The 243,793-nt window shown below is 49.8% G+C and overlaps 2 protein-coding genes, 1 non-coding gene and 1 pseudogene across 7 annotated transcripts; 2 read left to right on the top strand and 2 right to left on the bottom strand.

Moving 5' to 3' along the window:
- Positions 1–651: 651 nt before the first annotated feature.
- Positions 652–143,661, top strand: ERI3 (ERI1 exoribonuclease family member 3). Of its 5 annotated transcripts, none has more exons than XM_075555284.1 (9): positions 652–689; positions 3,046–3,121; positions 15,133–15,410; positions 34,401–34,517; positions 40,912–40,971; positions 44,430–44,521; positions 67,427–67,499; positions 114,582–114,681; positions 143,129–143,661. In XM_075555284.1, the coding sequence occupies exons 3-9, from the start codon at positions 15,156–15,158 to the stop codon at positions 143,209–143,211; spliced, it is 780 nt and encodes a 259-aa protein (XP_075411399.1). In that variant the 5' UTR covers positions 652–689; positions 3,046–3,121; positions 15,133–15,155; the 3' UTR covers positions 143,212–143,661. The 5 variants fall into 5 exon arrangements, with proteins under 5 accessions (XP_075411399.1, XP_075411415.1, XP_075411407.1 ...); XM_075555292.1 differs by having other exon boundaries at positions 672–689; positions 15,139–15,410; XM_075555275.1 differs by lacking the exon at positions 652–689 and adding an exon at positions 698–1,057 and having other exon boundaries at positions 15,139–15,410.
- LOC142438214 (U6 spliceosomal RNA) lies at positions 12,329–12,434 on the bottom strand. Its single transcript, XR_012782637.1, has one exon. It is a non-coding gene; the product is annotated as a U6 spliceosomal RNA (small nuclear RNA).
- Positions 143,662–144,210: 549 nt separating the features above from the next.
- Positions 144,211–152,415, bottom strand: DMAP1 (DNA methyltransferase 1 associated protein 1). Its single transcript, XM_075555256.1, has 10 exons — positions 151,996–152,415; positions 151,454–151,545; positions 151,000–151,195; positions 145,887–146,045; positions 145,633–145,800; positions 145,353–145,538; positions 145,147–145,218; positions 144,860–144,932; positions 144,441–144,736; positions 144,211–144,299 (listed from the first exon to the last, which is right to left on the bottom strand). The coding sequence occupies exons 1-10, from the start codon at positions 152,098–152,100 to the stop codon at positions 144,240–144,242; spliced, it is 1,407 nt and encodes a 468-aa protein (XP_075411371.1). The 5' UTR covers positions 152,101–152,415; the 3' UTR covers positions 144,211–144,239.
- Positions 152,416–160,232: 7,817 nt separating this feature from the next.
- LOC142425730 (large ribosomal subunit protein eL22 pseudogene) lies at positions 160,233–160,662 on the top strand (annotated as a pseudogene).
- Positions 160,663–243,793: the final 83,131 nt, after the last annotated feature.

The raw sequence follows: 243,793 nt of genomic DNA, 5'->3' as shown, positions 1-243,793 counted from the left end.
TTGCGAGTCCTAGGACCTAGGGGGCTGGGTAGAACCACCCCCAGATCTCGGCTGACAACCTTTCTGGGAGTAGATACGGTGTGGCTGGCGGGTTCCAACCCCACACCCCTGGTCAGCAGCCAAGCGCTTAACCATTGTGCCACCAGGGATCCGTAGACATCTAGTAAGTGATGCCGATTCCTTCTGGAAAGACCGAATCATGAAAAGATGTCATCGTCTGATTGTTACACGTCACTTTACGAGCATACTAGCAGGCCGTTGAAAGGGAGGTGGATGGGTTAGGTTGTTCTAGGCCTTAGGGGGAAAAATGTTTTTTTTTTTAAAGGAAGTTCCTGTCTTTAATTCCTGTCTTAGACATGCTATAAATTTGTAAATTTATTTCCCAGTTGATTCAATCTGCCATCTCTAAATCTTAGAAAATTTTGACTGGAAAAAAAACCCCAAACAAACCCTCCGTTCAATCGCCTTTGAGCACTTTCTACCTCAGAACTACAAGTCCCATAAGGCCAGCCGCCGGGAGCCACCATCTTGACACACCTTAGCGCGCATGTCGGCGGGAGAGCGAGCGTTCGGGGAGAAGAAGCCCCGCCCCCTCGCAGCCCATTGGTCGAGGGGCCCGGCGGCGCGCTCCGCGGTTGGCCACCGAGGCCGCCCGTCCGCCGCGTCGGTCGGGGTCAGAGTGCGCAGAGGTGAGTCGGTGTGTTGTGGACTCGTGGTGCTGGCTGCTGCTGTCGAGGCGGCCGAGGACGGGCGGTGGGGCGCGGGCGGAGCTGGTCCCGCGTTGGCCTGGCCAGCGCCGCAGTCGGCGCGGGCCGCGCCCGTCGCCGTAAACTTCCCCGAGCGCCTGCCGAGGCCCGGGGAGACGTCGGGGCCTGCACCTGAAGGGAGCCTGCGGCGCTGGCCCCAAGGAGGGGGCGTTGCCATGGCGACAGCCTCTCCCGCAGCTGATGGGGGACGGGGGCGGCCCTGGGAAGGAGGGCTGGTCTCCTGGCCCCCTGCCCCTCCCATTACGCTCCCCTGGACTTGGATGGGCCCGAGTTGGGGGCAACACCCCGGGGTGGGTGATGCGGAGAGGCCCCCAGACTGGGCCTTGGTTAATGCATGCGGGGTGAGGGTCGCGGCGCGCACAGTTTGTGTAGCCTGGGGTGCTGGCTTACGAGCTCACCCGGAATGCATGCTGGACCTACCGATCACGTTCGAATGGGGAGGGAGCGGGCTGGCCTCTTTAAGACAGACTAGGCGAGATGCATAAGGAAGCTGATGCTCACCTGAGATGACAAGGGTTTGGGCCCGAGATAGACGACAAGGAGATTAATAGTTAAAACAAACAAACAACCCTTCTTGCTCCCCAACACACAGACACACCATGTGAGCAGCTTCCCGTGTTAAGGGTGGTGGTAGTGATGATGGTAGGAGTGACGAGGGCCTTCATGTGGTTAGCTTTCTGTTTGTCTTTCTTGCAAAGGGCCCAGCAACAGGTGTGCTCTAAAAAAAAGAAAAGCAGGGATTTATTTTGGGGTCTGACTGAGTTCTTGCAAAATGGAATTGCTCCTGGTTGATAGGGAAGCTGCTGAAGGAGGGCCGCTCTTTGTGGTTTGAATTCTGTCCGTAGGGCTGGACTTTGCAAACTGATAGTGCCCATCCTGGCCTCTGCGAGAGGTCTCTGGCCAGTTCCATGGCATTTACTCTTGTCAGACATTTCATCAGTCTCCCAGCTGAAGGGCAGCTAAACACAAATCTTATTGGCTAAAGACTAGACTCTATTTGAACTATATAGTAGGTAGTGATTGGCTGAATGATTCCTGATTGTAGTGTCTACTAGAAATTGGCTTCATCAAATTCTGCTTTATTCTGACTTTATCATACAAGCACTCCTTGTTTTAGTGGGCGTTTGAGTAGAGCTTTAGTATATTATACCTGAGTGCCCTATTTAAAAGCCAATTTATAAACAGGGACTTGGAGTGTGACTCCCCTAATGTGTGTGTCTGCTATCTTGGTTAGAAACCCACTTGGCTGATTTTCCTCAGAGAGGTGGGGGGTGGGGTGGGGGAAGGGAACTGCCGAGAAGTGATTGATAAGGTTTCCTTTATGGATTCTGTGGTGCTTCACTGGAGCTCAGAGCACTTTGGCAACTTAAGCACTCCAAATTAAAAACTCATTAACAATTCCTGCCCAAAGATCCTGTAAATAATTGGCTAGCTAGGTCATAGAGCTTGACTGAGAGTTCTCTCTCCAACTCAAAATTTCCAAATTAAAGTGCTTAGGTTCCATTTTCATTTTGAAAAGGCATTCTTTGTGGTAGGTTCAGCTAGTGACATTTTCCTAGAGGATCCCAGGAGACTAAAGCCTTGAATGAGTTAAGTGGTAGACAGGTATAGATTGCTTCCAATCCTAGATGTTTGTGTAAAGGGCCTTGCTAGCCTGCAAGGTCCCACCTCTGTAGCATCTAGCCTCTTGGAAGATCTGCATTTTGCACCGAGTAGAGCAGATGCTTGTTGATGGCTTGTTTAGAAGTCCGGTTGCCTTGACCGTCACAGAACTTGAGGCAGACTCGGAGGAATCCTGGAATTATTCCCTGGGCTGTGTGGCCATTTATAATATGACCTGTCAGTTTGTGAACCAACCCCTCTCCACCAACCCTGATTTCCATCCCTGCTTCCTTGGCTTTTGAATACTGTCTGTCTGCCTTACCAGTGCCCCCTACTTAACTAAGGGTTGGGATTATCTTTCATGGGCACCTTTGTCAGTGCAAGCACAGAGAATGTGAATAATGTTTCTTGGCGATCAACCTTCTTGGGAAGGAACATAAACTACCGGAGAACCCAAGATGCATCATTCCAAAAACATACAGCACAAGTAGCTTTTGAAAGCCCTATAGGGGCACACACACCCTGCCCTTATCTGGAGAGCTACAGTCCTGGGTGGTTTGGGTTTAGGAGGTTGAGGCACAGTGTGGTCCTTAAATAGCTCCGAACAGTAGCCCTTTGGGGATTTGATTCTTGATGTGGAAATAGAATTGTTGCAGACATCTGTATTTATCCACAGCATTGGGGCTTCCCGGCTCTCACAGAACATTCAGCATCCCCTGCTGCCAGCCTGGGCATCTTTGAAGTGAGGAGAGGTGAGAATCCTGTTGCATGGTCAAATGTCACTCGACTTTTTTACTTCTTGATTTGGGGCTCTGTGGGTGGGGGCTAGGGAACAAGTGCGGACTGTCCATGCCGCTCCTTCTGAGAAAGCCAGGGTATGTCTACTCAAAGCCTGTTGGCACCTATCTATCATGTAGACAGGCAGGCCTCATAAATTTTGTTTTACCGCACCACATGGATGTTAACATTTTCTTGTAAATGGAAGGTTTGAGGCTGCTCTGCATTGAGCAAATCTGTACATGCCACTTTTTCCAATAGCATGTGCTCACTGGGCGTCTGCGTCTCCTTTGGGCTATCCTCAGTGTTTTGAACCCTTTAAATATGCTATTGGGATGTCCTAGTGGCGTCCTGGTTGCATGTAGGGCCGCTGACTGCAAAGCCACCAGCCACTGCACGGGAGAAAGATGGGATTTTCTACTCCTGTAAAGAGTTACAGTCTTGAAACTAACTCACAGGGGACATTTACCCTGCCCTCTAGTGTCACTAGGTGTCTGCATTGACTCTGTGGGAGTGAGTGAATGTCATAATGCGATTGCACACTTAATAGACTACAGTACAGTGTGAACATAACTTAGATCTACTGAGCAACCAGATCATGTATGCCTTGCTCTATTGCACCACTCACTTTATTGTGGTAGTGTGGAACTGAACCCGAAATATCACCAAGGTGTGCCTTGAACCCCAAATAACACCAAGGTGTGCCTGTCAAGTAGTAGGACTTGGAGGGATACAAACCTTTGACTTCTGACATAGCTTTATCACCATCTCACAAGCACTGGCTCGAGGTTTCGGATGACAGCATAGAGTCAGCTCAGTCCTTTCTCTTCAGAAATCCACACCGTAAAATTATAAGCAAAAACTGGCTCGTTTGGCTTTGGATGCATTCGATCAAGGCTTTGGGTGAATGGTTAATCTCACTTTAGCTCCATTTTGCAAGGATCAGGAGTTGTCTAAAAGGGTGGTTTCTGTGATTGATATCTAGGGACACTGAGACCATTTGTTCAATAAATACTTAACAAGGAGTCTCCTAAGGGCCAGCACTTTGCTGGGTGCTGAGGTTACAGTGGTGAACAAGATGGATGCTGTCCCTGACACCAAAGAGCAGATAGCCTCTTGGGGCAGGTGGAATGAAATGGCAGTTATCATGCACCCAGAGAGTGCTGTATGCTGAGGGAGATGTAGGTGCTGGAGGAGTACTTAGAAAGGGCCCTAACTTAGATTTGTGGCCTCGAGGAGGCCTTTTCAGAGGAACGACTTGGAATTAAATCAAGAGATGAGGGGTGAAATACGGAGAGAGCCTTGTTAAGTGTGAGAAACTGAAGTTTATTGTGGTTGAAACAGAGTTTAATGGGCAGGGAACAGAGTATGGTGAGACCGGCCGACAAAGCGGAGGCTGGGCCCTTTGTAAGTTTAGACTGAGTGGGGCAGGATTGGATGGTGGATTGCACCAGGAGTTGGCGGACTGTCTCTGCGAAGGGCTGAGAGTAAATATTTAGACTTTGTGGGTCACTGTTGAGATTTTTCAACTCAACTCTACTGTTACAGTATTAAAGTAGCCACACTGACACCCAATACTGTTGCATCGATTCCGACTCTTAGTGACTCTACCTAGGATTTCCAAGACGGTAAATCTCGACAGAAACAGGTAGATTCATCTTTCTCCTGCAGAGCAGTTGGCAGGTTTGAATCGTCACCCTGCCAACCCCCAGCATCATCAGGCCTTCCCACAGGAGCTGCTGCTGTTGTGAGGTGCCACTGAACTGGTCCCATCCTAGACCCAGCAGAGTGAGGCATGGCCCAGCTCTGCGTCCTGCTCACATTGTGTGTGTGAGCCATGTGTTAGGCGCTGGGCCCATCCGTCTTCTGGAGGGTCTTCCTCTCCTTCACTGGCCCTCTACGTTACCAAGCGTGACATCCTTTTCCAGGGACATGATAACATGTCCAGAGCAGGTGCTCCAGCAGGGAGGGGGCTGGTTTGGATGAGAGTGAAGACAGAGAGACTCAGGAGGCTGTGGCAGTTACGTAGACAGCACCTTAGATTTCCCCTTTTGTAGCAGTATTTTGACCCTTCAAAATTGAGTATAGCCAAACCTTTGGGAAAAAGTATATACTGATTCTCTTTACTAATTTCTTGATCATCTGTTGGAGCTTAAAGGATATGTATAAAAATATTTATTGGAGATTGTTTGTATTCCACCAGCCGACAAAGATATAGGAAGAGGAAATTGCTATAGAATCAAATAAAGGAGGTTGGGAACTATTTTTATTGAAGGAATTGTGGACTAGATGGAGCCCTGGAAGAATATTGGTCTAAGGACTCATACGTTAATGTCATTTAACCTGAACTTATTGAATATGCACATGGAGGAAGGCCTGCTTCTTAAGCTTTCCAGTGAGGTACCCTTAGCTTGTTTGTGCTCCACGCAGTTTCTCCTTTCCTTGCTTGCAGCAGACTGATGGCCTTTTCCTGGTTTTGAGAACGCGCCCAGTTCTGATATGGTGGTGCATGTCAGGCACAGGGACCAGAGTGTTCGTTGGGAGTTCATTGAACACAATAGCGCTGAAAGTCCTGAGCCGGGCCTCTCGCAAGCCCCAGGAGTCTGGCCTTGCCTATAGGTTTTGATAGCAGTACTTACACCACCTCTCTGAGTCAAGTGACTTACCAAAATTTTGCTTCCCTCGCCTGTAAAATGACAATAATGGAACTTACATCTTGGAATTGGTTAGGGTTTCATGAGACAATGTATATAAGGTTAGGACAGTATCTTGATAGCTCTTATTACTCACCGTAGTTTACAGAACACTTTTTTTTCTCTGAAGTGGTCGTTGTCGGGGTGATCGGAGTGGTGGATCAGTTTGTTTGGGCTCTTCAGGGTTGTGATTGTGGCCATTTGCTGCAAACATAGCTCCTGGGCAGTTCTGTAGTCAGCAGTCCGGAGGAAGTCCTAGTTGAAAGTAAGGCACTTCTCTTCCTAATGGGAAATTTTCAAATCCACAGGAGTCCCATCCAGAATCCTAGAACCTCCTTCGGGGTGGAGCCGAGCCCCAGTACCGTCAGTGAAGGAACCGAGTGAGCCGCTTGTCTGGTGGAAATTCACCAGTGTGACAATCCATTCCTCCTTGTTTGTGTGGGTTGATTCTTTCACGTTGGCCTCATTGTGGTTCTGCATCTTACAGAAGGTGTTCGATGCTTTGACCCACCGCACTGGGAAGTAGGTCAGGCGGTCAGCCTCCAGCATTATTGTCCCCGCTACCCATGTGAGTAAACTGAGGCCCCATCAGGTGAGGTCAGCTGCCCGAGGCCATGCTGTGAGGCACCGTCAGAGCTGGGGCAGGTTTGCTTCCAGATGAAATTGTGTTGGTTTATTGCTGTGATTTCTCTTCCCTTGAGCGAGAGATGAATAGTCATTGCAGAATGGCATGCAGCCTGACGCAAGCCTGGTCCAGAGTGCTAGGCTCCATTGGGTTCTCACTTTATCCGCTGGGTCCTGTTGGGTTTTGATGGATGAGTGTTCAGACCAGGCCTGTTTGGAAAGCAGATTCCCTTTGGGTCATTGTTTTTAGCCCGCCCTCCTTTGGTGACATTCCTGGGGGAGCCTCAGGTTACGAGGGATTGCTTTGATATGTTCAAAATTGTGCCTTGTGCCCCACAGCTACAGGTAAAATCAAAAGGCAGATAATTTATGGGAGTGTCAGAGCTGGCCGCTGGCACCTCAGGAGGCCATTAGTATGCCTGTTCAGACCCTCTGTGTCCTCGCAATTGATTCCTCTTTGCATGCGCCTGATTTGGGAAGCTGTAGATCTGTGGGTAGTGATTGGATGTGACAGTCCAAACACCGGTCCCTAAATTAATCCTTTTAATAGTATTCTACCACCAAAGTAATTCTCTCTCTTTCTAAACTGGGGAGGACAGGATGGTGTGGGCTGGGAGAGGAGAGGAGAGGAGAGAGAGGAGAGAGAGAGAGAAAGAAGCTTAGCTTGGTGTTTAGAGCCCTGCTCTGTTTTGGACTGTTCTGATCTCCTAGCACTTAGCACCATGACTTCAGGCATACTAATTCATTCAGCAAACATTTACTCACATTGACGCTGTGCCTGGCCTTGTGCTGGGTGCTGGCTGGGGGTACAGAAGATGAATAAAACATGGTCCTTACCCTAAGGAATCCATGTTCAGCTCAGGTTTCTCAGACTTTCAAAACTCATGTACTATTTAGATAATAAGACAAATCTCACGCGCTTTTTGAATGTTATTTGAAATTTCCAAGTTCAAGGGTCTGACAAGTCAAAAAAAATGTCAAGTACCCTTTGTTATACATGGGTACCCTCTACCTTCTACCTGCTACCTTCTCTCCTCCCCACGCACCCTTGTAAATTATGGGTAGTAGGAGATACAGATATCTAACATCTTACAATCTGATGAGATAAAAGTTAAAATTGGAATAAAATGTGCTGCCGGAACACACTTAAGCAATTAACTTTATGAGGGGGTGCCAGAGAAAGCTACTAAAAAGAGATGAGCTAGGTTTTGAAGGAGCAAGAATTTGCTTGGTTAAAAAAAAGAGGGGTGGGGGTGGGGAGTCGATTCTACAACAGAGTAGCGTTTGCCAAGGTCCAGATTTGTAAAGGGAACTGCCCCATCCAGAGACCTGGCCAGGAGCTGGCTGTCACCCTGCCTCGTCCTAGGCCCCCCACCCAGTCAGATGGGAAGATTCGCCCCTTCTGAATTGTATTTGACCAGAATCTTAGAGTTCCTTGGCCTGTAGTCATGTTGCTCCAGGTCAACCCTCCCTGTGGCTCCTTTCTTTCTGTGACCGGGGGTGCGATTTATTGTCCTTTTTAAGATTGAAAAGGCGAGTATGGAAACATTTGGATGATTTGGAGAAACCTAATGATTGCTTACAGTTGCGGGACTTTTAGTTAAAGTCGCACTACCTCCAGAGAAACACTGCAGTGGACATCTGCTGCTAGCCCTGTGGCTGATGGGGGTATCAGTCAGGTGGGGAAGTTGTGGGCCTTACGGCGCAGGAGAGCAGGGCCCTGGAGCCAAGAGCCTCCGAGCCTTCGTTTGTTTCTTCATGTGAGAATACTGTTAACCATGTTGTTTGATAGTTGGGAAGGATAAATGTGATGAAATTTGACATCCCCAAACGAGGACTTGGCTTATAGTAGATTCTCAGAAACTTGAGCTTTACTTGACTTTTCCTCATTTATTAACAAGGGCTTTCGTTTATCGCGTGCTTACGATGTACTTGGCATTGTGCAAAGCTCTTTGTCTCCATCATATGACTGAATTGTCTAACCCTCGAGGTAGATGTCTATTACTCATTACAGAGACTGCATAGTGCAGTCAGGTTTTGGACCAGGTTGTCCAATACCAGTATTTTAACAACTAGGTTCTTTGAGTCTCTGCTTCTATGCCTGTTCTCCACCTTGAAAGGAGGGAGACAGGAAGTGCTTGGGAAGTTCCGGGTACTTCTCTAGGATCAAAGCTGGTCCACAAGTGTGGGAGGGGAGGAGGTGCCTGGAGGGATGCGAGCCCGATGCTGTGCCTGTTATGATATGTTAGGATATAAGCCTTCGCCCACTATAGTGTGTGATGAAGTTGCAGCTCATTCGCAGACCTGTGCAGGGATGTCTCCTAGCTTTGGTCCAGAGAGAAGTTTGCTCACTGTGCGGTGCACTGCTTGCAGCTTGCAAACCTGGGTAGCTTCCGTGTATGTTCTGCCTTGAGCTTCCGAGAGTGGCCAGTTGAAGGGGAGAGCCGGGCCTGCTATAGCCTACAGTTGTGAAGTTCAGAATTTGGTGTCCTGGAGGTCCTTAGAGACTTCAGCCTGCTGGTAGTCTGCGATCTGCAGTTGCTTCTGTGGTGTAGAGGATGCTCTGCCTAGCCCAGCCGTAGAAGCAATAGCCCAGACCAGGCAGTAACAAGTGTAGAGAGAAGAGTGCTTGGTTGGGGTGAGGACCCAGTGTTAAGAGTTCCTGCTTCCGTTCCATGGGGGGCCATCAAGACGCCATGTCTGCAGAAGAGGACTCTGGTCTTCAGCAGAGGCCCAGTCCCTGGCTTCTCTTTTGAGATTGCAGAGAGCATAGGGGCTGAGTGGTGAGGCCCGCTCCTTGGTAGGAAGAGTGGGCCAAGGCCCCAGCCTGAGAGTTGGGAACCCTGGGTGCTGGTTTTACACTGCCTTGTTATGTGAGCCTTCGCTCTTTCTGCCGTTCCTCTGCCTTGGCTCCACGCTCTGCCCCTTCTGAGGTTTCTATCTTTGACTCTGGGATTTTCACAGAGAGGCTCTGGCAGAAAGAATGCATTCGTGAGATTGAAGATTATGCCTTTTGAAGGCATGGGGTTTGTTTTTATATCTCCCAGGCTATTTTTAAGGTGCCTAAGATAAAGCCTATGACTGAGCAAGTTCCAGACAGGTGTTACTATGTTTTTTGTTGTTGCTTCTGTGCCTTGGACTCGTGATGTGGTAGGGCAGCCTGGAATAGGGACTTGGCCTGGGACGAGGAGCTGAGGACACTGCAGCTGTACAGGCCCCAGGTGTTTCCAGTCGGTTAGACTCAGAACCTGCTTGTGGTGCCTTCATGTTTCCCTGTGCCCTGTTTTACCCGGGCTGGCTTTTCGTGGATGGACTGGATCCAGGGACGGTACAGACCCACAATCCCCCCCTCAGAGATTCAAAGTATATGCGGTTGAGGAAGGTGAGGTGGGGATAGACCATATCTTTTCATGATGGGCTTATCCTGTTTTCCCATCCCCCAGGTTCCCCTAGCCTGTGCATGTGAACAGTAAAGGATGGCCCCCTCCCTCTGCCTTCCCTGCCCACCCCCAACCATCAGTAATGGAAGGCTATAAAATGTCTATTTACCCAAGACACCAGAATGACTCCTCTGTGGTTCCACTAATCTGGTGATTTGGTGCTTCTTTGGTCTCTCAGGTAAATACAGATTGAGTCTTTTTATAAAGGCATATTATTTCCCTCATTAAATGTGTGTTTTGGCACATGCGTTATTTACCTGACAGACAGTAATGGCTGCAGCGGAGCATTGCTGTCTTTTGTGTAAATACTCTGCACAGAGCCCGCCCTCCAGGGGCTGTGGCTCAGGCGTGTTTCTCCCAGTTGGCTGACACTGCGGCAGGCCCTCTCTACACCTCCCCTGACCTTACTGGGGGGCTTGCCCCTTCATTTTGTAGTGGGAATAATTCATTTTCTACCTTGGCACAGACTCCTTAATACCTTTATTTTGCTAAGAGACGGGAAAAGATGTCGGCGGAGAAATGTACATAAATCTTGGTCTTTGATGAAAGATGTTTCTGTCAGCTGCTGTGGAGCCGGCCCCCGACTTGGGGTGGCCCTCGTGATCTTGGGATTTTCCACAGCTGACTTTTTGGGAGTAGATCAACAGCTCTTCCTAGTCTGTCTTAGTCTGGAAGTGTTGCGCATCATAGCCAAACGGAAGCCTCCCAGGACAGACAGGTGCTAGCTGTGCTGAGGTGCCCTGGCTGGGCATTGAGCCCTGGGGAATGAAAAGCCAGAAGTCTGTCCTGAAACCATCTCTGCAGAACTGCGACGATTCCCCAACTGTGTCTGTTGAGTTCTGCCCCTCGACTAGCTACTGAAAAACCCCAATTGATGTTACAGATTTCTATTCTGCAAACAAGCACGAAAGTAAAAAGTTAGCAGTAGGAAAGGGGAATTGTAGTGAGTCACGGGGCAACTGGGGAGCTTCTGTAGGAAGTGTTCTCCAAGAAGGCCGGTGGTGGTCAGGAGTGCCTGTTCAGAGGGGCACTGTGTGGGGCGCCTTTGTTGGCTACTTAGCTGGATAGGGTAGAGTTCTTGGGCTGAGAGGGACTGTGAGGGCTCTTTTTAAAGGTTTGAAACAGTTCAGTTTATCTGAAAGCTGGAAGTCCAGTTCAAAGATTTGCCCCACCCCTAACTATTTGAGAGTTAAGTTGCCAACCTAATGTACCATCACCTCCGAATATTTTGCCTGTATTTACTCCAAACCAAAGCATTTTCCTACATAACCACAGAAGGACCATAGAAAAGCAGGAGATTAACTGTATCTCCATCTAATCCTTAAATCCCATTCAGGTCTTGCTGCTTATCTGAGGGGAAGGATTCATTTTGTTACTAAGTGTCTTGAGTGTCCTTTTAAGGAGCACTGCTTGTGTAATGATTTTAAGTGCTAGGCGCTTAACAAAAGGTTGGTTGTTTGAACCCATCCATCCACCCACAGGAGAAAGACTTGGCGGTCTGCTCCAGTAAAGATTCCAGCCTAGGAACGCCGCGGAGCAGTTCTGCCACGTCACTGCTCACTCTGTGCTGACATGGACTGGACAGCACTTGATGACAGCAGTCTCCTTTGACTTACCTCAGCAAGTGTTCTGGAGTACGTGACCTGGATGCTTTTGAAGATGGCGCATTGTTGACCTGTCCCTCAGTTGGAATTTGTCTGGTGTTTTCTCATGGTTCGGTTCAGATTATGGGTGTCTGGTAGGATTATCACAGAAACGATGCTTTGTCTGGCTCTATGCGTCCTCTCGGGTGGTACATGCTTTTGGAGTCATTCCATCATTGTTGCTGATGTTCATTTTGATGATACGATTAAGGTGATATCTGATCCTTGGAAACTATGTAGCTATCCTTCATCGCACTTGAGTTTTGTTCTTTACTCAGCCTTCTGATGGACTTGTGGTTTCCTTTTATTCACTGCATAATAGCCCATAACAATCATCTCGATGTTCAAATTGCTCAGGGGTCCTTTTGACACATTCCCATCATTCTCTGAGTGCTTCCCTGCTCTCTGGCACGCGAGGTTCCCGGCTCCTTTCGTACTTTCCCTGCCACCACAGTGGAATGAGCCCCTTTGCTTAGGAGCCCTGGTTCTTCTTCGTGAAGAAGATTGTTTAGGATGCCAGAGTCCATGCATGTTTGTATTTATTCAGAGTTGTGTCTAAATATATGTACATGATATTTTATACCCATATTTACATCTACATTTCTGTAGCTTATTTATAATAGAAACCAAGAGTTCACATTATTGTCACCTCCAATTCCAATCCAACAACATGGAAATCATTCTAATTTTCTCCCTTTTTGTAAATTAGCCCTTTTCCTTGACATTGAGAAACCCAGTTCCTATTGTTTTTTGTCTGTTTGTTTTTAACGTACCTTTTTTTTTTTTAATATGGACGCTTCATGAATTCACGTGTCATCCTTGTGCAGGGGCCATGCTAATCTTCTCTGTATCGTTCCAATTTTAGTATATGTTACCAAAGCGAGCACCTCTTTTTCTCTTTTTAAAAAAATATATATACTACTTTGATCAATCCTTTGCATGTAACTGATTTCCTACCAGTGCTCCAGCTCTTTTCTCCCAGGGGTGCCTTTTCCCACGCCAGGCTGCCCCTATAGGGGTTTCCTCTCACTCCCACTCGGGTTCCCACATGCCTGCCACATGGGTGCCCGCCTTCCTCTGCTTAGCCTGCCCCTTCCCTTTCTTGTTCCCCGCAACTGGTAAGTAGACACTTGTCTTGCTCATGAGAGCTTTAGGTTTGAATTGTTTAGTAACAATTGAGCTGAACTAGAATCCAGTGGCTGGCATGTGGAGGCCTTATCTTCTAACTCGAGACTTGTAGAGGAGAGACTTGGATGTGGGTGAACGTGACGTGAGTGAGGCATGCAGTGGGACCTGTGGTCATGAAGGTGGTCTCCACGGAGGTGATAGGATAGAGTATAAGCATGCTGTCAGGGAGGCCCAGCGGAGTCTAGGAATGCTCTGAGACTGCTTGGTGAATTGATTGGACGTGTAGGCCCAGAGCATGGGATCCGGGCTTGGCTAGATGGGCTTAGCCGATGATAGCAAGCCAATACTTAATGCGCAGTGCCGGACACTGCTCGGAGTGCTTGTCACGTGTCATGTCATTATCAAAGAGTGGGTACAATCATGATTGTCATTTATAGGTGAGGAATTGAGAAATGGTGCTTGCCCAAAGTGCCATGGCTAATAAAAGCCAGGATGCCAACCTGGGAACTCCCATATTAGGTGAATGGGGCTTGGCTGACGATAGCTACTGTGTACATGTGTACATCCAATAGCCTTATGTGTAGTGCGATGCAAGAAGTTAGAGGAGGATTTCCAGACCCTTTGAGGACTCACTAGAATGAGGAATTTGGGAAGCCTGGGGCCTCCCACTCATCAAGGCTCCCACGGCTGTTTAGGAGTGGGTGGGCTGAAGAGCTAGTTTGGATTCAGGCTTTGAAAGGGATGTTGGCACTCTGCCTTTCCAAGGGAAGGGATACCACTGTGAAATTCAAGCCATCCTTTGCCTGCCCAGGGCTGAGGAATTTCTTTGCATTTTTGGAGAGGTTATGAAACAGTGGGAAAACCAATTGCTATCCTTGTGTAAGATCTATGAAAAACTAAGTACTTGTGAGTCTTAACATTACTACATACCCACAAAATTTCCCTGTACCCACTGCACAGAGAAGAGCTGCTCCTTGGGGTTTCTGGGATTGCATGTCCTTGTGAGAGCGGATACGCACATGTCTCCCACGGAGCAGCTGGTAGGTCTGAAGTGCCAACTTTGAGGGGAGCAGCCCAGTGCTTAACCCACTGCTGCACCAGGGCTCCTAAAGCTAGCTTCTCAAAGAAACCAAACCAAAGGCTGTGAGTGTTTGAGACTGTAACTCTTCACCGGATTAGGGAGCCCTGTCTTTTCTCCCTTGGTGCGCTCGTTTCTAGGGACAGAGTAGCCTCTTGCTGTTCACTCGTGAGTCCATGAGGAGCTGGGAAGGGGCGATCTTAACTCTTGCCCAAGTCAGGTAAGAGTGATCTCCTTGCTGTTGGGCAAGGAGCCCTTCAGAAGCAAGCTCTCGGCTCTGTCACAATGGGGCTTTGGAGAGCACATCCCATGCTATTTCTGGTTTGCAGCACAGACTTCTTGTTTGAATTTGACCATTAAAGTTGAGGGAAATTTGAGTGTTGTGTATAAAAGGGGGAAAATGCAAAATTTCTGCTTTGTTCCTGTATAGTTTTAGGAAGCTGAAGTTATTTGTGAATAAAACTGTAGACTTTGATTTTATTATTTCGTTAGCCCTCTGAGGAGCAGACATTCTGCAAATTTAAAGGGAGAACTGTTAGAGGAAAAGTGGCTAACCGTTCCCTCTTTTTGCGCACATGTTCTCTCAGAAACTTTACTAGACTTCAGCACTGCTCCCATTACTGCCACATCTGGGTTTTCTCTTTTCCTTCCCTATTTAAAAAGTCCCCCACCCGTCCAGGGCCTCTGTGGAGAGGGAGTCAAAGGCGGCAAATGGGACAGCCTCAGGCTGTGGCCAGCTGTGCCCTCAGAGGTTGCTCATTCCCCCAGGGCGCCACTCACTGCATGGGGGTTGGGGAATCACCCCACTACCCGCAGCCAACTCCCTCCTGATTGGCTTGGTTCGGTGTCATGGTTGGGGGGGGGGGAACAGGGCGATGTCAAGGTTCTGATAGGAATGCCTGGCGGCAAATGGCTCCTCACAGAGCCAAGGGCATTTCCCGTGGCCAGTCCCGGTGGACTCAGCTCCCAGGATTGATTGTCTAACTGGGTCACCTCATGCTACGCTTGACACTTAACTGTTGCCACCTGAGAAGTGGCCACAGCATTTCCCCCTCTCCTCCCTTTTGAACTGTAAAGCTGCACTGAGAGGTGAAGGCCAGTTGCATGTTGTTCAGAGAATGATCTGGGGCCGTAATCATGCTGCAGGTGCCAGTATTAGGGTCCTGAACTTCAGTCATGATCCTGTGATTTACAGAAGGGGGCCCCAGAGAGCGGCAGTGCTTCAAGTTGTGTGATTGCTCCTGAAGACTGTGTGGACAGGGCCACCGTGGGAGGGAGTAACCCAGGCTCTCTGTTTTGTTTTGTTTTTGTTGTTATTTGGTTTTTTGTATATGTGTTTTTGTTTTGTTTTTGTTTGTTTTTTAACTCTCCTCCCCTAAGTTTTAGATGCTTCTGGATGTTCAATGCTAGCACCTTTACAGACTGGAGCAGCTCGATTTTCTTCATATTTACTTTCAAGAGCAAGGAAAGTGCTGGGCTCCCACTTGTTTTCTCCCTGTGGTGTTCCGGAGTTCTGCTCCATATCCACCAGAAAGCTGGCGGCCCACGGCTTTGGCGCATCCATGGCGGCAATGGTGTCCTTCCCTCCCCAGAGGTATCACTACTTTTTAGTGCTGGACTTTGAGGCCACGTGCGACAAGCCACAGATCCATCCTCAGGTAACTGCTGCATCGGTGATGGAGAAAAGGTGGGGTGGGCAAGGAGGGAGGGAGGGTGACTCTGTTCCCCGGGACCCGGAGGAGCGTCCTCAGTTCTTCCTCGCCATTGGCTGCTTGCCTGCAGGTTCTGCCCAGGCAGCGGTAGACCTGAGAAGTGGTCTTTTGGGAAAACTGGGTGTATTTTTCTCTCCCGTCCTAGCTTTTGCTGTCAAAATATTTTCTTCTCATCCTTCCTCTCTCTTTTTCCCCCTCCCCTTCTTTGCTCCGGCTGCTTTAAAAAAATGAATTATGTGGTAGCCAGCTCCACGATGATGACCCTGATGAGCTCCACCTCCTGCCATTCATACCCCCAGAGTCCCATTCCACAGCGAGTCAGAACTAGTCCCACATCGCCAGTAGAATCGAGTGGAAGAGGCAGCAGGCTACTTCCGAGGCTAAGCCGTAAAAGGCATTGCAGTCCACCTTGCTGGGGTAGCAGTCATCAGGCTGTGTGCACGCTCAAGGTCGCTCTCCCCTCCCCCCATGGAAAGGCACATGTGTACAGGAGCTAAGCTTGTATCTGCTTGCTAACCAACGGAGGGGCGAGGCGGGTGGGGGGGGATGTCTGGGGCCGATGCAGCAGTGCAGTGTAGCACAGGCATACCTTGAGTATGCCTGAACTCTAGGTCTGTAGCTTGTCCCCGTGGTTCTGGGATGGCAAGGTGTGGAACTTTGGGAGACTTAGACATGTTGCTCTCAGGGTAGCTTTCAGTTGGCAATGAGCAGAAGGGGATGAAGAGGGCACCTGCACCAGCCATTGAGAGGCAGAGAGTGGGCTTGATCCAAGATAAAATGGACACATTTCTCAGTGTGAGTCTTTTTCCCGAAAGGGCTCTGTCTTTATCGAGTTATAGTTTATTTTACATAAAGCAGACATTCCAACTCATTTACCTTCCTTTCTTCTCCTGCCCTTGCCCCTGCCAGAGTCTTTTCTGTGTCTCCCCGCCTCCCCCTCCTACCCACAAACTCCAAATCTAGAGATTCTCTTGGCGTGGTGGCTGTGCTTGAGTTATGGGACCATTGGTCATGCAGATTCTCCCAAAGTGGGAAATCGGGATCCACATCTTAATACTCCATGTTACTTCCCTACTGATGTTCAGATTGCAGTTGCTGAGTAAGCCCCAGCGGGACCTGAATCTAATTCCTGTTGCATATGATCCATCCCTCTTTTGAACACTCATGTTCGCTTGGCACATGCCTCCTGGCATTAACTACTTTCTGCCTCCTGGCGCATGCTTATGTATGTTTTCTTATCTTTTCCGTTAGATTCTAAGCTCAGATAATTGTGTCAGTCTGTTCTCTCCTCTTGTTCTGCCAGAGTGTCCTGGTATTGTTCCTGAGGTTTCAGTCTCTAGTTCTCTGCCTGTTAATGTCACCTTTCAACTCACCTTCAAGGGCATTGCGTTTTGTTTTGTTTATTTGTTTCCTGTTCATAGTGCTTAAGACATAATGCAGTACAGATTTAAATTCACTTGGATCACCAACTTCCTTCCTAGATCTAAGCACCAAGGCCCTCTAGACTCGGGCAGTGGTAGGGTTTCATGCTGTTTACCAAGATCTGGGCCTGATTAAAGATTATTTCCAGAATCAATGAACCCTGATGCTGTGATTCCAAGGGCACTTAGGGAATTGGCTGCCCTGGTTCATTATTAACAAAGCATTAGCTGTTGCTTTCGAGAACTCGGGGAGGAGCATTTGCTGTCCTGCTTATCTTTAAAAGGGAATACGAATGATCTTGGAAATTATAGACCCGTTAGTTTACTGTGATTCCTGAGAAGATACTTGACCTGATCGTCAAAGAATCAATCAGCAAACAGCGAGAAGAGCGTAGGGTACTGAGTAATAACTTACATGGGCTTGTGAAGAAGAGCAAATCCGTCAGATCAATCTTACTCCTTGCTGTGACCTAGTGATGGATTTGAGTGGATGTAGGCCAAGTGATAAATGTAATGCATCTCGACTTCATTAGTTCTCCACAATGCTGTGAGCAACACGTAGGAAGGTGAGTTTGCGGCTAGACACCTATTGGTTCACCCTCAGGAATGAGATTGGCAGATCAAGCACGACTTGAGAGCAAGTAGGATAATGTCCTTCTGTGGAGATCCTCAGAGGTCAGATCCTCATTAGAGCCTCTCTGAGTTTAGCGTTGCTGGTCAAGAAGGAAAGAAAGAAACAAGCGGGACATTGGAAAAGTTCAGAATAAGAGAAACACCATTTGAGGCACGTAAAGAGGACTTGGAGATAAATTAGTGACTCATCTCTTGTCCAGATGAAATAAATTCATCCTGTGGAAGGTAGTTGTTCCAAAGCAGGGTGACAATGACTTGCTTTGCATTTTCCTAAGGACAAAAAAGAAATGAAGTAAAATTGAAGCAGAAGAATTTGGGATTTGGGGTGAGCGTGAGCATCCAGAAGAGACATTCAGAGGGCTTCCAGTAGGGTTTGCAGGCTAGGGTAGCCGTCCTGCCTGTTTTCAGGAAGGCTCCATGACCATCTGCTTGGCGGAGATTGATCAATGGGCAGATCTCCATGCTGGGGTGGATTTGGAATTGGGAATTAGAACCATCCCAGTTTCCCATCCTCCCAGAGGCTTTGCGCTGTACACCTTTGATTCTTATGGGAGATGTGTCCTAACTCCTTTTGTGTGGGGGGGCAGAAACAAGTTTCAGGCCCAGGACTCTCTAGAGGCTCGGCGTGGGGCTCCTGTTCTCTCATCTGTCTCTGGTTTTGAGGAGTCCCTGAGTCAGCTTATTGGGGCTATCCTAAAGGAATGCCATCGTGAAAGACTTAACAGGTGTAGCTCTGTTGTACTTGGATGAGTAACAGTATTGGTTATAAACAGGGTAAAACACCTGGTATTTTCCATTTGTCATCATTTTTGCTGTTTATTTTTGTACTTTGTTCAGCTAGGTGAAACTGGAGTGGTGTGTTTGCCAGTAATAGGCTTTCGTGTTCTGGTTTTTGCACTCATTTGATTTCTTTACATGTTTCGATTCAGATTCATGTGGTAGGTTATTGGTTGAATATGAGACTCTTTTTCATTGGAAAACATTTTTCACTTAAATGTTAATTTGGGTGGTTTAATGTTTTTAGGGCTCGAGATTTGAGGAATGGGATTCCTTTAGTCCTTAGGGAATTGCTCCCTAACGTAGAAGTAGATCTCATCTGGTCTAGGAGAACTTGACTTCTCTGTCCTCGCCAACAGGAGTTTGTGTTGCTCGTTTTGGTGTGGATGTGCATCGGATGATGGTTGTTGTGACCCCGAGGCACAGGGAGCAGCCTGAAAGCTTTGGTGGGACCTTTAATTGTGCATCTTTAACCTTGGGGCAAGCTCGCTTTCCACCTCGGTGTTCAGAAGAGACCACAGCAAATGTAAGTGAGGAAAATGAGGTACAGGCCACAGCGTGTGAGGAGGAGGACCTAACCTCAGCCGTCTGGGAGGGTCAGGGAGGGGCGGCCTAGCTCTCCCCATCTGGGGGGGCTGATGGCCCGCCGGCTGCCTGCCTGCCTGTCTCCCTCCCTCCCTCCCTCCCTCCCTCCCTCCCGGGTTGTCTGGGCTGTCCTTCAGGCTCCTGGGGATGTCTTTTCTTCACTGCTGGCTGCAGCCCTGCGGACTGTTTCCTTCTCATCTGTATTCAAGTGCCCATAATTTTGGAGAAAAATGACCTTTGGGGTTGAGATTTTCTGGTGTTTGTTCTTTGTCCACAGGGGATCCCCCACCCCCACCCCTTTTCGGAAACCTTGAAGAGACTCCATCTGCAGTTCAAGTTAGGAGTTGCTCTGTAATAGAAAGTTGTCCAGATGCAGTTATTTTTGTAGGGTGGGTGGCGAGAGCGTTGATGGCCACAGGGGAGAAGGAATTATGTAGGAAGGAGCCATGTGAAGGGTTCTGCATCATTAGCTTTGATGCATCACTATCAGGGTTTTGTGAGAGGGACATGTTAAAAAAGTTTGTGGAAAATTGGCCAGATCCCTACTAATGAAACCATACCCGTCCTCTGCCCCTCGCACCCAGGCTATTTTTCTCTTTGCTCTGTAGCCAGCTCTCTTCCTTCTCTCTGGGCTTGGTTCCTCCCATCTTCCAGGAGAAGGTCCCGCAGTCTCCAAGTGGATAGGAAGACATTCCTTAGGAAAAGAACCCACCCCTTTCTCCCCATATGTTTGTCCTGGTTGCAGCCCCTCCAAGTGGGCGGTGCTGGTCTGGGTCCCTGAGCAGAGGAGCCCAGCTGCCCGCCGGCCTGGTGGGCGGGCGGTGGTCCCTCTGCCTGTGGCCCCAGTCAGCCTGCACTGTTTTTCTGTATAGACAGGCTTAGGCGCTGATGCTATTCTTCTAAACTAGGAAATGAAATGCAAAACCGACGTTAATGTAACATTATGGTTGAGATTAAATGCACCAAAATCAGGAAATTCAAAGTTATGCTTCCCTCAGCAACTATAACTCAGCCTCATCTGGCGTGTGTAGTATTTTGTGTTAGTGCGGATGGTGTTATATGTTAAGACATTAAAGTTAACACCATAAGCAGAGCACAAAATGCTTGGGGGGCTGAGTTATGATGACTGGGTGAGCTCTAAGTGTTCTTGCACAGGCACCCGACTCCTGAAATGATTTTCCCTCTGCCCATCAGACCAGTTATGGCCCTTTTTCTTGGTTCTATCTCTGGCTTAACACAGCTCTTCTTCCAGGGTCACTTTAAATGATTCTCTGTTGGTGGCCCGTGATGGCAGTGAGAATGGGCAGCCCGAGCGGCCCTTTTGTCTCTTGGGCTCTGCCTCTGTAAATGTGCTGCTTCCCTCACCCCCTGACCTCCTGGGCAGCTGTTCCCTGGTGGTCCCTCCTAGGGATGGGCCTCCCCCATCGCTCTCTGTGACTCCTCACTAGTGTTCCCTGAATGGGAACAAGCCTTTGGTGTGTGCGAGTCTTGACCCTGTTGCAGGACCTCAGAGCCGAAGGCTCTCCTTATCTGGAACAGACCTAGCAACGTAGAAGTGAGATAGACATCCTGGGGAGTGGAGCACTGATGCATGGTGGTGCTGCCGTGTGTGTTTGGCCTTGCAGAGGGAGGATCGAAGTGGGTTTATTTGCTCTGTGCAGACTGCTGCTCTATCTTCCCCAGGGTTTCCACCTTTGAGTTGTCGTGGTAGTTAAAGCTGTGGCGTGGACTGGGGGTGGGGCCAGGAACTTTCCTTGGGGAGCATTGGGTCAGTGGTAACCAAATCACCACATAATTTAGTTCAAATCTCGAGGCATCTCCTCCAGCCTCTTCTTACTGCTGATGGCTCTCCAGGGCTGAGGCAGCTGTTGGAACGCAGATTTGGTTAGACCCAGGGCTAAGGCTGGCCGTGGGAGGAGCTTTAAAGCATAGGGCCGTTGTTAAAGGGGGAATAACACCAGAGACCGTGAAACAGCAGTGACACCAAGGGTTGCCTTTTAAAGTTCTCGTTGGACACGATGAAGCCAACCTAAGTCAGCAAAGAAATGAGGCGGATCTCACTGTAGCAACCTTAGAGCCAATGGAAGGACTCCTTTTTACCCACTTATAGCAGTGGCATCCTTTCCCTTACCTCATGGGGTATAAGGACAAAGAAGAAGTAGTCCCTGCCCTCAAGGGGCATATAGTCAAGTGTCAGGGGAAGCCAGCCCCTAACACATCATTATGGATCCAGTAGGTGCAATTGTACAGCGATAATAAGTAAAGATCGTACTAAAGTTATAGAGAGCATGCGAGATAGAAGTGAGGTATTGAAATAAATGGAGTCAGATACAATTCATGGTAGCATGCTCACCTCAGCCCCGCCTGATGGTCCACGTGGAGGGAGAGCAAGAGATTTAATGCTAGCCCAGGCTTTTTCTCTTCTCGGGACATGCAAGCCCCCTAATTACAGGTGAGGACATACGTCACAGGAAGGGGCTGTACTACAGGTAATACAGTAATCAGAAGGGGTGGTCTAGGGACATACATGCAATAGGAAGGGGAGGGATTGGGGGTATACATGTGACAAGATGGGCGGACCCTAGATTCAAGATGGTGGCCTAACCTTGGTCATCCTTGGGCGGGTTTGACTTCTATGAGGTCTCCTACAAGGAAACAGACAACTACTATCCTTACCAGAAGGGAGTGGGCCCTATATGTTGTGGGATAAACAGTGGTGACTCCTTGCTCTAGATGGCTGATAGCTGTCAGGGGGAATAACCCCTGACCTACTTCTGATGACCTCCAAGTATAGTCATTCCCAAACAGCTGTCTGGCATATATTTGGGGGAGATAGCTTGGGAGAAATATTCTGTTTTCCACAGTCAAGACACACAGGTAGCAGCCATTAAACAATATGACAGTTACCACGACTGAGTAAGTAGCTGGGACGAGGGGGAGTCACTTGGGCATTTGTTATGAGAAACTTAGAGTGGTGAGGTTGAAACCTGCCTGAGCCTGCTCAGAACTGGGACAAGTGGTGTCAACCTGGACCGCAGGCCTAGTTGTCAGAATGCTGAAAATTAGCCACAGGGAGACTGACAAGTATTTTACCATTTAGTTGTGGTGTTTTTCAACTTCAAACAGAGCCGTGAGAGTAAGAAGAAGCTTAAGAGAATTATAGCCAATGAAGTGTGGGCCAGCGGGAGGGAGCGGTGAATCCATGTGGGAATGCCTCAGCTGAGGCTCTAGAGGGCTAATCTTGGCCCCGATTGTCATTGGACTTAGTTAGAGCTCCGGGGGGGAAGCAAGGGCTAGAGAATGACATAACAGACCGCCCCACAGTGTTGGGAATTAGGGACTTACACCTGCTAGGTGCCCTATGAGAAAACCCACCTTGAGCAGACCAGGGAGGCTCAGACCCTTCAAACAGATATAAATAGTTGGCAGTCACACTGAGAAGAGGGTGGACAGAAAGATGCATGAAGCGACAGGAGGGGTAGCATTTGCAGTGGTGCTGGACGCTCACCTGTGATGGTGGCTGAACACTCCCTGTGAGCAGCAGCAACAGGTATTGTAAGCAAACCAGACCTTTTGCCCTCGAATGGCTCCTGACTCATGGCGACTCCGTAGGACAGAGTGGAACTGCCCCCATGGGGATCCAAGACTCACCTTTGCGGGAGCAGCCGGCAGTGTCTTTCTCCTGAGGCACAGCTGGTGGATTCCCACCACCGACTCTTCTGTTCGCGGCCAAGTGCTGCACGACTGCGCCACCCTGGCCCCTCTGCGGCAGGTGTGCAACACTGGAAGTTGACAGCCAGCAGGCCAGAACAGGGCGGTAGAAAAGAAACCCAGAGGAGTATTGAAGACACGTCCATAGGTGTTTCTGCGTGTTCTTCCTCTCCTTCTGTAGACAGCCTTGGGGCTTGCCACGAGGAAAGGACTCTTGTCAGCAAAAGGCATCATCTTGAGATGATGATTCTGGATCCTCTTCCCCTGGGTGTTCGCAACTCTGAAAAAGCTCCTCAGCTTACATTTATGTGATGAGTTTTCAACTCTAGCTCTGAAAGTGGAGCCATAGCCCAGCCAAAGAGCTGAGAGACGAGGCTTCCCAGATGGATAGTAGCTCTCCAGGCTGACAGGTCTGCACCAGCAGCATGACCAGGCGGGATCAAGCCCCATTAGGTGTTTGGAAAGCTGGGAAGGAGGTGGAGTCGCTTAGACTCTGAAGGGAGAAGCAAACCTCAGGGAAGCATTTGCTCTGAAGAGGTGCTGCCTTGGAATGGGCGCTTTCTTGGTTCTGACCTTGCAGAGAGTTGGCCAGAGGGGGATCTTGAAGGGCCTCGAGCAACAAAGTCTGTCCGTTATGGGGCTCTAACTCTGGTGCTGTGGTCAATGCGTAGTTCTGGAAAGGCCATCCCAGGCCAGGACTGTTCTGAGGGCTAAATGCTGGCAGACGCTCTTGTTTCAAGATGCAGATGTGCTGTAAGAAAGGGAGTGTGCAGAGCCCACAGCGAGGAAGAGGGCAAAGTTGGCGAGTCATAAAAGAAAGTCTGGATGTACTGCTGAGTGGAAGAGAGAAAACAGAAAGAAGTGTCGCAAGCCTAATACATGGGTTTGGAGACAGGGAAAGGTAGCTAAAGAGAGATGTGAGGTCATAGGTGAGGAGGCCATTGCATGATCGTACGAGAGGTGGATGTTAATGGGTTGAACTAAGGTGGTGATGGGAAAGGTGGAAAGAAGTTATGTGTTTCCACCCTTTAGTATGTTGCGTGGAAAAGAAACCTTGAGACCCAGGCTCTTAAATAGTTCAAAGCTCCTCTGGACACTAATGGGGAGTCAGTTGTGTCTGTAATCGGAGACCTTCGGGAAATGTCCAGCGTGCTGATTGGGCCGTCTGGACAGATGGAAAGTGCTAGAAAGCAGTTTGGTGAACCACTCTGAGAATAGTTGAGGCTCTGGTCTCAAAGGAATTCTGAACGGAAACACAGACTGGCTGGACAAGGAAGCCTGCCTCTCTCTCTCTCTCTCTCTCTCGCCTTTCCTCTCTTTCTCTCCTTTAGGAACTTTCTCCCGCCCGCCTCCTCCCGCTCTCCATTTTTACTTTGGACAATGAAACCTTTTGCAGTGCCGACTGATAGAGCAGTGCCGACTTCTTCTGCAGAGTTCCAGGATGGAATGTGTGGGGTTTTCTCCCCTAGCTCTTGGCAACAGGGAGGATGAACTGTCAGATGGCAAGAGCCGGGATGGCTGACGGGCTTGCTCTTGGAGCTTAGAAGTGGCTGAGCCCACTCAGAGAGATGCTGAGAATCTTGGGCTCTGGTCCTCACGTGGTCAGTACCTGTGAGCTCACCCCCGAGGTGCTCTTGACTACATGTTTGCCATTCCAAGTGTGTGCTGAGAAGTGTGAGAGTCTCCTCGAGATGCAGACTACCATCACGTTCCACTTCAGACCTACGTAGACTCTGCAGATAACCAGGCCCCACTCCAGCCCTAAGTCTGAAGTTTGAGAACCACTGCTCTGTTGTAGACCAGTGGTTCTCAAACTTTGGCGAGCCCCTGAGACACGTACAGAGCTTGTTCAAACACAGATTGCTGGGCCCTTGTCCTTAGGCTTTCTGATTTAGAAAGCCTGGGGTGGAGCCCAATAATTTGCCTAACAAGGTTCTAGGTGCTGTGGGTGCAGCTTGTCCGCACTTGAGAACAACAGAGCACCCTAGCTTTCTCATCTGTAAAATGAGGAGTTGTGGTCAAATGAGCCCATGGGTGTGAAGAATGTTCCCTGCAACAATGGGCAGGATGGTAGAGTCTGCTGCTTGCTTACTGGTCAGTGGTTTTAAAAAAAATTCCTCTCAGGCCAGAGCAACTGGTTCCCTCTCCTGGCTTCTGGCTGTGAGTTAGGGGCAGGATGTGGACTCTGTGAGACAACCCATAGTGATGCAGCTCTTCTGTGAGCAAAACAGCAGTCCTTGAAACTGTGTGGGTAGGGATCACCAAGCACGGCTTCCTGAAGTTCACTCAGCCTCTCTGGGTGCTTGATCAGACCCTTTATGTCTGCCAGGTCCTGTTTCGATCACCAAACTGAAAAGGAAGGTCAGAAGGTACAGCTGCTTGGGTTCCGCTTGCTACATGCGCGGTGGACTCAAAACAGCCCGTGTAAACGTGCTCCTGGCGTCAGAGGCTGGTCACCATGGGGTGCCTTTAAAATGGACTGAGATAAAATGTTTAACACAACTCAAGTGAACACCTTTCCAAATCACTGAAGCTTTCTAAGAAGTTTACAGCAATGCTGCCCCACATAAAACAACAGTAAGGTCAGAAAGACTAAGGGCGGCCATCACCTTTGATGAATGAAGAAACTGGCTGGTGTCCAGACTGGTGGAAGAAATCCATAGACTTAGCATTGATGTGATAGCTACTGAAGCTGGGATCTCACACCGCTCAACATTCTCAGTATTAAGTACACATCTTGGACAAGGATCAGCTAACTCCGAGAGCTGATCTTTCTATCAATCTTTGGAGCAAGACTGAAGCTGATAAACTTGATTTTATGAAATAAATCGTAACCAGGACTGAGATCCAGACATCATGGTCCAATCAAAGCAGTAGCTTCCAAAGGGATCCATCTACTGAACCAATGAAATTCGAGACAAAGGGCAGTTGAGAATGTTATGGTGTCTGTTTCTGAGGATTCCCAAGGGGCAATCTTAACAGATTTCTCAAAGGACACAGGAAGGATCGTAGGGGTTTATTATGAAGAAGTGTGTTCATGGAAACTGCCATGGTGAGAAAAAGGCCAGGTAGCTGGGTGGAGGAATTTTCTGCCACCACAATGCTCATCCTTGAAGGTAGCATGGCTGGCCAATGAGAGTAGCTTCCTGGAAAACCTTGGCCTATCCACTCCTCAGCCCTGATCACTCCCCCTCGGACTTTTCCCCCCAAACTCAAAGATTATTTGAAATGAACACGAATCGAGTCTCTCGAGGACGCCCGAGTAGTTGTTTGGACATGTAAATCAGAGTCCCAAAATGTGGAGGATGTGTTGAGAAACAATATCTTCCTGTTTTTGTAGTTTAGTTTAATACAAGTTTCATTTCTATGATTTTCTAGCAGTACTGTTTGATTTATCCTCATCTCTGTAGTGCAGTATTTGGATTGATGGGGAGCATAGTCTTTGTCTAACCAAGTCAGATGCCTGATAATTCCTCACCTTTTGGGGTGATTGGAGTCCTGGTGGTGTAGTGATTACGTGCTGGGCCGTGATTGGAAAGATCCGCAGTTCAAAACCACCAGCTGCTCTGCAGGGCAAAGATGGGGTTTTCTATTCCCAGAAACAGTGAGGGTCTCAGAAACCCACAGGGGTAGTCCTGCCCAGTCCTACAGGGTCGCTATCCGTCGTCGGCCTTTGTTGGGTGATTGAGCACCAGGCTTTGGGGCCATGCGCCCACATCCCAGATTGTGGACTCTACCCGTCTGATGTGAGGGAGCCGAGGTGCGTGCTGCCCTCCCGAGCACAGTGCGGCATGGTGGTTATGCGCATGGGCTCCACCACGGGCTCTCTGGGTCGGAGCCCTTTCCCAGCACCTCCTAGCTTTATGACGTTGGAGAAGCCTCCTATTTTCTCTATGACTCAGTTGCCTTATGGGTAAAATGGAGTTAATAATAGTATCGAACTCATAGGGCTGTTGGAAGAACAAGATGGAGCAGTATGTCTAAGAGCTTGGCTTGTAATAGCTGTCTGTGCTAGCTCTCAATAGGTAGCCTAGCGTTCGTAGTAATCATACGAGTGGCCTTGTGGTGAGCTATTGGGTTGTGCCAGGTGACTGGGAGGCACCTCCTGCTTCTCCAGGGAGCGTAGACAGAGCTCAGACTTTCTGTCAACATGGTGAATGGAGGTCCAGAGCGGTTTTCTTCCCTCCACAGGAATGGTATGTTGGTTTTGGCACCCTTCCCCTTTCATGCTCTCTCCCTGTGCTGCCTTAGGGGAGACCTTGCTTTCACCCACTCTGAGATTTGTTCAAATTGACTTCATGACAAATACATGTGTATAGGTAGCTACAAAGAAATCTTGTGGATGTTTGCTGCCCTGAAGGGGTCTGCTTCACCAGACCAGTAATATCTGGAGTTACTTGTAATTGAGCATGTAAAATGTTTTAACTCGGATTGTGCCAGTCAGCCATGGCATCGGGGGCCATCTTGGGCATGCACACTCCTTGGTTGCTGGGACTTCTGGACCCCTTCATTTACTGGTATTGAAGGTTATTGTTTCAATTCTGATTTCAGGAAAGGGAAATTACAATTCACTCGGCACCTCCTTTCCCCAGTACCCTGAATAAAGAATAGCAATGTCTGTTGTCAGCCCCCTTTCTACATGTTAATTGCTTTGGGGTCTATGAGGATGGGCTGGAGGGGGACATGTAGGTGAAAAATCAGCCTTTTAAAGCTCCGATTTCTACCCTTCCTTGTCGTGAGACTTGGGCATCCGCTCTCATCTGTCAAAGTGTAAATCAGCAATTAAAACCCAAACAGCCAAATGCCAAAGATGACCCGAAGCACAAAGCAACTGACAAACAAGTCCGGACAAATCGACGGGTAATTTATAAGCTTTGCCCTAAAATCTAATTATTTGGCAATTCGAATTTGCAGCCAGCCAGGGCTCGGCAATAAATTTAACCCGCCATAAATTATTTAGGAGCAGGCTGTGGTGTAAATAAAAACCACGAGTGTTTGTTTAAGAAATAAGCTCCTTGTGCATAAAATGTCTGTGTTTTTTTCTTTCCCCAAGGAAGAAGCTGTTAGACAAACTATGCCCCGTTGCCCACTGTATTCCTCGCCTTTCCCATCCAACTTCCACCTTTCTCTGTGGCCAGTATCCCTGGAGAAATGGTCCATATTTGGATAAAACCCAGGTGTTTGCCAACTACTGTTTCTTCTCTCTTGAGTGTAATCCTGCTTTAGCGTTGTAGCAAACCTTCCTTTCTGGGCAGGGACCTACCCACACTTTTTGTAGTTATCCTCAGAGGGTGGAGGGAAGGGACAGATTAGAATTGTTGGACTCATCACAACGCCAGCCGACAGAGTCAGGCTGCCCCTATTGGGGTTTCTTGGCTGTAATCTTTATGGAAACAGATCTCTTGTTCTTTCTTCTAAGAAGCCTTCGGGGGGGTGGGGGGGTGGGGGTGGGGTTGAACCGCCAACCTCCCAGTTCGTAGCTGAGCGCTTACATAGCAGTTTGTACCCCCATGGGTCCTTAGATGAGTTGTTAGTTTCTGTAAGTCACTGCCACTGCCAGATCCTTCCTAGGTGGAGAGGTGACATCTGTGGCCGGTCACCTGTTCGTTCTTCCCTTACTTCACATAGGATCACAGAAACATCAGCCCAGGCACCTGTGCTTCAGAAAAAGCTCTGTAGAATGCTACACTATTAAGCTCTGCCCCATTGTTAAGAAAAGCAACCATGTAACCCAAGTCCCTTGTGTTTAAAATCCTTTTGTGGTTCTCTTAATCTTTAAATCTAATCTTATCACTGCAGACACTTAAGTTGAAAGGGAGTGTGAATATCCTGAAAACCACCTACACATGTACTCCTTGTAAGCTACTGATTATGGTGTGAAGTTTAGTTTGAAACACTGGGACAGTTTTGCCCTCAAGTTTATCAAGGGAATCATGAGTGTTCCTAGTTGAGCAATTAGAAAGCCACGGGTTCAAAACCTCTGCTCCCAACTCACTTAAAAAGGTAAAAGGACATTCACTCGGTGCTTTTCTTTTATCTCTTTGTCTTCCCTCTGCTAAAAGGAAACAAGATTGACAGCATTTTATTGAGGGAGACATCAGGTAAATAGATTTGGAACCATAGATGCCTTGAAAAAAAATCCAAGCCTTGAAGCGATTGTTCTTAGTTGTCAAGCTGTGGTCAATTCCCATCAGGCGTCCACAGGCCCGCATTTTAGGTTCATGCTGCCCTGCCTGTGGACAGCCTCAAAGTGCAGGTGTTTTTTGAGGGGTAGACGGACCAGCTGTTTTAGCTCTGAGAGTCTGGTGCCCAGGGAAAACCTCAGTCACTGGTAAACTGTGGCATGTGTGGTTGTAGCAGTGCAGGGCTCTCGTGGTGCACTGGTGAAGTGCTCGGTTGCGAACTCAAAAGTGTGGCGATTTGAACTTGCCCAGTGGATTTAGGGGGAAAGGCCTGGTGATCTGCTTCCGTGAAGATTACCGCCCAGAAGACCCTAAGGGGCACCCCATTCCGTGCTGTCTCATGGGCACTCTAAGTTGGAATCGACGACTGTGGGGCACCCAGGGATAATCGAAGCAGCAGTTGAGGGAGGGTGCGAGAGCACATAGAAATGAGAGGCAGGGTTTGAATCCTGGCACGCCGCTTACCTTTTACTCAGTCACCGAGGTAGGGGGCGCTGTGGGGAGCTCTGTGGAAGCGGAGTATCCTGTTAGGACCCATTCTTAACGTTTAAGTTGAGAGAGTAAGGACAGGAGTTAGTGCTGGGGATGCAAACTGAAGACCCTCTGCCTGCCCTCCCTGAGCCCATCGCCTAGCGCCACCCGAAGGTCTGCGGCCACAGTGGAGGCTTTCAGTAGCCGGCTTCTAGGACCTTCTGCCTGGACATTCCACATTCGCCATGGCTATCATTTGAGAGCAGTCTCTTTATAGGAGTTGGTAGTAGTAAACCGAGATCCCTAAAGGTTAGCTTTCAGACTTTCTTGATCGACTCTTCAGATTTTTAAAATTTGAGTCTCGGTTCTCCATTTCGAGTCCTAGTCACTCCCGGCCCTTACTGGCATTGTGACCCTTAGCAAGTGACAGCCTCTCAACCCGGTTTCTTTGGAGGCCACCCCGACCCATGGTGGTCCCACACGTCTCAGAGTGGAGCTGCCCAACCTCTATGTAGGGTTGTCAAGGGCTGACGTTTGGGAAAGAGATGACCAGGCCTTTCTGTGTTACAAGTTGGTCTGCAAACCTCAGAGTCAGCAAGTTCAAAACCACCAGCTGTTCCTGAGGTGAAAGGCTTTCTGCTCCCATAAAGATTCAAGCTTCTGAAATCCACTGGGGCAGTGCTATTCTGTCCCTTAGGGTTACTGTGACTCAGATTTGACTCCATGACAATGAGTTTGGTCTTCTTAGAATTTCTTCCAAAGAGGTCGTGCGCTTCTCTTCCCTGGGTTTATGTGTAAACTGGAGGTAATAATGATTCCTGCCTCATGAATTGTCAGGAGGACTAAGTGTGGTCAATTCCATTGGGCATTTATCACATTGTCTGTCACATGTAGCTATTAGATGGAAGGACGAAAGTCATGCTGATGTTGGCGATGATGACGTGACTTATCTCCCTGAATTAATAAGGATGATAAGAAAACATGTGAAAACAGGTGGTAAATAGAAAAACAAAGCACTTTGTTTATCATCAGTTCTTGTACCTTCTCCACTCACTAGTCTGTGTACTTCTCCAGAACACAGACTACATCTTATCTCTAAATCCCACGCTCACCCCGTACAATGCTCTGCATGTAGTTTAACTGAATACAGATGGCTTACAAAGGTAAGGAATCGTGAAACTCTGAGCGGGGAAGGGGAAAGAACTGGTAAATACAGATTCTTCTTTCCCGGTGCAACTTTTACACAGGCCCTCGATTGTTCCTGACAAATAAACCTACTTGGTCGTGTGGGGTGGTGGGGGGATGGTGATGAGGACGTTGTTAGGGGAGGGCTGCGGGCCAGGAATAACAGTTGTGTTATGGGAGCCGCTGGTTCTAAGAGCTGGCACTTGGACATGTCTTCACAAGCCCTGCGTTGGAATTGATGCCGTCAGTCTGTTGCCTCTGATCTTTATCAGCTGAAAGCTGTTCAAGTGTTTGGCATGCCCAGGTGTATTGGGTACAAAGTTGTGCCACCTTGGTACAGATTGGGACTCCTTTCCCTTACTTGGCCGGACAACATGAGAAGGTAAGAAGTACTAAAATTGAGATCCTTTCTGCCCTGACTCCTTCGCCAAAAGGGTTTCTACCAGGAACTCCTCTTTGAAGCCTTGAGTGGTGCATGTACCCGTGTGGGAAGTCCATGTGGCTACAGCTGCTGCTGCTGCAGGACGCATTCCAGGGATCGGCCTCTTGAAAGACCCTCTTCTCGGTGTTGGGGAGAAGTCCTGGCTAGTGGCCCGGCACTGTCAGATAAGTAGTTCTGTGGCAGGGCCAGTCTAATGGGTCCTGACCCCCAGGCATTTGTTTCAGTGTCTGTCTTCCCCTGCTTCTTAAACATGGAGTGAAGCTGACTTGTTCCTCTTGGACTGGCTCCCATTCCCGGTGGGTGAGGTACCAGCAGCAGGGAAGCTTGAGTACGGAGCAGCAGGGGCAAACCCAGGGACCAGGTGTTCAGAGAACCTGCTCGGAGCACTGGCTCTGTGCTGGGCAGAGCAGGATCCGAAGCGCTTACTATTGTATAATAAATACTAATGAAATTCCAGATGTATAACAGCATTTCAGGTAGCTAAAACAAACCATGTGCTTGTAAGAAAGTGGAAAGAGATCAACTTTAAGCCATAAATTCTTGGTAATAGAGGAGGGTTTTTCCTATTTATGTTTGATAGATATTTTTGTTTCCAGAGGAATGTCAGCTCCTAATTTCATAATGTATCACGGGCTTAAGAAAATTGAATTTAATAAAAGCCAAAGATGAATGACATCCTTAAAGGTCCCAACACTTGTCTTTATTAGCAGGACATACTGTGGGTCTCCAAACACGGCTTCTCTGCAAGTGAAAGTTTAAATGAAAAGTGCAGTTGTGTCCCGGGTTAAATTTCATTGTGGGCCCAGCTGACATTGTTAGTGAGGAGCTGGCTGTGTTTGTTTCTGTAGACAACAGGGCAGCACACTCACCCGGCTAAGCAGTCTCTTGTGGGAGAAGTGTTTTCCTGCCTTGAGTAGGGAAGGAAGGAGGCGGACGGAACTGGGTAAGCAAGGTTGGCATGACGGGGGTTACGTGCTGTTGCACTAGTTCTGGTTTATCATGACCCCATGAAGCGGCTTCAGAAAGTTTGTGGATCAGTCCATTTTCCTGAGAACTTTTTGAAGCCTCCTTGTGCGTACAACAGAGCACGGCCCAGTCTTGCACCCTCCTCACAGTGGTCTCTGTGTTTGAAGCCACTGCTGTGGCCACTACCCTCTTCCTCTTTGGAATTGACCCCCTCCTTGACCAAGCATGATGTCCTTCTTCAGGGACTGGTCCCTCCTAATAACGTGTCCAAAGAACAGCGTACAAGGAAATCTTGCCTGCCTCGCTTCTGAGGACCATTCTGGCTGTACTTCTTCCAAGATAGGCATTCCTTCCTCAGGGAGCCTATGATGTGTTTAACATTTCTTCACCAGCACCATAATTCAAAGGCATCAATTTTTCTTTGGTCTTCCTTAGTCATAGGAGGGGATTGAAAGTCACATGGCTTAGGTCAGGCACATCTTCGTTTTCAGAGTGGCATCTTTGCTTCTGACACTTGAAAGAGGTCTTTGCAGCAGATTTGTCCAATGCAATTCGGCATTTGATTTCTTGGATGCTAGCTACCTTCATGAGCATTGATTGTGAATTCAAATAAAATCTTTAATAACTTATTTTCTCTTACTTGATCGTAGTGCTGCTTGTTGTAAGGGTGTGTGTGTTTGTTTTGACGTGTATTCCACATCGAAGGCTGCAGTTTTTCATTTTCATCATTAAGTGCTTCAAATCACTTCACTTTCAACAAGCAAGGTTCTGTCATCTACATGTCTCAACTTTTGGAAATCCTGGACATCCAATTTTTCAGGGCACCAATATGCATTTTGTGTGTGTACCTGCATCATTTTCCTCCGTTGTTCAGTTCATATCCCCTCCCCCTGACCTCCCACCCCTGCTCTACTACTTGGACTCCTTTGCAGACAATGAGAGGCCTCGGGAATTGGGACCGAGTGCCCACCTCCCTTCACGTTGGGAGGAGAGCTAAAGCTGCAGCAGCCTGGGCCGCCTCTCCATCGCCTACTGTCTCTGCTCTGGAGCCTTCCTGCCCTTCCTGGGGATTCCTGTCAGCTTCTGTATCTATGGGGATCAGCCCAGGATGACCAGGCAGGCATAACCTTTGGATTTCTCTGGTATGAAATCTGACTGCTTGCATTTGGTCTTCAGTCTTGCGGTGCTATGGTGTGGTGGATTGAAATAGATGTTTTCAGACCAATCCCTGTAGGAGGGAGTCTGCTTTCAGGATGGAGAATTGGCTGCCCTGGGGTTGTCAAGGAGATTGGCTATTTCTCCTCACTCCCGAAATGTAGTCAAGTGTCATCAGGTGCTGCTGTTGTCCCTGGGAGAACCACTTTGCCTTGATTCCGTGGCACTGTCAAGGTCCTCTCCGAGACAGAGACCTGGGCGCCCCATGCCACAAGAGCTGACAGTAGGGGCCACACAGTGAGCAAAGCCCCTTCTCTCTGCAGTGGAGGCCTTTTCTACATGCTAATTTCACTTGGAGGATTTTGCTTTTATTTATTTTTTTATTATTTCCTATTTGTCTCTTCCAGATGTTTTCAGGGCAGTTTTTTGTGTTGTAAACTAATTCCATTCATGTTTTAAAAATTTATGAAAGCGCTAATAAAAATGTCAAAGTGGTAAAAATGTTAGCTTTTCCTCTGCTTTGATTAAATTTTGCAAACTGTTTTTGAATATTAAAAAGCCATAATTTTTTTTCTTCTCTCGCCTTGCTTCCCCTCTTCTCTCTGGTGCGCGCGTGCTCTCTCCTGCCCTCTCCCCCTCTGGCGCGCTCCTCCCTTCCCAGGAGCGATGTATTCAGTGTGCTGCACAGCCAGCGTTCTGCAAGCCTGTTTGCACACCAGGACCTTGGTGCTGTGCATCTCTATTAAATAACGGAGACAAATTAATCTTAGAGACACCAAACAAATTGTCACTCCTCCTCTTTCTCTTCCATTACGTTCCAGTGGACTGGGAAGGGCTGGCTAAGCGATTGGAGGGGGAGGCGGGTGGGGGTGGGGGGCTGTACTGCTTGGAAGAAAAGTGGGAGGCACTAGCTTCTATTACTCTTATTCCGTTTTCTCTTTAGTATTCCCTTTGGCTTTATTTTTTGTTTATCTTTTTTTCAAATATAAACTAATGAAGAAGCTCACTAACTCTGTTTAAACTTAATGGGAGGGAATCTGTGTGTTGATCTGATGGCTAGGTATCTACATGGCTGGAGACGTAGGCTTCTTTCTAGATAGGGACCTGGGCAAGGGGAAGAGGGCCTGGTTTTAGGGGCTCAGGTGAGAGAACCAAATGAGGAAATGGGGGCAGATTGTGCTACTGTCTTCCTTTCCATTTCCAGAGGGAATAGGGGGCCGGTGGGGACGTTAGCAATGTGAGGGTCAGGATGGTAACTGAGCTGGTGCCATCTCACTCAGTCTTGAGTTTGACCTGGCAGGAGCCAGTGAACACAGGAGTCTCCTCTCAATCTTGCCTCTGAATTATTCATTGAAATGGTTGATTAAAATAACTAATTCTTCCTTTTTTTATGTCTTTGCTGCTCCAGGAAATCATCGAGTTCCCCATCTTGAAGCTAAATGGTCGGACCATGGAGATTGAATCTACCTTTCACATGTATGTCCAGCCCGTAGTCCATCCACAGCTTACCCCCTTCTGTACAGAGGTAAGGGCCTGGGAGGTGGGAAGCAAGGGTTGCTGAGAGAGGACCTTTTGGATCATTGGTGTTCTACACAGACTGCTTAGGGAAAGCTTAAGTATTAGCAGTGGTTACGGCCCAGTGAACTCTGAGCCCAACAGATGGCTTTCGATGAAGCTTGCCATTCCACTCGGGCCTCTGCGGCCATTGCAGACCCAGGCATGGAAGTGGCACAGTCTGTTCTGACTTCCCCAACATTTTCCCATCCTTTACCATCCCGAGCCTTCCTGGTGACTGGGAACTTGTAGTCTGGGAGCAGGGTGGTGCTTCTGAGGCTCAGGTGCTTTCTGATTCCATTTCCCCTAGGGCCCATTGGCATCCATTTCCTAAGACATGAAAACCACAGCTCCTTGGAGGGAGGGGTTCTCATGTTCAGGCTTGCTTTCTTAGGTAAAGTCACCGGCCCTTTTGCAAAATGGCCCTGTGGGAAGCCTGTGGGCTGACTTGTTCTTACCCACCAGGTGAGTAGTGGCCCTAGTTTGCACTTTGCTTACATTTTAATAGATCTTTTGATGCCTGTTGGAGGCTTTAGGGAGCCCCCTGATCTTTCTACTCCCAGAACCCATGCCGAGAAGCCATCGGCAGCTGTGCCCCTCTGTGCTGCACCTTTTTTCTTGTACTTTGATGGCCAGCAGGCTGTGGCGGAAGCTCAGGTCAGCAGAGTGTGGCCATAGAGGGGTGGGAAGACATTAGCGTTTCTGGAAGAGATTGCAGCTAGGGCACACTGGAGACTGTGTGCCTTCCCATACCTACCTCAGCATTATGAATGGAGAAGGGGGAATAGTCCTGGAGTAATCCCAGACCATCTTCTGATCCTCCTGCGATGACCCAGTGCGTTCTGACACTGTTCGCATAGGCATGGCATCCTCAAGATTCTACCTGAACTTGATGCCAAAGAGGCCTCTGTTGCAGGCAGCTGTCTACCAACGGCATCACTTATAAGCCAGGTGTCTAGGCTCCTCAGCCTATTCTTGGTCCAACTAATGGTGTTGGGGCTTTTGCTCTCTATTTGGTTTATTGGGATCCCCCTGCCCCACTTTCCCTTGCTAATTACCTATACCACCAGGGGGCGCTAATCTGACTTTCTTGCACCTTCTGAAAAATCACTTAAATGGTGATTTAAATGGGAGACAGCGGTCGGCTAAAATATGAAAATAATAACAATTGATAATTTATCAAGGAGCCATTAGGGAGGGGAGAAAAGAGGAGCCTGATAGAAAGTAACGGCTCAATAGAAATAAATGTCTAGAAAAGAATGATGGCAAGAATGATGGTACAAATATACTTGATTGTTGTAAGAGTCCCCAATAAAATTATCTTTTAATAAAATAAATGGTGGTTGAAAAAACAAACCCTTATAGGAAACGAAGAGGAGCAACTGGTGGTGTAGTGCTGACTTGTTGGGCTGCAATCCTAAGGTTGGAGGTTTGAAACCACCAGCAGCTCTGCAGGAGAACGATTGGCCTTTCTACTTCTGTAAACAGTTCCAGACTTGGGAACCCACAGGGTCACTGTGAGTCAGCATTGACTCGATGGCAGTGAGTCTGACAAGAGGAGGAGACCTTCCTTAAACCAGCCAATCACCTGACCTTGCACCGGCCTGGGGGGCTGCCACTTGGTCCTGATCTTTCTCGCTGTGTGCGGCTGCCCCTGTCTGGCACAGGATGGGCAGCCCGAGATTGTGGAAAGGTGGCTACCTGTTGAATGGAAAGAAGTCTTGCTGTCTGTGTTGAACTGGATGCTTGAGAATCTATGGATAGAGAGGGTTTTTTTAATAGCAGTACTGCTGTTGCCATGTGTGTGTGTGGTGGGGGGTGGTGGCCAGGAGGGGTACAGTGAGCAGGAGTGTGAGAATGTGCTGAAAACCATTCTCGTTAGGAAGCTTTACCCAAGTGCACACATATTGGGGGTGCGTAGCTGGTGTGGTGGTACTGGGGTCATTGTGTTGAGGCCCTATCCTGCCAGCGGATGTGCGGTTGTGCTGCGGCTACTCAAGCTACCACTTGGTCTCAGCTGCTCTGATCCCCGCTCCTTCCCCAGACTCAGCTCCCTGCCTCACAGCTAGCCTTTGTACGTGTTGACCCTCTGCTCGCCTCTGCCCAATCCTCACCCAAAACACAGCAGGGATCGGGTATTTGGTAATTTATCGATCTGTCTCCTCACTGGACTGTGAGTTCCTTGAGGGCAGGCACTACATCTGACCTGTCTCAGTTGCATCATTAGGGTTTGATATCAAATAGCCACTTACTACGCATGCCTTAAATGATGAAATATTGTCAAGGAATTCTTCAACCACATCCCACCCTCTTCAAGAGGCAGCCAGCCCTACGGCTGACCTGCTTTTTCAAACAAGGGAAATCTTTTTGGACAACAGAGCCCGGGAGGCATAGTGGGATACACGCCTTGCTGCCAGTCTCCGGCTCAGGGGCTCGGCTCCTCCAGCCTGTCTGAGGAAGCAAGCTGAGGCGCCCTACTCTCAAAAAGGCGGTTCCCTGTCCTAGAGTGTTGCTGCGAGTCAGAATCGACTCAATGGCAGCTAAGTTTCTTTGGACAACTTTGTCTCATCTTAATAATTGCCGTCTTCAAACCAGATGGAATTGCATCTCAGAGAAAGGCATGGTGGTCACAAAATGGTGGCCATCATTCTAAGACCTCATCCAGTTTGGCAGTAGCCACCTCTGGGGCTAGGGGTGGTGGGCTTTCCAGCCAGAGGGAGTTTGTGTTCATGTGAGTCACGACCCCAAACCTCCAGATTGTGCCTAAGCAGCTCCTCTGGAAGGCTCTTCTTTCCAAGGCAAGACCCTCCTAGAGAGCCCTAGCCTAGCGCGCGCGCGTGCGTGTGTGTGTGTGTGTGTGTGTGTCTGACAGGGAGTGGACCGGGTTCGGCTCAGTGCTGGGAACACAATTGGGCCTCTGCCTTGAGCCAGCCATACTTGCATTCAGAGGCTCTTTGACTACTTTGTGTGATGGGTACATTATGAGCCGCCTGGAGACCCTTCCCTAATTCCATTTGATAGCTGGCTGGGAGCCCTGGTTGTAGCAGACACAGGAGGAGGTGTGTTTCTTTCCTTCCCAAGTTCCGTTCCTGCTACCTCGGCAATTGGCTCCAGCGTGTTAGCGCTCTGTCCCCAGAAGCTGCGCTGCTGCACGTGACCATGTGCTGTCTTTTTGTTGTTGTTACTCTCATTAAGGTGGGGGGAACAAAAGCAAAAAAACTAGAAAATACCCATTTTGCTAAATGCCAAGAAAGGGCTTTGTCTTGCACCTGTACTTGTAAAGGGTGAGATTTATTGGTCTCTTTGTCTGTGGAGAAAGAGTGGGTCTGATTATCAGATTGTACACCAGAGACAAGTGCTTATGTAATCAACAAACTGTCTTGGTGTCAGAAGACGATTGTGTTAGAGATAAACTGTGAGTGGAGAACGCGCTGGATGCTGACATGGTATTGGCACTGGGTTTCACGGCTGCTCCCTGTAGCAGCTAGTGTGTATGATGGACCAAGCCCTGGTGCCGGCAGGGAATCGCAGTCACCAGCCATGTGATCAGTCAGGGTCAAAAGCCCCTCGCCTGGTGGGTTCCGAGTCTGGAGAAGCGGGAGTTAATCTGTAATCCCTCAGTGAAAGGAGCCACAGAGCACACATTAATTCTCCCTCTCACCTCTCTTGCTTTAAGTGTTTAAGGTCTCTGAGCTCTGTTTAGCCTGTGAGCCCTGGTTCTCAGCTTAATAATACTTGGCTTTGCTCTAGTACCTTTTCATCCTGGGAATGGGAAAACTTTTTACAAACATATATTAACCCAAGTGGGAGCAGGCTTAGGATACAGCATGAAGGATTTAAGTGAAGCCTGGATAGAACTTCCCAGTTTTAATTTTACACAATTCTCTCTCTGTGTGTCTTTCTATTACATCTTCTTACATGATAAGTATTATAGAGAGTCTTACAGGTTATCAGCAGGAGAGCTAGAGGCTAATTTTCTTAATTTCAGTCCCTCTGTGTGCCTTGGCTGAGCTGAGGGATGAGGGGTGACCGTCCTCACATCCAGGGGGAGGCCTTTCCCTGGTAGGGTGGCCTCTGGCCCATGCAGTGTCTCAAGGCCCTGAGTCCCTGAGGCTTGAGTTCAAAGTCCTTTAGAAGCTCATCTGTGAGCCCGGCCTTTCTGAGCCACGCAGGAGCGGGGATACCTGGTTTCCAGGAAATGTGTAGAGAAAGGGCACTGACCATTCCAGGTTTCTCTGGGATTGTTGATCGTGGGGTAGAGTTTGGGAAGTTGCCCGGAACCTGGGGCCCCTCGAATGGGAGAGCGCCTGCAGCAGGCCGTCAGAGTCGCTGTCGGTCTCCTTCTTGGTGTCGTCATTTCTCTCCGTGTGCTGGTGCTTTTCCTGGGGCCCAGCTCAGGGGGTTGTAGCGTCACAGGTGTTGGCCTAAGGCCTGTCTCCAAGAAAGGACGATTGTAGTCAGGATGCCTTTGGTTTCCTGTGAGGACTAGACTTTGAAACCCTTTGTATCCCGCTTATCTCTCTGACCCAAGGGCTGGTGGGAGCCAAAAGAAACAGTAGACTTTGCTCTGACCTTAGGAAGCTCAGACCGCACTTTCCAGGATATGAGTGTGGCTGTGGACCCTCTTTTCCAGGCTAGTTGGTAGCCCCCCTCCAATCTGCGAGGTGGATGGGACTCAGCTGTGGAGAGAAGCCGGGCTGAAGAAGCTGGAGTTGGGAACAAGCCTACCTTGGCTACTTTGGCTCCTACATGCTTGAGAGAAAGCACCTCCGTGTGTGACTCTGGAAGGGATACAGGCTCTGAGTGCTGGCTAGGCTGGGCACAGAAGGGAGGCTGCTGGAAGAAAGCAAATTCCACTAGGGCAGGGCTGTGAGGTCTTTTTCACTCCTGGATGCCTGGTTCCTAGAGGATAACCCAGCATGCTGCAGGTTCTCCACGAACAGTTGTTGACCTGAGTAAAGGAAGGAGTCCCTGCACGGGAAGACTCAAGCTGCTGACTGAGGGTATCCACCCTCTGCCCCGCCGTGGACCACCTTGCTTCTCCTTGACTCAGGCCCTCCCTCTGCTGGGCAGTTCTTTGGTCTTTCGTACAAGCAAAGGGTGTGGAGGTACCAGGCGGGTGGGCGTGCTGTGGGTTAAACCCTTGCAGAACAACAGTGTAGTTAATCTTTCTAATTTATTTTCCTTTTAGACCATGGGAAGTCTGTAGGCAGCAGCTGTTACCCAATTAAAATACAGATTAATATAAAAACAGTTTCTGGAATATAAAATAGAGTGGCTGTGTCCTTACACTTCCTTAAAAAACCACCTCATAATGACTTGATGAACTACAGAAACCCACCTAGAGGAACTCAGCGTTCTTAAAATGAAAATTTCTTCCCTAAAAGGTGTGTATTACCATTCCATGTAAGTCGCTGTGAGAAAATAACCTCCCCTCTTAGAGCCTGCGGTTTCTGTGAGTTTGGTATTTGGTATTCATTAAATGTAATTATAGTTTAATTGGAGTTTAATTCTGCCCCTTCCCTCCCAACCTTAAAGAGAGAGAGAGAGAGAGAATGAGCACGGAGAGCGTGCCAGGCTGAGATACTGCCCTCTCTGGCATGTGGGACCTAGAGTTGTCTAGCTGCTGCGCAGGACTGAGTGGGGAACTCGGGCTCAGATCTTTGAAGGGCATAGTAGACCTCTAGGCTGTGCTGGAGGGAGATTTTGACAACAGACTGGCTTGCAGCTCAGCAGGACCTGCGTGGACTGGTGGCATCGTGAGCGTGGGCCTGTGAGTTTGAACTTCTCTAGACCAGGCTCTCTGTTTTAGACCTTCTTGTCTTCGTTCCGCATCCGTTAAAGGTGACTCGGTTACCTGCTTTACTAGTTGGTGCCAAGGACCCAGATGTGCAAGGTGAGGGTTGGATCCTGTGTGGGGCTGTCCCAGGCCCTCCCTTGATGTTTGGCAAAGTCCAGCATGGGGCCCATGCTGGACGGAGAAGGCTGGGCGGGCTCGAAGAGGAGCCTGCCCGCCCTGTGTGAGTGCTCTCAAAATCTCACAGACACTGGTGACACTGGTGTTGAATGACCTCACCCAGGACTTGTAGGACCTTTTTGAGTGGGTTGAATGTAAAATACATATAAAATCAAATTTGTTGATGAAATAAAGCTGAGTTAGAGGGAGAGACGCATCCCATCAGTACACATATGTGTACTACCCCTGGAGAGCGGGGTGCATGGGGGAAGGCTCACGTTGGGCCCTGGGAGTTTATTCTGGGCTGAAAGCAGTGTCTGATCAGAACTCTCTGCAGAAGAGAAAACCAAACAAAGCTCCGGCCCTCGCTCAGACCTTACACCCGCCGCCTGTTTCTCTTGCCTTCCAGCTCACCGGGATTATTCAAGCCATGGTGGACGGCCAGCCAAGCCTGCAGCAAGTGCTGGAGGTAGGTTGAGTGACCTTTAATTCCTGACCTGTGACCCCTTCCCACTGCCCTTCTCTCCCACCTCTCCCGAGAATGTAGCTGTATAATTTGACTATGATTATGGCTTGATTAGAATAACATTTGCTGTCATATCAGTGACATGCTGTTGAGAGTATTGAACCATTGATCTGTCATCTCCAGCTGTTCCCATCAGGGTTACTGACAAGATGTCCAAGAGCTGCCAGGACTCGGGCAGAGGGGCCCCCACCTCCTCCTGGCCCCCAGCCCTGTGCTGGCTGGCAGGGAGAGCAGGGCAGCTGTGCTGTGGCACTGGGGGACTAGCCCCGGGGACCGGAGGTGTTTTTGTTTGGCTTGAGCGTTGGCTCCTTGTGGCATATGAGCACTTCATTAACTCACCCAGAACTCCCCATCGATGGCTTTTGTTTGCTGTCAGCTCCTCCAGGAGGTGCGGCTGGGCCTGCCTGCCCACTGCAGCTTGCTGCTGGACACACTGTGCCTGTCAGGGGTGCCGAGGCTGCACTGGGTAATGATTCCTAATCAGAATAATTACAACAATTGCCTATGTGAGGGAAATCAAATTAAAGGCTATGGAACCCTTGGCAGAGACCACACTTTTAGGATGTTGTCCTCAGGGAGCTAGAAAAGGTTACGATGCGGCTTCTTGTTCTCCAGCCCATGGGAATACGGAAGGGAGGGAGGCAGGCAGGCGCTTGGCCTCGGCTACTTGTCTCCTACCCACTCTCTGGCCTGTGGCTTCAAAAGGGAACGAGGCTCTCTCCCTCCTCTGCAGGGGGAGGGGAAAGAGAATACACCTGTGGGTCTCATTAGGCACTTTATTTATTTTTAAGACCTATAGCTCCAGAGCTCAACACCCATCCAAGTATGGGAGAAAGCAGACTCTGGGTGGATGGACCCATCTCTCTGCCTTGGAAAGAGTCGGCCTAGAGGAAGTGGAGAGAAGAGAAAGTTATCTTTCTTTAGCCAAAAGGGCTGTCGCACGGAGGGAGACCATGTAGGTTGGAGCCAGGCCAGAACACCTGGGTTTAGGCTCAGCCTGGTGGCAGAGTGCGTGCCCTGCCCCTGGCAGCCCTGCTGGCTCTGGTCAGGTCAGGATCGAGGTCCCTGTCGTAGATGGAAGAAGATGAGCGCAGAGGTGCAGCCTAGCCCTGTTGACTCACTTTTTTTGTCTTAAGAGAACTTTCCTGCTGGGGCTGGAGGATTTCCTTAGCAAGGACTGTGCCTCCTGAGACCAGAGCCAACGAGAGGGCAGGGATCCATTCCTCCTCTTTCCGAGCCAGCATCCGCCGCCAGGACTTTGCTGTTGAGAGAGGGCAGAGGACAGACAGCTTTGCCTGGCATGTCTCGGGCTGGGATCTTGGGCAGACACTTGCCCTGGGTCAGTGTTAAACCAGGATTGTCGAGGTGATGGGGAGCTGTCCGGGTGGCCCCATCTGAGGTGGAGATGTGAGGGTGCCCTGAGGATTTAGAGTCTCGTCCAGGGGCAGATGCCTAGCATCAGCCTGCCCCAGAGGTCTCAAGAATCTCGTATTGCCCTGACAAGACAAGGACACCAGACTGGGCTCTGCTATGTCTGCTGACCATTGAGATGGTTGGAGAGTGAACCTCTCTTCCCAACCCAAGTCCTTAGCAGCTGGGCCTGCTAGATGTTTCCTTGACTTGTTCGTTGGACGTTGGACTGGGCTGGGCCCCTCTAGGCCCACGATAGCTGGGTGGTCTTGCTGGTTCCTCCAAACCTTTATTCATTCAAGCAGAGAGACTGGAAGGATAAAGACAGACTTGATTTCAAATGTAGTGGCACTTCCCTGCACAGGATCACAGTAAAAGATGCTCATGAAATACCTGCTGTATTAGCGAAGGGCTTGGGTTCTCTGTTCTCAAGAGCACCAGGTCCAATGGCTAGGTCTTGCTGGGTACTATCTCATGATAGTCCTGCCCTGTCCTGCTGCTTTCCTTAGGACCATTTGGTACAGGAGTCTGGCTAGTGGGTGGGACACACTCCAAGGATTTAGAACCACCAAGGTTAGACTTGACTTGGAGGGGGTCCAGGTTTGCAGGCCTCTTATGTAAAACAGCTATAAGCAACAAGCCCCCCACACTCGTTGCTGCCTTCCAGTCCGTTCTGACGGATAGTTCTGCTCAGACACCTGTGGGTGTCTGAGAGTGTAACTCTGTGTAGAAGCTTGGCCCCTGCCAACAACCACCACAGCTCCGCCTGCACAGTCTTTCTCTGAGGGCGTGCGCTGTGGGGTGACCTGCTGCAACGCTGCCCCATGCTCGGAATCTTCTGAAAAATAAGGGCTGCTATGACTTCTTCATGGGACTGTTCTTGTTCTGTATGCGTTTTCGTATTTATACTTCCAGTGTGAGCGCAGATGCTAAAACATCAAAAGGGCAAAGGGAAAGAGACTCGATGTATTTAAGAGCTGAGCTGAAGGAATTGAGCTCAGCCTTCAGAATGTTCTGCTGAATTTGAACCCTTAACCAAGAAGAGGACCACTGCAAAGTCTAGAGCTACTTAATGGGCTTTTAGCAACCGGAGCAGACAGTGTGAACCCAAGGGTTAGGAAGGGGCTCCAGCCCACGCAGCAAAGGGCCTTTCTTGTGAGACTGAAGGGGAAAATTAACTTCACTATTAAGAAACAAGATGGAGAAAGGGCCTGGGGGCCGTGTCTGGCTCCTCTGACTTCATAAGGGGGAAGGAGAACCCAACTTCACACCCTAGGCCAAGGACAGTTCCCACAAGGCAGAGCTCAGACCCTTCAACTTCCTTTGCTCTGGTCTGACAGTAGTAGGAGCCCTGGTGCCACAGTAGATTAAATGTTGGACTGCTAGCCACAGGATCAGCGGTTCAAAACCACCAGCCTCTCCAAAGGAGTAAGATGAGGCTTTTTACTCCCTTAAAGATATACAGTCTTGGAAACCCACAGAGGCTGTCCTACCCTGTTCTTTTTATGTAGTGTTGATTCTTAATAGGTTCAAATCTTTTCTTCCGACACAGCAATAGATATCAATAAACATGTGGTGAATAAATGAATGAAAGACGGGGATTGGAGTCCCTGCTTGGGGCTTCTCTGTGTCGCCTGTTGTTTTTTAACCAGAACAGCCTGGGCCTGTGCTAGACCATTCCTTTGTTTGAGGACCAATCAGAGGAAAGACCACCAGGGCAGAACAAGGTATCTGGGCTTTGTCTTTGCAGGCAGGCAGTGTGGGCTGGAGGAGCTCTCTCCGACCCCCCCCCCCGCAACATGGGGTTCTGGGCCGCCCTCCAGATCTTTCCCTAGCTCTGAGCTGGGGCTGAGCCCAGAGAGGAGCTGGCTAAGGTGACACTTTCCGCCTGCTCTGATGACAAGCAGCTTATCTGTGCTTCGCTCTTGTGGCTCCTCACAAGCCCAGGGAACGGCCAAGGAAAATCTCATCTCTTCTTGTGTACTTTTCAGAGGGTCGATGAGTGGATGGCGAAGGAAGGCCTCTTAGATCCAAACGTCAAGTCCATTTTTGTCACCTGTGGAGACTGGGACCTAAAAGTCATGTGAGTATGAGAAGGACTCCATTGCTGGGGCGCAGAGCCTTTCAGCCCTAAACGTACCAGCCCCCAGCAGGTGGGGCAGAGCACCCGGACCCCTGCCTCTGCCTGCTTAAGCACAGGGGCACAGTCAAGTCTCACTACCCACTCAGTACAGCCCTTCCACTTGTTGGGCTCCAGGATGTTACCTTGACTGGTTTGGTTTGACACCAGGTACAGAGTGCTCACTCTGCAGAGGCACTATTTGAGGTGCTGTAGTAGTAATAACAGCGTATTTACCAACCCTAGGTAAGGAGCCCTTGTGGCATAGTGTTACACATTGGGCTGCTAACCCCAAGGTCAGCCGTTCAAAACCGCCAGCCAGTCTGCTGGAGAAAGAGGAGCCTTCTGCTCCCGTAAAGATTTACAGTCTTGGAAACCCACAGGGCAATTCTACCCTTCTCTCAGGGTCACTTGGAGTGTCGACATTGGCTCCATGGCGGTGAGTGGAAAGAAAAAATATTTTAATGAAGAAGGTATTAGAGACACCCCACCCCCCTCCAACCAAACCCATGTTACTGAGTCAGTTCTGACTCATAGCAGCAACCCTGAAGGACAGAGCAGAACTCCCCGAGGGTTTCCAAGCTTGCAAGTCTCTCTGAGAGCAGACCACCACATCCTTTCCCCATGGAGAGGCTGGTGAATTCACACCACTGACCTTTTCCGTAAGCCACCAAGTACTTTAACGTTGAACCACCAGCACTCTCGGGGTACCAAAATATGCATGTTTCATGCACAAGGCCCAGAGTGGCTGGATGACCTGCCCAGAGACACATAGCAAGTACATGGCAGATCCAGGGTTCAGACGCTGGCATCCTAGCTCCAGAGTCCTTTCTCTTAACCATTAGACTGTACAGTCCTGGTACCCAGGATGCAAGCCCCTGGGCAAGAGCCTGTGGGGATGGAATGGGAGGGCGGCTTCTCAGAAGCTGCCCAGGTCACGAGGCTGGGCCTCTTTGTTCTCCTTTGTCCTCCTTGCTTTGTCTTCTAATCCTCCTTCTGGAAGACCAGGCTGGTTCCTTTGCTAGCTCAGTGCTTCCACATCTTGTGATTCCTCATGGATGCCTGGATGCTAACAGTCCCCAGGAACCTCAAAGGAGGACAAGGTGGTGGGCACACTGTTAGCTGAGGAGTGATAGAATTGATACACTTCTGTGTTCTTTGTGACTGAAGGCAGCAGCAAGTGCCTCGTGTGTGTGTGTGTGTGTGTGTGTTCCCCCGCATACATGCACACGCTTGAGCGTAGGGTGAGGTGGAGAGTGTCATGACTCTGAAGTAACAATTCCTACCAACTCAGGCATTATGTTCTCACTTTTTAATACTGTTTTTACCCTGGGGTGCTGAGCATGGGGCATGAGAGTTAGGCCTGTGACCAGGCTGGGGGCAGGTCTGTCATTGAGCACCAGCTCTGCAGGTGAGCCTGGAGAAGCAGCAAGCTCCAGGTCACACAGACATACCTGCCTCATCTCTGCCGCCCGCCCCGTAGAGTGCGTGTCCACCCAGATTGCTCGCCTCCAGTGCTGTGCACGCAGCCCCCCTGGGCTCCACAGGCTCTCTACCCTCCTCTGTCAGGTAAGTTAGGCTGGGACTGGAATTCTGTGGGAATCTGAGGAGGGTCTTGTGGAGCATGTGAGGAAGAGGAGGACAGTTCCTCCTGTCCTGCCGCCCTGGGCGGTTGGTTTTGAGCACGTGCAGCATGGGCGGGACTTGCGAGGCGCTCAGCACAGGAGGCTCTCTCTGAGGACCGGATTCAGCCCGCTGCCCTCAGTGCTGAGACTCAGGTGGCCAAGGAGGAAGGCCTTAGGCCCAGCCCAGCTGTCCTGTTCCTCCAGACAGCTCCTGCTGTTCCAGTGGTTTCTCTCTCCTCATCTTCCTCTTTCAACCACCTGCCTTTTTAGAAGGCTCTGCTCAGTCTGTGAATGACTTGTATGCATATGAAAAGCTTCCCAGGATGTGAGGGAGGGATTATCTGGCTGGACCTCTCAAACTTGGGTGGACCTTCCCATGCATGAGAGAGGAAACCTCGGAGGGGGTCTTCCTGTTTGGACCCGGCCTCTGCTGGCCTGCACCACCAGTTTAGCCTGTGACTTTGGCTCCAGTACGGATATTGGTAACTCAGGTGGCTGCTTTTCATCTTCATGAGGAATTAGGCTCATTGCAGAATTGGCCTGTGGAGTCTGGCCCTATCTGAGGGCAAACTAAAGTTTCATGAGTGGATCCCTGGTCTCATTCACCCCTGCAGACTACCTTCTCCTGACAGGAGGTAGTACCTCCTTTATACCTTATGTCGTGAGGCAAAAAAAGGAAAAACCCAAACCACCGAAAAACCCCTGAGGATCAAAAACGTGAAGACGCATAACTTGACAGAAATGAATGTCAAGACCATGCAGTTTCCAGAAGATGCGGGTAGAAGCCATGGCGGCAGGCTTTGGTGGCAGGTTTCAGTTTGGATTGGGAAGGCCAGGAAGCTGACAATCGGTATGGAGGAAAGAAACAGATGTCAGGTGGCAGGAGCTGCGAGGAGGGGAGCTCTGGAGCTTCCCTTCAGAAGCAGGGCTGGTGTAACTGCTGGGAAGGCTCTTAATGAAATGTGTAACAAAATACAAACAGCCAGAGAGGAAACCTAAGTAGTGCGGCGTGACCGTGCACAGCTTCCTGGAACCGCTCGTCGGAGGCTCATCAGATGGCTCTCATCAGAGCCATCAACTCCTGATGCGCCTGCTAAAGGCTGCCCATGAGACTGACAAGGGTGGTGTTAAACTGACACCCACCACTTGTTAGTATGTGGCAGACTTCTTCCTCCGACGTCCATTTTCAGATTTAACCAAGTCTAAGGAATTCAGCAAATAGTTTCATCTCAGAGTCGCTTTCCGGAGCCAGCGTGCCTTCTTTGCTCTCATACTCCCCCGCCCCCCCCTCCCCCCCAGCTTCGCATCACTAGTTGGGAAGGACCTGATTAGTAAGGTGCTGAAAAAGGGGAACTGAAGTGGCAGCAGAAATCCCACCGGAGAGAAGAAACCTCCCATCCTGCCAAAGTCATTTTGTGTCCATCTTTGGATGAGTTGATTCTCCAGGTGTGCATTGGCTTTGATGCTGCAGTTGCAGGACCTCCCGGGGGGAGTTTGATGTGGTGCATGTGGATTTCATGTTCCTTCATACCTTGTTGAAGAAACAACCCATGTTGTGGTTTGGTCCCTGGGTGGCCAATCTTCCCTTTTCCTTGCCTGGTATTCCTGGAGGCTTCTCGCAGGCTTGAGTGATTTTTCACCAATTTTTCCTGTTCTCTGCCATCCACGGGGGGATGTACCTGGAAAAGGGTTCCATCTTTGGGGCAGAGTGATTCCTGCCAGGTGTCACCCTTGCGGACTTCAGTTTCACCTGTAGCTCCCCCGGTTGAACAGCTCAGAGCAGCTGAGAGAGTGAGGCCAGACAGCTTTCTCTCAGACGTAGGAAGAGAGCAAGATGGGAGAGAAAGAGCTGGCATGAGGAACGACCTGGTTCTCAGTGCATTCTGGGAAGAAGCCTCTTTGCTGGGAATCAGGATGATCAGACACTGCACCCTGGTGGAGGAGGGTCCCCGGGCCTGCTCAGAATCTGGAGAGAGCACGCCTCCAGGCCCAACGTCTAGCCCAGCTTGGGATGGGAGGTTCCCCTTCCACTGGAGCTTGAATGCGTGAACACTGGACTGGCGTAGGCCCCACTTGTTTCTCTGCCTGCAGGTAGGGTGTGCCTTCTTCACACACCCCTCTGGAGCTGCGGTCTGATGTAGACTTGGAGCCCTTCAGGTTTGGAACATGTGGAGACACAGGCATTGGCTCAGATTGCACGTTCACTGTGTGTGTTGTGGGGAGTGCTCTCATCCAGCACTACTAAGGCACCATCAGGGCTGAAGTTGAGTGGCCGAGTGGCCTATATCCCTGGTGCGCAGACTCTTGTTGCCGGGGGTAAAATGCCACTGTGACAGGGCCCCACACCTGGGAGGGCACTGGGGGGGTAATGACTGTCCTCTGTGTACTAGCCTGCCTCAGAGAGCCCCTGGATTGTCTCACTGTCACCACTGTGTCTTGGACCTCCCATGGTTCTCAGATTGGTGCCTCTAAGCTGGAAGACTCGGACTGCTCTGGAAAAGCGCATATCCCATTAGAGAGAGCCACCACGTAACGTATTGAGCACTTACTCAGTATGCATACCGAGATCCCTGCTGCGCTACTTGCACACATTTCACTCATCACCATCATATGACTTAAGTTCTTTTCCTAAATGGGGGCCCGAGAGAGGTAATAGGTAATTTGTCAAGCAGAGATTTGAACCAAGGCAGTGGGACTCTAGAAGTCTTTGTTTTTAACCCTGCTACCATCTGTCTGCTTCTATTGCTTGTGAGCTGTGACTTTGTGATACTGTGGGAGGGCCCTTTTCTATACTGAGTGGCAGAGCCTCAGAATGTTCCCCAACACCCTAGGCTGCTGGTTCCTGGTGTGGTATTGGTGGAGGTTTAGACGTGATTGATATGGGGACATGGTTGGCACGTGATTTGAAGCTGCCTGATAGCTTCCTACCAGGTCAGTAGTTAGAAACCACCAGCTGCTCCGTGGGAGAAAGGTGGACCTTTATACTTCTGTAAAGAGTTAGAGTCTCGGAAACCCACATGTACACAGTTCTACCCTGTCCCATAGGGTTCGTCAGTTGGAATAGTCTCCTTAAAAGGAAGTGTTGGACTGCTGACCAGAAGGTCAGTAGTTCAAACCCACCAGCTGCTCTGCAGGAGAATAATGAGGTTGTGTACTCCCCATAAATCAAAACCCAAATCCAAACTCTACTGCCACTGAGTTGATCCCGACTTCTAAACAGGGTTGCTATGAGTTGGCATCTACTTGATGGCCCTGGGGTGGGGGGGCCAGCCTCTTTGCCAGGCTACAAATTAATGCATCCTCAGGTCTATTTGAAGGAAACCATGGCCAACATCACATAGGAGACCTCCATCGGTCTGTGTTTAGAAACTAGTGGGGCATTTCATTATGTTGCTAAGCTCATGAGACCTTGCTGCCCCTTGTCCATGGCGTGCTGGTTGGTCCCAGCACTGAGCTGCCTCACCTTTGATTAGCAGCCTGCTGGGGAAAGGGGCTTGAGTAAGAACTCCCTGCCAGTCCTGACTTGTCTCATTTCCCGTTACTTTTATCTGTCTCTGCAAGCGCTTGGGCTCCCCTCCTGAACTAATTAAGTTTGCATGTGTTTAGACACATTGCCAAATAGGGCTTAGCAAAGCAGAACTGAGCTACATCTCTTTCTGAGTCGGGAAGGAAAGGTACATGCGTGTTCCTCCACAAGCCAGGGAGAATCGGGCTGACATGGAGCGGGTGTGCGTGCAGATGATAGGCATCCTGCCCTGGCCCTCCTAGGCCACAGCCGGCCATCACGGCAACCTTCTGGTGGGTTGGCAAGGCCAAGTGAATGCTGGCCCTCCAGCTCTCTTGGGCATGAAAAGAAAACCAGTCCTGAAGTCGACACAGAGGGACAGCAATAGAGAAAGTCAAGCTTAGTGGGGTTTGCTTGGGTTGCGGTGGCAGGGGCAAATTGTAGAACTGTGCACTTTTTGTTGGTCCCTAAACCTGCTTAGCATCTAGCCTTAAAATCGGAGTTTAGATGAAACTGTTGAATTATATCTGATGCATATGCCAATAAAACTATTAAAAATCAGAGTGTAAGGTGGCCTTTTGAGAGATGTGCTAGAAACATGGAAAACCAAAGGCCCAAGTGTTCCTTCTTGCTCAGAAGGTTTAGTTCCCCTTTCCCCCCTATGATCCTGTGAGGCAGTGCCAGGGAGAGATGGAAGGCAGGAGAGTGGTATTGCCCAGAGTCCCTAGGGTGGGCTTCAGCTTGGGATCACCATCAGAAGGTGATGGCTGACAGCGTGTTTTCTGTGCCCGACTGATGGCTGTCTTTTCCCTAGTGCTGAAATGCCCTGTGGCAGAGCACACTTGGGTCCCATCCAGACTGCAGTTATGGGGGCATCTGCTCTCTGTGTAGTAATTACTGTGCTGTGAGCTCCTGCTCTTGCATAGAGAGTGGGAGCGTTACTACAGAAACAAGAACCAGCTGGGGGCCTTGGTCAGAGCCTCCATCTTACAGCTGTGAGGCCAGTGGCTCAGTTTCCTGGCCCTGAAGAGCCTCGAGATGGTCCAGATCGGCTCAGAGTCCGCCCTGGCCCTCGGCGTTCGAGGGGGTTGTGTGGTGTGGTGTGTGTGTGTGTGTTGTGGATGCTGGAGGTTGTAGAGGAATTCTGGGCGTTCGTGCTGTAGCCTAAGCCCTTGGAGAATGGGAACCATACCCTCTGCCCTACTCTCACCTTCCCTAGAGCCCTCTCGTCGGCAGAGGTACACTGGGTTAGCCCCAAGAAGGCAGCTTGAGTTGATGGGGTCATGTTTCAGCTGCAGCTAATCCAAGTCACTCGATCTAAATCTCTTGCTGCTGCCTCTCTCCTCCTCCCATCTCCCTCCCATAGACAGGGAAATGAATCCTGGCCCTCGCCCTGAATACATCATGGCAGGCCTGCCTCTAATGAGAGAGGGCCATTCATTGTGGGGTGAAGCTCCCTGCAGAGCCTGGGATGGCATTAATTAAAGAAGAGCCACCTGAAGCCAGTGGTGCGGTACAGCCTGCCACGCTCAGATGGAGTGGTGGTGGGGGCAGCCTCGTTAGCCTGACAGCTCCTTGGGCCGAAGAGTTCTTGGGCTTGGAGGAGTGAGGGGTGCCCCCTCCCCACCTCCTCCGCTGGATCTGGCCTACTCAGGAACGTGTGAGAGCCCCCTCCTGCACACATCCCGGGCCTAGAATGAGCAGGAGATTACCACGATCCTCGGGGCAGATCTTAGGGCAGGAGCAGGTTTCTGTGGAACCAGACCGAGTTCCTGGTTCCCAGGCTGGGCTTCCTTCCCTCTTCTCCATGTGGCCCTGGAGCTGCAGGTCTAGAGGCATCTCTCCCTATCTGCTCTATTTCGGAGCCCTTTGGGGGACAGTCTGCTATGGAAGGACTTGGGACCTGGAGGCGTTGGCCCCGGGGCCAGTGGGAGGCTTCGTCATCTGGGCAATTACTGGCCTCTCTTTTGCAAGCCAAGTCTCTAGTGCTCTAACTTCTGAAGCCCTGGTGGTATCGTGAGAGAAGAACGCATTGGGCTGCTAACTGCAAGGTCAGCAGTTTGAAACCACCATCAAAGATGAGGCTTTCCATTCTTGTAAAGAGTTGGACTTGGAGAGGACGAGCCAGTCAGGGTGCAGCGTAGCACCATGAAACATACAACTTTCCTCTAGTTCTTTAATGCTTCCCCCACTATCATGATCCCAACTCTTACTTACAAATCCAGCTAGACCAGAGGATGTACACTGGTACAGGTAAGCGCTGGAAACACAGGGAATCCAGGACAGATAAACCGACCACAAGGATCTACATATAACCCACTCCCTGGTGGACGGACAACAGTAAAGTAGGTGAAGGGAGACATTTTACAGTGTAAGACATGAAAAAATAATAATTTATAAAGTATCAAGGGTGAGGGAAGAAGGGTGGGGGAGGGAGGGGAAATGAGCTGATACCAAGGGCTTAAGTAGAAAGTAAATCTTTGGAGAATGAGGATGGCAACAAATGTACTTGACACAATGGATGGATGTATGGATTGTGATAAGAGTTGTATGAGCCCCCAATAAAGTGATTTTTTTTTTTTTTTAAGAAAAGCGTTAGACTCAGAAACCCACAGGGCAGCTCTGCTTTGTTCTAGGGCTGCTCTGAGTCCGAGTCGACTCGATGGCTGAGTGTAGGTGGAAGGATGGGACTCCAGTGACCGCCTTATCTCACCACCTGTGAATCTAAATTGCCTTAGTGGTCTATAGGAACCCAGGAATGGAGGTATGTGTTACTTAGTATCTGATCAGGCTTTGCAGTGTCTGTAACGGTGGAAGCCTCATGTGCTGTCCTCTGACAGAACTGGATGGCTCTTTAGTGCTTCATTGATCTCAAGGCAAGTGCTGCCTAGGCTCTAGCCTGGTTGGCTCTGTGGAGCCCCCTGGCCACACATAGGGCTGTAGGCAGTGAGCCCAGCGTTACGGTGGCTCAACCACTCTATCTGGCTTGTTAGGAAGACACATTGGACTTTGTATGGGTGGCCCCTCAGGGCAGTCCCTAGAAGGCTGCCTCTGTGCTCTTTGGCAGGCACCTTGCCAGGCTCCTGAGAGCACCCTAGAACCGGCTGGGGCGTGACCTGACTCTTTAATTCCTTTCTGCTTCCCATGTGTGTGCCTGGCTTGAGATGGAGGCTACATGAAGCCTTCTGCCAGGCCATGACCTCTTCGACCTAAGACCCAGCTACATTTCCTATGTATGCTGAACATGGTTTTTTACCCTTGCAGGTCCTGTCTATTTGCTTGGTCCCCTCTAACCTCAAGCAGCTAGTGAGTGAAATTTGCAGGGTCTTGTTACCTACACTGTCCAGAGAAGGAGGCGGGGGCCGGGGTGGTGGTGGTGATGTGTGTCATGCGCTGATGCTCCTGGACAGTATTTTCCTTTGAGTGAGACTTTTTGTGATCAGTGTTTGTTGTTGTTGTTGTTTTTAGATCAGTGTTTTTTTTAAAAAAACACTAACTGTTGAGCACCAACACTTTCTGGGGTCTCTCTCTCTCTCTCTCTCTCTCTATCTCTATCTATCTATCTATCTATCTATCTATCTATATATATATATATATACACACACACACACACACACACACCATAGTGAATGAAGGGGGAAGCGCAGAGTGGAGACCCAAAACCCATTTGTCAGCCACTGGAGATCCCCTCACAGAGGGGTTTAGGGGAGGAGATGGTTCAGTCAGGGTGCGATGTAGCACCGATGAAGAACACAGCTTTCCACCAGATCCTGGATGCTTCCTCCCCCCAACTACCATGATCCGAATTCTACCTTGCAGGGCTGGATAGGGCAGAGGTTGTACACTGGTGCATATGGGAGCTGGAGGCACAGGGAATCCAGGGTGGACGATACCTTCAGGACCAAGGGTGTGAGGGGCGATACTGGGAGAGTAGAAGGTGAGTGGGTTGGAAAAGAGGGAACCGATTACAAGGATCCACATGTGACCTCCTCCCTGGGAGATGGACCGCAGAGAAGCGGGGGAAGGGAGACTCCAGATAGGGCAAGATATGACAAAATAATAGTTTATAAATTATCATCAAGGGCTCATGAGGGAGGGGGGAGTGGGGAGGGAGGGGAAAAAGAGGACCTGATGCAAAGGGCTTAAGTGGAGAGCAAATGCTTTGAGAATGATGAGGGCAAAGAATGTACAGATGTGCTTTACACAATTGGTGTATGTGTATGTATGGATTGTGGTAAGAGTTGTCTGAGCCTCTGATAAAATGTAAAAAAACATGTATGAAATAGATAGAATAGGGTACATGCACTATGCCATGGTAAAGTCTACAGCACTGTATGTTTTCATGTAAGTATGCGTCTGTGTTATCACCACCTGGATCAGCAGTTTCCAGTATCCCAGAAAGTTTCCTTGCCCCCCTCCCACACACACACACAATCAGGTAGCCACTTTTCTGACTTCTCTGACTTTTTTTGTTTTGCTGGTTCTTGACTTGAATCTACTTCATATAAGGTGCACGTTCATAGATGTACTCTTCAAAGTCTGACTTCTGTGCTTAATACAGACAAGATTCATTCACGTTGTCTGAAGGGGCTTCAAAAAACTCATGGAAAATTCCATTATCGACTTTCTCACTCTCTCACTCTCTCTCACTCACTCACTCTAACTCACTCTCTCACTCACTCACTCACTCTAACTCACTCTCTCATTCACTCACTCTCTCACTCACTCACTGACTCACTCACTCTCACTCACTCACTCACTCACTCTCTCACTCTCTCACTCACTCATTAAGAAAAAAATAAAATAAAAAAAAGAAAATTCCATTATCCTTTCATTCAAATTTTCCACAATTTCTTTTAAAGCCCCCTCATGTAACTCATCAGTTTAGCCTTTTTATTGGGTGTAGTATTCTGTTGTATGACTGTTCTACAACTTATTAATTCTCCCTCTGATGGACTGTCTACCTTGTTAAGGTGCCCCGTACATGTTTGTCAAATGAGCGTGTAAATGCTCAGTCCAATAAGAGCATCTCCCTAGAACCATCAACTTGTCCCAATCCTTTGCATTTAAAAAAATAGGTTCGGTTCCCTCAGCGGCCATGTAGTCTTTTATGTTCTGGTACCGGCACTGGCCACCCTCTTGCTGAACTGTTTTAGGGAGGAGAGGCTAGTCCTAAGCCTGGAGATGTAACTTTTGAACTCTGCTGATCAACTTTATTAAATACCCACTGTGTACCTTGTCCTTACACTGTCTTAGGTGTAGAAGGTACAGCAGTTTTAAAAACAAAAAAAACCCCCAACCCTCCAAGTTTCCGTCTTCCTGGCATTTACATGCCATTTTCACCGTAGCCTCTTGTCAGTAGGGTCTTTCCGTTGTGCAGGATCCTCGATACTGGGGTCTTCTTCGGGATTCGTGTGGCAGTGGCCCTTCCCACCTTCGTGCCTCTCTAGGGATTGTGGACTTCCACCTTCCCTCAGCTGTGGCAGCTCCTTGGTAAGGAAGGGGTTGCTCTGTGTTGGTGCTGCCCTTCCACTATCCAGGAGTCTGATTTCCTCAGTGAGAGGAGAGAATTAATCTCCAACTTCCCATGCCTGTAATGTGAGGGACCTCTGTTTTGTCAGCACTTGCCAATCTGTCCTCTCATTCCCAGCCAGGGTAATGGAGACGTTACTTTGTGCGAAAGCAAACCGCTAGTTCTCCTGGCGCAGATGCTGGCAGATCCAGGCCGTGGGGAAGATGGGCAGCCCTGCACATATCTCCACCCAGATGCACGGGCATCTGGACAGCTTCAGTCCTGTACTCTGATTGGCTGGTTCAAGAAGGGCAGAAGGCCCTGCCGTCATCATCTTCCTCATCATTTAGTTCTAGAGGGTGGCTGCTTCAGTTTGGTTGGAATTACTAGGTTTCTTTGGTCTGGTTCCTATGAACAATGGACAGGCTGCAAAAGCCCCACTGAGTGGGAAGAGTTGGGAGCAAGGGTCATGGGAGATGAAGACCAGGAAGCTCAAGGCTTCAGCTGGCCCTGTGGTCCATGCCAGTGGTTTGTGGACTCTGGGCGCACAGCACTATGGGGCTTGGGGAAGGGTGGGTGGGATGAATTCTCAGTAGCCCTGGCTAAAAGGTGACACAACTCAGACTTGATAGTTCTGTGGAAGTGTTTCTTCCAAAGCCTGCGAGGATGTTGGTTTGGGGAAGAAAGCCAGCCAGCCCAGAGCCTCCCAGGAGCCTGACAGGCCTTTTTCTCTAAGATTCTTTCTTGCAGGCAGCCTGAGGCAGCCTGTCTCTTTGTTAACAGAGTGACAGCAATGTGACACCATGGAAATAATTACTAACAAATCACGGTGCTGACTGCAAGCAGCTCTCTGTCTTCAGAGGCATGTCAGGGTGCATTAGAGCAGGACTGGAGAAGCCGCCCGTGTGGGGCTGAAGCCCAGCCTGGTGCGGCCACTCTCCACTTCTCCCTCTCCCCTGACCCCTTCCTGCTGTGCCTGACTGGCTTGCTCTTGGCCTTTCCCCTCCAGGTCATCTCAGGGACCAGCTGGAACCGAGGCTGGCTGGCGTCCCATGAACAGGGATCTGGGCTCCTTTCTTTGCTAAGGAACACCTGGGTCGTGACTCGATCGATCTGGAGTTCTTCGGCTCTGCGGCCTCCTCCCCCACCCCCACCCCCACCCCCGCCCCCGCCCTGCAGGTGAATGAGATGCTCCAGGTATGACCGACTGTCTGCTGGTGGGTTCCACTTTACCTGCTAGTGGTATGGCATTTGGTGGGGACAGCATTTGCTGCATCTGGACCCCGAGTCTGGGGGACACCTCCCATCTCGGCTCTGAGCTCTTCCTTCCCCCATCACTCTTGGTTTCTTCTTAAATTGCCATAGTCAGTTTTTTGGTAAGCCGACTGTCCATTCCCTCTTGGCTAGCAGAGTGATTGCTCTGGCTGTCAGAGCTGTAAATAATGTTCGTGTTGTGCGTGGCTGCAGGCAGCGTGTGGGGTAGGGGAGGAGGAGGAGGAGCAGCAGCAGCATGCCGGTGGCTGGCGCACGCACCCCTCCCCTCTCATACAATATTTATCCAGGGATGGGAGTCAGATGCAGCGACCTCAGGGGTCACCCAGTTAAATAGCTTCTGAACCTCCCTGCATTCTAATTGCTGCAGTTGTCCTTTGCTCTGGAGACTTCTCCTCCCTATTGTCTGCTGAGGCACACACTAATGGCTGTCCTCCCTGGCCCTGCTGGGAGGCATGGGAGGGGGGGGGGGCGCGCGGGGAGCTCACTGCTACCTTCCTTTCCTCCGGGATGAGGGAATCTAGAGCCTATTAACAAGTGGCCGTAGCTAGAAGGAGCACATCCCTTGCCACCCCCATCTCCAAAGCCAGCTGCAGAAGAAAGGCCAGGTGGTTGCTTTGGTTGCTGGGCTGAAGGGCTTTGCCCATTTCCAGCCTTGTAACCAGTTTCCGACTAATGGCTTCTCTGCAGGCTACGTGGAGCCAGGGCACTGAGCCCTGAGTGTTCAGCAGTTGAGGAACATTCTGTTTTCCCATGGCCTCTCATTCAGGGTTTAGAAAACCAAGCCAGGGGCTGAGAGTTAAGCTGTATTTCCTATTGGGATCTTTGGCAAAGGGTGGCCAAATGCAGATGTCTCCATGAGCTTATGGAGGTTGAGGGTAGATAACTGGCGGTACTAGCAGGTGGACTGCATTTGTTGATTTACGATGGGCCACTTGTCTTTATTGGGACCTTCTTTCTTGTAAATATTAGACAGTCCACCCCACCCCCACTGCCGCTGTTAGAAACTGCTATTGAAGGTGCCAGCCATAGTGTACCCCGGGAGGGCTGGCCTTCCAGCAGCCATCTCTGTTGAGGGCTGCTTGGAACACAGGAAGTACAGTGCTGGGGTGCGTAGGGACCACCAGGTGATAAAGATGGAGAGACCATCGAGTGCATGGCTAGTCACAGGGTGGCTGCGCTAGGCTACGAGAACACTGAAGACGGCACGAAGCAAAGGCTTAGAGAACCCAAAAGGGGGGGGGGGGGAGAGAGAGACTATGGATAGTACTGTTTAGCAATAAACCTTTTGAAAGAGAAAGTTTGGGGGGCTACAATATTAAAATAAGCCTAGTATTACACAACATAAAAATGAAGCTATCCTCTGTAAGACTGGGGAAAGGCCCTGCCTCTTCCTTCTCCAGGCTACAGAGTGGCCCAGTGCACCACCTTAGAACCCTGCAGCTCCAAGGAGCAGTTCCCCACCCAGTCCAGCCACACCCACTGCCATCGTCCAGGGACTCTGACTCACAGTGACACTGCACAGGGTTTCCAAGGCTGTAAGTCTTTATGGGAGCAGACAGCCTCAACGTTCTCCCTGGGAGCTGCCTTGTGGTTAGCAGTCAGTGCTTACTGACAGTGCCCCCCAGTGCTCCTTGCAGAACTAGTCGTCCATATCTCTGTTTAGAACAGAAGCCTGACTGTAGACGCCAATACCTTGAATGAGTCAGGAGAGCTGGGGTCCGGGCAGAGGGGATCAGCCAGAGTTAGGGAAACAGCTGTGTCTGTCCTTGAATGTCTGTATGGGAGCAGAGGTCAGACTGCATCCCGAATCCTGACCACCAGGAGGATGGCTCTCTGCAGAACCTCCAGAGGGCATTGTAGGCCAGGCAAAGTTAACCCAAGACCCAGGGTCAACATTGCCACGGGCCAGGTGGAGACTCAGAGCAGGGCATCAGTGAGGTGCCTTAGAAACAGCAAGGACTGTGCTGGCGCTCCTGATCCCCCTGGCCCAGAGGAGGATTGGTCTGTCAGCTGAGCCACGGCCTCCGGTGTCCTGGAAACCTCCCCTTCCCGCACAGTCTTCTCTCCCCCACTCGCCTCCCTGCCGTCTGCTAGGGCTTCTGCCCTGTCATCTGAGGAGAGAGCTCTGGCTAGGCCCTGGGTGGTAGCCCTGTTACAACAGGGGGGAACACTGTGCCCCCATTTCCCTGGAGGCATTGCTGTGGAAGGGCACGGGAGAGAGGCTTGTCCTGGCGTTTGACTGGAGAGAGTGGTGCATGTTACACCATCGCTTGGAGTGTTGTCGGCCCTTGTGTGCCTCCTGCGCTCACTCATGGGCACCATGTGGATGAAATGGAGGTAGTTGGCAAGTGGGCTAAGAAGCAGTGGGGCAGGGAGCCACTGTGTACACGGACAGTGTCCTTTGGAGCACCTGCTTGGCAATGGGGATTAGAGTTGATTTTCCCTGGGAGGACCAGCAGTTCGGCCTTTGGGGTGTCCCTCTGCACCCGCCTGCATCCTGGTTTCTGTTTGGGAACTCTCCAGAGCAGCATGTCTGGGAACACTTCCAGCTGTGCCGCCAGACCCAGACGCAGGTGACGGCCTTTCGTCTGTACCAGGGGGAAAACAAGAGGAAATTAAATGTCATTTGCCCCCTGCACAGCAGGTCGCTGCCAGATCAGACACTGCTGATCAGAGCTGTGCAGAGGGCACCCCAGGGAAGGCTTATGCCTGCAGCCATACCCTCTGAGCTGTGGAGACTCCCAGGTGATGGCTTGGCTTCCTCCCAGGGTTTTCTCTGCCCGGCTGGGTTCACCCTGGCCTGGAGCCCAGCCTTGTGCTATGTGGCAGCTGTGGCCCCTGCCAGGCTAGAGGTGTGTCTGTGACCCAGTGGGAGGAGGTGGAGAAGGAGGCGAGGCTGGGCAGCAGAGGACACTCAGGAGATGGGTCTGTGTGGCATGTGGAGTGAACGGGGTCTTTAGAATTAAGGAGACCTGGCTTGGCGTTCTGACCCCAATGCCTCTGAAACCAATCATCGGCATTTCCAGTGGGATCTTTTGGAAGTAGATCACCAGACATTTTTTTCGGAGTCAGTTGGAATCACCAACTGTTTGGTTAGTAGGCCAATATGGAACTGTTTGTACCACCAGATCTGAGGGAGGCACAGCACAACTGTAAAACGGGCTCTGGCTTGTGGTGTCGGTGGGGGAAGTAGCTTCCTTTTGGGACTAGTGCCCAAGTTTTCCTCACCTCTCCAGGTCTGGAAGGAAGGTCTGGCACCCCTTGACCTGGGGTCTCTAGAGGGAGCTGTGGGGTTTCTTCCTGCCTGCGGCGCTGCCTCCTAGCCCCTTCCACAGGCCTTGGCGAGGGTGGGCAGGTGAGGTGGCAGACTTGCCAGAGGGCACCCACCTTCTTGTGGAGCTCGGTGGCTGCCTCCAGTGGCATGTGCACTCTCCCTCCTGTTTGGGAAGACCACAGGGGCTGCCCAGCCCCCCTTTCCTTGAAGCCCTAGTGGTGGGTGGTGGTTCTCAGCTCTGCATCGACATTTATTAACAGAGCTTGGGGAAAAGATGTTTTAATACTGTGAGAGTTCTCCCTAGAAAACCCCCCAGCCCCCAGTCCCCAGCCCCATCTGAAGCATGGCTGCTGGTGGTGAAATTCATTAGTGTTCCCTGACAGACAGTGCGGCGGCTTCCCGCTCCCTCGCTCTCGTGCTCCTGCTTCACGCATGCTGATATTTAAAGCTGATGGGCTGCTTATAGACTTCTTGTACCATGACAAGTTTGGGGAGGGGGCTGGGCAGGAAGAGACAGACAAGGAGCCAGCTGTCACGCTGGTATTTCAAACAGTACTCTCTCCTGACCCTTCGCAGGCTCCAAGTGTATCATCTTTCTGAAGCCGGTGGTTGGAATTGTAACCTGCAGCCGTCCCAGAGGAGGATAGGAACAAAGTGTGGGGGCAACATGGGCTGAGACGTCGGCAGTGCCTTCCTCCCAGGGCTGTGGGCAGGGGGAGAGTGTGTGTGTGTGTGTATGTGTGTGTGTGTGTGTCTCTCTCCAAGTTTTTGTAAGTGCTCCCCAGCTTTCCCCTCCCAGTGCTAGAGATGAGATGACCCTTTCTCTGCCATTTGTTTGTCCTAGAGCGGTCATTATGCTTTATGTCACGGCTTTCCTCTGGGCGGCCTGGAAGCTCCCTGCACACAGGGATCACGTTCAGCTAGTCTCTACCCCTTGAGGGAGCAGCGTCTTAGTGATGCTCCTAAATAAGTGGTGACCAGTTTGGGTAGAGGCAGGGGTCTTGGCTTTTGTTCCCCAGTACTTGTGTACTGATTCTTTGGATTTGAAAAATCGACCCCCCGCTCTAGGCTTCTTGCAAGTCATTTCTGCAGTTCGTTGGCTCTAGAACGTCTCCTTAGCCTGTCATCCCCAGCAAGGCTTCTCCAGGACTGTTTGCTTGACCAAGGCACTCTGGAACTGACTCCAAAGATGAAAAGTTTGGTCTTAGCTACGTATCTCCCTGTTGCCAAAATCTCTCCTATGCCAAAATCTCTCCTTTATTTGTAAAGCATGTTCCCATCAAGTGGCTCATTTAATCCGCAGACTAGGCATGGAGGTGATGTAACTTGTCCAAGGACACAGGGCCACTTGACGAAGTTGCCTTATGGTCTGGCAGAACTATGATGTACTAGACTCCGTGTCAACCCTCTCAGGGACCTTTTCTAGCTCCAGGGTCCGCAGTCACTGGGAAACAGGTCAAGTTCTTCTACACCCTGCATTAAAAAAAAAAAAAGGCAATTTGAGTGAAAGTTTACAGGGGAAATTGGTTTTCTATTCAACAATTCACAAATGTTTTGTTTTGTGACGTGGATTGTACCCCTTGCTTTCTTGGCCTTGTCAGTTCCATCAATGCTACTATTGACGTCCTCAATTTCAGGCGCAGCAGAGAGAGAGGGAGAATATTTCTGTGAGGTTTTCTGAAAGGGTCAAGCTGGAGTACCTTTTCTCCTGCAGACTCAGATGGATTCTCGATCTGTCAAAGACCATGTTTGATGTGGCCACCTCCTGTAACTCTGCCCCGACCCTTCTGTCTAACCAGTCTTCCCAGCCCTCTGTCCCATAGGTTTCTAGCACAGGTTGCTGGTTCCAGGATGATGCTTCTGGGCAGCACCTTTCTCCCCCTGTTCTTGCTGAGTCCTGCACTTGGCTAGCCCTGCTGGGGGTGGGCCCATGCTGTGTCTTCTGACATGATGTGTCTCTCAGGTGAGATGGATACTAACCAGCTTTGATAAGTAGGAGGCTCAAGCATTAATTTTTTATACATCAGCAGCAGCCAAGTGAGTGAATTCAATTATGAGTCTGCCTTCTCTCTACCTCCTCCCCCCAATGTGGTGGTTCAGAGCAGAAACTAAGGAGCATGCTGAAATGAGAAACCCCTATTTCCTAGCTTGACCCTCTCACTAATTCGGGTTAAATTGTTACGCTGCTGCAACGGTGACACGTTGTGTCCGCCTCTGTTTGTATAAGAGGCTACAGTGGGGGAGGAAGGACCAATTTGTGCAGAGATAAAAGGTGTCACAGGCAGATAACTAACGTCCCAGTCTCGTGCCTGCTCTCATTGTTACTCAATTTGCTCTGTGTGTAAGCCCAGCCTTCCCCTCTTCCTTCCTTCCTTCCCTCCCTCCCCTCAGTCATATTTTACCTCGATGCCACATGTAATGATGCCCTGCGTGGTGGGGGAGGAGATAGGCACCTCTGGCTGACAGCCCTTCCTGATAACCAAATTCCAGCCCATCCATCACCAGCTCCTCTCCTCAACTTGAGGAAAAGTGATAGTGAAAGGCGGGCCGTTTATCATCGGGGTCTGGTTATCTCCTCTGGGTGGGGAAGGAAGGAAAGCAGGAGAGACAAAGAGCTGTGTCCACAGCTAAGTGCCGCCTCGGCTGGGGTGGCCTGCCCGCGCTGGGCACAGACTTACCTCGCACTGATTGTGTAGGCTCTGACACGGTGAGACTCCTATCCTGGGACCCCTGGGTGTGGCGCCTTTCCTCAGGTTCAGCCCGGGAACTTGGAAAGAGGCAGGCGAAATTGTGGTTCTGACCAGCGGGGCAGCAAGCCTTGAGAAGTCTGCATCAGAAATCCTGCCTGGAAACAAGCCCCACCCACCCCCTTAGACGTGGCCTGGGCAGGATCTTCCTTCTGGCTGATTGGTGGGCTTCCACTGGCCTCCTTCTTCCCAAGACGGGCTCTTCCTGCCTCCGTAGTTCAACTCTGATTCTGAAGAAGTCAGAGCTTTTCTCCGTGCTGCCCACTGATGCTCGTTGACGCGCCCCTTCTCTGTGGGTCGGAATAGACTGCTGTGCCTCCCGCAGGCGTGCAGTACCTACGTACCTAGAGCACATAAGCACCGGGACTGACCGCCCACATTCTTTCTAGAGAGGCTTGAGAGTTACCTAGCCTCTCCTCTTTACAAGCCCGAGGGTGCTCTAAGAGGCTGGACGGGGTTCTCGGAGTTGGGGTTGGCTCTAAGATTTGAAGAGAAAACCAAAATAGTGTCTGTGACCTTTTCCAACACTTGGCTTTTCCAAATCTTGGCTTGGTGCTGCTTTCCTTCTGGTCCTGGCTTTTGGTGTCTTATCTGCCATTCTGCCTGTTAGACCTCCATGGATGCTGCTAGCCTTGGCTCAGGCCTTGCGGTTTTCCCCCCAGCCCTGCTTCGCCTTAATCTTCAAAGCTTCGCTCCCACTCACAATGGCCCTGGCCATTCCTATTAGTGCGGGTGGTGTTCTCTTAATGAGCTTCTCCCCTGCATTGGCTGGCGCTGAGCTAGCCACACCTGTTTGCCATCAGGGCTGTCTGGGCCCAGCCAGAGTGGCTCAATTTGCAGGTGTCAGAGTGAATGAGGGATGGGTGGGGTGAGGCTGGGAAAACGGGGCTTCTCAGCTTTTGCGCTGTATGCTTTGTGGAGTGGGGGTTCCTGACATCCCTCTTCTCCCTAATACTGTTGTCATCTTTTAAAGCAGGGCCGGGGCTCTCTGCCAGTTTTGTTTTGGCTATCAGAAAGGAGTACTAAGGGAACTCCTCCGAAGTACCCCATCTTTCTGACCTCCTCCCGGATGGAGCAGTGTGGAAGCCTTCAGCCTTCCCAGGGCTGGGGTTTGATGTTGTGTTTGATGATGTGACCCAATGTGAGATATGAGCAGATCCACGTGGAAAATGCCAAGGGTAGGTCCTCCTTATGGTCCCAGACCCCACAGAATTTGGAAAGCTACCCTGTGCCTGGTTTAGAACCTACAGGCAGGATTGGGAATGGACTTCGTTGAAGGGGGCCCCCTTGCATCATGAAGCTGAAGGAAGTTTTGATTTGAAAAAAATCCCATTCCTTTTTATGGTCTGGACATAATTGGCTCTTTTCTATTGGCCTTCAGTGATGTCATTCCGACCCTCATAAAGAAGGGGAAATCACACCTGTGGACTCGGTGCATAAAATTTCATTGGGCAGCAGTAATAAGCATGGCCAGATGATGTTTGGGGCAGTTGGGGAGCTTTGTGCCCAGCGATTCCAGCTGCATGGAGACCTGGGCACCATAAACCTGCCTGCACGTTTAGCCTGCAGGCTAGTCAGGGCCCACTGCCAGTGGCTCTTGGGATCAGGAGTGGTAGGAACCCCCAACATCAGGCCCTTTGTGCTAGGGAGTCTTTTGCCCTTTTCCTTTCCAAATTGGTGGACCCATGGCGCTCACTGACCCTAGCCTTACGCTCCAAAGACCCTTGGGCCCACGTGTGGCCTTGCCTTTCTAGGGACTCTGAGGAGCTCTGAGTGCATACACACAGCCGAAGACTGGCTCCATTTCTGGTTCTCCTCTGTGTGCCCGAGCAAACCCCTTGTCCTCTCTGGGGATGGTGGCCACTCTCACCCACCTTCCTCGCAGGATAACTTGGTATTCTCTAAGCTAGGGTAAGGTTCTGTTACGTGTGTGTGTGTGTGTGTGTGTGTGTGTGTGTGTAGGTGGGTAACTGTCTTCCCACAAGACACCTTGGGGTTCAAATTCTGGCATTTGGCCGTGTGCCTGTGGAAAATGGTGCTGGGCTTTGCACTATCTGTGCTGCTTGCATCCTGGAATCACAGGGCGAGAACCACCCACAGAGCCACAGGGTCATGACCCAGAGCGTTGTGTCCGGAGTCTGCAAACTGCATGTGTGCCTGTAAGTGCCTAGAGCTCCTGAGTGAGTCGTTTTCCTCAGCTTCCAATGCGTCAGTCAGGCTTGGGTCCCAAAGGGCCCTCGAGGTTGCTGCTGAGCCATATCGGAAGCTGCCCCTCCAGCCTGGCCATCTGTCTCTCTGCTCTGTCGTTGGTGAGGCTCTTTTGGTACAGGTCCTTTTCAGAGAAGAACAGGTGGGATCATGTTGAATTGGCCCCATCCTACCTGAGTAACCATCTCTATGGCCTCCACCCTTGAAACCCCACAAAAGAGGGAACCTCTCCCTCCTCCAGCACTCGCCAGAGCCCGTCGGGCTCCTGTGTCAAGTGCAGGGTGCCGGCTGGCGAAGAGTCAGTAAGATAGGTGTTCCAAGATGCTCACCTTTTCAAGCTGGGCCATCCTGCTCACCTGTTCATGTCAATATTCCTGAGTTTCTGGTGGTCCTTTACTCACAGGCCTCAATGTAGTTCTTCTAAAGTGGCTGCAGCTCCGCAAGCATTTTTACAAATACTGTGGTTAAAGAAAGCGCAATAAAGATGGGAAGAAGTGAGAACCTTATCCAAACAATTAGATTACAAAACTGCTTCATAGGCAACCACAACTTCACTTTAGCTCCTAAGGTGTCCTTTCATCCTTTAAAAGCTTTCCTCAAATTTTTGGTACTTGATTCCCACATGGACACCTCCCCCCAGGTTACTCCTTCATCTTCTTGGACTGAGCCAGAATTTCCCTGGTTAGAAATTGACTGGTTGTACTCAGTGTCACTGTGCCATCTATATGCTTAAGAGGGAAATCCTTATTATATTTACTATACTGACTGAAACATGGACAGTACACTTCCTGTTCGTATTTGCCAAATAATTGAAGGATGACAGGAGGAAGGCTGGATTGCTATGAACTTTTTGGGAGTGCAATCAGTCATTTCAACTGTAGTCTCAGAGCCAAACTTCCCAAAGAAGGAATTTGCCCTTGTGGTCTCCTTTTTTATTTTTAAAACTTCTCACCTTTCAACACATTCCAGGCTGGCTTCTACCTTCACTACCCCACCCCAATAATACCCAGCTCACCAAGGTGACTTGTGATCTCCTAGCTGCCAGAGCCATTGGTTTTGGGTCAACTCCTATTTTACTTGACAACTCTATGGCAGCGGTTCTCAGCCTGTGTGTCGTGACCCCTTTGGGGGTGAAATGACCCTTTCTCAGGGGTCGTCTACTATGTCCTGCATATCAGATATTTACAATTCATAACAGTAACAAACTTGCAGTCATAAAGTAGCAATGAAAATAATTTTATGGTTGGGGGCCACCACCACATGAGGAGCTGTATAAAGGGTTGCGGCATTAGGAAGGTTGAGAACCACTGCTCTGTGGCACTTGACACTATTAGAGACCTGCATTATAGCTCAAAAACCAGTTATCTGTATTCAAAAAAAAAAAGAGGTGCTTGCTTCTATCGCAGTTTATCTGGACTGGGGATGATATGAAATGTGACTGAAATAGCTTGCGTGAGCTTGTGGGGCTTAGAGTTTAAAAAAAAAAAAGAAAGAAAACTCAGGGGCCCTGCTCTCTGGAAATATGGGTGGGTGGGGTGAGTCCTGACTATTGCATATTGTCTCCAAAGAAGTTCTTGAAGGAGCTGAGAATAGGTGCCCCAGAAAAGGGAACTCTGGGGGAGAGCTCGCTGGGCTCTCAGGTCACGAAAGGGTGCCTCCCGGAGCGATGGTAGCCTCATTCTTGGTACTTTCTAAACACATGTCTGGGACCGAGGCATGGAAGCTACAGAGAGCCAAGTTTCACATTTGTATTTAAAGAAGAATGTTTCAAGAACCAAAGCGGTCTAATTTGAGCTGGCTACTGCATGAATTAATGAATCCCTTGTATGCGGTTATGGTGTAGTAGAGGTGGGCCTTATGACCTCTCTAAAACTCTTCAGAGCTCTCCAGTCCCTCTGCCCACGAGACCCTCCATGACCTGCTCCTACCCTTTCCATCCTTCCATGTAAACTGCCCTGCGCCACCTGAAGACTGTTCTGGTCCGTTTCTGTCATCGTTCACGCCACTGGATAGAGCCAGCCCCATACGACTTGCAATTCTGGTTTGCTTTTTTGATTGTAAGTGACTGACCCTCACTGGGCACCAGTAATGGTTAGCGTGAATTAATTTCTTTAGGTAAAACAGCATCAACAAGAGGCAGAGACTGTTTATAAATTTGAATTTAAAGGGGAGAAAACCCTCTTTTTGTTTAAATTCTGACTTCTTCAGATCCTCCTTCGTGTTCCCTTCTCTGTGTACTACAGGCCTACAACTTAAGAAACCCTTCCCCAGCAGTTTCTAACTTGGTCCTCTTCCTTTCTCTACTGTAACAAAGACTGGTACATTGGAAAGAGCATGGGCTTTGGAGTCAGGCCTGGGCTCCTTCCTGAAACTGCCATGCCTTTACTGTGGCACCTTGCATCATCCTCTGAATCTCGTCTGTAAAGTATCAGCGTTCCTTAGAGGATTGAATGTGGGAATGTAAGCAAAGGTACTTAGCATATTGTCGGCCATCATGAAAGAGCAGCTTTTGATACTATTTTGGATAGGGTCTTCAGATGGTCATATATTTGCATTTAAGGACTGGTTCTGGAGCCCAGTGGCCAGGGAGCTGGAGGTGGCTCCCTTTCCTGGGTCAGTGGGACCCACTGTGAATGGGTTCACCTCTTGAGGTCTGTGTATCCTAGGTGCTGGTGGACTTCCGGCGGGTGTGTTCAACCTGCTCTCTCTTCTGTTTCTCCTAGGCTCCCAGGCCAGTGCCAGTACTTGGGCTTGCCAGTGGCGGACTACTTCAAGCAGTGGATTAATCTGAAAAAGGTACTGTGTCTGCCACCACCACCACGCCCTGCACCCCCCGCCCCCCACAGATAGACAGGTCCGTGCTACCTCTGCTTCTCCTGTGCTTCGTATCTCCTCCTCCGCGTTTGTTCTTTTTCTCTGTTCCCACTCCTTTTCTTTCTGTTCTCTTAGCATCCCTTCTTCATCCCTAGCTAGTCGCATACTTCACATGTGTATGCAGGGAAGGTGGTGGTTAGTGTGGGAGTGGGGAGCAGGCTGCTGGGTAGCATATGACACTGCCCCACCTGGTGCCACCCAGATGTTGAGAGAAGGTGCCAGGTCAGGGGATGTTTTTTGGATGCTCACTCAGTGCCGAGTCTCTGGATAGAACTAGGGAAGACATGGCAGTAACTAAGCATCCAGGAGAATGTCCTCCTTTGGTGTGGTGTGATCATGAGTGTGGCCTCTGATCCTCCTGGCTGACCCGATGTGGCTTACGGAGTAGAGTTCATTCAGATGGGCTCTGATCCTCCCTAGCCCTGGACCTTGCTCATGTGAAGACAGCCAGTGGACACTAGAGCCCAGAAAAGAAGAGACTGACACAAGTACAATCCTGGGGAGTTGTGAGGCTGTGGCTGCGGGCAGGGGGGTACCCTGTGGAGGGCCCTGGCCGAAAATTAGTCACCCAGAAATCTTGCCTTTCCTTGTAGCTACTGCACGTCTTAGATAAAGCAGTAGAAAGGAGGTATAGAATAAGACTCCTGCTTTGGAAGGCTCTCTGCTCCTGGAAGCCTACTGCGCTAAGGAGACTTCCTCCTACGAACTAGACTGATAGAAGGGCTACAGCCCTAGAGCGCTCTCAGGCACTTCGTCATGGTGATCAGCTTCGGGACTCCCAGGGGCTCAAGAGAAGAGAGGCCAATGTGGATGTGGCTCAAGCTAGGAATCCCGAAGATTTGAACTGGGCATTCCAGGAAGGAAGGATACAGTTCTGAAGAGGAGAGAAGGCTTTCTAGATAGGGGGAGCAGCAAGATTTGGAGGTGGGGTGGGGCTGAGCTAAGAGAGCCGTGAAGGACCAGGGGCAGACAGTGTTTGTCCATTTTGTTCCGGGCAGCCATTCTTCACGGCAGTGCTGGTGCACGCCTTTGCCTGCACCTGGTGTATAGGACCATCCGTCCTCGGCACTCAGACTTGTTTGTGCTTTGACCCTTACGCACCTCTCCCACGCATCTTGCGAGCAGCTGAGGGACAACTACTTATGCTCCCTCTCATCTTTGTTTGAGAGGCTCGTCTTGGCTCTGCCTTCAGGTCCGAAATGCCCCTGAATCATCTTCACCAGGCATTCTCCCTTGCCTCCATAGATTCTGCTCAGATAGCACTTCTTCGCCGAATCCACAGCAGCCAGCAGCCTCCTCAGCACTTTGGCTGTCAGTGCTGTTTGAAACTGAGTCCACATGTGCTTTCCTCCAGACGTGAATTTGGAGCCCAGACACCGAACCTGGTTTCTCCCAGTGACCATAGTGGTTCCACAGGGCGAGGAACCGAATAATGACGGCCTAAATGTCTGATCTTTGAGAACCAGCTCGGTGCAGGCCTCCTCGGGCTGGCTAGGCACGCGGGTGTGGCTAGTTCTGCAGTTCTGGAAGTTGGCGTGCCAGCTGTCAGAGCACATCTGAGCTTGCTGGCTGGCCTTTGTAAATGCCATGTGAAAGCCCGGCCAGGCGAGGCAGGCGCTGACCATGAACGATTTCTCCATGAAGCTCACCAGACTTTTTGGTGTGTGGATAGCTTCCTGCCTCTGGGTTTCTTGGCAGAAAGCCAGGAACACAACTGACCAATGTGATGGCATTGCTCCTCAGGACAGCCTTTGTGCTGCAGGGCCGGCCCACAGCGGGAGTTTGGGGGCTGGCCTTTCTCAAGCCGGGTCAGCTTATTTCTCCATCAGACTGTGCTGGGCTGTAGTCGGAGGGAAGAAGAGGTACAGGGGAATTGCAGATTCTGTTTCCAGTTGTCTTGTGATTATTTATTACCTCTTAGAACAGTGGTTTTCAAGCTTCCTAATGCCAGGACTCTTTAATACAGTTCCTCATGTTGCAGTGACACCCCCCCCCCCCATCCATAAAATTCTTTTCGTTGCTACTTTGTAACTGTAATTTTGCTACTGTTTTGGATCAGGCGGCCCCTGTGAAAGGGTCGTTCAACCCCCAAAGGGGTCGCAACCCACAGGTTGAGAACCACTGTCTTAGAAGGTAAACTAGGAAGGTCTGAGAACAAGGAGTCTAACCGTCCTCCTTACCCTGCAGGCATCTGATGCTTGAGCTGTGCTTGAGCTCTCAGACCATCCTATGGTAGGTCCGGTAGCTTCACTCTGGATGGGGGTTGGTCTGTGGCTGCAGCCATTCTGAACAGTGAGGCTGCCGTGCCCTGGAGGCCCGGGACCAGGGAGATCTTTCAGACCCTTTATGCTGATTCACTCAGTGCTCTCTAGTTTCCTGCTTCTTTTAAAAAGTAATGATGAAAGCAAAGCCAGAAAGGTCATTGCCAAGGTTTTGAGGTCATTATTAAGTCTTACTCCATACCTTGTTTCCTGTAGTGGGACCCGGGTTCTGGCTGGCTGTCCTCCCTGCCTCTTCTTCGTCCCCCTCAGCGCTCCTGGCATAGCTCTACTCCTTGGGTAAGAGGTGGAGGATGGATCCTGGTCAGCTGGGCTGCCTCAGATCTGCAGAAGGGGCGAGCCAGGGCACTGCACTCTGCATGCCCAGCTTCTGGTACAGGCATTGCACTCGGCTCGGTCACCGGGTTTTTGTTGTGGGTTTTTTTAAATCATTTTATTGGGGGCTTATACAACTCTCATCACAATCCATCCATCCATCCATCCATGGTGTCAAGCATATTTGTACATTTGTTGCCATCCTCATTCTCAAAACATTTGCTTTCTACTTGAGCCCTTGGTATCAGCTCCTCATTTATTCCCCTGCCTCCTGGACCCTCCCTCCCTCCCTCACGAACCCTCGATAATTTATAAATTATTATTCTTTTTCATGTCTTACGCTGTCCGTTGTCTCCCTGCACCCATTTTTAACACACTGCACAGATACTGGTGTTTGTCTGGTGCTTTTTATAAACGGAAGGTTTGTGGTGCCATTGTCTCACTACCATGTGCTCACTCTGCGTCTCGGCCACATTTTGGCAGTTCTCTGGCGATCGCAAACATTTTCATCACACTTTTGCATACTTAGGAGGCTGCATGCAGTATAAACATGACTTTGGTAAGCACCGGGAAGCAGGACATCTGTGTGGTTCGCTGCACTGTGAAACTCCCTGGTTGCAGAGGTCTAGAACTCAGACTTACGCCCTCTCTGAGGTCTTCCTGTGCAGTGTGGACCCCGCCATGTTGTCTTTCCCCTGCCCGCCCCTGTCTGGAAATGATGGTGGGGCTGCACGGGGGGAATAGCAGTTTTGCAATGGTCAGATTTCCACTTCTCTCACCTCCACTTTCTTTCCCTGGAGCAGGATGAGCAAGCCAGTGTTTGTTGACATTTGGAATGCCATTGAGTGATCTTATACTTTTATTGAGCTGTCAGCTCAGAGTGGGCTAGGGCCCATGCTTCCAGCACCCTCCAGCAAGCCACAACCGTCTGAGGGTTGGCAGGCAGGGAGGAAGAGTTATCAGACAAAAGCACATATACATGCATGCACACGTGTATATGGATACACATGCATAAGTAAACACATGTACTCATGAATGAATGCATCCAAGTAAGCATAACCAAACTATATACCCATGTATACATATTCAGATAAATAGCTTCAGAGATATACAATATGAAAATGTTTATATACACGCATAAAGAGGAAAGACACATGCACATATGTGAACACCCATATTTTCGCCAATCAACAAATACTCTTTAAGTGCCCTTTGTGTGCCAGGTGATGTAAGTAAGCCCTGAGATATAACAGAAAAGGATATGTGATACATTGTTTCAGTTGTGGTGAGTAAAACAAAAAAGTAAAGTTAATGTGATCATTTAATTAAAGTACCTGACTTTATGGGGTGGGGTCACACAGTGGTTCCCTGAGAAAGGCTATCTGAGCTGAGACTTGAAGGTTAAGTAGGAACTGACCAGGCAGAGGGAATGTGTGTATGTGGATGAGGGCGGAGCATGAGAGAGCAGAAATTGGACAGTTTCATGAAACCTAGAATGTAGGCTCCAGGAGGACAAAGAACGCTTGCCTCTTTTGTTCATTGTCGGTCCCCACTGAGCCTTAGGACAGGTCCTGGCACCGAGTAGACGTGTGGTCATTGTGAAAGCAACGACTGAAGCACAGTGAGGACGGGAAGAGGACAGCAGCCTGAGACTGGGTGGGTTAGTTGGGGCTTGCAGGCTGCACCTCAGATCTCAAACTGTGCTCGGGGTTAGGGGAAGCTATGGAATGGTATTAAATAGAGAAGAGTCTTGACCTGTTTTAGGTTACGAACACACTTTATAACGAAAGGGATAGAGGCCAGTGGACATATATTGATATGTTATGCATTAAGATACAGACAGACTTTAGACCTCTACTCAAGGCCTCCCTTAACACAGAACACTTGGTTCTAATAAGCTGGCACTCTGTGATGCTCACCTTCCTTTCCTGGCTTGATGGTTGAAGACAAATGTGTACGTAAGCAGATGTGGTGAAGAGAGCGGATGGTGCTTGGCTATCAGAAGATACAGCGTCTGAGGTATTAAATGCTTGAGGTTAAACAAGCAGCCATCCAGCAGGAAAGCAAATAAGCCCACTTGGAAGAAACACACCAGCCTGTATGATCATGAGGTGTCAATAGATCAGGTATCAAAAGATCAAAAACAAACAACTACCGGATATACTCGTGTTTAAGCCAAGTTTTTCGGCACATTTTTATGCTGTTGTGGTAAAATTAGGTGCCTCAGCTGATACTCGGGTCAGCTTATACTCGAGTACATACAGTATATTGATACAAACGAGGGGATTTGGAGTGGAGACCCAAAGTCCATCTGTAGACAATTGGATGTTCCCTCACAGAAGGGCTATAAGGAAGGGATGATTCAACAAGGTGCAGTACAGCACGGACAAAACACACACATTGTTCCTCTAGTTCTTGAATGCTTCCCGACCCCACACCATGACCCAGTTCTACCTTACAAGTCTGGCTGAACTGGAGAGCACACATGGATACAGATAAGATCTCTTCACACATGGAATTCAGAACAGATAAACCCCTTAGGAACAGTAGTGGGAGTAATGATATCATGTGGGGAGGGGGTGGCCATAGAGGGGAGAGGGGGAGAAAGGGGGAACCCATCACATGGTTGGATATATAGCCCCCACCCCCCAAAGAGGACGAATAACAGAAATGTGGGTGAAGGGAGACAACGGACAGTGTAAGATACGAATTAACTATAAATTGATCGTGGATTCACAAGGGTGGGGGAGGGGGAAAGAGGAGCTTATACCAAGGGCTCAAGTAGAATATATTTTGGAAATGATGATGGCAACATATGTACAAATATGCTTGATCCAATTGATGTATGGAATGTTACAAGAGCTATTAAGAGCACCCAATAAAATGATTAAATAATAATACAGATTTTTTAAATCATGATCTGGAAACAGAAATAAAGATGCTTCAATAGAAGGGAAAAAGGTTTCTCTAGCTACAGTACAGAGAAAGTAAAGAATAGATACAGAAGACCAGTTACTAGTTTTCCTTAAAAGGGTCACATTTGGCATTTTGGAACTGGTGATTATGTAGGTGACATTGCTGGGCATGTAGCATCTCTACGTGTATTCACTCAATGCCAATAGTGCCTCTTTTCAATTCACTGTGACAACCATAAATGCCCCAATGGTTTTTCAATGCGTTGAACATGGATAATAATGGAAGGCGTGCCACCCCTAATTTAGAACCACAGAATTAAATCATTGATCTAATCCTTGTGAAATATGATGGTGACTGTCTTGGGCTCGGTTATTCCAGTGAAGTTTATATATGACGCATAGAAAGAGGCTTATATCAGGAAATTGATTCATACAGTGTAGAAGCCAGCAAGTTCCAAGTCTAGGTAGGTTTCAAGTCTGTGGGTCAGAGTTTAGACTGCAGTGACAGGAAGGTGACAGTCTTGCGGCTGCAAAGGCATACAAAGTCAAGGTCGGCTGGTAAGATGACAGGCTGCTGACAACACTCAGGATCAGCAGGCAGTATCACAGGCTGTTGGTTGACGTCCAACGAATTGATGTTGATGAGTCAGACCCAGCAAAACAAGCAAGGCTTTCCACGGTGTCTACTTATATTGGAAGCAGGTCACACCCTTGAGATTTCATCATGAGGGGATTAGTAGATTTTCACTGCCAACCTACTGAGAATCCTGCCCCGGCCAAATTGACACAAACCCTTAGCTATCACAGTTACGTAGTACTGGACTGTAGAGAAAGGGGTTATTTCTAGAGCTGTTAAGTGGTCCAGTTCATTCTGCTCTCTGTGACAGATGTTTCTAAAACTCACCACCTTATAGAATATCATGCAATAAAAGTGAAGTTGGGAGAAAAACACCCCCAAACTCTTTTTCAGTAACACATTAAGAAAGATGAGAATTTAATTAACATGTCCAGTGCCATCAGCTTTATTCTGCCTCCCAGCTACTCTGTCTGCAACAGACAGCACATTGCCATCCTCGCTACGGCCCTTCAGCGATGCGGCCACTCCTTCAGTCCATCCTGTTGAAAGTCCTCCTCGTCGATGCCTGGCTACTTTACCAAGCATGTGGGCTTCTCCAGGGACCAGTCTCTCTTGATAACATGTTCAAAGTGCATGAGATCAACTCTCGCTGTCCTTTTTTCTGGCTGTACTTGGCTTACAAGATAAATGTATTTGTTTTATTTGTTCTTTTGCCAGTCCATGGAACTGTAAATATTCTTCACTAATGCCTTACTTCACATGCAGTGATTCTTTGATCTTCCTTATTCAATGTCCAATTTTCACATGCATACCAGGCAATGGCGAATACTATGGTTTGGGTCAGGCGCACCTTATTCCTCAAAGTACTCTAAAGAGGTCGCCTGCAGCAGATTGACTCAAGCCGATGAGTTTGATCTCTTGACTGCTGCTTCCACCAGCATCCATCCAAGAAGAAACCATGACAATGTCAGTCTTGTCTCCATTTATCATGATGTTATCTACTGGTTCAGTTGTGAGGATTTGGGTTTTCTTTACATGAGTTGTCATCCACACTGATGGCTGCAAGTCTTGCTTTTCATCAGCAAGTGCTTCCAGTTGTCCTCACTTTGAAAAAGTAAGGTTGTGTCATTCTGCAGACTGCGGGTTGTTAATAAGCCTTCCTCCAATCCTGATGTTATATTCTCCTTCATGTGACCCAAATTGTCTGCCTATTTGCTCAGAGGATACAGATTAAATAAGTATAACCAGAGGAGACAACCCTGACGCACGCCGTTCCTGAGTTTAAGCAATTGAGTCCGCCCTGTGATGTTCACATACCTGCTTTCCTTGACCCATGGACAGATTCCACACGAGCTCAGCGTAGTGTCCCGGGATTCCATCTTCTCAGGCTTAGCCAGAGTTTGTTATGGGCCACACAGTCAAATGCCTTAGCAGTTCTTTGTCTAGATACTGCTGCAGTTGTTGATTTTCTGCGGATTTTAATTGTGCTATTAGTGGTACTGTTCTGTAATTCGAGTGTTCTGTTGGTCACCATTTTTGGAATGGGTGCAAATACGGGTCTCTTCAGTCAATTGGCCAAGTAACTGTCTTCCAAGTTTCTTGGCATAGACAAGTGTTTTCAGCGCTTTATCAGCTTATCGAAGCGTTTCATTTGGTATCCCATCAAGTCCTGGAGCCTTGTTTTTGGCTGATACTTTCAGGGCAACTTGGACTTCTTTCAGTGCCATTGGTTCTTGCTCATACACTACCTCTTAAGATGGCTTAATATCAACTAGTTCTTTTGTTTTTGTTTTTAAAACATTTTATTAGGGGCTCATACAACTCTTATCACAATCCATGCATATACATACATCAATTGTATAAAGCACATCTGTACATTCTTTGCCCTAATCATTTTCTTTTTTTTTTCCTCTTTTCTTTTTTTTACATTTTATTAGGGGCTCATACAACTCTTATCACAATCCATACATAAATTACACATCTTTTGTTTTTTACAGTGACTTTGTATATTCTTTCCATCTTTGTCTGTCCTCTTGATTGTTTTATTCCCAACACAGTAAACGATAAAATGGTCTGATTCAAAGTGGTCAGTCCCAGTCTATTTTACCCCACAGACTCTTTGAATAGTGTAGCTTGTCTTTTGTCTTGAATTCTTTCAGTTTAAGATATGTTGAGCATATTCTTCATTTTGGGTTTTCTAATTCTAGGTCTTTCCATATTTCACTGTAATATTTTACTTTGTCTTCTTGAGCTGCCCTGTGAAATTTTCTGTTTAGCTCCCATTTGGCTTTGCTACTTTACTTAGAGAGCAAGGTTCAGAGTCTCTTCTTTGCTGTCTTTTTAAATTTTTTTGGAAAAGTCTTTTTTTTTTAACATTTTATTAGGGGCTCATACAACTCTCATCACAATCCATACATTTACATACATCAATTGTATAAAGCACATCTGTGTATTCTTTGCCCTAATCCTCTTCAAAGCATTTGCTCTCCACTTAAGCCCTTTACATCAGGTCCTCTTTTTTTTTTTCTTTCCTGTCTTTTTAATGACCTTTTACTTTCCTTATGAATGATGTTCTTCATGTCCTTCCACAGCTTATCATGTCTTCTGTCATTAGTGTTCAGGGCGTCAAATCTGTTCTTGAGGTGTTCCTGAAATCCAGGTGGGACAGACTCAAGGTATGTGGGCCCTTGTGGACTTCTTCCGCTTCAACCTGAACTTAACATCTGGACCGTTTGGTGGTCTGTTCTGCAGTCAGTTCCAGGCCTTGTTTCAGCTGCTGGTACTGAGCTGCTTCTTCATCTCTTCCCACAGATACACTCAGTTTGACTTCTGTGTTTTCCATCTGGAGGAGTCCCTGTGTATAGTGGCCTTTTGTGTTGTGGAAAAAAGGTGTTTGGGGTGAAGATCTTATTGGTCTTGCAAAATTCTGTCATGCGATCTCCAGCTCTGTTTCCATCACCAAGGCCCCATTTTCCAACCAGTATTCCTTCCTCTTTTGTATTACAGTCACCAATAATTGATCATTGCATCCTGATTGCATGTTTGATCAATTTCAGACTGACTTCTTTATTTCTGTATCACGACTTTTCGGGATTAGTGCGTAATTTGAGTAGTGGTTGCGTAATTGGATTTCCTTGAACGGGGATAGCTATCCCTTCGCAGATGGCAGTGTACTTCAAGGTAGACCTTAAATGCCCTGTTTGATGATGAATGCCATGCCGTTCTTCTTGATTGTGCCATTCCCAGCACAATGAACCAGAGGATGTTCTGGTTCAAAATGGTCAGTCCCAGGCCTTTTCATTCAGCTCGCTGATGCCTAGAGCAGGCTCCTCAAACTTTTCAAACAGGGGCCAGTTCACTGTCCCTCAGACCGCTGGATGGCCGGACTATAGTTTAAAAAAAAAAACATAAACAAATTCCTAGGCACACTGCCCATACCTTATTTTGAAGTAAAAAACAAAATGGGGCAAAAACACCCGGCGGACCGGATAAATGTCTTCGGTGGGCTGCATGTGGCCCGCAGGCTGTAGTTTGAGGATGCCTGGCCTAGAATATCAATCTTTATGCATCCCATTTCATTTGTGACAGCTTCCAGTTTTTCTAGAGTCGTATTTTGTACATTTCAAGTTCTGATTCTTAATTGTTGTCTGCAGTTGTTTCTTCTTTTGAGTTGTGCCCCACCGACAAATGAAGGGAGCGAAAGCTTCAGTCCCACCGGCTTTTTATTTATGGTCGACTCTCCTTTGAGAAGGCAGCTCTGCCTCAGTCATATTTTGAGATCCTTCCAATGTGAAGGGCTCATCTTCTGGCACCGTCTCTAACAGTGCTGTGCTTCTTGTCATGAGGTTTTCAGTATCTGATAGTGTTTTGATTCTGTTCATGAAGTGGCTGATTCCTCCGTCGTGGACAACCTATTCCTTCTTCCTAGTCTATTCTTAGTCTGGAAGCTCTGCTGACACCTGTTCACACTGGGTGACCCTGCTGGCGTTTGAAACACAGTGACACAGCTTCCAGCCTCACAGCAACATGCAAGCTGCTGCAGTCTGACAAACTGACAAAAAAAAAGGGTATATAAAAATGTTAGCACAGTGCAAAAAGGGTATTGAGGTGACATCTGACATCCTCCGATTCCACACCTGCCCATGACTGAATTCTATGAAGTGGGGCCCAGACATGCCTCCGTCCTCCAACCTCCTTAATAATTCTGACACCAACCGGCCCTTCCGCAGCACTCTGTTTCAGTGGCCGCACAGAACCTTAGACAATGCTAATGAGCCCAGCATGGAGCCCGCCAGGGATCCTTATCAGGGAAATTAATTGAGTCCACTTCTGGGTGCCGTGTTTTGGATCTGGATTGTTGCAGGTGCCGTGTTTTGATCCACACTGCCTCTTCTCACCAGGGACTCTCAGCATGCCTCTCTGTGGTCCTCTCAACCACCCAGTCCTTTGGCCCCTGCCCATTATAAAGTCCCTTTAGGACTGCCAGCCTCCTGCTTCAAGGCACTCGGTTTTGCTTGCTCTGTGGGCCGGGAGGCCCTTTGTCTCAGGCCCTGGCTGCTGGCTAGGCTGCCACTGCGCCTCTGCCACTCCTCTCTGCTTTCCTGGTGTCATAGCCCTGTCTCTTAGATTGAAGCGGTTCTGTGCAGGTGTTTTGGGGTCCGAAGAAAACACACTGCTCTTCTTGTTCTTCTTGATTTTAGTGAGATTCTCCCCACCCCACCCCCAATTCCTGCTTCTGAGATGACACATTTTATACCCAACAGCGTAGCAAAGTTGACTGTTCCCCACACATTTTATTTGTGTGGTCCCACTTAATCATTTGGTAGAAGTTACAAAGACTATGACTAAGTAAGCCATTCACTGTACCAAACATAGTTTTATACAGTTAATGGTTAAAAAAAGACATTAATCTGTAGTAAATATGACACTTTACCTCAAAGAAAGTCTGAAGTTTTGCTTCTGCAAGTGGGCATCACAAAGGTTATAGCAATTATGAAGCATGGAAGGAGAGCTAGCTAAAATCAGAAGGCTATTCATAACACATGTGGATGACTGAAGCTTTCTGAATTCAGAAAATTATCAGATGTTGGTAGGTGTGGCTTATAAACACACATGATTTTCCAGGTAGCTCAGTGGTAGGTGCTCCAACTGTGTTGCATTTCATATATTCCTACATAATTCTGTGCAGCTGGTTGCAATTTTCCATGTTTCTGTAGTGTGTGAAATTGCACATAAAGAAACACAAATTTTACATTATGTTAAATTGTTTCCTAATAAGAGCAACTAACTGCCATAGTGTTTTCCCAAAGTGAGCCGTACTGCCCCCTAAGGGGTGTGGAATGACAGCTGCCCTCTAGGGGGGCATGGAATGACCCCGAGGGGCTGCAAAAGCATATACCTGTACTTTATCCCGAATTATGGGCTGTATAGTACAAGCTTGTAATTGCCACAGGGACGCTGAGTAATTGTCTTTCTGAAGAGGCGTCAGAGGGAACCCCTATGTGTTAGAGGAAAGTCTCACTTTCAAAATGAGTTACACCACAATGACTGCGTAAGGGACAGGAAGTGGTGATCTGGTTGTGTGGGTTATGGAAGAAGGTGGGGAGACCATGATGACCCTGGGTGAATTACAATGACTTTACTGAGACAATGGAAGCTCGAGTCCTAGGATCAGAAGAGAAGAAGATGAATTCGGTGTAGGACACGTGTTTAAATACTTTGAGATCTTCTGGTAAAGCTCGTGAATATGTGGGTTTGGGGCTCAACTGGTCTGGTTAAGAGATACATATTTGAGCCATGATTGGCGTATGAATGAAAGCTGCTGAGGTAAGATGATGACGGGGAGTGTTCAGAGGGCCGAGGACAGAACACTGAGCAGCAGCAACCTTGGATAGCTCGAGGAGGGATCTTCAGAGACAGAGGAGGGCTGGTCATGATGGCATCAGTAGTCGTTGCTGTTTATTGACTACATTTTTTGTGTTAGATTTACACTGTGCTGCTGACAGTAGCCACAAGGGAGTGATCACTTGAAATGGAAGAACTAAACTTTAATTTAACTGAACCTTAAAATGGAATCTTCAAAAAAACCCAAAACAGAATCTTGATTCAGTTACTGGCAAATTATGGAGCAACCTGCTTTTTTTCCTCTTTTTTAATCATTTTATTAGGGCCTCATACAACTCTCATCACAATCCATACATCAATTGTGTAAAGCACATTTGTACATTCATTGCTCTCATCATTCTCAAAACATTTGCTCTCCAGTTAAGCCCCTGGCATCAGCTTCTCATTTTTTCCCCTCCTTCCCCGCTACCTCATGAACCCTTGATAATTTATAAATTATTATTTTGTCATATCTTGCCCTGTCCAACGTCTCCCTTCACCCACTTTTCTGTTGTCCGTCCCCCAGGGAGGAGGTCACATGTAGATCCTTGTAATCAGTTCCCCATTTCCAACCCACTGTCCCTCTACCCTCCCAATATCGCCACTCAGACCACTGGTCCTGAAGGGATCATCCGCCCTGGATTCCCTGTGTTTCTGGTTTCTATCTGTACCAGTGTACATCCTCTGGTCTAGCCAGACTTGCAAGGTAGAATTGGGATCATGATAGTGGACGGGGAAGGAAGCATTTAAGAAGTAGAGGAAAGTTGTATTTTTCATTTTTGCTACATCGCACCCTGACTGGCTCGTCTCCTCCCCAATACTCTTTTGTAAGGGGATGTCCAGTGGCCTACAAATGCAACCTGCTTTTTCAACTGTAAATTATATGAAAGCTAAATACAAATCAAGCACAGTGAGCCTTCAAAAAGCTTGTGGGAACGTGGTATTGGAAGATAATGAAATTTTTCCTGGAATTTTTTGTCTCTTGATATTTCTGATAAAAATTTAGCACCCAAATTAAGATACGCTCACTACAATTGTAAATTAAATCATCAGATTTTGAAGACTTAGTATGAAAAATGCAAAATATCTCCATAGTTTAAATATTGATTCCAGATTGAAATAGTATTTGGCAATTTGAGGTTTAATAAAATAATAATACTCCTTTTACTCTATAATGTGACCACTCACACGTACGGCCATCAAGTCACTACCAACTCACAGTGACCCTATAGGGCAGGGTCCCACAGACCTGTGGTTTGGAGATGATAGCTCTGGAGAATTGTGTGGACATTGCTGTGCTGGGCACTGGGGTATTACCTAATTCTCCAGCCACCGCACGGAGTGGTTGCCATCAGCCTTCTCAACTCAAGGTTCAGAAAACAGGCATAGCAGTGGCAAAACTTGCTCCCTGTCTAATAATCACTAATAATCAGTGGCAACACGAAGTTAAATTGTGGTTTACCTGACTCTTGGATTGCGTAGGAGAGTGAACGAGCAATAGACGAGCAGGTGCACACGGGAGCATGTGGCGGCGTCTCCAAATCAGGTGTTTTCAGAGGGAGAGGAGTGGTCTGTCTCAGAGAGCCAACGGATGGAAAATATAAAACACGCATAAAATGCAAACGACTTAGTAACAAAGATGTCAGCGAGCACTTTCGAGTGGGTGATAGGGACATGTGCCACATTGCAGTGTATTTCAGTAAATGGGAAATGAGGAGATGTCAGCTCCTTCAGAAGAGAAGAGAGGAAGGGCAAGCGCTGCGATGGGGCCAGATGTGAGATTGACCCCCCCCCCCCAAATTCTAAGTGTGTGTTTGTATGGGTTCTCCGAGAAGAAAATGTCAGTGCTATAAGGAGTGAGGGAATGATCAGTCGAAGTCTTTGAGAATGAGGGAGCAGCTCAGTCTTAAAATTGATGCTAGGAGAATGTGTGCTCTTTCATTTGACAAGAGGGTACACGGGCACGGATGCGGCAAACGGGTGTAGTTGATGGTAGGTTGACGTAGCTCTCTTCTGTTGGCTTGACTGTTTTCCGTGACGTAGGTGAGCCGTTTGCTGAGAGCCAGTGCTTGAGAGCTGGGAAGCTTGGGGCAAGGAGGAAAGATTACTGTGGTTCTCATGAAGAAGAGGCTGGTGAGAAGCGCAGTAGGATTTCTGGGCCGTGTGGAGGCTCCAGGTGAAGTTGGCGGCATTAATTCATATTGGCATCACTGTACACTTGTATGGCTTTTGTTGAGCAGCGCTCAGCTGAGCTGGAGGTGTAGAGAGGCAGCCATCGAGATTAACCCGGGGTAGAGATTTTCCCAAGGAGGTGTGCTAAAGGAACAGGGACTTGAAGATATTGTCAAGACAGTTGACAAGATGGGCATGGATCTATGCTGGATTATTAAGGGAAGATAAGCTAGCGGGAGGCCTGATAAGTATAGGGAAAGTGGTCTCCGTGACTTGAAAACCAGACTCTGCCATCAAGTTGATGCCGACTCATGGTGACCCTAGAAGGCCTGGTGGCATAGCGGTTGTGTGCTGGCTGCTAACTGCAAGGTCAGTAGTTCAAGACCACCAGCCACTCCAAGGGAGGAAGACCTGGGGCTTTCTACTCCTGTAAAGAATTACAGTCTCGCAAACTCACGGTTCCACCTTGTCCCTGCCCTGTTGGGACCTATGAAGTCCCGGTCAGGAACAGGTATACTGAGTGCCGTTGAACATGCCGGATGCAAGGAGCAGGTTATGGTTGGAAAGGAAGCAGGCTGGTTCACTGATTGCACATTGAAGGCGGTTGGAAAGGGTGGCAGGTTCCGAGGGGTGGCCATGAGAATGAGCGTGGTAGAGAAGAATGTCACTAAAAATAAGGGGACAGGAAATAGAAATGTTGGAGGAAGCATCCATGAGGATGTCAGTATGGTTATAGGAATATGCACGCATAATGCAAATATACCCACTGCATACACGTGGACACGTGTAAATATATACCTACACATAATACAGTTCATGTACATTCAGACTACGTAAACCATGCAAGTTTGTACACACCCAGAAACGGTCAAGACTTCCTCCGCTGCCTGGGCCTGTTTGGCTGGGCTTCTGGGGCAACAGGCAGACAGCCTTAAGAGGATCTGTACCTCAGTTATACCAGGATGTGAAGAGTGGACGCTGCTCTACCGGCCCTCTCTCATCTGTGCTGCACGTCCTGCTGTCATGGCTGGTTGCCCTGAAGAAGACAGTGAGAAGACTAGCTCTTACAGAGGGAATAGGGAGGGGACCTTCTTGGGTCCCTCCAAGAAACATTTCTATTCCTCCCACCCCCAGGGGTCAGCAGGAGAAATCGCTGAAGCGGGGGCTGGTGTCTACGATTGAGTACGACTTTTCCTGACCTTGGAGCATTCAGAGTCCCAATCAGTGCAGTAATAAATTAAAGGCTTATGGAGGAATAAATTCTCGGCCTTAATGAAGTTCTTTGCTGGGGGCCATAGGCAGGTCAGCGGGTTGGGATGATGCAGATTGGAGGCTCCGATGAGTGGGCTGAGCCAGCGGAAGGCATCAGGAGCGAGTGGATCTGAAGCTCTGCCAGCCAGACCTTCTTGGCGGGGAGTGGTGGGGAGAAAACTGCTCAAGGGATGGGCAGCTGCAGGAGGCAGGGGCTCTCTATAGAATGGTGGCTGCCGGGTGCCAGCTGTAGAGCCCTTCTCAAAAACAAAAGCCAAGAGATGTGTGAAGATGAAGGAATCGTGCAAGGTGTTTCTGTTTTTGTTGGGAGAGGACAAAGAATGTGCTTGCACAGCGAGCAGATGCTTTGGGGCCATTCAGTGGTCAGACTGAGATTGAGGCTGTGGTCCAGGTTTTGGCATCAGCCTGCCTGTGCAAAGCAATTGTCCATGAGGAAGTAGGCGATTGCAGGCTGCTGTCGTGGTGAGAGCTCGATAGGAAGGTCAGTAGTCCAGGACCCTTAGCTGTGTTCGCGAAGAAAGACGTGAGGGCAAGCTGGGGGGCGGACAAGGGAAGGGGAGTGGGAGAGCACTGCAGAGTACTCACTACAAGGCCAGATTTGATGCTACAGCCCTGGTGGGGGAAGGCTCCTTAGGGGCTGGACCCTCCTGGGTGTGGTGCTGAAACTAGCGCCCAGGGCCTCCAGACTCCAGAGCCTGGGTTCTTTCTCCTCCCACCCGACCCCCCTGGGGCAGGGGAGGGGACAGAACCACCTTTGGAGTCAGGAGGAGCTGGAGCTGGAGGAACCATCTCCTTTCCTCTTGCCTCCCTGCCCCCATGGTGCAATGCCTAGCCTGGGCTTTTTCTTTAAATATGTCTTCAGCTGTCTGAACTCTGAAATTTCTTTCAGTCCTTCCCTCGCCTTGTTAACATGTGTTGCCTTTGGGGTAATCAGGGAAAAAATATTATGTCCTTTTACAATTACGGGGTTTTGGAATATTAAAATGTCTCGCTGCATCGGCACTGTTATTTTGATTGGTATTCTAACCTTTGACTAGCCCATAAAGCGCGCCGCTCCTGAAGCCAATATTGCAGGACTGAAATTTAATTCCGAAATGATTCCAGATAATAGGGAGACAGATAATATATGCATGAAGGATATTATGTTTGGACTAACTGCAGCAGGGCCAGGGCTGGGGAGCTGAATAATAGCCCAGAGTGAGTTATAATCTGTGGGATAGAAATGCCATCCTGTAGGTCCCGGAGAGGAACTCTTCAATCCAGGGCACGGGGAAGGGTCTGAAGGCAGTGTGCTGGTTTTGACAGGAAGAACACTGAGGCCTGGAGGGGCTGGAAGGGTGTGTCCCATCCTTCCTCCCAGGCAAGGTGCCTCCAAAAATCCGGGCTGTGAAACCTAACCTCCATGCCCGGGCGTGCCGGAAGAACAGAATGATCCATTTTGGAAGAAGCGCAGCCAGACTACTCCTTGGGGACAAAGATGGTCAGGACTGATCCCCGGAGAAGGACCACATGCTTGGTGAAATGGAGTCAGAGAAAAAGCAAGACCCTCAGTGGGATGGACGGGCACAGTGGCTGCAACAACAGGCTCAGACCAAACGATTGTGAGGATGGTGCAGGGCCGGGCAGTGTTTAGTTCTGTTGTACTGTGAGTCGGAACCTACTCGATGGCCCCTAACAACAACAGGGAAATAAGTAGGCAGACTCCAAGGAGTTCTTAGTAATGTCAGAAAACCATGTAGGCCACACCCCCTCCTAGCACGCGCTAGAACTATATTTGGGGTATACAGTGAGAAAGTACATAATGGAAAAGAGTTGCAGTGAATCTGGTTGGCTTTTAAATGTATTGGGTGCTCACATTTTATTAACTGCAATAGACCCTCAAAGTGAAACCTATTGCCAACGAGTCCCTTCTGACTTACAACCAACCTATAGGAAGAGTAGCACTGTCCCCTGGGCTTCCGAGACTGTAACTTTTTCACAGGAGCAGAACGCCTCGTCTTTCTCCAGCGGGTGGTAGATTCAAACTGCTGGCCTTGTGGTTAGCAGCCCAACGAACAGCCCACTGTGTCACAAGTGTAAGTGTGTCTAAACCTGGAGAACAGTATGGATGTAGGTGGGACTTACTCTTTATTCAGTCTTCAGATGATACTGGACCCTTGGAGCCCCTGGAGATGACCTTGGTGCCAGAGAAATATCTTGGGAGCCACCTAAGTCAGTCTCAACATTTTAATCATATGCTCTAGAGTAAGTCTCTGCACCTCTCTGGACCAATCAGAATTGAGCGTCCGAGTCCGGAAGACTTCACTTAACCTCTTGGGGCCTCTGTGTGTGTACTCTAGTATGAAACAGGTGAAACAGGAAACATAATCATCACCTCCGAGATGTCACAAGGATGCTGTGACACCACTATAGCCCTAGCCCTTCCTTGCCCTGAATTGATGGTTGGAGATGTGGCGACTAAACTGTAGAGAGAAGTGGATAAAGGAAACATGGAGGGTTTTGGTAGGGGAGGGGGGGACCAAAGCCACTGTCATCGAGTGGTGTCCAATTCATAGTGTTTCTGAGGCTGTACTCTTTACAGGGACCCATCGTTCCATCTCTCTCCTACTGAGCACTGGTAGGTTTGAACCGCCAACCTTGTGGTTCACGGTCTAACCCTTACCTGACAGTGCCACCAGGAGCCCGTCTGGTGGGTAGGAACCAAGAAAAAGTGAGTCTTGTGCAGAGTTCATGAGCACTAGGGTAGGCTGGGGTTGGAGTGGGGAGATGAGCCCAATGCTGCCCTTGGACTCACTCACTTCAGCTCTCTCCAAGGGACGGAGCAGGTCATCGCATGCTCCACTACCCACTGGGAGGCAAGGTCACGTTCACCTTGGGTCAGGTCCTGACTCTCGGCTACCTCTCTCCTCGCCTTGCACAAGTTACTTCTCGGGAACCTTGGTTCCCTCGTTTACAAAAAAGAGATCATTAAAAATCACAATAAACTAGTGCTGTTCTGTTTTGTGGCTGCCTGAGTGGCACAAAATACAGATGAATTTATTTAATCCTCAAGCAAGTACTGTGAGTTTAGTCCTATTTTTACCCCTTTTGCAGGTGAGGAAATTGAGGGAGAGAGAAGTTAAGTGCCTTCCACGAGGTCTGACAGCCGGTGACCGAGGGCATAAGGGTTTGGTGACTCCGGAGCCAGGCTCTTCACTGCTTGCTGGCCTCTCGTAGGTACTGCAAAGGAGTGAGTTGCCCTGGGAGATGGGAGAGCAAGTCAAGAAAGGTTTCTTTGAGCAAATCTTGGAAAGGGAGTAGAAAGGGCAGAGAGAGCAGTGTAAGCAAAGTGGCTCGGGAGCTGCCCTCAGGGATTTAAGGCTACCAAGCTGGACCACCTGTGTGAGTGCCGCTTACCAGAGGGGAGGAGAATAGGAGCGATCACCCAGTGCCTGGAGCGAAGCCAGCCTCAGATGCTTTCTAAGACGGCATAGCTCCAGAAAGCTAACGTTTTATGTCCGTGGGAGGCCATGGGTGTTGTTGGCTGTTGGCAGTCAGAAACCACCTAGACAAGAAGACCTGAGTGTCCTTAGGGTAAGATGGGAAACGGGAGTGTGCAGAACCAGGAGAGCGTGCCTGTAACACTCTTAGAATAGTGCGGGTACACTGATGGGGCGGGCAGCGTGGCTCGCCCTCAGCTAGGAAGGTGCCACTGCCAGAAAGGAATCGGCTCTGATCAGTCTGCTTGATTGCAACCGGTTTCTCTCCTCTTCTGTGAGATTCTTGGCAGTTGCTTCAAATCAGCGTAGAGCCGGCAGCCGTTAGTAGCATCCTCTGGAGCAGATCTTAGGGGGTCTACCCCGGGGTTTGGTTGCCTCCCTGGCTGCCATTGGGAGTCTGCGTGTTGCTGCGGGAGGCAACCTCTTAGTCCTGGTCTCATTGCAAGCCTCCTTGCCTCCCTCTAGTGCCCTCGAGGAAGGGGCTTCTGGTCTCCTGGCGCCAGGGGTATGGGGGCGTCTCCTGGACCTGTTGGGAGCCTGGATTCAAACCTAAGCGTTCGGACTATGGAGCCTGCTCGCCAAACTTCTGGGCCAGGTAGTGGGACACAGAGTAGCCCACAGTGCATGCCTCTTGTTAGCGTGTGTGGCCTGGACTTTGCATGGGAGAAGGGACCTCAGGAAGGTAATGAGTGATAAATACGATAGACTGGAGATAGTTTGGCAGAGAGGTGAGGCGTGGTGGTTGGGAGATAGAGTCTTCCATGCTCAGCGTTAGGTCTGAGAGGTTTAAGGGAACACTGAATTACTCTGCCTTCTCTGGATTTCTCCTTCTTGTGTTGCTATGCTGCCATTTTAGACCCTAGAAGTTTGGAGGCATTGCAGAAAAAGAAAGGACAGGTAGAAGACGCAGACCTCTCAGAAAGACAGGTTTAACCGTGCCTATTGGTGTCATTAGGAGCTTGCGAGATCAGCACTTTGAAACTACCAGCCACTGCACGGAGGGACAAGGCTTTCTGCTCCCTTAAAGGGTTACAGTTTCAGAAACCCGCAGGGGCAGTTCTGCCCTGCCCTCTGGGCTCGTTGGGAGACGGCATCCACTCGATGCCGGTGAGTTTGGTTTAGAGAGATTGTTTTCACCCGGGAGCCCTGGTGCACTGTGGGATAAAGGTTGGGCTGCTAACTGTGAAGTTGGCGGTTCAAATTCACCAGCTATTCCCCAGGGGAAAAGATGAGGCTGGCTGCTCCTGTGAAGATTTAGTCTCGGAGACCCCATTTAGGGCCATGTGAGTGAGAATCAACTTGATGGGCGATGGTTTGGGGTTTGGTTACTGGTATCACTGTACCAAAAACAGTTGACAGATGTCAACCATTTCAGGAGGTAGCCTGTGATCAGGAAACTGCGGTGTTGAAGGAAGAAGTTCCCATGCACTGCGGGCATTGGTGGAAAACAAGGCTCCAGGAATTGGCCAAATACTCAAATTTTTTTTTAGACATTTCAGCAAATGAACACAGTGCTAGAAGCGTTCACTCATCTATGCCAAAAATTTTGGAAGATCTAGGCAACTACGAGAATTCCACATTTGTGCCCCTCCAAAAAGATCTAACAGGATGTGGTTATTATCAAACAATATCAAGGTAATTGTGCTCAAGATAATTCAAAAATAAAGATTCACACCAGTAGGGAACTGCCAAAAATTCAAAGTGTATTCTGAAGAGGACATAAAATAAGGGCTATCATTGCTGATGGCAGGTGAATCTTGACTGAAAGTTGAAAAAAACAGGAAGCTGTTTGCCTTTGTTTTAGTGACTATGCAAAGGCACTCAACTATGCGGGTCGTATTTCGATTAAAAAAATGCATAGAATGGGAACTATAGGACACCTAACCGCTCATCTTGAACCTGCACACAGACCGAGAGGCAGTCCCGTGGACAGTTACTGAATAGTGTGAAGTCAGGAGAGGTGGGCACCAGGGTAGTGTCCTTTCACCACACTCCCTCTGTCTGTTTGCTGAGTAAATAGTTCTAGAAGCTGGACTGGTAGCATGGGAACTGGAGGAAGGCACATTGACAGCCTCTGATAGGCAGATAAGATCACCCTGCTTGCTGGGAGCAGAGAAGACCAAAGAGGACGGCCTTCGGTGGGCACTACACTGCACTTAGAGGAAACAAAAACCCTTGCGATTGCGCCAGGAAGCAACATTGTGGCAGACCGAGGAAAGATTGAAGTTGTCAACCATTTCATTTCACTTCGATCCACAATCAACCCCCACGGAAGCAACCATCAAGAAATCAAGCAATATACTTCATGGAGCAAATCTGCTGCAAAGAACCTCTTTAAAGATTAAAGAAGCAAAACTGTCACTTTGAGGATGGGACTCTAGTTGTGCCTGATCCAAACCGTGTTATTTTCGCTCACCTCATACACATGCAAAAGTTGGATCCTGGAAGAAAGGCCAAAGAATTGATTCATTTGATTATGATATTGGCAAAGAATATCAACTCTACCATGGACTGCCAGAAAAATGAAGGAATCTGTCTTAAGTACTTCCGGAATGCACCTTAAAAGGGAGGATTGTGAGTCTCCCCCTCACCTACTTTGACCATGTTATCCAGAGGGACTAATCCCCAGAGAAGAACACTGTGCTTGGTAAAGTAGAGGATCAGTGAAGGAAAGGGTAGCCCCCCAGTGAGTCGGATTGATCAAGTGGCTGGAACGATGGGCTGACACGGGACAGTAATGGTGAGGATGGCACAGAACCAGGTGGTATTTTATTCTGTTGTACAAGTCAGGGTAAACAGTAGGACCTAACAACATTGCCACCCATCATTCAGCTACAGATGTGTACCAGCCTCTGTACCAGATGTTGTACACACGTCTCATCTAATCCTCACAGCTACCCAGAAAGGAAGGAGTGTGTGTCCCTATTTTTGTGGGTGGTAAGATAGGGACCCAAGATTAAGAAGCTTTCCCAGGGCCCATGACCAGGATGTAAGTCCAGACTTGCCCATTAGCCTCCCTCTTGCCATGTGTTCCCTCCCAGAGACCACCTGAAGTCGGCCTCTGGTGTGGCTTGTGGTTTGAGCTGGAGGCCCTGGGAGTCTGGAAAGGGACAGACACATACCAGCCTGTAGTAATCGTATGGCCTCTCATTCTAAGTGTTCAGGGAGTGCATATGTTTAATGGGGATCTGTTGGTGTGAAAGAGGATGCACCCACACCTGCATCTCTGCATATGTATGAAGAAATGTGTCTTCCCATGCGTCGCGGTTTGTGGAGGTTTAACTGCGTGTGCTTGGCTGTGTGCGTGTGCCCATGTGGGGGAGTGCAGGTGAGGGTAGATGTATGGAGACTTGTGGCCTGATTCCAGGGGCTGGAGGAGGGTAGGTGAGGCCCTTGTCTGTAGAGGGAAGCATAGTGCAATACAAAGAACCCTGGACTGAGCGTGGGACTAGACTATGAAGATATTGGCTCTGTCCTTGGGTCACTTGCCCCTTTGGAGGTCTCATTTTCCCTGTCAAATCAGGGAGTTGGAGAAGATACCTTCCTATGGCTCTTCTCCAGTTGCCTTTCTGAGATTATTCGTGGCACCTTAAAAACAAACCAACCAGTGCTGTCAAGTGGATGCTGACTCGGGATGCCCCTGCGTGCCTTAGAGGAGAGCTGTGCTCTGTGGGACGCTCACTGGCTGATTCTCCACCCCCCACTTCTGCTCCCAGCTGAAAATGAGACAGGTGTGAGAAGGAGAGAGGCGTCTCCCTTTCTTCCACTTTGACTGCTAGCCTTGGATCTCCTCAGCTGTCCCATTGGGGAGAGTTGAGGGTCTGGGGGACAGGAGGGCTGGGAGCTAAGGTGTTGGGGAGTTTGGCTAGCTCATGCCTGTCACTGTTTGAGGTGGCTCGGAGTGGAGCTGAAAGCCATTAGGTTTTCGGCTTCATGAGAATTTTGGGTGACAAAAGAAATCTGCCTCCTTGCTACGGAAGGAAGGGTGCCTGACAACACCCTAAGGGCGGGTACAGAGCCCGGGCCTTTCATTAGCCTTTGCCCTGCTTCATGAATTGTCTTGGCAGACACCAGTTGCTGGGCAGGTAGAGACCATTTAAAGACTAGATGTGTGGGAGTCTACTGACACAGCACATGTGCTTTCTGTGGCCTGGGTTAGCCTCTGGTTAACTCTCCTGGGGAAAGGTGATTTTAGAGAGTGCCTTAACTTTCACTGACTCACGCCTAGAGCTGATCTGGGTGACTCTTAGAGATGGGACCTTCTTTGATGATATCAGTCTCTAAGTGGGATTTTAGCAGAGTTTTGTCTTTCTGCCCTACTAATTAGTCTTCAGAGCCTTGGTTTTTTGTTTGTTTGTTTTGCCCAGCTGGGCCCCTGTGTGAAAAGGAATGGGCCTGTGTGGACTCACAGCTCAGCATCCATCCTCAGCCCTGATGAGTGAGCACTTCTCTCTCTGGTTGGGCCCAGAGCTGCCTGGACTTTGGCCTCAGGTAGCAGGTGACCTGTGCTTTTCTTGGAAATCTATTCACATCAGGCCACCAGTCACTCACCAAGCCCCAGTGCATCTGGAGTTTAGGGCCTCTGAGATGAATCTGATCTAGCTCCCAGCGTTACAGAGCTCCCTGTCTTAACGGGAGAGATGGATGGTCAATAGCAGATAGGCGAAACTATACCATAGAGATGAAAAATGCACGGTAGGAATGTGTGCACAGTATGTGTGAGAGTGAATCATCTGAGTTTTAAACCATTTATTTCCCATTTGACTCAAATGAGTCAGAATTTACAAGAGACAGAATCCATGAAAGCATGTTTGTGTGCTGTGTGTCCAAGCTAGTCTCTGCCACAGGAAGCAAGGGCCCTGGGGAAGAGTAGCCCTCCTAAGGAGCTGGGGTCCAGCTTAGATGTTCAGGACGTGCTTGGCACGTGGGGGGTTTGGACAGGTGTGCTTGTGAGCCTGCATGGGCATGAGCCCAAGTGTCCATGTGGCAGCAGCCGGTGGTTTCCGCCCAGCACCCCTGACCAAGCCTTCTGGGGCCTGGCCCGGGCTTGGCACCTACGTGGCTGCAAGCAGGCAGGTGGGCGGGCAGACTGCAGGCAGATCCCAGGGTAGGCTGGAGGCCTCCCCAGTGGTGTGTTTGCTGTGCCTAATTACCCGGCAGTTGTTTAACTATGCAAGCTGCATGCCTGCCTTTATTGCGCTCTGATTGCCGAGCTGCCTATGGGGAGTGTCATAAAAAGATATAAAATGCCCATTATCTGTCTGACGCCCTCCTCCCGGACTATGGGTGTTTGTGTTTTATTTTATTTTTATGGCTCGAGGGAAGCGCTGCAGGAAAGAAAGAGGGTAGAAGAGGAAGGGGAGGGGAAGCCCTACAGGAATTAGGGGCTGAGAAGCTGAGGTGCCCCCTCACATTCTGGTGGGCAGTGTGTAGAGCGGAAGGCCCCCTGACCGGAAGGGGAGGTCGGGATAAGGTGCTCAGGAGCACGGCCCAGTGCTCTCTCTCTGCTAGCTCTCTCTGGAAGCTCTGCTAGCTCCCCGCACCACCCCCCACCCACCCCCCTGCATGTAGGCCTCTGCCTTGGGGGCAGGGCGGTCTGCAGAGGGTTCTGTAGCTGTGGTCTTATGTTCCCACTTTCTTGTTCTTGTTTTTAAGATCATTTTATTGGAGGTTCTTACAGCCCTTATAACAATCCATATACATCAGTCGTATCAAGCATATTTGTCCCTATGCTGCCATCAATATTTTCTAAACATTTACTTTCTATTCGAGCCTTTGGTATCAGCTCCTCTTTTTTCCCTCCACCCCCTCCACCCTTGATAAATTATAAATTCTTATACCTTCCCCTATGGTTTCTGTTGTTCGTGCCCACCCTCTGGGGGTGTGTGTGTTATGTGTGGATCATTGTGACCAGTGTCCCTTCCTCCCCTCCTTTCCTCACCTTCCCCACCCCTCTGGTACCACTGCCCCCATTTCTGTTCCTGAGGGGTTTATCTGACCTGTATTTCGCGTGTCATGAGCTCTGCACCAGTGTAAAGGCAGGACTGGGGACATGATAGTGGGGGTGAGGAAGCCTCAAGGAACCAGAGAATATTGTAATTCATCGGTGCTATACTGCACCCTGGTTGACTCATCCCTTCCCTGTGATCCTTCTGTGAGGGGATGTCCTATTATCTACAGATGGGTTTGGGATGTCCTATTATCTACAGATCGGTCTCAACGATATGTTTTTGTTTGTTCGTTTTGGGTCTTCTGATGCCTATTATTTGATCCTGTCAACACCCCATGATCACACAGGTTGATGTGCTTCTTCTCTGTGGGCGTTGTTGCTTCTGAGCTAGATGACTGCTTGTTTACCTTCAAACCTTTAAGACCCCAGACGTATCTTTTGATCGCTGGCACCATCAGCTTTCTTCACCACATTTGCTTGTGCACCCATTTTGTCTTCAGTGATTGTGCTGAGAGGGTGAGCATCACAGAATGCCAGGTTATTAGAACACAGTGTTCTTGCGTTGAGGGAGGGCTTGAGCAGAGGCCCAAAATCCGCCCATTACCTCAGTGTATTGCCGTATGTAAATAGGCAATACCTCCATTTTTTTCAATCGTTTTATTAGGGCTCATACAACTCTTATCACAATCCATACATGCATCATTTGTGTAAAGCACATTTGTAAATTCATTGTCCTCATCATTCTCAAAACATTTGCTCTCCACCTAAGCCCCTGGCATCAGCTCCTCATTTTTCCCCTCCCCGCTCCCTCATGAGCCCTTGATAATTTATAAATTTTTATTTTGTCACATCTCGCCCTGTCCGACGTCTCCCTTCAACCACTTTTCTGTTGTCTGTCTCCCAGGGAGGAGGTTATATGTAGATCCTTGTAATCCGTTCCCCCTTCCAACCCACCCTCCTTCACCCTCCCAGTATCGCCACTCACACCACTCGCTGGTCCTGAAGGGATCATCTGCCCTGGATTGCCTGTGTTTCCAGTTCCTTTCTGTACCAGTGTACATCCTCTGGTCTAGCCAGATTTGTAAGGTAGAATTGGGATGACAGTTGGCGGGGTGGGGGAGCATGTAGGAACTAGAGGAAAGTTGTATGTTTCATCGTTGCTACATCGTACCCTGACTGGCTGTCTCCTCCCCAAGAACCTTCCATAAGGGGATGTCCAGTGGCCTACAATTGGACTTTGGGTCTCCAATCTGTACTCCCCCCCCTCATTCACAATAATATGATTATTTGTTCTGATGATGCCTAATACCTGATCCCTTCGACCCCTTGTGATCACACAGGTTGGTGTGCTTCTTCCATGTTAGCTTTGTTGCTTCTGAACTAGATGGCCGCTTGTTTACCTTCAAGCCTTTAAGACCCCAGATGCTATATCTTTTGACAGCTTGGCACCATCAGCTTTCTTCACCACATTTGCTTATTCACCTGCTTTGTCTTAAGTGATTGTGTTGGGAAGGTGAGCATCACTGAATAGAACAAAGTATTCTTGCATTGAGGGAGTACTTGAGTGGAGGCCCAATGTCCATCTGCTACCTTAATACTGAACCTATAAATATATGCACATAGATCTATTTCCCCATCCTCGTGTACAAATATCTTTACATATGTACATGCCTTTATTTAGACCTCTATAAATGCCCTTTGCCTCCTAGCTCTTTCCTCTATTTCCTTTGACCTTCTTCTTGTCCCACTATCATGCTCAGCCTTCACTTGGGTTTCAGTAATTCCTCTTGGTTACATTACCCTTCATCACGCCCTACCAGGCCACCTACACCCTCCGCACCACTGATTTGGTTCACTTGTTGTTCCCTTGTCCCTGGGTTTGTTAGCACCACTACTTTTTCCCCCACCTCCCCTTCTCCCATGTCCCCCCAGAACTGTCAGTCCCGTTGTTTTCTCCTCCAGATGTTCATCCAGCCTATCTTATTTAGAAAGACCTGCAGAGATAGTAACCAAGATTAAAAACCAAGCAACAATATACAACAAAGCAACAACAAACCAATGACAAAAAAAAAACACAAGAAAGAAAAGCTTGTAGTTAGTTCAAGGACTATATGTTGGCCTTTAGGAGTGTTTTCCAGTCCAGTCTGTTGGGGCATCAATCCCTGGCCCCAAAGTCCACCTTCGGTGTTCCCTGGAGACCTTGCCGCTCCGTTCCCTTGCTGTTGTATCAATACCTCTTTTTATGAATTCATGTATTTCCTATTTTGTTCTTGACCAGCTTTGAAGAATTGGCTTGCCTCCTAACTTCCTAAAGCACACACTTATTTTAGGGTGAATCCTGGGGCTCCTCCACCTGTTCTGCTGTCCTGCTAAAGCCTTGTGCCCTGCAGCTCCCGTGTCCCTGCTTCTGCTTACCACAGAAATGTATTCCAAAATAAAAGAAGAAGAAGAAAGATGTTCAGGCCAAGCCTATCTAAGACACCTAAGGAAGCCAGGAGGGAGATGGGAATTTAACAGACTGAGCAACTGTTTTGTGCCCAGCAGAATCTAGGAAAGGGATGGATCCTGCCCTAGGAGAGCTCACACTGTCTAGCAGAGACGCGCGCTTACAGCGGCGTTTAGTAAACACTTGTCGAATGGGATTGAATTCAACAGTCCCTCACTCCTCTCATTTTCGCTCCTTCTGGGTCAGGCATGCTGCCAGGCACTGGGCATACTCCACTGGGGGGTAAAATGGAAAACAGGTGGACACAGCTCAACTCTCACTGATCATGAGGGTTTATTGGGAGAAAGAATTTCAAGATTTAAGCCCTGGATATCTGACTTCAAAAACCCTGCTCTTTCAACTGTGACATGTTCCTCTGTCTGAACCACCAACGTCCAAGCTGCCCGGTATTGATCATGGACTTCTGGAAAAGTCTCGATGTCTCCTGCAGGAAGCCTTCCCAACAGGTAGAACCTTTCCTTCCATTTGCCTGGAATGCCCAGAGAATCCCCACGTGTCCTTCAAGGGTAGCTCCTTTGACAAGTTCTCTGTGGAGCCTTCCCCTGTCTCCCAGTGGGAGCGCCCATGGAGTGCTCAGCGCCGGGCGGAGCTGGCTGACTGGCCGTGAGGCTGCTGCGGGCTCTGGCACTTCTAGCATAGTGCCGCGTTTTCCTTGACCAGCTTCATTTAGGTAACCCACGAGTCATTCGATCCACCCGCTCAGATTCCGCAGTCCCGTGTTCTTAGTCTCACTCACAGGGCTGGGTAGCCTTCACAACAGCCCGTTTCTCTTCCTCACAGAAGGAAACCCCATTCCCTGTACCTACCCTCCCTGTCATAAACAACCGCAACTCTATTTGCCGCCTCTGTAAACTTGCCTTTTCTGGACATTTATATGTGATCTTTTGTGACTGACTTCTATCACGTAACAGTGATACGTTCAAGGTTCATCCAAGTTGTACCATTAATTAGCACTTCACTTTTTAAATTGCTAAATAGTAACATTCTGTCGTGTGGCTATAACCCCAAACCAAGCCCACCGAGCTGCACAGCTCTACGGAGACAGACCTGCCTGGGCTCTCCCCCTCAGAGCAGCTGGTAGATTCCAACCTGACCTTTCACCTCTCGGTTAGCAGCCCAGTGCTTAATCTCCTGCACCGGATAAAACCGTTTCTTTATCCACGCATCAGTTGATGGCTGTTTAAGTTGTTTCCTCTTTGGGGCTTTTATAAATAATGCTGTATGAACAGTCATGTACTTTTATTGCCCTTACTTTAAAAAACAGAAAAGCCCTCCATCTTTCAGAGTAAACTGAGCTCCACGCCACGGAGTCATAGTCACTTGTATATAGTTCACTTCACCACTTAGCCCGTGGTTCGTTTGCACACAGCAAATAAATGCACATGTGCTTTCCGATTCCCTTCCAGCCCGCTTGCAGGGTATTCTAGCAAATTCTAGGGGCCTGTTCTAATCCCGCAGCCCGCTCTGCCTGGGTGCGACTAGGCAGTAGACTGTAAGGTCCCCTGCCCTGGACCACAGCCTCTTCCTGTTCCCTTGTTGCCCTCTCTGGTGAAAACCCTCACCCTCACCCAATGGGTGAGCGGGGAAGAAACGATCCCAGGTTGCTCCCAAGAGGGCACATCGAGCCACTAGCTGACTGGATGTTGGGGCCGAGGCTGACTCCACTCCTCTGTCTCTTTCCCTCTTCTCCTCAGGGACTGGATTTGGATTGTCTGGTGTATGGAGGGTTGAGTTGGGGAGGGCCCTGCCGCCTGCCCTGGAAGGAGGAGTACGGGTTGGGTAGCCCTCTGGTTGGCATCCAGGATCCAGGTACTTGGGCATCTATGACCTCCGAGGAAGAAAAGATGCTGCCTCTTCTGTTCCAGTCTGGAAGAAAAGGAATTTCTGGAAGCAATAGCCTTCGGAGAGATTAGTAAAACCAATATTTCTCTTTTCTTTACATTTACTCACCCTAATAGTTTGAGCCCATAATTGGAGTTGGGCTTTATTAGGCTAATTAGGAGGTAGGAGTGATGGCAGGAAGGCATGTGGAGGCGCATCAAGGCGATGGGCAGTAAATCTAGGGTTTTAATAGATTTGTTCCATGATCAGGTGGTCTGGAAGGCTGACTGGGTGTCTGGGCCCCTCCCCTCCCCTTCCTACTCCCGTCACTCCTTGAAGTGGCCTTCACACTTTGCCGTCCTTGTCCTCGAAGCTGGTAGCGGCTCTGGGATCCGGGGGGCTCGGGAGGGAAGGAGGAAGGAGACCCCACCCGGAGCTTCATTGCCTATGCACGCGCCGTCCAGCCTGGCGGCATGATTACCTTGCTGAGAAATCCGTCCAGGCGCGGGGCTGCTGATAGCAATCATTGATTAAGAGGGTAATTGTCCTGAAAATTCAGATTGATCAGAAGGCAGAAATGATAACTTGTGTAACTGTGTTTAAAGCCACGTCCTGTCAATAGAAGAGACTGAGATGTATCGCACCGAGAGAGGGGCAGAACGGATGGGTGTGTGCGGGCGGGCGGTGCCATCCTCCTCGTAGGACGGAGCAGGATGCTTCCTGTCAGTAACCTGGACTATTGGAGATTCAATCACTTTTATCTCCCCCTCTCTCTCAATCCAAATGCCTTTTCATATTAGGAAATTAGAATCGGCCCTGCTCATGCAAGATTTATTAGCTCTGCTGAGCAGTCACACCAAAGAGTAAATGATTTTGCTTTGCTGTAGCTTTCTACACATTAGCACCCAACTCCTCCTTCCCTGTTCTGTGTTGGGGAGTCAGTTCTGGAACCAGGCCTGTCCTCGGGGAGTTAGGGCTGAGCAGCGCTCGCTGGGATGCAGCTCCATCTGCCAGAGACCCTTTTGTGTCCAGTTGACCTCCTACCTGGTCCTCAAACAGATCCCTTGCTGGAATCCTCTCAGCTGAAAGGGCAAGCCCGCCCCCAACCCCCGTGGGAGATTATCCCTCAGATTTGGGTGATGTGGTGGAGGCTTAGCTTGGGAGGAGTGAAGTCTCAGCGAGTGGGAGGAGAGTTGGGAGAATTGGAGGAAGCAAGGCGGGGCTGCTAAGGTAAGGCTTGGCAATGCAGGCAGAAGGTTGAGGCACCCGTGACTTCTCAGAGTCTGGGGACTGTCTTCCTGACGGGGGGTGGGGCTGTAAAAGTTGGAACCGTTCTCTGAGCCCCCAAGAAAGCTGTCCGGAAGTTACTAGCTTGAGCGCTATTTAGGCAAGAATGGTCCTGCTGGCGGCCTGAATCTGGACGCCTGCAGAACTCAGGCTGAGGCTGTCTCATCTACCCGCACCCAGGCTCCTTCCCTGCCTCCCTCCCCCATTTTATTATTATTTAAGCAAATGTTCACAGAACAAAGTTGTTTCCTAATCAGTAATCTGTACCTAAATTGTTCCCTGGTACTGGTTGCACTCTCCCCATTGCTTCTCCGGGTTCCCCATTACTCCTTCTTTTTCCCTGCCCCTCCCTGCCTTCTCTTCTTTAGTTTTAGGCAAATCATGTCCTTTTGGTCTCTTAGAGTTGATTGCCTGAAGGAACACATCTTTCCTGAGTGTTACTGTCTGTTTCCTAGGCTGCCAGGTGGCCTCTGGGAGTGCCCTGCGTTTCAAGGTAGAAGGTGGTCTTTGGGTTCTAGTCTTTCTCTGAGGAGTCCTCCAGGCTCCTTCTGAAGAAAAGCCTTTGTTGTTCTGTTCCCACCCTTCTCACCAGCATGGAGGGAGTGGGAGCTGGGCCTCATTCAGTTAGAAGAGGCGTGGCAGGCTCTAGGGAAAGGGATGGCTTGGGATCTCTGCCTCTGGATTCCCACTGTGACCTTGGGCTGAAGCCATGAGGACCTAGCTTGTCCTGAAGCCCCGACAACGATGGATCCCGTTCATCGAGGAGGGGCCATCTCCCTTCCTGGAACTGCAGAGTTCTCGCTCCTTCCTGCCTTCCTCATCATTTGGACCGTGGGCGTAGCTCTGTCAATGTCGTTCTCTCTTCCTCTCCATTACAGGTGTCTGAACACGGAGCCAGGTAGAGTGGGGTGGGGCGGGGTCAAGGGAATAAGAGGCTGAGAGGAGGTTAGCAAAGCTTCTGGACTGAGGCGCGTGGGGTATGATCCTAAGAACTAGCCTCTGCCCATTTCAAAACCCCTTCCCTTGGCGGTTGCTCTCTCATTTGGTCCTGTAAAACCTCCTTTTCTCTGAACTTTCATGTTCCGAGTAAAGACAGAACTAGACAAAGGGAGAGGTTGGGGTTGGACGTGATGGGCTCCCTGCAGCAGCCATTTGGATCCAAAGGGAAGGACTTCTTGGGGCAGGGAGTAGAGGGACAGAGGGGAAGGTTTTTGAGCTCCTACTCTGGCAAACGTACCCAAGGTATTTCTTGGATGAGCCCTCCTCTAAGCTGACCACTTGGTGATCTCTCTATTGAAGGTCTGTTTAAAGCCTCCCCGGCACCGCCAGCCTCTGTTCGTGGAGGACCCTTGGTCCTAGGCAGGACAGGCCTCTCTTCATCATATCCCTTCTCTGGGTAAACGGAGGATAGAGCTTTCTGGAGAACTTGGTGTGCCCCCGCCTTCCCCTGCTCTGGAGGATTGTGCAGGAAATGGCCAGAGAGGACCCCTGTTGAGCTTCCTGGAGTGGAACACTCCTGCCTCTGAGCCAGGCCTCCTTGCATCTAATGAGGCTTTACAGTTTAGAGGGAGGGTAGAGCCATTTTTGGCTTGGTCTTGTGCTAGGACTGGCTTGCACAAAGGCAACAATGAATGGCTGTGTTGTTGACCACCTGCACCTGGGCATAGAGAACTCAGCAGAGTCCCAGTGGCGTGAGAGAGTCAGGAAGTGGTGTTATCCACTAGAGCCCAGAAGAGGGAGTGACTGCTCCTGGCAGAGCTGGCAGGTATCCAGAGGGGCCTTGGAGGAAGATGGTGGGTGTGCTGTGGAGACAAGCCCGGGAACAGCTGAGCCGAGGGAACAAGAGGTGTCAGAGGTCAGTGGTATTAAGGCTGAGGCCTATGGAGGGTTTATTGTCCCATCTTACTTCTCCATTATAATCTGGAGGAATGGGCCCCACCTTTGCTTCGTCACCATCTAGTTGTGCTACTGGGGGCTAGGGCCCTTGACTTGGGCCACCTGAACCTTGGGTGGAAAATATGTGCAGGACGGAGCATTCGGGAGTGAATCTGCCCGCCCCCAGCTCTCTGTTCTCTTTCTTGCTGTTCTGCCTAAAGAGCGGGGCAGTGGGCAGGAACTTGGTTTAAGGGAACAGCTCTGTGCGTGTGTGCCCTGCTCCTGCTGAGCCCACTCCCAGCCTCCCCCCACCCCACCCCACCCCCACCCCCTTGTGCTTACACCTAGCCCTGCTGCCATGGGCCTGGTTGGTTCCCTGGGCCTGGTAGGGAGGCTGGGAGGCAACCGGGAAGCCAGGAGACTCATTTTCCCTGGGATTTGACCTAAAGTGGGATTGGAAGGGAAGAAAAGAATTGGAACAAAAGTATAGGCAGGAAGGAGCTGTTAACGAGCCTTTCTTTCTCTTTGGGGACAGAGCAGAGCCATAGCGGGGTGCAGCCGGCAGCTCTCCTCAGAGCGGCTCTCTAAGGTAGCTACAGTCTCTGGCCGCTGTCTGCTCTCCCTCACTCTCCTTTTTCTCCCCCGCTCCTCTTTCTCGGCTCTCTCTATTATGGGGACTTGCTCCAGCTCTTTCTCTCTCTTCTGTCTCTCCTTTTGTTCTCTCTTTGTCTATTTATCACACTGTGAAGGTTGAAAGAGATGTTATTAATCTGGGAGAATGAAGGCAGGATTAGTGGTATGAATCGGATTTTGAGAGGTGTAATGATAGAAAGACTCGCTCGGCTGGCGGCCTGCGTGAGCTTGATAAATGGGGAGCACTCCAGACTGACTCGCGCCTTCCTCTGCGCTGTGCGCCCTGCCCGCTGGGGCATGCCGCGCTCTCAGATCTGCCAGCCGGCCCACCCCACTCCTACCTGAACCGGAGCAAAAAGCCAAGGGTAAAGCAGACACAAATATCTCCCATCGCACCGGGAGACATCATTGCTTTCAGCCCCCTTTTCAAGTGGAGGCCTGTCGAGTTCTCAAAGGACTGTGGGCAAAGGGAGTGGGGACCCAGACTTCAGCTGCTTTCCGGGCCTGTGGCAGAGGAGCTTCCTAACCGCCCCTCACATGGCTCTCGGGGGTCAGCTAGAGGAAGGGGAGATGGCCCTTAGACCAGGCAAAGATGAGTACCAGACCATATGTAACCTGTGATGAAGCAAGGTACTGTTGAGGGGCTGGGTAGAAAGGTCAGAGCAGGCCATGGAGGAATGAGGACGAGAACTTGGGGCAGGGGTTGGGGTGGGTGGGAAGCTTCCTGGGGTCAGTGCCCCGATAGACAGGATTTGGAGCTAAGAGAAGAAGGTGGGTGTTCTAGGTAGGGAAATAGCATAGCAATGGTGTGAGGGTAACTTTTGCGGGAGGTTGAAGACCTTCAACCTGATGAATTTCAGACCAACGAGGGACTTGTGAGGAATAAGGTAATTAAAGCCCCTCATATTTGAAATGAGGAAACTTTGAGGCCAGGGGGTGAGAGTCGTCAGCTCCTGAAATGATTTTTTAAAATCATTTTATTGGGGGCTCGTACAGTTCTTGCCACAATCCATGCATACATCCATTGTGTCAAGCACATTTGTTGCCTTCATCATTCTCAAAACATTTGCTTTCTACTTGAGTCCTTGATATCAGCTCTTCATTTCCCCCTCCCTCTTGAACCCTTGATTATTTATAAATTACCGTTTTGCCCTGAAATGATTTTCGATCCAAGTCCTGTTGCTTGTTCTGACGGTGCTCCCTTCCTGTCATCCTGGGACCATACAGTGATCTTCTCCTCCTTCTCATCTGTGGTTTTGATCACTTCCTCTCAGCCTTACCTTTGCAATCAGAAGACCCTTGGCTTAGGCACACCGCTGCTGGGTCTCCTGCCCCTTCCCAGGAGCCTTGGTCCAGGGGCCTCCGCATACTGCTCACCCCAACCTGTGTGGGGAGCTGTTGGGTGCTGCGTGTGTGGAGGAGGGGCAGGGCCGCCAGCATGCCGATCCTGGGCTCCAGACACCTCTGGGCACTCTCTTCCTTGGTGTCCTACCACAGTTCGCTGTAATCACTCTTGCAGTCCCTGATCTCTGTGTCTGTCTGCCCTCAAAGGACTGGCTATGAGGACAGAGACTACCTGTGGGTCCCTTGGAGTTGCCAGGATCGAGCGGGCCTTCAGGGAGTATGCGAGTGTTACTGAAGAGTGATATGCAACTGCTTCTGCAGCCTGCTTCTCTCCTTCTAGAGAGAAAATGTCTTGGTTCTCAACTAGTTTTCCTTGGGCCCGGCTACCTGTAGGAATAGGGAGGGGTGATGTACTTTTAGCATTGGTAGACACCCAGAGTTGATGTAGTATGACCGTGATAGACTCTTGGATGGCTTCCCGCTCCCTTAGGAAGATGTGCAAAGCCCTTGTGTCCTTTGGAGGCTCTGGGTAGGCTAGCGTCTCCTGCCTCCCTCACTGTCCTCCCCTCCGGCTTGCCGTCTGTGCTCCAGGACTAACCCTGATCTGGTTCCGTCCAAGGGCTGTGTTACATTTTGCCTAAGGGCCTTTTCATGTGTCATTCCCCTCCACCCGAAAACCTGGATAAGACTGTGTCCAGTTAGTTGACGGCATATAGTCCGGCATGCCATAGGTCAAGATTACATTGACCGAGGGAGAGGGAGGAACTGCCTTGGGGGCATGCCAGAGAGGAGCTTCTCTGTACTTTATCAGTGGGAGCCATCTTTTTTGCCCCTCTAAACATCCGAGAACAGAAGGGCCTCATCTGGCTCTGAAGGCTTGTGCTCTCTCACTTAGTCCACAGGCACTTGTACCACTTTGCTTAGAACTTTCTTGACTCCACTCCAGCTAGTGAACTGAGCTGGTCCACCTTTTCCACCTCCCTAGACCTCCCTCCTAGGCTGTCCGAATGTCATCTTGGGCCTTCTCCTAATCTCCCTTCTGAGCACCTGCAGCATTGGGGCCCAGCACAACTTCCTTGTATAGATCTACTTACGTGTCTTTCCTTTTGGCCTGGGAACTCCTCGGGGGCAGTGGCCTGGTCCACTTCCTCTGTGTGTCTTCAGTTCCTAGCGCAGGCTTAGCACGTGGTCGTTGCTCAATAAATGGGTGTTATATGACCAAGCAAATGAAGAGGGCGGGGGAATCTTGGATGAATGTTTAGAACAACCGTCTCCATTTTCCCCAGAGAGAAAGAGAATGAATGTGGACGTCTCCTGTGGGTGGGTATGAGGGGTGGGCAGGTGGTGGCGGTGGCAGTGGTGGTATCGCAACTATATCAAGGATTATATTTTAATTTGGAAAGCACTTTACAAAGTTAAAGTGCTTTGCCTAAGTGCTGACTGCTATTAGTGTCTCCTTTTTATTAGGAAAAAGGACATGATTTTTCTTTTTCATCTTCAGGCCTGTCCAACTTCTGAGAGTCAAACTTAGTGAAATGCCTGCCCCTCACTGAGGACTAGTTGCATGCAAGTTCAAAGCTTTGGACTTGAAACACAAAATTCCGCTTTGCAGTCTGATTCTGACACCCTCGAGGGGACTAGCCCTGACACTATCAGGAAGAGGGTTGGGAGAGACAGGGTCATTTGGCATAGTTCAAGCTGCCGTCCCAAGTCCCTCCTCCATCTAGGCCTGGGTCAAAGGACTTAAGAACTTGGTGCTTGGGTTTGGGAAAGACTGGGAGATGACCTCAGTTGTCATTAAAAATCCATTGTCAAAAAAAAAATCCATTGTCATACAATATGAAATCTAGACTTCAGAGAGAGGATTGAGGAGGAATGACCCCTAGGCGGATTCAGGTATATAAGCAAGCGGCGTAACTTCCCCAGGAAGGGCTAGGCCAGAAGGCAGGGAATGTGTGCAGGAATCCTGGTCAAGGTGACCGTGGTGACCATGAAGCAGGGACTTCCTCGTGTCTTTCAAGCACCTCGAGGGCCTTGCTGGTTGGAAGGCAAAGTATCACCCCTTTCCATGGCGATGGCTTGGTGTCGCCGTGGCAGGAGGCCTGGAAGTCTCACTGAGCCTTGTGGTTGTGTCTCCCTTTGTGGCCTCTGCCCTCAGCTGAGCAACACTAGACATTCGGGTGCCGGGATCTGGGTGTGACTCTACTGGCCCTGGATGCTAAAGGCGCTCCCCATGTCTGAGGCACTGGGGAGCTGGGAACTCGAGTCCCTCTTACAGTGCCCTGCGTTCCCTGGGCCCTAATCGGGCCCTAATCGGGGAGAACTGGAATGGGGGTGGAAGGGGTTGGAGGAGTTGAGCCTTCTACCTTAACTGAATTTCCATACCTCCTGTTGTTAATTATAGAGATGTAATAATGAGATTAGTGCACGATTAAAAAAAATCCCTGATATGATTACCATGGATTTAATATCACATGATATATCATTATATCGTTATGCAGTGACAGATGTAATTGAAATACACTTATTGGAGCCGGGGGTGGTGTTTCATTCAATCCCCAGCACCCCGGGAGGAAAGGGCTGCCTAAAAAGAAGCAGTGGGAGAGGAAATTGTAATGAAAACAAAGAAAACTCACAATGTAGCCCTTTTCCTGGGCAACTGTTTCAAAGAGACCGCCACCTTGGTCTCCAGGGAGGGAACAGCCTCTGCTGCGGGAGCTGAGCTAGCCCAGCTCAGGAGCTTCTTTCCTGGTTCTCATCCCGAAACCCCAGTGTCCTCATGTGCTCCCTGACTCGGCTCTGGAAACATGAGGGAGATGCCTCCTCCCGAACATAGACCCGGGTCCCTCAGACTGAGCCAGCAGCTGTCTTCTGCTCCTGGGTCCTCGGGGCCAAAGGTGGTGGCATGGGGAGCTAATGCGCACCCACTGCCTCTGCAGTGGGGCTGGCCCAGTGCTCTAGAGGTGGCTGTCCTGGGATGGGCGGTGAGCAGTAAGGCCAAGTACATGGAAAGGATAACTATCTATTCCACTCAAGTTCTGTCGATGGAAAGAAGCAGAGGCGCTAGCTCTGGGGCCCCTGGAGCATGTTGGTAGCCAGAGGACACTGCACCCAGCAGAACCTCCAGCTAGGGCTGGCAGGATGAATTTGCGTCCCCTAATGGAAGTACTCATCTGTGTGTTGCCAAAGCCGTACTGGCCAGGACAGCTGTGTCTGGGTGAGGATTCAGAAAAGAAGTCAAGGGCGGCAGGCAGTTGACCCAAGTTCTCCTGATGGCTATGGAGAGATTTCTCTTCTGCAGAATTATAACCCCCAAAATATGTTCTCCTCTCATCCTTTTCCCTTTCTTCAATGGAGATCAGATACAGCCCCTCCATTAAGGATCTCCTACCATTATTGGGTAGCAAATTTATAAACAGATATTACGGGAGCTGCAATCGAAGTCCCTTCCCAGATTAGATGTACCTAAAGGGATAGTCAGGAGAGACATTATAAAAAAGGAACATCTGGGGTGGATCTTGACGGAGAAGTATGTGTTCATTAGGACAAAAAAGAAGGCAGAGGGCATTCTAGACAGGTTGAAGGAATTGCTTGAGTAAAGGCACAGAGGCATGAAACAGCAATCTTGAACTTGCTGAGCTCTAAAGAAGATGAAAGACTCAAGGTTAATCCAAGGTTTTCCTGTTTAGTAGGTTGAGTAGATGGTAGTCTTTCTCTGGGATTTGGGGACTTGGGAGGAAGAGAAGCAGTTTAGAGAGAAAGCTGTTAAAGTGGCCTGTGTGACATCAGGTGGAAATGCTAGGTAGACAATAGAAGATCTATGCTTGACACTCAATCGGTAGCAAGAAATAGAGCTCGGAAAGGTGAGGGAGTTGAGGAAATCACCGAGGGAAAGCAGTAGCGTATAGAAACGGAGGAATGCATGTGAATGCACACCAAGATGACCAGCTACAGAGGAAACTACGGGAGACCGTGCAGGGGGGGTGGGGGTAGAGGGGAAGTACAATGTGGAGGAAACCAACCAGAAGAACTTCAAAGGTAGCAGTGGGGTGCAGAGCAGCCAAAGGAGCTCTGTTGGAGGAGGTTATTGACTGTTTCAGTGGGGTGGGAACCAGAATGGAGCAAGGTAAGCAGTGACAGAGTCTAGTTGGAGGGGACTGGAGCTGACTTTGAGAAGCGTGGTTCTGAATGAGAGAGCAGCCAGTAACTGGATAGTGAGTGAATGGGCAGGGGCCTTGGAGCATTCCAATACTGACCTAGCTTTCTCAGCCAGGCATTGTGTGAGCACGTCTCATGTAATTTATTGAATCTTCATATATCAGCTCTCCGAATAGGAACTACTGTTACCTCCATTTTCCAAACAGGAAACTGAAACTCAAGAGAAGGTACGTAAAGATAGGACATTCAAGTGCGTTTAAATGCTAAGGAAAAGGAGCTGGTAGAGAAAAGGAGATTACCATTTTAGGGGGAAAAGAAGAAGCTACAGGATGGAACAAGGCACCGAGGAGATGGAAAAGGGTGAGAGATGATCACAGTAGAGTCCTCGACAGAGTGGTCGAAAGATAGGGAACAAAACCCCCAATCATGACAGAAACCAGGATTACTGGCCAGATTAGAGGTTGATGGGGAACCCCCCAGACTATGTCCCTTAAGTCATTCTTCAGGTCTGGAATAGAAGTCACCCTCACGTCAGTATAATCAACCACATCAGATCAGAACTCAAGGACAGAACACAGAGGGTTAGGGAAGGAGGCTGGGAACAGGAAGTGGGAGAAGAGATGGAACATTAAGGGAATTGCCACGGATGCGTTAAAATGAAATGCATGTGAATTATTGAATGTGACATTGATGGGCTTCTCTGTAGACCTTCGCCTGATTTACAATAAAATGTTTTCAAAAGAAAAAGTAAGATACAAAGATTGAGGAAGGGATTGGCTTTGGCTTTATACTGAAAGTGAGATATACCGCCTCTGTAAGGAGAGGAAAGACAAAGGAACGTGTCGTTGAAGACTTCTGCGTAGGGGCCTCGTTACCTTTGTGAGAGGAGGGGGAGTAGGATCTGAGTGCCACTGAGGCCTGCTAAGGTTGTGTTCTTGGATCCGTACTGGATACCTTCAACACATAAGAATTGTATTCTCTCAATCTTAAGAGTGATTAGCTCAAGTACAAGTATAGAGAAGGGGGCGCGGTCATGCTCAGGTTTTGCAGGTTTAGGATAAGTAGACAAGGGAGTTGAAGATTGGTGAATGAGACATGGAAGTGATCAATCAGGCCCACTCTGGTCAAAACGGGCTTGAGGTCAGAAGGGAACGCAAGGACGGGGCCCCAAACAAGGACAGAACCAAGAGAGAGTGCGGTAACTGGGAAGGATGAGTAGACTCTCTCACTGTAGGGTGTCAGAGGAAGAGCAGGTCCAAGTGACAACAGAGCCCAGCATGTCGCCATGGGGAAAATAGCTGCTGTAGGAAGGAGCCCTGGTTTTGTAGTGGTTACAAGTTGGGCTGATAATTGCAAGGGTAGCAGTTCAGAACCACCAGCTGCTTGCTCTGTGGGAGAAAGGTGGGACTCTGTACTCCCATAAAGAGTTAATAGTCTCGAAAGCTCACAGGGACAGTTCCCTGTCTGACAGGGTCACTGTGAGGCTGCATCGACTCAGTGGCACTCACTGGTGTGGTAGGTAAAGGAGGACCGTGACGAGAGCACAGGGAACTGAGAAATTGAGAGGCAAGGTTCAAGAGTGGGCCATCCATAATTCTGAGGTTCCCCGGAGTAATGATGAGAGGAAGATAGGAAGGAACAAGAATGAAGAAGTTGAAGGTGTCTCAGAACCTATTCAGAAGTGTGAGTAGTTACTGATGTTCAAGTTCATATTATAGCTGCCTAACAAATCACCCCCAAACTCAGTGACTTCAAGCAACAACCATTGTACACCATTTGTTGTACAAGAGGGAGGGAGGGTGGGAAGGCGTAGTTTCTGTGGGTCCAGATCCAGGAAGGGCTCAGCAAGGTGGCTTTGGCTTAGGAACTCTCACGCAGTCAGTTGTCGTCAAGACAGTGTCTAGAGGTGGAATAATGTGTAGCTGAAGCAGCTGGGGGCTGACTGCTTCTCTTGTCCTTCACCTAGTCTCAGAGCTTCTCTGTGGTAATGTCTGCATGGGCCCCCGTGGGCTGCCTTGCAGCATGGCTGCCTTTGGACAGTCTGGTGCTTCTGGGGAAGCGCTCCAGAATGCTGTCGAAGCTGCCTCCGCTTTTCGCAGCAGTCTTGACGCTGCATAGTATCCCGTCTGCCTTACTCTTCTGACCAGGAAGGTCACAAAAGCCCACCGTGTTTCAAGGGGAGTATCCATGGACTCCCCTCTTGATGGCAGGTCCGCCAGCATCACCGTGTACAAAGAGCATATCGAGGGGGAGGGAGGGCTACAGCACCGCCGGGAAGTACAGAAACCCATGCACCTGCCATCACGTCTATTCTGACTCATACCGACCCTGTGCGGAAAAGCCGGACTGCCCCTGTGGGGTCTAAGACTTTCTGTCTTTACAGGAGTAGATGGCCTCATCTTTCTCCTGTAGAGCAGCTGGTGGGTTTGAACCACTGGCCTTGTGGCTAGCGGCTCAGTGTATAAGCCACTACACCACCAGAGCTACTTAGACTGAACCTGGGAAAGGGAGAGGGAGCAGTATTCTGAAAGGGAATGTGGATTTGGATTTCCCTGGTGGCTCTGTCAGCTAAGTGTTGAGCTGCTAGCCTAAAGCCTTCTGTTCAAACCCACCAGCCACTCCTAGGGGAAAAGATGAATCTGTCTGCTCGCATAAAGACTTACAAAACCACTGTGTGTCAGAATCAATTTGATGGCTTTGTTTTGGTTTTTTTTTTAATCGTTTTATTACGGGCTCATACAACTCATCACAATCCACACATATATCAATTGTGTAAAGCACACTTGTACATTCATTGCCCTTATATTTTCAAAACATCCGCTCTCAACCCAAGCCCCTGGTATCAGCTCCTCATTTTTCCCCTCCATCATTAACCCTTGATAATTTACAAATTATTATTTTGTCATATCTTGCACTGTCTGACGTCTCCCTTCACCCACTTTTCTTTTGTCTGTCCCCCAGGGAGGAGGTTATATGTAGATCCCTGTAATCGATTCCCCCTTTCCAACCCACTCCCCCGGTATCGACGCTCTCACCACTGATCCTAAAGGGATCATCCGTCCTGAAATCCCTGTGTTTCCAGTTCCTATCTATACCAGTGTACATCCTCTGGCCTAGTCGGATTTGTAAGGTAGAATTGGGATCATGATAGTGGGGGGGTTGGAAGCATTTAGGAACTAGAGAAAAGTTGTATGTTTCATCGTTGCTATATTACACCCTGACTGGCTCGTCTCCTCCCTGAGACCCTTCTATAAAGGGATGTCCAGTGGTCTACAAATGGGCTTTGGGTCTCCACTACGCACTCCCCCCTCATTCATAATGATATTTTTTTTTCTGATGATGCCTGATACCTGATCCCTTCGACACCTCGTGATTGCACAGGCTGGTGTGCTTCTTCCACGTGGGCTTTGTTGCTTCTGAGCTAGATGGCCGCTTACTCACCTTCAAGCCTTGATGATGGCAGTGGTTGTTAGCGTGGCACCAGGAATATCTGGGGAGGTAGCAATGGAGTGGGTGACCTTGGTTATCTCGGGTTACCAAGGGAAGGTAAACTTACCTCATTTTGTGCTACAGGAAACAGGGAAGTTAGTAACTTGTCCAAAGTGATGGGGAAGAACAAGGAATCGAGCCCAGGTTTGTTGGACTTCTGAGCCTGACACACATTGCCTCACTGCGAGGCATGGGAATTCACATGTCAATGGCTTGTGCCATCCTACTGTCTACCTGTAGCTTTGGTACTTGGTTCACAGCTCTGGAGATGTTGATCAGTAGGAGAAAAAGTCAACCAGAGTTGCAGTCCTCTGCCCCCTGAAGTGTCACGTTTATGGCTTCGTATCTTTTGGGTGTTTATAGGGTTGGCAAGTGGCTTAATTTAGGTCCTGGTCTTGGGAAATGACCCATCATCTTAGGTACACAGGGACCCAAGTCATTCAGCGATAGATGGTTAAAAGCCTCCTCCTTACCTGGATGTGCTGGTGACTTGGGAGCTCTGGGTTTCCGGGAAGTGCCAGAGCAGCTTGTCTGCTGTCTGAGGTGGGTTCTCGCCCTTTAGCCCAGCCACTGCCCTGCCCCCTCGGGCTCACCCCACTCTCAGCACCCTGGTAGGTAGTATATGCGTAGTCGGAGACACCGTAGCAGCTGTTGATGCCTCTCCGTTCCTCTGCTGCTGCCGATGAGGGCTACTTCATCTATTAAACCCAATACACTTGTCGCAGCTGCTAAGCCCCCGTAAGCCGCCGGGCGCCGTGTTTGTGATGGGACTGACAGTGCATGGAGGAGGCTGATTATACACGATTCCATTTCGCGGGCCCAGCAATGTAATTTCACAGGGCGATCAGCGTTTGCATGTAATAGCAGGCTGTGCTGAGGTGTCAGAATATTAAAGGCGCTAATGGCAAAGCTCCCTGTTACACAGGGGGCCACCCGCCGCGCCTACAGCAGGGCTGTGCGGCAGGCCCGTCGCAGATGGCTGGCCACTAAGCTAATGGGGCAGCAGCCAAGGCGGGCAGAGCCACGAGAGGGGAGAGCCAGCCGGGAGCAGTTCGGCACCTGCTTCCCCGCGCATGGAAATTACAGCAGCCCAGGGGAAGGGAAATGTGCGTGCCTGCCTGGCACGGGGTTGGCTGAGGTGGGTGGTAGCCCCAGCATCTTTCACTCTGGGCTTCACCTGTCTCCATGGCCTCGCATCAGTACCTACCCTTGACAGAACCCAGAGGCCCCCGGTCATGCTTCGAGCGCTTCCCCAGGCCAGGAGCCCCGGTGGCTGGGTGCCAGTCCTGCATAGCTGGACAGGTGGGCCCTGATGACGGGGGAGGTGCAGCTGGAGAAGTGGCACCCAGAGAAGCTGGAGCAGGTCTTAGGAAAGGGGCTTTGACACGAGCGTTTGGCAAGAGCTCTTAAACAGATTCCTACTCTATCCTGCTCTGGGTCAGAGAGCTTCCGGGCCCTTAATACCCACACACCCCTCCCCACCCCGCCCCCAATCCCGCAAGGCTAGAGGGAGAGGCAGGGAAGAAGCAGATGAGAGTGAAAGAGATGGGCACTCGGCCAGACCCCTTGGTGCCAGTGTTGCTGCTGGTATACAGTTAGAAGCAGTGTCTCAGGGTGTGTTCTGCCTGCCGACCTGGGCTGTCCTAACCCCATCCAACCCTTGCTTGTGCTGTGCCCACGCTTACTCCTGCCATGGGCCTTCTGCCTTGCGTCAAACGCTGCCAGGCCTCCAGTACTGCTCACTCCAGGAAGCCTTCCTAGCCTTTTCCTCTGTCTCCTCTCAGGCTGCCTGTCTTTACCATCCTGTAGGGACAGCCCACAGGACTAAGCCTCTCTCAGATGGCTTCCTGGCTACCATCTTTCTCTGAGAAGTAGCCCAGATCACCTTACCCTGAGTGAGACACCCAGGTGGACTGTCTTAAGGGCGATGTATGGGGGGGAGCATGGCGCGGGAAGTGGGGAGGGCAAGCAATCTGGTGCCTGTGTGTGTATGCGTGTGTAGGTGGTCGGGTTTTCAGATCTCCATGCTTGGGGTGGGATTTAGAAATGGGTGAGAGTTTGGAGGCAAGTGCAGATGGGCAACAGGTGCGTGGTACCATACATTAGGAGGGGCACAGGTTGCCAAAGGATCCTCTGAGGTGGGGTGGCTGTGCCGGGGGGTTGGGGTGTGTGCCTGAGATGGCAAGATTGTGGGTCAGTGGTGGCGCTGCGCCAAAGCTAGTGGTGTGACACTGGTGCCCATTCCGCAGGCTCCTTTCTGCGGAAGGACCTGGGAGAGCCATGCCAATGGCCCTCAGCGGGAGAAACAGGGAGACCCAAGCTGAAGGAGAGCAGTTTTAATTAACCGTTTTTAATATCATTTTGGACTTTGGCTGGTATGTGAAGGCCCCGCTGGAAGCAGCATTTGTAAAAATTAAATCCCTCTTATTAGAAGCTTGGCAGACCTGTGTGCGTGCATCGCCTCCCCCCCTCCCCCGTGTGCCCCCTGAGGAAGTGCTGGCTGAGGCCATGTCACGGCAGCAATTGGTTAGCACGCCTTATCTGGGAATATGAAACCGTGCGGCATGACACCCGTGGCTGCGGCGGAGGTGCCAATTCATCTCGCCCTCGCTCTGACAAGCTACGCTGCCCTTCCTGAAAGGCATCCGTCAGGCAGGACGGGTGGCCGCCTGGCCTGCTACCTCTGGTTTTCTGCCGAGGACTTCGGCTTGCCCTGGTCCAGGCTGGCTCTCCTGGGCTCGGCTGCCCTCCAGCCCCCTTCTACCCATCCCAGACTGTGGAAGATCCTGGGGAGTCATAATTATAATAATCTAATCATCCTGACGCGTCGGGGCAAGCGTCTAATGTTATCTGAAGTGGTCTTCGCGCTTAGCTGCGATAAGACTGAGCATGACGTGCAGATAACGTTGAGCTGCCCTGTCCCTGTGCCGCCAGCAGAGCGGAGGGGCCTCCACAGCCCTGCCACCCGCCCGCCGCTTTAAGCCGGGAAGCGGCAGCACCTGCTAATGCAAGTGTTTAATATTTGATGGGCTGGGATAAAGCAGGATCACCTTCGAATTGAATTGAGTGTCAGCCGAGAATCTATTACTGAAATTCGGGTGTGATTTGACAGCAAAGTAGACGATGTTATTCTTCACTAGTTACTGCAATCTTCTCCCCGACATCACTTAAATATTTTTTTCTTTGCTTGAGTAAACACACATTATCCTTCTTTTTTCCCCCTTCCTTCCCTTTTTCCTTTTTAGAGGGGGAAAAAACCTATCTAACTCGCCTTCCCTGGGCTGATAGAGTAGATTGTTATTTCTTTATTTGTCCTATTAAATGGAATTTCTGATCGTTTAATCCGGCCTTTGTAAGTGATTTTAAAGTACTTGAAAGCCGGCCCGCCACTGCTCTCTGGCCCACTGAGCTCCAGCCTCGGTCCTGACTGCGCTCAGCCGCTCCTCCAGCTGGGCACCGCCCACTGGCCGCTTTCCCTTGCTGCCTGCCTTCCCTGGCTCTTCCCTGGCTCTGGGCCAGCTTCCTCTTCCCTGTCCTTGAGCCTCGTACCCAGGCCCAATTTGTGGGTACAGCTGTGGCCTGGGGAAGGGTGGGGAAGGCTCGGCTGGGAAGCTGGGCTGTGACCGACAGTTCTGCGGTCGAGGAAAATGGCTAAGGCTTCATTCAGTACAGTGACTCCTGGCCTTCTAAGGGCCCTTGGCCTCGGACTGGAGGGCTGGACCCAGTGCTCTGAGAGACACCCCTTGGCCCACCCACAACCTCTGTGCGCAGCCTCCAAACTTTGGTGTCTGACCCTGTGTGGACCCTCGCCCCCTGTGAGGGAGTCTGGCCTAGGATGAGGCCCCAACCTCCTGGTGCAGTGATGGGTGGGGACATTGCAGCACCTGCCTGACCATGGCTGGATGTCAGCTTAGCTCCTCAGTGGACCCTTCACCCAACTTCCGAATACTCTTCACGTATTCCCACTGGCCCGTGTTCCACAGGTTGCCACCTTCCTGCCACAGGGAGGGATGGCAGCCTGTTGTGTGGGGACTTCAAAGGTGGGGGGATGGAGTCGTGCACGAGGCATCGGCTCACTGCACAGTCCAGTACCTAATGCCCAGGACCTAACCAGGGAGTAAATCCCCATACGGCCACTTAACTGTGTTCTAACCCAGGTAAGTCTCTTCTTTCTGGGCCTGTTTCCTCATCTGTAACTTGAGGTCAGTCATACTTTAACCCATGGAATTGTAAGGAAAGTGTCCCCCACTCTCTCATGGAGGTTGTTGGCAGCCAGGTGGTGTGGCTAGGGTGTGGAGGGGGGCACTGGAGTGCTTGGGGGCCTGAACAGATCGATGCCCCCAGCACTTCCTTCCCCAACCCCAGGAAAACAATTAAGCACAGATCGATGAGTGACTGCTTTGAATATGCATAAGTGAGCACTTGACCTTCAGCAGGAGTATCTCTCTCTCTCTCTCTCTCTCTCTCTCTCTCTCTCTCTCTCTCTCTCACACACACACACACACACACACACACACCACCACCACCACCCCCTCTGTCTCCATGTACTCCCTGCTTGAGTCAACCAGGTGACCTTACTCCCCTCCTCATTAGAGCCCCCCCCCCCCCACCTTCTGAGCCGCCTGCCTGGTGAGTCAGAGCAGAATGACTGTAATCCTGTCCGGAGGGGTTGGGGGTGGGGTGGCATGCCATTAGGGAGCGTGGGATACAAATCTAAAGAGAGGGGCATGGTAAGAAGGTGAGGGAGGAGGGCCTCATAAGAAGGATCTTAGTAAATAGTCGCCCTTTAGAGGGGAGCCCTGGTAAGGGGCACCCACTGAGGGCTGGGGGACGATGATGGGTAGAAGCCCTGGTGAAAGGGGGCTCTGGAGAAGGAAGGGGTTTTCTGGTGGGGGCCCGGAGAAAGGGGGGCCCAGTGAAGGGGCCCTCCTAAGTTAGTGTGATGAGAGTAAGCCCTTAGTGGGGAGGACTGGGGCATGGAGCCCCGGGGAGTGGGCATGGGTCTAAAGTCAGGACCTCTACTAACCCTTCTGCTCTCCTGTCTTCCAGGCTTACAGCTTCGCCATGGGCTGCTGGCCCAAGAACGGACTTCTAGACATGAACAAGGGCCTCAGCCTGCAACACATAGGGCGGCCCCACAGCGGCATTGGTCAGTCCCACTGCATATCCCCCTAGCAGCCCGCATGCCCAGTGCCCTGGCACACACACGGCTTCCAGGGCTCATTCAAGGCCCCAAGCAGCTCTCCTAGACCTGGGGGTTGGGGATGGGAAGGAATGAAGCGAGATTGAGAGGGGAACCTTAGAAAACACCTCTCAAAACAACATTTAGGAGGAGACTGGGGTCTGGGCTTTGGGTGGGCAATATCAGAGTGTACCCCTCTTCCCGGCTGCATCCCTGGTGCAATGTCCTTAGAGGGGGCATGTCTCAGCTTCCCCCCCGCCCCATGAAGTGGGAAGAGGCTGTTTAATATTGTTTCAAGTCTGTGGCCACTAAACTGGGCGATCAATGGGAGTTAAGGAGATGAATTATTTAAACCTCACCAGCTTTTAATTAGTCGGGGTCCTTCTGACCGATGGCTCCATCCACAGGGTATTGACTCCCCCGCAGGAGCAGCACCTCCGTTGAGCATGCCTGGGTTGGGAGGGGCACTTGGGGTGTAAGGTGGGGGTGACCCTCAGGGAGACTCCTGCCTGGGAGACGGCTGGAGTGACTGGGTTTTGTAAGCAGTCGCTAGCTTTTGCTGTATTGGTATTGATGTGTGTCTGTGAGTGTCTGTGTGACACCTTCAGCTTTCTGTCTCTGGGGGTCTTCTCAGCGGAGTGTGCATACGCCACTGTGCTTGTACATCTGTTTGAGAAGATGTGTCTGTGGCATAATAACCTACCTGTGCACAGCTTTCTGAGGGTACGTGTCTGTGTATGTGTAAGCACCTATCAGCCTGTTTATCTGTCAGAACGTATCTCTCTTGGGTTCTGTGTATCTTATTTTGTGTGCATGCAAATGCTTTCAAGCTGGGTGCTTGACGGACAGAGACAGGCTTTGTCACAATGGGGGGGGGGGGCGAGTAGTCCTGGGCGGTGATGTGACATTATTATAACCTGTGGGCCTTTGGGGAGGGGTGGGTTTCATGGGGGACTGGAGAGGGACGGCAGAAGGGTCCAAGCTGCAAGCCAGTCTCCCACTGTGGACATTGCCCAGCCACTCAGTGGTGTCTGGTGGGTGTTTGGCAGGCTGAGTGGATGTCCCTTCTGGGAGCTCACATTTGGGGAGGGGTGGCGGAGCAGGGAAAAGACAGGGATTGAAATAGACAGTTGTCCCAGGGTCCTGAGGGCTGGAACACAAGCACCTGGGCTGCCCCCAGGGTGGTTTCCCCTGACCTCAGTTATCTATGTAGCTGCTACTTCTTTTCTATCTCACTCATTTCTGAGGTGCCATGTCATTCCTATTGGGCCATCCCCAAGCTCTCCCAGGACTGGGTGGGGCCAGGCCAGCCTTAAAGGAACATTCATCAGGACTAAGTCAGGGGTTCCCAATGCAGCTGCTGTGAACTCCCACGGGAGGTACTCCGCGGAGACACAAGCTCAGCAAGGTGTTCTTCTTGGGAGGGCAGTGAGAAGTGCCCTGGAGGTAAGGATACTGGAGTCGGAGGATCTTGGAAGGACGATGGGGGTTCTCTAGGGCCTCAGAAAAAGCCCCTCCTGCTGAGAAGACAAGGTCAGGCACCTGTAAGTCATTGCCTGTGACTGAAGCAGGAAGTTTAGGTTCAGGAAGGGCTAAAAATCAACCGAGCAATAAACAGGGCTCTGCTCGGACAGCCCAGTGAAAAGATGGGTTTGTGGTGACAGTGGTTTGTGAGTGAGAGGCTGGCATGGTCACAGCTGTGGTTCAGAATCAGTGGCCCAGTTTGTACTGCACAAAACTTAATAGTACTCAGTAAACCTTTCTGAGTGGACGGAAGAAGATGTGAGCAAATGAATCTGAAAGAGTTATGGGACAGGGAGGGACGAAGGACAAAGGACTAGCAAGAAGACTTGCACTGTCCAGAAGAGGAGTGACACGTGCGTGAGCCTGGCTGGTGGGAAGGGCCAGTGGGACTGGCTTACTAGCCCCGTACAGCCCTAAGCTGGGCACCCTGCTTCTTTGCCCCATCGGAGGGTGTGTTTCTGAGGGAAGTAGTCCATTACCTGTTGGCTGTCTCTGGAGACTCTCTGATGCCCTTACTGCGTGTCTACCCACACTGACCCTGGGTTAAGGCCCTGCAGAAAGTGTCTGCATCTCGGTGGGGTCCAGAGGAGAGCCCAAGGCTGTGAGTGGCAGTTAAGTAAGGGTTCAGGGAGTCATAGAAAGTTCTGGTTCTACCCTCAGAGTCCTGAAACCTTGGTACCTATCTCAGGGCTGTGCAGTGAAAGGACGATTCAGGGAGGTCCCCATGCAAAGGGCTGGTCTTGTGCTGTGGGGATGGTGGTCTCACGGAGTTCCCTCCTCTGTTGCCAGCTCTGTGCCCTGGGCTTCCTGGGGCACTGGGAGTTATTGGCATGGGTATGTGTAGTCCTTGAATTAAGGGGGCTGCCCTGCCAGTTCCTAACTGGCTCTGAGGTGTGGGTGATAGTGCTTGGACGGGAAGGAGAAGATGTAGGGCATTAATTGGGCTCCGAGAGGCGGGGAGGGGAGGTGTGGGTGTTGAGCAGTGAGGTTAATGGCCCTCGCGCCAAAGAGACAGCTTTAATGAGCTTCAGCTGGCGGTGCCCCGAGTTACTGTGCGTGCTAAAAGGGTCGCGCTGTAAGAGTTTGATGTGGACTGTCTCCCAGCCCTGGGGTCAGAGGTCAGCGCCTGTCACTGGCCACTCAGGCTGGTCCTCAGTGACATGGTGCTAATTAACTGTGTGAGGAGCTGCCAGCCTGGAGTGGGGAGTGGTATGTGTGTTGGTGGGGGAGAAGGGGGGTATGGGTTGATGATGGGCAAGGGTTCTGCAGATACCACAGCATAGCCATCTCCAGGGACTGTCAGTTCTCCCACGATGCCTTAGGCAGGTGGCAGTGGTGGGGTCTGCAAATCACTGATAACTCTGGGCCCCAGAAATTTGACCCTCTTCCTGATCCTCTTACTTGTATGGCAGAGGGAGCATGTTGGGCGCCTACCTGGCAGGGACTCCTGACAAGCAGAGGTATGAGCCGGGTGCAGAGAACAAGGAGGCAGGCTGTTAGAGGGCTGGGCTGGCCAGTGTAGAAAAGACAGACAGCCGCAACCCTCACAGAGCTCTCAGGAGCAGGCGATGGCTTGGCCCTATGGACTTAGGGAGAGGGAGGGCTCAGGGATGGCTGGGGACAGCCTGGAGACATGGAGCTGAGGTATCAGAGGTGGCCAACATAGTCATTGTAGGGACGGGGGCATGCCATCCTGTCGTAGTGGTTTTGGCATTGGGAGCCTGGTGACCAGGATGGGCCTAAGACTCTCGTCGATTTAGGGACAGCCTCGTTGGGGGACTGCTGAGTGCTGTGTGGTCATTCCTGCATTTCAGCGAAGGGTCCGCAAGACACCCACATCGTGTCAGGTTACTTGCTATTAACCAATTTAATTTTCACAGTAATCTCACACACACATACAGTAATTTTTTTAAAATTTATTTTAGTGGGAGGTTTATAGATCAGTTTTACATTTGGCAATTCATACACTCTGTTTTGGCTCATAATTTCCATCCCTTCAGTGTCGCATCTCATATCCCCCTTCCTCCTGGTGTTTCCTGTTCCTGGTCCTCTTCCTTTCCTAATGCTGTTGTAAATGGATCTGATCCTAAATGGTTGATTGTTCTGACGCAGTTCCAAACCAGAAGGGAAAGGGCCATGGTCTTGGGGCTCACTTCAAGCTTGACCCAACCAGGAAGCCAACTTTGACTTCTGTTCCACATTTTTCTCTTGCTCTATCCAGACAAGTCCTTTGACAGTAGATAGCATGATTCCCATGCTGCAAATGAGGAAACTGAAGCTCAGTTAAGTGACTTGCCTAAGGTCTTCTTATATGAGGGGTACCCCCCAAAAAAACCCAGAATCTGCCCTCTCACGCTGTGTATTTAATTTTTAAAATCATTTTATTGGGGGCTCGTACAACTCATCACAATCCACACATACATCCATTGTGTCAAGCACATTTATACATTTGTTGCCATCATCGTTCTCAAAACATTTGCTTTCTACTTGAGCCCTTGGTATCAGCTGCTCATTTTTACCTCTCCCTCCTCCACCCTCCCTCCCTCATGAATTTTTGATATTTGATAATTTATAAATTATTTTGTCATGTATTAACACTGATGTCTCCTTTCCCCCACTTCTGTTGTCCACTTTTCTGTTGTCCGTCCCCCAGGGAGGGGGTTATATGTAGATCCTTGTGATCAGTTCCCCCTTTCTCCCCACTTTCCCTCTACCCTCCCAGTATCACCACTCTCACCATTGGTCCTGAGGGGTTCATCCATCCTGGATTCCCTGTGTTTCCAGTTCCTATCTCTACCAGTGTACATCCTCTGGTCTAGCCAGATCTGTAAGGTAGAATTGGGATCATGATAGTGGGGGGAGAGAAGCACTTAAGAATTAGTGGAAAGTTGTGTGTTTCATCGTTGTTACACTGCACCCTGACTCATCTCCTCCTTGTGACCTATCTGTAAGGGAAGGTCCAGTTGTCTACAGATGGGCTTTGGGTCCCCACTCTACACTCCCCCTCATTCACAATATATGATTTTTTTTTGTTCTTTGATGCCTGATATGTGATCCCATTGACAGCTCATGGTCACACAGGCTGGTGTGCTTCTTCCATATGCGTTTTGTTGCTTCTCAGCTAGATGGCTGTATTTAATTTTTTTTTTTTTTACAAAACATACATCACTTTCTTTTTTTTTCATCACTTTCAAAGTACTCTCCATTACACAGAACACATTTGTCAAATCTGCAATTCCATTCTTGGACATTTTTCAAACTCATCTGTTTGGATGGCTGGTAGCACCTCCCTCATTTTTTTCTTCACCCCTTCTACATCTTCAAATCGCTGTCCTTTCATGTCCCTCTGCATCTGAGGACGCAAAAAGAAGTTGCACAGCGTGAGGGCAGGAGAGTAAGGTGCACGGGGCAAGAGAGGCATGCTGCTTTTTTGCCAAACACTGGGGTACCAAGAAGGCTGCGTGAGCAGGTGCACTGTCATGGTGGCAAAACCAGTCCCCCGTCTGCCACAGATCAGCCTCTTTTGTCACACACCGTTATGCTATCTTTCCAGAACCTCTGGATAGAAAGCTTGGTTAACAGCTTGACCTGGTGGAGTGAACTTTTAAGTATCCTATCTGCCCTCACATCAAAAAAATCAAATGAGCAGCGTCTTGATCTCTGGTTTCACTTGACAAGCTTTGGGGGGTGGGGGGGGCAAGGTGACGAGGGCACGAGGGCATCTTCCACTGGCTTGATTGATGTTTGCTTTTGGGGTCATGTTTCATCACCAGTAATGACCTTGGGGGGAAGTCTGGGTTGCTTAATTTTGCAGTGCCCCTCCTTCCCAAGTCTACCGAGCGCCAAGTTAGTCCAGATAACTTCCCCATGTCGTCAATGGTCCATCATCTGTCTTTGAGCACAAGGGCACAAACTTTGTGGACAGTTTTTGTCCATTTAGGGAGTTGATGGACATCCAGAATGAGGTGTGTCATCAATCAACCTTTCACCGTGTCTGAAAAGAGAAAACCACTCATACACTTGAGGTTTTCCCGTAGTGCGGCCCTGGTCAGCTGTGTTCAGTATCACAGCAGTTTCTGCAGCATTATCTCGAGCAGGAAACAGAATTTCACCACTGCACACTGTTCTCTCAAATCAGCCATCACAAAAAAATGAGGTTCGAGTGAAACTGCTTTTATAAGAAAATTCACTGTGACCAGAGAGAACTTTCCCAAGCCATGCCACTGGGTGCACTAACTCAGAGCAAGTTGCTTAATGCTCACCTAGCAGGGAAAATATGCACTATGAAAGCTCCACCCAGCAGAGCCTTTCTCCGTGGTTTTTTGTTTTTTTTTTTGGTAGGGCGGGGGATGCTGTAATCCCCTGGCACAACCCATTGGGTTCCATTGAGGAGTCCAGACTCACACCCAGATCTAACTGAAGACAAGGCCTGGGTTCCTCTCACCACACTGCTTCAGTGTCAGGTTTTGTGCTGACCCGGAAGCAAACAAGCTCATGTCCTTCATTTCTCTCTGTGAAGCAGTCAGGCCTTGACAAAGCTGAGCAAGGAGGGAGGGAGAAGGCATTGCCATCCCTTGGCCCCGCTGTGCACACCCTCTGAGCCAGGGTCATGCAGCCGTTGGCATCTGACCACCTCCTGGCCCTTACGGTGCTTGCTGTGATTTCACTGGGCTTCCCAACTCTGGGTCCAGGAAAATCCTGTGTTCTGGGAAGCCTACCTGACCCTCCCAGTGTGATTGTGTGTAGCAACACCCTTGAGCTCTGACTATCATCCCCCCCCCAGGCATCTGAGGGCAGGTCCCAGGCCTCCCTCCCTTCCTCCTTTGAAATGCTGCTGACATCTCCCCTGCTGTTGGCACAGGAGGGGGTCCTTACAGACTGCTGTCACCTGGCTGGGCTGGGTGGTCAGGCCTAAGAGCAGAGCCGCTCTGCTGAGGGGCTGAGGAGAGACCTGCGGAGGCTTATGGTCCAGATGGGATGGCCAGAGACCAAGGGAACTCCAGGAACTTGTTGTCCAGCCTGCTTTGACAGGAGAGCTGGACTGGCAGGAGGTATCCGGGTAGTGCCCTGACCTCTATGGGGGGCTTCTCGCTTCTCTGGCCTGCAGTTCACTCCCCCCCCCAAGGAGTGTGGTGTCTATCAAGAGTCCAGTCAGAACACATTAGCTCTGTGACACAGATCTCATTAGCGCCCATGAGAGGTGTCACTGCGGGAGAATCGTCCGCTCGGGAGACGCTTGCACCAAAAGGAAGAAAGGACAGTGACAGCCTTTTCTCTGCCGCCGCTGAGGCCGCCACGCTCACTGGGCCGCCCGCCCCCCTCCTCCTGGAGGGTGGGGGTGCTGGCTAATGAGCTCGTCTACAGTGCAGCCTCTCCTCTCCCTCCTTGAAGTTCCCAGGTCCCTGGGAAGACCTTGGGTCCAGGATTAACACACACCAAACGGCAGTCCCCCTCTTGCCCAGCAGGGAGTTCTTTCTGATCCCTCACCACCACCCCCATCCTGCCACCATAGGCAAGGGAAGGGAGGTGGTGCCCAGACAGAGCCACTGCGCCTGGGGGAGGGGCTTGCACTCTTGCGAAGGCTCAAGCCCCTCTGCCTCTCAGCAGTGACCATGTCCCTTGGTGTCTCCACACTGGGCACAGGCTTCTCCTTCCTCCCCCACCCCTGTGACATCGCTGATCCTGGCAGTGCCCCATTCCTGTGCCCAGCCCTCCTTCCAAGGCAGGGAAGAATGTGGGACTCTGGCTGGAGCTCCAGCAGGTAGCCCTTAGAGCTGATAGGATGTGGGGCTTCCTGGCTCAGCTCAGCACTTGAGAATTGGCCAGGGCCTCGGTGTCGGTGTCGGGGCTTTGTGTGGGCCGTGGGTGGTGAAGTGTTAATGGGAAGCTACTGCTCTCCTCCTCTGTCCCAGGGAGGCAGCTAGCCCCGTGCTCTGTCCCAGCTTTGGCTAGCCCCAACGGTGGCAGGAAAGGAGTCAACCTGTCTGCCTGATGGGTAGGAGGCAAAGAACACACCTGAGTGTGTCTTCCCCTGCCGACCTCCCCCACCCCATCCGCTTCCTTCCTTCCTTCCCTCCATGTGGCCCAGGGAGTGAGGAGGCTTGGGGTGGGTGGCCACAAGAAAGGACTGCTCTGCAGGCATGGACGGGGACTTCACTGCCTGCCAGGAGAGTACTAGCTACGCCCCCTGAGCTGACCCTCTCAGAGCAGACACCAGGCTCTCTACTCTTTGTGCCCTCCACAGAGGGGAAAATGCAGGGTGGATGGATGGATGTTCTGATGGGTGTGTGTGTGTGCGCTGTATGTGTGAAGCATCAGAAAGCACAATCTTTGTTTCCCTACCTTCCTAGCCCTCGGCCCTGGCCTGGCCTCCCCTTGTCTCTGTCTGTATCTCCTGTCACACCATCGCAGACGTAAATGACAAAGAAATCAGAAAGACAGATCAATGCCGGCCAAATTAGCACTTGCAGATAGACCGTGCGGGGATGTCAGCGCCCTGACCCCTGGTGATCTCGCAGCCTCCGCTGCTGATATTATGCAAATTGCATCCATCTGGCAGGACCTGTGTGCTGGCCGCTCCTCTCAGAGAAGTAATGGGCTGGGGGTGGGCCGCCGTTGGTGGAGCAAGAGTCAGTGGAGTGTTTGTGTGGGCACGTGTCTGAGTGTGTTGTATGTGAGGCATGTGGGTGCCCACCAAGCCCTGGGTGATGATTGAGTGATTGACAGGGCAGATAAGGGGCTGCATTGGATTCCTTTGGGCTGGGGGATTAGAAGCAGCACAGATGGGAGATAACCGGACTTCATTTCAGTGTGTTTTCCTCCTTATCCCCACTCCCCACCTTCACTCACTGAAAACACAATCTCTGTAGTTTGTATTCTCATCAATATTTGCAAGTCATTACCACCGGTTTAAGGTGAGAGACAATGTCAGGGACCAGGCCAGCGCGCCCCCCACCCCCACCCCCCTAGCCTCCTACAGGTCTGGTGCCTTGAGAATTGTACCGACAGCAGCCCCGACAGCCTTCTGTTCAGTGGTGGTCACAGCAGTACTCCTGAGTAGGTCCCTGGTGACCTGCCTCATCTGACCTAGTGCCATCTGCCAATACTTCACGGGGGCCTTGCACTTCCTATCTGACGTCCTGCCCAAACATTCGGGCTCCGGCAGAAGTGCTCCCTTTGGGGAGTTGCTCTTTCTCCCCACAGGCCTCTGGGCCCTTCCTCCCTGCTGTGTTCCGCCCTTACTGTTAACCAGAGCCCCTGGTCAGTGCACAGAAGGAATGTGTTTGGTCTGCTGACTCCCCAGGTCGACCCCAGCATCATCGTTCAGTCCACATTTGCTGAGTGCCAGCTACAATACAGAGAGCTTTACACGGATCAGCTCAGCGAGCTCAGACCCCGGGTGAGAAGTGCTAGCGACACTACTACTGTCTGTGAGGAAACAGAGGCTCGAGGAGGATGCAGCTCCCCCAAGGTTGCATAGCACAAGCGGGAGAGCCAGCATGGAAACACAGGTCTCCCCAGGTCTGGGGTCTGAGCTCCCAGACCTGGCTCCATGCAAGGGAGCCATCCCCGTACAGCCCACAAACACGTTCCTTCAACTCCTCGCCTGCGAATGCAGACCAAGACCCAGACCCTACCTGCTGCCGGCCCGAGTCCGGCAGCACCAGGCTAGAATGGTTAGGACTCCGTCGTGGTCCGCCTTCTGGAGCTGTGTGTCTGAGGCAGTTGGCCTGTAATGAGAAGGACACACAGAGGACAGAAGGCACCCAGCGGCTGAGCCAGCCCAGGGATATGTCATAGCGCGTGACATCCAGGGCCCTGCGGCTCAAGGAGAGGAGCTGGGCTAGCACAGGGTGGCCAGCTGTGGAGACAGAGGGCTTAGTTGTCCCAGGAGCCCCTCCAAAACTGGGTCCCTGCTGTCCCCCCCACCAGGCAGGGTTGGGAGCTAAGAGTGCTGGGGACATGTCCGGGGACACGTGTGCAAGGGGAGCTTGTCCTAATGAGGAGAACATGGCTGCTAGTTAGGCGAGGGGCGGGCAGGGAGCCGCAGAGCTGATTGAAGGCAGGGGCAGGGGTCAGACAATTAGGCCCAGATCCGGCTGTTTGATGTGAGTTCTGAGGCCTCAAAGCCTCCCTTCAGCCCCTGCCTCCGCTCCCTCCTCTCCCTCCTCTTTCCTTTCTTCTCCTGCCCAAAGGCAGGAAGGATGGAAACGCTTATACTCACTGTTACTATTATTAAACCCTGCGGCAGGCCCAGTCAGACCCCAGGACTCCTGCCCACAGGGGGTACCCCGGACCCCTAGGAAGCTCCTTGGACCCCACAAAGGGCATCTGGCCAGAGACCAAGGGCAGGGCCAGACTGAGCCCAGGACTAGCTAGCCCTGCCTCTCCCTTCTGAGGCTGAGGAGGAGGAAGGAGCTGCCAGCAGGGATCTGGGCCCTGGGCTGCCTGGGCCACACCCCAGGACTGTTCTGAAGGGTCAGCTCTTCTCTTCCCTGGGCCTGGGGCTTGCGGCTCAATCACGTTCATGCCAGGTCACACAAGTAGTTACCTGCTGCAGTCGCAACAAAACCTTGCCCTGAAGAATCAAGATACACAGAGCCCCACGGTGCTGTCGCCCTCCTGAAGCTCTCTTCATAGCCGCACACACCAAAGCCCAGTGCCTCACCTGCCCCAGGTGTGGAGCCCGGCTAGTCCTTTAGCCACGCCTTCTGGGGCCTGCCGGAGGAGCTCCCACCGTGGCTGAGGACAGCAGTTGGAGCTGTTGTCCAGGTAGTCCCTGGGCCCGCCAAGCCCCCGTCCTAGGAACCAAGCTGGAGAGCAGGTGGTACTGACCAGAGTGGGAGGAAGCCAGACTTGGGGGTGGGGGCAGTGGGGCGAGGGGAGGGTGGGAGCAGAGATAAATGTTAGCTCATTTCTTCCGTAATTAGTTACTCCCTCATCCCCGCGTTGTAATTGTGAACAAGCTGTAATGTTTAATTAGTCTGTAAATGAAACCCCAATTTCATAATGGCCTGCCTGACAGGGCTAAGTGAGCAGCAGAGGAGGGGGGGGGGACAGGAAGGCGGACACGATGGAAAGGGCCTGGGAGGGGGAGGGGAAGGGAAAGGCATGAAATCACCTCCATTTTTCTCCAGCCCCAGCCCTTCCTGGGGTCCTCCGTGCCTGGGCCCAGTGCTTACACCTGACTTTAGGCCTTAGCACGAAAAGGGAGCGTCTGCAGCTCTCTGCTCCCTCTCCGCCTGCATCTCCCCTAGTTCCCTGCTGGGGGTAGCACAGCCACAGCCTGGCCCAGTCTTCTGAGTGTAGAAGCTGGCTTTGGGGACCGGGCCTTGTGATATGCAGCAAAAACAATGCTTTCTCCTCATGCCACCGCCCCCTCCTTCTCCCCCGCCCCTAAGCCATCCATCCTGTCAACCAGTCTTTGGCTAGTTCCTGTGACCTCAGGATCTGGCCCTACTGACCTAACAGAGCCAGCGGTTGGCCTCAGCCCCTCGAGCCCCACTGCCAAGCAGAAGGCCGCTTCTGTGCTGTGCGGGTGGACAGCCCAGCCCAGCCCTCACTCTGGGGACTGGGATCCTCACTGCAGATGGTGATGATGCGGAGCTGCCGCAGGAGGGAGCCCCTGGCCCCACCACTGCCTCCTTGGTCTTTCCCTGTCTCCTCCACCACAGCCTCACCGCCTGCACACGCCCCTGCCCCGCCTGCCGCAGCCATAAATCTCAATTTACGAGGGCGGCTCTGGTGGGGGAGGGAGGCTGCGCCGCTAATGACGGCTCCTCGGCCGGGTTTTTCATGTTGCACAGTCATAAATTTTTAAGAACAGCATGGGCAGCACGTTAGCGCGTTATCGAGGCTGCCTCCGTGCTGCCTGCCTGCTCCCAGGGAGCAGAGACTAGCTAGAACAGAGAAGGCGCTTGGGGCAGGGCTGCGGCCAGCAGCCACACTCGTCTGAAGTTGGGGGGCGAGGCTGGACCAGGCACCTGGGCTCGAGCGGACCTTTGCCCCAGCAAGTGGCGATGGCTGCCAGAGCATCGGGGAGCCAGCTGAGGGCAGCTAGACGGCTGGGAGCAGACTTGTTGGCATACAGGCCATGGCGCTGGGGAGCCGCTGATGGATGCCTCTGCTCCAAGACTTGACACCGTGATGTACGGGCAGCCTGGAGACATATGGATTTTCAAAGTGGCCACTTTGAATAGAATCACCAACCCTGGCCATGTGCACCGTGAGGCCCCTGCCCCGGCAGGGCTTTGTACAGGGTAGTCCATAAACCTGGTGCCCCTTTGAGGATCACTTGGAGGCTGGGGCCCCTGGAGCTGCCCAGGGAGATCCCTCAGAAATGCCCATGGTGGAAGCCAGGGGCATCGGACACAGTGACTTTGTTCTCGGACAGGTGGACTGCTTCCAGGTCTCGGGGCCCGGGGCAAGCCACTCCACCGTCCTGCACCTCCACATCTCTTTAAAGTGAGGTGGCGGTGGCTCCTGTGTCCCAGGCTTACTCTGAAGGTGAAAGCAGATGGCTGGTCCGAAAGTAACATGAAAGCTTGGGTGCATATCAGTGTATTTGTTTACGTCTCAGGAAAGGTTTCCAACCAAGAAGTCTGGGCAGAACATCTCAGTGAGCTGAGCCATCGTGGGCATCTTGGTGAGTCCTTCTGAGTGCCCAGTCCAACACTGGGGGTGGATTCCAACATGGCCTCGGGCACTGCCCGGCCGGTGGGGGGAGGCAGGGTGTGCATTGATGACCCTGTAGCAGGCTTAGTGCTAGCCACAGCAGAGGGGAGGGCAGGGCAGGCTGCCCAAGGGTGAAGGCCAAGAAGGAGCGGGTAAGTGGAGAAAGGATAAGGCAAAGTCAGGGAGGCTAGAGAGAGAACAGACGATGCAGAGAAGACAGAGGGAACAACTGGTTGAGTGGAACAGGCGCATGGGAGGAGGAGGAAGTTAGAGAGTGACAGGACCGGGCTCTGTGTGCCATTGCCTGGTGCCCTGTGGGTGAACCACAGTGGGGCGGGCTTTGTGGTCCAATTAGTGGGGCCTTTGGTTTACGTAAGTAACTGGATGTCGTCTGTAGTGTATTCTCTCACGACAGGAAGCTCAGGAGCAGCAGGTATGGAATGAATGCTGGACTTAATGTGCCTTTGAGACATATCAGTGGGAAATGTTAAGTTCAAAGACCCTGGGTGACAAATTAGGATCTGGGCATCATCGGTGCATATATATTGATAGGTGTCTGACGTGGTATAGGTACAGACACCTATAGGGAGGGTATAAGCTTGGGAAGACTGCGTAGGACAGAACTCTGAGGCACTGTGTCACTAAAGGACTGGAAGAAGGCGAGGGGCCAGAGAGCGGAGTCTGCGTGACTAGAGCCAAGACAAGGAGCCCTGGTGGTATCGTGGCTGTGCATTGGGTGTGGGCATTGGTACTCTCGATCCAGGTCAGCAGTTTGAAACCACCAGCCACTGGGAGAGAGCAGAGGCTTTCTACCCATAGTGGCTCTGTGTATGACAGTACAACAGAACAACATGGAACAAGGCCCAGCCCTGCCCCCATCGATCTTCACAATCACTGCGCATCGTAGTCCTTTGTTGCAGCCACTCTGGTCAGTTCTTCCTGCTGAGGATCATCTTCCTTGTCACCGAGCCACTATCCAGCCTGACAGGTGACCTTCACCAGGGACACACTGGCAGCACCTGCTAACCTGTGCCAAGTACCTGAGACCAAGTCTTGCCACCCTTGCTTCTGGCTGCGCTTCCTCTGTATGGCTCCCCACCATTGACGCCGTCGTTCAAAGGCTCTGGGTCTTCTTGGCCCTTCCTGAGCCAGTGTCCCGCTCTCACACATGCGGGGGACTGAAAACACCATGGCCCTGGGTCAGGCCCTCTGCGGTCCTCAGAGGGACAGCGCTGCTTCTTCATGGGTAGCAGCACATTTGCCCGTGAACTATGTCATTGTATGTCTTAACAGCTACCCCCATGAGTATTGATTGTGGGTCCAAGTAGGAGAAAGTGGAATCTTGCACAATCTCAGTATTTTGTCAATTTGTCAAGATGCTGCTTCTTGGTCCAGTCGTAGAGGTCATTTCCTTAATAGCGGGCTGCAGGCCATAAAAAGACTATGGCATTTCATCTTCATCGGTGAGTGCTGCAGATCTTCCTCACTTTGAGCAAGCAAGGTGGTGTCATCGCGCTGTTGCAGGTTGCTAAGGAGTCTCCCTGCAGTCCTGGCGTCAGGGTCTTGAGATCAGCTTCTCAGACCGCTTTCTCACCCAACCGATGGACTAAGTCTGATGAAAGGGTGCGGCCCCGACACACACCTCTCCTGATTGCACACAAGTGTGCAGCCCTTGTTGTGCACGAACACCAGGAGTGTCCTGGCGTTCCCATTCTTCACAGTGCTACCATTGCGTGCAGGGTCCCGCAGTCAGCCCGACGCCTTTGAGAGCGTAATACCACGCAAGCTAGCATGCTAGCGTCTGCGGCACTCGCGGCTTTCAGCCCAGCCCATCTGGAATCAGCAGTGATAGCCCACCGTTCACATCCCTGTCTGAGTCCGGCTTCAAAGTCTTCTAGTTCCTTACTGGTGTATTGCTACCAACATGGTAGTGCCCCGTCAAGCTCAGAACCGGCCGTGGGCAAGCTAATACAGAGGAGTTTCTCCTGTGGCTATGAGAGTGGCCATATGAGGAGAGTTCCTCCTTGGGAGGTACTGTGAGCACTCAATCGTCGATGCCCACCAGAGCTCCAAACCCTGAGCCCTGGCTCCCACACTGCCAGTGGGCCAGGGTCCTGGGGTGGAAACTCCCCAGCCGTCCTCACGAGCCCCCAGGCCCTGAAGGCCCGCTGTCTGCCAGGCCGAGGGATCATGATCGACGCATGTTGAGTGGTGAGAGGGGACAGTGCAAGCCGAGGGCCCCTCGGAGGTCCAGGAAGCAGAAGCAGCAGCCCTCCGGTCAGCAGAGGTGAGGAGTGAGAGCCCTGTGCTGGGGCAGCGGCCACAGTAATGCCTTCGGACAGATGCTGGTCATTACTTAGGAGCAGAGTGGCCTCCAGCAGGGCTTTCTGGGTGTAAGGACCGTCCCTGCCCACCTGGTTCACGAGCATAACCTCTCATCCCTGCTGCCCACGCTCGCTACTTCTCAAGCCACTCTTGCTTCCCTGACCACCACCCATGGCCATCTCTCTGAAACCGCCGTGCCTGCTTTCGCCTCAGGGCCTTCCCAGGTGGGCTGTACCACCGGAGCCCCTCTGTCCACCTCGGGCCTATCAAATGCCTACCCCACCCCTGGAGCTCAGCTCAACTTTTGCTTCCTGGAGGAAACCTTCCCTGACCCTACACGTAGTGAGGCCCCTTGTGCACGTGGCACGTTGCTATTCCGTGCCGTCCGGCCAGTGCCCACGCACAGCGAGCGGCCCCACGTGAAACCGAGCAGAACAGTGCTTGGTCCTGCACCGTCCTCACAAGTGATAAGTTTGAGCTCATCACGGCAAACCTTTCTCTTTGTGCTGCCCCTTCACTTTCCCCAGCATGATGTCCTTCTCCAGGGACTGGTCTCCCCTGACCGTGCGTCCGAAGTCCGGGAGATGAAGGAAAGGAGTCTTCCCAGACAGACTTGCTGGTTCTTTCGGCATTCCGTGACGCTCTCAGCATCCCTCCTCCTCCAACTCTCACTTGTGTGTGAGGAGACTGCACTGACCACGGCTTGAGTCAGCAGCACTCTAGCATCCTTTCTGCTCAACACTCTGGAAAAAGAGTACTCGGTGCAGGGCAATAGCAACATGGCTTTTCTTTGTCTGGAAGTTCTGCTGCAGCCTGTTTCCTGTGGGTGACCCTGCGAGGGTGACAGCTTCCAGCATCACAGCAACACACAAACCACCACAGAAGGACAAACTGACAGATGAGTTGTGGATGCGATATATCGCTTCCTGTATTCCACCTGCAAGGATCCCAGGTGGCGCTGTTGGGTAAGCCTCGGACTGCTAACTGGAAGGTTGGTGGTTCAAGCCCCCAGCTGCTCCTCTGGAGAAACACGAGGTTACCTGGTGCAGTAAAGACTTAGATCCTTGGGAAGCCTAAACGAGGTCGCTATGAGTCTGAATTGACTTGAGATGGCAATGGGCTTGCTGGGGGGATTTGCCCTTTATTGCATTTAATCACAGTCGTGATTAAGAAATTACTGGTATGAACCTTTTACTTAAAGCTTCTCACCCCCAACTAGAGTGTAAGTTCCCTGAGGGCAGGAACGTCTGTTTGTTCTGCTCTTGTCTGCAGTGTCATGCAGTGACTGGAGTGCTGTGGGTAGGCAGATAGTAGGTCAAGTGTGTTGTTTTGAATGGAGTTGAGTTGAGATGGCCCTTGCCCACCCCTGGGTGCCAGGGCAAGGAGAAGAGGCTCGGGAGGTGCCTGGAGCTGAGGTGGTTCCCATTAGTCCTCATGATTAATTCACAGCCACACTGTGATGGAGTGGGCTTGTCCCCAGTCAGCGCCTCCGCTGGGGCCCACCTGTTAGCGACAAACAAACAAAGGAGATAAATAATGCATTGGGAGCTGAGCCAGGCAAGGCGACGGCATTGAAATGAATAGGGATTAGTCAAGCAGCTTGAGGATAAAATATTTACCAGGTGGGACTGGGTTTAGGGAGGACAGCCCCCCTTCCCAGGGTCCCTAGGCCCAGCCAAGCCCTTCTCCAGGGCAGCCATCCCCACCCCAATGGCTGTCTTGGTCTGGCAGGCTGGGCTGGCCAGACTGATGGAGCTCAGGGCCCAGCCATCTGGCCTGTCTCTGGGAGTGTGTGTGGGGAGGAGAGGAGGCGGGGAAGGGCTTGATGTCTGTGCACTGGCATGTGCGGACAAAAACCCGGGGTGGCTTCGGGTGGCACGTGTCAGGGCTGGAGCAGACCTGTCTGCAGTCTTGCCCCCCATCTTCCTGTCTTTTCCTCCAATCCTTTATTCCCTCCTTAAAAATACCGACTGAGCGCTTCTGTAGATGACGGGAGTGGACGAGGCAACCCCTGCTCTTGAGTTTGTGGGGCAGCAGGGGGGCAGGCAGAAGCCATCCCAGTGAGGAAACTGGGACTGCTCTGGGGCACATTGAGGAGAGAAACGAGCACCGAGGTGGGGCCACACCAGGTGAGGACCCAGAGGAAAAGAGCAAATCGAGTCCTGGGGGGGTGGGGGGGAAGACTCCGGTGAAGGTGGTAGGAAGAACTAGCCCGGGGAACACTGAGAGGCAGAAGAGCCTGGCTCCTTGGGGAGAGGGAGTTCAGCACCACTGGACCCCAGGTTCCCACACTTGTCTGCTCCTTGGAGTGGTTTAGGGAGCTGGTGGAAGGACAGCTACCTGAGCCGCCCTCTCTCAGATTCAGACTCATTAGGTGCAACGTGGAGCCCCAAGACCTGCAGCTGCCCCATTTCCCCAGGTGGTTTCAATGATTTGGGGACCGAGGCGGTGGGCCAGGTGCATCTCTCATGTCTGTGCGTGTGACTCTGACCTACAACTGAACGTTCTAAAGGATATTATTCAGATAAGGGTGATCTCGTTTATTTGTAAAAAATAGATTTGTGGTTCTTGATTAATTTTTAAAATGCCACGAGGGACAGGATTGGCTCTTGGTCCCAAACGTGTGCCGAGCCCTGCACTGGACCACAGCTCTGTGGAGGGCTAGGGAAGAGGAGCTCAGAGAAGCAAACCTGAGGGCGTGCCGCCTCCACCCTGGGTTTTGTCTGGAGGGTTGGGGACCTTTCTCCTCTTTCTGCACTTTATTGAGAGTGACAGGAAGGTTCCATATTTCCCTTAGGCAGCGTCCTCCGACGTTAGCCTCCTACCTGATCTTGTATCCAGTGTAAGTATCAGCACCAGGAAATGACCACTGCGCTATTGACTACGCCCATGGCCGGATTTGAATGTTGCCAGTGTTGTGTTTGCACTGCCGTCTCCCGCTGCAAGGACTGGCGAGGCTCTGGGACGCTGCGCAGAAGGGGGCGTGGGCCGGGCCAGCGTGGTGGGCAATGCAGGAGGAGGGATGACTGGAAGACGCACAGGGTGGGTAAGGTCGTTCAGGAAGAGAGGATAGAACAAGAAGGTAACGGGGCCAGGGGCAGTTCTGAGCAGCACCCCCATCTACCAGGTGGTCAACCGGAAGAGGAGGTGCTGGGAAGGCTGGGTGGAAAGAGCAGGCAGTGTCGGTGACGGCTTCAAGGAGTAAGCTCACCGTGCTCGCCAGCATGAGAGCCTCGTGAGGCCATGGGGTCATCAGAAAAGGCAGCGTCTTGGGGAGAAGTGATGGTGGCAGAGTGAGAGGGAGATGAGACCTTGTCGCCTGGCAGTAAAAGGAGGCACAGCTGGGTGTGAGCCAAGGGCACAGGGCGTTCACAGGAGGCTATTTTGAAAGATGTAATGCATTTTACACCCTTGCGTGACGAAAGCGGTGCAGAAGAGTCGCCAGTCTCTCAGCTGTGGAGAAGGGGTATGGAGTGATGTAAAGGCAGGCAGGGCGGGCGTCTGGAGCAAAGGTGGGGTGGAGGGGTGGGTGCAGGTGCAATGGGTGGTTTCTGTGGTCCCTGTGCAGTAGTAGACAAGGTGATCTGTGTGCATGGACACGGGGCATAGAGGGTGGTGTTGCAGGCAGGTGATTTGAGAGTTTGGGAGTTTGGGAGGGAAGTGGAAGTTGGGAGGGAAGTGGAAGGTGAACATTGTCCTTGGATCCAGAACACAGACGATTGGCTAGGCAGTTTTGTGCCCCAATTTAGGTTGATGCCTGGTTTCATCAATGGCTTAAGTCCACGTGGCTGTCACTTTCTCTGGTCATGCTCAGCCCAAGGTACAGGCGTAGAAAAGACAAGGTCTGGGTTTCCAAGCAAGGGTGATGGAAGGAAAGGGGGGCAAAGGAGTTTGGGGACATCCATGAGAGAGGACTCGGGCCACAGAGAGGTGCATCCGTGGTGGTGTGGCAGGACAGCAGTGACGGCACACCATTCCCCACGGAATCGCCCATGTGTATGCCAGTCCAGTGACCACTTCTTTTCCATTCCTCATACAGCCAGGAGTGGCCCTGCCCAGGAGCTGTGACCGGTGGGATGGAAGGGGAGTGCCGTGTGAGACTCCCAGGAACAAAGCCTAGAAGCGCGTGTTCCTTTGGCCTTGCCCCTCTCCTACTCCTTGTGCTTTCCGTGTGGCTGGGTAGTTAGAGCCGCAGCAGGCGACCTGGGAGTTGGCAGCCACATTCTGAGACTGGCAGGGCGCAGAAGCAAGAAGCCTGAGTTTGTGGGTCAGCAGTTGGAAGCCACCAGCTGCTGCGTAGGAGAGACAGAAATACTCCCAGAGCGACCGCCTTAGAAAACGACAGGGACGGTCTGCCCTGTCCTGCAGCACTGCTCTGAGTCAGAGTCAACGTGACGGTGAGGAGTTCGGTTTGGTGGGGAGTCCTGGTGGAGCTAGGGGCTGGGAAGTGAGCTATTAACCAGAAGGTCAGGTGTTCAAATCCAACAGTCACTCCGTAGGAGAAAGATGAGGCTGTCTGCTCCTATGCAGATGTACAGTCTTGGAAACCCAAAGGGGCAGTTCTACTCCGGCCTGTAAGGTCACTGAGCTGGAATCAACCCCACGGTAGTGGGTTATTTTTGGTGTATGTGGAGCCGTGGAACTATTCTGTCAACTTAAAACTGCAGGCCAGAGATCTACAAAGCCTTTCTCAGCAAAGCTAATTCCCCCCCCCCTCTCGTTTTCAGGGTCCTTCAGCCTTTTAAGTAACAAGGCCTGTGTCCTGGGAAACCGTTTGCCGTCCACCCTAAGAGCCCCATTTTATCTGTCTCTCGCTCGCTTTTAACTTGGCCAACGGCTTGTGTAGTCTCCTCTGCCAGGAGAGGAGACCAACCTGTGGCTGTCCCGTCAGCTGTGACGTGACGCAAGCCGCAACCCTGTCGGACCGAGCAGACTGGCCCGGTTTCTCCCACGGCCCCGCGGGGGCTTTGAGTTGTGGACCTTTCTGAGATGAGCAGCCACGCACTTCACCACAGACAGAGAACTCAGTCTCCAACGCCTTGACCAGTCCGAGGGTTTATTGTCCTACAAACCAGGTGTGCGGTGACTCACGTGAGGGACCCCGATGGGCCCTGTGTGGGCCGGCTCCCCTCAAGGCTGGAAGGTGGCTTCTGCAGCCTCAGACACTGTGGGCACGCACGAGAACAGGCAACAGACAGCAAGGGCTGCTTCTCTCTTGTAGAGTGCGCGCATTCCCGTTCAGCGTGCTTACCCTCGGTGTCAGTAGCCAGAACACGGGCCCTGCCGAGCCGGTGCCTGCCAAGAGTAGCCCCTCACCAGGGCTCATCACCCGGCGGGCACTTATCCGCAAGGAAGAAGAGAAGAGGGGCTGGTCGTTGGGTAAGCAGCTAAAGGTGGGCAAGGAAAAGGGTGAAGACGGAGGGTGGGGGCAATAAAAGATGTCAAGGGTCCAGTGAGAGAAGAGAAGAAGGTGGCTTTTCGCTCAGAGACCTGTCGCAGAGGATGTGAAAGAGGCTGGGGACATGGCCCAGGAGGAAGCCGCTGTGGGGGAAGTCGTCGACAGTAGTCATTGGAGGCAAAGGCGGAAGAGGCTGGCAGCAAGGTTTCTCAAAGGACAGGCTGTGTGTCCTATGCCGGAGACTGGGCAGGCCGTCTCTCCGGAAGGAGGGCCCTGGTCTAAATGGCTAGCCTTGCCGACAAGAAGGCTCTAGACAGGCTGCTGACCCGCGGCGCTTGGCCTGGCCTCAGCCCCTTCCCCTCTCCCAGAGTAGCACAGGCAAGTAGCCTGTGCCTCTCTGTACCTCAGCATCTCCATTTTTTCCTCTTCGTGACCCCCAGGCTGACCGGACGGAAGGACAGCTCTGTCCTCTGGCACTTCCTGCTCTGGAGCCCCGTTCCCAGCGAGAGTGCGTGCGGCTTCCTGACCCGCTCCCTGGAGAGGCCTGGGCTGGGAGTGGGGGGAGGTGGGCATCCATTGTAATGGCCAGAGCAGCCGCCCTCTTACTCCGGCGTATTTCACTTTTAATTCTGACATATAATGTAATGATCTTTTTTAAGGCCCGATGATATTATCTGCCTGACTAGATTATTGAGTCTTCATCATCCCCAGATAAATTTATGGCCAGGACGAGGCTCAGGATTTATCATCAGTCAATAGAGCTCGATACTCTAACAAGGCGTGTAATAAGATATACATATTTAATGATCCAAGGGGAGGAGCGCTAATGGCAGCCCAGAGTGAGTGGCCCGTGGGGCCGGGCTCTGCCCTAGCGCTGCCATGGCGTGAGGGCCCCGAACGTGGTGGTCTCGGCCCACCTCTGGCCTTCCTCAGGACTGGCCCAGTCTCCTTCCCAAGAGCCTGAGGGAGATGCCAGCAGTGGGGGGAGAGGAGGCCGCACCCAGAATGGCACCAGAGCTGGGCCCGAGCCTCTCCAGTCTAAGGGGCGGTGTGCACCCCACTGGGGACTCCTATCCCCTCCTCTGGGCCTCTGAGGGGTTGGCCTGTAAGCCCAAGCCCGGGAGCATGGGGCGGGCCCACAAGGGGAGGGAGGGCTGGGGCTACGTGCCCACGCTGCGCTGATGGTGACGGATGGTTTTTCATTACAGCCTCTCAGGTCCTGCCCAGGCCCTGTGTGGAAATTCTATTTATTCCCTAATTTGTAAAAATTCCCTCTTTATCTGATCCCAATCAGGGCGGGGTAATTGGCTCTCTGGGGCAGCGGCTGGGGTCCTTGATGAAGAGCTATGTGAATGTACCCCGCCCGGCCCGCCACCAGGGCCCACAATTAATAATGATTTGCAAATGGCAGACAAGCAATAACACAGAAAGATGTGGCGTCCGCGCTGCCTCTTCATTTCCTCCCCTCACAGATATAAATGGCTACAGAACAAAAACCCAGCACTATAAATTCTGGAATTAGTTATTCACTGGGATAAATGGGGCCTGGAGCGCCGGCCCCTCTTCCCACCACCCTGCCTGCGTCCCCTCTCCTGGGCCTGTCCCCAGGTCGGTCCTGATACAGGCCCAGACCTTCATGCTTCTTTGGCTCTCTGCGCAGTTTCCTAGCTGCTTCTACACTGGCACCCATCACGCTAGGTACCTTTTAGGAGTATCCCTGAATTAGGAGAGGTCACCTGGTCATGGCCTCCTTAGCAGTGGCCTGAGCCAGCAGGTAGAATTCACCTGAGCTTCTGTCCCCTCCTTGCAGTGGGTTTGAATGAGATTGACCTGTCCTGCCAAGCATGGGAGTCTAAATCAGGGTTGGTCAACTTGGGTGTGTCTTCTTCGGTATTTGTGGCCCATCTCGTCATTTGCTGGCCAAGCCTGAGTTGGACTCCTGGTGGCCACGTGATGTGACACCAGGGACTTGCTGCTGTGCCGACTGACGGGTGGGACTGTTGTAAGCTGTTGGCAAAGGCATTTCCGGGCACTGTGCCCTCCTGGCCAGACCACCCCCCCACCCCACCCCCCACACTGGCTGTGAGCTGGCGGGTAATGGGCGTGTAATGGCCTCATTCCCATGCCCGGCCTCCAGGAGCAGCGGTAAGTGTTTGATTGCCTTAATTTCCAAACACATCATTATCCCAGCTTTACCAGCGCTTAATAAACACTTTATGAGGATTTTTTTAAAAACATCTTCAGTCCGCATACTTCTCTGAAGTGATAAACTCTAATTAAGTCTAATATTTAAAAATATGGTAATGGTGAGTTGTTTGAATAAGTGGACTGCATTTCTGTAATTTCATTATTACGTAAAACACGCTAATTATTTGGAGCGCGCTTATTACGGAGAGAGAAATCGCCTGCTAATCAAGATGAAATTGCCTTTTCCCCTTATTGTGGGGCTACCATCATCCTTCACCATCAGCCCTGTGGCACCTCCAGGCACCGTGGTGGGGGGAGGGCGGGAAGAGGGGGTCACTCTGGAGGCCAGGCTCTCAGAGCCCTGTCTGGGAGGAGGAGAGAAAGCTAAGGGAACAGTGTCAGTGGGGAGGAGGCTTGGGGCACAACGGGGGGCGTCTTGTGTACCAAGGTGGCCATATCTGGAAACACATCAGGGAACTTCAAGATTTTTAAAAATCAGATATAATAATAGTACTAACCAGACATCGAACTAAACATTTCACAACTAAGCGTGCATCTGATCTTTCAAACAGCCGTTGGAGCAAAGCAGTTGCTATAGTTATCATTCCCATTTTAGAGGACAAGACCCGGAAGGAGAGCCAGGAGATAAAGGTCAGCCACTGGCTCACACGGGTTTGGATTCCAACTCGGAGCGTGCGCAGGGGCCCCCTACTGGTTCCGCCGTGCATGCACCACCTGCAGCCTCCTCCGCAGCTGAGCTGGCACCTGCCTGTCTACCCTGAACTGCATCCAGCGGCACTGAGGGCTGCCAGCACGGGGCTGTCAGATTTAGCTGAGAGAAATCTGGGGCCCCAAGGTAAATTTGGGTTTCACACTGAAAACTAGTATTTTGGTGTAAGCATGCCCCACTTAATCTGCTGTCTCACGTCGGGCAGGCCCCGAAGCCCCTCTGACCGTTGCTCTGAGTGTGTCTGCTGCTAGATGTCTAGACGGGAAGGCCGGGTGACCAGTGAGGACCCGGAGCACCAGCACAGCCAGGGCTCTTGCGTCCGGTCTCACCATGGTGCCTGCGGCTTGTGTCGCCCCCCCCCACCCGCCTCGCTCACCTCTCTGTCATTTTTGTCGGTCCCGGTTCCATGGCCCCCGCCCTATTTCTCAGCCATTTCTCGGTGGGGAGGTCCACTACCAGGTGAAGCTGTTGAGGGAGGACTGTGGAGACTTCAGCAGACCTCGGGGTGCCGAGGCGAGAGTGTCCCTTGGCCCCGTAACCTCAGTGGCTGCCTCCAGTTTGTCTCTTTGATCATTTCTTGGCCATTCTCTCTCCTGGCTTCATCAGACTCGTATATGGGGATCTTATATGTCATAGAGGTACCAAAAAGATCAGTAAGGTGTGGACTGTTCAGCCAGGGGTGACAAGACAGGTGACTATCCTTTAAGGGAAAAAATAGAACCTCTATTTCATACCCGCAAACAAATTCCAGACAGATTAAAAAGTTAAATATTGGGGAATCGGTTATAAGAATCTGCGTATGGCCTTCCTCCCTGGGGGATGGACAGCAGAGAAGAGGGCAGGGTAGGGGGGAGATGTCGCACAGTGCAACATTGTGACAAAATAATATTTATGAACTATGAAGGGTTCATGAGGGCGAGGAGATGAGCAGCAGGTATTCAGGGCTCCTCGGGCGGAAGGCAAGTGTTTGAGAATGGTGATGGCAACAGTGTACAAACGTGACACAGTGGACGTGTGTGTGGACGCAATGAGGTGATTTTAAGTTAAAATAGTAACACTACGCAGACATTAGGGGAAAATGTAAGTCACTGGAAAAAGAAACATTGGAACAGAGAAAGACCTCAAGCAAGACATGAACCCTAGAAGGCATCTGACTTGACGGTTGAAGCCACGGTCACCCCTTCCCCAGGTCCACAGCTTCCCGGCCATGCCTTCTCTCCTGCGACACGACGCACCCCTCAAAGACTTGCTCATTCTATTCCCCGGCAGCTCCCCTGCCTCCTTTCGCGTCTCCCCCTCAGTACATTGGCTCTGCGGCCACTCGCCTTGTCGTGGGTCACCATCGTTTGGCCTGGCCCAGCGTGGCCTCCTGCTTGCAGGGTTAGCCTTCCTAGTCCCTCTACCTCTCAGGAGAGAATCTTAAAGCACAGATCCGGTCCAGTCATCCTGCTCCTCAAGCACGTTGGTGTCTCCTCATTGCCAGCACAGGACCTAGCTGAAGCACCTTGGCTTTCAGCTCCCTCCAGTCAGTCACCGCTGACTTTGCCGACTCCATCTCCTGCCACCCCTGTGCCTCCAGTTTCTCATCACTCCCAGCCCTCTGCTCGACTGGACTCCCACCCTCTGCTCGTATTGTGGTTATGCCGAGTACCTGCTCCGTCATCCCAAACCCAGAGCGCCTGGCTAGCTCCTTTCCGCGTGCCCCCAAGTCTTGGCCACTGCTGCTCAAGTACTTTCTGTCAAGAATCCCCTCTCGGTCTTCTGCTTCTCACGCTGTGACTCACACGGTGGGAGCCGGGAGGCCGTGGGTACAGTCTTGTACCCCTGCAGCCTGTCTGCCCATGTGCCCCTGGCACACCCACGTGGCAGTGCCAGGTTGCTGGCTGAGTGAGTGTATGAAGGCATGGCCCTGCTTCCTGCCCTCAACCCCTCACCTCCCAGGCAGGTGTGGCTAGCTGGAGCGCGTGGGCACGAGCAGTCACTGGGCATGTCCTAGGGGCCTGAGGGATGCGATCCACCCTTCTGCTGGTAGCTCCTCCACTGAGCAGATCTCTGGCCGCCCCTGGGCCCACTCATGGGCTCGTCCTTCCTGGTGAGGGGCTAGCCTGCTAACCTCCTCTTTGAGGCACTGAAGCAGCTGCTCCCTTCCCACTCTGCCCTTTTCAAATATGAAACTCAAGAGAAGAGAGAGGGGAATGCAGAAACCTAAGGTCAGGGGTTAGCCTTCTGAAGTTTGGCCAAGGTGAGGACGACCTCCTCATGCACAGGACTGCACTCGGCCCGCCCTCCCTGCTCACAGGGCTGCCTCACTGAGGTCAGAGGTGCTGTCGAGCAGAAGGCTTTCCAGGGCCACCAGGTCACCAGGGCCACTCAGCTGCTGCCTCTGAGCGGTGCATGTTCAGGCCTCGTGGTGGTTCCTTTGGACAGTCTCAAGTTTCCTTCTGCCTCTCTTTCACCTGTAGCACTCTCCTTTAACTGCTTCCTGGGTTCAGTAGCTCCCATCAAGGCCTTGAGGGCTGGAGCCACCTACACGAAGGAGGGTCTTTATTCCAGGGACCAACCGGCTGCAGCAGTGCAGACTCCAGACCCCGCGCTAAAAAGGGAGGGCCGGTGGTCGTCAGTCCGGGTGAAGTAAATGACAATCCCGTCAGACGTGGTAGCCCCGAGCTGTCAGCTGTGCTGCAGATCCTGTTGGATAGACACTTGCGCTCCATGGCGTCACACGGGACAGCTAGCCTCTCTGCCTCCCTTCCAACAGCACAAAATCACCTGGAGTGACCCTCAGGTTACAGCCTTTGCCATGCTCGTGGAGGAAGCAGTTTCAGAAAGCTGAGCACTTGCTGCCGCCCCAGCCCGGAGGGAAGATGGACGGGAGCAAACCCCATGCTCCTAACCACTTAGTCGCGGGGGGTGGGGGGTGGGGGTGGTGTGTGCGTGTGTTTCAGAAAACAGGAAGTGGGTGCTTCCGGTTGGAGCACAGGGGTTGGGGTAGAGAGTGGTGGGTGAAACCAGAGTGGGCTGGGATCGGAGCCTTTTTGCAGAGTGTACACGTTAGCCGAGGGGCGGAGGGAAGGACGTACCAGACTTGTGTGAGAAAGATCACTTTGGCTACAGGAGAGTGGGTTACAAGGGGCAAATCCCAACCAGTGACGGTGCGGTCTGGACTAGGGGTGGTGGCCGATGGGGTGGCGGGGTAGACCAGAGACTGAGAAGAGAGAGTCGGCAGGACTGTAACATGTTCCGATTGGGAAGGAGGAAGAAGGGGTCCTGTGCCAGCATGCTCTCGGGGGTCTTGTTTGGGCATTTGGGGCACTGCTCATGGGGGTGGACAACATGACGAGAGAAGGGAGTTGTTGAAAGAAGAAAATTCGCTCTGAGTTTGCCGTGCCTCCGGAGATGTTCAGGCAGCATTTGGGCAGTTGACGCCACGCCCAGGAGAGGAGGTGGGCTTCGAGGTAGCGGAAGGGAAGGGTCTGGATGAAGGCATCCTGTGGGTCTAAGTGGGGAGAGATCAAGGGCAGACTGGGCACGTGGGCCCTCAGCAGAAAAGGGCCAGGCACAGGTGGGAGGGCACTGCTTGCCCACTGGCTGGCTGGTGGCCTGAGGGGAGAGGCTGGGGACATTAACTTGGGCAAGGGGAGGTAGATTGAGTGATTTGTCCAGCACTGAGGGAGGAGTCAGATGAAGTCAATAGAAAACTAATTTTCTTTTCTGCTGGAAGAAATGAGGTGTGTGGCCGCTGGGTAATTGCAGATAACGAGGGGACTTATTCTTAATATGCACAGTGACCAGGGTCCCCAGAGTGCAGGAGACAGGAAGGATTGGAGGGGCCCTGACAGGGCCAAGCTTCTGAGGAAGACAATAACCTATCAGAGCCCCTCCCTCCCCTGGTCACAGCCCTCAAGCCCGATTGTCCCTTTCTCCTTCCCAGGACCCTTCCTATCATGCCCACCCACGCCCCCTCCTGCACATTCTCCTCCCTGACAACTGTCTGGCTCCTCCTGCCGCAGCCTCTCCACCCTCTGCCCCCCACGGCACAGGCACGCACACTAAGGGAGACAAATGACAGAGTCTCAGCTGAGCGGGGCGTGTGTCCGGCCCATAAACCACGGGGACGGGTCACGTCTGTAGTTGCCATGGCCGCCAAGACCCACCCATCCGTCTTCCCTCTGCTCCGCCTCAGACCAGCCCTCGTGACTTCTGAGTCCTAAAGGGATCCCCCTGTGGCTGGGCCTGGGGCACTTCACGCCCACACCCCCACAGGGGTATCCGTGGTGCGTTCTGGAAAACCACTCTGCCCACTGTCCTGGGTCTTATTCTGAAACCTGGCTGGCGCAGAGCTGGTGTCTGGCCGGTGACAGCCCTCCACCCTCCCCCCCGGGGCTGACTAGACTCCTTCCACTCCCACAGCCCTTGGCAGGAACCCCCTCACAGACCAGGCTGCCGTCGGGACTCAGTGGAAGGGGTTGGTGTGGACCAATGTGGAGGCCTTCTGGCTCCTCTCTGACCACACACACTCCTGATGACGACGTCCATGTACAGTATTTCTGCAGTCACCGCGTCCATCCCGTGAGGGCCCTGGTGGGTGGGGCCGTGGAGCATCTGTGCGAGGTGGGGCAGAGGCAGGTGAGGGGATGGGCCTTGACGGCCACTCTGGACAGAGGGACAGGAAAGCCGGGCTCCAGCAGGGTTTGTCTCTGGCTTACTGTAGTGGGCAGCTCTGGGGCAGCTGCACCTCCTGCTGGTGGTGGTGGGCCCAGCTGGCCGAATGAATGCCTGTTCTCGCAGCCGCCAGGTCCTAAGATAGTCTTGAGTAGCGAGGTTCTCACAAGCCCATCCTAGAGGAACCGCTTGGGAAAGGGTGTGGAGTGGCCTGAGACGTTCAGCCCTAGGTTAGCAAAGAAAACCAGAGCGGCTTCAGCTGGAGCCTGTGAGCTGGCAAAGTCGGGTGCGCCGGCAGAGGGGAGCAGGTGCCCAGCAACTCGCGGCGGGCACACTAATGTACAGGCACAGCAGCTGTGCTTCCCAGGCCCTGGCCCAGAAGTGCGAAGCCTGTGCCTTGTCACCAGTGATTGTGGCCTTGGCCACACGGCACGCGCGCGCACACGCCCAAGTGCCGGCAAAGTCACCCTGGCCAAGGGCGTGATGAATGGCCACACAGTAATGAAATGGAGACATCAAGGCGGGTGGCGGGAAGACGGAGTGTGGCGGACGGGCCGTCCCCACGCGGCGGCAACAAGAAGGATCGCCCAGCGGCCGGGGGCCGTCAAGGGAGAAATTACACATTTACTCTGCCTTTTTCTTACTGCGACGGCGCCCATACATCACTGCTGGGGCGGGGGCGGGACACACTGGCCAATTTCCAGCATGAATTATGGGACCGAGGAGCATCCTGACCAGGCTTCTTACTGGGCCAGCATCATCATCCAGCCCAACCTGGAGCTGGAGGTGTTGCCACAGGGGACAGCAACCCTTCCCCAGGCCAAGGCCCCCGCCTCTGACCCTGTCTCCCAGCCCCACCCTTGTATAGCACCTGTGGGCACAAAGACTGTCTAAAGGCCTTCTCTCCTTTGCAGACGATTGCAAGAACATCGCCAACATCATGAAGACACTGGCCTATCGAGGCTTCATCTTCAAGCAGACGTCGAAGCCGTTCTGATTGGCCGAGGACGGGATGGGGCAGAACAGGGTAGCTGCTTGGCCCAGCCCAGAGCCCTCCTCCCTCACAGAGGGGACAAGGGGAGTGGCACAGCTCGACGCCCAGAGTCCCCCAGCTGCCCTGTGGGCTTGTGTCCCGGGCAAGGGCTTGGCCACGTGGCCCCTCTGGAGCAGATACTTTGTGCCCCACCCCACCCCGCCCTGCCCTCCACCTCCACCCCATAGTAGCCCTTCCCATTGTGGGCCTGGGCTAGGGGGACCCAGGCACTTACTGCCTCCCCAGTACACAGGCTTCTGCTGGGGCCACCAAGCCCCCCCCACTCCTGTGCCCCCTCCCACCCATAGTGCATGGTGTGTGGTGCCCCCAGGGCTCCAGGACAGATCAGGCCCCACCTTGTGTCTACCCCACCCCCGCTGTGAATGTGCCACTGAATAAAGTCGGGGAAATGAGGCCCTGGGTGCTTGTGTGAAACCAGCAGCGACCTGCCCGGCGCTGTGGGAGTGTGAGAGGATTTACTGACTGCGGGCCCCGCGCTGCCCCCATGCGCAGAGCCATTGGGAGGTGACCAGGGATGGCACCCGGAGACCCTCATCAAGTGTGGACAAGCGTTGGGGGGAGGCCCTGCAAGAAGCTGCTAGTGCCCGAGGTGCAGCCACCACGCACCATCCACCTTCCCGATGGGAGACCTGAATTTCAGCTCAGCCACCTGCCGGTGGACGGGGGACAGGTACGTGCTGCTAGATGCTGAGGGTTTGGGGGAAGCTTGCAGACCCAGGCCTGGCAGCGTGCTGCTGAGAATCCTGTGCATCACATGACGGCAGCCCGGTCCCTTGGGCATGGGGTCACTGCGAGTCAGGCCACCTGGGTGGCCTCCAGACACTGCCACTGAGGGACTCGGGGCACCCTGCTGGCCCAGCCCTCCCAGCCAGGGCAACCGGATCAGAGTAAAGGAAACGGAAGCAGCCGTACAACTCCACAGCAGCTCTATTTACACAACAGCCACCCCACCCCCACCCACCCGCTGTGCCTCATGGCTTCTTGGCCTTCTTCACCGAAGAGGAACTGGAGGCCGATTCCCGTCGCTTCCTCTGAGGAGACACAGAAGGTGCTGAGGTCTCACCCACTGGTCAGCCGGCACCCTCCTACCCTCCCTCCCTCCCTCCCTCAGCCGGCCCTAAAGGGTGCAGAGCTTATGAGTGCACGTTCTCCCAGCCTGGCCAGACACTCACCGAGTTGGGTGTGAGGGGTGCACCCACCACATCAATGATCGTGTCCTTGGTGGGGTCAGGGCCGGGACCAGGGTCGGGCACGACTGGCTCAGCAGAAGCAGGGGCTGGGCCTGACGTGGGCGTGAGGGCCCCCCCCAACACGCCAGCTCGGGCCAGCGCCTCGTGGCGGTGCCGCAGCATCTGCAGCTCGTACTCGCAGCTGGCACAGGCCTGCTTGAGCTCGTAGAGCAGCACCAGGTCGCTGCGCAGCTCGTTGAACAGGTGCACCAGCTCCTCCGTGGGGGTGGGGCTCAGCTCTGTGGGTGGGGGCACAGCCAGGGGGAAGGGAGGGTGGCAGAAGACCAGAATCCTGAACTGCCCTCCTCGCCCAGAGCTTACCCTGCGTGTGTGGCCGCACCCCCCCGCCCCGCCCCACTCACCCACACCAAGTTCCAGCAGCATCTGCTCCAGGGCCTTGATCTTCTTTTGTCCCACAGAGCTGGGCAGCTTCATCTGCAATGGCCCAGGCAGCTAAGCCCTCTGTCCACCCGTCCCTCCCCGAGAGCCACGGGAGGCAATGGGGTGTGGGAGGAGGGGAGGTGTCAGGCCAGACACGGAAATCGCCAGGGAGTGGACCACATCTGGCCACATCTCGAGGGCCTATGTCCCAGTCCCCCACCCTGCACAGCGGCCCAGGCGCCAGCACGTTGGAGGCCGGCCCACATACCCTCTGGCTCCGCAGCGTGACGCCTGCAGACTTGACATCTGGAAACCTGATGCCTGCAGTCTCGGGCACGGCCTGCGGACCCGGGAAGACAGGGACAGTTATGGAGACCACAGGGACACAGGAAGTGGCCGGGGGTTAGTCCCCAAGCCCTGCCAGCGGCTAATGACCAGAGGAAGGGGGACACCGGAGCTACCCTAGCCTCGCACCGGCTTCTCGGCCTCCTTTTTCTGGGGTAGCTTCTTTTTGGGGGCCTTGCGCTCTGTGCGGCGCTGCTCCGCGGTGGTGTCGGCCGCTGTTATCAGCTTCTGCAGGTCCTGGCTCCGCTTCTCCCGCTCTTTCTTCCTGGCCTCGATCTTGCGCAGCTCCTGCAGCAGGTACTCCTCCTCCGCCACCTGGGGCCGTGTGAGAGGGCGAGCGGGGTGGGGAGGGCTGCTGGGGCAGCGGGGCTCCAGCCGCGGAGGGGAGGGGCACAAGGCTCGGGCCGACCTGTTCGGGGGTCCGGTTGTAGAGCCGCTCCAGTTGCTCCTTCCGCCGTCGCTCATGCCCAGCATCAAACACTGGTACCTTCAGGTCGGTGCCTGGCACCGCCCGTACATTGGCCAGCTTGGCACAGATGTGGTAGTACCGCTCCTTCAGGTCCTCCACCGAGCGTTTCTGAGAAAGGGGGAGGGAGTGTAAAGGCACAAGCCTTCCAGGCCGGGGGGGGGGGGTTGGGCACTCAGGCAAAGGATGGCACCCACCTTGAACTGCTGGTGGTCATAGCGGTCATGGATAATTACAAAGCGAAGGTCAAAGCGGCGACTGAGGTCGAAGAGGTGGTCGGTCTCCGCCTTGGTCCAGGCGTCATCGTGGAGATAGAGCTGGTACTCCTGCTCTGAGTACACGGGAACCTGCACGGTCTGGGAGCACAGCGCGCATGCCCACATGTCAACACAGCAGCAGCACGGACACCTCTGAGGACGCTAGGCTGCCTGCCTGGAGGCCCTGGCAGCTCGGGGTCACTGCAGGAACACCTTCCTAACAGGACACAAGCTCCTGTCCCCATGGGCAGGATGAGGGGTTCAAATACAGGCGTTGCTGTGGGACCCCGAAAGCCCACCAGGTGCAGTCAAAGTGGACTGGGTGGCAGTGGGTGCGCTTTGGTTTAAGCCGGTAGGAGCCCGTGCAAGTCTCCTGTGAAGCACTGCCGCCACCCAGTGGTGACGACGAGGCTTGCTGCTCTTCCTGAGCATCCCTACAGTCCTCACGGGAATGCGGATCCCACCCCCTTGCGCCCGCGCACCCGCACAGAAAGCTACTACTTGCCCAACAGACCTAAGGAAGGAGTCAACGCCAGACGGAAGCTTTCCAAGAAGCAAGACCACACGGGCTCTGACCTGGTCTCCAACTGCCTCTTAGCCATCTCCTGGAGGCCCACACACACTGCAAACATTCATTCGGTGGCACCCTCCCACTCCCACTCAGGTATCCCAAACCTTACCTGACCCTGCCCCTAACTCTGTGGCTCTAGTTCAATCTTCACTCTCCGGGGCCAGGAGCAGAGAACCAGCCGCCCCACCGGGCCGCCCTCCTCCAGCCAGCCCTCTGCTCTCTGGAGAGTGCTCTGCGAACACCCCACTGGGCTGTCTTAAGGATGGAAATGAGGAATACACATTTCGAAATGCTTAACAATCTGATCACAATCATATTGCTGAATCTACAGCACAAATGTGGATTTGTATGTTTATCAGTTTGCAATAAAAAGCACTCCTCACCCGGGACGTGTGTCTGAGTGTCTGATTGTGGCACCAGCCCATCCATCCCTTACGAAAGCCCTGCTCCAAGATAAAAGTGCCTTCAGATCATCTTTCAGTCCCCAAGGGCAACAACAGGGCTGACCCTCTCAGGCCACCATGCTCACTGACCAATCAATGAACACTTCTCAGCAGCCACTGCCCCTCATAGACCCTCAGTTCCAGCCAAAGAAGTCACCACGTCTGGAACATAGCAGCCCCACCCCCACCCCCTCAGTCTTTAGTCTTGCTGGAACTGCCTTCCCAGCTCCACATTCCTTCCATTTAGTTCCAAACTCGCAGGGCTCTGTCCTGAAGGCGCTCCCATACCAGTGAGAGGCATGTCCACTCGTTCCTTCTGCATGGTGGGGCTTCAGAAGGGTGGTGGGGAAAACGGCATGAATTTGTCCATGGTGTCAGGCCTGCCAGAGCTATGCTGGGGACACTGGGCTGCCTAAGACAGACGGGGGCTTTACCCCCACAATGCTCACCCTCCTGCCAAAAAGTGACGTACCGAAGGGCAGTGTGAACAGTGTGAGGGCACCCAACCCAGCCTGGACTCAGGGCTGCTTGGGCACACTGAAGCCGGCCTGGCTTGGGCTGTGGTGGGCGGGCATGCTGAGGAAAGGTGGAAAGGGCAAGATGAGGGAAGGCATGAGAACCTGGCAGGAGAGCAGACCAGAAGCCAGTTCCAACTCGGCCTTGTGTGCCCCGCCCCAGAGTTGCATTCACCATGATGGGGGCCCTGGGAGCACGTCAAGTCCGCTGCGGCTCTAGGGCCTCTGTCACAGCACACGTTCCCGCCCCCACGTTAACATGAGGGCTCACGTATAAACACTTGGGGGGCTCAACAGTCAACCTTCGGCATAGACCAGCTGGCCGAACCTCTGGAGCTACCCTGAGAGAAGTGACCCGGAAAGGGCCATGGCTCTCTTTCAGAAAGACCGCCCGGCAACAGTAAGGAAAGGTGGCTGAAGCAAGAGGCCGGAGACTAGCTGGCCGGTTTCCGAAACGCTTCAGGTGAGCAGCTGCCTGACCCAGAGCGCACCAGGGGGCGGAGGGGAAGGGGCACAGGTGTGACCCCGAGACCCGAGGAGAGGTGGAGGGCTTGTCAACCAGATGGGATGGATGAGGGCTGACATGGTGCTTCCGGCTGGCGCAGACTCGTGGGGGCACAGGGACGGCGAGCAGGACGGGAGGGAAGACCACTAGCTGATCCTACTCCAACTTCTGCTCCCTTCTGAAACCCAGATGCGGGCACCCTTTGGCTTCAAGTCTGTCAGAGGCTACTCAAAGACGTTAGGACAGAAGCTGGTTCCCAAGGCCCTGCGTGGCCCGGCTGCTGCAGCCTCTGGGGCGGAAATGCCGGTGGCGTCCACCCCCCCCCCCCCCCCACCGGATCCACAACGGCTTTGTTCTTGCTGCCCTTCTGCGGCCAGAGACCCTGTAGCAAGTCAGACTCAACTCCACTCCCATTACCCCACAAAGCTTCTGGGCCCTCAGACCCTCCCGATGTAGCACATCCAACACCCAGACTGTAACTGCCTGCGCCTCTCCCACCTCCTGGCCCCCCAATGATTGTTTCTTGAGGGCTAACAAGGAATTCACGTTTATATTCCCAATGTCGAAGAGACAGCTTAACCTGAATCTATACTTACTAAAATCAAAATGGAAGATATATTTTATCTCCACTTAAAAATGAATTGTCTAACCTTCCCTCTCACTGCCTCAGAGACCTTGTCTCTTCTCAGTCTTCCGTCTACAGCAGGCGCCCTCAAACTACGGTCGCGGGCCACATGCGGCCTGCCAAGGACATTTATCCAGCGTGCCGAGTGTTTTTGCCCCATTTGTTTTTTACTTCAAAATAAGATACGTGCATTGTGCATAGGAATTTGTTCACAGTTTTTTTAAAAACTATAGTCTGGCCCTCCAACGGTCTGAGGGACAGTGAACTGGCCCCGTTTGAAAAGTTTGAGGACTCCTGGTCTACGGCCTTTCTCTCTTTTCTGACACCTTCCCAGGGCCTAGGAGCATGGCAGGCATTCCTAGAGGCAGCTGGCCTCACTGCTGGCTCGTGAGGGGGGGTGGGAACGTAGTACACGGGCTAGGCTGAAGAAGCTGGGCAGACAGGGCTGTACACAAAACACACTGCCTTTCAGGATGGAAAGGAAGGGCCTGGTTTGCCTGCAGCCTGGGTGCCAGCAGATCCATTTGCAGTGAGAACGAGAGAGACACTCAGAAGTGAAGTCGGTTAGGAACACACCTCTGGGAGACACAGCAAGAGTGCCTGTCTAGAAAGCAGGCTGAGAAGCAGGCTCGGGAAGAGACAAAGGCTGTGCCCAGTGCACTCAGGGTCCAGGGAGGAAACTCTGCCATCGAGGTGACTAGACTCAGCAACCCAGTGAGGGTAGAACTAACTGCCCTGTGGGTTTGCGAGGCTGTAAATCTCTCTCTCTCTCTCTCCCGAGGTGGAGCAGTAGGCTCGGACTGCTGCCCCTGTGCTTGACAGCCCACTGTGTGACCCTCTGTGCCTGGGACCTGCACCTCCACAGCCAGGTCCTCTTACACTGTATGAAAAGGGGGTGAAAATCCCTCAGGAAGAAGGAAGACATTCCAAAACCATTTCTGGAAAACTCCAACATGCTCTTAGCTGAACCCCCAGATTGCTGGGAGTCCCGGCAGGGTTATCCAGGAGCATTCGGGAAGCCAGCACTCGGGAGAGCACAAGGAGAGAGAGAAAGGCATGGTCTCCTGGGGCAGGGCCTGGGTGGGAGCTCAGCTAGTCACAGACTCCTCGCGTCCTTCCAAGCGGGAGCACTGTCAGAGGCGCCAGGAGCAGGGGCCTGAAGGGCCGCGGGCACTGGTGAGATGGAGAAGAGCCAGGCCTGGGCAAGGGGGCGAGTGTGAGAAGCCTGTGGGTCAGCCAGGTGCATGCCGCTGGTGACATGGGCTGAGCGGAGGGCAGCTGGAACGTGGAGTCCTGGCCTCGAGCACTGTAGCCGTTTAAGGAATGGCCCGGCACAACGCAGCCCCGTCTCGCTCTGCCTCCCACGGGCTGGATGAGCCTTGGTGCATAAAGACCCTCCCTCCGAAGCGGACCCGAGAGAAGGCACCTGGGATGAGGGTGTCTGCAGCAGTGAGGAACACAGGCACCCGTGCAGACGGTGAAGGAAGGAAGCCCACGGGCTCAGTCACCGCACCCTTCTCTGGTCTAGTTCCAAGATCATGTCCGCAAAGACCCCGGCCACCACCCTCTAAAGCAGGTGTCCTGTAAACTCCCCCCGCCCCCTGCCCGAAACCTTTTCACTGGGAAGTCATACAGATAGCATATCATTCCATAGTTCAATCACATCGAGCAGTCTTGTACAATTGCTACCACAACCAGTTTACACACATTCTTTTTCTTCTTGAACTCTTTGGTATCGGCTCCCCGTTAGCCACCACCCCCTCATCCACTGCACCCCCAGGAACCCTTATTCTACTTGCTGCCTCTCTAAGTTCATATGCCCTCATTTACCTCATTCACATCCTCCTTTTCACCTTATTCATGACTCTTAACCTGAAGGAATTCCATCTATTTTAGTTGCTTACGTGCTTCTTACCTGTCTTCCCCTCCCTTCTTTGAAATACTAGAGCTTAGTCCTTACGTCCCTGGCTTACACGACTGGGTGGGTAGGGGCACCACTCATTGAAATGGGGAACAGGTTTGCAGATGCTGAGTTTCTGTGTGTGCTGGTCTGGATACATGGACACGTGGGATTGCTGCTCTGGACTGGAGGCAGTAAGTTGGAGTTGGGGGCTGGGGCAGCTGAAGCCATAGGGTAAATAAGACACACTACAGCTAACGTCATGAATGGGTCTAGAATACGTGGGGAGCGACAACTGAAAGGCCAAGCAGACATTAACGAGTGTCAGCGCAGACCCAGAGAAGACGGGATCCCAAGGGCATAAGGGGACCCACTGCTTCGCCATGAGGGCTGATGGAAACCTACGCCTGAGGTGCGCTGCTGGAGCCAGCGGCCAAGAGAGCGGAGAACTGGGGCGCTGGCTGGGCTGCGCCTGCCCTGGAGCAGTGGCTCACCTTATTGAACCTGGCAAAGGGGTAGTCTTTGCCTTCCTCGGCCGCTCGTCGCCAGTGGAAGAACATAGCTCCATCCTTGCGGGCGGGGTTGGTGAACGGCATCCACTTCCAAGGCCTCACTTTCTTGGAGCCCAACTTGGCCTTGACGGTCCGGTAGCCCTGGCCAGTGTCACTGGGCAACAGTGGGGGTGCGTCCCTGGCAGCAGAGTTTGGGGGTTGGGGGCGGGGAGCAGCAGTCAGAAGGGTGCAGGGAGCTTTGGGGCCCAGGGAGCTGATCTACCCTAGAGCCAGTTAGTCCAGGCCTGGAATAAGGGATCTGAACTCCTCCAGCAACTGCTAAGTCCTGGCTGGGAAGGGCAGGCAGGGAGGCAAGTGACAGAGAAGACAAGAGCTAGGGCTGTGGCAGGGGGGTCAGGGACCGGAGCCTGGGGGACCTGGGATTCCAAGTACTTGCTTCTTGTCCGAGTAGAGCAGCGCATAGACCTCCCGGTGCATGCCTTCCGGCCTCTTGAAGGTCAAGGTCTCCGAGGACTTCTTGGACTTTTTCTGGGGAGGAAAGCACAGGAGGGGACCACCGCCTAGGCACTCTGCTCCTCTGAACATTCATTCTTCGCCCAGTTCGAGGCCGCAAAGGGGCAGGTGCAACCCAGGAGGCAGCAGGTGCCTTCCAACTCCCGCCAACTCTGAAACACACTCACTGGGCACCTCCAGTCTGGGCAAGTCACCCCCTCCCCGCGGCCCCCATCTGACCCGTCCAGCCCAGACGCCACCTTCCCGCCAGCTCTGCGAACGTCACCCCGCCCATCCTCCTCGCGGGTCCTCCATCTCGACAGCGCTGTCCTCGCTGTCCGCCCACCCCGCGCCTGCTCCCCGCCGCTCATCAACACACTGATTTCCACGGCAGAGGCCACTCCTAGGCGCAGGGCGGCCCTTCGCTTCCCCCATCTTTTGCCCATTGTCACCTCCTGGGGTTCACCCAGGCGCCCCTCTCTCTACCTTGTCCGGATTGATAATGTCCTTCTTGCTGATGGTCCCCGAGGCTGCATCTCCCTCGGGACCCCCGAGTTCTAGAATGTCCCGGACGTCTGCGCCCGTAGCCATCGCGCTGGAGACCGGGGGGCGGGGGGTGCCCGAGGTCAGGAGTCAGGGTCCGAACCCCAGAAGAGACCCAGTCCGGTCAGGGGGGCGGGGCCACTCCAGGCTCCAGAAGGGGCGGGAAAAAGGCGGGCGCAGAAGAAAAGGGCGCTCCAGGTCAGGTCGGGGTCCCGCCTGCCTGTCGCCGCGTGGGTTCCCCTAACGGCTTCATGCGCCCCTTGGGTCCACTGCGCCTCCGTGCCGGGAACCCCAAGCTTCGGCCACCGACCCGCTCCTCCGGCCCCTCAGAGCCGCGGACAGAAACTTCCGGTCGTGCGCTTCCGAAACGCGGCGGACAGGCACACTTCCGGTCGGTGCCCCTGGAAACGGGGCCGGCCGGCAGCCCGGTGCGCGCTCGGCAAGTGGAGCCGCCCGCAGCTCAGGTGCGCGCGCTCGTGCGCCACCGGCTGCCTGGCACGTCCTTTCCTAAGTTCCGACGTTATCCAAATTGCTGTTTTGGAAAAAGAGCGCAGAGCTTTGGGGCCAAGTCACTTAATTTCTCTGAACTTGCTGCATCGTTTGAAAGATGGCAACGATAATAAGCCGAAATAAACCCACCGCCCGAGTGGAATCCCGTCACAGCGCGCTGACAAACAGGCCTGCCCCCCTGGGTGTCCGAGGCTGAAGTTCCTCCTGGCGGCCCTCTCCTCCCCTCCCCCACGGGCGGGCTGAGCCGCCTCTCGTAGTGAGTGCTCCCACGCACAGAACGTGGCCAGGGCGCTGCGGGCGACAAAGAGGCGCTCGGCAGCTCCCATCCCTCACGGCGGGCCACCCCGTGTGAAGACCCCAGTCCTCCCGCTGCACCGGAAACGTCATCATAAACGGAGAAAAGGCGGCAGTGGTGGAGGATTTTGTCCTGCGAGGCTCCACAATCAACGCTCCTGGAGGCTGCCGTCATGAGACCAAAGGACGCGTTGCATCAGGGGAATCTGCTGCACAAAACCCCTGTAGCGTGTTGAGGAGCGAGGGTGTCACTGGGAGGCGCAAGGCCGAGCCCTGTAGCTCCCGGTGCGTCCCAGGCAGGGAGCGCGGGGCCTTAGAAAGGCGGCTGGAGAGGATGCTGAAAGCACCCATCTGCTCCTCGGAGACTCCTCTCACGTGTGAGAGGATGGACGGACAAGCCCGCGGTGTTCCTGCTGTGCGCAGAGCCGATTCATGGCACCTAGCAACAACCTGACATGCCACTAACCCATACAAACGGTGCGCACAATCCGGAGACACTGGTGTTCCACGGGCTGCATCCACTTCACCGGGCATGGTGCGGGGACAGGTGGGAAAGCAGACCGGGAGGCGCCCGGCATGGCTGCAGAAGCGCAGCGGGGTCTAGGTTCCCACGTTTATTTGGCCTACCGCCCCCTAAAAATAAAATCCTCAGTAGCCCCCCCCCAACTAAAAACCCCCTCTGTAGCCCATAATCCAGAGTCAAGTGTCCGCATCTGCTTTCACGGGGAGCCCAGGTGGTGTGGTGGCTTGTGATCCCCCTGGTCGGAAGTTCGAAACCACCAGCAGCTGCGCGAGAGCCGGACTGGGGCTTTTGCTCCCACGGGGTCGCTGTGGGTCCGCCGCACCCGATGGCGGTGCCCTGGGTTGGTAGCGTGGTGTCGTGGCTCTGCGTTGGGCTGCTAACCTCAAGGTCAGCAGTTCAAAACCACTGGCCGCGGGGAGCAAGCAGAGCCTTTCTTTTCCCATGAAAGCGCTCAGCCTTCTCGGGAACTAACAGGGCCAGTTCTGTGCTGTCCTGCAGGGTCCTTGGGAGTGGCACCGACTGGCCGCAGGTTTTTGGTTTTGTTTTTATGCAAAATGAAACCGAGGTTTATTTTCGGCAATAACTACTGTAAATTACAAACGTGCTAGTCTACCGCATATGACTTTTCAATATTTCGCCAGAGTACTTGTAATAAATACGCCTCCCGAGAGCTAGGTACGCGGCTACTGTCAGAAGCGGCTCCAGTTTGACTCCGCAGCAGTGCTGGGCGGGGTGCGGTTGGTGTTTTCTGATGTGCTGTGACAAACGAGGTGGCTTTGTCTGGTTTCACATTTCTGTGGAGCAATTCTGAAATGGCTTTACCTATAACCAAAGGCCTTTAAGAAAGGGCGACCACGCTTTGCAGGTGTTGGTCGCCATCCGATGGAGAGGACCGCCATCCAGTAGAGGCCAGCCCTCCCGCCCACCTCTGCTCGGCCCTGTCCAAGTCACAGACTTGGGAGAATTCGGCATTCCGTGGGTCTCCCTCCATAGGATCAAAGCCATAAGGGAAGCTGCGAGCAAGTTGGAAATGCTTTTATGCTAAAAATAAAGGGGCAGAGGTATTTCCCCCATGACCTCGCTAGGCACCACAGGGACACCGTCCCAGGAGTTTGCATTTTAAAGTTGAAAACCTGATTGGTATGAACAGTCTCTTTCCACGAATGGGATTTATGCACACCAGGAGAATGGGGGCTTTTCAAAAATATCCAGCGGGAAAGAGGAGCATCCCCCAGGTTCAGATACGCCTGCAGTTCCGAGGACACAGCAGGCTGCAGTGCAGGCTGAGTCTGGAAGGCTAACTACCTTTTGCACTATAGCTGGAAAATTGGAGGGCAGGGTATATTTCTCAAGTCTTAAAGGTTACTTTAAAAAATACCTTGTTAATAGAGTCTAACATAAATCTCATTTAAGGATTTAGATAGAGGGGGAAAAATCATTAAGAGCCAATAAAAATACTATATAGAGAAAAAAAACACTTTTAGAAACGTGAGGTTAAAAAAATCCAAAAACATGATGAGGCATTTCTTATGGCTGTAAACACGCAGTTTACTGTAATCCCTTGTGGAAATGCCAAAGTGTTGGGATTTCCTGAGCTTCACGGATAACAGCAGGAGGCAAGTTTGCATGGAAAATTTACAGTGTGTCAAGGAGTGACTTCCAAAAAGAACTTTTAAGGACAATTTACTTTTGTTTCTTAAGCTTCGTATTTTAATGAATAGTGTTGGTTCCACTGAGAAGTTTGACTAGCAGGGTGGTGAGATGTGATAAGGTGGGGGGCAGTAGGGGTGGAGAGGGGATTCGGGTGTTTGAGTCCAAGGATGTCACGCAGCGTGGCATCAAGGCTCTTAATCCGTGTCATACTGATTTGGTTAGAGTTCAAATGTTCGGGGATTGCACACTTGCCACTGTTTTTAGAGCGCTGTGATCACCTTGTGCAGACTCCCCTATTCCGTCCAGCGCCCTCCAGGGGGCAGTGTCGCTTACCTGGGAGACCAGGCTCTCACCTGTGCCTCTTGGAAAGGATGCTGCTGGGTTGGGCCCTCCAGGAGCTTGCCTGGAACTCAGAGGCAGGCATTCCTGCGTTCCTAGCAGGTCAGCCTCCCTCAGGGGGAGAAACTTGCTGATCTTCCTGGAGAAAGAGCAGGAGATACGTGCTCCCAGCTTCCGTCTCTGCGAGCCAGTGAGCAGAGCCGGGAGCACACACACACACACACACACACACACACACACACACACACACACACACACGGGCAGAGGCTGTGCGCATTGGGCGAGGCTTACTAAGGCCTGAAGGACACCACACCCAAGGACAGCCTGCCGGAGTTCCAGCCTGGGAATAAAGTAGCCAGGAGGCCACCTAACCTCTTGTAAGCTGCTCCAGCCGGAGGGGAGAGGGCAATGCTGCAGGCCAAGCCTGACAGACCCAGAATCTTTGGAGAACTGCCCCGTGCCTCAGGCCTGCTGCCTGGGGGGACCCACGAAGTTCCGTGCAGTTTTGAGGGAAGCCAAGTTGTTGCCACAGGATAAGGAAATGGTCCTTGAAGTCTGAAGTGGACAGAGGGGGGGCAGGGAGCCGCTGTGCCTCCATATTGACCCTACTTGAAATCAATTCATTTGTGAAACGACTTTAGTCTACTCCTGTTTCCACAATAGTTCCTCTGAGGAGGTGCACTCGGAGAGGAGATGTAAAGGATGGAACTGCCTGTCATCTTGGGGAGGAGTGTTTCAAACAGGAGCACTCACACGCGCAGGTGCTGTTCCCAAGACGGAGGGTGCTCTCATGCTGAGGAGTGCGGAGAGAGGTCCATGTGACAGGTGCTGGGGGAGGACAGGGCCACCAGGACTGGAGATGTGGAGCCGCATTGCAGGCCTTTGTGAGGAGTTTGAATTTTATGTTCATTTAAAGTTCAAACTTTAAGTTCACCTGGATGCCACCTCATCCTGGCTGTGACCCTGATTGTACCCCCATTCTTAGGGTGCCACGTTGGCCATGGTCACTGAGAATCTTTCGTGCCCCTTGGGAAAGCTGATTCCAAAGCTGATGGGGGAAAGACCAGGGGAACGAGAGAGGTCCTCTCTTGGCCCTTCTCGGGAGCCGCTGCCCACACTTCCTCTCAAACTTCCGTGGCAGCAGGTCCCACTGTCAGGCCCAGGAGGCTCTGGCTTAGTAGTGCTCAACAACTGGGCCCTGCCCAGGAGCCCAGCATCACGCTCAAGAGGTTCTGGCACGGTCGTGTCATGTTGAGGGGCCTGGGAGCTGGACTTTAGGCGGGCTGCCAGGCCAACTGTACAGGAGGTTCAACTTTAGCCTGAAAGTAATAGGAACTCGCTAAAAGGCATGTTGAGGTGGGTATGGGGAATAGGCATGGACGATGACTGAGTCCTATTTGTTTTTTAGAAAGATCATCGGTGACCTGCTATTGGGATGGACACAACTGGAGGCAGGGGACTGTGGGAGGCTCAAGCAGCACTTGGAGTCGATGGGATGTGGGTTTTGGGAAAGACCATAAAAGAAGATGCCCAGACTGCTCCCTATTTAATAGAGATATCATCGGGGTCAGGATAGCAGTTGAACTTGGAACTATTTGTATGGTCTTGCTTTTCTTCTCCTTTCTTTTGGTGTCTATCTACCTGAGATAGGCGGGATAAGCAATCCCAAGGAGACAGCAACAGGACCAATGGTTCTGCAGTGGAGAACCTGCCATGTGAGTGGGGGAGGGGAGGAGGGCCAACAATGACAGGTACAGGGGCTCTAAACTTGACAGTAAGGAGGGTGTAGCATTCTTGGTCATGAGTGACCAATTGAAATGTATCCAAGAAGAATCACTGAGAGGTGAGTGATGGGTAAACATGATGGTGGAGCAGGAGGAAAGAAGAAGTGAAAATTATAGGTATGGTGGCAGTTACATAATCTGGTGTCAGCTTGTGAAGGGGTGGAGTCTAGCCTGTCACTCAGGCTTGATGCCCTCATTTAGAAGTGCCACAGAGATAAATATCTCACTGGAGGCCAGATGCACAACTCCCTGTGAGACATTCCTGACAAAGTTCCTGATGGAGCGATGCTGATGCAGCCAGAACCTTGGAGCTGGAGGAGACTGTGGAGACCCCTGACAGTGGCAAGATGCCTCTACCGCCACTGGATCCACAAGACTTTCCACCCACTGGCTGTGATCTTCCTGCACTTGGCATCATTGCATGTGTTTTGTGAGTCTGAAGAGGAACTTACAGATTGATATTGGACATACGGGCTAATATCGGACTTGTGTACTTGATCTGAACTGGACTGGGATGTTTTCTCCGTATACAATTATTCTTTGTATAAAACGCTTTCTTTGTTTTGAGAATGATGAGGGTAATGAATGTGTAAATGTGCTTGACACAATAGATGATATGTATGAATTGTGATAAGAGTTGTATGAACCCCAATAAAATGATTTAAAAAAAGAAGTATAATAAAATCTCACACTGAAAAATAAATTTATTTAGAAAATAAAATCAAAGACAAACAAAACCCCTCTTTCTTATACACATGAGTGTCTATGAATTTGTTTCTTTAGTCAAGTCAACCCAGACTAACACAGGTATAAATATAGACATGTATATATATATATAACTATATAAAGATAGGTATAGGTATATCTGTGTATATATATATACAGCAAGGAAGCAGATGAACTTAGGGCCTCTACTTTTTTTAAAATCATTTTATTGGGGGCTCCTACAACTCTTATCACAATCCATACATCCATACTTTTTTTTTCATCCATCCATTGTGTCATGCACATTTGTACATTTGTTTGGGCCTCTACTTAAATCTTATCTCAGTACAAAAAGGGTTTGTTCTAATAATGTGGCGTTGTATGATACTCACCATCCCTATGCTGAAGACAAAGCAGGTGCGTAAGCAAATGTGGTGAAGAAAGCTGATGGTGCCTGGCTACTAAAAGATACAGCATCTGGGTTCTTAAAGGCTTGAAGTTAAACAAGCGGCCATCTATCAGGGAAGCAACAAAGCCCACATGGAAGAAGCACTCCAGCCTGTGTGATCATGAGATGTCGATGGGAATGGGTATCAGAAGTTCAAAAACAAGCAACCACATTGATGTGAAGGAGTGTGGATGTAGTGGAGACCCAAAACCCACCTGTAGGATAATTGGACTCCCTCTCAGAAGGTCCACATGGAAGGGACAACATATCCAGGGTGCAGTATGGCACTGATGAACTACATAGATCTTTAATATTTCCTCCCCTGTCTCTCATGGTCTTCGTTTTACCTCATTAATCTTGTTAGACCATATGTTCACTTGTATAATTAAGTTCGCTGGATGCATGAACGCCACGTTAGCTAATCCTTCAGAAACAGCAATGGGAGTGATACTTCCCTGAGGGTGGGGAAGGGGCTGAAGAGGGAGCTGATAGCAAGGATGACTGCATAACCCGACTCAAGGGGAATAGAATTGTAGGTGAATGGATACAGGTATCAGGCATCATCAGAACAAAAAAATCTTATCATAGTGAATGAGGAGGGGAGTGCGGAGTGGAGACCCAAAGCCCATTTGTCGGCCACTGGACGTCCCCTTACAGAAGGGTCTCAGGGAAGAGATGAGCCAGTCAGGGTGTGATATAGCAATGATGAAAAATACAACTTTCCACTAGTTCCTAAATGCTTACTCCTCCCCCCACTATCGTGATCCCAATTCTACCTTACAAATCTGGCTAGACCAGAGGATGTACACTGGTACAGATAGGAACTGGGAACACAGGGAATCAAGGGCACATGATTCCTTCAGGATCAGTGGTGTGAGTGGTGATACTGGGAGGGTCGAGGGAGGATAGGTTGGAAAGGGGGAACTGGTTACAAGATCTACAGGTGACCTCCTCCCTGGGGGACAGACAACAGAAAAGTAGGTGAAGGGAAACGTCAGACAGGGCAAGCTATGACAAAATAATAATTTATAAATTATCAAGTGTTCATCGGGGGTGGGGGGAGCAGGGAGGGAGGGGAAAAATGAGGAGCTGATGCCAGGGGCTTAGGTGGAGAGCAAATGTTTTGAAAATGATGAGGGCAATGAATGGGCAAATGTGCTTTACACAACTGATGTATGTATGGATTGTGATAAGAATTGTATGAGCCCCTAATAGTATGATTTTTAAAATGTGTATGCATTAAAAACCCTATCAGGCATCAAAGACACAGAACAAAATATCATATCAATGTGAATGAGGGGAAGGGCAGAGTGGAGACCCAAAGCCCATCTGTAGACAACTGGACATCCTCTTACAGAAGGGTCACAAGGAAGGAATGAGCCAGCCAGGGTGCAGGATAGCACTGATGAAACATTCCTCTGGTTCTTTAATGCTTCCACCACCATCCCCACTATCATGACCCCAGTTCTACCTTACACATCCAGCTAGACCAGAGCACGTGCACTGGTACAGAGAAGAGCTGGAAACACAGGGAATCAGGACAGATAAACCCCTCAGGACCAATAATGAGAGCGGAGATGTCAGGAGGGTAGGGGGGAAGTGGGGGGAGAAAGGAAGAAGCAATCACAATGATGAACAGATAACACCACCACCCCACGGGGCGGACAACAGAAACGTGGGTGAAGGGAGACAGCAGGCAGTGTAAAACATCCAAAAAAATTATAAATTATCAAGGGTTATCAAAATGTTCAGAAATGTGGATCTGATACCAAGGGCTCATATAGAAAACAAATGTTTTGAGAATGATGAGGGCAACATATGCACAGATGAGCTTGACACATGGATGGATGGATGGATGGATGGATGGATGGATGGATGGATGGATGGATGGATTGTGATAAGAGTTATAAGAGCTCCCAATAAAATGATTTTTTTTTCATCAAAAACTGGTTCTCTGCGACTGTGGACTCTTTCGTCCTCCGCTGCCATTGGGGCACCTGTGAAGAAGCCTGTGGGGAGGAGGGGAGAGAAGAAGCAGGTCGTGAAGTTCCCGCTGGATGGCCCCCGCCCTGGAGAAGATGGAATCATGGATGCTGCTGATTGTGAGCACTCTCCTGAGGAAAGAATGGAGGTCATCCCGGGGGGAGGAGTCAGGAGTCGTGACCATTGAAAGAACCGAGAGCAAGATCACTGTAACCGCGGAGGGGCCTCTTTCCAAAAGGCATTTGAAATATCTCACCAAAAAATATTTGAAGAAGAAAAATCTGCGTGTGGTCGCCAACAGCAAAGAAAGTTATGAGTTACGTTACTTCCAGATTAACCAGGATGAAGAAGAGGAAGAAGATGAGGATTAAATCTTCTCTGGAATATTTTGTATGAGGCCTTTAATAAAACTTGGGAACTAAAAAAAACAAAACAAACAACCTATAAATCACCACTTCCCACCCCCCGGGGATGAACAACAGAAACCGTGGGGGAAGGGAGACAGCGGTTGGTATAAGATATGAAAATAATAATAATTTATAAGTTATCAAGGGGTCACGAGGGGAGAGGGGGGAGGAAAAAAGAGGAGCTCAAACAGGAAGTAAATGTTTAGAAAACAGCAATGGCAACATAGGTACAATATGCTTGATACAACTGATGTATGGGTTTTTTTGGTATGGATTATTATAAGAGCTGTAAGAGCCCCCATTAAAATGATCTTTTAATAAAAAAACACAACAAAACCCTATGGAGCACAATTCTACTCTGAAAAACATAGTATTTCCATGAGTCGGAATCAAGTTTTTGTTTTGTTTTGTTTCCAAGACAGATTTGTTTTAAAAAGCATTCACTGAGCTGGGCACTTTATTACATGAAAGTTATGCCTCATTTTTTTTAAGTACTAACCCTATAGAAAATCGCTGATAACTTGGACTAACTCAACATGACAACAGTTTGGGCTTAAAAGATAAGCCACGCCTTTGGGTGCTAATTTTATTTATTTTTATTCATGGGGCAAAAGGTGGGTCTTTGTGTGCTCAACAATGCCCATTACACCTTCCTGAAGGAAACTTGTCACACCAGCTATCACTGCATAAAGAAACTGCTACAAAGAGGCAACGAGGGAACAAGGACTTTCTTCCCGGCCTCTGCCGGGAGCGGCCCACATCTTTCAGCAGGGCCGGAGGCTTGCTTTGTCCCCAGAGAGCGAGAGATGCATGCCATGGCACCGGAAGCAGGCAGGTTAGAGCTAGCTCTGGGATCCGTGAACCCTGGAGCCATTCCGTTTCCTGACTGACTGACTCCCTACCAAAAGTAACTCGATTCTTGACATCTCTGAAGATCTAGGGGGATCTTCTGGATATGAAAATTATATGAGACAAGTGTTGTTCTCTTACCATGAAAAAAAGTATAAACATGCAAAATCTGCTCATCTTTCCCTTCATTCAATGCATGTTGCACGTCGTTTGGTGAGCCGGTCTTCGGATGTCAAGTCTGGACTCCGTTGGACACATCTTTGTAAATCAGCTCACGCCTTTGCTAGTGACAGGTCCATCACATAGACAGACAGCGACTGTGCGCCCAGGAGCAGGGAGCACTGCTGGGGCGGGGCCGGCCTCGCCACTGTTGCCGAGCCTGAGCGCGCGTGGCGGCTCCAGTGTCAGTGCTTCTGGAAGGCCTGCCTCTTCACTTTACCAAGCAGGACACCCTTCTTCAGGGCCTGGTCTCTCCTGACAACCACCCAAAACATGGAAGAGGACGCCTTGCCACCCTTGCCTCTAAGGAGCACGCTGGCCGGGCTTCTTCCAGGACACGTCTGCTGGTCCTTTCACCAGGCCAAGGCATTTCCAATATTCTTCTCCAGCACCAGTCAAACGCATCTGTTCTCCATTGCTCTACCTTATTCACTGTCCAACTTTCACGCGCACAGGAGGCAGTGGAAATACCATGGCTTGGGTCAAGCACACCTTGCTCCTCAAAGTAACACCTTTGCTTTTCAACGCAGGTGCTAAGCCTGCTCCCCAAGATCTCTGTAATGTGTTACAGAGCAAGGCCGTGACGCTGAGGACTGAGGTGTGCCCGACCCAAGCCCTGGCATTTTCTTTTCGTTTTTCTTCTTCAGGCTGCAATACAGGAATTGTTGACTTATACAGATTAAATTCTTAAGTGACGGGACACTATTGACACAAACAAGGAGGGTTAGTGATAGGGCAAACCTTGAATAGCGCTCAGCACAAAGGCAGAAGCATGGCAAGCCAAAGAAAGGCAAGTGGGCATTAAACCAAGCCATGCTGTTATTTTTTAAATTACTTATTGGGGGCTCTTACCGCTCTTATCACAATCCATCCACCGATCCACTGTGTCACGTGCATAGGTTATCACCAGCCGTAATAAGTTAAACGGCCTCGTATGCAGGTGGAAGTGAGACCCTGAAGAATGAAGACTAAAGAATCGATGCATTTGAATTATGGGGCTGGCGGCGATGGTTGAAAGTGCCATGGACTGCCCCAAACCACAACCCTGTCCTGGAAGAGGTGCCGTCAGAATGCTCCTTAGAAAGGAGGGCGGCGAGGCTTTGTCTCGTGTCCTTAGGACGTTGCTATAAGAGAGAGCTGTCCCTGGAGAAGGACTTCATGCTTGGGAAAGTGGCAGAGCAGCCAAAGGAAGGCCCTTGAGGAGATAGGCTGACACGGGGCTGCACTCACCACTCCCCTACAATTGGGAGGGCGCCCAGGCCGTTGTGTTGCGCAGGGTCGCTGTGAGTCGGAATCGACTGGACAACAAGCGATGGGGCTTTACATTGCAGGTCATTATGTTGGTATTTAACAATTCAAACAAGTTCTGTTTCATGGCCCCGCTTAGGTCACCCTGGTGAACTTACCATGAGCACTTGACAAAAACGTATCTCGCAATGGTTTGGTATCTGATGCTGCCCGTCTCAATTAGGTCCAGGTGACTGACAATACCGTTTGCAGCTCTAGATCTGTATTCCAGGACACATCTGTCGGTCTGTAGTGGCTGGAGCGCTGCTAAGATGCTGGAAGTTAGACCACCGGCTTTTCCAATTCCAGCAAGGTTACCAAGGTAGACAGGTTTCAGCAGAACTAAGCAGAGGCCGGTGATCATCGCCTTCCAGCGAGGAGCCATGAACGCCTCATGGAAAACAACATGACACTGTCAGACGCGGAGCTTGAGGCTGGGCCCTCACACTGGAAGGCACTCGGCATTCACGTGGGGAAAGGGGCTTCCTTGACCAGAGTGGAATCAAATCTTCTGCCCTTCGCGCTCGGGCGGGACAAGACCCAGAATGAGAAGGGACAGATGCAAACATTCATTTGTTTGTCGGTATGGGGGATGTCCACGGCATCAGTCAAGGAAAACTGGAAGTTGTCAAAAATGAACTTAAAGATCAATAGCCCAGGTATTCTGGAGGAGAAATGTCAGGGGGAGCCAGCCCCTAACACATCATCACAGGTCCAATAGGCGCAATTGTACAGCGATAATAAGTAAAGATCACAGTAAAGTTACAGAGAGCATGAGAGATAGAAGAGAAGTATTGTAATAAATGGAGTCAGATACGATTCATGGTAGTATGCTCACCTCAGCCCCTCCTGATGGTCCACGTGGAGGGAGGGAGAGAGTTTAATGGTAACCCAGGCTTTTTATATTCTCTGGGGACATGCAAGCCCCCTAATTACAGGTGAGGACATACATCACAGGAAGGGGTTGTGCTATAGGTAATGCAGTAATGGGAGGGGGAGATCTAGGGACATACACCCAATAGGAAGAGGAGGGATTGGGGGTAGACATGTGGCAAGATGGGCAGATCCTAGATTAGGATGGCAACTTAACTTTGGAAGTCACAGATCCCATTTGTTCTGTTCCCTGGCTCAACTGAGAGAGACCATTATCGGTGGGGTGTGAACTCCACCTACAGGAACCAAGCTGATGGTCGCAGGCCCCCACCCCTGTGGTGCAGGGAGACAGCAGTTTGGCAGTGACTGCCTTCAGGGAAGATGCCTGTGAGCGTCTGACCTCCCCCCACATTGAAATGGACGGGTAGGGGCCTTTGACTCTGAAAACAATATGATCTACTATACCCTGCCCGGATGACAGATCACAGGAGAATAGCATTGCCGCCATCATGAAAAAGAAAAATGCGGATATGTGGTCTTCCTGGGCCACCGTTCACTGGGCCCCTCAAAGCAATAGGTTCAAACTGAAATCCAATGACAACCATTCTAACCTTGGGATAGCAATCACACCCTTCTTCTCACCCTAGAGCATTTCAGCCTTAACTTCAAGGAGTATGTTGGTTCCTAAAATCTGTTATAGGTGCATTTGAGGTAAGACTCAGTTCAATTCGTGGGGTTTCTGCACTGAATGCTTCCGGCGTGGCCTATGAACAGTGATGTGAGAATAGGGTTAAAAGCCCCAGTAATCTATAGGACCCAGCCTGGGTCACCAAGGGCTGGATGGAAACTCGGTCAAAAGTATCCAGTCCGGAACATACTACCAGGTGTTGTGTAGAAACTAGATGGTGCCCGACTATCAGGAAGAATCGCGTCTCAGGTCTTAAAGGCATCATCTAAATGAGCCATCTAAATGAGGCATCAACCAAGTCCACATGGAAGAAGTCTGTGTGATCCAAGGATTATAAATAATAAAATCCAAATCCAAAAGGGGGAATGGTATCAAGCCTAAATTATAAACACTCAGGCGCCCAGTTTGAAGAAGGTGAGGGGTGACAGTGGCAGCCCCCAAACTCATTTTCAGGGTCCCCGCATGGATAAGCCTCTGCTGAATCCCCTCTGACCACAGTCGAGGGATGGGGGTAGCCGTGCTATCAGACAGAGAAGCGCAGAGTCAATTGTGGCAAACACAGGTTAAAATGCAGCACTTTATCATTTGATTTCCCTTTTGACCTATCTAAAGTTGATTTCCATTTTTTATATTTCATCCTTTCTTGTCAAATGAGGTTTTCCAGGCTTTAGTTAGTCATTGTTCTTAAGGTTTTTCTGTTTTTTTGCTTATGGTTCGTATTTAATATGATTTTCTCCATATGAAGCCAAGTATAGGTAGATATATAGAGACCGTAACTGGATTGATAATCGTCTAGGGGCAAGGCAGGGAAAATGAGGGGCATGGGGAACTACAGCAACGTGCACAGGAAGACAGTATTCTGGAATTGGTTGTGGTGATGATTGCACTAATATTTTTAATGTCATTGAATGATTAAAATGTGTGCTATGTGAAGTATTATCAAAATAAAGCTAAATGTTCATTTTTAAAAAGAACATGGCAGGGGCTATCCTGGAGTACCACGCTCTCATTGATAAGTCAATATTCATTCTCCTATCAGGAAAACCGGTTGATTCAACTAGTCTTCAAATTTACGCATCAACTATGAATACCAGCAATAAAGACATTTAAGGTTTTGGGAACTGGGGCAGTCTGAAACTGATCAGCACGCCATCGCAGTGCATTGATAACCACTGGTGCTTGACAACAAGGAAAGAACACTAGTTGGAAAATCGGGCCTTGGTGATGAGAGCCGCTCTCGAGATTGCATGACCGAATTCTGCAAGGTCAATGACTTATTCATTAGAAACGCCTTTTTTCCCAGCAACACAATCAAGGACGATACACATCTACCTCAATGGAGTGATTTCACAGAATCCAATCTGCCTGGTCTTGGCAAAAGGGACTCCATTTTGAATCCGGTGCCTTCAGCTTGGCTCTCAGAATTCACCTCTCATAGACCTCCCTTTCACTCACCTCCCTGTCTCACCGATCTCCCCCTCCCCTGCTCAACCTTCAAATTCCTGGAGCCGGCTCCTCCCAGAGCCAGAATGTTTTCTGAGGATATGCACACTTCACTCTAGCCGTCCTTGGCAAATAGATAAGGTCAAAGACCTTCTCCCTTCTGAAGCACCTGTGTGCACAGATCCTCCCCAGCTTGGACCCTTCCCAGCTGTGCCTGCCAGCAGGGGTATAAAAACGCAGCCTAAATTCCCCAAAGCGTGGTTTCAAAGGCTCAATCCCCTGAGTTGCTGAATCCGCCTGCAAGCCTCTCAATAAAGCCTGCTTCTAAATTTTGCCGATTGGATCTTTGGTTCTGTTTCGCGCCCCCAAAATTCCTTACACAATCAACTACATCTGTGGAAAGAGAGATGGAGAAACCCATTATCGGTCAAGACAAAGCCAAGGGCTGACTGCAGGACAGATCATCAGCTGCTTCTAGGCAAGTTCAAGCTGAAGCTAAAGAAATCAAAACAAGCCCACAAGCATCAAAATGTGACCTTGGAGGCAGAGACACACTGAACATAAGGACTGGAGACCAGAGGAGCTGGGGGCTGGCATCCAGGACTTCACAAAAGCAGCGAAAAGCCACTTCACAGACAAGGAAGTAGAAAAAGGCCAAATGGGTCATGAGAGACTCTAAAACTTGCTCTCATTTGCCGAGTACCTAGAACTAACCAACGAGAGAATGACGTAAAAGAGATGCACAGAAAATGCCAAAGAGTTCTGGAGAGAAGTGAAATGTGCCAAGACGGGGAGATGGAAAATCAGCAGTTAAAGAGCCCCCTAGCCTTCTCAACGGAAAGAGCTGCAGAGCCCAGTCAAGCCTCGCGTTGCTCTAGCAGATCGGGAGTTTCACATCCCACAATTTACACACGTTTCAACTTGTCCGTGTCCATCCCCTCATCACTTATTCCACATTTCCTCCGTGCTGCCTGGGTCCACTCCTCCTCCTTTCCGAACTCTCGGAGCCTTGTCCTTGAACAAATGCCTCCTTTTCTGTCTTAAGTGGTTGATGATGACCGTGAGCTCAATTCCAGAACCGAAGGTTGACAAAGGACCGTGGCTTTGGGGATCCGGAGTCTCTGGTCAACAATAAGCCTGGTCTCGGTTACGATTTTGAGTTCTGGTTCACATTTTTCTCCCGCTGTGTCCAAGACCTTTTCCAATCTCACTCGGGAGTGGGAGTTGGGCATCCTCTAGCTCAGGGTGTGGACCTGACGCTGGCACGGCCCATTCGTCCATAATTGTGATCACTCATCTTTCCTCTGGACTGGTAGAGACTGCAACACCCCAAAGTAGACTACAGAGCTTTCTGAACTATGATACGTCCATTGACCATGGTGTCCCCCAAGACTATGATGCTGAGCTGTCAGGCGGTGAGTGTACTTCCTCTCTCTCTCTCTCCCTCACCCGGTTCCCCTGCGTGTCTAGCCAAGCAGCTACTCGCGGACCGTCACGCTGCAGGACTGTGCACGTCACGTAACAATGGTGCTTTTCACTCCTGCAAGCCTCCGGTGTCGTCCGTCTCCATCATCCCCTCATATCCTCCTTCTCAGTGTATACACACACCCCACTTTGAACCAGGCAACCCCCCAAATAAAATGTTAGCGAATTAAATCCAGGACTGATTTAAATCAAGTCCCAAGAGGATTTATCCTAGCATTGCTAAGATGGTTCAGCAATAGAACGCCTATCATTTTAATTCATTATCTTAATGAATTAAAATATGATGATCTTAACGCCACACCCATTCGAGATAAAAGGAAAAAAGAACCTTGTAAATGAGCACCCTTACATTGGTGCATTGTTTTTACTAAAACAATAATCAAGCAAATGCCACACAGGATGATGGAGCAGTAGAAACACTTCAACTGAAGCCAGAAACAGGCAAGCCTGACCTTTATCGCTGCGCCTGTGCAAAATCAGACCAGCTGTTCTCGCTCCTTCCGGGAGAGCAGGAAGCAGTGAGAGGTATAAACACAAACATTAGGAAAGAAGAGGCAAGCTGTGGTGATTTGCAGGTGACACTGTGTCGTACCGAGAAAAACCTAAGAAAATCAATTGACAAACTATTAGCACTAATAAGAGAACCCAGCAGGGTGACCACATGCAAAGTCAACGTAGAAAAATCAATGGCATTTCTATGTACCCGCAACGACCCATAGACAGCATAGTAGAAAATCAGATCCCTTTCACAATGGCGACACAACTTCTACGCACCTGAAAATAGGATCCCTCTGGCATCCTTAAGGATAGTTTAGAGTTAGGAAATCCACCTATCTAATTCATCACATTGATAAAATCAAATTGAAAGTCTCCTAATTATACAGCAGTTGAGAACATCTAAGAACCAGTTCTGATAAAAATACTAAATAAATACTAAAAAAACAGCAGAAGGCAATGGGCTTTCCTAACCAGGATAAAGCACTTGGGAGCTTGGGGTTTTGTTTCTGAAACCGGGGAGCAAATATATTGGATGAATAAATAAGACAGGCCATCAGAGAAGATCACAGCCAAGCAGCCACGGGATGCTTCTACTCCGTCACATGGGGTCACGTGGATTGAAAATTGACTGCGTACCCCTAGCAGTGAAAACACGTATTTGAAAAGTTGTCTTGCTTAAAAGCTTGACATGAACTTCTTTTAAACATAGGGAGAGAGATGCAAATTCTGAAGTCCACCTTCTGCGGGCCCCATCCTGTAGAGCAGCGTTCTCAAACTCAACCTGTGGTGCTCAACCTTTGGGGGTCGAATGACCCTTTCACAGGGTTGCCCGATTCATAACAGTAATAAAATTACAGTGATGAAGTAGCAACGACAATAATGTTATGGTTGGGGGGAGGGGGTCCACCATAACATGAGGAACTGTGTTAAGGGTCGTGGCGAAAGGAATCATGGATGCAGCCAGTTTTAAACTGTTTCTTCGGAAAAGAATCAATGTTCCAGAGCAGAGCGGGAGGACAATGTGGAACAGAACTCAACACCATAAGAGATCAATCGGGCTTATTGGTCAAACAGAGACTGGTGGGATCCCTGGACCATGACCTTAACCCTTCAGTCTGGCACTGAGTACACCTCAGTTTCCAACTCACAACACGCTAGAATAACCAACCTTTTAAAATTAAAAAAAGACAGCTTTTCCCCAGGACAGAGCTCAGAGATCAAGAAAGGCAGAGGCCTGGGGACAGGGGACCCAGGGAGGGAGAGGGGTAAGCGGTGGTACATGGAGGGGATTGCCATCAGTGCGTTGGATGCGAACGTGTGTGAATTGTTCCGTGTGAAACTGTGACCTGCTTTGTAACTCTTTATCCGACTCACCATACAAAGTTTTTCAAAAGGGAAAGACCATGACAAGCCACATTGTGCATTAGGGTGAGGAAATGGCGCCAAGGAACTTGTCCCATCATGAAAATGCACCTGCTCCTTCTTGGAGGCTCGTGACTGCTCTCCGAAGGAAGAACCTTTCCCTGGGAAGCCTCCCACAGCCACCCTACTGCCTGCTCTTGTCGCTGCAGACGGCTTTTGTTCCCTGAAGCTCCAAGAACATGGAAGAGCAACACCATCTGCGTCCCCCAAGGATGCCCAAGCTGCCATTGTGACGAGGCGCCAATCAAGGGGCACAGAATTCCTTGGGGAAGAGCGAGGGGGGGGCACCTCCTTCAGGAGGGTAGAGATCTAGATGAGGGCTGTGTTGAGAAACAGCAGTGTCTGAGAGTTTTGTTTAACATAATTTTCTATGATTTTATAGCAATTTAAAAAGAAAACGTCCAAGTTCATAGGAAAGCTGGTAATCTCAGTGGAAGGATTGTAACCCTCAAATTAAGCAAGAGAAAGATCATTGTCATCTCCAAGGGGCCTTTTCCCAAAAGGCATTGCGAATTTTTCACCAAAAAATGCTTCTTAAAAACATATGCTTGAAGAAGAATCTGCGTAATCAGTTGTGTGCCCTTGTGAGCAGCAACCCACATTACGAATTAGGATTCAGATGAACCAGGATGAGGACGAGAAAGAAGATTAAAGTGGATTAAAACTCACTTATCTGTAATTTTAAAATAAAACCTGGGACACTCCCCTCTCCCCCCAAAAAAGACCAGGACCAGGTCTGAGAGCACCCCAAGTTCAATCTAGTCCACAAAGGCCATGCTCTGCCTCCGACTGGGCTGAGTGGAAAGGGGAGCTGGGGTCAAGGAGTTCAGGAAGAGAGAAAATGCTTCGACACTGGTGTGGTGGTCATTGCACAAGACTGTGGATGGGGCTGACCATGGCCCGGCATGAAATCCGCGAGAGCGCCCAGTAACATGATTGTTGTACGTGATTTAACCACGGGGAGTTGGGGGAGGGAACGAGTGCTCTGAATGGATTGCGGTGGCGGTGGGACACCTCTTCTTGACACAATTGTGCAATTGAACTGTGTGCTGTGTGCATGACGTGCCAATAAAACCGTTAAAAAGGAAATGAAATGCCATGGCTCAGGCCAGGCACATCTTGGTCCTCAAGGTCACCTCTTTGCCCTCCAACGCTTTAAAGAGGTCTGTGCAGCGATATGCAAAATGTCATTTGGTATTGTGACTGCTGCTTCCGTGAGCAGTGACTGTGGGTCCAGGCGAATCCTCGACAACTTCCGTCTCTCCCTGTTGTCCTGGGCCGCCTGTAGTCCAGCTCGGGCCGACTCGTCCTCCGCCCTGAGCGGTGCCCGTCCTGAAGGCACAACTTGGTCCTCAGGGCCACCTCTTTGCCCTCCAATGCCCTGAGCGGTGCCCGTCCTGAAGGCACAACTTGGTCCTCAGGGCCACCTCTTTGCCCTCTAGTGCCCTGAGCGGTGCCCCTCCTAAAGGCACAACTTGGTCCTCAGGGCCACCTCTTTGCCCTCCAATGCCCTGAGCGGTGCCCGTCCTGAAGGCACAACTTGGTCCTCAGGGCAACCTCTTTGCCCTCCAATGCCCTGAGCGGTGCCCCTCCTGAAGGCTGCATTCTGCTTTGCCTATTGCACTCCCAATCACTAGTCAAAGGGACAGAGGGGACCCATTTCTTGTACTTTATTTTTTTACTGCACAATTTGTAAGCATTACATGAAAAGGATGAAGTCCCCAGAGCAGCGGTTTTCAACCTGTGGGTCGTGACCCCGTTGGGGAGGTCGAATGACCCTTTCAAGGGGTCGTCCAAGACCATTGGAAAACACACATTTCCAATGGTCACCACAACTTGGGGAACTGTCTTAAAGGGTCGCAGCATTAGGAAGGCCGAGAACCACTACCCTGGAGAAAAGCAGAAAAGTTCACTTTTTCCAAAAATGGGTGAAATCGCCCCAAATTCTGCCACCCAGAGATTACGATTATTAACATGTTGGTGTCCGTTCTTCCAGGTTCTTTATATTCAACTAAACGCAAAAGTGAGATTGTTCCGTTAATAAAAATTTTTTTAAACTTGTGAGCAGCCATGTAAAGTGCGGCTATTAGTCTCTTCCGAATACATATCTCTCACCAGAGGAGAGGAGCGGTGCGAATCGGAAGCCCTATGGAAACTCTTGGTCCAATGGACTGGTGGGCCTGGCAACACCGAGACCCGCAGAACTCGAGGCTGCGCATCCGCGAGCAACTGCGCTGAGGACCCATTAAAATGTCTGGAGAATGGGGAACAAGGTGGGACTCATGGACGAGACCAGGCTGATGAGTGAGATCGAGCCTGCTGGGACGCCCACGACTACGGTCCTCAGTGGCCCTCTGGACCTGAACGTCACCCTCCTGCTCCAACCATCTGCCTTTTGAGGTCAAAGGGCAGCACGGAGCCCAGGACAAAGCTCGGCGGGTGAGGAAAGAACGGGAAACGGAAGCAGGGAACAGACGCCTTAAGAGGGTTACAGGGACGAATTGAAACAAAATGCGCACGAATTATTGAATGTAAAACTGTGATCTGCTGTGTAACCTTCACCTAATTCACCATAAAAGGTCATTAAAAAAACAGCCATCATTCAAGTCCACACAGAGCCGTGACTGTCGCTGGTGAGCATCATGGAGCTGGATCTGGCCCAGAGTGACGCTCCGTACAACAGAATGAAGGCCGCCCAGGTCTCCACCATGCTCCCAATCGGTGTATGTGAGCCATTTGTCCCACCCACTTGGCAAGCCATCGCATAGAGGATCTTCCTGTTTTCACACACACGCCACTTGACTGATGTCCTTTTCCAAGAACTCATCCCTCCCGACATCAGGTCTTTGCTTCTAAGGAGCATTCGGCTGTACTTCTTCCAAGACAGATTTGTTTGTTCTGCGGGTGTGTTGGACAAGGTTCTCTCGAGAGACAAACCAGATTGCTAGTAATTATATATAAATATATTTATAAAGATAGATATATAATACAAGAAATGAACTGTTAAATTATATACAGATAGATAATACAAGAAATTAACAGTTAAATTATAAAGCAGTGAGACACTAGCAGTCCTTCAAGTTTTGAGAGCCGCCAGTTGCCAGTCCCCTTCTGTAGAGAGAGCTGGGCTATATATACCCAGGCAGCAAACAGCAAGGCAGGTCCCCAACTGTCATCAACTCTCGGTCCCCAGCTCCAGAGATGAACATTCCAATCGTGTGGGCTTAAAGGGACCTCAACTTACAGCGACACAGTCCACAGGCTAGGCATCCCACAGGTAGTGTACCCCTTTAAACTGAGGCACAGAACATTTAAGGTGAGGCTCACCGAGCCATTTATCCCTCTGCCCTTCAGTTAATCCTACTTGTGTTGATCGGCCAGGCTGCCACAATCAACTATCGCAGCGGGCAACGTACTTTCAATATGCTTCACCACCCCACCATTCGGACGCACCGATTCTTCCAGTCTTCCTTACTGGGCGCCCACCGCTCACACGCTACGTCAAGCCCTCCTCGCCTCGCCGTCAGCCACCCGGGTGCGTCCCCTGCAGATCATAAACGGTCAACGAGCCTTCTTCCGATCCCGACACCGCGTTCTTCTTCGTAGAGTCCAACTGTTCCGATTTGCTGAGCACACAGACTGAACAACCTGGCGCGTGCCTTTCCTGATTTAAAACCGCACCGCACCCTCGTTCTGTGTGAATGACTGCTCTTCATCTTGGTTCAGGTCCCACGTGGGCATCGCTGCACTTTCCGGGACTCCTGTTCTTCACAGTGTTAACCGTGCTCTGTTACGATCCGCACACATGAGTGCCCGTGCGTAGTGAAGAGGCACAAATAAACATGTTCCTGGTGTTCTCGGCTTTCAGTCCCGCGGCGTCTGACATCAGCTGTGTTAACTAACCCGTACTCCGCATCCTCCTCAGGATCTCCGTTGAGTTTCTGTCAGTTTCCCGCCAAGGGACTGCTGTAACATTTTTTTAATTATCTTCAGCAAAATTTTACTTATGTGTGAAATCAATGACATTGTCCAATAATTTCAGCACCGTTGGTTCACACGTCTTTGGAATGAGCACAAATACGAATCTCATCCAGGTGGTGGGCCAGGTAGCCGTCCTCCAAAGTTCTCGGCATAGGGAGTGAGCCCTTTCAGTGTTGGTTTTGTTGGTTGGTTGAAAAACCTCAGTTGGTACTCCACCAATTCCCTTGGCATCAATGCCTGCAGCGTAACCTGGACCTCTTCCTTCAGTACCACATGTCACTTCTTCAAACGGCTGATCACGGACCAATTCTTTCTGATACAGTGGCTCTGTGCATTCCTTCCATCTTCTTTTTTAAAAATAATTTTATTGGCATATAACGCAAATATCATGCAACTTAATCACTCAATAATCTTAAGAAGCATTATGCAATCATCACGACAATCAATTTCAGAACATTTTCTTCCTTTTCTTACTCATTAGCACCCATGTCCCCCCAGCCTTCCCTGCCATGCCCCCAGGTAGTTACTAATTCAGTGACTGTCTCTCTAGCTATACCTGTAGAGACATATACAGAAAATCATACACACAGAAAATCACACACACAGAAAAATCACATACAGAAAATCACACACAGAAAATCACACACACAGAAAATCACACACAGAAAATCACACACAGAAAATCACACACAGAAAATCACACGCAGAAAATCACACACAGAAAATCACACACAGAAAATCACACACACAGAAAATCACACACAGAAAATCACACGCAGAAAATCACACGCAGAAAATCACACGCAGAAAATCACACACACAGAAAATCACACACACAGAAAATCACACGCAGAAAATCACACACACAGAAAATCACACACAGAAAATCACACACACAGAAAATCACACACACAGAAAATCACACACACAGAAAATCACACACACAGAAAATCACACGCAGAAAATCACACGCAGAAAATCACACGCAGAAAATCACACGCAGAAAATCACACGCAGAAAATCACACACAGAAAATCACACACAGAAAATCACACACAGAAAATCACACACAGAAAATCACACACAGAAAATCACACACAGAAAATCACACACAGAAAATCACACGCAGAAAATCACACGCAGAAAATCACACACACAGAAAATCACACGCAGAAAATCACACGCAGAAAATCACACGCAGAAAATCACACACACAGAAAATCACACGCAGAAAATCACACGCAGAAAATCACACGCAGAAAATCACACACACAGAAAATCACACGCAGAAAATCACACGCAGAAAATCACACGCAGAAAATCACACACACAGAAAATCACACGCAGAAAATCACACGCAGAAAATCACACGCAGAAAATCACACACACAGAAAATCACACGCAGAAAATCACACGCAGAAAATCACACGCAGAAAATCACACACACAGAAAATCACACGCAGAAAATCACACGCAGAAAATCACACGCAGAAAATCACACACAGAAAATCACACACAGAAAATCACACACAGAAAATCACACACACAGAAAATCACACACACAGAAAATCACACACAGAAAATCACACAAGACAAAAACATGGAGCACTAAAAAAGCCAACAACAGTGACAAAACAAGAGACAGAGAAAACCGCAATCAAAAAGGAAAGCAGAAAACATTAAAACTGAAACAACTTAAAAATGGGCAAAAGAGAGATCAAGTGATAAGGTGCTAATTTTTAAAAAAAATCATTTTATTAGGGGCTCATACAACTGCGTCTGCAGTAATCTACTTTACATCGCTGGCCTAGGACCAGAGGGAATTCCCCGGCGGCTTACTCCATGCGGGGGACCCTGCAGATGGATTTTGGGCTTCCACTGCCATCCATGGCCTTCTGAAAACTGGGTGTCCAGAATTTCAGCTCTGAAAATGTTCCTTCCTTTAGATTTAGATTTTATTATTTATAACCCTTGGATCACACAGGCTTGTGTGTTTTCTTCCATCTTCTTTTAATGTCTTTCACTATTTTGCCCAGGGAATGTTTCAATATTGCAATGTGGGGCTTGCATGTGGCCTTCAATTAGTTCCACTTGAGTAGTGATGGGTGTGTTTTCCCATTGGGTTTTCTAGCTCCAGATGTTTGCTCAGGTCATTATAATACTTTGTCTGCTCAAGGCCCCTTTGAGATCTCCTGGTTAGCTCTTCTGCTTCAATATATTTTCATTTACTTTCCGTTATTCAAGAATAATATTTCCGAGCCTTTTTTTGACACCTGTGTTTGTCTTTCGAATGACCTTTGGCTTCCTTCATGTCTGATATCCCTTGGCATCCCACAGCTCAGTGGGTCACCACCATGGAATGTGTCAAATCTACGTTGCAGGTGGTCTTTCAACTCAGGTGCGACCTACTCAAGATTGGACTTGGCTCGCAAGAACGGATTCCACTTTCTTGATCCGGAGCTTGAGCCGGGGGTTTGTTGTTCGGTGCCGACAAGTTGGTTTGAACTGCGGGCAGCCCCGTGTGCCACAGGAAGCAGCCCTGCCAGGCCCTGTGCCATCTCGCCACCACTGCCATGTGTGAGCCCCGAGTTGTAGCCCCTGTTCCACTCCATCTCGTGGGCTCTTCTTTGTCACTGCCCCTCTGCTGTGCCAAGCATGGTGGCCTTTTCCAGAGACTCCTTCCTCCGAATGACATGTCCAAAGTGTTCGAGACCAAGTCCCGCTAGTCTTGCGTCTATGGAGCACTCTGCCTGTACTTTTTTTTTAAAAGACATTTTATTAGGGGCTCATTCAACTCTTCTCACAATCCATACATATACATACAGCAATTGTGTAAAGCACATCTGTACATTCTTTGCCCTTATCTTTTTCAAAGCATTTGCTCTCCACTTAAGCCCTTGGCATCAGGTCCTCTTTTTTCCCCTCCCTCCCCGCTCCCCCCTCCCTCATGAGCCCTTGATAATTTATAAATTATTATTTTGTCGTATCTTGCCCTGTCTGGCGTCTCCCTTCATCCCCTTTTCTGTTGTCCATCCCCCAGGGAGGAGGTCACATGTAGATCCTTGTAATCAGTTCCTTCTTTTCAACCCACTCTCTCTCTCCCCTCCCAGTATCGCCCCTCACACCCCTGGTCCTGAAGGTATCATCCACCCTGGATTCCCTGTGCCTCCAGCTCCTATATGCACCAGTGTACAACCTCTGCTCTATCCAGTCTTGCAAGGTAGAATTCGGATCATGGTAGTGAGGGGAGGAAGCATTTAGGAACTGGAGGAAAGCTGTATTCTTCATCAGTGCTACATCGCACCCTGACTGACTCATTTCCTCCCCTTAACCCCTCTGTGAGGGGATCTCCAGTGGCCAAAAAATGGGCTTTGGGTCTCCACTCTGCACTCCCCCCTTCATTCACTATGGTAAGGTTCTTGGTTTTTTTTTGATGATGCCTTATACCTGATCCCTTTGACACCTCGTGATCGCACAGGCTAGTGTGCTTCCTCCATGTGGGCTTTGTTGCTTCTGAGCTAGATGGCCGCTTGTTCACCTTCAAGCCTTTAAGATCCCAGATACTGTCTCTTTTGATAGCCGGGCACCATCAGCTTTCCTCACCACATTTGCTTTTGTCCCCACTTTGTCTTCAGCGATTGTATCAGAAAGGTGCATATCATGCAATGCCTCACTATGAGAATAAACTGTTCTCGTAAGATTGAAGTTGAGGGCCAAAGTTCATCTGCTTCCTTGTTGCATTTGCATATATATAAACATAAGCAAATACACATATATTATATATACTTTTTTTTCTTCTTTCCTCTTTCTCCTGATGCACTTAATTTTGGTTTTTAAAGGGTAGGATCCAGTTGCCTTTTGTGTAAGTTCTGTACTCGGGTTATGCAAATTAACAGATATTTATTTAAAGAAAACTCACGGCTAGTAAATGCAAAAGAAATTATGGAAATAGAAAATTTGCTATTTGTCACACATTATAAAATAATGAATCCAGGCACTGATCATCAATTGCCGCTGAAACTATCAGGTGAAAAGTTCATGGATAATATTAAACCAGACTGACAGCACCCGAACTCACTGGTTAATTTCAATATCCCCCAAAGTTAGACAACCTATGCCTCCTGATAAAATAAAATCTACATACAACATGTATGACATACAACATGTATGACGTACAACGGGTATGATACACAACATGTATGACATACTCACATAACAGAACGGAAGCCTGCCGGGCCTGTGCCATCTCAAGATGGCTCCCGTGCTCAGGCCATGCTGCAGCTCCCGCAGAGCCCGCCTCCTTGACCAAACAGGATGCTCTCCCCAGGACCCGGGGAGACTAGCATACCCTGTTTGGATTCGGATTTGAACTGTGACAATCATGGTTATTGTGTTGGTGATGGCTATAATATTAGCTTATATATGATAGAGATCCACAACTGAAGAATTTACAAGTAACATTATATGATGTCTTAGATTTGCTTTAAATGACCCGAGTTTAAGAAAAGAAAACTCGATGATGGGCAGACTGAGTAAATAGGAGCACAGAGAGCCCATGATTACTGAAGCAGAATGAGAGCTTGATAGGAGCTGATTACCCACGCGTATGCGCGCACATTTCCATAATAAAAAGGTATGAATTCACTCTGTCTCATGTCTCACCCGTGGAGCCATTTAACTCAAAAGAAAAAGACCAAGTATTAGCTCTAGTAAAAATGTTATAATATAAATTGCTTTCTTTAAGCTGATTTCTTTGGTCTTAGGAGCCTTTTAACAGATAAAAGTTAAAATATTATGGAAAAATAAAAGACCATTGTCACAGTCTGTTAATCCCATATGCTTCCCATGAGAAAGATAAATAGTTATATGGCAATTTTGTGGGATTCAAAGCCCAATATAGGGAAATTTCCCAGAGGGCTCGCTAACACTCCATATACACCAGCCCTCCACTTTTTTTTTTTTTTGCATCAACGGGACAGGTGAAGGGGGAAAAAATGAGGCATGAACCTCTTATGTGGCTCGTTGGAGCAAAGTAAGGCTGAGGCCGGGTGGCTTTGAGTTGAGATATTCTGATTCATTGAAACTTCAGTCTATCAAGACGACAACAACAACAACCATTTGACACTACGCTCTAGAATGTGTGCTTGCTTATGCAAATGACTCCATTCCAGAAATAGCTCCTGATTTGCAATTTGATTCCAGTAGAGTGTAAGAACCCTCAATCACGAACTATCGGGCGACTGGGACCCCACGAGGAGCCTGGTGGTACAGTGGTTACGAGTTGGGCTGTGATCCACATGATCACAGTGGAAACTGGGACCGGTTCCCCCCGGGGAAAAGACAGGGCTTCCTACTCCCATAAATAGTTACCGTCGTGGAAACGCACAGGGGCAGTTCTGCCATGTCCTACAGGGTGGCGATGAGTCGGCATCAGCTCAATGATTGGGAGTTTGGTTTTTGGTCAGGACACATTCCGCCCCTCCTGCCGCACACGTTAGCGCAGTCCCAAGTCTGAGCACGCTCGTCAGTTACATGAATTGGCTGCCTTGCTTCCCAGCATTCTTCCTCCTGCCGAATACCATCTGTCCCTGCAGTCAGTCCGTCCGTCCCTGAGGCCTCGTGGAGGCCTTCCTATCACCAGCTGATAAATCAGGAAAAACGTTTGCAGCCACTCACAGCCAGCTTGGCAGATGCCAGCCATTCTGGAAAGGAGCTCTGTTGGGGGAGAGGGTTGTGCGTTACATTGCTGCCCCCAAGCTCAGTGGCTTGAGCACACTGACTTCTCCTTAGGAGAACCATGAGTTCATCTGCTCCCACAACGATGTAAAGTCTCCTCTGTTTTTCGGCATATGAAACTCAGGATTGATACGCCTATAGAGACAGCAACTAGATTAAAGGTTCCCGGAAGGGGGGGGTGTAGAGGGGGGGTGGAAGGTGTGTGTGTGTGTGTGTGTGTGTGTGTGTGTGTGTACAGGGGAGCTGACAGTAAGGAGTTCAAGAAGGAAGAGCATGTTTGGAGACTGATTGTGGTAGCGACCGTACAATACCGCTGGATGTGATTGCGCTATGGAATGAGGTGATACCTGTATTAGCTCTCAACAGAATGGTTTTGGAGAAGAAGGAGGAAAAAAAAGAGATTTCAAGTCTCAGAAACCCCCAAAGACAATTCTACTCTGTCCTTCCAGGTCACTGTGCACCAGAAACAACTCTGAGGCAGTGCGTCTGGGCTCTGGCTACACAGGGCAGGCTCGCTTGTCTCTAACAAGGCAGGCCGACAGCCACCTGGCCCCTCCTTGTGTCCGCTCCATTAACACCACACACGTAAACCTTTGCTGAAGCGAATTAAAGGCAGTGCAGCGGTCCATCGACGGGGCGGCCGCCAGATTCAGAAGAGGATGTGGACAGAGGGGGTGGTGCCAGCGCTGCGTGGATCTCGGCTGAAAGCAGAGAACACTAAGAAGATGTTTGCCTGTGTGTTCTTGACGAGGCAAAGGCATTTGACTGTGTCCAGGGTCCTCACACTTTTTAAACAGGGGGCCAGTTCACTGCCCCTCAGACCCGTTGGAGGGTCGGACGATAGTTGTAAATTAAAAAACTATGAACAAATTCCTATGCACACTGCACATATCTTATATTGAAGTAAAAAGTCAAATGGAGCTAAAACACCCCACGGGCAGGATGAATGTCGTCGGCGGGCCGCATGTCGCCTGCGGGCCGTAGTTTGAGGACGCCTGGTGTAGACCCTAACAAACCATGAATAACGTTGCAAAGACGGGAATTCTAGAACATTTCAGTGCGCTTATAGAGGACTCGGACACAGAGCATGAGGCAGTTGGGCACTCTGAACAGAGACACTGCTTAGTTGAAATCAAGAAAGGCGAGTGTCGGGGTTGCAGCGTTTCTCCATACGCATTCAGTCTGTAGGAAGAGGCTCCAGCATTGAAGGAAGGATGCTTAACCACCCGCACTGTGCAACACTTAAGATCAAAACAGGAGGGGGAAGGGGAAACAGATGGCTATGATTTCTGCATAACCCCACTCATGGGGAACGAAGAGCAGAATTTAAGGAGAATGGACACATGGGATGGTGTAAGTTAAAGCTGTAAGGTAGTCGACAGGTGCCAAAAACCCAATCAGCCGAATTTTACCAAACAGGCTTTATTAGGGAAAAACCAGCCTGGGCGAAGTCCCCCGGTCCACAGTGTCCGGTCGAGGGAGTCGCGCTCCGGGCTATAGGAGTGACCCTTTTATTGCCAGGAGACATGTGGCTGGGCTGGCTCGGGACTCGTGTCTAGTAAGGTGGTCAGGGATTGGAAGGTACAGGCACGTCCGGGTTCCTGACTAGACAGAGGTGTCTGCCAGGGATTGGTGGAGCAGGCGCGCCTGAGTCCCTGGCCAAAGGTGTCCTGTCTAGGATTGGTGGGCGCGGACACATCTGCGCCCCTAGCCAGGTAAGGAAGCCTGCTGGTGATTGGTGGACGCAGGCACGTCCACGCCCTAGCCAGGTAAGGGAGCACTTCCTAGTTCCTGGTAGAGCGCACACGTGGCCGGCCGAGTGCAAGGTCCGGAGAGAATTGCATCAACCAACTTTGATCAGCTCCTCATGGGGTGGGGGCTTACTGATTTGGCCAGACAAAAGCAATCATTATCATAATAAATATATAATATGCTGAGGGTTCAGGAGGGTGGGACGGTGGGACGAAAGGGGAGTTGATATCAAGGAATTCAAGAAGAAAAGAAAATATATCGAAAATGATGAGGGCAGCAATTGCATAATTATGCTTGATTAAATGGAACGATGGATAGTAATAATATCTGTAGGAGCTCCTAATAAAATGTTTTTTTAAAAAAACAAAACAAACAAACAAGAAGATCAAAACTAGGACAAGGGACTGAATGCCAGCCAAGTTCTTGCCTGGGGTGCCGCCCTGGGGTGGATGACTGAGGACCAGTCTGGTTGAAGGTCTGCCATGCGGAAATGACCTGCTAATGAACCCCCATAATAAGTGCCCAGAAGAGCGCAGAGTTAGGGGCCCAATTTGGCTTGGAGCGTGTGGAGGAGGGCTGTCTGTGGAATTATTTCAGTCTCACGTGAATATAGATCTCTCCCCGCCCCCACAGATCTCTTTGCAGAGAATTTTCCGTCTCCAGATCTTTGTTGGACTCTAGCCTCCGCCCCCCCTTTCCTTGCTACATATTCTGTCCAATCCCAGCAGCGCCAGCTTTTAATCCACAAAGCGACGCTGGTGTTCTTTTGCCCTTGACACTGTGAGCAATGTGCTCTTGGGAGATCTATTGGTAGAGATTGATTTGAATCGAGCTTGAATCATTTCCAAGAAGCAGAAGGACAGACATATTTCACAGCCACATTGCTGCAATATTGAAAGTTAAACCCACACTTTCTCTTCCCCAAGGTCCAGGCTCTGGCTCTCTGGGCCGCGTGTTTGGTGGGCCAGGCAGTGTGGTTAGCAAGGTGGGAGTGTAGGATTTGGTGAATGGTGCCAGCATGGCATTGGATGGGAGGGCCAACACCAAAGAATTGACGGCTTAGCCAGAGGAAGCTGGGTGGTCAAGTAGGCCACCAATGTGGTCAGCGGGTTTTCCTTTCTTTCTTTTTAAAAGTACCAAGGAGCTGAACAAATAACCAAATACATCAAAAGGAATGGGAACCAGTTCTGTGAATGTTGGAGAAGAGAGATGGAAACATAGCAAGGAAAGGTTAGAAGACATTGTGTCCCGTTTTATCAGAACTGGAGGTATCAAGGCGACGCGGCGTCAGTTCTAACTCACACAAGGCTCTGTGAGAAGAAGCACTGCCGGTGGGGCCATCCGCCAAGGATTGTGTCGGAGTCCATTGTGGCAGCCACTGTGTCCTCTCTCTGACAGTCTTCCTCTGTCTCCAAGCCCTCTTCCTCGCTGAACATTATGTCCTTTTCCAAGGACCGGTCTCTCCTGAGAACACGGCCAAAGGACGTGAGCCGGCAGAGACTGCAAGCTCCTCTTTCTGGGTTGGGGGCGCCCCAGGAGGGAGAGGCACCCTCTTTTCTGCATCCCCAGGCTCAATGCCTTCCCCTAAGCTGTTCCTCCTGGGGACCCGAGGGCAATCTGGGAGGTTGAGGCAGCCCTCAAGCTCTCCCTGTGCTTTGCCCACCCTCCCCAACACACACACACACACACACACACACACACACACACACCATTTGTGGGCCCTGCCCCACTCCTTTGTCTCTGTTCCTGCTCACCAGCCCCCACCCATCCGGCCAGCCTGTGTCATGCATATTCTGTGCCTTTTCAATTCACGGTTGGGGGCCAGAGGGGGTGGTTGTCACTGTCTAGGGACAAGGGCACACCTTCCTAAGTATTGACTAATTGACTTGTGCAGGACTAGCCTATTTCAATAAACACAGGCTGGTACCACCAAAAACAAACCAACAAACAACAACACAACTCAAGTCTCAGAGCACCTCTTCTAAGGAGCTGTGGCTGTGCTCCTCAGACGGTTTTGTTTGTTCTTTACGGGGCCATGGGACTGCCACTGCATCATTCAAATGCAGTCTTCTTGAGTCACTGTCCAATTTTCACATGCAAATAAGGTGATTTCACATGCATAGAGGGGGGGCTGGAAGAAGTACGACCTTGGCAGTCCTTGGAAGGAGTGTGGCCGGAAGCCTCCGTAGAGGCCAGGATGATGAGACTTTGCCTTCCGTACTTTGGACACTTTCTCAGGAGAGACCAGTCCCCGGAGAAGGACCTCACGCGTGGTGGTGCCGAGGGGCGGCAAAAGAGAGGAAGACCCCCAACAATGGGCTCAAGCAGAGGAGCAGTTGTGCGGACAGCCAGGACCAGGCAGCGTCTCCTTCTGTCGTGCCTACTGTCCTTAGGGCCCAGAGCCCACTGGGTGGCACCTAACCACCCCAGCCTTGCTGTCACAGGAGAAGGGCTGGTGGAAAAAGACAAGTTTCGAAATAGGTGCCGAATAACGGCGTTTTGTCACTTACTTCCATACCTGTGAGTAACAACGCACTACGTCACTTACAGGGATGGAAATTTAAAAATAGACTGGATTATAACTGTATCCCATGATAGCAACTGCCTCCGATGGAGGGGAAGACAGCACAACTCGAGATGGGGTGTCCAGGCAGACCGGTCTCCAGAGACCAGAGCACTAGCAGTACCTAGGTTCCCTGGTGCCCATCAGGCTTCTCTGGCCTCTCTCCCCTAGTCTCCCAACCCACCATAGCAAGGCGTTTCTCCCAGGGGCTCCTGTGCATCCTCGGCGTCCATACAAGGCACCATACAGGTCTTGGTCGAATCCAGAACTTGCTACACAAAACATCTGTCTGAAGCAGAGAGCTAGACCAAAGGCTAGAAGTAAATACTTGGGATGTGGGGATCTCCTTGGAATACGTACCCTGGAAAGACAGAAATTCTTTCCAGTAGGTATAGACCCTCTAGAAAGGAATCAAGTTCCCTTTAAATTACTCTCTAATAACACCCCTTAGCTGAGACGCAAACTGTCAATAGGACCCCCAACACTCGGAGACTCACAGGGGCAATTGTACCCTGCCCTAGAAGGACACTATGAGCGAGTATTGGCTTGATGGCCGGGAATGTGATGCCCCAGGGGGATGATTGACAATGTTCTCTAACTTAAAATGACAATGCTGGCTCTGAGGTAAGGTGACCAGATTTTAACATTGGTAAAGCAGCACACCATTGACAGGGGTGGGGGTGGGGGGTAGGGGTGGCGGTGGGGATGGGGGTGGGTTGGTTCTTGATTAAAAATTTGATCTATATGGAGCAACAAAAATTTTCATAGAATACAAAAGTAGTATTGTAATATATATTTTAAATTTCAGCATAAGTACAATTTACAAATATAATGCATTAAAATTATGTATAGTATTTTATTCTTTGGCATATTTCTCATTTGAGTGAAGCTTTTTAGTAGATTGCTGTCATTGTTTAAAAGGTCATGAAAAATTTCATTAGAATTTGTTTGAATTATATTTCACATAAAATGTCTTTCAACGTTTCAATACTTAATTGTGATTTTTCTGATGTCCACACTTTATTTGGCGTAGAAAAATCACGTTCAGTTGCAGCATTAGTTCCTGGTAAGGACAGCGCATTATTGTATGGAACATGGTTTGTTTCAAAATGATGAAATATTTCTAACCATTTGTTCTCTATTGTGACTTTTGCTGATGACCAAGATTTAACCTTTTCCTTGTCAATATATTTTTTAATAATGATACCTCATTAAAAGATCATTTTCAGAAATATTACTATATGGGAAAATTTGAGTAATATGATCGAATGATTTTTGCACAGCATTCCAATTAAGTTCTTGTTTTAATGTAACCCAATGAAAATGTTCAATATCATTGTAAGGTACCGTTCACTCTTCTAAATAATCTATGCAGTTACTATAGAACTTTTTAACGTGATTCATGATATCTGCACGATTTATTGCACCTTGTTCTTCTAGCTGGCTTATTACTATTACAGACAGTTAGCAGAAGAAAATTATTTTCCAACCACTCTTGACACTGAAATTTTAAATTTTAACTTCATTTGCTACTTCAATTACCAAAATTTTGTCACCTTCAATAAGTTTTCTAGCATTTTGAAAAAGAGCTGCTTGATTGTGTACAAACTCTAGCCAAATTTTTGAAGATTCTTTTTCAAAAAACTCTTCTAAAATTCTAGGACATTTATCCTGTGATAGAAAGTAGGATTTCAAAGGCTTGTATATTTTCAAAATTCTTTAGACAGCTGGCAAAAGAGCTAACCAGCACGTTTTACTGTATCCAAGTATTTTCTGATATTCGACTTCCGCAGTTTCACAAAATTCTTTAAGCATTTCAACGCACACAGTGTATATATAGAAATAAGAATATATTTCAATAACAACATTTTCCTCATCTACGGGCAACAAATCAGCAGCTGTTTGAATGGCGTTATGTATTACGTATGTTCCCTTCCCGTTCTCCCATCATTCCCTAGCTTGTCGTGCATTCTTTCCAAAAATCAGGACCTTTTTAAAAATGCCGCGGGACGTGGGACAAATTGTTCAAAATCGGGACTGTCCCGCCAAAAGCGGCCGTCTGGTCACCTTGCTCTAAAGTGAACCGGAGACATAGAGAATATATAAAATATAGATGTATGAATGGATTTTGAGCTTGCACTTAATTCTAGCCTCAATCTAAGAACCACTGGTTCTTATGACATGGCCCTGCTTGATGCGCGCCCTCATGAGGAGGTCACTGAAGACAGAGGTGCTGTAGCAAAGTGTGGTGAAGAAACTAGATGGAGCCCGGCTACTAGAAGAAATAGCACCTGGCGTCTTTAAGCCTTATTTCCAGGCCAGCAGCCACCCGAGTGAGCTGCCAACTATGTCCACATGGTAGAAACACTCCAGCCGGTGTGACCCAAGGATTGCAAAAAAGCTACAATCCAAAAGCGAGGAAGAGATGGCATCAGAGCTTAAAATGTGGACACCTGGGGTGCAGAAGGCCGTGAACAGTGGGAGCCCAGGATGAAATTGCAGGGTCCGCACAGGGACGTGGACAGCCCTGTTAGCAGACAGAGAGCGGTGTACATCGTTTCTGGTCGCCATAGCTACGACAAAATGTACTATCTTTGATCATGGGATCTTCCCGTTGAGCCATTTACATTTGTTCTACTTTTTAATGTTTTCTGCTTTCTTTTTTTAAAAATTATTTTTCTTTCTTTCCAATTGAGGTTTTAGTCTGTTTGGCTTTATTATGCTTGCTAGTTTTTATTTGTTTGCTTGCTGTTTTTTCCATGTTTTTCTGTGTATGAAATGCAGGATAGATGAATCTGTAGAGACAGTAAGTGGGGGTGTGGCAGGGAGGTGGGGGGAGTGGGGGGCTAATAAGAAGGACAAGAATGAAGGAAACGTTCTCAAACTGCTGGTGCTGATGGTGGTGTGACTGTCCTTGATGTGATCCAAGTGTTAAATGGTATGTTATTCCATAAAACTAGTGAAAAACAAAGCAATGCCCAACGATTCACAAGTACAACGTAATGGCAATGCAGAGCTCACTTTCATTCTTTAAAAAAAAGGAAAAACGAATTATTCACTTCATCTGGAGAGGGGAGATAGACAGGATAAGCAAAGCACTTCTTAAGAAGACACAGGAGGCCTCTCCCCTCTGGACCTCAAAGCCTACCCCACAGTCACGCTGGTTAGAACAGCCTGGTGCTGAGCAAGAGTAGATCCATGGACCAGGGGAACAGAACAGAGAGCCCTGGAATAAATTTTATTACCTACAAACAAGTAATCTTCCACAAAGGGGCAAAAATAGAAACGCTAAATCAGTTTAGACCTAGTGTCTTCAACAAATGGTGCTGTCACAGTGGGATTTCCATGTGTAGACAAATGAAACAGGTCCCGTACCTCACCCAGGTACAAAAATGAACTCAGGATGGAACAAAGGCCTAAACGCAAATCCCTCAGCGATGGAGGTCATCCATAAGAGAATAGGGGCCCCACTACCATGGCCCTATTGCAGGACAGAGCACCCGTTGTTCAACATAAGAAAGGAACCACAAGGTTGGTGACAAGCTAAATGACTGAGACCTACTAATAGTAAGAAACGGATGTGTATCATAAAAACAGAATCCACCCACGGAGCAGGGAAACAAATCTTTTACAATGGCCGATCTGACAGGGGACTCTCTCTAAAATCTCTAGAAAATTGCAACACCTCACTAAGGAAAGGACGAAGCCCCGATGAAAAGGTGAGCCAAGGACATGGACAGACCCCTCACCAAAGATGGCAACCAAATGGCCAGCAAACAGGTGAAGAAGAAATGCTCAAGGTCACCAGCCATCCAGGAAATGCAAATCAACGCAAGGAGGAGATATCATCTTATGCCAAAAATAACAGCCACGTTCAATAAAGTAAAATAAAGGCTGCAGAGAGACGGGGACTTTCATACACTACTGGCCTCCAAACTCACTGCCCTCGAGTCAATGCTGACCTTCCAGGACAGGGTCAAACTGCCCTTGTGGGTTTCCGAGAAGGTAAATCTTTGTGAGCGTACAAAGCCTCCAGTCACGAAAGGTGAACTGTCAGACCTCTGCTAGAAGACCAGCAGCAACTCAGGAGAAAGGCTGGGCCCCCAGGGCCTCCATCAGTGAGGGTCAGAAATCCACAGGGCATCTCCAGGAGATGCTGACTTGGTGTCAGTGAGCTTGACTTTTTTGGTTTAACTATTTATGGCAGTAGAAAGTCTCATCTTTCTCCCATGGAGCAGCTGGTGGTTTCGAAAAGCTGACCTCCAGGTGAGCAGCCCGATGCTTAGCCACTGTGCCACCAGGGCTGATGATGGGACTGTAAAAGTGAGCCGCCTTTGTGCAACCTGATGTGCTGCCACGGCAAATAGCCAGGAACAGACAGTCCACAGATCCAGCCATCCTTAAAAAAAGTAAGAATCAGCCCCCAATAAAATGATTTTTAAAAAGTAAGAATCATAGCAGGAAGAGACAGACGCACAATCACGTTCAGCACTGTTCACAGTAGCAAGGAGCTGGAGACAACCCAAACGCGCATCGTGGCAGCATGGACTCAGTAGGTGGCGGCGACAGTAACTCTCTCTGTAGGAGAGTAGAAAGCCTCCGATCACAGAGGGTCAAATGCAAGCACACTGTTATAGTTAGAAGAAAAATAAAACCGAGATACAGAGTTCGTCCAAAGGCACCGACTTTGGAGATTGCTAAGGAGGGTAGGTCAGGGAGCTAGAAGGCTGGTGTGTTCTCCCTGGGGTGCAACGGGAGCAAACAGTCCACCAGCGGGAGAAGGGAAGTCCAGGAATGGGTGAGGGATGGGCTATTGGGATGGGGCTTGATAGTCTCAACTATTGAATGCAAAGTTGATGATCTGAAGTATAAGCCCTACCTAATTCTGGTGAGAACGATGGGAAGGGCCACGAGCTGTCTGTCAAAAGGGCACGGATCTGCCTGGAAAGAAGCTCTGCCAGCGCGCTCCTTAGACGACTGGGTGGCGAGATTTCGTCTCAAGAACTGAGATGTGCTGGGCGTCCCTGCAGAAAGGCCTCAGACTTGGTAAAGTAGAGGGGGTGGGGCGCGGGGAGAATCGTGAAAAAGGGGAAAGCCACAGGGAAGGATGGACACAGTGGCCGCAACCATGGGCTCAAACAAGGAACCATTGTGAGGAGGGCGCAGGACCAGCATTATTTTGTTCTGTTGTGCATAAGGTTGCTCTAGCCCCTAACAACAATGCCACCTAATTTACAATTTGGTAGGAGAAGGGGGGCGGGGAGAGAAGTAGAAGAGAGGAAGAGGAAATAGACAATAGTGAGCTGGCGCCCTGAATCCGTGTATGTTAACAAGTTCATTTAAATTGAAAAGTAAAGTCAGATTCAAGTGCTTTAGAAGAACTACAAAGGGCGTAGCGCATACGGACTGATGGAAATCTGGCCCCGGTGGAGCTGCCGGTCAGCTCTTTCTTCTACACCCCAAACAAGGCGGAGAGTCGCCTTAGCATTGAACTGCTAATTGAAGCCATTCACGGTTCTGCCGGAGCAAGATAAGCAGTCTGCTCCAGTAAAGACTGTTCGGCTCCAGACCCCAGGGAGCATTCGGGTTCCCTACTGCAGGCTTGCCCAGTGTTGGAAGCCACGCAAACACACGGTGTTGGGCTTATAATCCAAACAGCAGAAGGGCCTGTGGGTTGGAGTAATAGAAGGTGGCCCTTGTGCCCTCCAACTGGCCCCCAACTCAGAGCCACCCTGCAGCCAGAGGAGAACTGGCCCCAGGGTCTCGAACACAGGGTGACATCTCTACAGAAGCCCCGCGGCTGGTAGTCACTCTGAGCAACAGGGCAGCAGGCCGGGTGGGGTGCAAACAGGTCCTGGGGAGCGCTCCATTAGTCTACCCCCTGGAGCCCTGGGCACCTCGCAAGTGTGTGGATGTAATGGAAGGACCCACAAATGAAAGCTGTCCAGAAGGAGGCTTGCCTGTTTTAGGGGCAAACACTGGTGAGGTGGCGGTGAGCGGCCGTCCCTGAGGTCCAGGGCTGGTGAGTCAATGCCTGGCCAGAGGCAGTGGGGACCCCGTGGGGTTGCGGTGCCATCAGTAGGCGCCAGGGCAACTCATGCTCCCCTAGACCTGAGTCTCTCCCACAGGCGTGGGCCAGGGCCTGCTAGGGGCAGTACTGTCTGGGAGTGTGTGCGGGAAACAGAACATCCACAAATGTCAGTGCCACTTTTTGGGGGTGGGGCGGGCAGAGGGGATGAAGCCCCAGATGAGAAGTCGTCTTTTAAGGCGAGAGCTCTCGAGGCGTAGCCTGCAGCATGAGTGGCTGCTCGGCTCCACAGGCGCAGACACCCCCCCCCCCCACACCGTGTTTAGTCAAGCACTGGACCGGTTTGCCTTTTCTCTGGCCTTCTATTCCGCCTCACAGGATGCCCAAGACACGATTCACTTCAAAGAACTCCAGGAAGTGCCTGTAAATTGCTTCACTGCAGAGAACAGTGGGTTTTCAACCTGTGGGTCTCCACCCCTTTGGGGGTCGAACGACCCTTTCACAGGAGTTCCCAAAGACCATCGGAAATCACATATCTCCCTCTGATGTTCCTAGGAAGCGAGACACGGCTCCTCTGTCCGGCTCCAGAAGGGTCAGTCCCCCCACATGCAGACACCTGAAGACTGTTACCCACGCTACACGACAAAAGTTCATTTCTTTGTCATTAGGAATAAATATTTCATAAGATATAATTACATATTGTTTTTGTGATTCATCACTATGCTTTAATTATGTTCAATTTTTAACAATGAAAATACATCCTGCATAGCAGATAATTACATGACGATTCATAACAGTAGCAAAATGACAGTGACGAAGTAGCAACGTAAATAATGTTATGATTGGGGGGGGGTCACCGCCACAGGAGGACCTGTGCTAAAGGGCCGCGGCACGAGGAGGGCTGAGACCCGCCGGCCTACACGGAGCCCTGGGGTGGGGTGGGCAGGCTGTCCTACTGTCTGACCTGGTGGGTATTGCATGCAGTCCCTCCGCCCGCCAAGAGAAGTCAACCCCCACCCCAGGGGCTGGAAGGTGTTCGCAGGCTCCACCCTGAGGGGGTGGCTGGGACGACCTTGCAAATGAGGCATCTTGTGAAGGGCGTGGCTAACCAAAGGCGTGCCCCTGGCCCAGTGCTTTAAGACCCCTTTCCCTCCCCACCTGCAGCTGGTGCTGCTTCAGCTTGCCCTGCCGACGGAGCCGTCCTCTGGGCCGCCAGACCGACCGACTGCGGAGTCTGCACCCCGACGCCTGGGCCCAGGTGAGCGCTGTGGGCAGGAGTCAGACACTCCCAGGTGGAGGGCTTGGGGGAAACCAGCAAGGGGAGTCCAAGCGTGGGGATGGCGCGGGAGGGTGCCTGTCTCTCCCAGGCAGGTTTATGGAGAACCCCCTTCCCCGCGCCGTGGAGGCCCGCCCTGGGAATGCCCCCCACTGTCTGCAGTGGAGACAGCCAGGAGTGGGTCTTGCTAGCCTGGCTGACCCGTGTCCTGGAATCCCTCCAGCAGTTCTCCACCTTCCCCCTGCCGCGACTCTATCCGCAGTTCCTCCTGGGGTGGTGACCCTCATCCGGAACATGATTTTCCTTGTGACTTCACTTGCTACTGTTACGAATGGCCCTGTAAAGGTTGGATATGCAGGGTGTATTTTCATTGCTACAAACTGAACATCATGGGAGCATCGTGATGAATCACAAAAGCAGTATGCCAGTCTAGATTGTGAAATACTTATTCCTAGTGACAAATCAATGAACTTTTGTCTGGAAGCATGGTGCAGCATGGGTAACAGTCTTCACGCCGGGCACTCGTATGTGGGCGTGTCTGCATGTGGGCGGGACGCCTGCAGACGGATAGTGGAGCGGTGCCTAAGAGCATCGGAAATATGTGTTTTCCTGATGGTCTTAGGCGAACCCCAAAGGGGTCGAGACCCACAGGTTGAGAACCGCTGCCGTAGACCAAGATGTGGCAAAGGGCACTGAAAGCCACTCCCGCCAGAAGTCAAGGTGAGGGAAGTTACTGGGTGGTTAGGGGTGCTGGGGAAGGAGCCGTGATTGAGAGGAAGGGTGGGGTGGGGTGAACTGACTTGCCTTTGGAATGTGGGTGCCCTGAGGGACTCACCTGAATGCCCAAGGCCTGAAACTTTGGAAAAGGCGGAGCTCTAAGGAGAGTCGGAGCAGAGCCCTGAGGATGCTGCCGTTTAACCCCTCACAATTAAACAAAGGTGCGCTCTTCCCACCCCCCAGTGAGAAAGCTCTGATGGCTATTTCTGTTCAATGTGCAGCCTTGGAACCCCTCTGGGGCAGATCTGTTTGGTCCTTTAGGGTCAGAATGAGGCAGGATGCCCTGGGCGGTGGTTGGTTTGAGGCGGTTCGGTGATGCAAATGGCCCTAATGACATTTTTCAAACTTTTTTTTCCCAAAGAAGTTTTTGAAGCCTTTTCATATAGGTGTAAAAAATGAAGCTCTTCTAACTTAATTTCACAACAGAGAGTTGACTGACTTAAAGTGTTTAAAGCGCTAGTGTGTGGCACACCAGTTGAGCCAGGCTGTCACCGCTCTCCACTCTGAAGGCTTAAAACTCATTGCCATCAAGGTGATTCCAACTCCTAGTTGACCCCATGGGACAGAGCGGACCCCAACTCTTTACAGGGCTAGAATGCCTCATCTTTCTCCCTCCGAGCAGCAAGTGGGTTTGAACTGCTGAACTTCACGGCTAACAGCCCAACTCCCAACTCACTACACCACCAGGGCCCCTTTAAGACTCTAGCCTTGGGAAACCTAGAGGGCAGTACTACACTGTCCCCAGGAGTCCCCAGGGGTCTTACCCCATGGCACCAGGTCTTTACAAAAGCAGACTGGCAAGTCTTTCTTTTCTCCGGAAGAACACCTGGTGGGGCTTACAGTCGCGTGCACTGTGAACCTTGTCTGCATTTTTGTGGGGATTGTGTTGAATCTATCGGGTGTTTTGGGAAGTACTGACACCTTAACAAGGCTTTCAACCCATGGACAGAATGCCCTTCCATGTAGCTAGGTCATTATATCAGTTTATTATTAGCGTTTAAAGTAAAACTTTCAGCGTGTAAACTTTTCATTGATAAGTTTATTATCCCTAGTATTTTACTCTTTCAGATGCTGTTATAAATGCAATTATTTCCTTCACAGGAACTTTCACTGCTGATGTATGGAGTGGAGCCCTGGTGGCGTAGTGGTAATGCATTGGGCTGCTCACCACAAGGTCAGCAGTTCCATACCACCAACTGCTCTGAGGGGGAACGAGGAGGCTCTCTATTCTCAGAGAATTACAGTCTCTTGTCCTCTGCCCTTTAAGGTCACTATGAGTCGCAATTGACTCGATGGCAGTGAGCTTTGAGATTGATATTCAGAAACCTATCTGATTTATGTCTGTAGATCTTGCATGCTGCCCCCTCCTGAATTCTGGAAGCTAGCTTTCTTGTGGATTCTTTGGCCTTTCCATATGTAGGCTCTCGTCCTCTGTGAGAATGGATAGTTCTTTCTTGAAGATCTGGATGCTTTTATTTCTTCTTCTTGCCTCATTACTCGGCTTAGGAGACGCAGCACAACACTGAGCAGCAGTGGTGAGAGTGGACATCTGTATCTTGTTCCTGATCCTCAGGGGAAAGCTCGCAGTTTTCTCCCTTTGCCTGTTAGTTCTTAAACACCCTGGATCAGATTGAGGAGTTCCCCCATTTCTAGCTTGTTGAGTATGTTTGTCACGAAAGGGCACTGGGTTTTGTCAAGTGCTCCGCTGCATCAAATGAGATCAGTGGCTGTTTCCCTTTTCTACTAATGTTGTATATTGGGTTACTCTTCTTTTTTAAAGTCATTTTATTGGGGGCTCTGACAGCTTTATAGCATTTCATACATTGATTATATCGAGCATATTTGTACGTATGTTGCCATCATCATTTTCTAAACATTTACTTTCTATTGTGCCTCTTTTTTCCCTCCCCCCACCCTTGTGACCTCTTGATAAATTATTCTTATTTTCATATCTTACACCAACTGCTGTCTCCCTTCACCCACATTTCTGTCTCTCCACCTGGGGGGGAAGGGAGGTTATGCGGCATCCATCATTGCACTGAATTCCCTCTACCTCCCCTCCTCCCCTCACCTTCTTCCCACTACAGTCCTGGTCGCTACTTCCATTTCTGTGCCTCAGGGGTTGATGTGACCTGGATTCCGTGTGTTCTGAGCTCTTATCTGTACCAGTGTACATGCTCCAGTCTAGCCAGAACTGGAAGGCAGCACTGGGGTCATGTTGGTGCGGGGTGAGGAAGCCTCAAGGAACCAGAGGAATAGTGTGTGTTTCATCATCGGTGCTACACTGCGCCCTGGTTGACTAATCCCTTCCTTGTGACCCTTCCGTCCTGTTGTCCTACAGATGGGTTTGGGCTCTCTGCTGTGACCCAACAAGATGTTTTTTGTTTTGTTTTGGGTCTTCTGGTGCCTGCTACCTGATTCCTTCCACACTTCATTTTGCAGACTGGTGTGCTTCTTCCTTAGAGGGCGGCTTGTTTACCTTCAAGCCTTTAAGACCCCAGATGTTCTATCTTGAAAGCTGGGCACCATCAGCTTTCTTCACCACATTTGATTATGCACCCATTTTGTCGTGAGTGTGAGCATCACAGAATGCCAGGTTGTAGAACACAGTGTTCTTGTTTGAGGGAGGACTTGAGCAGAGGCCCAAAGTCCGTCCCTTCCTCAGTGTATTGCCATATAAATATATGTACCTAGGCCAATACCTCTATTTTTATACATTAATATATTCACATAAGTGCACACCTATGTTTATACCTCTATCCATAGCTTTGCTTCCTAGATCTTTCCTCTGTTACTTTTACCTTCTTCCGGCCCCACCATCATGCTCACCCTTCTTCTGCCTCTTAGTGATTCCTCTCAGCTAGATTGCTATTGCCCCCATTGCTTTCTCAGGCTTGCTTCCCATGTCTATCTTATATAGGTAGGCCAGACAGCAATAACAGACAAAACAAATGATTGAATAAAGAAGGGGGGGGTAAGTGGGGAGAGCAAATGCCTTGAGAATGATTGGGGCAGGGAATGTATGGATGTGCTTTATACAATTGATGTATGTATATGTATGGATTGTGGTAAGAGTTGTATGAGTCCCTAATAAAATGTAAAAGAAGAAAAGAGAAAAAAAATGATTAGGGCAAAGACTGTACAGATGTGCTTTATACAATTGATGTATGTATATGTATGAACTGTGAAAAGAATTGTATGAGCCCCAATAAATTGTTAAAATAAATAAAATAAAATAAAAGAAGGGGGGGTGAAACTAGCAAAAAATGCCCAACACACACATAATTCCAGGTCTCTCTGCTGACCTTTATGACTCTCTCCTCACTGGACTTTGCATTATTCCCATTGCTGATCTGTTAAGTGCTTTTCTTGGCTCGCCCCACTGTGGGGGTGGTCAGACTGGACTCACGGCCCGGGCCCGCCGTGCTTCCCAGTATTGACTTCTGTCACGGTGTGCTCCGACGAGGGGACATCTGGCCTCAAGCTGTGCCTTAGCGTCAGTGTGCAGGGACATCCTCCTTCCTTGCTCTTTCTATCCCTTCTTGGTCTGCTTCGTTAGGGGCGCAGCAGGCCGGCCCCCCGCCCAGCCTGTAGTTAGTGTTGGTCTCTGTAGCACAGACTTCTGTGTCTCTGGTCGAGAGTGGCTCCGTGTTGCTGCCTTGCATTCATTTTCTAATGATGAACCATTCTCTCATTCGGGACAATTTCCTTTGAGTCACTTTAAGCTTTTGGATTGAATTTGCTAGTATATTGTCGAGGATCTTTGCATCTATGTTCATAAGAGGTCTGTAGGTTTTATTCATTGCAGTGGCGTTGGCTTCAGAAATGCTAGGGATGAAGTAATTTTTCCTCTGTTCTTTGGCATGGCACAGTAGTTACCTGTTAGGCTGCTAACTGCAAGGTCAGCAGTTTGAAACTCGGCTCTATGAGTTGGCAGCGACTCAGTGGCAGTAATTTTTGGCTTGGGTTTCTATTTTAAAATATCTGAGAAGATTTGAATTAGGATCACTTCTATAAATGTTTGGTAGAATCGCCCAGTGAAGCCACTTGGTTGAGGAGTTTATTAGGAAGGTTTTGTTTGTTTGCTTGTTTTACTAATTAACATATGAATTTGTTGAGATCTTCTATTTTTCTTTTTTGCTGTTGCGAATTTGTTTATATGTGATCATTTTAATAGTTTTGTATTATCATACACTTACACAGTTCACTCCTTTAAAAGGAGTTGTGTGTGTATATATATATATATATATATATATATATATATACATACATGTATATGTGAGTTGTATCTACATCATCACCATCAGTTCTAGTGCTCCCTCCCCCCTCCTGCATTTCCTTTTTTGCTCCCCAGTTCCCCGCACCCTCCCCACCCCACGTCCTTGATTAACCTTGATAAATCAGTTACTGTCTGCCTCCCTCCTTCTGTGCTTCATAAAGTGGGAAACCTGCAGAAGCAATAATTAAAAAATGAAATACAAACGAATACTATAGGGATAAACATAAAGAGTAAGAAAGAAAAGGCCACCAGGAGTATTTTTAAAAGCCAGAGAGAAATTTTCTGCCATGAAACAAGAGAGAAATATTTAAACCTAGAGCAAATTCATGCTGGATCAAGAGGGAAGGCATGCAAAATAAATAGACTCACTGACTCACTCTCTCACTCTCACTCACTCACTAACTCACTCTCTCTCACTCACTCTCTCACTCTCACTGACTCACTCATTCTCTCACTCACTCACTCTCTCACTCACTCACTCTCTCACTCACTCACTCTCTCACTCTCTCACTCTCACTGACTCACTCACTCTCTCACTCTCACTCACTTTCTCTCACTCACTCACTCTCAATGACTCACTAACTTACTCTCACTTAAACTCACTAACTGACAACAAAAAAAAGAAAAGATAAATAAATAAAAGAGGGAGGGCATGTGACTAGGTGCATGCTACTGTAGTTGCACCCACCATAAGCAAGTGAACAGTAATCTCTCTTAGCAAAGCTGTACCTTGTCCCTTCACTGTGGCCAGATGGATCTGCTTCTCTGACTGGACACTCTGCAGATGGAGCTTGTGCTCCCACTGTCCTCCACAGCCTTCAGCAAATTGGGTGTTCACAATTTAAGCTTTGATATATTTCCCTTAATCAAATTTGGATTTTTTAAAAAGTATTTTATTAGGGGCTCATACAACTCTTATCACAATCCATACATACATCAATTGTGTAAAGCACATCTATACATTCATTGTCCTCATCATTTTCAAAGCATTTGCTCTCCACTTAAGCCCTTTGCATCAGGTCCTCTTCCCCTCCTTCCCCGCTCCCTCCTCCCTCATGAGCCCTTGATAATTTTTAAATTATTATTTTGTCATTTCTTGCCCTATCCGGTGTCTCCCTTCACTCTCTTTTCTGTTGTCCGTCCCCCAGGGAGGAGGTCACATGTAGATCCTTGTAATCGGTTCCCCCTTTCCAACCCGCTCACCCTCTACCCTCCCAGCATCGCCCCTCACGCTCCCTGGTCCTGAAGGTATCGTCCGCCCTGGATTCCCTGTGCCTCCAGCCCCCATATGCACCAGTGCACATCCTCTGCTCTATCCAGACTTGCAAGGCAGAATTCGGATCATGGTAGTTGGAAATTTGGATTTTATTATCATCTTTGGATCACACAGGCTGGTGTGCTTCTGCCCTGTGGACTGACTTGACCCCTCCCTTGATGGCTGCTTGCTTGAATATAAGCCTGTAAGACCCCAGTCATTATTCTGATTGGTAGCTGGGCACCTTGTGATTTTTTTCACTCCACTTTGCTGCAGCACTGCGATCTTTTTAAGAAGGCAAGTATCGAGCAGGGCCCTGTTACAAGAACTAGCTGCCTTAGGATCAGCTAGCAGGCATCCGCAGAACAAAAAATTATCATTGTGAATGAGGGGGAGTTCGGAGTGGAGACCCAAAGGCCATCCGTAGGCATTTGGACATCCCCTTACGGAAGGGTCTTGGGGAGATGAGCCAGTCAGGGTGCGATGTAGCAATGATGAAGTATAGAACTTTCCTCTAGTTCCTAAATGCTTCCTCCCCACCCGACTATCATGACCCCAATTCTGCTTACAAATCTGGCTAGACCAGAGAATGGACACTGGTACAGATAGGAACTGGAAACACAGGGAATCCAGGACAGATGGTCCCCTTTAGGACCAGTGGTGATACCGGGAGGGTAGAGGAAAGGTGGAGTAGAAAGAGGGAACCAATTACAAGGATCTACATAAAAGCTCCTCCCTGGGGGATGGACAACAGAAAAGTGGGTGAAGGGAGATGTTGGACAGTGTAAAATATGACAAAATAATAATTTATAAGTTATCAAGGGGTCATGAGGTGTGGGGAGCGGGGAGTGAGGGGGGAAATGAGGAGCTTATGCCAGGGGCTTAAGTGGAGAGCAAATGTTTTGAGATTGATGAGGACAATGAATGTACAAATGTGCTTTACATAATTGATGTATGTATGGATTGTGATAAGAGTTGTATGAGCCCCTAATAAAATGATTAAAAAACAGAAAACTAGCTGCTCTTGGATTGGGCTAGAATTGAGATTGAGAGACAAGGATCCATCTGCTTGTTATGAAAACTCAGATTTACCTTAGAAGTCATAGTTTCATTATGACAAAACAAAGCAGTCCCCCCCAAACAAAAGGAAAACGTCATCCATCATCCCTCTGGGGTCTAAGCTGATCGCACTGGTCGCATCAGTAATCCCTGCGTTCAAGGTCCTGTCAAAGGGTTTATGCGCCTATAGTCCAACTGGGAACAGCAAGCCATGAGTTGTTCTTTTTATTTTATTGGGGCTCGTACAACTCTTATTACAATCCACACATACATCAATTGTGTAAAGTACACTTACACATTCGCTGCCCTCCTCATTCTCAAAACTCTCACTTTCCGTCTGGGCTCCTGGAATCAGCTCCTTATTCCCCGCCCCCCCCTCCCCCCCGAGGAGATTGAATTCTTAAATGATTGAGCTCTGTTTGCACAGAGCATGAGGGTTGGTGCCAGGGGGAAATTTCCTGAATAATTTCCTGCAAGGGAAGATCCTTGCGGAACAGATGAATACTTGTAACATTAATGCAAGAGAAGCACTGGGGTAGCAAATATGTGTTGGTTCTGGGTCCCACCCAAGGTCCAATGACCACCATTTCCACACGCTCTTCTGTTTTTCTTGAGCCAATATAGGAACTTCACGTGTTTCTAAGGATTTGTCCGTTTCATCTCGGGTGGATTGGCACAGTGACTACAACAATGGGTCCAGGCATGGCAATGATCGTGAGGTTGGCACAGAACTTGGACCTGGCAGTGTTTTGTTCTGTTGTGCACAGGGGGGCTATGAGGAGGACCGACTGGACACCCCTTAATTACATTTAATTTGTTGATGTGTTGTTGTTTAGCATTCTCATCCGATCTTTTGGTCTCTAGAGATGGTTGTAATTGTCATATTTCTATTTCTAATTTAAAATATCTGCACTTTTTTTTTTTCCTTTCTTGCTAGTTTAGCTAAGGGTTTGTTGGTTTTTAAAAAACATGTTCGAGCCAGGTTTGTAAGGTAGAATTGGAAAAAAACCATGTTCAAAATACCAATTTCTGGTCCCCTATTGTGTTTGTAGCCTGTCCTTAATTCATCTGTTATTTCTGCCTGGTGACTCTGGGCTTCACTTGCTCTTCTCTTTCTAGCTCCTCAAGGTGTGGTTAAATGTTGCTTTGAGAACTTATGTTTTCAATGTAATCATCTGTTGCTATGAACTTCATTCTGAGCACTGCCTTTGCTACATCTCCTAATTTTAGTATTTATGCTTTCACTGAACTCTAAATAATTTCTGATTTACCTTAGGATTTCATCCTTGACCCGTTGGTTGTTTAATAATGTGTTGCTAAATTCCCACCTGTTTGTGTATTTTTCATTTTTCCTTCTGTTATTAATTTCTAGTTTCATTCCAATGTGAGTTGGAGAAAGATGTACTAGGTCCTGTTGGTTTTTAGTGTTGTTTGTTGTTAACTTCCTCATTGATTCTCTTTCTAGATGCTCATTATTCTAAGTGTTGTGTTGAAGTCTCTGATTCTAATGAAAAGTCAGCGTTCATCTTATTAGGGATCCTTTATATGTTACTAACTGCCTCTAATTCTCTAGTCTTAGTTTTTTGAGAGTTTAATTACAATAGATGTAGATAGTTAGAAAGATAGATAGATAGATAGATAGATAGATAGATTCTTTGGATTTATCCTACTTAACAGTCACTGGGCTTCTTGGATTTGTAGATTCATGTCTTTCACGATCTTTGGGATTTTCTGCCATCCATTCTTCATATAGTCTATCTTTTCTCCCTCATCTTCCTTTGAGATTCTTATGCTGCCTATGTTAATTTACTCAATGGTGTCCTACATTTCCATTAGTAAGTCTTGAATCATTCTCTCTCTCGTCCCTCCTAAGCCTCCATGATTTTGATGACCTTATCCTTTAGATTGCTGATTCTTTCTTCTACAAACTCAAATCTGCTGTTATATTGTTCCAATTGGTGTTTTGAATTTCAGTCGTGTCTCTCAGTTCCAATATTTCTGTTTTGTTTCTTTAATGCATACTGGGAGTGGGCAGTGTTTTTTTCGATTGTACATGGGATTGCTATGAGTCAGAACCAATGGTAACTAACATTTTATTACCTTCTCGCTTTGTTCCTGCGCTGTTTTCCTGAGTTTCTTTGTCTTTCTCTCAGATTGTTTAATAATGTATTTATGCTCTTTCATGCTGTTCATTGCGTACTATCAATAACTATGACTTTTCTCTTTTCATTTTGTTCATTTGGGTGGGCCATAATTTCCATTTCTTTATGTACTCTTGATATCTTTGTTGAAATGAGGGCGTTAGAATTTAACAGTTCCCGTGAATGTACAGTGCTTTTGACAGTGCTGATTTCTGTAAGAAATTCTTCGGTGGGCACAGCCTTCAGACATTGTTGCCATGCCTTCTTCCTTTGCTGTCTCTAGTTCACACCAGACTGGGGTTTTAGTTTATCAACAGTTCCCAAACTTAACAGAAAGTCTGTTTTTATCAAGTCAGTTCCAACCACAGTGGTCCCATAGAACAGAGCCGCCTCAGGGGTTTCCAGCGCGATGAATCTCTATGAGAGCTGTCTGCTACATTTGTCTCCTTCTAAGTGCCTGTGGACTCAAACAGCCAATATTCCGGTTAGCAGCTGAGCACTGAAACCACCGCATCACTCATCAGTCTGCTCTCGGTGCTGTGAAGGCTCTCATTCCAATCCGACCAAGGTTTCAGTCTTTTTTTTAAATTTTATTTTATTATTTTATTTTATTTTTTAAATTAATTTTAACAATTTATTAGGGACTCATACAATTCTTATCACAGTCCATACATATACATACATCAATTGTATAAAGCACATCTGTACAGTCTTTGCCCTAATCATTTTTTTCTCTTTTCTTTTTTTACATTTTATTAGGGACTCATACAACTCTTACCACAATCCATACATATACATACATCAATTGTATAAAGCACATCCATACATTCCCTGCCCCAATCATTCTCAAGGCATTTGCTCTCCACTTAAGCCCCTTGCATCAAGGTTTCAGTCTTTCAGACAACCTCTAGCTGGCCAGAATATGCCCCATGAACAGCAAAACTGCTTTGAAAATGGTCCTGTTTGTTTCAAAGCCGGCACTGGACCTTTCCTTAAGAGCAGGCAGCTGTTTATTGTCTGAAGGTACAGTGCAGCGCTTTTCTTACTGAATGAGCGTCCTCCTTGCCTGATTCCATTTGCAACTCCTTGCTGCAGTCCTGTGCCCACCCTCTCAGAGTCCTCGGGGGTGGGGTGAGGTGGGTATAGGCTGCTTGGAGGTGCATTTTGGTGCTGCTTGGGGGTGTCTCCATCTCTGGGGAAGTGCATCTTGAAGCCCTTGCGGATGAAGATCAAGTCTGCGTCTGGAGTACAACTCCGTGTCAAGAAGACCTCAATCCTCACCTCCGGACCAAAAAGTAACATGATAAATGGAGAAAAGGTTGATGTTGTCCAGGATTTTGTCTTGCTTGGACCCACAATCAGTGCTCATGGAAGCAGCAGTCAAGAGATCAAAATGTGCCTGGCACTGGGTGAAACTGCAGCAGCCCGCTTAGAGCATTAAAAGGCAAGCATGTTACTTTAAGGGCTAGGGTGCGCCTGATCCAAGTCGTGGCAGTTTCAATTGCTTCCTATGCTTGTGAAAGCCGGCCACTGAATGAGGAAGACCGAAGGAGAATGGATGCCTTTGAATTGTGGTGCTGGAGAAGAACACTGAAAGTGCCATGAACTGCTAAAAGGATACAGCCGTTTGTCTTGGAAGACGCAAGGCCAGAGAGCTCCTTAGAATGGAGGATGGGGAGACTTCATCTGTCCGGAGAGACCAGTCCCTGGAAGCAAAAGAGAGGAAGGCCCTCAGGGAGCCGGCCTGGCGCAGTGGCGCGACAGTGGGCTCAGGCACGGGGACCATTGTGAGGGTGGCGCAGGACCGGGCAGTGTTTCCGTGTGCAGAGGGTTGCTTTGATGGCACCAGACAATTTCTGTGGCGCTCACAATTCATCCGAGGGAAAGGTGGCAAAGACGAGTTGAACACTGCTGCTACTAGGATGGATTGAGTGGGAAGAAGTAAGCCTAACATGCGATTAGGGGTTGACTTTCCGTGGGGCTGTCTCTGGAAACCCCTAACTTTTGATGGCTTCCCTGGGTGATGTGACATTGGTTCCTGCTTAAATAGTGGCTCTCCCTCCTCTCTAGGATACCTCCTTCAAGTCCCTTCAAAAATGTGTCTCTTATTTCCAAGCATGGTTCTATATTAATTAAATTTAAAGCAAACATTTCTATAGGATTGATGTAGAAGTGTACATTATCAATGTTCGTCCATGCATCAATTTTTAATATGTTCTGGGGGGAAAGTTTATTACTTTAACTGAAGCTGTGGTCAGATGGCTGGAGAAGTAAGTTATCTTATCAGGATGGGACGTTCATTCATACGCTCAGCTTGTCTCCCATCTCCACTGGTCTATAGAAATGTTACTCGACTGTGTGTGGAGGGCGTACTACATAGAGTTCATTCCAGAGTCCAGAGGGGCCCGTTGAGGTCATGTCAGGCTTCTAGGCATTGGACTAGGACGGGGCAACAGGATAGAGCGGAAAGATAGGTGGAATTGAGACTGAATTGTGATGGGCCTTATGTTTTGCAGGACCTCACAGCTGATCCACTCACTGGGCAACAACGAGATCCCCATGAAGTCCTTCCTTGAGATACTTGAAGAAATTGAATTACTCCAAGGCTTCTCCGAGCCATGTACAGAAGAGGCCAACACCATGGCACCTCCAGCGCAACCGCTCTGTATGCCTCTGACTGCCCATGCCGAGAGGGGTCAGCATGGGGCAGTCTGGAACCAGGCGCCGCCTTCCACAAGTCCCATGGTCAGGGCTGCTGCCTGCGCTAACATCCCTGGGCCATTTCTTGCCCAGAATTCAACAAAAACACTTGATAGGAGCTTTGGGGGTCTAAGTAAGGCTTCTTCCTTGGAGTGGTTAAAACCAACAGCAGAATATCAGATGGCAAATATGATCGATGGCCGAACAACAACCAACATTGACTACACCATGACAGGCCCCTGGGAGGGTGGTCAGATGATGACCCTCAGTGGAGGCCGGATGACAATCTCCAGAGGTGACCATACCCTTTATGGGGACCAACGGATGCCCTTTGATGGTGACCAGGACCTTTACAGCGGGCAGGTGACAACTCTTAAAGGGGACCAGCTCATGACTTCTAGTAGTAACCAGGCCTTCTATGGAGATCAGATGGAAACGTTTCAAGGGGGCCAGATGGTGGCCTTCCGCAGTGACCAGGCCTTCTATGAGCAGATGCCCTCTGTTAATGGCCATATTCCTTACGGGGACCAGATGACCACCTTCAGTGGTGACCAGACCCTGTATGGGACCCAAACACCCACCTTGAGTGCTGCTCAGACCCTGTATGGAGGCCAGATGACAGGTCTTACTGAGCACCAGATGGCAACCTCCAATGATCACCAGGTCCTCTATGGGGCCCAGCTGATGGCCTTCAGGGAAGACCAGACATGTAAGGACAAGATGAAAACTCTCAAAGGGAGCCATCTGATGACCTCCACTCAAGACCATGCCTTCTACGGAGACCAGGTGGGAACTTTCGGAGGGACCCACATAATGACCGCCAGTAATGACCAGGACTTTTATGAGAACCAGATGACGGCTCTTAAAAGGAGTCAACTGATAGACTCTTTCAGTGGCCAGATCTCTTATGGGCACCAGATGACCACCTCAAGAGGTGGCCAGACCCTGTATGGGGACCGAGTCACCACCTTCGGGGATGCTCAGGCTTTCATTGGAGGCCCGCTTACAACTCTGACTGGGGACCAGCTGACCACCACCAATAGCAACCATGTCCTCTATGAAGACCAGATGACCGCTCTTCAAGGATGCCAGGTAATGACCTCCAGTGGTCATCACAGCCCCTACAGGGGCCAGCTGACTGCCTTTCATAGGGACCGGTCTCTATATGAGGACCACATAAGGACCTTTAATGATAGTCATGTCTTCTATGGGAACCTGAGGACAAGTTTTAAAAGGGTCCAAATGGAAACCTCGAATTGTGATCGTGCGCCCTACGGGGGCCAGATGACAACTTCCAGAAGCTACCAGACGCTCTATGGGTGCCACATGACAGCTCTTGAAGGGAGCTACACCCTCTGTGGGGACCAGATCAAGTCCCAGCATGCCTCTTCATCTTATTCAGAATTCCTGTGCTTTTCAGAGGTCAATTTGCCCCAAGGACAAGCTCTAAAAGAGCAGAATTGGAACCAGAAGGCCCAGAGGCATCAATTCCAGAAGAATACCGACATTCTGAAGCCCTATGCCTGCACACATCAGGGCTATGGGAAATCTTACTGAAGGTCTTCCAACTCCCCAAACTAGGCTTGCGCGCACGCGCACACTGGTGAGTGAGGGCCCGGCAGCAGCCGCGAGAGGCCGGGGGAGCACCGTGGCTTCCCGTGTGAGCCCTTACAGTGCTTGGGATCAAAGAAGCTGTTGCCACCTCCACATAGGTCTAGGGTCCCAGAAAACCCAGGAGCAGGTTGGCAGGTTTGAAAGAGGGGGTGAAGCATCCTCTTCTCAGGCACAGCTACCTTAGCCAGCGCCTCATGTGGCGTTGACTGGACTGGGGTTATGGAGCTAGGTGGAGGGTTGTTTTGTTTGTTTGTTTACTCTTTATAGATCTTGACCCTGCTCCCACTGACTCACCCTCCCTCAGGCCCAAAGACCCCACGGCCCACTTCCTCATGCTCATTTCTCCTGACTCCTGCCCCTTCCCTTCCCAGTTTTCCTCTCTCCTCCATGTTGCCCTCCTTCCCGTTCACTCACCCACTCCGGGTCCAGGTCCGGCATGTAGACCTCTCCCTCCCTCCCTCCAGCTCCGACTGGTGGGAATCCCATTTTCTTCATTGATTCTCACTTTCCTGCCTCCACCCGGAACCGGAAACTGAAGTATGCCAAGGGTCTCTGTGTTCTTTCTTTGGTCCAGGGGAGAAGCCGAACACATGCAATGTACGAGGGTGCAGGGCGTTCCTGTGAAGGCCTTGCTTTCTCAGCGCCCAGCATCGTGCAGTACAAATGCCAAGCCCACTGCTACTGAGGCCGTTCCTTGCGATTAGAAGGCCCAGGCTTGCCCGCCAGGACCACGAAGGCTCCTTACGGATCCTCAAAACGACTTGCAAACTTCCAAAGGGATTCATTAGCTTTTCCCTAAAATGTGCAAGAATTCGTTGTAAGCATAGCAATATAAAACTGGCTAGCACACAACTTTGTAAACTCTGATGTAAGATCATAAACAAACCTTGGGCCTATGACTGAAGATCTGCATGCTGTAGCCAAGTATAGTGAAGAAATCAGATGGTGCCTGGCTGTCTGAAAGAATGCCTATGTGTACCCAAACCCAGCACACTGCCAGCGAGTCAGTGCTGGCTCATGGTGACCCCTTGTGGGTCTGAGACCGTAACTATTTACTGGAGTAGAAAGCCCAGTCTTTCTCCCGCCTGAGATCTTCAAGGCTTGTCTTAAAAGAGGCAGCCATCGAAGTGAGGTGTCATCCCATGGAAGAACACCAGCCTGTGTGATCAAACAATTGTTAATGATTGAAGCTTGATCCGAGGAGGGGATTGTTTTAGAGCTTAAATTCTGAGCACCCGATTTGTAAAAGATTGTTGATAACAGTGAAAGGCCAAAATCTATTTCGAGTCCCTGTGGCTTAAACCTCCACTGACTTCCTTCTGACCATAACCAGGGATATGAACTACTGCCCTCAGGCAGAGTGCATCGGGAAGCGGAGTCCAGCCAGGGAGGAGCAGTCTTCTCCACGGGCTTTGTCTGCGTGTCCTTGGTCCCGCAGTCACGAGTCACACCCTGGCTGCCTTGGTGGGAAGGCCCTGGACCAATTTTATTTTTTAAAAATTTTACTGGCACTTTAGCCACATATCCTACAATTCAGCAATTCAGTGTATCCAGAAGAGTTGTGCAGTCATCCCCACAGTCACTTCTAGAGCATCTTCCTCCTCGTACTCGGTGTATTCCTGCAGTTATCTTGCATGATCGCGGCACAGACACAGCAAAGCAGTCGACAACTTCTACATGCATCATTTCATCCATTGATTACGCGCTTCGTGTTGTACAGCCATTATTGAGATCCCTTTCCGGATTCTTCTGCCATCAGTAACACAAACTCGAGGCCCCTACGCAGCAACTCTCCACCCATGGTAACCATCGGTCAAGTTCAGTGGGTTTGTTTGTTGTACTTTTCTTGATAGAGTCCCACATCATACACTTCCATTGTTAAATCCCTTTTTAAAAGAGTTGTATGGGGAGAAGGAGGGACAAAAGAGCTGATACTAAGGACTCAACAGAAATGTCTCAATAGAAATAGAAAGAACGTGTCTAGAAAAGAATGATGGCAACGTGTGTGCAAATATCTGATACAATTGTATAGATTGTCATAAGAGTCCCCAATAAAGTGATCTAATTTAAACAAAGAGCTGTATGTACACCATCACAATCTGTTCCAATGCTCCACCTGCTCCCGCGTTCACGGTTTGCTCCCCAAGCCCCTCCTCCACCCGCCCACCCCCACTTCCCCAATAAACCATTGAACCAGTTATGTCTCTGTGCATCTGCTTCTGTGCTTCACAACTGAGAACCCCAAAAGAAACAATAAAGACAAAGCGGCAAGAAGAAAATATTCATATAGAGACTAAAATTAAAGAGTAAGAAGCCAGAGAAGAAATTTCTGTCATGGAACAAAGTAATTTGAGCCGAGAGAAAATTCAGGTTGGTGGAGGGAGGTCAGCTGACCAAGTGTATTATATCATGGTTCTATTCGCCACGGTCATGCTTTCAGTAATCTGATAGTGAAGCTTTTTGAGTCCCCTGTGGCTCGAGCGGCTTTGCCAGAGACCTACTTTAACTGCACACCTTGCAGATGGATTTTGGGCTTCTACCGTCCTCCACAGCCTTCTAGAAATTGGGAAATTTCTAGAAATTTAAGCTCTGATACTTTTCCCTTCATATTTGGATGTTATTGGATGTTTTGATCACAGGCTGGTGTGCTTGTTTCATGTGGGGTTAGTTGACACCTCACTTAGATGATTATTTAAATACAAGCCTTTAAGATCCCAGCCACTTCCGATGGATAGCTGGGCACCATCTACTTTTTCATCACACTTTGCTGTAGCACCCTTATCTTCAGTGATCATTGCATGAAGGTGAGTATGGAGTAGGGCCATGTTAAAAGAACTGTTTCAGCTGTATGAGTGGCGATACTGGGAGGGGAGAGGGTTGGAAAGAGGGAACCGATTACAGGGATCTGCATGTGACCTCCTCCCTGGGGAACGGACAACAGAAAAGGGGGTGAAGGGGGAGACATTAGACAGGGCAGGATGTGACAAAATAATTTATAAATTATCAAGGCCTTATGAGGGGGGAAAAAAGAGGACCTGATGCCAAGGGTTTAAGTGGAGAGCAGGTGCTTTGAAAATGAGGGCAATGAATGTACAAATGTGCTTTACACAATTGATGTATGGATTGTGATAAGAGTTGTATGAGCTCCTAATAAAATGTTGAGGGAAAAGAACTAGTTGTTCTTGGATTGGGGCTAGAATTAAGTGAGAGCCCAGAATCCACCTACTTGCCAGTGGGTTATGAACAACTCTGATTTACTTTGAATACCAACAGGAAAAAGGGGGCATGAAAATCATCAATCATCCCCTGGGGATCCCTGCCATGAAAGCAAGGGGAGCAGGGAGGTGCTGAATATATGGTGGCTCAGACCCCTTTCATTGGACACCCACTGAGCCAGCAGTCCCACCCAAGGTCCAATGATCGCCATTCCTAATTGGGGTGGCTATCCTCTCCCACCAGAGCATTTCAGTCCTAAATTTAAGGGTACAGGTAATCTTGAGGTAGGGCCCACTTTGTTCAGTCAGGGTTCCGCTTTGAGTCCTGGTGTGGCCCTTGAACCAGTTTTGTGAGCTCTTCTAGCATAATGTATGTGTCCCATTCAGAGTCCTGTTTCCACCTCTGTGGTCATCTTGTAACTGATCGATTGCTCTGCTGCCAGTCATGGTTGGTGAGCTTCCTTTGCCCTCCTCCCCTGCCCTTATTCAAGTCCATAAATCTCCGAAAAATCCTTGACCACTATTATGACATAGTACTAATGGGCTCCTTCATCTGGATGATGTGCCTCTGTCTCTGTCCTGTGCTCTGAACCATTCTAGATTTTGTTTGCTTAAAGATAGATGCCTTCACAAAATAATAATCTAAAAATTATCAAGGGTTCATGACCAAGGGGGTAGTGGAGAGGGAGGGGGAAAATGAGAAGCTGATGACAGGGACTTATGTGGAGAGCAAATGTTTTGAGAATGATGAGGGTAATGAATGTACAAATGTTCTTTATACAAGTGAAGTATGTATGGATTGTGATAAGAGTTGTATGAGCCCCTAATAAAATGATTTTTAAAAAAGATGCATGCCTTCTTGATATAAGATTACCTTTTGATATAAAGCTCTTATATATATGTGTGTGAGTTTATTGTGTCAACCTGGCCGATAAACACATGTGGGGTTAATTGAAGGGTGGAGAGATAAATGGCTCGGAGAGCCTCGCCTTTCTAGTTCTCAGGTCCCTTACTTTCTGATGGTCGGACCAGGGTGCAGCTGCCTTAGCCAGTTCCCTGCTTCAGCTGGCAAGGCTTACTTCTTGCAAGACATCCCCGAGGAGAAGCTGCATGGACCTACCTCCATGCAGCCCTGGGTGCTGGAGCAGCCGTGTGGAGACCCCTGCCGGTGCTGAGATGCTTACACGTCCACTGACTTGGCTTTCCTCCTGCAGTCGGCATCATTGTGTGTGTTTTGTGAGATGGAAGACTTTGTGGATTGGTGTTGGACTTGTGGGCTTGGGCAGCACTGGGTTGGGATGTTTTCTTGATGCGCATTTACCCTTTATATAAAACTCATATACATATGAGTTTCTGTGGATTTGTTTCTCTAAAGGACCAGACTGATACAATGTGTCACTGGTCTTGTTTCTCTAGACAACACAGTTGAACACTGCTTTCAGGCAGGAGCCATTTGATGCCAGCACTGGTGTCCCTGACTCCATATTCTCTTCTGAGTCGAGTCCAGCCTGAACCTCTGGCAGCTCCCTGTCAATGTACTGCTGCAACCATTGCTGCATGATCTTCAGCGAATTTTTACTTGCACGTGGTATTAATCACGTTGTTCTATAATTTGTGCATTCTGATGAGTCACCTTTCTTCTAGTCAGCTGGCCAAATGTTTCCAGATTTCCTGGCATGGACAAGTGAGTGCTCCCAGTGCTTCAGCAACTTGCTGAGTCATTTCCATTGGTATTCCGCCAATTTCCGGAGCTTTGTTTTTGGCGAAGGCTGCCAATGCCGTTTGAACTTTTTCTTTCAGTACCATTAGTTCTTAATCGCATGCTGCCTCGTGAAATGGCTGAATGTCAACTAATGTTTTTTGGTACGCTGACTGTGTGTTTCCCCACCTTTTGATGCTTCCTGCATGGTTTAATATTTGGCCCAGGAATCTTTCAAGACACACTCCAGGCTTGAATTTTCTCTTGCGTTTCTTCAGTTGAAGACCTGCTAAGCATGTTTTTCCTTCTTGCTTTCCTAACTCTAGGCCTTTGCACATTTCCTTGTCATGCGTGAAAAGCTGCCTTTGATACTGTTGCATTTCCAATGTTCTCTTCTGCTCTTGGACTAGGAGCAAGTTTCAGAGTTCCTTCTGATGTCCACTTTGACCTTTCTTTCCCGTCTTTAATGACCTTTTGCTTTCTACGTGTCTGATCTTAATGCCTCCCCTCAGCGCATCAGGTCTTCTGTCAGTAGTGTTCAATGCAGCCTGTCTGTTCAGGAGATGTTCTCGAAATGCAGGTGGGATAGACTCAAGGTCATATTTTGGCTCTCATGGACTTTAAAAATTTTTCTTCGGCTTCACCCTGAACTTAGCCATGAGCAACTAATGGTCTGTTCCACAGTCAGCGCCTGGCCTGATTGTACCTGCTGATATTGAGCTTCTCCGTTGTGTCTTTCCACAGAGGTCGGTCGATTTGATTTCTGTGGGTTTCGGCTGGAGAAGTCCATGCGTACAATCTCCGTTTGGGTTGTTGAAAAAGCTATTTGCAGTGAAGACGTGTTGGTCTGGCAAAATGCTCTCGTGGTCTCCAGCTTCGTGTCTATTACCAAGAGCATATTTAGGTTCCTCCTAGTTTCCTCCTTGTTTGTATGCCAATCAGCAGCAGCAGCAGCATATCTTGATTGCATGTTTGACCAACATCAGAAGGAAGATTTGGTAGAGTTCTTCCATTTCCCTGTCACTTACATCTGTGCTTGGTGCATAACTTTGATTAATAGCTGTATTGATTGGGGATGGGGATTACATTATCCTATCACCGACAGCATTGTACTTCGAGACAGATTTTGAAATGTCCTTTTTGACGATGAATACAATCCCAGTCTCTTGATGTGGCATTCCCCGCAGAGTAAACTAGGATTTTCTGATTCACGTGGCCAATACCAATCCATTTCAGCTCACTCCTGCCCAGAATATCAATCTTGATGCATTTTAGTTTTGAAAACCCCCAATTTTCCTAAATTCATACATGCCGAGTTCCACTTATTCATTGATATCTGTAGCTGGCTTGTTGTTTTTTTTCTCAATTTGAGTCGTGCCCCTTCCACAAATGAAGGTCCCGCCCGATGCCTTTACTCCGTCCACAGCACCATGGGAGCTCTACTTGGAGAAGGCAGCTCTTCCTCAGTCACATTCTGAGTACCTTCTGCCCTGCGGGCTCGCCTGCTGCCCCTCTCTGACAACGTCCTGCTTCTGTTCAGCAGGTTTGCCGTACGTAACTGGCAAGGTTTCGGTGCGCCCCACTGGCTAGTTCCTCTGAAGTGGACAGCCTAGTCTTCTTGATCGCTTCCACTTAGTCTGGAATCTCTGCTGAAACTTGTTCACTCTGAGTGACCTTGCTGATATTTGAACTATACCAGTGACTTGCCTTTCTCAACACAGCAACACACAAACCACCAGCCTAACAAACTGACAGCCACGTGGCGGATGTACGTGGATGTGTACATATATGCACATATATGCATTTGGGTCCAAGCCACAGCCCAAGGGCTGGTGTAGAAATAACCTGGTCCGTGTGCTGGGGTGGCTGGGATGTTCAGCTTGTTCTGCAGTGGGACTTTCACTACCCTCGGTCATGTACAAGTTGCTCTCAGTTGGGTGGGAGCCACCTCCATTTCATCTCAGTCAAAGTCAACGCGGGAGCGCCATCAACGAACAGGCCCACAGAGCTCTAGAAGCTGTCTGTAGGTAAGGACCCACTGAGCCAGGGGAGGCAGTGGTCCTTCGCGGGAGATGAAGGGACACGACTAAGAACTTTTCATGAATTTGCGACATCCCCACCGAGCTGCGTCGTGCCGCTCTTGCAGGCACTGTTTCCATTTCCCTGGAGAGGCTTCCTCAGTTGCTCTCGCCCAACTGGAGGCCTCTGCTCAGACTCACAGCATGGTTGGCGTTCTGGCCGTCGGCCTGCTTCACGGCCATGGGTCGGAGCCTCAGTATCTCACGAAGTCCAGTGATAGCCCAGTCATGGCTTCTCAGAGGCCGTGTCCTTTGGAGCCAACTCCCAAAAGTTATCAGGCCAAAGGCTATTGGACACTGTGCGCCCACAGCAGTGTCCTTCTGCCATAGGCGCTCTGGTCGATGAACTGAGAGGCCTCTGAAATCTAACATTCAAGTGGCAAGTCCAGGGCACCCATTCCAAGTCCTCCTGTGGGTGCGGGCATTACGCTAAGGTGACAGGCCTTCTGGTGGTATAGTAAATGCGTGCCATGCCCCTTCCCAGATTCTATCCAGGGATTTCACTTGGGTACTAGGTTCTCATACCATATGCAAAGGGTCCAAGAAATACGATGCTCTGCCACCTTCCCATTTGAAGTCTAATCTTGACATCGGACCTCCAATCCCTCCGTAGGCAGAGCAACTCCAGCCTAATCCTTAGTCTGATTAATTTTGGAAAGCGGAGAGGTCTAGGTAAATGTGTGCCATCATGTCATTGCATATGGACCAATAGGGCATCCAGTCTCTTTTGGCCAATGTCCTGACCTGGACCCCGCAGGAAGATGCTCTCAATGTTCTGGAAGGTTGGTACTCTCCAAGAGTGGGTCTTTATCCAACTTGGAAGCCGCTCATTGATGAGAGAGAATCAGGATAACCTCATGGGAGGACGTGAAGGAATATCACAGCCCACTCCATAGAAAGGCGAATTGATCCTGATCATCTCTCCCTGGTAGCAGTTGTGATCAAAGCTCTCCGTCATGAGCCTTGTGATCGCCACGTTATCAGGTGGCATATGACATTGAACCCCTATAATCAATCAGCGTGTGGGCATCCAGGTGCCCAGAGCCGTGTACACAGACCAGACAGGACTCTTGAATGAGACATCATTTCATGGGGAGCTTTGGTTTTCTTAAGCTAGGCAATGAGGATATTTTTTTCTCTGACTCACATCACTATTTATTTTTGATACCAGTTAATAGTAGGTTCACAACTTTCCACACACCCCATTTAAACCGCGCTACCTGTGTCACTATCCATCACAGCTTGGAGACAGAGGCACGCAGGAGTGCACCTAGACAGAGCATCTATACCAAGAATACAGTCAAGAGTTGGGAGTCATAACGGGAAAGGTCTGTGGGCTCTCACACAGTCGGCGCTTGGCACGGGCGCAGGAGTAGTGGCCACAGGTGCAAAACTGAGGAGCGCAGTCTGTGCCCCTCCCCTCTGGCAGCCAGCGCTGCCAGGGATCCCTTGCCTCTCTCTCCCACCTTCCCACTGAACTTCCCACCTGACATTGAGACTTGCTGAGCAGTCTGGAAAAATGGCTCTCCGGGCGCACTGAGTGGAGCAGTAGGAATCACACGTGTGCAAGCCGTTGGGTCGTCCCCCCCCCTGGGGAGACCCTCGTGGAGTCAATCGCTCAAGCCCCCCATGGTCCGGTCCTTGGCTGTAAGTTCCTTATAGGGAGCACACCCATCTCCTTACCTGAGAGTACCCTGCTGAGTGGATCCTTTGGGAATCCCTTACTCAAGTCGCCCAGGAGAGGGCGCCTGGTTATCGTTCTTACACCACACTGGTCAGCCTTTGCTGTCAGCGGAGGTCACTTTTTCCATGCCTGGGCATGTCCTTTAAGACTGGGCTTGTGTCGCAGACTGACCCACCTGCCCTCCTGAGGAGGTTTAACTGGGCTCAGTAACTGTCCTGGGCAGCATAGATAAAACTAGGGACCTGAATCTGGGGAACAGTTCGATTAGTCACTACTGTGCCCCGTCCTCTCTCTAGAGCCAAGGGAGCGGCAGCATGGCTCACAGAGCTGCTCTGAGCTTCCAGGGGAGTCCAAACATGTTTCTGGTAACAGGAGGCATGTGACAGGTGAGTCAAACCTGTCGGGTTCCAATAGGACCCAGCTGAGGAAGTGCACACCAAAGCCTGATTTTTGTTGCTGAGTTCGGCGGACCCGTTGTTACAATGGCCCTTGGGATCAGGGTTCTCGCTGAGGTGGGCAGCGGGGCAGCCCCCCACTGTGGAAATCCCAAATTTCCATTCCCGACTCTTCTAACGTTCGTCTTCGCCAGAGCGTGTTCTAAACGCTCTATATCCGTTCCATCGTCGAAAACATTAGATGGAACTCTGCTTGCAATAGTTTATCCTTTAATAAAACTCGTTAACATTTTTGATGAAATACTACGCTTTCATTCTCTTCCTTAAAAAAAAAAACATTTTATTGGGGGCTCATACAAGATCATGCAAAGCATATTTGTACATTCATTGCCCTCATCATTCTCAAAACATTTGCTCTCCAGTTAAGCCCCTGGCATCAGCTCCTCATTTTCCCCTCCCTCCCCGCTCCCCGCCCATTCTCTTCCCTTTGTTATTTAAATAAATAAACATGTAATGTAAAGGGGAAAAGTGCCCCCAAACACACTGCCCTTCATGCCAGCCCCGTGCAATTCCTGAAGGTACTTAAAGAGCTAGAACTCGGGCAGTTGTGGGAAGTTCAGCAGAAGGGCGAAGGGGTGTTTCTGAGACGGACATCCTATGTGCAAACTCTGACTCTCGTCTCATTGGCTCGCTAAAGGGACGGGGTCCTCCCCCAACAGGGAAAAGATGGTTAAGGACCACACAGCCGATGGTGCTTGAATGAAAATGCCGAATCTTGCCAGTGAGTTCACCAAGCAAGAAGCAGGATGGAAATACTGTTTTATGGGTTTTGTCAGGTATTATTAATAGTTTATAATAATTATAAATATAATTATTTTGGATTAAATTATTTCAAAAATATTAATGAAAATCATTTTTAATCTAGTTTTACATACCTCTTTCATGGTTCTTATTTAAGCAATCACTGATGAAATAATAAACCACCTTTTAGCATAGTCTTTTGCACTTAAAATGGTCATTAGGGCAGCTACCGGTGGTTAAATTATTTGAACCCCTCGCTGGTTTCAGGTGTGGGTTTTTCCCCTCCTCCTCCATAGACAAAGCAGCCATTGTCCGGACACTTTGAAGGAAAGGGGCTGTGGTAACACTTCCCACGGGGCACCACTTAAAGAATCCTCTTTAAGTCTGTCAAGATTACTTCTTTTACTACTTCTTTTGCCAAACTAACAAGCCTGAGGTCTTTTCAGGCTGCTGAGTGAAGCAGGCTCAAGGGTCTGCTAGGGGGTAACAAGAGTCACCGGGTGCAGGTCAACACATGGAGTCCAACACCTTTCAGTCCCGGCACTAGAACACGGTGAGTGCGGCCCTCACGTTCTTAGAGCCCTCTGTTGGGCGCCTCAGTTGACCCACGGGGGAGCTAAGTGAGGAAGCTCAGGGCTCCAGGGAAGGATCAGTGGTTGCCCTGGAAACGGAAATGTTCCCTAAACAACTTTCTATCACTCCCTGCGACCACAGGCATGGATGTGAAGGTTCTGAGCAGGTCCCTGAGCCCTGTGTCCATCCATACAGCAGTAGACGCAATTGACCATCATGGTCGCTGAGCCCCTACGTCCAGTCACCAGGTGTTGAGATGACCACTTAGGCAAATGAGCCAAAATGAAAGCAATAATCATGTCGTTCTCCACAGTGCAAGCAAGAGGCAAAAACAGGAGGTGCTGTTAGGTTTCTCAGGTGGAAATACCTCGGTCCTTGGCTTCGCTGGAGAAAGAATTCACGCGGAAGCCTAGTTTGTGATCCAAGTGAGTTGTTATGAAGGACAGAAGAGGTTTCAGGTTTTACACAGGCGCCTCAGGGCCCCTCTCAGCCACCCATGGAGCCCCGAGGCCAGAGGAGACCTCCGCACGCTGCCCAGGGCTAGGTCAGCGCTCAGAGCTAAAAGTCAAAGGACACTAGCCTTCAGACTGCCCTAGGGGCAGGTGCCAGGCGCACGTTTGAGGAGTCCACACAACACCCCGACCTTCTGGACCCCTGGCCACAAATGCAGAGCCGATTGTCCCCTCGGCCCCTTCCCCTCCGCTTGCCCGGGAGCCCACGAGGCCGTCAGCCGTCTATGCTGATGATGCGCGCGTATCAATTTGATTTGATAGTTTTCTGGAAGGACGCACAGGGCTCAGCATGTGTCATATTTACGGCCACAGGTTTATGATACCCACAAAGATCTGAATGAAGCTTGACAGAGGAGGAGGTGGGAGATTTCTCAACGCTGAGCTTCCTTGTCCCAAGGGATGTGCTACCTTCCCAAGAGCAGATGTTCTCATCAACCAGGAAGCTCCCGAGATCTCCGCGGTTCGAGCTTCTTATCAATCAGCCCGGCACGATAGACTAAATCCAACCTCCTGAAGCTGCTTAACGCAAGCCTGCAAGGTGAGTCTTGTCTGGTCCGTCTCAGCCAGGTCCTGCAAGCCCCAGCCCCCAGCCCCGCCAGTACTCTGGTACTTGTGCAGTAGGCAGCGCTTACTTCAATAACCTAGATCTTTTGTCTCACAAGGCTTCTGCCTCATTTGTTTGGACGTTTTTGACGAGAAGCAGAAAAAACTGCTGAAAGTGGGGGACACTTCAGCCAAGACCTCTGGTAAGACCTTCAAATGGAGGTGTTTGGACTACAAACGGACATATATAAAGGAGCTTAGCTGGACCAGGGGTTTCCCCAAGTCCTTCACTACAACTTCCCGCAGAACGCTGCACGCACTGGCTGTGCCCCGAGCCTGCTGCGGGAAAGGCAGCTTCCTCTCAGGTGGCCGTGGCCATAGGCAAAGCCGTATACTTGCCTAGGGTCGGACCTAAATAATTTACATGAAAGGTTTTCCTAGAGTCAGACTTCTCAGCCAGTGCAAGGCTAGGTGTCACTTCTAGGTCACCCTCAGCAGCGGGGCAGCCGTGGGGCTCCCACACGGAGATGAGCGTCCAGCATTATCCTGGCCCCAGAAGGGTATGTGGCTGGACGTTGCCCAAGTGGCGGCTAAGCAGCGCACAGCCGTACACACTACAGCGGCGCCGCTCCTCCAGACAAACAGGTTTATTACGTGGCAGAAAATAGATGGGGAGTTACGTTCCAATGAGAAGACCTTTCTGTAGAGTTTGGCTTTTAGAGCAATGTTGCCTTCCACATAGCTAATTGTTTTAATGAAATCAGTAAGATAGGAGTAAACCATGAAATGGAAGCCTAGTCTTCTTAAAATAAGTAGCATAATCGCAGTGGGGAGAGAGGAGAGAACTCAAGGGGCATCCCACTGGCCAATGTGAACAGCAAAATAAATGATCATAGCAATTGATTGTGACACATGATTTAAAATCATCCATGTTCCCATACTTATATAAACAATTAAATGCCAAAGAAGCGGAGAAAGGTGTTTTTGAACTGGGGTGGTGACTAATAAGTGTGGAAGGATGGCATAATAACTAGGAAACCCTTCTTGGCAACCATAGTAACATCTGATCCAGGCGAGAATTATCATTAGACCCTAGACCTGGGTGGAAGTTTGCAAACGAACAGGATATGTACATAGACTTTCAGTCTATCACCTTCCCAGGTACTTGGTAAACACAAACTAGGGAAATAAGAGCATTATAGTGGAGAAACGTGGCAGACACCACTTTAGTCATGTGATCAAAGTTAACGATACCAATAATGAGACAGAATGATATCATTTGCCTCCTGAGATGATGCCTTGAACAGGAAACGGGTAGTTTATGCGGCCTCTGCCATTGAGTCGATTTTGACCCATAGCTACATTCTACAGGGCTTCCCAGGCTTGCGAATCTTTACAGGAGCAGACAGCTCCATCTGTCTCCTGCTGAGTAGTGAGTGGGCTTGAAACACCTACCTCACCATCCGCAGTCCAACACTTAACCATCGGTGCCAGCAGGGCTCCACAAGCTGCAGGTCTATCATCCATGCATGACTTGGTCTAATCATACATCCGACAGATATCAATGGCAGAACTTCTGCAGAATCAGTGTTTCTCAAAGCTGTCAATATCATTAAAGACAGACAGACCTTTTGAGATTAACATAAAGGAAAGAAATAGGACCTCTATTGCAATATGTGCTTCTGTCTGGAATCTTGGACCACAGCCCCCCACCCCCACCCCCTTACTGAAAAAGGAGGACCATGTGCGTGGTAGCAAATCGGGAAAGGTGTGCATCGGGATTGCCTCCTGTCACCAGACGCCAGTCAGTACGCTGAGCCAAGTACCAGAGAAGCTGCATCATGAAGAAGAGTGCGGCATCAGGATGGGAGGAAGGCTTGCTAACAACCTTCGGCATGCAGATGACACAACCTTGCTTGCTGAAAGTGAGGAGGACTTGAAGCACTTGCTGATGAAGATCAAGGACTGCAGCCTTCAGTGTGGATGACAGCTCAATGTCAGGAAGAGTCAAATCCTCACAACTGGACCGATAGGTAGCATCATGTTAAACAGAAAAGATGAACGTTATCAGGCATCTCATCTTGCTTGGATCCACAGTCAATGTTCATGGAAGCAACAGCCAAGAGAGCAAATGATGTATTGCCTTGAGGGGAACTAAGGAGATAATAATGATGGGCACAAGAATGAAGAAAATATTCTAAAATTGGCTGTGGTAGTGATTGTATAGCACTTCTTAATATTATTGAATTGTATATGTGATGTATATGTCAATAGAGCTGTTAAATTTTTTAAATAAAAATTTGGAAAGCAAAGATGTTCCTTTGCGGATTAAGTTGCTCCTGATCCAAGCCATTGTTATTCTCCATTGCCTCATAAGCATGTGACGGCTGTCATTAAATAAGGAAGACCCAAGAAGAAGCTATGCATTTGAATTACGGTGCTGGCGAAGGATATCGAACGTACCAAAAGAACAAGCAGATCTGCCTTGGAAGAAGTGCAGCCAGAATGCTCCTTGGAGGCGAGGATGGCGAGACGTCATCTCCCATCCTTTGGACGTGTGGTCAGGAGAGAGCAGCCCCTGGAGAAGGACGTCATGCGTGGTAAAGTGGAGGGGCGGCGACAGAGAGGACGGCCCTGGACGGGCTGACACAGTGGCTGCAGCAATTGTCAGGAAGGCACAGGACACGCGATGCTGCTCTTAGTCAGAAACGACGGGGCAGCTCCCAAGAACAAGAAGTTACTAGGAAAACCACCACCACAAAGACCTCAAGGGTTACAGTTTTCAAATTATTATTTATGTAAAAGAAGTGAAAAATAAGACCAGTTGCCAAAAAGGAGGGGAAGAATCAATCACTTGAAGCAGACCCTGAAACCGCAAGCGAAGAACCAGCTACTATCAATATGATCCACAAGTGTAAGAAACATCATCATGATCGAGTGCAGTGGAAGATATAAAACATCTGAGATGGAATTTCTAGAGATGAGAAATACAAAATCTGAAATTTAACCCCTCAGGACCAATAATGAGAGGTGCAATCCCAGGAGGGTAGAGGGCAGGTGGGGGAGAAAAGGGGAACTGATTACAATGATTAAGATATTAACCCCCTTCCCTGCCCCCCAGGAGAACCAACAACAGAAAAACGGTGAAGGGAGACAGCAGTTGATGTAAGACATGAAAATTTTTTTAATAAATTATCAAGTGTTCACGAGGGAGGGTGGGGGAGGTAGGGGAAAAAATGAGCTGATACCAAGGGCTCAAGTAGAAAGAAACTGTTTTGAGAATGATGATGGCAACAAATGTACAAAAGTGCTCGACACATGGATGGATGTGTGGATGGATTGTGGGAAGACCTGTAAGAGCCCCCAATGAAATGATTTAACAATTTAAAAACAGGAGTGGGGAGAGTATACAACTATCTCCTATTTTTCAAAACTGTGTACCCTTTGGCTTTTATGAAAGGTCAACATTAGTGTCTGTTTTCCTAAGTGAAGGAAATCTGATGCGGATTTTTCCCCAAAAGGCGAGCCCTGACCCGAGTGCGGGGGTCCTTTGCAGTCAGAGCCGGGCCGGCCAGGCTCCCTCCCCAGTGGCCGCACTCTCACAGCTCGGCAGCAAAGCTGACACAACTCCGAACTGGGTCTGCGAGTGCTCGGTGCCAGGGTTATTTGAGGCTGGATTTAGCAGCTTTGCTAAGTTGCTTTTGGGATCTGGGAGGGCTAAAAAAACGTTCCCTTGTAAATAAATGCTCATTGCTTCTTCACGTCACCCCATTTCAGTCTTCACACTTTCTACTTTCTACTTTAATGGGGAAAGCCTGCGGGGGGACCCTGAGCTTGTGGTAAGGGAGAGGGTGAAGTTTGCGAACAAATGAAGATGAGCATGATGAGCATAATTAATGTCAGTGAATTAATTGTACATGCGAAGATGACTGAGATGGCGATGGTTTGGTTACCTATCACGTATTTGCCGCAATGAAAGTAAATAAGCCACATTCAGCAACAGATTATACACGGCACAAGAAAAACTCATAGGAAGCCCGAGCCAAATCAGAAGTTTCTAACTGGGGACTAAAGTGAAGGTTGGCAGTTTGAACCCACCCAGCAGCTCCAGAGAAGAAAGACCTAGCTGAGTGCTTGCATGGAGACTGTGACTATCCGGCGCCCTGGCGTCAGCGCCTGCTTGTAGTGACCGTGTGTGTACACACAACAGAGCCAACACCCCACCATCGTGTGAGCCTTCGGCAGCCACCATAGGTGAGTCCACCTCTTTGATAGACTTCCTCCTTCTGACTTCTGCTCTACAGCCTCGATCGGAGCTAATCCTTCTAGAAGGAGCATTGGAATATGACGCCGTTGGGTTCCGAATCAATTTTTCCCATAAGAAATAACTGCAAATGGGGGGCAGTCGAGTGGGAGGGGGGAAAAAGGAGGACCTGATACCAAGGGCTCAAACAGAAAGCAAATGTTTTGAGAATGATGATGGCAACAAATGTACAAATGTGCTTGAAACAATGGATGGATGGATTGTGATAAGAGTTATATGAGCCCCCCAAAATGATTTAAATAAATAATTGAAAATGGATTAATTGGTCCTCAACCACCAAGTTTTGACCCTAACCTTGCCCTTTTATGCAAAACATTATACAGAAATTTCAAAGTAAAGTTCAGAGTTAAATAAGAAACACAACATTAAAAAGTTTTTAACACCTACAGCATGGCCCTTACCTTGAGACTGATGAGGATCTGGATCTGTGGACATGGATGCAGAGAGGAGGATGGAGAGAGAGTCAGTGTTTGGAAGGGGAATCCCCCTCCATCAAATCAACCGGTAGCTGCTTTCCAGTTTTTCCCCCCCCTTTTTTGCTTTTTTCAGTAGGACCTGGCTGGCTTTCTCTAAAATAAGTAAATAAATAAATAACTAAATAAATAATCTGTCTAATGTGGTCTGCTGTTGGCATTTCCTTAACAGTTTTCTAAAAGGATTTACTAAATTATCATCAACAATATTAATAACACGGATAACCAGTTCCTTAGCATGATGATTCTTTTAAAAAAAATTCCTTCTTAGGATCATGTTTTTTTTTCATCTAAAAACCGTACAAAAAGTCACAAAAAACTAAGAAAATTATAGCAAAATGCTCACAACATGGCCGCAAAAGGTTTAAACAATGCTTACCAACACTGCCAGCGAATGTCCGCCAAGTGACCCAAACACGAACTGCTTTTGTTTACAAAATCCACGTGGGTCAACTTGGCTTCCTATGTTTCCTTCGAACTCCGAGCTCCGGTGCAACATGCTCTTGACATTTCACGTGGAAATCCGGTGCTGTCGAATCCTGATGCGACCGGGACCGGGTTTCTACTGTCCTTTGCTGCGCGTGAGGTCCCTTTACCGCCTTCGGTCTCTCCTGGCAATGTGTCCGCAGCGTGTCAGGCGAAGGTTCACTATCCTCATTTCTAACTAGCTCCACTTCTCCAAGACATACGGGTCTATTCTTCCTGCAATCCATGGCGCGTTGCACACGCCTCGCCAGCACCACGTCCCATGCGTCCATTCCCCGGGAGCCTCCTTGAGTGTCCAGCTTTCCTTCTATAGACCGGGTCTCAAAGAGACCAAGTCTTTACGCTTGCACACTTCCACGGCCCCGTGCAGCAGCCCAGCCGAATGCCGTTTGTTGCTTGGCGTCTTGACTGCTGCTTCCGTGAGCGCTGATTGTGTAAGACCCTGGAGAACTGCAACCTTTTCCCCGTCGATCAGGAAGTTGTCTATTGGTCTAGTTATGTGCATAGTTAGTTTTTAGTAATCCATAGGGAAGGCTGCGCTCCTTCATCTTCTTCTGTGCATGCGTCCAGGTCTCTTTGCTTGCGGGGGGGCAAGGCTGTGGCATCGGCATGTTCCAGCTAGTTGATGAGTGAGCCTTCTTTCCTGCAATCCGACACTGCATTCTTCTCCGGCATAGCCCAGCTTCGCAGGCTGTGTAGCCAGCATGCAGATTGGATAAATAAGGTAAAAGGCTATCACCCTGATGCACACTTTTCCGAATTCTATTTATTTTTAAAATCATTTTATTGGGGGCTCTTATCACAATCCATCCATCTATCCACTGTGTCAAGCACATTTGTACATATGTTGCCATCATCATTTTCTTTTTTTTTTGTAATTTTTAAAAAAATCTTTTTATTTTTAAAAAAAATTTTATTAAAAAACATTTTATTAGGGGCTCATACAACTCTTATCACAATCCATACATATACATACATCAATTGTATAAAACACATCTGTACATTCTTTGCCCTAATCATTTTCTTTTTTTTATTATCTTTTTAAAAAATTTTAAAAAAAATTTTAACAATTTATTAGGGGCTCATACAATTCTTATCACAGTTCATACATATACATACATCAATTGTATAAAGCACATCTGTACAGTCCCTGCCCTAATCATTTTTTTCTGCTCTTTTCTTTTTTTACATTTTATTAGGGACCCATACAACTCTTATCACCATCCATACATATACATACATCAATTGTATAAAGCACATCCATACATTCCCTGCCCCAATCACTCTCAAAGCACCTGCTGCCATCATCATTTTCAAAACATTTTCTTTCTACTTGAGCCCTTGGTATCAGCTCATCCCCCCACTCCCTCATGAACCCTTGATAATTTATAAATTATTGTTGTTTTTTTTCATGTCTTACACTGACCACTGTCTCCCTTCATCCGCTTTTATGTTGTTCACCCCCCTGGGGTTATATGTCAATTTTAGTGATCAGTTCCTGCTATACTTTATTGTGCCAGCCTGGCCGATAAACACAAGTAGGATTAACTGAAGGGCAGAGGGATAAATGGCTCGGTGAGCCTCACCTTGGTTGTTCTGTGCCTCAGTTTAAAGGGGTACACTACCTGTGGGATGCCTAGCCTGTGGACTGTGTCGCTGTAAGTTGAGGTCCCTTTACACCCACACGATTGGAATGTTCATCTCTGGAGCTGGGGACCGACAGTTGATGACAGTTGGGGACCTGCCTTGCTGTTTGCTGCCTGGAGATATATAGCCCAGCTCTCTCTACAGAAGGGGACTGGCAACTGGCGGCTCTCAAGCCTTAAAGGACTGCTAGTGTCTCACTGCTTTATAATTTAACTGTTAATTTCTTGTATTATCTATCTGTATATAATTTAACGGTTTATTTCTTGAATTATATATCTATCTTTATAAATATATTTATATATAATTACTAGCAATCTGGTTTGTCTCTCTAGAGAACCCTGTCCAATACAGTTCCCACTTTCTCCTGCCACCTTCCCTTTACAATCCTGGTATTGCTACTCTTTAATGGTCCTGAGGGGCTTATCTGTCCTGGATTCTCTGTGTTTCTAGCTCTTAGCTGTACCAGTGTACATGCTGTGGCCAGCTGGATTTGTAAGGTAGAACTGGGTTCGTGATAGTGAGGGGAGGAAGGATTCAGGAACTAGAGGAAAGTTGTATGTTTCATCAGTGCTATAGTGCATCCTGACTGGCTCGTCCCTTTCTTCTGACCCTTCCTGGAGCAGATGTCCAATTGACTACAGATGGGCTTTGGGTCTCCACTTAGCCCTGTCCCTCATTCACATCAATATAATCCTTTGTTCCAGGTCTTTGATGCCTGATAACTGATCCCATCGACACCTCGTGATCGCACAGGCTGGTGTGCTTCTTCCATGTGGGCTTTGTTGCTTCTCAGCTAGATGGCCGCTTGTTTATCTTCAAGCCTTTAAGACGCCAGATGTTATATCTTTTGATAGCTGAGCACCATCAGCTTTCTTCACCACATTTGCTTATGCAACTGCTTTGTCTTCAGTAATCGATAATTTCGAGAAGGTGATCATCATAGAATGCCAGGTTATTAGAACAAAAATGTTCTCATGTGGAGGGAGTACTTGGGTAGAGGCCCACTGTCCATCTGCTACCTTAATACTTAACATATAAATATATGTTCACAGATCTATTTCCCTATCATCATATATAAATATACTTACATATGTACATGCCCATATTTACACCTCTATAAATGTCCTTTGCCTCCTAGTTCTTTCCTCTATCTCTTTTTGCTCTCTTCTTCTCCCACTATCAAGCTTGACCTTCATCTGGCTTTCAGTAATTCCTCTTGGTTACATTGCACTTGATCAAACCCCAGCAGGCATCCTCCACCCTCCTTGTCATTGATTTTAGATCACTGTTCCCTTGTCACTGGGTTTGTTGGCACCCACCCCTTCCTTCCCACTCCTACCCTTCTCCCGTGTCCCCCCAGAACCGTCAGTCCCATTGTTTTCTCCTCCGGATTGTTTCTCCCACTTATCTTATCTAAATAGACAATAATAAGCACAAAAACAAAGCAAACAAAAACAAAACAAAGCTAACAAAACAACAAAAAACAACAGCAAAAAAGAAAAACCTATAAATAGTTCCAGGTCTGTTTGTTGACCTTTAGGTGTGTTTTCCAGTTGAGTCTGATGGGGTGCCACACCCTGGTCTGAAAGTCTATTATTGATATTCTTTGGGGACTTCATTGCTTTGCTCCCCTTGCTATTCTGCTTCACGCCCTTAGTGTTTTGCCTGCTGTGGTGGGGTCAGATCAGGCACAATTCTTGCACTGTGTCTCCAGTGTTGTCCCTCGTAGCGTTAGGGGTCAGCGAGGGGCATCGTGTCTCGTGATGGGGCTGCCCTAATGGTCTTCTGTGTGCACTGGGTGCTCTGAGCAGGAATATCGTCATCAGGGCTTGGTGGGCCAGGATGTGTTCCACTCTTTCCTTCTCTCTTCGTTTGCTCTTGTGTGCTCTGATCAGATGTGCCCATCTCCCCAAGCTGTAGCTTCAGTGCTGTCCTCTGTAGTGCCTTCTTCCAGGGGGTGAGGTGGGGGTGGACGCAGTGTCCACTTAGCTGGGATTGGGGCTGGGTCCGACTTTTCCTAAATGTAGACCATGAAGTATTCCCTTGTTTGGTTGGTAAGACCGCCTCTTGGTCTATGTTCACTTCAGTGTTCTAGAATTCCCACTCTAGACTTTGTTATGATCTAGTCAATAAACAACAAAAGTAAACACCTTTCTGGTATTCTCTGCTTTCGGGCAAGATCCACGGTCAGCCATTGGGCACCCCCTCCTTTTTTGTCCCCCCAACGTTAGAAGGATGAAGGCATTGGGTCCCCTGGGTTGGTTAGGGATGCAGAGGAGCCAGGGCTTTACCTGTACGTGGACTTGACAGTTCAATAAAAGTGCGTCCCTTCAAGAAGAATAGACAGATGAAGGACCGGAGAGAGAGCCAGGTGATCAGGTGCAGAAGAACATATCTAAGAAAATGGCGGCCTCAAATTTGCCAAATGTTATTAAGACTATCAATCCTTGGATTGAAAGCAGTCACCAAGTCAAACGGAATAAAGGACTCACCAAGCTGGTTTCAAAACAGAGCACCAAGCAACTTTCACCAGAGCTGCCGCAGGTGCGGCCACCCCAAATACCTGTGTCCAACCAAGTGGACGCTGTGAACAATACACTCTCACTGCGTCTGAAGCATGAGTGCATCTGCTTTCTAGGAAGGCAGCTCCAGGGGGGTTGGTGGAAGGAGCACTTGGGTCTGCGGAGGTAGGTGTGTGGACTTGGCTTTCAGTTCAGGGCACTTGGAAGAGTCTCAGGAAAGACTGCTGTCTTTTCCTTGCTTCCATTTTGAATCGACGTCTGCAAGGAGGAGAGCCCTCGGTGGGACACAGGCAGGGATTTCCAGCGGAGTAGTGGGTTCGGGTCCTGGGGCTGGGTTCCTACCGGGGCTGCCAGCCCAGCAGCGTTCACTGGCGCGACCTGCCCACATGCGGGCAGCCAGCAGGCACCTGTGCTGCACCTGTGATTAACGCTGGTCCCAATGCAGCCTGGAGGCAGTTTGTTCCATCTCTCCTTTTCCTCGGCAACGAAACTCTGTATTATTAGAGTGGGACATTTTAAAGAACTACTGTCCTTCCAGAGTAAGTTTGCTTACTTTAGGTACGAAATTCTCCAAAGGCGGTCCTCTTTGTTGACTGAGTGCTGTGCCCTTCCTCTGGGACCACCCAAGTCATGGAAAACACCTGGGAAAAGAAGCCCCGGTAGCAGAAATCAGGGAAGTTGTTTTTTTTTCCTTCAACTTGACACTATTGTAAAACATGCCCTAGTTCCAAACGGACCTTCTCAAACGACAACAGGTTACAATCAAAGGCAAAGTCAGGGATTCTGGGGCTGGGGAAGTTGAGGTATCTACTCCAAAAAACCCCTCCCTGCCATCGAGTCAATGCTGACTCCTGACAACCATCATTGTTCATGAACAAAGCCTGTGGGTTTCCAAGACTGTAATTGTTTACGAGAGTAGAAAGCCCAGTCTTTCACCCGAGGAGTGGCTGGTGGATTCAAACTACTGACCCTGGGGCTTGCAGCCCAGGACATACCCATGACACCCCCAGGGCTCCTTGAGGTAGCCTAGGCTAATTGAAAGCAAGATACCTGACATGTATGCACTGTTTGAAAATTGCTTTCTTTTATGTCTAGTTCAGAAGCAACGAAGTCCACATGGAAGAAGCACACCAGCCTGTGAGATCACGAGGTGTTGAAGGGATCAGGTATCACGTATCAAAGAACAAAAAATCATATCATTGTGAATGAGGGGGAGTGTGGAGTGGGGATCCAAAGCCCATCTGTAGGCAACTGGACATCCCCTTATGGAAGGGTCGTGGGGAGGAGATGAACCTGTCAGGGTACAGTGTAGCAAGGATGAAGCATACAATTTTCCTCTAGTTCTTAAATGCTCTTTCCCCCCACCCTCCCACTATCATGATCCCAATTCTACCTTACAAATCCATCTAGACCAGAGGATGTACACTGGTGCAGATTGGAACTGGAAACACAGGGAATCCAGGACAGATGAAATCTTCAAGACCAGTGGTGAGCGTGGCGATACCGGGACGTGGGAGGGAAGGTGGGGTGGAAAGGGGGAAACAATTACAAGGATCTACATATAACTTCCTCCCTGGAGGATGAACAACAGAAAAGAGGATGAAGGTGTGGACGCCATTACAAGATGGCGCTGGACCGCGCCCTTATCTTCAGGGTTAGTGATAACAAGTTATGCCATGCGTGCGCTCAGTCTGGACTTTGACGCAGGAGAGCTTTGCGCCTATCTGAGAGAGCCCCGTCACCCCGAAGCATATATAAGCCAGGGTTTTTAGCCTGCCCGGGGTCTTCCATAGCTGACTTCGGATCTAGAGGCAGCTCTCAATAAACTCCGCTTATCACGCTATCAGAAGGATCCTGGTCAATTTGTCTCGTCGTGTGTCGCGTTCATCCTCTTATCTTCCACCGTGGGAGGGTCGCGCGTGACAGCTGGTGCCGAAAACCCGGGATTTCGAGTCCTTAAGATGTCGGACAGTGTAAGACATAACAAAATAATAATAATTTATAAATTATCAAAGGTTCTTAAGGGAGGGGTGGTTGGGAGGGAGGGAAAAATGAGGAGCTGATTCCAAGGGCCCAAGTAGAAAGCAAATGTTTTGAGAATGATGATGGCAACATATGTACAAATGTGCTTGACACGATGGATGGATGGATTTTGATAAGAGTTGTATGAGCCCCCAGTAAAATGGTATAAAAAGAAAGCGAAAACTGCTTTATTTTAAAAGAAAACAAACTGCACGTATTGAAAATGGACAATTTGATACGGAAACGCTCATGAAGGCACAGCACAGTCAAGGTACCAACGTCACTCCTGTAGCCTTGTGCCCCACTGAGTTCTAGCTCCCACCCTGGAAACCGTGGACCTGTCTGTGCATATAGATTTGTCAGCGGGCTTTCCTTGGCATTTGATTTCAATGTATCGTAGGTAGCCCCTCCCCTTTGGATTCTGGCCGATTGCAGCATCATTATTCCGAGATGTGCGTTGACAGTTTGCTCTACTTGATGTTGGGTACTATTCTGTTGTACATTATTGTTCATCAATAAAGCCGCTGTGAAGATTTGTGTACAAAAACAAAACAAAACAAAAGCTGGGGTAAGATTCATCAAAATCCAAGGTGGTAGATCGCTCCAGGGAAGAGAAAGAGGCGTATGATGAGAGAGGGGAATTCATAGGCTCCAGATGTATTCAGATCCTTTACTCAAGTGACATAACGGTTAAATACATTTTTGGTTACGACTTAAATTTTCTGTGTGGCAAATGCAGTTTTTGTGCATGATGTTATAATGAAAGATTAAAAATAAGTTCATAAAATGTGTCCATTCTTCCCTAGTGTGACTTAAAACACTGACTTTAACATAAGCCAGAAACCTGCAAACCTGCAAGTCATCTTTAACCATTCCCTCAACGACGAAACCCATGCCCAACCCTTTAATGCTCTCTCCTATCTCCTTCTATTTCTCTCAACCCTCCCTTCAGTTCCTACCAGGAGGACTGAAATCCCTTCCTCTCCAAGAAACCACCACGCTACACCTAAAACAAACAAAGTCGGAGCAATCTTGAAGACCGCTGACTCAGCAACCAGCTTAACATTAACATGCATAGTTGATCCTGTCAATCCGATCTATCAGTCTTCTCCCACTTAATGCTGAAGTAAGGGAAAGAGATCAGCAAATCACTTCAGGCCACACGGATATGCAGTAGGAGATATAGAATTCCAAGTCTAGTAGTCTTATCAATGACTTATCCATGTCACCTCACACCCACACTACTACTCTGCCTTTGTTTAAGAAAACAATACTAGAAAAGGTTTGTTGAGGCTGCCGGTGCTATCAGCCACCCTCTGCATTTGTAGGGCAGCACACCACCCTGCCCTGTGTGCACTCAACAATTGCTTCTAAGTTTGTCGCCACCCCTCTGCAGGACCAAGCATGATGATGTCCTTCTCCAAGGACGGGGCTCTCCTGACATGTCCAAGGTCCAAGAGACGAAGTTTCGCTCTCATTGCCTATAAGGAGTATCCGGGCTGCTGTTTCGGCAGGTACTTTCAATATTCTTTGGGCTTCCTTATTCATTGCCCAACTTTCATATAAGCAAGTTCGTGCTTAGGTGCCACAGGGTTGGCTCCTGTCCACGGTGACCCTATGCTCACCAGAAGGAATGTTAGAACAAAACACTGCACAGTTCTGAGCCATCCTCCCCCCCCCCCACCCCCCCCACCCCCGCCTGCTCATTCTCGAAGCCTCTACCCCAGTCCATCTCCCCGAGGGCCTTCCTCTTTTTGGCTGCTCCGCCACTTCACCAAGCATGATGTCCTTCTCCAGGGACTGCTCTCTCCTGACCACACGTCCAAAGTTTGTAAGGTGAAGAAGTCTCACCATCCTTGCCGCTAAGGAGCATTCTGGCCTTACTTCTTCCAAGGCAGATTTGTCTGTCCTTCTAGCAGTCCGTGGCACTTTCCATAGTCTTGTCCAGCACCACAATTCAAATGAATCTGTTTTTTGTCAGTCTTCCTTATTCAATAGCCACCGTTCACATGTATATGAGACAATGGAAATGCCATGGCTTGGGTCAGGAGCACCTTAGTCCTCAAAGGAATCACCTTGCTTTTCATTACTCTAAAGAGGTACGTGCCCCCAATAAAAGTCGTTGTTGTTTTTTTTAATAGAGGTGTGTGTAGCAGATTTACCTAATGCAACATGTCTTGTGATCTCATGACTGCTGCTTCCATGAGCATTGATTGTGGGTCCAAGCAAGACAAAGTCCTTGACAACTTCAGCCTTAGCTCCGTGGATCAGGATGCTGTCTATCAGCCCCGTTGCGAGGATTTGGGTCTTCTTTGCATCGAGCTGCATACTGAGTATACTGAGCCACATTGAAGGCTCAACCCCTGACCGTCATCAGCAAGTATTTCAGGTGCTCCGCACTGTCAGCAAGCAAGGCTGTGTCATCTGCATATCACGGAGGGTGGATTCGTGTCCTCTACGCCTGCTGCCACATTCTTCTTCAAAGCCAAGTTCTCTGATGATTTGCTCCACATACAGACTGAATAAAGTGTGGTGAGAGGACACAACCCTGACACGCACCTTTCTTGATGTTAAACTGTGCAGTCTTCCCTTGTTCTGTTCACACAACTGCCTCTTGAGCCCTGGACAACTTTCACAGGCGCAAAATCAAGCCTTCCAGAATCCCCATTCTTCTTCAGGGTCAAATGCTGTGTGGCACAGTCAAGAAAACACGGGCCACCATCTCTCTGGGAGTCTCTATTTTGAGCACAGACACAGGTGACATTCACCACAAAGGCCCGTCTTCCGCATTCTCTTCTGAATCTGCTCTGAACTGAACCTCTGGCCACCCCGTCAATGCACTCATCTGTACACGAGGCAATCAGAAACGCTAAGGCATGGGCTGGGAGCGCCCTACTCCTCAAATAACATCCTTGGTTTGCAACACCTTAAATAGGTGCAGCACAGTAGCCCAATGCAATGGGTAGCTGGATCTCTTGACTGCTGCTTCCATGAGCATTGATTGTGGAGTCAAGCAAGACAAAGTTCTTAAAAAAAAAAAAAAGACAGAATTTGTGACAAATCCATCTTTTCTCCATTTATCATGATGTCACTACTGGTCCAGTTGTGAAGATTATGATTTTCTTTACACTGAGTTGTAATTCACACCGAAGGCTGCAATCCTTGACCTTCATCAGCAAGAGCTTCAAGTCCTCTCACTTTCAGCAAGCGAGGCTGTGTCATCTGCATATTGGTAATAAGTCTCCCTTATTAATAAGCCTTCCTCCAATCCTGATGCCACATTCTTCTTCATATCCCCCAGCTTCGCTGATGATTTGTTCAGCATACGGATTGAATAAGGATGGTGAGAGGACACAACCTTGACACACACCTTGCCTGATTTTCAACCACCCAGTAGTCCCTTGTTCTGTTCCCCGACTGCCCATGTACAGGTTCCACACGAGTACAGTTAGGTGCTCTGGAATCCCTTTCTTAAGGCGAACCATAGTTTATTAGGATCCACCCAGTTGAACGCCTTGGCAGTCAATAAGACTCAAGGAAACATCTTTCTGGCATTCTCTGCTCTCAGTTAGGATCCATCTAACGTCAGTAATGATATCACTTGTTTATATCCTCTTCTGAATCCAGCCTGACTCTGTCAGCTTCCTGTCAATGGACATCTGCAAACTTTATCAGCAAAATTTCCCTTGCCTGTGATATCATTGATACTGTCCTATCATTTAAGCATGCTCTTGGGTCACCATTCTTTGTAATCAGGACAGATATGGATCTCTTCCAGGCAGTAGTCCCAATCGCTTACACCACTTGTCTGTCAGTATGTCATCGTCTGTACTGTGGTGACTTGCATGTTGCTGTGATGTTGGTATTTGGTACTCCACTGGTGTTTCAAACGCCAGCCAGCAAGGTCACCCAAAGTGAACAGGTTTCAGCAGAGCTTCCAGACTGAGAACAGGCTACAAAGAAGGGGCTGGCTGCCAGTGATTGTCAGATGCTGAAGCCTAAGGAACGGAAGCACAATATCGCCCGGCATCGTGCCAGAAGATGTCAGCTCTCTCTCGATGAACTGCTGCAACCACTGTTGGATCATTTTCAGCAAAATTTTACTTGCATGTGGTATCAATTGTTCTACAGTTTGAGCATTCTGTTGGGTCACCTTTCTTGGAATGGGCACCAAGATGGATCTCTTCCAGTCAGTTGGCAAGTAGCTGTCTTCCAAATGTCCTGGCCTAGACGCGTGGGTGCTTCCAGTGCTTCCTCAGCACGACGAATCTTTCCAATGAAATTGCATCCAGTCTGAGAGCCTTGTTTCTGGCTAATGCTTTCCGCGCCCCCTTGGACTTCTGCTTTCAGCACCATTGGTTCCTGCTCATATGCGACCTCCAGAAAAAGGGGGGTGGGAGGATGTCCACTCACTCTTTTTGGTACAGTGACTTTCCATCTTTCTTTCCATCTTCTTTTGATGCCCCTGAATCATTCCCTATTTGGCCAACAGAATCTTTCAATATTGCAACTCGAGGCTTGAGTTTTTTCAGTTTTGTTTGTTTGTTTAAGAAAAGTGTTACTACTGTGTTAATATTTCAGCAAAGTTATTGGGTTTAAAAGGCAGACAGACAGACACACTATTACAGGTTATAAAATAACAAAGTGCTTTTATTATACAATTAAAATATTACACAGATCTATGGAATTTATTGAGGAACTATCAAATCCATTAAAGAAATTAAATCTGAGAGATTAAATTCAGTATAAGTACCTACCATGTCTCTGAAAGTCAAAAGAACCAGAAACATTGACTCAGACATGAGAGTTTTACTTGAAATCACTCATTTTACTTGAACCCATCGTATGATTTCGGTGCACTGAATGCTGTCCATGAGGAAGGTCTATGATTCATAAGGTTTGCCAGGAGGACAGTTAAAAATGAGTAATATACAGTATTTTCCTATCAATTTTTTTCTCATAAGTTATATTTATAACAGAACTATAATTAAAATACTTAGTACACTCGTTTATTACACATTCAGAGACAGCAGGGATGTTTCTGTGTCTGATGGTTTAGCATCCACCTTTTTGTGCTTCCTTATGTTTTGTAATGAACAAGCAACACACACCACATCTTCCCAACATTCGTGGTGAAATGCAATCGTAACAAAATTAAGAACAAACTAAAAATAAAAGAGAAGCCAAAAAACCTGGGAATGGCATTAAATACTGGTTTAATTAGTAGTAATGGCTGTAATGAAACAAATAACAAAATGCACTAGTATTCCCATGAGCTTCGGGTATCGAAGCCGACCAGCACAGGAAGATCTTCAGATCGGAGTCATGGCAAAACCGGCAGATCCTTGAGATTGGAGAGACAGGTCAGCAAAATTATGGACACAGCCTACCTTTGACCAAAAGCCTGGAGAGAAAGCATTTTCTTAACTTGGGCTTCTAAGAATGAACACTGAGTGAAATAGGGCCTGCTGCAGTCTAACGCCACCTGGGCATCGGCCCAAGGAACAGCGAGAACCCAATGGTTGCAGATAAAAAACAGCTTTGCTTTGGGATGACCAACTGCATAATTTCATTAAACAGCCTTGATTAAAAAATGAAATGCTTCATTGTGTTTTCTCAGAAACCAACCAAAAGATTACGGCATCCTAAGCAATTTGGAGACAAAAAGTGGATGCTGAGCGGCTAGAAGTCACCCAGGAGTGGACTTTTAGAAAGTTGGTCCTTGGACTCAATGACACAATGGCGCTGGCAGCAGTTGCAAAGGAACGATGCTCTGGAGAGGAGGTGGGGACACTGCGGTCGGCCGGTGGATACCGGAGGGCCGCAGCTCCAGGTGGGGTCTTTACTTCTGAGATTCATCTTCCACTCTCATGCCTCTGTCTTCATAAATGGTCATTTCAATAACTTGAAGTCCTCTCAGTGGGGTGTGTCAGGAGGAGGCCGTAGGGAGCACATAACTTCTCACTCTGCTCTTGTATGAACGTGGAGCCTTTCTTCAGCACTTTCTCCTCATGGATTGCCAAGCACCAAAAGATGGTGCATGCTGCTAAATATGACAAGCAGCCTTCCAGGTATGATTGGCCCCCAAGCTTCTCTGCTTCTGCATAAAGGTTCTTTACAGTTCGGACGTTTTCTTCACATTGTTGTCTATCAGTCCGGTCCTCCAGCTCAGTGGGAACCTGGTCTGGAACCGGCAGCATGCGCCGCTGCGGGTCTTGCAGGACGGAGACCTTCCTGGACACTGGCGCCTGCTGCGGCCATTGTCAGTTCTTTCAGTTTAAGGTATGCTTAGTGCATTTGTCGTTTTTGACTTTCTGACTCTTGGGTTTGTACATGGCATTATAATATAACATTTTATGTTTCTCCTCGACTTTCCCTTTGAAATTTTCCATTCAGCTTTTTGATGTCCTCATTTCTTCCATTTGTCTTAGCTACTCTACAACTAAGAGTAAGTGTCAGTCTCTTCTGACTTCCACACTGGTTTTCTTTGTTCTTGTCTTTTTAATGGTCTTAAAAAAAATCATTTTATTGGGGGCTCGTACAACTCTTATCACAATCTATACATCCATCCATTGTGTCAGGCACATTTGTACATTTGTTGCCATCATCATTCTCAAAACATTTGCTTTCTACTTGAGCCCTTGGTATCAGCTCCTCATTTTTCCCCTCCCTTACTTCTCACCCCTTCATGAACTCTTGATAATTTATAAATTGTTATTTTTTTCATGTCTTACACTGCTTGCTTTCTCCTTTCACTCATCTTTCTGTTGTCTGTTCCCCTGGGAGGGGGTTATATGTAGATCATTGTGATGGGTTTGTTCCCCCTTTGTCCCCCCACCTTCCCCTTACACTCCTGGTATCGCTACTCTCATTATTGGTCCTGAAGGGTTTATCTGTCCTGGATTCCCTGTGTTTCCAGTTCTTATCTGTACCCATGTACATGCTCTGGTCTAGCCAGATTTGTAAGGTAGAATTGGGGTCATGGTAGTGGGGGGAGAGGAAGAATTAAAGAGCTAGAGGAAAGTTGTATGTTTCATCGGTGCTGTACTGCACCCTGACTGGCTTATCTCTTCCTTGTGACCCTTCTGTAAGGGGATGTCCAATTGCCTACAGATGGGCTTTGGGTCTCCACTCTGCCCTCCCCCTTGTTCACATCAATATGATTTTTTTTTGTTCTGAGTCTTTGATGCCTGATAACTGATCCCATTGACACCTCATGATCACACAAGCTGGTGTGCTTCTCCAAGGGGGGCTTTGTTGCTTTCGAGCTAGATGGCCGCTTATCTTCAAGTCTTTGCGACCCCAGATGCTATATCTTTTGATAGCCAGGCACCATCAGCTTTCTTTGCCACATTTGCTTATGCACCCATTTTGTCTTCAGTAATTGATAATTTCAAGAAGGTGAGCATCATAGAATGCCGGGTTATTAGAACAAAATGTTCTCGTGTGGAGGGAGTACTTGGGAAGAGGCCCACTGTCCATCTGCTACCTTAATACTTAACATATAAATATATGTTCACAGATCTATTTCCCTATCATCATATATAAATATACTTACATATGTACATGCCCATATTTACACCTCTATAAATGTCCTTTGCCTCCTAGTTCTTTCCTCTATCTCTTTTTGCTCTCTTCTTCTCCCACTATCAAGCTTGACCTTCATCTGGCTTTCAGTAATTCCTCTTGGTTACATTGCACTTGATCAAACCCCAGCAGGCATCCTCCACCCTCCTTGTCATTGATTTTAGATCACTGTTCCTTTGTCCCTGGGTTTGTTGGCACCCCCCTTCCTTTCCCCCGCATTCCCCTCTCCCATGTCCCCCCAGAACCATCAGTCCCATTGTTTTCTCCTCCGGATTGTTTCTCCCACCTATCTTATCTAGACAGACATGCAGAGACAATAAGCACCAAAAAAAAACAACAACAACAAAGAAAATCCTATAAATAGTTCCAGGTCTGTTTGTTCACCTTTATGAGTGTTGTCCAGTCGCCTGATGGAGTGCCACACCCTGGCCCCAAAGTCTAATTTTGGTACTCCTTGGGGACTTTATTGCTTTGCTACCCTTGCTGCTCTGTTGCACGCCCTTAGTGTTTCGCCCCATGTGGTGGGATCAGATTGGGCACAATTCCTGCACTGTGTTTCCAGTGTTGTTCCCTGTAGAGCTATGGGTCTGTGAGGGACAGATATGCTATCTCATCGTGGGGCCGGCCCTACTGTCCTCTCTGTGCATTGGTTGCTCTGAGCAGGTACACATACCATCCTCGAGACTTGGTGGGAAAAATACTTTTTTTATTTTTAATCATTTTATTGGGGGCTCATACAACTCTTAGCACAATCCATACATATATCCATTGTATCAAGCACATTTGTGCATTTGTTACCATCATCATTTACAAAACATTGTCTTTCTACTTGAGCTCTTGGTATCAGTTTCTCATTTTTCCCCTCTCCCCCACCCTCCTTCCTTCATGAACCCTTGATAATTTATAAATTATTACTTATATCTTACACTGACTTTTCTGTTGCCCGTCCCCCGGGGAGGGGGTTAGATGTAGATCATTATGATAAGTTCCCCCTATCTTCCCTCACCTGCTCCTCCTTCTCCTCAATATTGGTCCTGAGGTGTTATCTGTCCTGGGTTCCCTGTGTTTCATCTTTTTTATTTGTTTGTTTAACCCATGTACATGCTCTGGCCTAGCCAGATTTGTAAGGTAGAATTGGGGTCATGATAGTGGGGGCGGGAGAAGAAACATTAAAAAACTAGAGGAAAGTTGTATGTTTCATCAGTGCTACACTGCATCCCAAAATACCTTCTTTCAACAACACGTAAGGCAACTATATGCATGGACTTCTCCAGATGGAAAACACAGAAATCAAATAGACTACATCTGTGGGAAGAGGCGATGAAAAAGCGCAATATCACATGTAAGTTCAAGTTAAAGATAAAGAAAATTAAAACAAGTCCACAACAGCTAAAATATGACTGTGAGTCTATCCAACCTGCATTCTGAGACCATCTCAAGAACAGACTTGACACAGTGGACACTCATGACAGAGACCTGATGAGCTGTGGGAGGCCATCAAGACCACCATTCATGAAGAAAGCAGAAGGTCATTTATAAGACAGGAAGGAAAAAACAATCAGGGTGGATATTAAGAGAGTCTGAAACCTACTCTTAATCATAGAGTAGCTAAGGCAAATAGGAGACTTGAGGAAATCAAAAAGCTGAACAGAAAAATTCCAAAGGGAAGCTTGAATAAAACGTGCAAAGACCTGGGTTTGGAAAATCAAAAAGAACAAATGCTTTAGCATGTCTTAAACTGAAAGAACAGAGCAAGGAATGCAAGCCTCGCATTGCAATATTGAAAGATTTTATGGGCAAACTGCTGAGTGACGCAGGGAGCATCAAAGATGGGAAGCGTGCAGCCACCGTGCCAGGGCTGGCAGTCCACTACTTCAGGAGGCCGCACAGAGTGAGGGCCAACGGGGCTCGAGGAGGAAGTTCAACTGTGCTGAAAGCATTAACCTGAACAAACACTACCTAATATACATTAATGGCTGGATGGATTTCTTCTCTTCCAAACACCCCCCCCCCCCCCCGCCGCCCACACCAATTTGTCATCATTTGTCTCCTTCGACATAGATCATCACAACCCTTTTTTCAAAAACTCATTTTATTGGGGGCTTGTACAGCTCTTATCATAATCCATCCATCCATCCATGGTGTCAAGCACATTTGTACATATGTTGCCATCATTTTCAAAGCATTTTCTGTCTACTTGAGCCCTTGGTATCAGCTCATTTCCCCCCTCCCTCCTTCATGAACCCTTGATGATTTATAAATTATTTATTCATGTCTTGCACTGTCCAATGTCTCCCTTTATTCCATTGTCTGTTGTCCGTCCCCCTGGGAGGAGGTTATAGGTAGGTCATTATGATCGGTGCCCCCTTTCTCCCCCAATTTTTCCTTTACCCTCCTGGTATGGCTACTCTCAATACTGGGACCGAGGAGTTTACCGGTCCTATATTCCCAGTTCTTATCTGTACCATTGTACATTCTCTGGTCTAGCCAGATTTGTAAAGTAGAATTAGGGTAATGAGAGTTGGGGGTGGGGGGAGCATTAAAGAACCAGAGGAAAGCTGTTTCATTGGTGTTGTACTGTAATGCACCCTGACTGGCTCAACTTCTCCCCACGACCTTTCTGTAAGGGGATGTTCAGATTGGCTTTGGGTCTCCACTCTGCATCCCCCCCATCATTCACACTATGGTTTTTTGTTCCGGGTCTTTGATGCCTGATCCCTGATCCCATCAACACCTCATGATCACACAGGCTGGTGTCACCGCAGCCCTTTGTGATTCTCTCATAATGTCCCTCCTCTGAGATTGTGAACTCCACAGAGCAGGGGCCTCTTTGGCCGCTCTGGCAACCTCCCTTCTATGAGCTTGAAGTCTCTGAGTCATGCAGCTTCCGTGTCACCAAATACCGGTGCCCTGCATCTCAGCCTGCTAACCTTAAGTGTGGGCTGAGCATGTGCTTGATGGAGCAGGGATGGAGGCCAGGCTGGGGAGGGGACCTCTACTCAAGTAGGAATGGCAGGCAGACTTTGAGTACCAGACACTTCAATCCTCTGGACCAGAGATTAAGACACAAATGAGTGTCCCCTGGCCTTTCTAGCTTGTACCGTGTCCACTCTCCTTGCCTGAAGCTTGCGTAGCAAGGTGAGAACAGGCACAGTCCGGGCTCTGCAGTTTCACCTGAGACCCGGAATAAATTTGAGCCCCCAATTCAGAATGTTGTCCAGGCCCTCTGCCCTGGCGTGGAGGCAGGATATCATCATGTACATCTGTCTCAAAACAGGGACCTCCAACTCAGACATCTCCTAGGGGAAGCCTTCCTCCACTGCCACACCACTTCTCTCCCACCCTGCCATAGGGATCCTAGCCCTGCCACTGCCGGTATTATGGGCTCAAAAGACATTTGTTAAGTGGGAAGTTTGCAAGTTCAGGGTGTTGAAGGACTGTCACCAGCCCCATGAGTCTTTCAGCCTGGAATACTCCTCCCCTTCATCTAGCTCCATCTCAGCATTGGAAGGGCGATCGGATCTTCTTAGCCTCTGCATTGCACACCCCCTGACACACACACAACATCTGTACCGGAGCTTCCCCACCCCGCCAGGGTGGACTTCAGCTCTGGGATGCTTCACAGGTTATCTTTTGTGCTATCATTTGCCTTTTTCACTTGAACTAGACGTTTAAATTACATTTACCTTTTTCCTAATGTCGGTCGTTAAGCCTTCCTGGATCGATGTGTAAAGGCACTATTGTTAGAGGGATGGAGTAGCTGGCTGTGCGTTGCTTAGGAGTAGGAATAGGGTAAAGTAAATAACAGCTGCGAGAATCACACGGAATTGCTCCGTGACTAGAAATCCCAGCCCACACTGACTGAGAACTGGGAGGACTCCAGGTCATCGCTCATCAGCTCACACGGCCATGCAAGGAAGGCATTGATCTTAGCGCGAGTCACACCGAGAAAACTGGGGCTGAAACTCTAAAATGTCCAGGTTTTATTGACAAGAGGCAAACTTCAGGCATTGAGAGAGAGCCAAGGGAAGCCAGGCAGGAAGAAGGCAGGTGATGCAGGGCTGGGGAGCGCTTCCTGATAAGAGGTACATCAGGTGTGTCCCTGGGTTACACGGGAGCCTTCCCAAAGGCTTCCCTGTTGACAGAAAGTCTTTGGCATCAGTTCCCAGTAAGAAAGAAAGGCTGATGTGTCCTCTCTCACCTCGCAGGAGTCCAACCTTTACCTCCAGGTGTTAAGGCCCACCTCACCTCACCTCCCATTCCTATTGCTAGTGGCTAATTAGGGTGCCCTGTGGTTAGGGCATTTCATCCAAGGAAGGCCAGCGATAACCAGATGAGATATTTAAAATGTGTCTTATATGGTTTTTCTCTTTTTTTTTATTTTTAAAAATTTTTTTTCTTTTTTTTTGTTTTTAAAAAAATTTTTTTCTTTTTTTTTGTTTTAAAAAAATTTTTTCTTTTTTTTGTTTAAAAAAAAATGTTGTTTTTCTCATTTCCCAAAAGGGCAAATATGGGAAAATGCCAAAGTCACCAGTCCAGTAAGTGGTAAATTCAGAATATGAAGAGTCTGGTTCTGGAAACTTGGAAAACCAAGATAAAAAATGTGGATTAAAAAAACAGCCTTTGGAGTTATTAAGCAGGCAAAGAGGCATCACTACAGGGTTTCAAACTGGAGAATGACCTTAATCTTAAGAGCTTAGTAAAAAAAAAACAAAAAAAACCCAAAACAAAACAAACCACCACCATACCACCACCACCACCACCACCACCCCACATACAAAAATCTAACTCCTCATTTGGCTGAGCCAAAGTAAATTACCTCAGCAGATGAGGGCATCCATGACAGAGAAAAACTTTGAGGAATTCCTGACTTACCCAAAAGCTTTTCTTGGGCTTCAATCAATTCCAAAACCTAACCCAAAAAGAACAAGGTAGAACTGCCCTTTGAGTTTCTAAGACTAACTTATAGGAGTTGAATGTCTCATCTTTCTCCCAAGGAGTGGCTGCTAGTGGTCTTGAACTGCTCACCTTGTGGTTAGCAGCCCAACTTGCAACCCATTATGCCACCATGGGCTTCGACAATGCCCCATAATCTTTTCTCTGTCTTCAGAACCTACCTCTACATCTACCAAAGAGACTAGCTGGTCAGAGCCAAATGAGGAGCAGGGGGAAACAGCGCTACAGACAAGAGAGAGAATGAGCCCCTTAGTTATTGGCACCCTGGGGCTTGGGCAGCAGCTTCATGTGAGTCTTTTGGTGTTGCTTGAGGTGGTCAGATCTCATGAAGTCACGGTTGCAATGGCTACATTTATGAGGTCGGTCCTGGGTGTGAATCCGCGTGTGCCGTTCAAGTTCATCAGACCGAGTGAAGGACCAGCAGCATTTTGGCCACTTGCAGATGTAGGGTCTTTCTCCTGGAAAGGAGGGATGATACGAAGGAGGGAGTTAGGGAAGGGGCACAGGCCAGAAGGTGGGTCAAACTGGTCAGAGAGGACCTGAGGTCCAACTGTGGAGCAGATTAAGGAGGGGGGAGTCAAAAGCCAGGGCCAACCCAACTAGTGGTGCCCCTCCCCATCCTCTTGGGAGTCATTCGGGATGGCAAGTTGGTGGGACCAGCATACTTCGGTTCCGAGCACACAGGACAAGCAGTTAAGCACAAATTACAGACCAGTGATCCAGCACAAGGGCTCCTCCCTCCCCATCCCTGCTACCCAATACCTCACTCACTCACTCACCTGTGTGTGTTCGATGATGATTCACAAGATGGGAATTCCTGGTGTAAGATTTCCTGCAGCCCTTATAAGAGCAGACATAGGACCTTGGCTTCTTACATCCTTTGAGCTTCTTTTCCTGCTTTCTGCCCCTTTGAGTAGGCATGGTCTGCTGAGGGGTTTCCTGGGAGTCTGGATGACTCCTGAGAGCGCCCTGGGAGCTTAAATCCAGTAGCGATGAGCACTCAGATGGGGGCATCCCAACACTGTAAGGCTCTCTGGGTGGCAACACCTGTCTCAATGAGGGGGGCATTGCCTGGGCCTCAGCAAAAGGCATGGCTGGGGCCAGTGAAGTCCCATGGGTCATAGCGGGCACATGAGAAGGTGCCATTGGGCTCTCAGAATAAGCCATTGTCGGAGCCCTGATGTAGGGCACTGGGATTGCACTGGGATTGCAGACTGGTTGTTCATTGGAGAAAACCATGAACTCTCTTGAAGGCATCATCAGGGACCCATTGAAGATCACTGGCTGTGGCTGGGAGGGAAATAATCCCTGGCTGGCCATCATCTGGGGAAGCATGTAAGTTGCTTGTGGGTAGTAGTAGTTCACGCCCTGTTCGGTCGCTGGCCTATTAAAGGGTGGCCTCACATCATCCAGATTCTGCATGGGAGCCTCAACAGACACGAAGGGGTTGCTGGGCAGTTCCGGGCTCTGCAGAGCGTGCAGAAAGCCATAGTTCCAAGAGCTGTACATTCCACTGCTTCCAGAAGATGACGACTCATCCACAGGGGACACCGATTGGTCAGTAACCTTGAAAAGAGTCAGGTGAAATGGAGGCTTAGTTCAAATTCCAGTCCCAGGTACGGCTCCTCTCTATCTACAATGACACCATCGTAATCCAGGCCCCCCTCATCTCTTGCCAGATTTCACCAACCAGCTTCAACTGACTCATAGGGACCATCTAGAACAGAGTGGAACTGCCCTTCTGGGTTCTAGGACATTCCATCTTTGCAGGAGTGGAAAGTCTCATCTTCTTCCATCGAGTAGCTAGTTGAACTGACTCAGCTCGTGATTACCGTCCCAACTTACACCTCCCTGTGCCATCTACTCAACATTTCTAAAATGTTAAGCCTGGTAGCTAGGACTAGGGTCAAGTTCTGGTTCTGATTCATGCCACTTTTCCTCCTGGGCCTGCTTCTCATACAGAGCAACAAAGAGAACAAACTTTGCATGACCTACACTCAGCGGAACTAAAATGTTCAAATTCTAAGTTATACTGCAAGGAGATGGGAAGCTATTCTAACCCAGCAGGCTGGGTGCAGGAACCAAAGACAGACAGGAAGGAGTTGGAAAATAATGGAGGGGAAAGCGGCAATGTTCTTTTTCTTACCGAAGTCATAATTTTAAAGGCATTTTTAGCAATCCATCCAACTGCATGCTTCTATTCACTTTTGTGTTTGTGTTGTTTTCAAAATAAATTTGTTTAAAAGTTAATATTATGAAAAAAAAACCAAGATTCTTGGCATAAGTGAAAAATTCTATTCTAAAAACCAGAAAATTAAACAAACCCAATACCATCAAGTGCATGCTGACTATAGGGCCTGTCGGGTGGGGTAGAGTTTCAAAATCGCATCAACTCCAGCCTTTCTGGGGCTATAGAAGGTGAATGAGCCCTTCACCCTGTCGCCCTCAGATTATCTGTGAACCTTCGGGTAAAAGTGAAACTGTTCATCTGGGGTATACTTTGTTGTGTACAATCTCAACAGCAAATAAACAAAATTTAGATGGGGGGAGGAAAGACAATCAAACTATAAAGGTAGAAAAATAAACTGAGTTATCGAGGGGTGTCAGGCCCTTCATAAGATTGTGATTAAGTTCTCTTTCTTAAACATATCTGTATAGAGTTGCTCCATGTTGCCTTCCACAAACACTTTGTAACTTTTGGGAGAGGGAGGTGACAACAGTGATTGAGAGGAACTCAGCTGCGAACCAAAAGGGCTGCCTGCTTTTAGCCACTAGTAGCGTGGGAGAAAGGTGTGTGGACTTGCTACTCTGAAGACGTGCAGCCTTAGAAATGCTGCTTCCCCTCTGCCCTGCAAGATTACTGTGAGTCAGAATCAACACAACCGTATAGTTCTGGGGAGAGGCCTATTCCCAGGGCAGCTCAGTCAATGGAAACACCATGTTCCTATCGGAAACTGGCCCTGAGGATGGCTCAGGACCGGAGGGCAGCCCATCAGGTTGTTGATGGGGTTACCAAGAGCAGAAGAACCAATTCACGGGCACCCAGGAAGGTAATGCCACAGACTACTTCCTGGCTACAAAGGCCAAACGTGTAAGTACGCGTAATGTGAGAAGCCTGATTAACTGTGTACCGCATCAGATACCTCCCACAAGAAGCATTCTTACCAAAACCTTCATCCGAGTTTAAGGTTTAAGGAGTGCCTTGGTCAGAAAGCAATCCAGCCAATATAGAAGAAGGAATATTCTACTGAACTAAAGTTATGAACAACCAAGAGCAAACAGATGATGCAACATTGCTTCATGAAAGCAGTGGGCTTGTGGTACTTACAGCTCAATGGAAAGAAAGTCCAAACCCACACTAGTGGACCAAGAGGAACCATGATAAGCAGAGAAACTATGCAAGCGGTCAAGGACTAGCTGTACTTGGACCCAGTCAGTGCTCACAGAAGCAGCAGTGAAGAACTCCAAGGACTAACTACTAGTCACTGCACAAGACCTCTCTCTCTAAAACCCCACTCCCTCAAATAGATTCCAAGCCACAGTGACCTCTATAGGACAGAGGAGGAGCGGACGACAGAAGCTGACTGCAGTCTCTGCTGCGTTCAGCCAGCCAACCTGTCAGTTAGTGGTCCAACGTTTAACTCACAGCACCA

The sequence above is a fragment of the Tenrec ecaudatus genome, chromosome 1, assembly GCF_050624435.1.
Source record: "Tenrec ecaudatus isolate mTenEca1 chromosome 1, mTenEca1.hap1, whole genome shotgun sequence".
Taxonomy (NCBI): domain Eukaryota; kingdom Metazoa; phylum Chordata; class Mammalia; order Afrosoricida; family Tenrecidae; genus Tenrec; species Tenrec ecaudatus.
The sequence above is the reverse complement of the archived record's forward strand: the minus strand, read 5'-3'. Positions and strand labels throughout refer to the sequence as shown.

Bases quoted from the DNA above. Each gene is read 5' to 3' on its own strand.
- DMAP1 (XM_075555256.1), bottom strand. From the start codon at position 152,100: ATGGCTACGGGCGCAGACGTCCGGGACATTCTAGAACTCGGGGGTCCC. The intron at 145,801-145,886 runs GTGGGTGCCATC...CCCCTTTCTCAG, and splicing joins ATGACCACCAGCAGTTCAAG to AAACGCTCGGTGGAGGACCT. The intron at 144,933-145,146 runs GTATGTGGGCCG...GGGCCATTGCAG, and splicing joins TCACGCTGCGGAGCCAGAGG to ATGAAGCTGCCCAGCTCTGT.
- ERI3 (XM_075555267.1), top strand. From the start codon at position 923: ATGGCGACAGCCTCTCCCGCAGCTGATGGGGGACGGGGGCGGCCCTGG. The intron at 1,058-3,045 runs GTGGGTGATGCG...ATTTATCCACAG, and splicing joins GTTGGGGGCAACACCCCGGG to CATTGGGGCTTCCCGGCTCT. The intron at 3,122-15,132 runs GTGAGAATCCTG...TCCTCCCCTAAG, and splicing joins CATCTTTGAAGTGAGGAGAG to TTTTAGATGCTTCTGGATGT.